Here is a 288,358-nt window from a genome sequence, read left to right on the forward strand (position 1 = left end):
AATAAAGTGAAAAATCCTAGAGGGAATAGTTGTGAATGTTTTATAAAGTATCTTCCTTGCTTGGCATAACCCTAAAGTACAATGAGTACCCAGTTGACAATAGTCTTGATGTCTTTGTTGCTTTTGATGATGATGATATGATGATAATGATGGAGCTGACTATTTGTTTGATAAACAACAAGTACACAAAAAGACCAAAGACATGTGTCAAACAGTGTCTTTGGTCTTTTTATGCTTAAGTTCATCTAGTGTTCACAGCAACCCTAAAAAGTAGGTATTATCATTATCCCCATTTTAAAATGAGGATCTTGATGTTCAAGACAGGTCACTAACTTGTCCAGCATCACATAACTAGTATGAGGCACTGAGACAGGCCAGGATGGTGGTAGGTGTTGGTTAGAGAGTTAGGGAGAATTTTTTACTCTAACACATGAATGAGAGCATATTATTGCCAAAAGGTTGGAGGAGGGGGTAAAATCCAAGAAGTGTGCTCTGGCTCACTCTAATATTTAGGTATGAAATCCAACTTTAAGAGGATGACTGAAATTCTTGACTCATTCAGAGCCATGAGATGGGTCATGGATATTGCATGTAGAAATCATTTCAGGCCTCTCAGACCCAGCGGCTAAGACATGAGCAAGACTATAAGAAAGAACTGAAGATCCTGTGTGAAGGGTCCCAGCAATGGCTTGTGTAGACTTCATGGTTCCTTCAGCGCTTAATCATGGACAGAACTCTCTTGCTCATCCTTCAGGAACAGCTTAAAAGTCACTTCCTCAATGAAGCCTTCCTGCTCAGAAATCAAGTATTTGCAGGTCTAATGGTTCAATGCAGTCATATGTTGACTTGTGTGTCTTTTCTCCTTGACTCTCCTGCTGAACTGATGGGGACTCTTGCAGCACTCAGGGCTTGGTCTGACACAACATTGTTCAGTGAATGTTTGTGGACAGGACCGTGGGAAAGAAAACTATAAATTCTAAATATATTGAATATACATTTTTAAAGCTGCAGTGAGAAAAGTGTGATAATAACAGAGAGCAGAAATTTAATTTAGAGAAGTAGATTTTGAAAATAATAACAATAATATTAGGTTTATATTTCATTTAATTCAATTCATATATAACCCATGTCAGGTACCAGAGTGGTTTGGGGTAAAGGGACATGGGGAGCATGAGGTTGGCCCTGAGGCAAAGCAGCCACCCAGAGTTACTTTGTTATCTCTGAGCAACTCAGGGGTGAGGGTGAAGCTTTGAAACAGAAGGTTGGGCAGTTCAGGAATGAGCCTTTGGGAGGTTTTAGGAATGAATGGGGTCAATCTAGTTCATCAAAGGGTAAGAGCCTTCCAGAAAAAAAGAATGGGAGGCACTATAGGGGTGCCAGAATAAGCACTGGGCTTGCTTTTGAAAGAGAGATGTTCTAATCATGGCTTTACCCCTGGCTCAGTGCTCCATTGACCGAGCTGGGTTCAGATTCCTTATCTCTAAGATGAGGTGGCCGAGTAGAGAGTGAAGGCATTCTTTCTAGCCAAGTGAGTCATGTGATCTGTGGGTTTCTCTTCCTTTCTCTGGCTTCACCATCTACCAGTGTCTTCTGTCATCTGCTTCCAGCTTCCAGAAGGGAAATGGTAATCTGAGGTAGACCCTGCTTCTTTTTAAAAAAAATATATTTTATTGATTTTTTACAGAGAGGAAGAGAGAGAAATAGGAGTTAGAAACATCAATGAGAGAGAATCATCGACCAGCCACCTCCTGCACACCTCCTACTGGGGACATGCCCGCAACCAAGGTACATGCCCTTGACCGGAATCGAACTCGGGACCCTTGAGTCTGCAGGCCGACACTCTATCCACTGAGCCAAACCGGTTTCAGCGACCCTGCTTCTTATTCTATTGGCAAGAATTAGCTTCCTGGTTACATTTCATTGCAGGCAGAATTGGAAATGTGGAAGAATGTGCAAAGAAAGAAAAGGGAGCTGATTTCTGGTGACCAGCTGTCTTTCTCTGCTTTACAGTGTGTGTGTGTGCGTGTGTGTGTGTGTGTGTGTGTGTGTGTGTGTGTGTGTGTGTGTTGTTTTAAAATTGCAGACATGACAAACACAAACAGGTGAAATAATAAAAATTATTTCATTTGCTGGATTTTCACAAGATCCTTTGTTGTTGTTTTAGGCATTCTTTATATTTATTTTTATTCTTGGTAGGAGAAGGAAAATAATACCTTTAAGGATTGATTATAACTGTAAACTGTGCCTGGTAATTCATGAACATCCATTCCATGGCTCCTCCCACTAATTCTAGGAGCTGGTTCTATCATTTGTCCTTTGCAGATAAGAGTATTGAGGCTTAGAGAGTCCTTTAACTGTTCCAAGTTCTCAGCTGTGCAATTGCAAAGAGAACAGAACATTTGAAACCAAGTTCAACTGATGCCCAAGTCTGTACCTTGTTCACTCCACCACCTGCCTCTTGATGGGGGGTGCCTTAACCACTGAGAGGCCATGGAATGCTGGAGGAACAAGGAGACATCTCTACATGAGGCTCACATTGAGACCATCTCTACATGTGGCTCACACTGAGGACATCTCTACATGAGGCTCACACCAAGGACATCTCTACATGTGACTCACACTGAGGGCATCTCTACATGAGGCCCACACTGAGGGCATCTCTACATGTGACTCACACTGAAGGCATCTCTACATGTGACTCACACCGAGGACATCTCTACACATGGCCCACACCAAGGACATATCTACACGTGGCTCACAGTGAGGCCATCTCTACATGTGACTCACACTGAGGGCATCTCTACATGTGACTCACACCGAGGACATCTCTACATGTGACTCACACTGAGGGCATCTCTACATGTGACTCACACCGAGGACATCTCTACACGTGGCCCACACTGAGGACATATCTACACGTGGCTCACAGTGAGGCCATCTCTACATGTGACTCACACTGAGGGCATCTCTACATGTGACTCACACTGAGGACATCTCTACATAAGGCTCACACAAAGGACATCTCTACATGTGGCTCACACAGAAGATTCCCATAGCACAGGTTCTTCCTTTCAACAAAGAAATGTGCTCATTTCTAGTTTTCTCAATATATGCAGCTTTGCTAGCGTATCTTTTTAAAACACTTTTGAAAGTATTTCTTCTTTATAACTCTAGGCAAAGTCATACACAGAGCCCTGCAATGATAGCCAGAGGCTCACTGGAGCCACACTGGCTAGAGACTGCAGGGGGGAAGGGGTGTCAAGGTGTGCTGAGTGTGGGCTGAGTGTCCCTGGAAGGCCCCAGCCCACCATATCTCCAGCTACTGTGGCCAAGAGCTAAAAGAGGCTCATTGTTGCCACATCCAGGTGTGTCTGCAAATCTAGATGAAAAATTCCAACTTTAAATATTGGATCAGATGGAAACGAAAAATAAGACTAAACACATCACAACCACGGGCTGAATTCAGCACCTGGGACAGCGGGATTGTGACCTCTGCCTTCTGGACAATTTCGTCCCTATTGCATGGTTCCCCTCTCCAGCACAGCCTCTGCACTTTGTGCCACAGACAAAGCTGCAGCCATGCCCACAGTGTGCATTTCTCAGGCATCTGATTGGCACATGGCAGGCAAATAAGGGGCATGGCTAACTGCTCACAGTCAGCCAAAACAAAAACAAAGGCAGCTAGACTCTCTCTGGACCTTGGGGGAAACACAGCTCTCCCAGGCAGAAGACGCAAACGTTCCTGTCTCAGTGTAGTTAGGAGAAGCAAAGACAGGCAGACATGTGCCCCTTCTGTGTTGGCGACTGATGTGTCATAACCGCACAAGGCGCCAAAGGCAGGCTGTGTGTGCATCTGTGTGTGTGCGTGTGTGTGCATGTGTGTGTGCTTGTGTGCCCAAGTTTCAGAGTGATTTCTAACTTGAAGTTGATAAGATGGGATATTATGTCTTTTTAAAAAATGCAACTAACAACAAACTTTGCTTGGTGTAATTTTAGCTCGGGTGGGAGTGTGCCAAGGTGCAGTACGTTATTGTGGAGCTACTGTTTTGACAAAATAGTCTGTATGTGTGGTTGCATCTGTGAGTATGAACAAGGCAAGCAAAAAAAAATGGTGGCATACATATATATATATATATATATATATATATATATTTATTGCATTCACTTCCATATATATATATATATATATATATATATATATATATATATATATGGAAGTGAATGCAATAAACAAGAAACAATAAATTTAGATTAGAGAGAAACTATTGAGGCTCATTGTCATCAAGTTCACCATGGAAACTTTTTGTTTGTAAAGAGACAAGCACATTTCCAGTTAATTCTTAAAACATTCTTCCCTCAAATGGGTCTGGAGTCTGCTCTGTGCTGGGCACTGTGATGGCTCTGACTGTGCCAAGATGTACAGGACATGTCCTTGTGCTCTAGGACCCCACAGTCCACTGGGGACAGCCACGCAGTTCTACTGGGAAGGGCCATTCAATTTTGTGAGTAACCAGAGTGGCCGATATTGTTATTATGCTAATTCATGCAAAGCTCTTTGCACAGGGCCTGGCATGTAGCAGCATGCTCAATAAATTAATAGGCACCGGGCAAGGTGTTTTGCACCGGCATTTCTCATTCTCATAACAACCTCAGATTAAATCATATTATACAGGAGGCAAGGCTTGGTGAGAGGCTATATTGCAGAGCGATTAAAAGATCAAAGCTCGACTCAGCCACTTCCTTCCTTGGTCATTTTCTTTAATCATATTGTTCTCCAGTGTGCTTGTCTATGATTTAGAGATTATAATAATGTTATTATATTCGTTGGTTTTGGTGCATCACCAACCATCCCACAATTCAGTAGTTACACCGCAACCACTGATGGTTGCTTATGCCCCTACGGTTAGGCTGGGGTATGGCTGATCCAGGCTGGGCTCACTGAATGGTTCTGATTTCAGCTGTGGCATCTCTGTCTCATTCTCACTGCAGGTCTTGGTTGGGCTTTGTGGCTCTACTCCGTGTGCCTCTCACCTTCCTTGGGCAAGTGGTCTAGTTAAGGTATGTTCTTCTCTCGGCCATAACAGAGATTCTAGAGAGCAGGCTTCACCCTGCAAGTGCTGTTGAAGCTTTGGCCACATCACAATAGTTGGGCTCATTGATCAAATCCAGTCACATGACCAAGCAGAATTGTTCAGTGGGGAAGGAGACTCTGCCCTTAGACATGGAGTAGTGGGCATGATACACATGTCTGAGCAAAAATCTAACCTACCAGGCTACTTACCTCAGAGAGTTGTTTGGAGAATTATAAGTACAAAGCTATTTTACATGCTTAATAAAAAGTTGAATGCACAGTGAAGGATCAATAAAGCTAAGTAATTTATTATTATTATTAATAGTTTTTTTTGTTTTTAAAAAAAATATATTTTATTGATTTTCAACAGAGGAAGGGAGAGAGATAGAGAGCTAGAAATGTCAATGAGAGAGAAACATTGGCCAGCTGCCTCTTGCACACCCCCTACCGGGGATGTGCCTGCAACCAATGTACATGCCCTTGACCGGAATCAAACCTGGGACCTTTCAGTCCGCAGACTGACGCTCTACCACTGAGCCAAACCGGCTTCGTCTAATAATAGTTTTTATTTGATGGATGATCCAGGCCGTGGTATTTTGTGGAAGAACCAAATTCAGGGGCCAAAGAGCCACATGTGGCTCGTGAGTCGTGGTTTGCTGACCACTGGTCTAGGTGCAGGAGGGCTTCTCTTCTTTTGGAATGAAAGACTAGCTAACTGTGTATCTGGGGCTTTCAAATTATCCACTGGTGTAATTTACATTTTTCATGTCTTTGACTGCCATGATAGGGACTAGCCATGAGAAATTCTGAGGACAAACTGGCATCTGCATAAAGTTTGTCTAACAAGCAGAGGTTAAAGACACACCCTCCAGGCCCCAAGCCCCCTATGTGTACATTGAGTGTTGACATAGAAAAGCCATAGGAAATGTGACTAGAAAGGTAAGTCAGAGATAGATTGCTGATGACTGAATCATAAGTATGGCTAAGATCTGGACCTGGTAAATTGTACATAAAGTTGGAATAATGGAACTTTTTAAAAAATGATAAAGTCTAAGTATAGGGTGTCCCAAAAATGTATACATAGTTTGAATGATTATAAAGTCAGTTCATTTTCAAAATGTAAAGGAATCTATAGAAATGAATAGATTGTTTTGGTCAGCGCCTGTTTTCAAACTAATGACCGTTCTGGTTCGGGCACTGCTGATAACGCGAAGCAGTGGAATTGCAAGCATCAATAATAATTTCGTTCTCTATTTGTGCGCCCTCAATGTGTCAACTGTTGCGGGTTTTGTACCATCAACTTTATCTTTTATGTACCCTCCTAAAAAGGCCTAGTGGATAAATTTTCTCTGTTCAAAGTTTAGTCTGACTTCACTCATTATTTCAAATCAGTTAAACCTAAAAAAAGAATTAAAATTAAGTGACTTACAGCTGTTACAGTGTGCATACATTGCACACACTTTGAATAATTATAAAGGCAGTGTTTTTACTTCAACTGGGTCTTCAAACTTCCAGGAGCATTTTAGGATGAACTTCCTTTGTTTAAAGCTTAGACTGGGTGAAAAGACAGAAACATCAATTGAGTTATCAACTGTTAAAGTGTGTATCCATCTTCTTGAGATGCCCTGTATTTTTACCTGGCTTCATGGGAACATTGGACCCAGTTCTGATTTTGAATTTTATCTCTCATCTGTCTTATATTATGTTATTATTCTCACTTGAGCTACATGAAGATATCTGTCATTCCTTGATTGTGCTGAGAATGTCCGTGACTCTGAGCCTTTGTGACATTCTTCCTGCTGCCTAGCTGATCCTCTTCTCCACCATTTCCATCTGGAAAATCCATAGACTAAACTTCAAACAACCATCTTGATAAAATATTGCCCACCATTAATAAACTCACTCTCTTCTTTACATTTCTTCATACATTGTTCACAGCAATGCTCCCGGAGTACTTTATTTTGTGTGGCACATCTCTGCCTTATCCACCAGTTCGTGAACAACTAGAGGGCCAGAACCCACTGCTATGTTTGCCATGTTTCCAGTCCTCAGTGAATGTTCAAAGGTGAAATGGATGGAGGAGTTAATGCATCAATGAGCACATAGGTGAAGCGGTCACACAATGAATGCAGTTAATGTAAATATTGTACATAGTGAACAAATGGGCTAGGGAGCTGGTATTTTGTTCTGTCTTATTTTTTTCTTTTTCTTTTGGCTGATGGAGAGGAGGAACTGCTGAAGATGTTTCCACGCTTAATAAATGCATCAGGCATATCAAGAAAGATTATGAATTGCTTCGTATTTGGGATTTTCCAGATAGTCACTCTTAAGCTCACCTATCCACACACTCCATTTAGGATGACCCTCATAACAGGATGGGAGGCAGAGCAATAGGTCAAGGAGAGGTCAGACTGAGGGATGTGGTAGTGATCACAGCTGGCAATGATGAGGTTCAAGGTGAAAGTCGTTGCAGGAATGCACTGGCACACACTGAGGGTGGGCTGGGGTGATTTGACAGAATTTACTGACTAATTGGGTGTGGGAAGCCTGGGAAGAGGGGAGGAAGAGCCTAACAGACGATGTTATTGCCACCTACCAATCCAGCTCTCCAGGTTTGTGTAGGAGAGAGAATAACATCGACATGGACATGAAATGTGAGCTCTCCTCCCAAGTTCACGAACTAATCTCCTGAGTGTCTCGTTAATACTTTCCAGGGCTCCAAGTCAGGCTGTGCTTTTGCCAAGCTCCTCATGGAAGAGTATTTCCTAACCTGGACACCCCTGGTTCCCCATATTCACTTAGAACCTCTTGATGTCCTGAAATGGACTATGAAATAAAAATACACAAAATTATGGCTAAAATTGCAGAACACTAAGAGTAGTTATTTGTTAAGAACACACACTATCACCCTAACCAGTTTGGCTCAGTGGATAGAGTATTGGCCTGTGAACTGAAGAGTCCCAGGTTTGATTTCAGTCAAGGGCATGTACCTTGGTTGCAGGCACTTCCCCAGTAGGGTGTGTGCAAGAGGCAGTTGATCAATGTTTTTCTCTCACGGATGCTTCTAACTCTATTTCTCTCCCTTCCTCTCTGCAAAAGGACCACCAACTATATTTCCAACCTTGGGGTACATAATCAGTGGAGACATGCCCACAAGTAATGTCTTCCACTTGCTTTGGTGTTAATGTAAACAAGTTTTGTGGATTCCCATATAATAGTAGTTATACCATTAACTGCTCAATAATGTAATTACATTAGTGTGAATTTACTGGAAATCATAAGTGTTTGGGGATCTGAGAGAGTTGGCTTTTGGCTTTCTCTTGCCTTTTTGTAAGAGGATGATGATAAGCCAACTACTGACACTTTCAGAGCTTTACTTTCCTCATCTGTGAAATGGGATCATGAGAGCAGCTGACTTCTGGGATGCTGTGCACACTAAATAAGGGAAAAGGTATAAACTCTTAGTCCAGAGCATGAGACATAGGAGTAGCAGAACCAATGCTCTGCTGTCCAAGTGATCAAAAAGTATTTTCTATGCACAATATTATTGAAACCAAATAAACACTGAAACAACAATAATTTTTGTGCATATGGATTTGAGTTTCTTCCTTGTTCAACCAGCCAACGGTTGTGAACCATGGCCTTAATATATCTTGCAAACATTAATTATAGGCTATCAATTAAAAACCATCAGGACAGTTCTACTGACACTGTGGCAATTATGTGTGTGTGCAGACCAGATTGCTGAACCATCGCTAAGTCAACCTTGCCTCTAATGTGAAACTCAATTTTTATTTGGATTTTAAAATGTCTCTAATTATCCAGCCAATATTACATGCACATTCAAAGACTGGATTTCATCTCACTGGAGGTACACTCTCCAGTCCCACTCTTTATTTATGTATTTGATGAATACAAATGAAATTGGCTCCATAAGTTCCAGGTAGCAGAATGAAATCATACTTCTGTGTGTTTCTGTCATCCACACAGCTTGTTTGGACTTCTGAGATAGACAGCCCAAGATTCCCATTCTTCAGCATTTCCACCTGGAACTTATCATAAGAACAGAGGCTTAATATAGAAATAGTTAAAACTTCCTACTCCTAAGTCAGCCTGGAGAAACTCAACTTAAAACGAGTATTTAATAACTCTTTTCGTTGGGGAAAATCCACCTGAAGGACTTGATGCTTAAGCCTGCAGTATTGTTTAACATTTACATTCTTAGATTGTGTTGTACTTTTCTTGCCTAAGTCATGTGACTGTGAGTGATCACCCTTAATCTTCCATGCTCATAGCTTTTCTCCTTCTCTGAAATAGCACTTCACAGGGATAAATGTGGCACCGATTTGCCTCCCATTTGTTTTTAATTCTTTATTAGCAGCAAAAGGAAATGGCCACCATGGAGCAAGTCTATGGCTAGGTGCTGTGCTAAGCGATTTGTACAAATCATGGTGATTAATTCTGTAATCTGACAACCTCTGTGGGATATACAGACTATTACTCCCTATTTGGGAGGAGGAAAGGAAATCCAGAAAAATTGAAGAAATGTATACAGAGACACCCAGTGTAGGAGCAGAACTATGTATATCCGTGACCATATGGGGATAAATGGAGCCATTTACAATACAGATAGAAACTGAGTTTTTGCATAGAGACAAGGTCGGCCAGTGATCTAATTGCTATGAGTACAAACAAACTAATAATGACAGCACCTGGGCTTGGAAGGCCAACAGTTTCATCTATATCATCCTGTATGAAGTTATCCTATATAAAAAAGAGGTAATATTCAAATTAACCCTCATGCCCTCACAAGGTCACTGCCTATGACCAGGCCAACAGGGGGGTTAGTGAGAGATGACCAAGCGACTAAACAAGCAGGCTGTGTGGGGTGACCAGGCTAGCAGGGGGTTTAGAGAGGGACAAACAACTGAACAAGCAGGCTGCGGGGATCCCATGAGGAGCTACCAGGCCAGCATGGGGGGGGGGCAGTTGGGGATGACCAAGCCAGCAAGGGAGGCAATTGGGGGCAACCAGGCTGGTGGGCGGGGGACTTTGGGGGTGACCAGGCTGGCAGAGGAGGCAGTAAGAGGTAACCAGGTCAGTGGCGGGGGGGGGGGGGGTACTTGGGGGCAACCAGGCTGGCAGATGGAGGTAGTTGGGGGTGACCAGGCAGGCAGGCAGGTGAGCAATTAGGAGCCAGCAGTCCAGGATTGTGAGTGGGATGTCTGACTGCCAGTTTAAGCTCAGGGACTGGGCCTAAACCGGCAGTCAGACATTCCCCCAAGTGGCTCTAGATTGGAGAGTGTGCAGGCTGGGCTGAGGGGACTCCCCCTGTACATGAATTTCATGCACCAGGCCTCTAACAACAACAACAACAACAACAACAACAACAACAATAATATATATATATATATATATATATATATATATATATATATATATATATGAAGGTATGAAAATAGAGGCATTATTAGAAGAGGATCTGAGAGATTCCCCTCCCCACCCCCGCTCCCTGAGTATGGGCAGGATCTATGACAACTAAAACAACCAAGGCAATGGGGACACAACTCTGTAATTATACATAAGAGGAGAATATCTGTCTTGCTGAGAAACATTCCACCCTTGCTGACTGTGAAGAAGCAAGCTGCCATGCTGTGAGCTGCCTTCCAGTGGGGGCTCTGTAGACAAGGTAGAGAGGGCAGTCTCCAGCAGCACTCAGCAGGAAACTGAGGCCCCCAGGTCAACAATCTGCAAGGGACTGAGTGCTACCAACAACCACATGAACTTGGAGGTAGATGCTTCTCCAGTCAAGCCACCATAAGCCCATGGCCCTGAGTGACCCTTTGACTGCAACTTTGTGAGACCCTGAACAGCAGACCAATTAAGTCATGCCCAGATACTGACCCACAGAAACTGTGAGATAATAAATGCGGTGTTCAGGCAACTGCATTTGGGGGTAATTCGTTACACAGCAATGTCACTAATATGAGATCTTTCAAAACCACATCATTGAAAGTATAACTGTTGGGAATCATTACTGTCTTATAGGAAAAGCGGTAGATTTGCAGGGAAAGTGCTCTCATTGAAGTCACGGAAGCCCAGTGACATATTTCAGTGTCCAATTTAGAAGGCCTGGAGTGAGGGATATGAAATACTGTTGACCACCCTCACTACCCTCTCCCTTTGCCTCTGTGATAGTCCTCATAGGGTTACAATCTATGTCTCTGCCTATTCCTCACCAGCTGTGTTTGTCACTTCCTCCCTCTCCCAACCTCTCACATGTGGAGCGCCCGACGACACACTGACAGGGCTGTTTCTCTTCTCACATCATATGCTCATGGCAGTCAATGCCATGTGCATGTTAATCAGCCCCAGAACCACACCTCCTGTCCTGAGCTCTTTCCTGAGCTCCTGGCTCAGGGACCTGCTGGGTTTCTCATTTTGTTTATTGTGTGGACACCTCAAACCCAACTGTATTCCTCATTCCTTATCTCAGAGGGTGAGGCCACCGCTCACTACCCATCCCACCAGCACCCTAAGCCAGAAGATGGTGGCTGCCATCAACTTTTCTGCTACTTAAAACAGCCACTCACTGGATCCTATTAACTTTATCTCTGAAATAAATCTCAACCCACACTCCTCTCCCATTCTAGCTCATGACAACTACCTCTTTCTTGCTTCAGGTTTATATCAATTCAGAGCGACTACTGAGATATTTTTCTAGACAATCTCTCCATCTTGTTCTCCTCAAGCCACTCATACCCTGCTACCAATAATATGACAGAATAACAGAAGAATAGAGGAGAAATTCAGCAGGAAACACCCTAAGACGCTACCTTTTCCCTATTTCTGTCACAAAAAGAACATGGACCATGAAGCTGATGATGTGGAAGTTCACAGCCACTTACTTGCAGGGCTCCTTCCAACATCCCTCCTTTCTCATTTCAAATAAATGTTTATTTTCCCATTTAACTGTATATCTGTAATTATGCGTCCTTAAAAAAACAACAACACCCCAGGAAATACTGCTTATGCCCTTCCTTTGGTTCTGGATCAACTCTGAGATAAAGGTCTCACTCCTTCATGTGACCTCCGTGATGTGGTCTAGTTCATCAGTGTCATCCAACATGCCTGTTCTATGTTTTATCTTCAACAAACAGGACAGATCTCACTTCTTATTGTGTCAGGCCACTTTATGCCTCTGTACCTTTGCTTATGATGTTCCTTTAGTCTGAAACATTTTCCCGCCCCTCATTGGCTTCTGCCAACGTATACCCAACCACAACTTCCATTGAAAAATGCCTCCTCAATCTACAAAGCTCAGCTCATTGCAAGCTGCCCAAGGAGCCTTTCTGGGCCCCCTATCCAACCCCAGGTGACCACTGAGCTTCTACAATGCCCAGTTTTTCCTTTGTTACCATATTGACTATCTTTCCTTTATCACCTTGGTGCCTGGCAGAGAGGTGCAGCAGAAGGCTGTTGAGTTGTCACTCTATTACCTTCTGTCACTTAGGCAAGTGACTTGACCTTCTCACTCTCAGTTTCTGTTCTTATACAAGGGTTGTGCAACTACCTCATAGAGTGTGGCAAGATTTCAATTAGATTATGTAAAGTAACACTACTGGGTAAACGTCAAGTGTCATAGTTGACACAAATAGAGCTGCCCAGTATTAAACTATCTTTAGAATTACAGAAGCGACTGACTTAAAGGAGGTTGTACATTTAAATAAAAATCAGAGTCTAGGTGTCAGATCAGGGAATAAAGTGCAGATTCCAGAGTGGTTAAAAGCATGGGCCTTGGGACTAAGCCCAGCCTGGGCATGGATCCTGGATCTGCCAGCTCCTAGATTTTATGACTTTGCTTAGATAACTATCCTCTCTGTGCCTCAGTTTCTTCACTTGAAAATGGAGGTAATGATAGGGTGGTCATAGTGATTAAATGTGTTAGTGCATTTTTTAAAAAAATCTATTTTTATTGATTTCAGAGAGGAAGGAAGAGGGAGAAATTGAAACATCAAGGATGAGAGAGAATCGTTGAATGGCTGCCTCCTGTACACCCCCTAAGGGGACTGAGTCCACAATGGGGCATGTGCCCTGACCAAACTGTGACCTCCTGGTTTATAGGTCAGTGCTCAACCACTGAACCACACCAGCCCAGTATGTTAGCACATTTTTAACTCCGCATATTTCCTGGCACTTGGGGAATCCTCAATAAATATGAACTATCCATGTTGATTATGGTTATTAGGCTTGGAAAATGACCTTTTTGGAGGTCTAAGTGAAAGAAAGCCTGCCAAAAGGCTACATCAGCAGAGATATCCAAAGCCGCACCAACTCACTGCTGAGGGAGACGGCGGCCATGTTTGTGCTGTTGGGGATTAATGATAGCAAATAGGCTCTGTGGCTTCCCTTGGGGATGGAGCCCAAGGAAGAGAGGGGTACTGCTCAGAAAACACACAGATGTCCTTCTCTTCAAATGCTTGACACTTTATAAATCTGGAAGCAAGGTTACATAAAGGCTGGATGGAATTCTAGCTCATGGGTTAGGAAACAGGAAGTAAAGAAGAGAGGTGTGGAAGCACCGGCTTTTTAAACATCCGTGGAGTCAGTCTCTCCCCAAGTAAAGCTCTTCTGGATGGCACGGTTTCAGAAAAGTTCCGCTGAGAGCTCAGGGAAGGAGTCGCCTGCAGTCTGCTGTGGGGTTGAGGCAGGCAGATGAGAAATAAGCACAGAGACGGAAAGGCCCACTGAGCTGCTGTCCTAGCTGTTTGGGAACCGGATGGCGGATGAAAACCAGAGTTGCCGGAATGTCACCCAGCAAGCTGGAGAATGTGGTTTGCTGTGTCTCCATGTATATACCTGCAATGTGTACAGTTTATTGTATATCATTGGTAGCTCCCTAAATCTGTTAAAACAAGTATTTTAATGTGTTGCAAAGTAAAAGAAGACATTGAAAAATGTAAGATAAGCTCAGTAATTGGTAAAATTAAAAAAAAACAACTATGGAAAATCATGAATCAAGTACTAGAGTAAAAAATCTCAATAGCTGTGTTTAATAGCAGATTAGACACAAACAATTAAAATGTTAATGACCTGATAAATAGATCTGAAGAAGCAGTCCAAAATGCACCTTAGAACAAATAGGATGAAAGAGTATTAGAGAAATACAGAGGACAGAGTAAGACGGTCTATGATATACTGTGTTCCCCAAAATGTACACACACATTAGTAGCTGAAAAGCCCAATTTTGAAAATGAAATTTAGTTTAATAAGCACTGCCTTTATAATTATTCAAATTGGGACACTGTATGTAAACAGAATCCCAAAGAGAGAGTGTGAGAGTGGCAGAGGTGATAGTTAAGAAATAATAGCTGAAAATTATTCATAACTGACAAAGTAGACCTATATGCAAATTCAGCAAACCAAATAAATCCCAAACAGTTTCAATAAAATAAATCCATAGATAGTTAAACACGTTATAGTCAGAGGCAGGAAACACCAAAGACAAAGAGAAAATCTTAAAAACAACTAGAGAAAAAAAATTTTGCTTTAAAATTTGAAATTGTCTTATTGAAAGCAATAGTGGAAGACAGAATATAGTAAATAAAACTGAAATAGAAAGAAAAGAGGGTAAGCACAAATAAAAATAAAAGAGAAAAGGGATATTCTTACTAAGCTGAAGACATCTAAATGATAATAACAGGTTATCATAAACACATTTACATGATAAATTTAAAATTTTATGTACAATGAAAACTTTTTCAGGAAAAAAATTGACTCAACAAAATTTAAACAAAACATGAATAGTAAGGCTATTCGGTCAAACTTCCTAATTTACACAACTTATTACAAATTACAGAATAGAAGGAAAACACATCAACAACTTTGGGGCCAGGTTAACCTCAATACCAGTAATTCCACACGGCTTCGTAAGAATCGAAGTGATAGTCCCATCTCCCTGTGAATATGCTAGCATGGAAAAACTCTGAAAGAACTATGAGCAACCCGAATACAGCCCTGCACAACAGGGCTCCTGCGTCATGCCCAAGGGGTGGGGGGGCATTCTCAAATGTGAAAGTAGTAGGAGAGCTGAATAAACATTCTGGACTCAAATTCAACCTACAAAACGCAATCACATTTTTATGTACAGACAACAGACAATAGAATTTAATAAATATATTAGTAGCTTTGTGTACGAATCCATGCACCAGTAGCTTGCCAGTAGCTCGCTGCTGCCCTCCAGTAGCTCTGCCAGCTGTCCTGCTTTCCTGTAGCTCTTTCTGCCCTCTGCCCTCCCTCTCATAGCTTGCTGCCCTGTCCACTCCTGTAGCTCTCTGCCCCACCCTCCTGCTGATCCAGTCATTACCCTTCATGGCATAACAACTATTTGCATATTACATCTTTATTATATAGGGTTATTACATGTAACATAAAAAAAAATATAAGGAGGTTAGGGAGCTTTAGGAAAAAGGTGACCAGGTTTTTATGAAGAAAATGGGCCTTGACCAATGTGGCTTAATTGGTTGGAGTGACATCCCACACACCTGACTCCTGGCCAGGGCACACGCCTCGCTGCAGGTTTGACCCCTGGGACACGAGCCACCAGGCATACGTGGTCTGGAAGATTCAGTGTCACACACGGGACGATTCTTTCCAAACTGAACAGAGTCACAGACACTTTTCCAATAGATTTTGTGGGCATGTGGACAATGTGTGAAAATTGACAGGCTGATTCTAAAGTCTGTATGGAACTGCAGATGGCAGGAAAAGGGAGATTTTTCTGAATGAGAAGAACATGTTTGCATTGGCTGGCCTTTGCAGGTACCAATAATTACTTGAATAATAGTAGCGAAGGCAGTGTGATATTATTTCCGGGCCAGACAAGTCCACCAATGAAACAGACTGAGTCAGAAATGAAGTGTGTGTGTGTGTGTGTGTGTGTGTGTGTGTGTGTGTTGAGTGTGTGTTTATTTTATGAGCAGACATGGCATTATAGATCAGAGGCAAGAGCACGGGGTTTTAAATATATAGTTCAGGGCAACTTATGCATTTGAAAAATAAATAAATGATGGCTCTATATCCCAGTGTACACAAAAGTGAGTTTCAGGTTTAAAAATACACGCTAAAGGTAAAATGGTAAAAGTAATAAAAGAAAACATATGAAAATATATTAATACATTTGTGCGAAGAGAGATATCTTTAATAAGGCCCATAAAGTAACATCCGAAAAGGAAAAGATTAATAAATTCAGAAGACAGCAACATAAAGAACACACCATCTTTAAACATGGGAGACATATTTACAATGTATATAATTGAAAAATGATTAGTATACAGAATAAACAAAGAATGCCTACAGATCAGTTTGAAAAATGCCAGCAACCTGACAGAAAAGCCATCACCAGTCGTGGACAGGCTCTCACCAGACAGAACCTCGAGGGCCGAAGACAGAGGCGGAGATGGTGGGTCTTGCCAACTTTGAATGGACAGGAGAACCACAAGGATGCTCTCTCATCCCCAGCAGGACAGGGACCATCTTTTTGTTGTTGTTTTGTTTTAATAGATATTTTGTTTATTTTTTACAGAGAGGAAGGAAGAGGGATAGAGAGTTAGAAACATCGATGGGAGAGAATCATCGATCAGCTCCGCCCCCTGGGGATGTGCCCGCAACCAAGGTACATGCCCTTGACTGGAATCAAACCTGGGACCCTTCAGTCTCCAGGCCGATGCTCTAGCCCACATGTGTCAAACACAAGGCCCGTGGGCCAAATCTGTCCCGCCAAGCCTTGCAATGTGGCCCGCACTGCGCTGTCATCACTGCACTCCGCTGCGTTTCCATCACAATGACAGTTTATGACTGTTCAGTAAACCATTCGGCCCGCGATTTAGGCTGGATTTTAGATTTTGGCCCCTTCTCTGATTGAGTTCGACACCCCTACTCTAGCCACTGAGCCAAACCAGTTTTGGCAGAAAGTGACAGTCTTGGCAATGATAGGGAGCAAGGGACACTTGGTCCATTTCTCAGGAGGGTGCGACTTGGTAAGATGGCTGCGGAGAAGAAGTTGCCACGATCCAGTGATACCGAAAAGGCACACAGCTTGGTCCTGCGCTTCCTCCCGGTGGGGGTGCGCCCTGGGGAAGCTCCTGCGCATGCGTGTCTGTGCACTCAGGAGCGAGGAGCCACAGAAGCAGGTCTCACAACGCCCATTCCGTGGCTCCAGCACACCGCAGTGGGCTGGCAGTCACACGGGAGCAACCGTAACCGTGACCGTTCAGCTGTGAAAACATGAAGCACAGGCCAGAGCATGGGTGGGCCTCAGAAACAACACTGAGTCAAAAATTAAAAAAATTTAAAAAAGCCTTAGTCTGTTTGGCTCATGGGATAGAGTGCTGGCCTGTGGACTGAAGGATCCTGGGTTCGATCCTTCAGTCAAGGGCACGTGCCTGGTTGTGGGCTCAGTCCCCAGTGTGGGGTGTGTGGGAGGCAGCCGATCAATGATTCTCTCTCATCCTTGATGTTTCTATCTCTCTCTCCCTCTCTCTTCCTCTCTGAAATAAATTAAAAAATTAAAAAAATGGAAAAATAAAAACTCACTCCCCCCCAAAACAAAAACAAAAACAAAACAAAACAAAACAAACAAACAAACAAACAAACAAAAAAGTAAGAACTTCAAAATAGCACATTCTAAAGAGAAACCATTTGTTATGATTCCAGGTGCATACATTTCTGAATCATGCAACACGGAGCAATAATTCTAGGTGCACCAACAAGTACAACAATCAGACAAAGGAGAGAATGTCTGATAGAAAGACAAGAGTGATCCTGCTGGTGAGGGCAAGGTGCCAGGATGGGGTCTGACCTGGGTCGGACACAGGTGTTGTGCTGCATTTTAATTTTTGTACCTTATAGATTTGGGAGAAACATCTATTTACTCAATAATTTCTAAAATTATTTTTTAGGCCTTTATAATGGAGAGCAAAGCAGACGTATGCACAGCTGATATCGGGAATGACTCTAGGGTTGATGCATATGCTCAGACATGCGAGGTGGAACCATGGGACCTGGGAATCCTGGAAGGCTTGCTGGGGGAAGGGGTTTGGTGGCCGGCAAAGCTTCGCTGTGTCCATGGTGCAGAAGCGCTCCCCAATCTGTCAAAATGGGGGAGAGAGCGTATTTTACACGGGAACAGATTTATGTGTGCTTTGCAGGAGGCGTGTCAGCATGGGGGAAACTGGGGTGACCTTGAGAACAGCTAAGCGCTAGAGGGGTCACGTACCTGGTCGTGAGATGCGGTGGTTGATAATGGCCTTGGGTCTGCTTCTTGCATCTGCCAGCTTCCTAGCCGTGTGATCGGAGGAGAGCGTTTACCACCCTGAGGCTCAGGCGGCTTCCCCAGGCGGGTTAAGAGGGGCAGCCCTCACAGTGGGCTTGGCTTCGAGAGTTAAATCCAGGAATGCATAGGGCGTGCCTGGAATGTTCTAGTCTACAGTGAGCGTGGGCCGCTCTTTTATGGTTGTGGTTGTGGTTGTGGCATGGATGGACATAAAGGACAACAAACGCAGGTATCGGGATGGGAGGGTGCAGGTGGGGCGGAGGGAGCTCAGAGCCTGGGGCCTGGAGCCCAGCGGCTGTGGGTGACCAGGGGCTGTAGGGCTGCAGCAGCCAATCCCCCACATCCTCAGAGACTATGTCCGCAGCTGAGAAGTTCAATGACAAGGAGCCCAGAGGAGGGTTAAGCAGGACGGGAGCGCACCTGCGGGGGAGGAGTGGTGGGGAGGGTCCAGCGGCCTTTTCATTGTTAGCAAGGTCCCATGAGCTACCCGTTGAGCAGGGCGGCCAGGCAGGGCAAGAGAGGGGACCCGTGGCACGGACATCTGTGAGGCTGCCTTGGGCCTACATCCAGGCGGGGTGACACAGGAGGGGCCTGAGAGGAGCCACACGAAAAAGTGTGTCTTCGACAGGACCTCTGGGTGGCTGGTGGCTCGGTCTCAGAGCTCATTCTAAATGCAAAACAGGGAAATGGGGTGCATGGGAGGAGGCAGGGCTCAAATCTTATCTGGACTCCGGGCTGTCATCCTGGGGGTCAGAGCAGGAGCGGCAGAGCCGGGCATTCTCTGTGCCTACTCTGCCGGGCACACACTGGGTAGGCGCGCGTTCCTCAGGGGCCGCACTGCCCTGTGAGCTCCAGAGTGCGTTTGCAATGCGGGTCACTGCTCTCCTCTCAGCCCCTCATTAGGATGACACACAAACAGGATGGAAGCCTTCGCAGCAGCCTCACTGCTGCGGGACCCGCAGTCATAACAGGAAACGGTGCACTAGCTGCGGGAAGGTTCTGAGACAGTGAGTGAGTGCGGCTGACCTAGATTCGGGCTCGGCCCAGACCTGCACCACTTCCAGCCAAGAAGTGCTGACGCGGGGCGGGCGAGGAGCGTCTGCAACGGTGTCTCTGTTCCACGAGCGATCACTCACTGACACGAATATCTGGTGACCCTGAAACCTATTTCTCACTCTGCAATCAGCTTCCCCAAGGAGGCGCAACAGGAAAGGATCCTGCAGGGGGTTTGGAGAGAGTGGGAGGGGCTGGCAGCTGTCATGGCACCGTGACCCAGCAAGGGGAGGGTAGCCCAGCTCTGCCCTCTGGGACCCTGCCTCTCTGCAGCACCCAAGGGGCAGTACAGGCAGTGGGCACCCTTCCGATTGGGCCTCACACCTGCGTTGCTGGCTGTCGGGGCCTTGCTTGTGCTGGCTGACTCCATGACGGGCACATCTGTCCCTGTGAGCTTCTGGTTTTTATTTTTAGGCAGTTCCACCGTCTTTTCAGCTTTCTTAGCCCTTGGTGGTGATCGTGGCTCTAAAGGGCCTTGGCGACGCACCCTGGGTCCGTGTCATGTTCACGGATGAGCTCCGCTGGACACAGTGGCCGAAGGGCTTGCCCAGGATCCTGGAGCCTGTCTGACAGGCACAGTGTTTGCTCAGCTGGCCTCATCGTTCCCACGCCAACAGTGCGCCCCTCAGGCCTTTTCAATCATACGTTCATGCCGTCAGCAGTCACTGCGGGAGAGTTCTGGCCTGGCTACATCTACACAGTTTTTGATTTATTTTTTTCGCAAGTAGAATTCAAGTATGCATTTTGTCCCACCGCTGGGTTTCACCAATGGAATCTGGAGAACTTCCCACGTCGCATGTATCCTCTTGTAAAGTGGTCTGGCATTCCGCATCATGTGTACACGGCCACTAATTTCATCAAGTCCATCTAGCTTGTTGGCGGTTTTTAACTATCATCCTTTCACATACAGAGTTGCAGCAAGCAGCCCTGTGTATGCAGTATGTAATACACAGGATAGGTTCTTAAAGGTGAAGTTCTCAGGTACTTGCTCCGCTTGTGAAATTCTCACATTTATTTACTTTGCTACGCAAACATAGGGGCAGTTTGGTGGCATTGTTCTGTTTACCTGTCACTGGAGCCTTGGCCTGTAGTTCCTAAGCATTCCGCAGCCGTGTTGTGCGGAGCCCTCGTGTGAGCCCTCCGGGTGTGTGTGTGTGTGCAGGATTGATCTGCAAAGTTTCCACCCGCACACCTAAGCAAGGCACAGACCTTGCAGCACTCAGGCTACCCGTGCTGGCTGTGTGCATCCTCCCCCTAGAGCCGGCAGAATCACTAATTACCATTTCACTGTGTTTTGTGTTAAATGGTAGAGATAGTGATTTTAGTTCATTCAGGGGCACTTCCTTCTTATGAAAGCACTAGAGGCCCAGTGCACGAATTCAGGCACCAGTCAGGAGGGATTATGGAGGGCAAAGGGTATGTCCAGTCCATCATGCTCAGTCCCTATCAGTTGGACCCCAGCAGCAAGCTATCCTACCAGTCAGAATGTCTTCCCCCTGGTGGTCAGTGCATGTCATAGAGAGCAATTGAGCAGCCTTAGCATATTAGCATCTTATGCTTGGATTGATTGACCGGACAACCAGCCAACCAGACACTTAGCATATTAGGTTTTTATTATATAAGTTTGTAAAGGTGGAGAGCCATCAATGTTTTTGCTGCTTCTCCATATGGATAAATGACATCTCTACTATGTTGAGTCTCCCAATCCATAAACATGGTATGTCTCTTCATTTATTTTTCATATAGTATGATTTTTAGCATACACATCCTATATAAGTTTTATTCCTAAATATGTTTTTTTGTTTTCTGAGAGATTATAAATGTTATTATTGCTTCCCCACAGCAGTTCTAGAGCAACTGGGCATCCAAAGGCAACAAACAAGCAAAGACAAGCAAACACTGAGCTAAGTTTTATATTATACTCACAAAATAAATAAAAACAGATGGGAGAGACTTCCATGTAAAACTACAAAAGTTTAAGCAAAAAATACCTGCGGGATCTAGGGCCAGGCAAAGCATTCTTAGACTGAATGTCACAAACATAATCTTTAAAAGGAAAATTGATGCTTTGAACTTTAACAAAATTCATATACATATATATTTTGCTTTGAAAAATACATTGGGGATGAAACACTAGTTACAGTGTGGGAGAAAATATTTGCAAACCACATATCAATAGAGGGTTATTATCTGGAATATGTAAGGGACTTTCACAACTCACCAATAAAAATAGTCCAACTAGGAAATTGTCAAAGACAGGAAGAGACACTTCCCTAAAGAGCATCAGTACAGGGTGGGGCAGAAGCAGGCTCTCAGTGCTTGTGTGGAAAATCCTACAATAATTAATAAACAGTAACAATAATTAATAAACAGTAACACTGGGCTTATCATACAACTGTAAACCTACTTTTGCCCCACAATGTATATGCAGTAAATAAGCACATGGAGAAATGAAAACCGCAGTGATATTCATCACCTATCCTATGTGGGGTATAAACCTGAGACTTAGAACACAAACAGCAGAGTGGTTGCCAGAGGGAAGGGGTGGGGGAAGAAGGGAACCCTAGCAGGAGGTAACAGGAGAAGACGTGACTTTGGGTGGTGGGCACACGGGGTGGCATACAGATCCTGTAATGTGGAAACTCACACCTGAAACCTATATATTCATATTGACCAATGCCACCCCATCAATCCTATATAATAAAAGCCTAACATGCAAATTGATCGAATGGCAGAATGACCAGTTGCTATGATGCACACTGACCACCAGGAGGAAGAAGCTCAATGTAGGAACTGCTCCCCTCACCGCCCCCCAGCACAGCAGTGGTGGCAGGAGCCTCTCCTGCCTCCATGGCAGTTGGTCATCCCCCGAGGGCTCCCAGACTATAAGAGGGCACTGACTGGGCTAAGGGACCACCCATCCTGAGTGCACGATTTTTGTGCACCAGGCCTCTAGTTTAATAAATAAAATAAAATAAAAAATAAAAAACTCAACAGAATGGCCTCTCTGGGAAATAGGTTCTCACTTACATGCAGCTATCCTCGGACCCAGCCTCAACCACGGCACTCCTGGGCAATTTATTCCAGAGAAAGGAAGGCTTACGCTCACGCAGTAACCTACACACACATGTCTATAGCTGTTTTATTCAGAACAGCCCCAAACTGGGAAACTACCCAGCTGTCCTACAAATCGTGAATGGCTACAATGTGGAACATACATACTGTGTGATACACTCAGTGACGGAAATGAACTATCTACTAAAACATGCAGTCACCTCCATGGATCTCCATAGGATTAGGCTGGATGAAGAGCAAGTGAGTTTCCAGGGGTTATAGCACTGTGAAATGTGTTATACAGACTGTCGTGGGATGAGAAATCTATGGGAGGGAGATCAGGCTTGGGGCCGTGAGGGGCTGAGGGGTAGGAGGAGTAGGAGGGGCATGAGTGTGGCTGTGGACTTTCACCTGGGGCAGCTCTGTGATGGTGGGAACTTTCTGTACCTTGATGTACCAATGTCAACATCCTGGTTGTGATACGGTTAACAGTTTTGCCAGATGTTAACACTGAGTAAAACTAGGTAAGGTGTATATTTCCATTTTTGTCCTGTCTCCTTTATGATTTCTTTAAAATTGCATGCAAGCCCACAATTATCTTAAAGCAAGGAGTTAAATAAGCAAATAATTTTCATCTATATTCTATTCACAAGGGGCACACATACAAATAATGACATGGAAATGTTGGAAGTAAGATGATTTTTAAAAGACTGAAAATACAATGCAAAAGAAAGCAGAAATAGTAAAGCATTAATGTCAGAAAAGCAGGGACTTTGGGCCAAAATGCATTAGGGACACATAATTTCATTAGATGATGATTAATCAACAATTCTCTAGGAAGTCATAATGATCCTGAATCTGTATGTACCTAACAATACACTCTCAAAATATACAAAGGGGAAACAGGCAGAACTGTAATAATAGCAAGTTTCAGTTATTACAGGAGATTTCTCACGCCTCTCAGAAACTGCTAACTTGGGCAGATAAGAAGTTACTAAGGAAACTTCAAGCTGTAAAAATAAGCTTGACCCAATGACATGTATGAAAGAAAGAGGTTGAAACACACACACACACACACACACACACACACACACACACACACATATATATATATATATATATATATATATATATATATATATATATCATAACATTTTGGAAGTTATCTAGAATCTGATTTTTTCCCCTCGAATTATGCAATGAGTTTTTCCCAGTTTTGTTGAGATACTAGAGGCCCTATGCATGAAAATATATACACTGGAGGGGGGGGGTGTCCCTCAGCCTGGCCTGCCCCTCTCACAGTCCAGGATCTCTCAGGGGTGGGAAGGCAATACCCCCATCACATTCCTGCCACTGCCACTGCTGGCAGCACAAGCCTCTGCCGGCCCTGGTTACCTGAGCCTCTGGTGGCCCTAGGTGGCTGGAAAGCCAACATCTTCCTACTTGGCCTATTGCCGCCTGGGTCCCCTGCCACCCACCCCCGGCTCCTGGTTCACCATCAGGTGATAGGAGCCTGCTGTGTGGGGAAAAGTACCAAGAGGTGGTCAGTGCACCTCATAGTGACTGGTTGAGCAGTAATTCTGGTCATTCTGTTGTTAGGGTCAATTCGCATATTACCTTTTTATTACATAGGACTAGGGGCCCAGTGCATGAATTCATGCACCTTGAAAGGAACTGTGGGCTGCAAGGCTGCAGTTGGCACAGGGGCATGTCTCAGCCCATCTTCCATGCCCCTGCAATGCCCTACCTGCCGTGGCCACCAGTTCCCTGTCTCCAGCAGTCCCGCTCCCACCATCACCATGTCTATGTGCTGATGGCACCACCCCAGTTGCACCCATTGATGGTGCAGAACAATTGAGGCCAGTGCCAGCAGCAGGTATGAGTGGCGGCTAATGCCCTGATTGCCCCTCAGAAGCAGAGGGAGATGGAGAAGCCCTAAGGAGTGATTGGGGCCAGCTCCAGACACTGGCAGTGGATGTGAAAGTCAGCTCTGGTGCCAGCAGTAGGTGAAAGCAGAGCCAGTGTTGGCAGCAGGTGCAAGTGTGGGGCGGGACCATAGCACACAAGAGCAAAGAATTTTCAGTAACCACCAGAGCTCGCCCTGATGACAGTGACCAGTGCCCTGCCTTGGTCTGGCGCCCTCGCCCACTTGCTCCACCATCCCACTGTGGCCAATGCCCACCACGTTCCATGCTCTGCTGCCTGCTGCTGACAATACCTGCCATGTATCACGTGCACCCCCTGGTGGTCAGAGCATGTCATAGCGACCAGTTGTTTGGTTGTTCAGTTGTTCCGCAGTTTGGTCTATTTGCATATTAGCCTTTTATTATATAGGTTATATATATATAGTCATATTTCCTTTTTTACCCAGCCATCAGAGAACATTTTAAGGTGCTTCCATCTCTTGGCTATTGTAAATGCTGCTGCTGTGAACACAGGGGTAGTAATCTGATTTACTTTGGAAGTATCTGTAGAGTGGAAATGCTGGATCACTTGGTAGTTCTACTTTTAATTTTTGGATGAACACCTGCTCTTTTCCATTGTGGCTTCACCGGTACCCTCCAACAGTGCCAAGGGCCCCCTTTCCTGCTTCCTCCTGACACACACTACCTCTTGTCTTCTTGATGCAGCCATCCTGAGGCAATGTCTCGTGTGGCTTGGCCTTGCATTTCCATGATTTGTTAGCTGAGCACCCTTTCGTGTTGGCCATTAGTATGTTTTCTCTGAAGAAATGTCTATTCCATCCTCCCTCCATTTTTAAATTGGGCTATTTGTGTGGTTTTTTTTTTTTTTTGCTATTGAGTTGTATGATTTCCTTATGTGTGTTGAATGTTAAATCCTTATCAGATAGGTGGTTTGCAGACATTTCTTTCCCTCCATAGGTCAGAGCACAGCGTTTTGATCTACAGATGAGAAAGTAGTAAAGGTCAACCGCACCTGCTCCTGGCTCCATCCTCACCTGCTTCCTGCTTCATCATCACTCCCCTCAGGTACTGCGCATGGTCACTGCGCTCAGCTGCCCTGGTGGCCTGCTCCTGAGACTCCCAGATGCTCACCTGAGGATTGGAAGTGGCTGGAGAGATTGTTTTCACCAATCTGCAGCAAAATTAAAAACGTGAGAGAGGCTGCATACGTTTCATATGTGTCACTCTGCCTTTCAGGTGTTGTGTGTCCAACAAAATGCTGAGGCTGCCGTCATTCTGTTTATTGCTGTTGTTCTTCTAATTGCTCTAATGGGTAAAATAAAAAATACACAATACCTCAAAAAATTGCAGATGCATTCTGACTCTTTTATCCCCCTGGTCCCCCCAGTGCTCAGATAGGAGTCTGTGATGCTCATGGTTGCTATGGCATCTCATTCCAGGTGCGTTTAGAAATGTGGTCTTCTTTCAAATGACCTTGAGGCAGGGGATCTTATTTCCATTTAATGGAAGAGCCGACCGATCCATAAAGATTTGGGGGAAGTATTGCGGCCTTGGGTTTTTCACTCTTTATTATTCAACTCCAAGTTCAGTCACTTTTTTCAATGCCCTTACCTTCTCCCTCTCCATTCCCCAAGTCAGGTTTGAGCTTGGTTTCTCTATGAATTGATGCTCTCCAAATCTTTGGGTCGGAGGCCCCAGGAAAGAACATCCGGTTCAGAAACAGTAACGCTGTGCATTTCAGAAGGGGAAAGTTTGGCGCTCTCTGCATTCAGACCCTGTCAATACGCCCTCTCAAATTATACGCTTCTTCCGAGGTCTCTGTAATAAAAGCCGATCTTACGTGACATGTTATTCATTATAATTGGACCAAAGATCACAAAGAGCATTCACTTACAAGATAATCTGAAAATGAACGAACAAAAGAGGTGGTAATCACTGAACCCTTATTACTCGAAGGCTCTCCGCGCCAGGAGGCCCGCTCTCCCGCGATGACCACGCCTGACCCCTATTAATTTTAATAGGAGTTAAGTAGTCACATCAAGGGAGGTATCAGTGAGTGCTCACAGCAAACCCAGCCGGAGATTAAGACCTCCCCTTCTGGCTTTCTGCTGAAAATGTGACACCTCGCCTGATGCTTATCTGCTCTTAATTGTGTGTTCTGTGTATGTGTGTGTGTGTGTGTGTGTGTGTGTGTGTGTGTGTTTCTGCATCTTTTTGCAGAGGAGGCAATTTGCAAATTGTTGCGATCTGCCTCCCGACAAGGAAGCGATAAATTAAATGCGGGGCGGTGGCGTTGGACCCCTTGGATATCCTTTGCTGATAAATGGACGTGCACCTTCATAATTGATACCCGATCTTTTCTGATCAACTCCATCGCACCGACGCTGGAGGATGTCTGACTGTCATGAAAAATGATTGTTTGATGCACCCTGCCTGCCCCTGCCCCCTTACATTGCTGTCGTCAGAAATACACACAGAACACACCTACGTGCCGTTCTGCTGGGCAGCGTCAGGAGGACTCTCGGGCCTTGGGATGGGTAAGTGGGGCCGCCTTAGTGCAAGACTTGGTGACTTAAGAAGAAGTATTTAGCTGAAACCCGTTTGGTTCAGTGGATAGAGCATCAGCTTGCAGACTGAAGGGTCGCACAGGGTTCGATTTCGGTCAAGGACATGTACCTTGGTTGCGGGCACATCCCCAGAAGAGGGTGTGCAGGAAGCAGCTGGTCAATGTTTCTCTCTCATCCATGTTTCTAGCTCTCTATTCCTCTCCCTTCTTCTCTGTAAAAAAATAAATAAAATATATTTTTAAAAAAGAAGAAGTGTTTAGTAACCTGGTTCCACACCTGGCCCACTTCAGGGGGAGAGAGGGGTGCTGGAATTTATGTAGGCCATTTTGCAGATAAGGATATCGGTTCAGAGACTGGCCATGGCATCTCAAGATAGGTTTCGGGTCAAAAGAAAGAACTTCTGACACCTGTTATGATTTAGTGCAGACCCCCCCAACATTTTGTGATGATTTATAAGGTGATCAGTACATCTGGGAGTACAAATGAAACAAAAGAGATGAAGCCCATGTCACTCCATTGGCGAGTCATTCCCAGTGTCCTCCCATCTCCCCTGTCCCCAAATCCAGCCAGATTCCTGGATCTGGGAAGGCCACACTCCCACTCCGTGCTCACCATTCCTGCCCCAGTGACTGCACTCCACAGGCCTCACTATCACCTGCAGAGCAGAGTGGCGGTTCTTTGCCCATTGGAGGAACCAGAGTGAATCCCCAGGCCCGGGGGAGACACAGTTTGGAGTGTCCTTGGCATCTGGGCAGCCACTGCTGCAGGTGCTAAGATGTGTTGGCTTTTGCAAGGCCTCTGAGCTTCTGGGGGAGCCATAGAGAGAGACTCATCAAGACAAGGGGCTGGAAACCCCAAGCTGCTCTTCCTAGACATCAGTCATTAGTTTGAAGCATTTGCTTTGCTGACATTTTATGGGGAAACCAAAGTCCAGCAAACTGAGGCTCCATGTTGCTAAGTACTTTTCCTGAGTTGAATAAGCTCACATGTTTCCTGCAATTTCACACCATGAAACTATCCAACCACCCAACCGTGCAGCCCTCATGGGTCCAATGCCCATCGCATGCCTATTTCATGTGACAGCCCGGCCTGCTGTGAGGCTTGCTAGTGGATGGAGGTGAGCAGTAAGTGACTTCCATAAAGTGCACTTCCGGGTGTTGAGCATCTCTGTGGGGACAGGCCCAGCCAATCAAGGGGGGGACACCTGAGGAGAGGAGCAACTTCGGGAAAGAGGACCAGTGAATTGTCCCTGAGGAGGGGACCATGGAAGAGTGACTGCACCAAAGGGGTTGACCATGGAAAGGAGCAGGGAGAGGACACTGTAGGAGGAGGATGACTATAAGAGCAGTTAGGGGCACACACACGGCCCATTGCAAGTAGAGCAAACAAGGGGAGCACCTTCTGGGACCCTGAGCCTGAGGAGGTGCAGCCATGGCTGTCCATCCCCAACTGCCACTGGCAGCCTCATGATTCAGGGAAAATTAGACCTCTCCCAAGAGTTAGGGTGGGAAGGTGGGTGCCCAGAGGCTGTTCGCATGCTTATCAGGAGCGAGACCTTTGTGATTAGCTGACAGGTGAGCAGCCTGCGGCACAGAATGAGGAAGTCCAGCCAACTAGGCCTGGCAGTGCCCACAAGAACTGTCCCAGCAAAAGCAGTCCATGGCCCGGAGTTCTTCCTGGTGGTGGTGCAGGTGTGAGGTCACCCTAGCCTCACCTGACGACCATCCACTCACTGTTGGGGCCCCGATGGCCAGACTCACTAAGCAACCTTTGCTAGATTATTGATATACCTGTCTATGGAGAGTGAATATTTTGGGCAACATCACCAGAAGGTCCATCTCTCACTGAAACTAAGTCAATGGACATCTTGGTAGCTATACATCTGGTTCTCTGAGCTTGGTCATAGGAGTCCAGACTTGAGGGATGGCTCACGAATGGGCGGGCCAAGGTGAACTGCAGTTGCGGGCCTTGGACCATGCTGGATTCAGGGATAGCTACTTCCAGAAACCTTCCTCTGCCGCCTCATGCTTCTCCCTCAGATAATAATACTCCACCATCTCTTGCCTGCCAGGCCTGGTTCCCCTCCGTGTCAGTTCCTTATGAAGGTCATGCATGTTTTTTTTTAAATATATATATTTCATTGATTTTTTTGCAGAGAATAAAGGAGAGGGGTAGAGTTAGAAATATCAATGAGAGAGGAAAAAATTGATCAGCTGCCTCCTGCACACCTCCTACTGGAGGTACATGCCCTTGACTGGAATCTAACATGGGACCCTTCAGTCCGCAGGCTGACACTCTATCCACTGAGCCACACCAGTTAGGGCGTAGATTGTGCATGTTGAAGCTATGCCTTTCACAGGGAAGCAGTCAGCAAAATAAGAATGAATGAATGAGTAAATGGATGAATAAACGTTTGCTTACTTCAGTCTACCAAGACCCTAATTCTCATGTCCTATTTTTGGGGGCCTATTTTTTTGGGGGAGGGGAGGGAGGTGAGAAGGTGCAGAATATTTTTTTACAGCTCCCCTCCCACCAGAGTAAGCTGGTACCAGCAAGCGCTGTTAAAAACATTCTGCTGTGCTGGAGCCACACGGCCCTCTATGTACGGCGCTTTCCAGCTCTGTCATTGTGCTCAAATTAGCAAGTGTGTGTGTGTGTGTGTGGGGGGGGGACTGTGCTTGCAGAATGTAATTCAAGAACTCATAAAAGTTGATTGCATGCATCTGAAAGGTATGGACAGGGAGGGGGGGTAGGAGCCCTGGACGGATTACAAAGCGGTGTCACGTTTCATCTGCGTGGGGTTTATGGGAGGCCGGCACGAAGCCACGGGCACCCACGTCGCCCCTTTCCCTGAGCATTGTGTAAACAGAACCATGTTCTCCCGCACAACTCCATCTGCCCGCGCACAGTTCAGAGGGAGGTCTCGGTTTTATGTCGGCTTGACTCGAGCTGGAGACGGTTCTGGGAGACTCAGTAATTAATTAGGAGGTACAACAGGTGATCTTTAACTACGAAGAACTAAGCTGAAATGCACTGTGAGTTCCCCGACGGGGGAGGAGGCAGCGGGAGAGGCGCGATCTTCTGTGACGATGAGCTCTTGGTGCTTTAAAACACATGCGAAAACAAAGCCACACTACCCCCCGCCCTCCATCTCTCCTCCAAAGTAAGGCATGTACTCAAACATGATGGAGAAGGCTTTTTTCAAAATGGCAAAACGATATGCCTGGAGAGTCCATTCATTTTCTCCGGAGCCTGGGCCCCAGAATAGCCAGGCCTCCCGACCGGCATTGAGACACGACCACCTCTGGGCAGCGCCACGGCAGCTGGTAGCAGGCCCCAGCGGCACAGCTGGTTGCCAGCGGGAAAAGAGGGAGCCCTTCTCCAGGGAGAGCTCCGGGGAGGTTTTGGTGAGCAGAATGCAATTACCCCGGCTGGAAACGTGCCAGGGTAGGATGGCACACGCCTGGCTGCTGCAACGGCATCATGGGGCTCTCTCCCTCAAACACCGTGTTTTCAACAGAAGACAGGATGAGAATCTAATTATGATCCTCTTAATCACTGTCTGGTAATTATGACTATGTTAATAACTATGATATTTCCCAATAAGGATTCTTTAACTTTCCGAGGTGCAGCATGAGCACCGGTGGACCAGCACAGGCGGTCTCCGTGGCGTGGCAGCAGCTGAGGCCGCCTCGGTGCCTCTGTGCATGCTAGTGGCTACCCTCCAGGGCAGGACGCGGCCTGCCTCTCCTGCAGACAAAGCCCATCGGAGCCCTAGCAGTCTGAGTTCTCTCTGGAGCCTACATTTACTTCTTAGAGTTTTCCAGGTCCTTCCTACAGCCGTTTATCCCGTGGCCGCAGCTCTGTCTGAAGATAGGAATGTTGTTGTGATTTCTGCATTACAGATGAGGAAACCGAGGGTTAAAAAGCCGCCTTGTTGACAGTCACCCATGGTAGGTGTCAGAGCAATTACCCCACATTAGTCCCCGCACTTCAGCACTCTTCCAGCGAAACCTTGAATAATACATCATCCTCCCCCTCTAAAAATGCTAATTTATGGGTCTCCACATATTTTTAGTGCCAGATTTAGAATTATGTAAGATTTTAGTTTTGAAGTTGGAGCCATCAAAAAGTTCAATCATGACTAGTTGACTAGAAAATATACTTGATGATAAAAATTCAGTTTAAAAAATGGATTACATAATCCCTTTCTGCTAAACATAGCCGGCGAGCGTCTAATGAGAGTCAACGCTGAGATCAATCACTCAAGACGCTAAATTGCTCGAGTTCTGGAGCAGAAGTTTCTCGATAAAGGACATCCTTGGATGGGGCGTGGGCCTAAATGCAGTGCGCTCCTGACAGAGCCTCTGGAACGTTCTTTTAAAAAGAGCATTTCATTTTCATATTGATATGCAGTCGCCAAGGAGGACACGCACAGACTCGCTTCCCAGCTCTGCTGCTAAGTGGGTGACCTTGGATATGGGCCCTCCTGTGGGAGTGGGCTGGGCGGGACGGGGCTGACGGCAGGATGTACACGGCAGTGTGCAGGGTGACACGGCCACGGTGTGCGCTCCGGAGCCTAAATAATTCTTTCCCATGGCTGTTCATGGTTACCCGCTTTTAATCAAAAGAAAATACCCAAAGAATTCACAAAACGCACTTTTCAATAAATGTATTCATTTTCAATAAATATATTAATTCTCAATGGTCCCTTGAAATTTAATTTGGAGTTTTAAATGTAAAGGCTACGTAAACTAAGCCGTACTTGGGATTTGAAGATTAAAAAAAAAAAAATCAGAAGCAGGAATCCAGCAGAGAGTGGTTTCTAATGATCAGAGGCCCAAAGCACTTGACTTTTATTAAAAAAAAAAAAAAAAAAAAAAAAAAAAGAGTTTCCTTCTGTTTGATTTGTTAAATGCCCACTCAATGACAGGCAATGTGCTAGGTGATGAGAATGTAAAAGTTTAAAGAGAAATTAAGTGTGTACTCTCTGATCTCACAAGACTTGTAGAACAATGGCTAACTAGATGTGGAGACAAAGTATTTTTTTTATAATAACTATATTTGTTATAAGTGATGGTAGGCTAAGATCAAAACCTCTCGGAGACCCTGTTAAGGTTTCTAGATAATTTCCATGGCCTTGAAGCATGCTGGCTTCTCACACATCACTGGCTAAGAGAGGCCAGGCTCGTGCCGGAGGGTGGACATGGTTTATTGAAGGGCTGTAAGTCTTTCTTGGTAGCTTGCTCAGCTGGCAGGATTCATGCACAAACCTGGGAATCCTGTGTATAAGACAGGTAGCACTGCTCTCTGAGGTAGACTCTGGGATGCTAGGGCTTGCTGATTCTAGTCTCCAACACCACGTGGAGCCCAAAGGAAATGGGTGCTAAGCTGCATGGCCTTCTTCTTCCTAGGGGCCTACGATTTGATGATTTTTTACCAGGAGTAGGAGCTAACTCCAGGACTCCACTACTGCACTCTGTAAGCAGACAGTGCTCTGTGCTCAGACGAGAGGGGAGAGAGGTCATGAGGGCTTTGCCAGCTCAGAGTTGGCACCTCCAGCATCTCATCTCTTTCTCATCCTGATAGATGATGGGAAAGAGGAGCCATGGCAAAGGAAGGGAGGGAGAATAGCAGAATGAAATCCCCAGTCTGGGAGGTTCCCTACCACCAGCTGGGAGCCTTGTCCATGATGAGGCAGCTCCATTTCTCGGTTCCTATCCCAGGTCTCCTTCCCAATTAAATGGACGGTGTGTGTCCGTTTCTATAGAAACATGTTCCCACCTCTCCCTGTAACTACAGAGTCTAAATTTCTGTCTTTTCATTGTGCCACGTGTGACCTTTTAGAAAACTTGCAATATTGGCTATCCACTTCATTTACAACTGGAGTCCCTGCTGATCCTTGAAATGTATTTGGAAGCTGAAGAAATATGGTCGGGCTCAATTTGCAAAGTGATTTTTGTCAGATCTCCAAACAATCACCTGTAGGGAGAAAAACAGGGGGCAGGCGGTTCTCTGGGGGTGTAGAGTGTGTTCTAGCAGAGTTGTCATGTGATCTTGGGAAGTCCTGGGGTGTTTCATTTTCCAGTGAAAAGCCCTGACTTCTTAGAGCTTATAGAAATATGACTCATGAGTCATTGGCAAGGTGTTCAGCCTGTATGACTCACTAAGTCATTACTGCCCCAATACAAGCTTCAGCTCATTCCTGCGTTTCAGGGGAGAGTCTTCGGCTCCAGAGATGGTTGGCACTGGCTCTTTTGCTCAACCTGTGGAATATGGGAGGATCTAAGTGTTTCCTTTCATTCCATGACTTCCTGTCACTTTAGTATCTTTATCAAATGAGCACACACGCACACACACACACACACACACACACACACACTGGAATGAATGACGTGATGGGGGCATTCCCACACCTTTCTAATTCTTTTTTTCAAAATTTCTTTATTGATTAAGGTATCACATATTTGTCCTCGTCCCCCCATTCTCATCCCAAACCCCTCCCCACGCATGCTCCCACCCCTCCTGTTATCCTTGACCACTGGTTAGGCTCATATGGATGCACACAAATCCTTTGGTTGATCTCTCCTCTTTATCTCCACCGTCCCCTACACTTCCCCTGTGGTCCAACAGTCTGACCCATGGCTCCTTGTCTCTGGGTCTGTTCTTGTTCACCCGTCTATGTACACCTTTCTATTCTTGAGCATCTAAGGGGCCAGGATTTGGCACGTGGCTGTGGCATCTCTGTGAGGGTCTGGGCAAGGGGGGACATGAAGTATGTCTTGGAAACAGGACTTACAGAACCCGCCCGATGGACATTGCCTCCTCTGTGGCAATAAAAGAGGTGGTACTCAGACACAGTGGGCCCTCGAAGTGCTCTTCGTGTGGCGATTCCTCTCTGACCCCCCCTTTCCAGGGTCCCTCAGTGAGGAGAGCTGGGATGCTGCCTTCCACATCAGGCAGCGAGCCACACCCATGCGCCCTTAGCAGGCCCGTGCGCCATATTTTTCATTTCTTCGACTCACGCCGGCAATCTGTTTGAGCATAATTTACCCACTGACACATTTGAGAGAGCAAGGCTCCGTCATGCAACTTAATTCCAAAAAACATAAGCAGGGAAGGCTGCCTCTGCACATTAGCTTTGCAGAGCAGACGCGCGCCTTGCCGAGGCCCCTCCAAGGCACACGCTTGTTTGGAATCAGCGTCAAGAGGTACCTGCTGTTTGTCATTTTCCAACAGGACTGCTCTGGAGTGGGCATCAGGGGCCCTCTCTGGTTACCTTTCACTGTGGGTTTGGGGTGAGCAGGCCTTGGTCCTGGGGTTGGCCTACCTCCCAGGCCTCCAGGCTCATTGGCATCCTGCAGACACCGGGATCCGCCCAGACCTCACTCTGTTGGGAAAGCAGGCTGTGCCCCCTCTTCTATGAACTGCGATTTGACTGATGCATCCTCCCACGTGGACTATGTCTTTTAAACGGGCTTCTACAGCGCAGGGCGGAGCAGAGCTGGTGCCTCTTAACCAGAACAAAACCTTTGAGATTGGATAGAATTGGGGGGGCAAGTCTCACCTGTCCCGCTTCTGGCCTGGTGACCTTGGAGGTGGACTGTCCCCTCCTGAGACCCTATTTCCGTTTCTACAAAGAGAAGAAGAAAGAGTTCCCCATAACATGTGGTAAGGCATCAGGAGCACAATGTACAGAAAAGCAAGTTGGCATCACTTTCTTCCCTCGCCAGCGGGAGGGGAGGGAAAGGGAAGGACAAGAACAAGTCATCTGGGGGACAGAGTGTGCTTTGTACCCTAGGGGAAGGCGCCTCTGAAAGACACTGTGTGTGGCCCCCTCTGACAGTTGTCATGCTGTGTAGAGAGAAACTGAGTTTCCGTCCCAGTCAATGGTTAGCTTTCCGGAAGGTAGTGATTAAGGCAGATTTACTGGAGGGCGGGATGACATTTATATGGACTGAAGGCATTTTCCTGCTCATTTTGTTTGGGGAGTAACCTTTCAGAAAGGGTAGATTTAATTTAGGGAGCACTTCATTAAGCGGGGAAGTCATCACTAGGAGGAATATTCTCACCATGAAAAATGCCATCCTCTCTGAAGGGTGTGCTCAGGTTTCAGAGACATGACAGTTCAGGGAATTGGGGATTTGGGGAAGGGGAGGATGCATCTTTGGGTTGGTTGTTCTTGGGTTTCTTTTATTTCTTCCACCTGTGGCCCTTTGCAGGAAAATTCTGGCAATAGGGCTTCCTGCTGTGGTCGCTGCCCTGCCTGCTTTTCTCCTTTCTCCGTGGCCCCGCTTGCTTCTCCACAGCTTCACTCCCTTCTGCAGGCTTGGCTTCTTTCAACACTGTCTTGATATACAAATTAACCACTATCGTGGTTGGGTTAATTTGCATACTCACCCTGATTGGCTGGTGGGTGTGATTTTATGTAGTGGAGTGATGGTTAATTTGCATATCACTCTATCATTAGGTTAGATTCTTTTTCTTTTCTTTTGTTTTGTTTATTAACTGTGGTGTAAGAGTGCCTGCTCACTCCCGCTGGCCATTTCTGATGAAGAGTACATGATTTGGGTCATATAAATGGAGATGTTCTGGGTGCTCATGTATGTAGAATTTGTTCCAAAAGTGATTGATCTTTCCCTTACTACAAAATTCGCCTTCAGTTATGGGAGCTCTTTGGAGATCTTTTAGATTGGCTGTGCGCTGACTCTTAGAGGGAAACTTGAATGTCCAGCAGAAAACTTCTAGGAATAGGACCGCCCTCAGGAGCCTGGGAGCCTGCTGCCTGGGGGGATGCCACATGCTTCACCCAAAGCAGCGCCTCTGTCCCTTGGGAGCAGCATGCAGGTGCTGGTCCATGCTCCCTGAGGGTCCTGGGCAGGCCCTCAGGTCTGAAGAGTCAGTTCCCTGGGTTTTATTCCTCATGGTTGGCTCTCCTTTGGCCTTTAAAGGTGGCCTGGCTGCCTCTCTTGGTCGCTTAGTTACCCGTCCTCTTACGGATCTATCTCAACATGACTGTTCAAAACCAAGCTCTCAAACATCTCTGCAGTACTCCATCTTGATTTCAGGGCATTGATCCAAATACCACGGGCACCGCCCTCCTGCCCCCTTCCGCGAAGCACCAAGCCCTGTAAGAGGAGGCCATCGAGACCCCTTCTGAGGATGGGCCACTTCAACTGCATTTAGAATCTAATGTGAGCCGCCTTCAATTGTGTGCCCAAAATTATGCACCCCATTTCCCAGAAGTAGGCCCTGGACGAAGAAGACTTCTTAGGAAGCCGGCGGGAGGCACAAGGTTTTGGAGCAACACCATCTACTGTGATTGTGGAAGCCCTGGGACTTCAGAGCATCGCTGGTCAGAAAACATCCTGCAGGTGTGCTTCTAAATTTCATGAAAAATTAAAGTATTTATTTTTTTAAAATCTATTCTATTGATTGTTTACAGAGAGGAAGGGAGAGAGATAGAGAGTTAGAAACATCTATGGGAGAGAAACATCAATCAGTGGCCTCTTGCACATGCCCCACTGGGGATGTGCCCGCAATCAAGGTACATGTCCTTGACTGTGATCGAACCTGAGACCCTTCAGTCCGCAGGCCGATGCTCTATCCACCGAGCCAAACTAGTTAGGGCAGATTAAAGTATTTATAAAATAACTCCACATCTCAGTGTACATTCTAAAAATCATTCCATGCAAAAGTTACAATGTTCCCCTTTCTCATATTAGTCACTCTGAGAGGGAAAAAACCCTTAAACAAATCTTGAACCTGAGGAGGTGCTAGGCAGCTGGCACTCATGTCAGCTCGTTGCGGGAGGGTGAGCTGGTAGAATTTTCATGAAGCGCAAGCTGCCAAGATGCGTCAGGAACATTCACTACAGTGGTGCCCTTTGGCCGAGTAATTCTATTTCCAGGAATCCACTCTCAGAAAGCAATTCAACACAGATAGCTCTTTTCCATGAATCGGTTTATTTAACATTACTTTAATCATGACAAAAAGGAGAAGAAAAAAAAAAGGAACTACAAAATGCCCCCAAACAGGTGAATGACTAGGTAAAGTATTGCATATACATATTAAGTTATGTAAATAAATAAAAGCTAATGATTGAAGAAAATGTGTATCGCTGAGGGGAAGGGTCACAGGCAGTGAATCCAGCTCTATAAAATGTGTGTGAATAGAAGATGATGAAAAGAAACCAAGCCAGAATGTTTATTATTATTGGTTATCATCTTGTCCTGAGTTTACCAGATCTTGTTTCTTTTCTTCTCCTTTATGCTTTCTTGTATTGTAAGCATGTAAAAGAATTCAAAACATTCTAAGCAGCAACCATAATTTGGCTGAAATTGTCTGTGTGTGTGCGCATATGTGTATAGATGGAGAAATGGGGTCTTTTTTTATTAAATAAAATATGTCTAGCAAGAAAGAAGAAACAAAGAAATACTTGGGCGAAGTTCACATTTTTTCAAACCAACTTGTGCTTCTAAAATAAAATGCTGCCTCTCCACACACTGGGTTCCTGGACGCTGACCAAAATCTGCTCGGTAATATTAACTCCACTTCAAAAAAGGGAAGGGAACATATTGAACTGCACTCGCTGATGGTCTGGGCGCTTGGAAGAAATCAGTTGGTGAGGCCCAACGTGATGACATGCATGTTGCTATTTGCATTTTGAAAATTGACAGATAATTGAAAAGAATCAGCATGTGAAATAGCTCAGAGGAAGCAGGCTGGAAAGCCAGAGGAAACCTCGCCTGTGGAGGCGTCCTGGTGCCCCAAGTCTGGTGACAGAATGTTCTAGAACTGTCATTAAACGGGTCCTTTGTGTGCTTCCCGGCTGGTGCCATAGCAGCACCCAATATTCGGGACCTCCTGCCCATCCCTTTCCGCAATGAGGGTGGCTATGCAATTGCAAAAATCATTAGAAGCTGATCTGTCCCGGTGCCTTCTGAGGTCTCGGGGAACAGACTTAGCATTAATGCTGCGTTTAATTTTGACTAGACGTGGTAAGACTGGCTTTACATTAAGCAAGTATTTAATATGCATATTTCACAATGAGAGGAGCAATCTGACAGTATTTTCAAGGTTGGAGACATACACGCCGATAGATTTAAAACATCGGAGCCACACGGAAATGCAAAATATTGAATTTATCTCCCATTAAAAAAAAATAACAACTACTGAATAAAGATGAAGTGTAGAGGGAAGAAGGGGGCAGAGGGAGGGAGGGAGGGAGATGGGGAGGACGCAGAGAGAGAGCCTTCAGAGAAACTTTTAGACATGAAACGCCCACGTGAAAACATAAATCTGAGGGCGCCCCCTCCCTGTCCCCCCAGGGCAGGGACTGGGGTGCGGAGAAGCAGAAAGCATTGACGCCAGAACAGTGCCTGCGTCTCTTTGCTTTGGTGTCCCCATCTCCCACAAAATGTATTTGTTTAACAAATGTCACCCCAAACAGCTTGGCAGCAGATGAGGTTTATTTAATGGCAGTAAAACAGGTGAAACGTTCCTGCATTTTTGTCTCTGTTTATGTTTCCATCAAAAAAAGAAAAACACAAAAAAAGCCACACACACACACACACACACACACACACACACACACTCAGACACACAAAACGGAGCTGCTTACAGCTCTTTACACAACCAACAGAACCATGGCATATACTTGGGAAGGAATGCGGGTTTCACTCAGGAACTGGCTTGGAAAGGACAAATCTCTCTGTTTTCTCAAAGCAATGGGTGATTTTTTTCTACCCAGAGGATAGGAGCATGCAATCCAGATTCCACGTTGTCGCTCCAGATGCGAGGGGTCCTTCACAAAGCTGTTTTACTTCTCCTGTTTTACTTTTTTTTTGACCGAGTTCCCCTCCAAGACGAGCCCTGGCCACTTGGCACACGGGGGCGGGGGGGTTCCTTTACCCCCTGTTCTCTCATGGGTTCGGCTTTCCTCTGCTCGGGAGTGGCCCTGGCAGCGAGGAGAAAGCCCACCCCTCGCCTCCCCGGCCCTTTCATCTGTAACCTTTCCACAAGTGAATGCTAATTGAAAAAGAAAGAACACCACTAATCTTGGAATTTAAATGCATTTAACAAAAGCAATCTCCCTCTAAATTGTCGTTTCGCCATTCGCTTTCCCCTAACAGATGTCGAGAAACTGCAATTCCTATTAAGAACACTTGACTGTTTGCTCAGCACGGAACTCCAGCCCCGTCTGCATCCATCTAAGTGCCTTCTGAGGCGTCAGGCCCCGGAACGTGCAGACGGTTAGTTGGTTATTTTTAAATGGAATCTTCCCATAAAAAGGGTGGCGGCGCTTTCCCTGTCCCTCTGTCATCCCTTCTCTTTGTTAGCGGTGGCACCGCGCGCAGGCACCCGAGGGGGTTTTTATGACCTGTTCCCTCTCCGTGGCTTCTGGCCTGAGCTGGTAGACTTGTCAGGCAGTGAATGGAACTATTAATGGAGTGTATGGAGTTGACTGGGAAGCAGTGTGCTGTCTGGGCTTCTGCTGCTCCAGTGTTGGACTTCTGACGGCATGCACACGTGTGTGTGTGTGTGCGTGTGTGTGTGTATGTGTGCATGCTACAGGACACGAGCCTGCAAAAGGCCAGGGATGTGTGTGTGGGTGGGGAGGGATGGGGGTTCCCTGGCTTGGTCCTGGCTGGTAGGCAGGGACAGATGAGCACGTGGCTGCGGGTGAGTCTAGAAGGACCTCAGGTGTACTTGTTCTTATTTGTAGAGGGCCAAATGGAAAATACCTGGACATTCTTTAGATTAGGGGTGTCGAACTCAATCAGAGAAGGGGCCAAAATCTAAAATCCAGCCCGTGGGCCTTGTGTTTGACACATGTGCTTTAGATTGTTGCTGACTGAGCCTGGGATATTGGCAGAAACATGTCAGTTGCACTCTCGTTCTGGGGGTGTGGAGATGTTCTTAGTTCTTGGCTTGTGTTTGTCCGGGAGGAAGGAGTGGGTGGAACCTGGGCTCTCCCAGGCTCCTTGTTTTCCTGTGAAACTCCTTGTTGGATCGGAGTATAAATAGGTGTGCTGCGTGGCTTAGGAGGTCGTCAGTCTGTCTCTCCAGCAGCGGAGGTCGGTGGCCCTCCCAGCTCCCAGCTCCCAGCTCAAAATCTATCTTGTGTCTTCTCTCTTTATTTCTAATATTTCTCAATCCCTGGCCACCTCCACTTAGAACCGGTTCGTTCATCTGTCTTTCTGTGTGGGACGCGGAAAAGGGAGATCCTGCCATCAGGCCCCCGCACTTATCTGTTGAGAAGCTTCTTATCTGTGTGGCTGGTTAGAGTCCCTCTTTGGCACTTGATGTGACCTACCTGTCCCCCTCGAGTGCTGTGTGGGTTCTCAGGGTTTCAGGGGCCCTTGCCATCTTGCCAGCACCGAGCTGCACGGTGTGGAACCATAGATTGTTCAGAACCCTCAGTGTTTTGACACGTTTTCCCTTCCCAGTCTGCTGTCCCTTTTATTAGACTTAGTAAGAGCCAAAGCGGGAGACACCCTGCACAGCTGGTATGAGAGAGCTTCCGGATGTAGGTGACAGCAAGAGGGGGTGAAGCCAGGGTGAGGGAGACGTGAAGATTTAAAAACCTTAAAACAATGTACTCCCATTCCCCCCCCCCCCCCTTATTTTATTTTTTTTATGGAGGAAGAAACCAAATCTCATAGTTCAAGAGACTTCCAGACTCAGAAGCAAAGACGGAAAATGCAAACCCAGCTCTCCTAATTCTCAGTTTCCTCTCCTTTCTGCCCAGGAAGTGGACAAGGGCAAGGCGGGTTTCGAAGATGAGAAGGAAGGAAAGCCAGCCGAGGGTCTCCTGGCGACTGGCCTTGCCCAGCAGGACCTAGGCTGAACCACACGATGGATATGAAATCAAAAGGCGGTGAATGAGCCACATGACCTTGAACAAGACATTTGACTTCCCCAGCTTCTCTCACCTGCCCAGCAGCAGCAGAGGACCCAGGTTTACACTCAGCTAGCATTTGCGGGCTCCTGCTCACCCCGGGCAGGTTTTAAGTCCTGGATCATTCAGTTCTCCCAACCTGCTTCCGAGTCACCTTTCCCTCTCCACTTTTTGGATGATGAAGCTGCAGCGGGAGCTGCCTGCTGTGTACTTTCATTCTAGTCATTGGGGAGAAGCAGGCTGAGTGTGAGGGCCAGAAAGGAAACGTGGGGATGTGATGCCCTTGGGTCTTAACCTTTTCTTTTTTCTTTCTACTTTCTTTGCACTATGTAATGACTCTGAACTTGAACTTTCTCACCTGCCAATGGAGACGAGGAGGCTGACCCTGCAGGAACCACGGGGCCAAGTCAGAGCTTGTACAGAAAGGTGTCCAGCCTAGGCTCTCCATTCCAATAATCACAGGCTGCTGTTGCTCCTTGTGACCAAGCCCCTATCCCAATGGTCGGCAAACTCATTAGTCAACAGAACGGCAAACCGCGGTTCCAAAGTGCAACTCTCCGTTCTGCACTTTGGAACCAGGTGCCGCAGGTGGACATTGTGGTTGCGCCACTTCCTGGATGTGACTTTGGATCCATTAGGTAAATTCCCATGCCTCAGTTTCCCCACCATCAAACGGAGAGAGCCAGAGTGCCTGTCTCCCAGGGCGTTGTGAAAATTAAATAAGTTGACACATGTCAGGCACTGAATCAGGGCTGCCCGTTGGTAGTGCTCAATAGGTCAGCTCTTAAATACACAGGATAGGATCCCGGAGACTCAGAAAGAGCCCTCTGTCCAATCTCTGCTGGTGCAGATTGAAAAACACATGTTCAGGGAGGCTGAGAGCCCAGGCCAAGGTCACGTCCATGAGGCCAGTTTGTGACAGGGGCCCAGCCAAGACCTCAGACTCTTTGTGACATAAAACTTCATTGTGTGTGTGCGTGTGTGTGTGTGTGTGTGTGTGTGTGTGTGAGAGAGAGAGAGAGAGAGAGAGAGAGAGAGAGAGAGAGAGAGAGAGAGAGCTGTGAGGCTAGTGGGATGGGGAGAGAAGGCAAACCAGCCTGTTTCCAAATCTGAGCAGATTTCTAATTAGGATAACATTCAGCTGTTCTCTGGAGGAAAGCTAAGAAAGGAGGCAGCCATCTCGGGCTGCTCAGAGGCACCGGCGGCAGAAGGTAATCAGGCTCCCTTGAACCCGCCCGCCGCCCGCCTCAGGATCAGGCGTGCTATCTTTGTTTCCCCGGCGCTTCCCCGAGCCTTTAGCAATCGCTAACAATCCTATTTACTCTGTGTACCAAACACAGCTCCCGTCGCCATCGCACTATTTTTATCTAATATTGAAATTTCTCTCCCTGAGACGAGCCGGAATATATTAGGATATCTGCGGAATGAGCCGTGTGCGGAATCCGCAGCGAAGACCCCGTGTTTTTGGAGCCGGGCTCCAGCTCAAATGGAGGCATCATTCCGTTTTCCTTTGAAAGGAAATTCAATTGGATACATTGTCAGAAAAGCAAAATCATGTTTATTTAAAAACATATTCTTGCAAACTTTGGGCTTCAAAACCAATTTTTTTGTATCTCTCCATGGGACACACCATCCTATCGTGTGGAGCACAGTTTCCTGCAGAAAGTGAGGCTGTCTTCCTGTTCCTGCGCCGGGCAGGGCCTGCCGGCAGCATGGTCACCATTGTTTCCATATATAACATGTCAAAAACACCTGGTAATGTTTGAGGCGCTGCCAAGAATTCTTTCAACATGTCTTAGAGCACATGTGTCAAACACAAGGCCCGCGGGCCAAATCCGTCCCGCCTGGCCTCGCAATGTGGCCCGCACCGTGCTGTCATCACTGCACTCCGCTGCGTTTCTATCACAATGACAGTTTATGACTGTTCAGTAAACCATTCGGCCCGCGATTTAGGCTGGATTGTAGATTTTGGCCCCTTCTCTGATTGAGTTCGACACCCCTATCTTAGAGTGACGGGGGCCTTAAAGGTCCCCATTTTGCAGAGGAAGAGGCTAGTCTACAACACTGGCGATATTGTTGAGTGGTTGCTGGGCCCCCAAAGGCTCGGCTGGTGGTATTGAGTGTTTAACACGGGCAACAGAATTTCATTGTTCCTTTTACACTTTGTGTGGAGCAGCCACACTGGCGGTAGTAGTGATGGCATTGATAACACCCTCTGCTTATTTCAGCAGCTTAGAGAGCACGATTTGATCGTCACCGTCTCCAATGACACACTGGGAAACTGAGGCTGGAGAAGAGTGGGTCATTCGTGCAGGGCCTCATGGGTAATCAGTGCAGGCCTTGGGTTTAGAGGAGAACCTCTGCCTCTTGATGCAAATTCACTCTCGGGTCCCCATGGGTGAGGGGCTGCTGCCTTGGCCTTCCCCCTGGGCCCGCACCGCGTGGTCCCGAGACCTGAGACAAAATCTGGCCAACTTTGTTTGAACAGAATTGAAAGTGAAGAGGTCAAGTCCACAGTGAAGGAAGTGCTGGTCCTCGTTTCTGTCTCCTCATCTCTTGAGTCTGTCTCCACATTCTATCTCCCCTTAAAGATTACAAAAAGAGGAAAAAAAGAATTCCTATAGTTCAAACCATCACAACAAAGAAGTAAGCCCTCTGGGCTCTTTAGGCGGATCTCTGCCGTTTTCAGCGAGGCAAGCAATTTGCAGATGAAGCTCAGAAAGGTGAGCATCTTCCCAGAACCACAGCCAATGAATGGCCAGCTGAGGACCAAGACATGGGCCTCTTACAAGGTTCCTTCCATTAGGTCATGAGGCTGCTTCTTGGCTAGTCTTCAGCCCATTAGGACAAAGTAGCCCAAACCATTAATCATGGGCCTTCCCACTGGATCTCTGAGCCTCCCCAGATCCCAGGCCCCAGGAGGTGGCTAACAGAGGGTTAGGAAAGTCAAGTAAAAAGTCTTTCTTTTCAGTATCCAGGAGCCTGATGGGGTAGCATCTCCCAAAGCAAGAGCCCCTTGTGCAGGCATGGGGGTGGGTATGGAACAAGGTCAAGTGAGTTTGGGAGAATTCTGGTTTAAAGTTTCTTTACAGCTGGATTTCTAGTTCCAGGTCCATTAAAAGGACTGATGTTCATCATGAATGTCCAAGAAAGACCATTGTGAAGTGTTTGTTTTTAAAAATATATATTTTATTGTTTTTTTACAGAGAGGAAGAAAGAGATAGTTAGAAACATCGATGAGAGAGAAACATTGATCAGCTGCCTCCTGCACATCCCCTACCGGGGATGTGCCCGCAACCAAGGTACATGCCCTTGACCGGAATCGAACCTGGGACCTTTCAGTCCATATGCTGATGCTCTATCCACTGAGCCAAACAGGTTTCAGCTGTGAAGTGTTTTTAAAAATATTTGTCTGGAGAATCTCCTCCTCCTCCTCCTCCTTCTTCTTGTTTTTTTTTTTTTTGTTTTTTTTTTTTTTTGAATAATTTCTACTCAGGGTTCATGGTCAGCAGCGAACTATGGTCCTCAGACCTATCAGGCTAGCCACCTATTTTGTAAATAAAGTTTTATTGCAACATAGAACTGATTGCTTGTTGACATATTCTCTACAGCTACTTTTGCTCAGCAAGAGCAGACTTGTAATGGAGACAGTATCTGGTCCTTTGCAGAATAAGAGTATAACCCTGTAGAGAAGACTAAAATGGGCTCCCTTTTCTTTTTATTACAAACTTACAGTCTCAATATTGATCCTCATAAGTCTTATAGCCAGCACAGGTTTTCCCTACTTTTTAAAGAATATGTTTTTATTGATTTCAGAGAGGAAGGGAGAGGGAGAGAGAATTAAACATCAATGATGAGAGAGAATCATTGATCAGCTGCCTCCTGCAGGCCCCACTGTGGGATTGAGCCCACAACCTGTGCATGTGCCCCAACCAGGAATTAAACTGTGACCTCCTGGTTCATAGGTCGACACTCAACCACTGAGTCATGCCGGCTGGGCTAGTTTTTCTCTTCTTAACGGTAGGATGGGACTTATCCCTGGAGATGATCATTACGGGCCACATTTAATTATAGAACTAGAGCCCTTTCAGTTTCCCATTCACAGATAAGTTATGCAAGACCCAGCCTGTGAGTATGACTTCCCTGAAATCACAAAGATGGCTGGTTACTGAATGCTGAAAGGCAGTCCCTTCTACGTGGAGCAGAGGGGGAAAATGGAGCAAGAGGCCTGTCTCTATTGCATTGTGCATCCAGACTAGGGGTCCATTCAAAGTCCCCCAGTGGGCTGAAGCACTGAGCTCCCACCAGGTGTGTGCCAATAGGTACAGGGCTTGGTAGGCAACTTGCTTTCGATGGAGGTTTACATTTAGCTTTGTGTTCTTTAATTTTTTTCTTTGCTGCAGATTGGCTTCCAGTGAACTGAATATTAAAAAGATATTACAGGGAGAAACAACCGGCCCGGCTGATTGTTTTCTCCCAAAATGGAAGCGATGATGAGCCAATGCTTTCATTTACATAAACAATCAGTTAAAGGGGCCTCACCGATTGTGAGCATTTATATTTGATGACATCCTCATTGTAGCCATAAATAATAATATTTTTACTGTTGGGTGATAAACTTCATTACTCAGCATGTTTTAGGTGAGTGTGCACTTATGGGGGTGATAGGGAGATGATGGAAGGTGATGATGGGAGGTGAAGGTGAATGCTGGGCAGAGTGGGGGAGACCACCTTCCAATGAAGGTGGGTAATGAATGACATCATCAGGGCCCTCTATGGTGAGGCCATTGCCTCATCCCAGACTGACACGGACAAATGGAATGTATTGAAGCAGAAAAGAGATGTCACTCACCCCACAAGCCTGTGTCCAGAGACGAAATGTGCCATGCTCTGTCCTTGATGCGCTGGTGGTTGGGAAGGATGACTGGAGCTCCCACAGCTAAGTGGTGGCAGGGCCATGGGATGAATGAATTTGGAGCAAAGAAAACAAGTTCCCCAGAGTAGTTTTAGTTGTGCCTGTGGTTCTGATTTTATTGCTCCTTTCTTTTGCTTTGTTTTGCCTTTAGACTGTTTATTAATTTTAAAATTTTCATTTCAGATTTGTGTACTATGGTCTCACATATTTCCATAAAGCCCACTCACCTTTGGTGCATGGACTGATGATTTTGTATATATGTTCCCACTTATCTGACTGCCATCTTGATCAAGACACAGAACATTCCAGCAGCACAGAGGTCAAGTCTTTCTTTTTAAATAGGAATTCTTGAATTAATCAAATGTTTTAAACCCAAGGGCAGCCTTCTTTATAAATCCGGATAAAAAGATCATGGAGAATAATATAAAAATACATTAAGAAAAGATGTGAAAGAGGCAGGTATTTGGTTAAACCAAATACTCTCATCTGATGTTTCTGTAAAAGCATTTTGCAAATACAATTAACGTTTAAATCAGCAGACTTTTGGGTGAATCAGATTGTCATGCATAATGTGGTGGGCAGGTCTTAACTATTAAGACCTGCAGTCAATTAAAGGTTTTAATAGAAGAATGACCTTCACTGAAAAAAAAGGAATTATGCCAGCAGTTGGCCTTTGGACTTGAACTGTAACTCTTTCTTGGGTCTCCAGACTGCTCCCTTAAGCAGATTTTAGACTTAAAAAGCTCCACAATCACATATGCCAACTTCTTAAAATCTCTCTCTCTTTCCTGCTCTCTCCAAATATCCACATCTTGTTGGTTCCATTCCTCCAGTTAACACAGGCTAACATACCCTACAAGACCATCCTATTCTGGTGTTTTTCATGATGCTAAATAGCAATCTCTTAAAAAGAAGAAAGAAAGAAAGAAAGAAAGAAAGAAAGAAAGAAAGAAAGAAAGAAAGAAAGAAAGAAAGAAAGGAAGGAAGGAAGAAAGAGAGAGAGAGAGAATGGTCTTTGAAGTTCTGAAGGCCTGTGCTGGAATTCTGGCTTGGGCACTGACTAATGCTTTTACAGCCACAGGTATATTAGCCTTGCTTTCCCATGGTTATAGAGAGGTAATTAAATCTGTACTCTAGCCTACTTGAGAGAATTAAATATACATATTTTTTCTTTTTATTGATTTCAGAGAGAGGAAGGGAAAAGGACAGAGATAGAAACATCAGTGATGAGAGATAAGCATCTATGGGCTGCCTCCTGCACGCCCCCTATTGGTGGTGAAGCCACAGCAACCTGGGCATATGCTATGACTGGGAACCAAGCTGTGACCTCTTGGTTCATAGATGGATACTCAATCACTGAGACACATTGGCCCGGATACTTGCGAGAATTAAGTGATGAGTTACATTTCACCTGGACTATGATGAGCACTGGCCACATGTGGGCTCCTCCTCTTCCTTCTGAAGGCAGACCACGTTCTCCCAAAGAAAGTCAACAAAGAGAGAATTGGAGAAAAGGGTGAATGAAGTGCCAATTTATCCCTGTGGCTTAGCATAATCAGAAACTGGTCAACCATTGGATGGCTTGGGAAGGGACTATAACTTTGAGCAAGACAATGAAATAAAAGAAGACAGATGGTTACAAAATAAGATCTCTGGTCCTAAATATTTCTGTTTATTTCCCTCACAAATGCCCTGACATGTTAACTAGCGTTTGGCTATTTCACAGTTGCTACAATTATTTTGCCAAAGGTTGTGGGGTTCTCTTTATCTTTGAAGAAAAAGTTAGTTTACAGTTTATTAACTTAGAGTACTGGAAATTCCTCCCAGGGGCTTTCTGGCTGCAATAAGACCTCAGAAAAGTGAGTCCTTAGCACCAATCTGGAAGACTTAAAAGCACGAGTAGCTATCATTGAAACAGCAGGGGGAAAATAGATTCTCCTTTTTACTCTCTCTGCACTCAGAATCAAGTTTTATTATTTTCCTCATAAACACCTTGAGTCTGACTTTTTCAGTTTTTCCCCCTACAAAACAAATAGCTACTTTCTATAATGATGATAATTATATAGCGCCTAAGGGTTTAAAACACATCCACTTGCATGCTTTCTATTAACATACAATGAGCTTACCCCAGAAAAGGAAGATTTTTTTTGTAGATTATCTCTTTTTTAGTAGAAGGAACTGAAACTCGGGGAGGCTGACTGGCTTAACAAAAGTCAGGTAGCCACAGGTGGCTGAGAAGGTTCTAGAAACTGGCCCTCTGGATATTAAGCCTGTGCACATTTTTGTGTGATAATGAGCTGTGTGTCTACATCATATATATTGAACAACCAAGCTGAGGACTAGCTTCCTCCCAAGACCCAGGTCCCACCCCTCACCTTGCTTATTATTTTCCCTTCCCATCTTTCGAGACACATCAGTTATGTTTAGATCTTGATAACTCAAGACTCATTCCCACTCTGAGCCCAACATTATCAGTTGAGTCCCTCCAAAGGGCCACAGTGTAAGCAGATAGAATGAGATCTCCTGTTTGGAGATCCAGTCCTCTTTCTGACATGTAAAAAGTCCATTTTTCTTCTCTTTGACCTCAGTTTTCCCACTTGAAAATGGGAAGAACAAATGCAACTGGCAGCATGCTTATTGCTTATTACTTATCATTATTGAATAAACAATATGCTTCCCCATGTGCAAGGGTTAGAGTCAAACATACAATTGGTGTTTAATAAACTAGCAAACAAAGATGCTTAAGAAATGGTGTGATTTCTGGATTACCTTATGCAGCCACTAAAAACATAAAAGAGGAGTAAATTCATGTGCAGTGTGTCTCCTGTACCAGCGATGTGGACTTCATCTGACCAGCGAGGACACAAGGAAAACACAGGTACACAGATTCTTTGCAAATATTTCTTGCTTTGGAACCTAATTTATTTATTTATTTATTTATTTATTTATTTATTTATTTATTTATTTATTTAAAATAAATTTTTATTGTTCATATTATTACAAATGTTCCTACCCCCCCTTCCCACCCCACCCTCTGCCCTTTCCCCACCCCCCATTGTCCTCATCCATAGGTGCACAGTTTATGTTCAGTCTCCTCCCACATCCCCCTCTCCCCTTTTCCCCAAGAATCATCAGTTCACTCCCCTTCCATACCTCTGATTCTATTATATTCAACAGTTACTATTGTTCATCAGATTTTTTTTTAATTTCCTTGGTTTTTAGATTCACTTGTTGATAGTTACATATTTGTTGTTCATAATTTTTATCTTTATTTACTTTCTCTTCTGAAAGAACCCCCTTCAGCAATTCATATAATTCTGGTTTGGTGGTGATGAACTCCTTTAGCTTTTTTTTATTAGTGAAGGTCTTTATCTGGCCTTCGATTCTGAGTGATAGCTTTGCTGGGTAGATTATTTTTGGCTGTAGATTCTTGCTATTCATCACCTTGAATATTTCTTGCCATTCCCGTCTGGCCTGCATGGTTTCCGCTGAGAAATCAGTTGACAATCGTATAGGTGCTCCTTTATAGGTAACTACCTGCTTAGCTCTTGCTGCTTTTAATATCCTCTCTTTGTCTTTTGCTCTTGGAATTTTAATTATGATTTGTCTTGGTGTGGTCCTCTTTGGATTCCTTTTATTTGGAGTTCTGTGCGCTTCCTGGACTTATAAGTCCATTTCTTTCACCAGGTGGGGGACGTTTTCTGTCACTATTTCTTTCAGTATGTTTTCGATATCTTGCTCTTTCTCATCTTCTGGGACCCCCATAATTCTGATGTTGGATCGTTTGAAGTTGTCCCAGAGGTTTCTTACATCATCTTCAATTTTCTGGATTCTCTTGCCTTCTAGCTTCTGCAGAGGAGTGTCTTCTGGTTCTTTATGTTCCAAATCTTTGACTTGATTCTTGTGATCTTCTATTCTGTTTTTAGGACTCTGTATAATATTTTTTATTTCAGACAATGTATTCTTTATTTCTTGTTGATCCCTTTTCATATCCTCATAGGTCTCATTTATTTTATCGGCCTTTTCTAGGAAACTCTTGAAAAACCTTATAAGTGTGGTTTTGAACTCTATATCCAGTCGCTTTTTGTCCTCCATTTCTTTCGTTTGTGATCCATTTGGTTTAGGCATTTTCGCAGGCAGCTTTCCTGATGGGGCGGGGTTTCAGGGTGAAGCCTACAGCCTTGGCTTCCGTCCGCCCTGCCCTATGCAGGTCCTTCAGTACTCGTTGCAAGCGCCTCTGAGAGAAAGGTGCCTGCTATCGCCTGCTACCAAACAGTCTAGTCTCTCCCCCAATGGGCCCGAAACTGGGGTTCAGTTCAGTTGGAAGTGGAGTTGGAGGTGGCATTCAGAGCAGTCTGGAGCCCATGTCTCCTTCCCACCAGGGCAATCCCGCAGCACAGCCAGCTGTCCCTTCTCTTCGCGCAATGTGCGTGCCTCTGGGACCACCTTTCGCCGCTCCCCCGGGTTCCACCTTACAACCCAGCTCCCCCTGTGTGAGCCTGGGTCCCCGGGGTCTGGCCTAGGACTGGGGTTCAGAGCGGTTGGAGCTGGGCCCAGCACAGTCGGAGTTTTATCTCCTTCCCAGAGGGAACACCAGCCAGGCACTCAGCCGCCCTCCTCTCTGGCTCCGACCTCTCCGCGCACCGCGTGTCTTGGTACCTTAGGCTTTTCCAGCTCCTCCGCTCTTCCTTCTGGTTATCTCCTTGCTTCTTGTTGTAGAATTTCCAGTCAGTCGACTTTCCTGTAGTTCTGGGTAATGTCCATTTTATATTTTAGTTGTATTTTATTGAAATTGTTGCCTGCGGCTGCGGCTAGGTGCCTACCCGAGCAGCCATCTTGGATTCTCCTTCTGGAACCTAATTTAAAACGAACTAAGTTGTGTAGTTCATGCAATTATAAAATGGAGAATTTTGTAGGGCTGTGTCATTATGGGAGGGAGGAAGAGTCATCCAGTAGCTATGGAACACCAACGTGATTTTAAAGCTGCATTTCAAGGGCCAGAGGCTCAGAAGAAGGACCTGTGTCGTTCACTCTGCCAGTGACGGAGATTCTCTCATGGTCCCCAGTGAGTCATCCCTTGGGGCCCCAGCAAGAATAACACGATTCGCTTTTATAGCAACACATGTTCTACACCGTCTTCGGATGGAGGAGGAAATGCTCTCACCAGGAATGCTTGCGGGGGAACTCTCTGTGCCCTTGCCTCTCTCTTGGCCCTCATGTTCTCAAGGGCACAGAAGATGCCCGGGATGGTAATGAGGGGGCCGCTTTTCCCAGCATCAGAATTTCAATGAGGACCCAACGTGCCTCCGTCCTTTGTCCTGAGGTACCGCAATCCCCAAACCCCTGGAACATTTCATCTGAAGATAAGATACTGTGGCTCCGGCCTGGGTGGAAAAAGGAAGAGGGGGGACAGCCATCTATCAGATGCAGCCCGGAAAGTCTTGTCTCTTAGGGAGAAGGTAAATTAAAGGCTTCTATCTTATCTGTATTTCAATTAAAATCTTATTTTTGGTCCCCAGCAATGCAGCCCACTGAACTCTTTCCACAGGGGGAAAAATGCTGTTTTCATAGGTGGACGTTGGAGAAATCTTCCATGGCCATGTCTGTGCATGATAGGGGCTATTTTTCATGACTGGGAGAAAGGACACCGTTAATGTTTTGAAAGAGACGGGACACTACAAAGGTGGAAAGGGCAGTGGACGGGTTACCCTGGTGATTCTCTCTTGCAGGGTCTCCCTGTCCCCGCACTGAGCCCTCATTGGAATATTTGCAAACCCACCCCATGTACTTAAGAAGTCACAGCAAAGAGGGCGGAGGGGACACACCAGGGAAAGGAGTTAGAGCAGAATATCCGAATATCTTGTCAGAATCCTTTCCGGGGAGCTCAGTTCAGGGTCAGCAAAGATGATAGAAAGAGAAGCCAGTTGAGATTTAGAGGATGTCACTCAGGAAAGGAACTTTCCCTGAACAGCCTGGTAGGACTCAGTGACTGGGACCTAAGCACCCATCCCATGAACAGCCATAGACTAAATCAGGCATCAAGCCATAGATGCATCCGTCAACCGATCCATCCATAAAGCTATATTCAAGGAGATACAAAGCTATACTCCAAAGTAAACATGAGGCAGGTGTAAAATGTGTTTCCAAGCTGCAGGAAGGGAGCCTGAATGAGGGGTTTCTGTGTGCATGGCTGTGCTGTGTAACCATGAGGGGGCGTGGGGGGGCAGAGAGGAGGGGACAAGGAAGCTGGTCCTGGGCTGGAGGGAGGAGGGAGGAAAAAGAAGGGAGGGGGGAGGGGGTGTGGACTCAATGGCTGGCTTCGTTGCAGGTAACCAAGATAAGCCTGAGCAAACCCTCTCTGCACAGGGCTGGATCCTGAACATTTCAGGATTGGCAAACCACGAGGCTGGGTCACGGCCACCCAGCTCTGTGTGTTCCGAGCAGAAGCAGCTCTCGGCAACATGTCAGCAAGTGGGCCCAGCTGCGCGGAGATAGGACTTCACTCCTGGACCCTGAGGTTGGAAGTTCATATCATTTCCACCTCCTTGAGCGTTCTTCTTCCTTTGGCTTGAATTTAATTCCGTAAGAACCAGCCTCCACTCACAGACCATGCAAAGCTGATGGTGGCCAGGTGGCCCTGCAGGGGTAGATTGCCTCTTACCTTCTCACCACCATGACGTCAACAGGAGAGTTGTGCACTGATCGCAGCTTTCCTCATCCACTTTATGTTAGTGAAATGAAAGTTCTAAGAACCAGAGAGCCTTGTGCCACCGTTTTATTGTCAGTGTTCTCTCTTAGTTTTTCTTCCCTTTTCCTTAGCGGCCTGAAGGTATGGCTTCATCTCACACCTGCTGGCATCTTAGAGCCAGCACCTGGTGTGCCGTCACCATGGCCACCATGGGAGCAGGGGCCCGAGAGAAGAGAATAGCCTTTGCCCTGAGGACTCACAGTCCAGTGTGAGAGTTCCTCTGGGGGTCATAGCCCTGAAGTACCCCTTAGTCTTCGGGTTCACCCACTTACCCTCCGCTGAGCTATCCCCTAGAGATCGCCTCATCTCTCACTGCCTGCGGAGTTCACGGTTTCCTCTCTGCATGTTTCCTCTATAATGTTTCCTTGGGGTTGTGAGTCCCCAGAGCCGCCAAGCACTTTGCTTTCAACCCTGGCATCTCTGCTTGAACAGGACGCTTGGACAGGTGCCTTCGTCTGGGTGGTGCGGTGTACCTCCGCTCAGCTAGCGTGGCTGACTTGGGGATTTGATACATTGCCACCCCGGGGGCACTGAGAAGGCACCTGGCAGAGGGGAGGTGGAGCTGACGGTTAGCCTGCGCCATGTTCACACGGAGCCGCTGCGATGGGGTTCCTGGTGATGCGGGCCTACGTGCAGCGCCCGGGAGCTGGAGTGATGTCCAGTGGGCCTCCTTTCTCTCCCTACACGTGGGCAGCATTTGGCTCGGGAGAGGGAGCTGATCATTAAGCCTTTCAATAAACACTTATTAAACCAAATACCCAGTAAGCATTGGCCAGCATTCTACGCTCTGGTCACAGAAAGCTTGAACAATATTTGTTGAGTGAATTAAGGAATGATTATTCGGTTTGCAAAGAGTGGCCTGGCAAGGGCAGGACTCCAGAGGTCATCATGAACTCCAGATGAGCCCTTTACGTCATGTTTTCCTGTGTTTGTTTGAACTAACGAATGCTCTCTTCACATTGCAGCCAGTGCACCTGCTAGCAAGGTGTTCAAGGGCACTCAGGATCAACCTAACTCTCTTTTATTCTTCTTCTTCTTTTTTAATTACATTTATTGCGGTGACATTGGGTCATAAAATTATATAGGTTTCAGGTTTACCATTCTATAGTCCATCATCTGCCTATTGTATTGTGTGTTCACCACCTCAAGTCTAGTCTCCTTCCAGCACCATTTATCCCCAATCCACCTTCTTCTACCCTCCCACCATTTCCCTCAGGACATCAGCATAATGTTGTCTGTGTCCATGTGTCTTCCTATTTTTTTCTTTACTAAATTCACTCACCACCTCACCTAGCACCAGTCCCTCCTCTGAAAGATTCCCTGTATCTGTGAGTCTGTATCCATATTGTTTATTAGCTTATTTTGTTTGGTAGATTCCACGTATAAGTAACCACATAGTACTTGGGTTTTCTCTGTGTTGCAAAGAGTAAACTTTCCTTCTCTTTTATGGCTGAGTAGTTTTCCATTGTGTGAACTAGGTCTTTTAAGGAGCTCTCTCCGACTCAGCAAGGACCATGGAACTCTTTGTCCTATTAAAGCTCTCCCCCTGGAGGAGTCTGGAAGACTTAGATACCAATCATTCCAACTTCAGTTGCTCCCGGACCCTCCCTCTGGTTTCCCCATCGTCTCAGCCAAGGAACTCACTTCTGGCCAGTAACTTTCCCTTTGCTCGGCACTTCCAAGTTGACTTGTTCTCCATGCATCTTCCGGGTCTCTGTTGGTTCTGTTTTGGTTTCTCTGTGTTCTCCTCCCCAAGGGTGACACTCCAGATAGCATTTGTGTTCACTGCCATCCAGCCTGGGGATCCGGCTTCCCTTTGACACCCTCATAGGCAACTTCCCTGCTTTCTCCTCACCCCATAGCATTGATAAGAAGGGGGTACACACAGCCAAGAGCTCTGCTCTCTGAATATTTCTGAGTTGCTGCCTCTGGCACTGGGTCCGTCTGTTTCTGGAACCATGTTAGTTTTGGCTGATGAGTTGTGAGCTGAAGAAACATAGGTTACATCTAGCTACATTACTTATTTATACATAAATCCCTCCAGGTCCCTCTGTCCCTTTGCTTATGTGACCAGAAGCATCGAGATGGCAGCTGACCCATCAACATCACTCTTGGAACGAGGAGGTAAGAGGCAGACCTATGACAGACCTGGAGCGTGAGAAAGGAATTTAGGGTAAATTATAGGCATCTGAGGGTTTCCTGCTACCACTTCCTACAACCTTAACCTGAACTTCCTTCCTGGTTATAATGACCCAGTTATCGTCTGTGTAATGTGGATGAAGGCCACATAACTTTTTTCACAAGGCGTCAGCTAAACATTTCAAGATCTGTAAATGTGCACCCGTGTGCCTCTTATGCCAAATGCCCTATGTTGCCAAGTCCTGTGCTGACGACCCAATCCTGGCACTTCTCGCAGTTGAAAAGTAGCCTCAAGCTGCCTAACAGAAATGTTACTCTTTGGTGAGAGGGGCTGGGTTAGATGATGGTGGCGGGCAGTCTTACCAGCCATTGTGTCTGATGCAGGGTTCGCTGAGGCTCCTTCATTGTGTGGAGTCATTTCCAAATGCCGGTCGCCCCTCCACGGGGCAGTGGCATCTAATATTTCTAAACATATTTCACTCAGTGACACCTTAATGGCACACAATAACACTGGGCCTCCCTCTCAGAAAAATGGATACTCTCATTTCTCTAAACGTTGGGCCTTTAGCTTCAACCATTTCCATTTAAATGCAAATTTCAATCATGCTGCCTTCTGGGTGCCAGTGTGGGAGTGTGCAGAACTGGTAGCAGCTGGAATCCGAATTTCAGGGGCTGGGAGCTGCTCCCCGCGGTGTCCTAGACCGATTCAAGTGGTTCCTTTTCTTCTTGTCCGCTTGTTGCTGGGGTCGTCTCAGAGGAACTGCTTTGCTTCCATTGGCAGGAGTGGCCAAGTGAGAAGCAAGGATGGCAACCAGCACAGGCGACTCAGAGACTAGGGTACCACATGGAGGCCCTTGAAGTGACCTAGGCTTATTCCTTTAGTACTGGATGCTCACACACAGAACCTGGGGCCCAGGGACCCCTCAGAGCGCTCTGATGGACAATGGCTGCACATTTCCAAGCCCAGGCCTCTGTCACCCTCAAGGTTTGAGTCGAGTCTCTGTCTTCCTGGCCTGACTAACCCCTCCTGGTATATGGACAGATTTCTGGGGCCCAGGCCCGGAGGGCAAGCCTTATCTTCCACTAGGGAAGAAAGGTTGGCATAACCTTTAGAGGGGTTTGCTGAGCTAAGTTTTTAGGGAGTAAAGAGGAGGTGTAGATGGCCCTCAAAGAGCAACTAGTTCAGTGGTCGGCAAACTGCAGCTCTAGAGCTACATGCAGCTCAGGAGTCGTGGTTTGCTGCTCTATTGACTGAGTTTGCCGACCACTGAACTAGTCCAAAAACCTGGACCTACGTAGAAAGACTGCTGGGACTTCAGACAGTTCGGGAAGCTGATCTCTAGAGGAAAATGTAGGTTCTGGAACCATTCAGCCTTGGTTCAAATTAAACAATGTTATTCCAATCAAACTCGATGGGATGGTATTCAAGTGCATGGACCCGGACTGCAGTTTTTACAAACATAAATAGAGCCAGGGTGGCAACTGCACCTCACGAGGCCGTCGTCAGGACATGCATTCCAATCATTCATGGAAGAGGCTTAGGGCAGCGCCTGAGCCCTGTGCGCGCCTTGGAGGGTTCTGAGGGGACAGCTCGGGGACGAGGGGATGGATGCAACACTGTGTGTGTCTCTCTCCTTTGACACATGGCCGCTCCCTCTGCTTCCAGCAGATTAATCCTTCCAGGCAAAAAAACCTTTTCTTGGAAAGGAAGGGATGCAGGATGCGCGGGGAGGCCAGTACGATGGCCAGCCTTGTCTTGAGACCAGAGGCAGCCTCTGGGGAAGCAGCATGAGAAAAGAGAAGGGAGCAAGCGTGCTGTGGAAGGGAGGGAGGGAGGGAGGAAGAAGGAAGAGAAAGAGAGAGAGAGGGAAGGAGGAGGGAGGGAAGGAGGGAAAAAGGAAGGGAGGAAGAATGCCTTTGTAGCCAGCGAGCCCATGTGTGAGGCTCAGACACTGGGCTTGCTGGGCAGAAACCACATGTCACCATCACTGGGAGCTGGTAGAATTCATTTTCTGTTCTGTCCCCTAGTGGGTAGTGGATGTGTCTCAGTGAAGACGCAGGCGGCTCTAGGCTGCATTCTTGGGAGAGTGTCAGGGCCATGGGAAGGCCTGCGCTGTGAGGCGCAGTGGAGCAGCTCTGAGGAGGGTCTTGGCACCGCCTACATGCTTCTGAGAACAGAACTCACCAAAACCTGATCTCTGGTCAAGCCAAGCGCTGGCTGCTGGGTGGAGAAGCAGAGAAATCCGAGCTCTATGCGGCAGGTAACATAGGGAGCTAAACAGGTGTGATTGGGACTGCTCATGACCTGGAAAGCAAGCGAAGGTGGGTGGCGTTCACCCCAGGCTGGTGCGTGTAAGTGTCTTGGTCAGAGGACCCAGAGTGAGGCTGGCGTCCAGCTGGGAGGGTTTTCAGTTTGCCTTGTAGAGCGTTGTGAAGAGACAGGGTGCAGACATGAAAGACAGCAGCCAGGGAGGGCAAGGGCTGGTGATGCCACTGAACAAGAGCCGATGGCCACAGAAGAGCCAATCAGAGCAAATTAGGGAACTCATGCCTGGATGGGGTTCTTATGAGATCAGGAATTTCTGAAGAGCAAGGAGGTCTCACTGAGAGGAGAGCTTGCTTGCTCTGTGCTTGTTCATTGAATGGATGGATAAAGGTGTGGGTGCCTGAGTGACTCTGTGGACCGGTTCACAAAGTGCTTCTCCTTCCTCCCACTTACATCTCCACCAGCAGGGCTCACCTGCTCTTCCCTCTTCCACCTGACGGCCCCATCTTGTCATTTGGCTTCTGCTCAGATAGCCATCAGCTGACCTCAAGGGGCCAGCTCCTCTGCCTGTGACCCCATCGCTTGTCACTCCCCATCACACAGCCCAGACCCCTGTGTTCCAGCCACTCACCCAGCGTAGGAACCCGCTGAAGCTGTGTTTGTTGGATATCGTGTGCTCCCCAGCCTGCCCTGATTGCCAGCTGCCCCAGAGCTCAGGGTGCGGGGATCTGCTCACCTCTATTTTCCCAGAAACAGCGGCTGACCCACGCCTGATGTTCAATGACTTTCGGTAGAATTTATCAATGACTCTGTACCCACCTTCCTGTAGCTACTGTTTGTAGAGCACAGAGGTCATCCTAGGCCCTGTTCTTCACAGTCATGACTGCAGATCTTCACGCTTCTGTGGAAATAGATTCTGTCAACCGCACTTTATAGATTGGCAGCCTCAGACTGCACATGCACTCACACAGTGGTTCTTTTAGGATGAAGCCCCTGCAGATCTCAGAAAGTAATGGGAAAGGTCCGAACTTTGTGGGCTGGGACCAGCTGGCCAAGAACCGAAGGCACAGGGGGCAAGCAGGGCGAGCATTTAAGAACACCCCCTTCCCGGGCCAGCCGGGGTTTCCCAGGGCCAGGAATGCGCTCGGTATGGCGGGCTGGCTCCCAGCAGATGGGACGCCCTCCCTGCAGGGCAAGGCCGGGCTAACTGGAGGCAGATGTTGCAGCTTCAGTAGTCAGGCTGGTCCCTGTATGTTTGGGAGAACTTGAAAGAATTCTGGAAGAGCCATCAATCTTGGCCTGGAGCCTTTTATCAACCTCTAATTTATCACGGTCTCTTAATTACTTTGACTGGAGAAGTCGTAATCCATATGTATTGGAAATTTGGTCGGCACTGGCCTGCTTCTCATGACAAGGGCAGTTCTTGATACAGGCGCTTTAACTTAGGGCGATTCCGCTCGGCTGCCACTTGCTTCTCGGTCCCTTTGCTGGCAGGGCTCAGTCACCCCGCTGACATTCTCTGTCCATCCCCGTGGCGCCCAGACCCGCATTTGCCAGCAAGAGACAAGGAAGAGGAAGAGAGAATCACTTTCAAGAAACCTGATCTCGACTGGAGGAAACAGACAACGAGACACTTCTCCTCGACAGTGATAAATGACACGAGGGCACAGGGGCTGCTGCGAAGCAGCCAAGGAAAGGCACATGGCTAAGCCAGGGGTATCAGGGGCGGTTGCGTGCAGGAGGCAACACCCTATCTGAGCCGTGAAGGCCTTTGCAAACAAGGACCGTGCAAAGGCCTGGAAGAAGCAGGTAACATGGAATGCTGGAGAATTACAATTCGCCAACTGTGGCTGAAACAGCAGGTGACTGTAGGCATGTTGATGGGGCCTGGCACATGGTAGCGCCTCCTCTCTGAGCTCCAGACAACCCAGCGTGTCTACTCGGCATCTCTGTTTGGTTGGCTGATGGGCCAATTTATTGGTCAGCAAACTCATTAGTCAACAGAGCCAAATATAATATCAACAGTATAACAATTGAAATTACTTTTGAGAGCCAAATTTTTTAAACTTTAACTTCTTCTAATGCCACTTCTTTAAAATAGACTCACCCAGGCCGTGGTATTTTGTGGAAGAGCCACACTCAAGGGGCCAAAGAGCCTCATGTGGCTCTCAAGTTTGCTGATCATGGGGCCATCTCACACGTAATTTGGCAAAAATGTGGCCCTAACTCTTGCCGCCCTCCCCTCCCCTGCTCTCTGCCCCATCTCCATGCTTCCCCGTCTCAGTATATGGTGCCACCATGTAGCCATTTGGTCAGCCCTGACCTGGAAGCCAGACTTGCTTCTTTTTTTTCCTAAACTCCCTCATCCAGTCCATCCAAGAGTTCTGCTGGCTTATCTTCAAAAGGGATCCGAGGCTGTTTCTCTGTCTGCCCTTGCTGTCTTTACCCCCCTCGCCCTCCCGCCCCCCTCCCCCACTGCCCCCTGCTCCAATTTCAGCCAAATTGAGGAAGTGAGCTCCTTCTCTACCCTCCCTCTGCCTCCCTGGTCATGCCTTTTAAATCTTAGACCAATTGCTGGGTCTTAGCAGTCCCAGATGACCACCTCCTGGCTGTGTGACTGTGGACACGGTGCTTAAGCTCTCTGCCTCCGTGTGTAACTGTCAGAGGTGTGAATAAGTGCCCACTGGGAAAGTCTGTAAGATATTGCAGAATTCTGTGCGTAAATGCTCAAGCCAGTTCATGTCCCACTGCTCCGGCACAGTGATGAGGAGCTAGAGTGGAGCACAGCAGGGCAGATCCACCAGTGACTCCAGAATCCACTCTGAATGTCCCTGCGAAAGACACTGCAGGCCCGGGGCTGGCCTGGTCGCAGGACAAGGAAAGTTTCCCTGTGAGAAGAGTCAGGCCTCAGAGGGGTGATGATCCAGCAATCCGACTTCTTTGGGTTAAGGTTTTCTCATCTAAAGAAGTGGGAATTGCGATATTCTCCTCTTGTTGAGGTATTCTGTGAGAACTTGGTCACTCACTGTGACGAATTGTCCACTTTACACCTTTACACACAGGGGAACTGAGGCAGGGTGTCCCAATGAGTAGACTAGGTCACATAGTGGCTACACATCAGACTAACCATGCCATTCTCCAGACCCTGTGCCCTGGACCACAGGAGGGATGGGGGTGGGGTGGCCTGCAGATCCCTACAAGGCAGCAGGAAGGAACTCTGCACAGGGCACATGGTAGCCATCAGAGAACAGCTGAAGGTGCACTGTGCAATCTGAGGACTGTCCTCTTGATCCCCAGGGAACATGCGCTGAGAACCCAGTGCACACACTCTCAGTCTTCCCATGTCTGGGACACACAGTCCAACTGCCATGTATCCAGGGGTAGGATCTGTTGAAGGGCCTAAGGGACATTTATTCCTGTGCCTCCTGGAAATAACAGCGAGAAGGCTCAAAAGATCCATCAACAGAGCCAGAAAAGCCTGGGACAGTGCTGGCCATGCTGGGTTTGCCTGTCCCAGAATAGTGCCTGGGGCAGCTTATACTCATTTCCGGTCACAGTCTCTTTTTAAAAAATATATATTTTATTTTATTTATTTATTTATTTATTTATTTATTTATTTATTTATTTATTATTTATTTATTTTTACAGAGAAGGAAGGGAGAGGGATAGAGAGTTAGAAACATCGATCAGCTGCCTCCTGCACACCCACTACTGGGGATGTGCTTGAAACCAAGGTACATGCCCTTGACTGGTATCAAACCTGAGACCTTTGAGTCTGCAAGCCAACACTCTATCCACTGAGCCAAACCAGTTAGGGCTAGCAGTTTCTTTTTTGCACACTGGCCAAAAAGTAATGGGACCTGCCCCCATGCCCTGGGAGGGGCTGTGGCGTGGACATGGACCCCTTGGGGGAGCACCCTTTAGGGTCCCACCTTCCCCCTTCCCCTCCCCCCCCCCCCCCCGCCTTAATCCAGTTTTCCTTGTGAGCTTGTTTGTCTTTGGTGAAGGAGCAAGAGCACTGGGACAGTGCTGGGCAGATAGTTTTAGATTCTCATTAAAGTTGCCCCTGACTCCACACTCATTAGAGTCATCCTGCTGGCAAAGATTCGATCAGACTCTAACACATGGATTCGGATTCTGTTGCCTACGGAGAGGAGTCAGTGTGAGCTCTATAACTTCCCAGGGCAAGGGGAATTTTGGATCCAAACGGGTCCCATCTGTCTGGCCTGGCCTGTGCTTCTGCCCCCTGCCTGAGGCGACCCTCTCTCCTCTGTCTATCTGCTATGGGACTCCATGCTCCGGCCTGGCATCAGCGTTTCTTTAGAAACCAAAGATTTCCTTCGGGTTTGGCTCAGACGTGGCCTTCCCCGTCTGTTCTGGTTTGAATAGTGTCCCCCGCATACTCGTACCAACTGGAAGCTCAGAATGCAGCCTTGTTTGGGAAGGGGGTCTTTGAGGTATGATTGAGTTACAGTAAGATCCTGCTGGTTTAAAGAGTGAGTAGGTGAAGAAAGAACTCAAGGAAAACTGTTGTGGTTTCAGTTGCATCCCCCCAGAAGATCTGTTGAAGTCCCAACCCCTGACACCTGAAAATGTGACCTTATTTAGAAATAACTGAGATGACATCACATTCAATTATTGGGTCATAATCCAATGCGTCTGGTGTCCTTTTAAGAAGAGAAAACAGAGTCAAGGGGAAAAGAATGTCATGGGAGGACGAGGACACCCAGACACAGAAGGAAGACGCTCTGTAAAGAGAGGGACAGAGACCACAGTAATGCCGCCACAAGCCACCAAGGCCTGGGGCCACCAGAAACTGGAGGAGGCAAGGAAGGACCTTCCTCTAGAGAAGTGGTTCTCAACCTTTCTAATGCCGTGACCCTCTAATACAGTCCCTTATGTTGTGGTGACCCCCAACCATAACATTATTTTCGTTGCTACTTCATAACTGTAATTTTGCTACTGTCATGAATCGTGATGTAAATATTTGTGTTTTCCAATGGTCTTAGGCTCTACAGTAGAGGTTCTCAACCTGTGGGCCACAACTATAGAGCTTAAGACTATCGGAAAACACAGATATTTACATCACGATTCATTAACAGAAACAAAATTACAGTTATGAAGTAGCAACAAAAATAATTGTATGGTTGGGGGGTCACCACAACATGAGGAACTGTATTAAAGGGTCTCGACATCAGAAAGGTTGAGAGGTACTGCTCTAGAAGCTTTGGAGGGAGCACCACCCTGCCACCAGTCTGATTTGGACTTCTGGCCTCTGGAACTGTGAGGGAATAAATGTCTATGTTTAAACAAACAAAAAAACAAACAAACAAACAAACAAACAAACAAAAAAAGTTCCTACTGGCTTAGGATGGGCCCTGATCCACTGCCTGATGTCCTTATCAAAGACTAAGGGCCTCTGGACACAGAGCCAAGCACTGGGGGAAGCTGATGTAGAGACACACGGAGAAGCCCGCGAGGAGACAGAGGCAGACTTTGCAGTGATACGACTCCGAGGCAAGGACGCCCAGTGCTGGTTGAAGGTGTGGGTCATATTCTTGCTCACAGCCAGAAAGAGCCAATCCTGCCAACGTCTGGATTTCAGGCTTCCAGCCTTCGGGACTGTGAGGAAATCAGTTCTTATTATCTAAAGCCACCCAGTTCATGGTTATTTGTTCTGGCCACCCGCCCAAGGAAAGGAACACTCCATCTCATTAACTGATAGGGGCGCCCTTGTGTCGCTGTTGATCTCCCTGCTGTCCAAGGTTTTCCAGGCCTGGGACACTTCCACTGCCATGTCCAACCCTGCCCAGGAGGCCCGCACTGCACGAGGACCTGTCTCTAGCCCCCTAGATAAACTGAGGCAGGTCAGGTTCAGTCTTGATAACTTGTGTCTCTCTTCCTCTCCCATGTGTCTCCTCTGCATCTGTGTCCTTCCTTTTGACTTCTGAACGTGTGATCCAGCTTTCTGTCACTTGCAACTAGAGTCTAGGGTATGCTGAGAGCCCCCAGGACACGTCAAGCTCAGGACAAGACCTGGAGAAGGTAACTGGCCTCTCAGGTTGGGCGGCACATCCTGGTTTCCTGTCTGATGGTGTCTCTCCTGAGTCAGACTCCCCCTGACTGAGAACTCCACCTGCTTTGGCCCCAGTGTCCCTTACTCCTCAGGGCTTTTGGAGGGGGTACGTTAATGGGGTAATGTACCTCCACTCCCAATCCATCTGGATGGTGGCTCTTTTCCTCAGAAGAGAGACCATAGCAAGAGAACCCTTGAGTGGCTCAGGTAACCTAATCAGGTGCCTGTCAGAGGAGAAGCGGGGAGGCGGGCACAGAGGCCAGATGCAGAGGGTAGATGCAACCACAGCCCAGCCGGGATGGTGCTCAGAGGCAGAGCCAGCTGGAGATGAGGAAGGGCTTCTGCCTTGTGGGCAGTGGTGTGTCTGTAAGAAGTGGTGACAGGTGGCACAGACCAGTGATGGGGGATTGCCATGGCGGGAAGATACTATTGAATAGGACTTGGTTGGTAGAGAGATCTTGGTGAGGGGAGGCCTGTGAGGGGTCATGGATGGAGATCTGGGCGAGCATGGGGTGGGGTTGAGGTGAGGGTCTCCAGGCACATGATAGGAGGTAGAGCAGAAAATAATACAGGCAGGAGAGAGGACCCTCAGATGGGAGGATTCTGCTCCTGGAAGCACAAGGCCCTATCTAAAGGCCAAAGAACCAGCCTCCCTCATGACTGTAATCATTAGCATGGGGGAGCTCCCGGTCCAGCACCCAGTGCCAGAGGGACTGGAGATGGTGACACTCTGGGAAAATGCCCAATGGAGCCTCCAAAAGAGCCACAAGAGCCAGCATCCAGGTTGGCGTGGGCGTGGTCTCTGGAGACTCTACCCCGGATGCTTAGGTCATTCCAGATCAGCACCAGGGATCGCCAAGGGAGGTGACAGGGAAAAGAACAGCTTTTGGAGCGAGCAGGTGTGGATGTTCATCCAGGTAGGCCTCCAGCTTCCAGACCCCTTCCTGGGCACCCATCCCTGGGAATACTCTCCTGTCCACAAGGCTGCCCCCCATGGTCTCAGTGACTTGTGAATGGGACATTGTGAGGAATCAAAATGGCCCAATTTTAGAAGGTGACCATGCAGTGTCCTAAACCATATGGTGTAATGAGAGGGCTGCATCAAAAATAAACAACAAGAAGTGATGGAGGAAGTAAGTCACAATAACTTGGTCATTTCCAGGATTATAAGATTACACACACACACACACACACACACACACACACATACAGGGAGGGGGAAATGTAAGATTATAGTTATGAATATGTGAAACAGAATTTATTCTTATGTTATTATGAATGAATTATTGTATTATTTTCCATACGGGCAACAGTAAACCTACTTTTGTCCATCCCTGTATATTTCTACATGCCTCGCAGAATTTAAGATCAGCTGCAAAGGGGAAGCCATGCAGGATATTAAAAGTTTAACGAGGTGCAATTTCAGAGGTGTTAACATTTGACAACCAGAAACAGCAGTAGCTAAAAACTTATAATCTGAAACAGACGATGAATGATGGGCTTGCTGGTTGCTTGCTCGGAGCACCGTTCTAGCCTACAAGGGTGTCTGAGGAGGAAAGAAACCAACCTGAATTCTAGGTTGGCATGTGAGCCAGTGGAACACTTAACCTGGGTACCTCAACCCTAAAACAAGATGGCCTTGTGGTTTGTTGGTCAGATGGAGGTAATGAATGGGAGCTTCCGGCAGAGCCCCGGGACCATGGTGGGTGCCCATGGCAATGCTGATAGTGGGCCTTGGGGCAGGTGTTGCCAGGGTTTACCAGTGTTAAGGAATTTCCTACCTTGAGAAGGTACAGAGGGGCTGTCTTCCGCATTGTGCCAATAGTCCTTTGCTATCACCCAGAAAACTTTCCATAATAACTTAATTTTGCCAAATGTTCACATCTGTTCAAACAGCTCATAGGGAAGTGAACCTGACTCAGCCAGTCCTAACGAAATAATCCATTTATTAAGAGGGTTTCGGCGGCATTACTGGAATGTGTCCAGGTGGCTGATTTCTACAGGAGAACGAAGGAAGAAAGTGGGCTCCGATGTGTCAGAAATTTAAATGAGGCCCTAAGAGAACTGTGGGAGGGGCCCAAGGAGCTCACCTTCCCAGCCAGCTTTCTGGATTCTTCTGTGACACCTTACCTGCCTGGCCTGTGTGGGCGTCACCCCTGGTAGCTCTTGTTTTTTATTTTTTTTATTTTTAATGTGCACATTGGTGCCCCAAAGATTTCAAGGTCCTAGAAGGCAGGCTGTAGCTTTAGGATAATGCAGGATTTTCATGCATTCATTCATTCATTCACTCTTTTATTCATGCCTTTGTTTATTTTTAGTTGTGAGAAGCACACACTGTAGTCTTGTTCAAAGGCTGGTCTAAGCTTGAAGTCCATCCGATCTCTCACTGCATATCTTAGTATTTTTTTGTTGAAAGAGAAGACATAGATTAAAGTGGCTGCATCTCTCAAGGAGCACAAGCACCAGTGAGAGGAACTGGTTTGGAAAGAACTAGGGATTGAGTATGGATTATGGGTTATTACAGCATGGTGCTAAAACTCACAAGTATATATTGGACATTTTTTCCATTGCCAGATACTTTCCTATATGCCTCATGTGTATTCAGTCATTCATTCCTCACGAAGCCCCAAGAGATCAATCTTCTTTGAAAAATCTCTAGTTGATACTTAAGTCAATGCATTCATAGAACTTTCTTATCGGTGTGTTTTGTCTGAACCCATAATAATGCCTGATGTCTGCAAAGCTCTTTACAGTTGTTGAATTCTCCCCATTCTTATCCATCGAACTCTCACAAGAACCCTGCACCGAGGGGCTGGTTATTTTTCAATACACTTTGCAGATGAACCATTGAGCCATGAGGAGCCTAGGAAACGTGTCCAAGGTCACTGGGGCTGGAGAAGATTTCCTTCTAAGTTTGGGAGTTTTCTTACCTCCACAGATGTCACAAGTGCACACATTGCTGGGATCTCTGTTAGCACAGGCAGCCCATTCTTCTCTTCCTAGGTGCAATGAGCTACACTCTTTCCATCTCCATCGGGGCCCCTGCATTTCTTTCTGGAAACTTCCCACTGCATTGTCTGGTTGTTCCTGACTGTTTCTGTCCAGCTAGGTTTGCTTACATGTTTTTCAAGCTGCATCTCATTTCTCACTCCTCATGCCAGCTCTGATAGGTTCCTTGCATGAGGTCTCTGCCTTTGATCCTGCTCCTGGGCTGCCGTTAGGATGCAGGATGTCTTCCGTAAACTTCCTTAGCCTGCCCTCCATTCATGAAGGACCCTGCAAAGTCAGACCAGACCCTTCCCACCTTGTACTCCACGGACTAAACCCCTGGCCCACTCGGCATCATCACTTTTATGACCTTTAATCTGTTTCTGAACCCTAATGGTTCTCTTTGCTCATCTGCATGACTTTGGGGAATGCCAATTTCCAGAGATGAAAGTTCACGCGTTTTTTTCTGGCGCCAAACACAGATACTTAGCCCGCTTCCTTCATCTGGTTTTACAAACCTATCAAAAAGAAAAGATTTCTCCTTCACAGCACATGTTATTATTTATAGGTACAGACACACTATTATTTTATATTATGATTCTGAATCTTTCAAATGTTTCCTGTAGCCTTTGTTCTGTTGTTTCTCTTATTAGAAGCTGTCCTTTGATTTACTGCCTGGGATTGTTCTTTCTTTTCTTGAACATTTACTAGCTGTCAGGCATCTGGTGCAAAGCCCTGAGCCTGTAAGGACACAGACAAGGGCAAGACCCGCGAGAAAGCAATTCCACCCAAAAAGAAGGGGGCCGAGCAGCCTTGCCTGGTCTGACCGTGTTAGCTGGCAGAGCAGTGACCAACACTGCACTGAGGTTGAGTTTCTGTGTAAAGGATCACACTTTGTCTGAGTCACAGCCCAGCAGGCAACATCTAACAGTCCTCCTCTTGAAGGGAACTGTGAAATCAACTACTGGGACCTCATCAGACAGAAAGACTTTAGCATGGAGAAAGCAACAGTCAGCAAAATGAAACCACAGCCGGCAGAATGGGGGGAGATATTTGTAAATCATAGACCGGTTCTTTATAATATATAAAGAATACGTGCAGCTCAATAGCAAAAATGGTGCTATGAAAAAGATGGGCAGAGGATCTGAATAGATATTTTTCCAAAGAGGATGTACAAATGGCCAGGAGGTCCATGGGAAGATGCTCACCATCACTAGTCATCGGGGAAATGAAAACCAAAACCAAGGGACACATCGCCTCATACCCGTTAGGGTGGCCGCCATGGGAAAGTCAAGAAACAGCAAGTGCTGGTGAGAATGTGTAGAGAAAGGGACCCTTGTGCACTTCTGGTGGGAATGCAAATTGGTGCAACCACTAGGAAAAACAGTGTGGAGATTCCTAAAACATTAAAAATAGGACTGCCTTATGATCCAGCAGTCCCAATTCTGGATTAATGGCTGAAAGACATAAAATCACTATCTTAAAGAGATACCTGAACTTCTATAGTCCTTGCAGAATTATTACCATATCCAAGGCATTTTAATAATTAAAGTGTCCATCAATGAATGAATGGATAAAGAAGTAGCTATATAGGATGAAATATCATTCATCCACAAGAAAGAAGGAATTCCTGCCTTTTGTGACAACATGGATGAATCCTGAAGGCACTTTGCTCAGGGAAAAAAGTCAAACAGAGAAAGAGAAAGACTGCATGATCTCACTTACACGTGGAATCTAAGAAAAACTCATAGAAACAGAGAATAGAATGGTGGTTACCTGGGACTGGGGAGAAGTTGGTCACAAATTTCCACTTATAAGACAATGGAGTTCAAGGGACTAATGTACAGCATGGTGATCGGAGTTAATAAATGCTTGAAAGTTGCTCATAGACTTGATCTTAAATGTTCTCACTTCACACCATAGCTTTTTGAAAATGCTTTTCAAGAATAATGTCTCCTTCCAAGTAAAAATACTTTTCTTCCCTCTCACTTAGGGCTAGTTTAAAAAATATTATATTTATTTTAACTCTGACGGCTTGGCTCAGGGGTTGAGCTTTGACCTATGAAAGAGGAGATCACGGTTCCATTCCCAGCCAGGGCACATGCCCACATTTTGAGCTTGTAGGGGATGTGCAGGAGACAGCTAATCACTGATTATCTCTTATCATTGATGTTTCCATCTCTTCCTCCCTCTCCCTTCATCTCTGAAATCAATAAAAATATAAAATACTAGGGACCAAGAAGTGGTCAGTGCGCTTCATAGTGACTGGTCCAGTGATTATTCTGGTCATCTTGCCGTTAGGGTCAATTTGCATATTACCCTTTTATTATATAGGACGTTATTATCTGTTTTATCCTATTTTCCATCACAGAGCAGCCGGATTCTCAGCTGTGAGCCCAGTAGGTGGTTACCTCCTGTTCTGATCCTTTGTCTACCCCATGGGCTGCCTTCTTGTATTCAGAGAGGGAGGTAACGTTGTCATTAGTTGCTGCAACAAACTCCTGGAAAACAAGAACTGTGTCCCTTTCTCCCAAGATGTATCCCCAGTGCCAAGGAGGCGGCTGGCGCCCAATAAAAACCCTGTAAATATTTGATGAGCGAGAGGGTGAGTTACTGACTCTCTAATGAAGTTCCCGGCCATTTCAATCGGCGCTGTATATTAAGCATTTACCTCTTTTAAACATTGTTCCCATTTATTCAATACAGGGCTGTTTACCTCCCCGCATGCTCTGTGCTAAGCACTTAACAGATAAGCATGCATTTATTCTCCTGGACCGCAAATCTGTGTGTTTTTATGAGCTCCACGATAGAGCCGAGAACACTGAGACTTAGGAAAGTTAATAGTTTATCTCAAGACCTTACAAGAGAGATCTAGGCCTCAGCTACTTCCTCCTCCAATGTTCACTCTTTGTGACTTGTGATTTGGGCTCTGTCCACATGGCTCTTAAGAACATGTCTCCTGGGAGGGTTCCCAGTGGCTGTTTGTATTAATGAGGAGTCGGTTCGCTTGCTGGTTGCGGGCTGCACTGTGCGGTCTGCATGAGTTTGCTCCAGCTGCTATAACAAGTGCTGGAAACATCATGGCTTATAACAGGAGACATGGTTCTCTCACGTTGTCATTTGTCGCTGAGCTAATGATTCCACCCGGTAGTGCACCTCTAGCAAATAAGACCTAGGTCCCTTTCTTCTGAGATACAGTTCAGCGGCCACATCATCTGTCGCTGGGCTTGTGAATCTTCATCACCCTGAACAAGGGGAGCGTGACAATCGGCCCAAATTCATCAGCTGGCTCTGATCTCATGGCTTCTTATTTTCCCAGGCCCTGACCTTCCGCAGTACAAGGCCTATTAGCCGCCACCCCTCACAACACCTGCTGTGACTGTCCCCTCTGAGCCCACCAGGGTCGGTCAGCTCAGCGGTCCTGTCCAAAGAGGCCCTGGACCCTGGCCTCCCTCCACTTTCCTGGGGGATCAGAGGGCTCCCTGCAGAGTGAGTAGGCAGAGCAATCCTCTCCTTAGTGATAACTCACACCAGAACTGAGCAGGCCTGATGCTGGGGGGCACCTTGGGGCACCAGTCCCCCAGTCTACACCACTTCCTGGGGCGATCAGCATGCCTGACCTGTGTCATGGCCCTGGGACACCCTCACTAGAGCGCCTGGTGGGCAAGGACTCTAGTGACCCAACAGCCCAGGGACAGCAACCTGACGCCAGACATCGGTGACACACAAACCCTTCCTACACCAGCACGCACATCATCTCAGCTTCTGTCCCCTGGGACAGGTGGTCACGGAAATCCTTAGGGTGAGAAGGCCTTAGGGCTTCTCCCTTGGGCAGGGGGGGCAGCAGATGTGTGAGAAAGGAACGCTAAGTTTATTTTTTAGATACCACTGCAGGTAAGGAAACCCAACAGACATCAAATAGCTTGGGGAGGAGCGGGGGAGGAGAAACAAGGAGGCTGGGCCATCAGGCTGGTGGGGACAGAGGAAAAGCCAGATGGGCAAGGGACCCTGGGGACCAAGCAAGAGAGACAATAAGGATAACAATAACAACTGCTATACCCTCAAGGAGCACATGCCTGTCCCGGGGCTTGCCCAGTGTTGGTTTCTAGCAGATCTCCTCGATGGGCAGAAAGCTAATAAGAAAGCAGGGCTCTGAATTGGTGAGCGACATGCAGGTCGCCCAGTCAATGCTGTCAGTGGTTCTCAGACCTGGAGCTCTGACCGGGAATAGCTCACGTCACTGTGCGTGTTCGGCAAGGAGCCAGCGCCTGGCATTCACGTCCTCGGGAAACACTTGCTCTGCTTTGCCCGAGGAAGAGAAGAACCTACTATGAGGCAACATCTCGAGTTCCCCAGGCCCTGGAGAATATTTGTGTGGATCTTGGGCCCTTGGCTGCTTAGGACTCAAACCTACTTTGCTGCTTCCGTGTCGAATTGATTGTGCGCCTGGCTGAAGGGACAGGGCGGGCTCCCAGGTCAGGCACACCTGGTGGGAATTCCCACTGCAGGGGAGGCGGGCAAAGCCCCCTGACCCTGGCCCCCTCATCTGTAACACAAAGCCTGCGCCGTCTCCCTGGGGGTCGCCCTGCTGACTGCCAACGCAATGCCTGGGAAAGGCCTGGCGGCCAGTGGGCCTTCGGGGACAGATGGCAGCTCCTCCTAGGAGTGCTGTGGCCTCCTGGCTGGCTGCTGTCACTTCTCGGTGCCTGGGAGCCGGCGGGAGGGCACGCATTCCCACGTGGATCAAATGACCACTTTGGTTGATTACAGGGTTGGCTGTGTGTGTTTCAAACAGCCTCTCAACACTTGCCCTCTTGGCTGTAACCGAAGTGAGTCAGAGGGGAAGGCGGAGAGGGAGCAGGGAGGCCAGACACCCCGGGGGACAGGGCAGCGCCTGGGCCTGTCTCCCCACGCAGGTTCCCAGGTACAGGTGACAGCCCGGCATCTGGCGGCCAGCTGGCAGCCTGTCCTCTGGGTCCTGAGCCTAATGAGGGAGCGGGGAGCTGGCACGGAGCCTTCGCTAGCGGAGGGTTCCTGGAACCGGAGGAGATGCACTCTGGAACGCTTTGTCAACACCTCTCATTCTGGGCCCTGATGCTCACTAAGGCAAACAAGAAAGCCCAAGTGACAGCCAAGGTCAACAGTGAGTCATTGTGGATGCTGCCTGCTGGCTCCCAACGCCCTCTGCTCGCTCACAGGCCACCTTCCCATGGCACCCATGTGGAGCACTCACATGGAGCACCCATGTGCCACAAGGAACTGGGCCACGAATTCCCACTATAGCAGGATTGCCTCGGCATGTGCCCCTGACTGGAATTGAACTTGGAACCCTTCAGTTCGCAGGTTGATGCTCTATCCACTGAGCCAAACTGCCTAGGACCTCCAACATCAATTTAAAGAGTGGGAAACTGAGCCCCACATAGGAACCTGCCTGGGGATCCAGGGAGCAACAGAAGGAGGAGGTCATGATGTACCTCGGCTCTCGGTTGCTGTGTGATGCCTCTGCGTGCTTTTGGGTGAGGGTCCAAGGCCTGGCACCACAGGAGTGGCTGTCACTGCTGCCTGTTACTGGGCCCCGGGTCCCCAGGCATCAGAGCCAGAGCCTGCAGACTGCCCCACTGATAGCTAAGCTGGGCTTTACCCAGGTCACCCTGCATCTGGAACATGGGATGAAGGCCACTTTACTCGACATTTCTCCTGAGACTCTGTGAGAAGCACACGCAAAGGCTCCTGGCCCAGCACAACCCCGGGGGCTACACTCCATGTCCAGAGCGCTAGGTCCAGCCCTGTGAGCGGATGATGCCGTCGGAAAAAGCTTATGACTGAGTGAGACCTTGGGACACAAGCTACTGAGTTCCAGGAGCCCAGAGTGTCTTTATGGCCAGGGCTGGGGTTCACCTGCTTGGTGAAGGGCCCCAGGGATGTGATGAATGAAGAATGAGTGAGTGAATGAATGAATGAATGAAACACTGTATTACATGCTTAAGTCATTGAGCAAATGAGTGGCAGACCTGGGAGTCAGATGCTGTGTCTTGTAGACTGCAGAGTGCAAAGTCTTTCCAGAGTCCCCCAGCTTCCCCTGCACAGACCAGAGGACCATGGGGTCTAGGAGACACCCTGAGGCTGGGCGTGGGGCAGGACAGGCTGGGCGGGCCAGGCAAGGTGCGTGTTGGGTGTTCAGTGGATCTTCAGTTTCCATGTCCTGGTCCACTTCTCCAGATCTGGGAGGACACTCACCAAGACTCCCTCGTCCTCACAGCACTGAGCACCTAGCTTCCCACCCCCTCCCGGGATTACTCAGCGATGGCATTGGACTAGCTTAAGCTCCATCTTTGGAGCAAGGTGAACAGAGGACTATTGCATCATCACCTTCCCTGTAGTGTTTCCCAGAATCACAGACAGTCTTGGAGCTCCGAGCCCCACCCAGGAAGACCACCCAACCCGCTTTCCAGAAAGCGAACCCAGCTTTCTTCTTGGGCCCAAACGCCTGTCTCTTTGCTGCCACCTCTCGCATTTCCTGGGAGCTCGTGACTTCCAAAGCGGGGCGAGCCACGTGGCCCTCGCCTCTCGGCTTCCACCTCGGTCGCTCAGCATCGTTTCTTGGAAAGGTGATTAGCGCAGAGATGCTATGAAAAGTGGCATCCAAGGAGGGCGGCTCATTATGCGAAGTGCCCATAGATTCAGTTCCAAGCACCTCGTGCTGCCACCGGTGCCATTATCTCCCCGCATCTCTTCGGCGGAGCTTATTACTTAAATAAAAAATGTTAATTGTTTCTGAGAAGTGTGCCGTGAGGAATGGGGCTGCCAGTGCCAGGAGCCAGGGCTGAGTCCCCAGGCTGCGGCTCCCTTCCTTGCCTAATGCCGGGAGTGCTCGGTCGGCCAAGAATCCATTTGCACGGTCTAAGTCACAAGTGACGTCCCACGCCGTGTTCACGCGGGGTGTTATTTATGGAGCCCATACCCCCGTGAGGAGGGTGCAGCTCTGGAGTCATTAGAATCCTGTCCTCACTGGGGAGCAACCGTGCCTCCTGCTCTCCCAGCCTTCTAATGCGTTTGCCATGGCACTCTCTCTGCCTCCATAAATAACGCGCTCCATGTAAATAAGGAATCATTAAAAATGGGGCCGCACCAGCATATCACTACATAAACGTGAGGGAGGCACCGAGGAAGAGGCTCATCAATAAACAGGCCTTTTGTAACTTAATTCATCTCATTAATACCCACTCGGTGCCCAAGGGTGTGGGGATAGGCAGGGTGGTCTGAGCCTGGCTTCAGGGGACAGGTGACCTGGGTGCAGAGATCCCCAGTGATCTGAAAGATTCGTGAAATCTTGGACAATTTCACGAGTCCTGGTCTTCTCCTTTGGACTGTGGAGACAGCAAAGGCTACCCGATTAGTACACCACCATGCCTGAATGAGCTGGCTTAGGTTGGGTATGTGCGGAAAGAAACTGTATTCTCTCACCTCATTCCCTTGCCTTTGTGTTCCATTCCTGCCTTTGCATTGCCAAATGGCTAGTCCAGGCTACTGACATTTCTTGCCTCACTTAACGCTTTGTCCCATCCCTAGCCTGGGCCAGATGGGCTTATGGCCGGCAGTGGAGAAGAATGATTTTTTTTTCTTTAAAACCTTCCTCTCCTCCCCGTCCTCCCTCTCCCTGGGATGCTGGACTCTTCCAGGGGTGGGCCATGTTAGCAGGTAGGTCCAGGGTGGATGGTGGTGCCTTTTGGGCTTAATTCAGTTGCAGGCATTTGGATCCAAAAGTGATTCCTCCTTCCCAGATGTTTTTGTGGGTCCCTCAAAGGTACCCTCACTGGGGAATCCCTTGGAAGTTCCCTGGTGAGGGTGATGCTCCTTCTAATGGTCATTTATGAGTCCTCTTGAGGCTGAGATCCTCCTACCTTTAAAGACATTCTTTGGGGCAGAATCTTTCTATCAGCTCACCTGGTTGATACCAAGAACTGCTGGAAGCAAAGCTCACCCTGAGGGGTACTCCCTGGCTTTGTTTTGTCACCCCAAGCTGATACAGGCTTCCATTGTAGACTCTTCTAGGTGAGACATAATGCTAGCTATGGCCCCAATCCAGGGACTGCATGTCAAATTCCCCTACTGACTCTCTTGATGATGCTTTCCTCAATTGCCAAAGGGGATGGAAAAGCCAGCGTGCCAGCCCCTTGAATCTTCAGAGACTTTCCCTCTCTCATCTCCTTCCCAATGACTTCTCAGCCCGTGGAATAAGCTGATGGGCTGCTAGAGGCAGAACCAGGCTTCAGACACTTAAGAATGTGAAGACATGTGCCATTGTGTTTCTTGGCTTTTGAGCTCAACTCAAAAACAGACAACAGGAAATGTCCCATATTCCATGGGCTGGGATGAGGATCGAATGTGAATAGGTTTTAACTGTTTGGCAATGAATGACCCATACTAAGATGTCAGCAAGGTTTCACTCACAGTGTTGGACATAGTTGCGTACCAGATGAAAAACACAAACACATCACACATGTTGTGGGTAGGTGTGATTCTCAATGCAGGGAGGCATGTTCTACAGCCTACAGGAAAGGTCCTAGCAGTATCCCCTGGACACAGATGAGGATCTAAGGTGTGGAGGGCCTCACAGCCAGTAAGTGGACCTGAGAATGCAACTCCAGAACACAGGCTCTTCTGCACCTTCCTATAGGCCCCAAGAGACAAGTGGGAAAAAATCTTTCATCTCCCAAAAAGGTGGTTTTCCAGACAAAATTCATTCCTAGGAATTCGTCAGGACTCCATCTAAATCCAAACCCTTTCCTCTGCCCACTTTCTATTGGCAGTAGGCTTCTGCTACAGAGTTTTACCTACTGTTCTGCTGTGGTCAGACCCACATTCATGTAACAGCATCTGAGTTCCCCAGATCAATGTCAAACGGCTCCTTTTCTTGAACTCACATTGTCCTGGCACTGATGCTCAGCTGATGTTCGTACATTTTCAGTTGAGTTGTCTGGTCCATCTGGTCTACCGGCTCATCACACCTCTGAGTTGCCATCTCCTCCTGGTTTCCCTCCTTGTGTTGGTTCTAAACACCCCTACTCACAGCGTGGCATTGGCACCTCTGACATAGCATCGGGGTCATCTCTTGTCCTGGTGAATAGGCCTAAAAATTCTCTGGGCCTTTCTTGACTGGCCTCAGCTTTGGCCTACACTTCCCTCCCCTTTCCACACAGCAGGTTTGCTCACCACATTGCACTCTCTCATTTGATTTATAACTGCTGCCTCTCAGTGAGATCATCTTGTCATTTATCTCCTTTATTGCTTTTCCCCTTCTAGAATGCGACGTATGTGGTAAGGTGACCGGAAGCTAGTCCAAAACCACAGGTCCCTGCCCTCAGTTATCTTACAGTCTAAGAAAAGAGCACAAAGGTCGAGGGCGGCACCTTTGCATCTGGCTGATACCAAGTTTGCATCTGCTCGCTGTGTAAGCTGCTCGGGGCATGGCTCCTTGTTGAGCCTCATGGTTTCCCCCTCTCCCAGGAGAGGCCAGACCAGATGATTAAAGGGGCCATTCCCACTTTAAAGAACTCTGACTCTGGAACTGTGGCTTCCCTTCATTTTCCTGGAAGAGGAGACAAGTCCAATTGGAAATACTTGAGTCTGATTAATGCGGGAACGGTTAGCATTGGGATGAAGGCATTGCCCATCCCCTTCTTCCCTTTCGTCTCCAGGCAGCTTTTATGTTTTTGGGCTTTGATCCCATGATCCCAGCCTGACTTTATTAGTACCACCTGGAGAGAAGCCCGCTCCCCACCAGACACTGGAGGAAATGCGAGAGGCAGCTCCCACTTTCTGTTTGCCTCAGCTCTGCTCACACTCGGTCTGGACCATGCTCCGCCCTCCCCCGTTTGTTTGGGGAAGACGTGTTTGCCACCAGCCTGGGTCTGAGGGAACAGAATGCTTGAGTGCTTGCTAACACCACATGAAAACAGAACCCAGCTTCTGGGATTGTCCTCGCCCAGTTAGAACCAGGTTAGAGTTTTCATAATGACTGTAGTTTATCCAAGGAACATACACACACACAAAATCAATCGAACAAACAAACAAACAAACAAACAAGTCACATGGAAAGGCTGGGGTGGTCTGCTAGTCCTGGTGACTGATCACAGCTTGTTGATGCCTGCTGAGGCCTCCCCCATGCCAGGCCACCCCTCTTCTCTCCTCCATTGGACAGGAACCTGGATGCCTTCCTGTCCCTATCTTCACATATGGTGTTCCTCTTTCTCTCCAGGGTCTTCATACACATCCTCTTTACCTGGAATACCCTTGGTCAACCATTCCGGTACCAAGTGCAATTCATCCTCAGAAGTCCCATTCTCCAGGCCATTGCTCCTGACCTCTCAAGCTTTGCTGAGGGGTCCAGCTCTGCATTCCTACCTCATTCCATAGTCAAGCTGGATGCTCGGCCCACAGCCATGAAAATCAGCTCTGCATCCCTTACCTTCATGGCCAGTCCTACTCTCTGTGTACAGGGGAAGACATGACAAGGAAGCCGGCAGGTAAAATACAGCGATGACAAGTGCTATTCTAGATGACACCCAGGGACAGGCAAGGGGAAAGGCTTCCCAGAGAAAAGCTCTGCAAGCTGGGGAGAGAGGAACTGGAGGGAATATTCTAAGAAAAGTGAGGAGCATGTGCAAAGGTGCTGCGGTGAGAAATGGCCTAAAGTAAGACTGAGAGGAGAGAGACCCTGTCAGTTAGCTTTTGCTAAGTAACAAACCACCCCAACACTTAACAGCTAAGCAAAAACAAACAAACAAAAACAAAACAAACAAACAAAAAACTATAACAACAAAACACAACAACAATAAAAAACTCAAATGAACAAACAAGCCAAAATTCTTTGGCTCACAATATTGGAAGGGATCCATTGGGATAGACTCAGATGGCCAGTTCTGTGGATTTGAGTGGGGTTCACCTAATCTTGGGGGATCCTCACTCCTAAGTGAAGGCCTCGGTGGGCCATTTGGAGGCTAGCTGCCATCAGCTGGGTGTCTTTTATCTTTTCAGATTATGCCAGAATTGTTTTCCTAGTTTTCCAGAATTTCAAAAGAGAGATCAGAAGCCCAAAGACTTTCACAGGCCTGGCCTCCGAACCTGCTCAGCAATAAGGAAAGCCAAATAGCCCAGACTTCAGTGGGGCATAGACACAGCATCCTGAGGGGAGGGGACTCAGAGAATTGTGACCTTTTTTGCCAACTTTGTTTGCATGTAAGCCTGAAGGGATCCAGGGTCACATTATAAAAGGACATTGAAGTTTAGGTTTTTAAGAAGGGGAAGGAGAAAGATACTAACAATTTCTAAGGATAAGGAAGAGACATTGGTATGGGCTCAGTTGAGAGGGTGTCCCCTGGGGACCCTCATAGGTGTGGAAGAGACTGCTACTTGGCGAACTGGACTCTGTAGGTACATATGCCTCCAGACTGCCAGGGCCGCAGCTTGCTTTGTTCTAAAACAGTGACTAAGTGCAGAGGTTCATGGAATAAAATGTGAGCCCAGAAAGAAACCCTTACATTTACGGTCCCTTGATTTTTGACAAGGGCCCCAAGACCCCCCAGGGGGAACAACTGTTTTTTTTGCCCAATGGTGTCAGGCATATCCAGCCACTGGATCTCCACATGCAGAGAATGAAGTTGACACCTTCCTTATGCCCTGCACAATATTAATCCAACATGAAGAATAACTGTAAATCTGAGAAGATAAAGGCAGCAAGGAACCCGCCAGATTAGCCAGGGAACTTGTCATCATGACTGCATTTCCACGGGGCGTGTGCTCTGCCCTGGTTCTGTCCCCAGCCCAGCTCCAGGGGCGGATCACACACCACAATGGCTGTTAGACACACTCACTCCCTTTAAAATGAGCCGCTTCCTCTGCTCTTGATAGAAGTGCACTCACTGCAGGACCAAGACCCGAGCGCGGTTAACACTGGCACCAGGCCCAACTGTTAATGGGAGGCCAGCTTTCATCCTTCCTCCTCCTGTCTGATCCCACCACCATGAGACTGACCCGAAACCAAGGGCAGGAGCCTGCTGTGTGACCTCCCACACCCCAACCGCAAGATCAAGTGCTGTGGAGAGAGCGGTAAGCCGTGACTCTTCAGCACAGCAAATGCCGCCAGCTCAAGTAAAGCATAAGTATTTTTGTCTTAATAAATATATATGCATATATACAATCACTAACTCACATTTTTTGTCACACCTACTATATTTTGGGCTACGCGTGTGTATGTGTTCACATGTGTGTGCACAGGACCTCTCTGGGACTCATTCCTCACCACCCCTTTAGTACCTGCTCACCTTGGCTCCCCAAACTTTTATGGTGCTACTGGGCCCACTGCCCCATTAAACCAATAAACATACAAACTATCATAGTCCTAGTGTTCACACATGAAAACTTGTCTTGCCCATTCAGCATGGCTTAGTGGTTGAGCATCGACCTATGAACTGGGAGGTCATGGTTTGATTCCCAGCCAGGGTATACGCCCAGGTTGCAGGCTCAATCCCCAGGGTGGGGTGTGCAGGAGGCAGCCCATCAATGATTCTCTCTCATCATTGATGTTCCTAGCTCTCATTCCCTCTCTCTTCCTCTCTGAAATCAATAAACATGTATTTAAAAAAAGAAAACTTGTCTTCTGCGATGACAGCTTAGAGACTAGGACAAACTCCACAGCTACTCTGACGGAGAGAACCGGGCTCCGCAGCATGACAGACAGATGTTCAGAATCCACCACTTTCTAGCTGGCGGCCTCGGGTGGCCGCTTGGCCTCTCTGGGCATCGATATTCTTGTCTATAAAATGTGGGGAAGGTGGCACACTGGCCAGGGGATTGCAAACATTACATGTTTTTCTGTTGCCCGTGTGTCCCCAAACCCAAATCCATGTGATGCTCATACCACATATGTGATATTTGCAGGTTCAAATCCTATCTCTCCTGTAGATTGAAATCCCCATGAGGGCCATACGATGTCCTTATGTCATTATGCCGTTAGGGTTTAGACGATGGCTGTCTGTGGCCTTACAGACCCCCAGCAAACACTCATTGAACAAATGAATGAGTGCCCTTCAACACGAAACCATGGGAAATGTGGCAGCCAGTTAGCCTTCTCAGGAAACCATGTGATCTCCATTTTGTATGCCCAACAATCCACTTCTCCACGTGACAGAATGAATGTGACTGTGGCATATTTTCCAACGACATGTAATTGTATTTATGCAAATTGCAATGTATCTTCAGCAAAGCAAACTTGACTGAATTGTCCACAACTCTAGAGAACAACAGATTTTCTCAGTGGCACCCCACCCCCAGTACTTTGCTACCAAATCACAAAATGGGGAAAAGAGAAAGTAAGGTTTTCAACAAAGCATGTGGGTGATCAAAGGTATTTACCTACTGTGGATTTGTGGCTGAAAAAGAGTCCTATTCCCCAACGGTGCACACTGATGCTGATCACAGACATGGGGTGTCCTGCTTGATGTAAGAAAAGAAGGGACTTTCCTAATGTTCCTGCACCTACAGTGGGGGCAGGGGAGACTGTGTCCCCCTGAGCACATTCTGCGGGAGCAGGAGGCGGGTCAGTGTTGAAGTTGCAGATGCTGGACATTGGTTTGCTTCCTGCCAAGGAAAGCAGGGCTGCTCGCTTTTCTTTTCTCTAAGTGGACTCCCAGTGTAGACAGGGCCCTGAAATGTGGCTCTTTGGGGACCCCAAGGCCCACGGCCTCTCCTCCCCTCCCCCTGCTTGAGGAGAAGGCTGCCCAGTGATGGTCAGAGCCTTCTTCTTCATCGTTTGTGCCACAAAGTTTGAGTTTTGAGGCAAAACCAACATAATCACAGTCCCCTCCTGGGAAATGATTAGATTCCAAATGCTGCCTTCAATCAGAAACCCATTACATAAGGAGCAGGGTCATCAGTCTGTTCATCGCATCCCATCAGAAGCTGTGACACATGCTGGGAACACAGGTGTCCCCAACCTGGGCATCCACAAGGGGTGTTGCTGGGATTCCAGGAATGGACTCTAAGGACAGGCAGGGCAGAGTCCGGCAGAGTGCTGGGAGGAGGGCTGGGTGTGTCCCCTCCTGGCCAGCTTGTCCTGCATCTTCCTCGCCAGGAACCTCTGTATGCCTGTTGGAAGCGTCAAGCATGTCCATTGAGAGGACTCAGTGTGATTGCACTGGACTGAGAGGGCACTTTTTCAACTGCAAAACTCCAGCCCAAGGAATCCGCAGGGATTGTGGGTAAACGATGATACCACCGAGCTGTGGACCAAGGGGACAGCTGTTTGACAACCGCCAATCAAGGGCTGGCCTGTTTGTAAACTTGGCTTTACTAGTCCGAGGGCCTTGAGGCACATCGGAGAACCTTTCCGATTTAAACTTCTTCATGTCTCAGTCCTTCATTTCCTCATCTCTCGACCATGCTACTTCAAAGGACGTATGTGAGCTCTCCAAGCTCAGTGCTTGGGGCACAGCAAGTGCTGGCAAAACAGCCAGGGGACCTCAGTCTGAATGTTGGCTCATCTGACAGCTCCTTTCCTGGTGTAAGGTGCCGAGGGTAGACGCAGGCCCGGGCAGGACAGGAGGGTGACCGAGGTCTCTCCCGATGACTGCCTTTTAATGAGGCCTTGACTTTCCACACATTCGCTTAATGAGTCCTCTTCAGTGCCCAGCAAGGGAGGTTGTACAGCTCCACTAATGAGGACACAAAAGAAGAGAAGTTAGAAACCTGACCAAGGCCACCGGCAGGGTGCAGCTGGGCTCAGAGCTCACGCTGCTCTCGCTGCAAAGCCTGCCCTGGCTACCCAGAGAGCGAATAAGGCAAGCCTGGGTGACATCTTTACCTCTCCTGCCACCCTGGGACCCAGCGCGCAGAGAGTGAGAGTGAGTCAGCCTCCAGGCTGCAGTCTTAGCGTCTGCGTTGACTCCCAGTGACTCAGTTCTTATTTCTAGAGTGGGGATAATAGCACCGTTACGTTTCCTGCCTCTTCTGCGGTAGATGCTGCTCTAAGTCAAGTATTGACTCTTTGAATTAGCACAGAGCTCTGGGACGGAAGGACTGTTAGTATTCCCAGTGCTTGGACAAGGACGCTGAGTCACAGAAGGCTGGCAAGACAGTTGTCTTGGGATCCAATTGTCAGTAGCAGGACTTGATAAATATCCAGGCTCTGACTCCATGTCCAACCTCAACCCCAGGCCAGCTGCCCCCGGAGACTGTCATCACTGTGGCCAGGCTAAAATGGTATGATATTTGACATTCCATAGAGCAAATGCCTGGCCCTAGAGTCCTTCAATAAACATGAGCAACTACTTATAGTTTTAAATATGTTTTTATTGATTTCATAGAGGAAGGGAGAGAGAGAGAGAGAGAGAGAGAGAGAGAGAGAGAGAGAGAGAGAGAGAGAGAGAGAGGTCAACGATGAGGGAGAATCATTGATCAGCTGTCTCTTGCATGCTCCACACTGGAGATGGAGCCCATAGTCCAGGCCTATGCCCTGACTGGGAATCAAACTGTGGCCTCCTGATTCACAGGTCAATGCTCAACCACTGAGCAACACTGGCTGGGCATATAGCAATTATTTAATACTAGAGGCCCAGTGAACGAAATGCATGCATGGGTGGTGTGTGTGCCCCTCAGCTCAGATTACACCCTTTCCAATCTGGGATCCCTCGAGGGATATCTGACTGCCCATTTAGGCCTGATCCCACTAGGACTTCTGGCTCCCAACTGCTTGCCTGCCTGCCTGCCTGATTGCCCCTAACTGCTTTGCCTGCCAGCCTGATCACACCCTAACCACTCCCCTGCCAGCTTGATAGACACTTAACTGCTCCCCTGTTGGCCCAATTGCCCCTAACTGCCCTCCCCTGTCTGCTTGGTCACCCCTAATTACCCTCCCCTGATGATCTGGTTACCCCAACTGCCCTCCTTTGCAGGCCTGGTTCCCCCTAATGGTCCTCCTCTGCTGACCCACTCACCCCTAACTCTTCTCCCTTGCAGGTTTTTTCCCTCCCAACTGCCCTCCCCTGCTGGCCATTTTGTGGCAGCCATCTTGTGTCCACATGGGGGCGGCCAACTTTGACCACATGGGGGCAGCTATCTTGTGTGTTGGAGTGAAGGTCAATTTGAATATTACCCCTTTATTATATAGGATTGTTCTTACTATTGTGGTTGTTAGGTATGCAATGGCTAACTCTCATGAAGCTCAGAATGACTAAGAAAAAAGGAGTTCAAGAAAGCTGGCCCCTGGGATGCTGACTTTCAGCAAAAGAAGGGAGTGTGGGGACCATGGCAACAATAGGGATACATCCAGGGGTGAGGGGAAGATTCTTTTCTGAATCTTTAATAGAAGCATTTCAAACATTTCTGGAAAAGGATGTTCATAATTTCACTCAGCCCTTAAGCAGAAGGGAGTGAGGAAAGCAGCTGTGGTTCTAAAAAAAAAGAAAAGAAATCTGACTACATAATCCCAGATAATCCCAACAAAAATAAAATGGATCAGTATTTAAGGAAACAAAGGAGCTGCCAAGGCCTCTCTCTTGGAAACTCAGCTATTTATAATAAAATCAAATTAGTCTTTACATCTGCTTATAAAGGCAAAGAATACACAAATTTATGATGAAAAGCGAGAGTCTCCCTGAGCCCTATCCACACGGTCAGCCTAATCACCCAAGGACATAATTTTTACTTTTTTATTATTAAATCTTGGAAACCATATAGTTGTATACTCTTTCTTCTCATTTTTCCTAAGCTCAGATTTCACTTACTGATTCCCTACTCTGATCAAACACAGTTTCATTCACCTGGATTCATTGATATCACTCTACACTAAATTTTTCCTTAATCCAGTTTACTTCATTATTAATTTTAGCTTTCTATTTTTGGCTCATCTAGTGGTTAGCTGTGGGTTTTCAATGATATACTATTCCCCTATTCCTTTCTCCATACATTTGGAGATATGTGAGAGTGTGTCTTCCCCTGCCAGCCCCCCCCCCCCTTTCCATTATGTGCACACCCCACCTTGACCAGGTGGGACTCCTGGCCTCTGCTCTGCCCCTTCACTTACCTCCTCCACATTTTCTCTTTGGTTGAACTTATAAGTGAAAAAACCAATAAATCACTCTTCCAGTGTCATAAAGCATCTTCAGTATGGCATTATGGAGGCCCTCCGAACCCTCTGGAATTTATCCAGGAGGGCTGCAGTAAGCCTCATCCTAGCTTTCCTTTTCCTTCCACAAACCCTTGGGGTGTATCCCTTACTCTCCCCACATCATCTTCTTTGTTTATGGCCCACTTATTTACCTGGAGTCATTGTCCAGAAATTTCTTAGATGTGTGGATTTGGAAGGTGAAAATTTGAGTCTTTGAAAGGAAACTCATCATCAATAACAAAAAAATAAAATAAAAAAGACATAGAAGCATGGAACAGACTGCCAAACTTCAAAAGTAAGGCAGAGGAGGGGAGGTGGGAAGAGATCAACCAATGAACTTGATGCATATATGCATAACCCATGGACACAGACAATTGGGTGGTGAAGGCCTGGGGCTGGGGCAGGCTGGAAGAGGTCAATGAGGAGGAAAGGAGACATAGGTAATACTTTAAACAATAAAGATTAAAAAATAAAATAAAATAAAACTTTTATTTTATCTTCTCATTTGATTTTTAATTTGGTTAAATATAATATTCTGATTATAAAATTCATTTCCCCCCAATCTTTGTAAGATCTTGTTTCACTGTCTCCTAGAGTCTATTTGTGATCATCAAAGACTGAAGATATTCAAATCTTAGTTTTGGCAAATTTCCCCCCTTTGTTATATTATAGGATCTTTTCTTTGTCATAGGAGTTGTGAAATTTACGAATTCAGAGAGGTGGACTTGGGGCAGATTGCATTTACACACCCAAGGAATAAGGATTCAAAGAAATATCAACTGAGGCAGACTGCCCTCTTTCATTTTACACCTCCACTTAAATTGGGAGATCTGAGTAAAGACATAAAACTATGAAGACCAAATTTCAGATGCCTAAAGAAAGCATCTGAATGATCACATTGCAGTTCAAAGTATCATTGACTTATCACCAACTAGGGCCGGTGTGAGAAGAAACAGAAATTTGCAAAGCAATTACATCTATGATTTTTTTTTTTTTAATAGCCTACCCACACCCATCTCTAAATTTATAACTTCTCATTCTAATGCCTATGAAAATATTCAAACATGGGCAGGGAGTGTCCTCCATTCCTTTGTTTCATGGCATTTTCTCTTTGATATTTTTTCTCTCCTTCATTGTTAGCAGATTTTGAGCCCCAGTTTCTCCTCTGGTCCTTCCTTCCACCCAGGCACTTCTTGTGGATGAAGAGTGAGCACAACTCATGCCTTCCCCAAGCTCAGAGTTTAACAGGGGATGTAAGCAGGAGAGCCACAGTGGGATTGGGAAGTCTAGGGTACTGGGAGGACATATGCCAGGGCCACCTTCTTTGTGCGTGGTGGAATGTGGGCTAGTCTGCCGCTTTGAGCCTGTGAGTTTGAATGGAGACAGGACCGGCAAGTTGGATTCACTTATCTTCTCAGACGTTTCCCTGCAGCACTTCCTTCTGTTTAATTTGGAGGGCATCAAAGTTAACATTTCACTACGAAAAATCCCAATTCTCAGAAAAGGCTATCTTAGTGTCAAAAATCCCAGGAACTAGCTTCAGGGCTAGCTCAGGAAATTGTGGTGAATTCTTACATAAAGGTAGCACAAGGTGAAGAACATTTATCCCCTATCTAATCCTAAATCCACCTCTCAGAATCCTAGTCTACTGGAGAGATAACTGAGGCTTAAAATAATCAAATAGGTCAGGTCACAGCGTGCTTGTCAGTTCCTTTTTCACCACTGTTCCTTCATCTAAGTCCTGAGAGTTATTTTACGTGTCTCACCGCATGCTTGTTTCCATTCCAGGGGTTACTGGACTAACTGAGTTAAGTATTAGTACAGATAGATTCAGTACCTGCCATCCTCAAGCTTATAGGCAAGTGTATAGATAAAACAGAGCTGGAGTAGCTCAGTGGTTGAGTGTCAACCTTTGAACCAGTAGGTCAAGACTCCATTCCTAGTAAAGGCACATACCTGGGTTGTGGGCTCAATCCTTAGTGTGGAGTGTGCAGGTGGCAGCCTATGATTCTCTCTCATCATTTTTGTTTCTAATAACATAAATGATGAGAGAGAATCGTATCTTTCCCTCTCTCCCTCTCCCTTCCTCTTTGGATCAATAAAAATACATTTACTGACCCCCCTCCCCCCAAAAAGAAAAACAAACAAACAAACAAACAAAAAACCAAAAAACCTACCCGGTTACTGTGAATGCCAATTTGAAGAGTACCTCCTTTTTAGGAGTTTCTGATAATTACATGAGATTACCCATGGCACATGATAAGCATTGCAATAATGATGGCTGGTATTTATTATTATTATTAGTGATAGCAATTTTGGTATTTGTTGCATATAAGAGATGTTCTAACTCAATGGTCTGCAAACTCATTAGTCAACAGAGCCTAATATCAATAGTACAAAGATTGAAATTTCTTTTGAGAGCCGAAAACCAACTTTTGCGTATGGGCCACAAAGTTTCAATCGCACTTACGTGCGTGCCTGCAAGTGGTATTTTGTGGAAGAGCCACACTCAAGGGGCCAAAGAGCCGCATGTGGTTAGTGAGCTGGGGTTTGCTGACCACTGTTCTAACTGATGTGGAGAAAGAAGGAAGAAGTTGCGTTGAGCTAAAAGGATCAGCTAGGTTGTGAATGAAATAGATGTACAAGGCCTCTCCCTGCAAGACAAAGGCTGATGCTTTAACGAAATACCCTGCTCAGAAGAACAGGGAGCTAGGATCTTTGAAAAAAGCAAACACAGCACCTGACATTTAAAAAACTCCATGACTTGGAAATTTACAACCTCCATGGTGTAATAAGAAAGTGGTTAAGTCAATGATGACACAGCTCTCCAGTGGAATATTATGCAGTCTCTGAAGACTATATTAATTTTAAAAAAGGTAATAAGAGCAGATGAATAAAAACATGAAAATTGTGTATGAAAAAAGACTGTAACAATGAACAAAAATAACTAAAGACAAAACACTTGGAAATAGCTATATTAAAACATGGTCTCCTTTAAAATATGACAATAGAAGACATTGTTTTATTTCATTCTTTCTATTTTGCATGTATTTTCTAATTTTACTTAATGAACACATATTGCTTTATAATGGGAAAAATAAGAATATAATTTCAAATATTATTAACAGTGTGGTGCCTGATTAAACTAAACATATCATTGCACAGTGGACTCCCTTACCAGATGAGGTGTTACCTTAAATTTATTTAGGGTGTCCCTTACAATTCAACTGACATCCTCCTGAACCCTCACCAAGCTATGTCTCCCATGGAGGCACCTGCAAAACACCTGTTGAGTGAAGCCTGTGAGGGAATGACTGATGGGGTAAAGAAGGAACAAGCATTGTACAACCTGTTGAAGGCATGCCTCCACCTCTGGGTGGCAGAGTGTCTGGTAGAATAATCACTGGAGGCTACAAAGAGATGCTGTTTACATCGTTTTGCTTAAAAATTCTGGAATGACAGCCTCTGGAAATTCCCTATCCCTCCACCATGCATGAGACTAGATCATACTGAAATATATATATATATATATATATATATATATATATATATATATATATATGGCACCAACTATGAACGAGACCCTGTGCAGGATGCTGCAGGAATTTAACAACATGGAACGGCCACTTTCTTGGGGAAGACGTCTCTCATTATTGTTGTTGCTGTTATTTTCCAGTCTCATTGCATCTCATTCTCTGACTTAAAGCTACGTCAAGTTCTCCTTGGAAGCAGATTGGGAAGAAAACCTCATTAGTGAATAAAGGGCCTTGGTAAGAAATAGCGAGGTCGTAACTATGATAGTTAGATAGAGGGAGATAGTGGCGGTGTGAGGAGGAGACAGGGGGACTGGAGTTGAGGAACCACCACAATGTGTAGTGAGTTCCTCTTGAAATGAGTGAAGACTGGAGGAAGTCGCTGGTTCCCTGTCTGGGTGTAACCCTAGTGATTTACATAGAAGCAATTCTTTTATTATTATTTTTCAATTGATTTCAGAGAGGAAGAGAGAGGGAGAGAGAGATAAAAACATCAATGCTGAGAGAGAATCATTGACCGGCTGCCTCCTGCATGCCTCTAACTGGAAATCAAGCCCACAAACTGGGCATATGTCATGGACTGGAATCAAACCTGGGACCCTTCAGTCCACAGGCCCACGATCTCTCTATCCACTGACCCAAACCAGCTAGGGCCTAAAAGCTTTTCTTGACTGTGCAAGGAGGAGTTGAAGTTTAGAGGTTTAGAATTCATTGGGTTACACATGATTCTTGTGCGAAGCCAGGAGAATAGGCTGGAGGAGAGGAACCCTGAGTGCAGAATGTGGGGGTAGGTGGGGTGGGGTGAAGGGTGATCCTGGCCAAAGAGCAGACCCCACATGCCCTGCTCTCACGTGGGAGCTGATGCTCTTGTCTTAGAAGTCACCCAGAGTGAGATGTTCCGGACTTGAAGGTCTTTCTGTTTTGTTTTCTCTCACAAAGCAATGGAAGTTCCCGGAGTTGCATGCTATCCAGCTAGCAAGGGGGTTCTGAAGCAGGAAAGGCTGGCCAAAGCTGGACACAGAGCTGAGGGTCTCGTCAGTCTGCAGAGTGAATGAAGCCTAGGGCTGGGATGAGATGGTCCAGAAGCTGTAGGAGAGTGAGATGCATGCTCTGTGGCTGGGACTGAGGCTCTTGGGCCCAAGGCTGGAGCTGAGTTCAGGGGATCCAGCTACACCTGCGTGGCTCCATGTTAATTAGGTCAGAGGGGGGTGGGGCACCTCGGGGCCACACCACAGACAGGGTTAAAAGCGAGTGTGTTCCAGATGTCAACAGTCTGTTGTAGGCAATTAGGAGGTAACCGTTTTTCTCTCTCCCAGGACCCCTCACACAAACTGTCTGAACCACAACAGTGGAGGCTGAGCGTATCAAGTAAGGAACGCAAAGAGGGACCCCACAGAATAACTGTGGTTGGTGGCTTGTGGGGCTGCGGATGGTGTGTGTGTGTGTGTGTGTGTGGTGGGGGGAGGGAGGGGTTGCCCAAGAGAGAGAAATTTGCTTCTAATCAATGAGCTAATCTAGGACAGAAGGTCTCCTTTCTCTCTCACCCTCATTTAATTTCCCGGGGTTCAGTCCTCGCCTCTCTCACCCTGCCCCCTCCCCATACCAGCTGAATGAAAAGTTGGTCCAGTTTTTTTTTTTTTTTTTTAATATAGTTACATTAAAAAACAGACACTGATCTTCAAAGAAGCCTGCAATTTCGCTGGCGACGGGATGTTTATAGCCACGATTTGTTTGGTTCTGATAAAAGGCACATGCCCTCTGATTCCATTTGATTTTGTTTCCCAGGCCAGGCTTTCTTCACACACGGGCCTGCAGTCTTTTGGGGCAACAAGGAAGAAAGGAGAGAGAGAGAGAGAGAGAGAGAGAGAGAGAGAGAGAGAGAGAGAGAGAGAGAGAGAGAGAGAGAGAGAGAGAGAGATCCCGAGAGCTGGAGCTGTAGGTACGTGTGTGTGTGTGTGTGTGTGTGTGTGTGTGTGTTCTGGCCACAAAGCCACGCTGCTCAGGGGCCAGGATGACTGGTGAGGGAGACATTCCAGGTGCTCCCTTATGTCCTATCAAGACAAGCACCACTCTTTGCAGGTCCAGGGAAAGCTGGGATGTACCCGCCCCAATTCTTCTTAGGAGCTTGTGTGAGGGAGGTAGGCGAGCCTCAGAGGCAGAAAGACGTGGGTTTAAATGTCAGCTTAGTCACTCTCCTGCTGTACGGCCTGGAACAGAGCTCTCTCTGAATCGGTTTCCCCTCTAGCACCGGAACCTCTCCCCTGCAGGACTGCTAGGAGGATGGGGGATTGTAGCCAGGCCAAGGAGGCAGAGGGGCAGGGAAGGCCCCGAAAGTGGGGGTTTGTGGGAGGGGGCAAGGAGGAGGGCAGCAGCACCCACACAGCATGAGCCAGCAGCATTGCCTGCAGGAAAAGCGAAGTTTGGGGTGACTGGGTGTGCAGAACAAGGATAGAGCAATAGGCAAGGAGGCGGGCAGATCCAGAGGTCTGGTTGCAAGCCGCGTGGAGGAGGAACCTGAGCTTTTCTCTGCAGGCCGGGGGAAGGCCTCGGGGAGTCTAAGCAGAGGAACGTGTGGGATTAGAGTGTGTTCTAGAAAACTGACCATTTGCAGCATGGTGGGGTGAGAGCAAGGAGGGAAGGACTCAGGGGAGTTAAGGCAGTGATGTTCCTTACTGCTCCCCAAGTGTTCATGCTGCTTGAGCTCCAGCAAGGGTCCGCCTCCAGCTGACTAAGTGACAGCTCTGCCTTCCAGTGATTTCATGGCAGCTCCGCCTTCCAGGGGTTGAGTGACAGCTCTGCTGCGCTGGGCTGTGAAACCAGGCCAGAGCCTCAGTGGTCCTGTCTGTGAGATGGGGATGGTAATGCACATCCCTCTCACGGCTATCCTGAGGCCTAAATTAATTTTGAATGCACAGAACATCGAGGAAGCACTTCAAAGAGTGAACATGACATGCCTTTGCTAAATATTGCGACTAGAGAAAATTTCCAATTGGCGCTCCAACTCAGCACTGTGTCTGTCTCATACCACTTCAACTTTACGTTTACCCTGCAAGGCAGTTACTGTTTTTCTTCATTTCCTTTTTCTTTAGGAAAATGAAAGCTCTGAGAAGTGGAGTGATTAGCTGCTCCATGGAAGAGCTGGAGAATAACCCAAGATCTGCTTCCACAACCAGCCCTACGCCTTCCCTCCTGAACAAGAGGCCAGGGCTGACACGCTGGGAGGAGAGAAAGAGTCCATGGGGGTACCACTTATAAAAACCTGGCTTTGGGACTTTTTATTTATTTTATTTAAAAAAATATATATTTTATTGATTTTTTACAGAGAGAAAAGGAGAGAGATAGAGAGCTAGAAACGTCAATGAGAGAGAAACATTGACCAGCTGCCTCCTGCACACTTCCCACCGGGGATGTGCCTGCAACCAACGTACATGCCCTTGACCGGACCTTGAATCGTACCTGGGACCCTTCAGTCCGTAGACTGAGCCAAACCAGTTTCAGCGGGACTTTTTAAAGACCTCCCTCTTCTCCACCCCATCCGTGGTGTGTGTGTGTGTGTGTGTGTGTGTGTGTGTGAGGGGGTGGTGGTGGGGAGTGGGGATGATTGACCAGGGGGCTCTGGCCAGAACTAAGCCCTCCTGGCCCAGGTAAACTGTAAAGGAAGCTTTGCTTTTGGACCATCCATCCACCAAAGAGCAGATTTCTACACGTTTGCTCTTGGCAAAGGTCTCCGTCTTCTCTTCCTCCCTCCTCTCGGCTATATTTGGTGAGAGTTTAAATCAGATAAAGAGGAGCTCTATTTAAAACCAGTCAGGCTCTATTTCAAAAGATCTGTGCGATTTCATCTGAAAAGTCAATTTGTAATTATAATGTCAAGTTCCTCTGCAAGTGAGGCCCTGGCACCAAGTCCCTGTGCCCAGGGAAGAGGCTTCAGGCTGATGGAACCCTGGGACTGGAAGAGGCTGGGAGACCCAGCACCCGCAGGCCTGAGGGCCCGGCCCATCCCCCATCCACCGCTGACCATTCCAACACCTAGAGCTCTCTGCTCTCCTGACACTTTCCTCTCCCCCTCCCCCGCCCCCAACGTCCCAGCTGTAGGAAGGTTGTTGATAAATGTCATTCTCAGTGCCCCACTGACCCTCATTGGTCCCCAGAGTATTGCTCTGTCCCTCGTCCCAGGCACTCCTCTGGAACTGTATACATCGCCTGGTGCTCTGAGTCTCTTCTTCCTCCGGTTGACATTCTGGGCTCTTTGAGTCATTTCCTAAAAGGGCACCATTTCCATATCCCATTGGGTGAAGCTGTGCTCCACAGCCAAGCCAGGTCCCCGCAGATGGCACTTCTGCAATGCAATCGTGAACCGGATCTTGTTCTCGGATGGTTTCCACTATCCTCAGTGTTCTCCGTGGACTTGTGGGGAGGATGCTGGGAGAGCCGATGCATTTCTGACCTCAGTGACCCTCTAACAGGAAGCCATTCATTCAAACTCTTTCTCTTCCCACAGAGCTAGATGGTCAGAGCCCCCGCCCTGGCTCCCAGCTCACCTTGCAGGACTGTCCCCTTCCCTGTCTCCCAGCCACACTGGCCTTTGCTTTGCTCCTTGAGGATGACAAGCTTACCCCTTAGGGTCAGGTACTGTTCCCTTCACTAGAAACTCTTACCCCGTACCTGTGCAGGGCGGGCTCCTACTGGTCTTCAGGGATCAGCTCTTTTCTTGACCTTTCTCTCTCCTGTGCTGTGCTCCCTCCTGCCAGCCTCCCCTCGCCCCACTGTCCAGCCCATCATCTCATCTCATTTCTGCTTTTCTGTAAGCCCTTACCAAGATGAAAGCCTCCTTATTTAGTCACTTGTTTTCTCATTGAGTCCACTTTCCCTGAAGATCCTACAGGACCCAGGAGTGGGGGTACAGGCTTGTCTTGTTGGCATTTGGGCCCTGTTGACTAGAATCGTGTCTGGCATGTGTTGTCATCCAAGGGGACATTGGCTGAATGAATGCTCCTGTGAGTGAATGAACGGGCTGAGTGTGAGGAGGACGCAGAGTAAATATGTGGAGTGGTAGCATCATATACATTGTAAAATATTTCAGAGACTGGTTCTAATCCTCAATGCTTACCCTACAGATAATGGGTTTTTGACCTGGGAGGGCAGCTGACATCCCCATAATTACACTGCAAGTTCTGCAGAAACTGGAACAAGGATTTAGCAACCTAATAGGAATAGCACTTTTTTTTTTTTTTTTAATGTAAAGCAAGATGCACCAGCACTCATTAAACATTAAAAGTTTGAAGTTATAGGGCACCTACTGTAGAAGAGAAGACAAGCTCCTCAGAGCAGCTTTCCAAGGGTCCTTGGCCGCAGGGAAGAGCTGCACAGACAGCAAAGAGGCGGAGCACCTGCAGAGACCTGCCTGAGCAGGAGCCCAGGCAGCTGAGCAGATGAGGTGCAGGGAGAAGTGGAGAACTGGACCAGACTGGCAGGGAAGCACGGGGCCTTCAGGGAGAGGAGGGCAGGGGAGCTAAGTGGGGGGCTGGCCTTAACTTCAGCTCCTGCATGTGGGTGCTCCTTGAACGGTGAGTGGGATGGAGGGAATTCACATGGCAGGGGTAGACCACACCAAGGGGACAAGGAACGGAGCCAATGGGCGGAGCCTGACCGGAGGCCTGGCCGTGGTTGCTGTCATTCTATGACAGGAGGTAGAGGAGAGAGGTGAGGCGGTGGGTACATTGATGGGACTGCTCCCCAGCTTCCTCCAGGGTTTGAGGCATCCCTACTGCTCACCAGCTCTATCCTCAATAATGCTCCCAATGAACTGAGGAGCCCTGGCCTCCTTAGTGGCTACACTCCCCAACAGCACCCTCTACCCCTTGGGGGGCCCAGGTTTCCTACCTGGGCTGGTGACCTCCAGTCCATGAGCCGGTTTTCCAGGCTGCAGCTTTGGGATAGTGGATGTTTTTGTACTCTTCAGCATCTCAGTTTCTCATCTGTAGGAAGGAACCAAAGACGCCTGCAGCGTAGAACCGCTGTAAAGATGAATGGGGGTTGTGTTCACCCATCCCCTGGTCAGGACGGGTTCAGCCTTGTTGCTCCCCGGTGTTCTGCCTGTGCAGGGACCCAGCCTTTCTCTGGACTCCCACTTTTGCATTTATTTAATTGATTAATTTGAGAAGAAATTGATTAATTTTCCCAGCAAAGAGGTTTGAAAGTCTTAGCTTCATAGAATGTGATCACTGGACAGGAATGTAAGTTCATTTAATCTAAAACTTAAAAATGTGTGGCTTATAGATACTTTTATTTTGGGGGGAAGGAGTCAGATTGTAATATGGCTTAAATGTTTGAATCGCTTGCCATTTAAAACTTGAAGATGTCGCCGAAACCGATTTGGCTCAATGGATAGAGCGTCTGCTTGGGGATTGAAAGGTCCCAGGTTCGATTCCGGTCAAGGGCATGTACCTTGGTTGCGGGCATATCCCCAGTAGGGGGTGTGCAAGAGGCAGCTGATTGAAGACTCTCTCTCATCGATGTTTCTAACTCTCTCTCTCTCCCTTCCTCTCTGTACAAAATCAATAAAATATATTAAAAATAAATAAAACTTGAAGATGTCACACGTTGGGAGATTCCACACTTGGGGAGATGTCACATGTCAGAGCTCGGGCCTCTCTTGACAAGTGCAGAGGCCCAGGGCCAGGGCTGCCCAGGTTGGCCAGAGCCTGAGCCTACCCGGTCCAGCAGTGGCAGTTTCCCAGGGCAGCTGCAACACAGTGCAGCCTGGGTGGGGAGAGATCTGCTGTCTTCCTGCTTCTGGAGGCTGGGCGTCTGAGGTCCAGTGCGGGCAGGGGGGGTTCCCCCTGAGGCTGAGGGAGCCTGTCCCAAGCCCCGCCCCGAGCTGCTGGGAAGTGTGGGCAGCTTCCCTGTTCCAGGTGTTCCAGAGCGTGTAGGCCAGCACTCTGACCTCTGCCTTTGTCTACACATAGTTCTTGAGTGTTTGTTTCCAGGTCACATCCCCCTGTTTGCTAGGACACCATTCTTGTTGGATTAGGGACAGCTCTGTGGACCTTATCTTGTCAAATGATATGGGCAATGACTCTTTCTCAATAAAGTCACATTCTGAGGTCCTGGGGGCTAGGATTTCAACAGAGAAATTTTTAAAAGCTATATTTTTATGGATTTCAGAGGGGAAGGGAAAAGGAGAGAGAGATTAGACACATCAATGATAAGAGAGAATCATAGATCGGCTGCCTCTTGCACGCCCCACCCTGGGGATCAGACCTGCAATCCAGGCATGTGTCCTGACCTGGAATCAAACTGTGACCTCCTGGTTCATAGGTCAGTGCTCAGCCATGTGGGCTGGATAGGAATTTTTAGAGGTGCAACCTAACCCATGACACCAGCTTACATCACCTCTACCAGCAGGGTCGCTGTACCCATTAGTAAAGTCCGCCTGTGTCATTTCAGTGGGCAGTCATAGACTCATGGCTAAATGTCCTCTCTCTCTCTCTCCATGAGGACCTGCGGCCAGGCTGTAGGGTGTGAAGGAGTGGTGGGTGGAAATTCACGTGATGTGGCTCTCCCGAGGTGACAGGGTGGTGACAGGTAGAGAGAGGATGTGGCCTTTCTTTTAGTCATTCATCCCAGCGTCTCCCCCTCACAGAGCCGTAGGAAATTCTGTTTCAAGCTCAGTGCCTTGCAGATGGGGAGGAGTCAAGAAGTCCAGAGGAGGCATTGGTTAGGTGAGGGGCAGGTGACAAGTAGGGGCTGTGACTGGTGAAGCCCATGTGACATCCTAAGAGAAATACCCAGGAGGCAGTGGGACACGCGGGCTTGAGGTGATGGGGTCTGCCCTCTGAACCAGTGCAGGCAGAACCTCTCCCCCTTGGCGAGGCTCTTGTCTGCACAGGCATTGGTTAGAGACCCAGGTGTACAATATTTGTAACTGTCCCCCTAGTGTAGGCTGACAATTAGGACCCATGCCACATAGTCACAGAATAAAGATTTTGAGCTCAAACTCGGTTTCTTTGCGTTTTCTTGTAGATGAAAAATGTTGCTTGTGTGTTACTTTTATGAGCGGCAAGTCTGTGTTTTTTTTTAACCTACCACATTGCCAGATAGATTATATTTTGATAATTCTCTCAATGTGTCAGCTGCCAACAGCACTTTCAATAATAAGAATCCTATCCCTCCTAAATAAGGCCATGATTCCATTAAGAAGAGCTGCCGGCCCCAGGCTCAGGGGCTAAAGAATTGAAGCACAGGCTTGCTGTGAGGTTTACACAGCCCTGCAAACCTGAGCACAGACTTCCTCTGCTTCACTGGGGACCTGCTACTTCTCACCATTCCTCTCACCTCACCCTCCCCCCCCCCCCCCCCCCCCCCATCCCAGTGAGGGAGGGACAAAGGCTCTTAGGAGATTGTGAGGAACCGTACATGACTCCTCCTGTTTGGGAATCTCCAGACTCCTGTGACCAGGTGGGAATGACTGTCTTCACTTATAGAAGCAGAAATGGAGGCTCAGAGGAGAGATTTCACCTATCACTGCTGCCGCCGCTGCCGCCACTCTGTAGACTTGCTGCTGCTCCACTGAGATCTCCAGCTGCAAAGGCCAACCATGAACCCTGCATCTGGCACCTGTGGGTCAGCTGAGAAGCATTGCCACTGTGGGAGCACATAGACCATCACGGGGCAGCTCCTGCATTGAGCGTCTGCCTTGTGATAGCCAGTGTACATTATAGCAATCGATTGACTGGTTGTTTGGTCCGTCGATCTGTCACTTAGGCTTTTATATATATATAGATTCCCCATGTCTTTGTCTATAACAATTTGTACAATTGCAATTATAGTATACACACACACACACACACACACACACACACACACGTGTGTGTGTGTGTGTGTGTGTGTGTGTGTGTGATTTCAGAGAGGAAGAAAGAGGGAGAGAGGGATAGAAATATTAATGATGAGAGATTTGACCTGCTGCCTCCTACATGTCCCCAACTGGGGATCAAGTACAAAACCCAGGCATGTGCCCTGGACCGAAATCAAACCTGGGACTTTTCAGGCTGCAGGCCAAAGCTCTGTCCATATATATATATATGCATTAGAGGCCCAATGTACAAAATTCATGCAATGCAATGCAAGAATAGGCCCTGGCAGCCCTGACTTGGTCTGGAAGGTCATCTGGAAGTAATATGCAAATGGGCTGAAGGTTTGACCATTCAATCAATTTGCATATTATGCTTTTATTATTATAGATGATTTCATTTTTTTTTTATCTCTGCTTTAAACTCTAAGTGAATTCTCTAATTTCAACCAAACACATTGCAGTACAGGTTAGACTCTAGTTTCCTCCTTTCCACATTTGTTACTCATAACAGTGAGAAATCTGCATCCCATTATCCTTAATAAATTTACTCATCTGGCCTTATCTAGAATACACAGAAAGTAATTTTGGAATTGCTAAACCATCCACTGTGAAAAGCAGACCTAACTAAAGTTCGAAATTTATTTACAACTTTTTACATCCAACTGACATACTTTGAAACAGACAAGTCTTAAGCGCAGTTGGAAGCATTTTGACAAATGAATGCCTCTCTGTAAACCATACCGCTACCACGACACAGAAAATTTCCATTTTCCCAGAAAGATTCTGTGTTTCTTCCTTATCAGTTTCCCCTCAGAGGTCACTCATTCTGACTTTTCACCGTGAGTTTGTGTCAGAGCAGCACAGAGCACAGCTGCTCTGAGTTCGGATATTCTTCTGAATTCTGCTAGACTATACCAAGTGTCAGGGCAGGCTGCTGCTTCTTCTTCTTCTTCTTCTTCTTCTTCTTCTTCTTCTTCTTTTTAAATAATTATTACCATTTATAAGTTATGTAACCTTTTTTAAAATACATATTTTATTGATTTTTACAGAGAGGAAGAGAGAGGGATAGAGAGTTAGAAACATTGACGAGAGAGAAACATCAATCAGCTGCCTCCTGCACACCCCCTACCAGGGATATGCCCCCAACCAAAGTGCATGCCCTTGACTGGAATCGAACCTGGGACTCTTGAGTCCTCAGGCCAATGCTCTATCCACTGAGCCAAACCAGTTATGGCTGGGGAAAGTTCCTTCTTGAACTCTGCTCGCTACACTGACTGTTGGGTCTGAGCCCCTTTGCCAGGGGCTGGACCATCTTGGAGGCTGGGTCCTATAGACGTTGTGGGTATATAAGAATGAGTCTATTGTAGAAGCCAGTGGCTATATAGCCATCAGTTCTATACAGAGGCCAAATAGACAACACAGTGCTTCACAGCAAAGTTCTCTACAGGCAGCCACACACTGGCTGGTGAACAGGCTTATCTCTCCCACAAAAGCAGCATTAGCCTCTGTACCCACAGGCAGTTTCTGAGCAGCTGCAAGCTGCCCTGGGCTCACTGCCTCACACAGTAATGGCACCTGGGTGCTCTGTCCTAGTAGCTTCTCCACCCTCTCTAGCTTTCCCGCACACGCGGTAGCTACACCCTCTGCGCTTCCCTTTTCTCCCCAGCACACCGGCTGGCGAACATGTGTTATGCTCTTAGGTAAAAGAGGCTTCTTTGCAAGCAGGGACTTGTGCACCTGCACTTGGTCCTTGGGCATTCTGATTAAGATCCCCATGTTCAGCCTGGCCTTGGCCACCTGGCATCCTATCAACAAGTCCTTCACACTCGGAGTTGCCTTGACTATCCAGCAGCTCTGGCATGGTTCCCACAGTTCGTTTTGCCTGTCCTGGAATTTTATATGAATTAAATACTGGTTTATGATTTGCTTGTAACGTTGTTGTCAAGTTTAGGGTTTTGATGACTCATAATACAATTTGAAAACTATTCATATTCATATTTTTAATTGTGTCTTATGTCAATTTTGGTGAAGACACCGCCCATTTAATCTAAATTGATCATAGTATTTTCTTAATATTATTTTAAAGGCTGTAGAATCACTCATAATATCCCCCTGACTCATTTTTTTTTTTAATATTGATATTTTGTTTTTTTCTTCCTTTTATTTTTTGGATAGTTTTGTTATGAGTATTGATTACATTAAGTAATTTTGACAAAACAGCTTTGTCTTTTTATATTAATTTTTTAATTAATTAATTAATTAATTCCCGTTTTTATCTATTTTATTTCTTATTTATTTTAAGAAATAAGTTTAATTTGTTCTATTTAAAAAATATTTTATTGATATTTTTTACAGAGAGGAGGAGAGAGGGATAGAGAGCTAGAAACATCAATGAGAGAGAAACATTGACCAGCTGCCTCTTGCACACCCCTTACTGGGGATGTGCCCTCAACCAAAGTACATGCCCTTGACCGGAATCGAACCTGGGACCTTTCAGTCTACAGACCGACGTTCTACCACTGAGCCAAACCAGCTTTGGCTAATTTGTTCTTTTTTAACCCTTCTGATGGAGACCTTTGTCATAAATTTAAGACCTTACTTATATAATATAATATAGTATATATCCTACACTGTATAGGGAGGTGACCGGCAGTGGCTGCCAGGGGGCAGGACTGGCTGGTGAGCAGGTGGCACCAGACCAGCCAAGGTGGGTGCCAGCGGGAGGCCCCTGACTGCCAGTCAGGCCTAGGGATCCTACCCGTGATGAATTTTGTGCACCGGGCCTCTAGTTTAGAATATAAATTCAAATCTAGAATGTGCACTGTAGGACCCTGGTTGAGCACCGATGTTTAAAGCACTTGCTAGTTAATTCATGTCAGAGATGGTTTATACCAGTGGTCGGCAAACTGCAGCTCGCAAGCTGTGGCTTGCCGCTCTGTTGACTAATGAGTTTGCTGAACAGTGGTTTATACTAACTTCCCTTTATTGACTAGGGTTCCATTCTCCTGTTGCCCATCTAGTGATCTTTCACTGCGCCTCAGATACTGTAAGTGATACATTGTCGAGACACTGGATTTAGTGATGTTTCTCTGAGGACCGTTACTTCCTTTTCCGGCAGGCTGTTTACTTGGCTGGAATAGAAGTCCCTGTTCTGTCTCCCTTGTGGTGGGCAGCATCTCAGATGCCCCTTCAGTTCTCCTTGGCTTTTAGCTACAGTTTGACCCAGACCCCATGGTATATCCCAATCGTGCACAGCTCAGCAGGCAGTTAAGGATTTAGTCAGGTGCACTGATGATGCATAGCTCCCACCTCCTGCTTTTCAGTATCTTTCCCTGATGATCAGCCATGCTGACAGTCCCAAAGTCTTCCCTCTTCAGGGTGAAGCCAGGAGGACAAGGGCTTTGACCTGGCCATGCTGCCTGGGCTGCAGAGTGCTCTCAGGAAAAAAAGTCACAAGCTCAGAAATCTCACCCAGTCTCCTTTGTGTCCTTAAACAGTGGACTTTCTTTCAATTTTTGCTGCTTTTATTTGCTCTCCAGTAGCTACAGGTGGTTGATTTTAAAACATTTTATTTTCATTTTTCAGGTCTGATAATTGTTACTGTGAGACAGTTAGTTTAATCAAACTATTCTACTGTTAATAAAAGCCAAAATGCAACATTCAGGTTTTCCTTTCCACAACTAGAATTTTTACTTATACAAGTCCTATAGGGTAACTTTCCTAATCTTACCATTCTTTAATCACACATCTTATTTCTTGTTACAGTTTTATTCTCATGATTGTGCCTTTAATTCTTTTAAATAAACATATCATAAAGGATTGTTTTTGGGGGAATTTTCCTCTAAGGCTTATCATCTGATCCCTTGCCCCAATAAGGGCATTACGTTTTTAGCCATTAAAACCTACATGCACATCCCACCCCTGTAGACCACCAAAATGTTCTCTTTTTTATTTTTAAATTCTTGGAAGTTCTCTTTTCTAGAATTCATATGTGCATATTTATCTTTTATTTGTTACTAGAGGCCCAGTGCACAAAATTCATGCACATGTAGGGTCACCAGGCCTGGCTGGTGATCAGGGCCAATCTGTGGGGCAACCAGTGAGGTGATCAGGGGCCCCCACTGGCACCCATCTTGGCCAGCCTGCTGCTGCTGACCCCACCCCCCTATCACTGCCAGTGGTCACCTCCCTCTGTGGAGCGACCGGCAGGGCAATCCCCACTGGCACCCACCTGTGCTGGCCTGGGCCCTGCGGGCTGGGGGCAGCTCCTGCATTGAGCATCTGCCCCCTGATGGTCAGTGCGCATCATAGCAACCGGTTGTTCTGCTTGTCATTCTGTGGGTCAGTCAATTTGCATACTAAGCTTTTCTTATATAGGATAGGTGGTCTTATGTTTTTGTTTTCTTGTTAGTAGGATAATGATGGCTCCTCCCACCTTGGAGATAAGTTTTTCCATGTGTGTACTGCTGAGCACAAAACAGAAACTAAATATAATGATCAACTACCATATACTCACACCATCAAATTTCAGGGAATTTGTAACATCGTAAGTTACAAAGGCCGACTCTTAAAAGGCAAACAGTGTCCGCTTTGTTCATCCCACAAAACTCTCCATCTGCAGTATTATAGCCATGCATGGGTTTCCCTAGCTGTGGGTGTGTCTGCAGCGGAAACCCAGTGCGTGTCATCGTCTCCGCTGCCTGGGACTCCCGCGGCCCAGGGTGACAAAGCGTCTGCGGTCCGTTCTGTAAGTGACTTCCCTGATGTCCTGTGACAGCCACCGTGGGAATGACGGTAACGCCAGGGCCATTCCCCCCGCTTCGGGGAATCCTCACCAGCGCCCTCCCGACATTCCAGTCCCCTGCGATTCCATGTTTTCAATTTCTCTGATTTCCTTGGACGACTGGGCTAGCGGAATGTTGAAGTTTCCAGTAACCCAAAACCTCCACAGCCTGTCGCACTTCAAACCTCGAGCTGTGCATCCAACCGAGAATCCAAAACGCTCTTTTCACACTTCACTTCTGACCAAAGGAAATGTGGTATGCTGGCTTCAGCTTTGAATTTCAATCGATATAATTCAAAATATATGAAATCAAAGCTTGTTTCCAGACCCTCTGACAGAGTCACCGAGGGCCCGGCTTCTGCTCCCCTGGGCTGGCCAAGCTGGTTCTTATTTCGCGTGTTTTAAGTCCCCGTTTGAAGTGCATCCATCCATGGGGCTCGTGTTGTGGCTCGACTTTCATGCCATGCCACGTTTTTACACTCGCTTTTCATTTCACATGAAAACCAGGGCCAGGAGGGGAGATGGGGACTGTGGTGAAATCAAAGGCGGAGTGTTCGCTTCATGCCTCCACCCGCGCCCCCCCTTCCCCAAAAAAGAAAAAGATATTGATTGGCAGAAACATCATTAATTGAGCATCTACTGTGTGATCCCTCTGAGGGCCTCCCGTCAGAGGAAAAATAAATTGCAGGTTCTGTGTCTGAGCAAGAGCCAGCCAAGTAACCAGTCGTTGGGATAAAATGTGCTGAATCAGGAATTTTGGGAGGATAGCCACGCAGAGGGCCAGGGAGGAGGATGGGAGGAAAGGCCAGGCACTTCAGTTGGATTCTGGATCGTGAGCGAGATGCTTCCTGGTGAGGTAGACAGCGAGGCCAAAGGTCTCAGGGTGATGACGTGGACTGGGCCCCCCAGTCTGACCACAGCTGGCCTCCATTTCCCTCTTCTCTTCTATTTGTCTCCAGCGGCAGCAAACCCTACCGGGGCTGGTCTGTTCCCCTGAGGGTCGGTTCTCAGATTGTGTCCTTTCTGATCCTGAGAACCAAGTGCCATGACCCGTGAGGGTTCGAGGGGCGGAGCTCAGCGGCACAGAGGGCTGTGGCTAAGCACCTACTGTGTGACGGGCTCCTAGAGACACCTGCTCCCAGTCACCAGCGGAGTGACCTCTGACCCGGTAGTATCAGCCTAGTCTTCCGGGAGAGGAAACAGAGAGCAAACATAATCAATAAGCCCAGCGTCAAAGTGCTGTGGCGCCCCTGCCCCCTCTTCCTAGAATCCAGTCTTACTCAGAAATGGACCTTCCTCCGTGTGCTTCCGATGGGTCTTCCTTCACCCCTCGCTGCAGCAGCCACCACTGCCACCTTCATCTCCTCCGTCACCACCATGCACTGGCTGCTCGGCCAAGCTTTCCACACGCAGGTCTCCTTGCTCCTCACCCCTGACTCCCTAGTATGCCCATTTTACAGAGCAGCAAACGGAGGTGAGGAGAGGGGACTGGAAAAGCCGGTCATGTGTCAGCCATGCGAAGCTCAGCGGTCCAGTCTAGTGGCCGGCCCAAGCCATTCTGTGTGGGTCTGTGTGACATCCTTTCTTCAAAAGTTTTGGGTCATGCTGTTTGAAAACAGCAATGCCTCACACTATAAAGTTTCCATTAAAAATGTGCCCAGTGAGAATGATGCTTCTCTTACCACTGACACCAGTTCCTCAGCATCCCTGCCCTGGGAAGCAGGAGAACCAGTTTCTTTATAACCTTCAGGAGGTGTCTAATGACAAGGCAGCTGGGAAATGTAGTCCTCTCGTTTGCCCAGGGGAGGAAGCTAAGGCATAGCTTTAGCTCTATCACATTCCCCACCGCGGAGGGGCTAATGGAGGATTTTTAGGGGAAGACCTTTGTGCCCATGCCTTCCCAGGCTCCTGGGAGCCTCCAAAGGTGCCTTCTCAGCAGACGGTGTTCTTGGGCAATGCCACCTTTCCCGTGAGCTCGCCTTCTGAACCCGCTGATGGTTATGGATGAGGGAGATTGCCCAGGGAGCCGAGGCAGCTCTTTTGATGAATGTGGCCAGTTAGGCTGAACAAAGGGACGGGCCACTCCGGGGTAAAATCAGTCACTCCAGAAGCCCCAGAGAGACCAGTTCCTGGGCGCATGGCAAATTCTGTCCAAATCACTTCCTGTGGTTGGAGGGGCTGGACAGAGAAACATGTGACCTGCCCTCTGCTGTGGGAGTACGTGTATGGATCTCATCTTGGGAAGGAAAATCGGCAAGGTTTACCACGAACGCTAATCACGTCTCCCTACCGTCTGCATCAAGACCCCGCCTCTCTTCTGTGAGCCCTTCCCTAGACTTCCTGCCAACATGGGAGGAGAACGGGGATGCGTGGACAGAGCCCTCACACCTGCACGGGAGGTAGGGAGAGGGAGAGGTGAGGACCCCAGAGCTGCGCCCAGGAGCCGCTGAGTTGAATACACTGCAGGTCAGGCAAGTCATGGCAGACTATTCGGAAACATTTTTACAAAGACCTTGTATTACCAAGACGTTCCAGTGATAATGAGAAATGCTCTTGATATAATAATGAGTGAAAAACTGTACTTACAATGTATTTACAGAGTATGGTGGCAGTGGAGCCGTATGTAACACTGTAGAAATGAGAATAATCACAATAGTGGTAACACTCCCTGAACGTATGTCTTCCAGGACTTCATCTCACCCAGACCTAGGAAGTAGGTGGCAATACCTCTCCTTTGATGGCCAAGAGAATGGAGGCTCAGACAGGGATGGCCATTGCTCTGGTCCCCCCCACTGTTGAACTGAGATTGACATTTAGGTCTGCCCCAAAACCCACCTCCAAGGGAACCGGTTCATCTATGCAAATGCATTAATATTAAACAATACAAAGGGCAAGGATGCATATCAGAACATTAACATAATTAACATCGGTGGTTAACTGGATGATAGAAATGGCAACAGTTTGGGAGTTTTCTTCATTATACTCTTCTTTATTTTCTCCAATTTCCTCATCAGTCAATATATGTATTGATTTTACAATGGCACCTTACCGTTTACACAAATGAGCTCATTCACCATCGTAAACCGGTGACCCCAGGCAGGAGGGAAAGGCTGGGCCAGGGCATTCATGGAGGGAAAGTGTGACTGGATCATGAGGTCTGTTTGTTTTTCCCTCTGCTTATTCATGTTCCGTATTTCCTTGCATGCAACTTATAAAATAGGAACAAAAAGGCAGAGTAGAGCAGGTATGTTGGCAGGCCTGATTTAGTTGATTTATTTTTTAAATAGATTTTTATTGATTTCAGAGCGAGAAAGGGAGAGGGAGAGGGAGATAGAAACATCATTGATAAGAGAGAATCATTGATCAGCTGCCTACTGCACGCCCCCTATTGGGGATGGAGCCCACAACCTGGGCATGTGCCCCGACCAGGAAAAGAACCATAACCTCCTGGTTCATAGGTCTCCACTCAACTACTCATAGCCCGGCCATTTTATTTTTAGTTCTCCTGATGACAAACACTTCTCTCTCCATGGGACAGGCAAACGCCGAGCCGGGCCATGCCACTAAACAAAAGAACTTCTTGACTCACTGGGAAGGTGCCATCCACTGTGACATTGATCGCTTGAGTCCTGGGTCTACGGTGAGGTTTGTGTGTCCAGACAGTAGCCAGTAACACACCGTGTCCTGCTGCTGTGAGGGCAATGTCAGAGCTAGTGTCAGGCCACGGCGGATATAGACGGGGACTGATGGGTCGAGGGAATGGGACTCCTGGAAATGGTGCCCTGCAGTGTCTTGTACCACCATAATCAGGTCTCCGCTTGCTAGGGAGTTTTAGGAAACAGAGAGAACGGCAAAGAGGCTGAGGGATATGACAAGATTATAATGAATGTGCCGGGTTGAGCCTGCTGCCTCGTCTCCTCTTCAGGAGAATGTCTACTTGGGCTCATTAGGATGAAAGGTCAGGACACATGGGCTGAGCAGACAATGTTGTCAGCACTGGGGCTCCTGGGCTGCTGGAGTGGGGCTATGGGGACACTGGTCTCTGCCCAGGTTCCTGTTGTGTCCTATTACCACTGGGGGATGGGACCTGGTTCGTCTTTCTTTACTTGTTATTTATGTTTTATTTTTTGAACGCGACTTTTAGAGGATAAATAGCCACTCTCACTGGCCTCCCTCTTTTAGTTTATAAATCAAACACCTCAGGGTGAGGCTGGTTTTGCCAGTTATCTCCGCTCAGCACGCCCAGAAGTTTCTCCTTGTCTTACGCCCCTCCCTGTTTCAGACTGAGCCAAGCATCCGGGGAAGCTGGAACCCTTTAGGGGGTGCCCTCAGGGAACCCGCGGCCTAGATCTAGGGAGACACTGCAAGGGGCACAGGTGGCAGCCAGTTCTTCCTTGGGGGGCCCCCTGGAGAGCAGGGGCTCAAGGTTCAGATACTTCATTGTTCTATCCCCTGACACTCAGCTCGCCCCGTGGCCAGATGCCACCAGTGTGGCAGGAGGTGGCCTCTTCCTAACATCCTGTGCCGAGTTGCTTCCACTCAGAGGCGAGGCCCGGCCCCTCTCGGCCGATGACTTTGGGTCAGTCACGCAGCCGACTCACTGATGAAGCGGAGGCTGAGTGGCAGGACATTTTTGAGGGGTCCTAAAGCAGAGAAGGTTAGCGCCCCTCCTTCCCTGCCTCCGGCTTAGAGTTCTCAGAGCCTGGAATCCGGTGAAGTTCCTCTGGAGAGAATCCTTGTGGTCTCCCTCTTAACTTAGGTGGCACTAAAGTGAGTCTAGCTGGACCAATTTCCTGCATCCTTCCCCTCATCTCTGTCCAGCAAAGCTGATTTGGTGATTACCGAGGCTGTGGTGAAATGCTTTTATGCCCGAGAGTGAGAGTGTGGTGGAGAGAGAAGACCCCTGGCCTGAGGGAGAGCCTTGGTTTCCTGGATAAATCCGTGCCCCCAGATAAATCCGTGCCCCCAGATAAATCCGTGCCCCCAGATAAATCCATGCCCCCAGTTAAATCCGAGCCCCCAGATAAATCCTTGCCCCCTCTGGGTCTCAGTGTCTGTGTCTATAAAGTGGGGGGAGGGTGTCTCGAATGATAAAACAAAGTCCTGTGTGTGAGTGCACTTGGCAATCTGTAGAATGTTCTAATCTGTATGTTTGGGAGTCTTTTAGGATAATGACTGCTATGTCTTAGCAATTTTTAAAGGAAAAAGCATTGACTGTTTTCCTTCACTCCATTTTCTGGATATTGTCTCAAATAACTGAAGTGCTTTGCTGGAGCTTCTGGGCCACTTCTCTTTAGAACGGCTGCTGCTTCCTCCACGGCCCCCTCTCTCCATTCATAGCACTGGGACCAAATCCTGACCAGGTCACAGAAGTTTCTAGGGTGTCCCTGGAGGACTGACGTAGGACGTCTGATGAACCCCGAAGCTCGCAGCAATGAGAAGGCAATGAGTGTGGAATGCTGTGCTTGGGAGGACACGGGTTTGACGCAGGGAATTCCCATGAGCATCTACGGGGTTTCTGCCTGGAACTCAGGGGCTCTGTGAACAGGTGGGGGCAGGGAAGAGCTCTCCTAGTGCCAGCACGTGGCAGGCTTTCAAGCAGTCGGCATTTGGAAAATGTTGTACGCTTGGAATGGGACTTACCTGGCAGCCTGATGTGCTAGTCCTTCTAACTGGTCATGTTTGATGTCAGCTTTCACAGTGGGCCTTGCTCTCACGCGAACATAACAAGTCAGCCCCAGTCTTTTATGTACCTCCAGGCAGCTTGGCCACCACCCGCTGAGGTTTTCATCTCTCTTGAAGCTATTTCTGAGTGTGTGTGAAGAATAGAGATGTGACTCCTGACCCGCTAAGCAACGGGGTTCCTTCCCCCTGGGCCAGTGCCAGGCACTGTCAACTCCAGATGCTGAGAAGTGTGGGCTCAGTCTAGAGCTGAAGAGTTACCTGTACAGGTGCCGCCTCCACCACCACTTCCCTTGCTTTATCTCTAGCTTTTAGTCCCAAGATCATTCCCAGAGTTTGTCTTGGTAAAAAACATGTACATAATAAACACACTAGTTCCCGTTTCATGACTATTTGAGAAAAAATCCCCAAGTGTACAGTGACATAAACCAGATGTGGTGTGTGTGTGTGTGTGTGTGTGTGTGTGTGTGTGTGTATGTGTATGTGTGCATACACACATATGTGTACAAAGGACATCATTTGCCAGTAGGCCTCACAGCAGGAACCAGCTCCTGGTGGTTTTTAATCTCCCTGTGCCCATGCCCTGGTCCTACTAGTGACTGGCTGCATGATTTTAGACCTTTTACCATAGTTTATCTATTCTAAGGCAATATTTTAAGAAATATTTTAACCCTTGATATGGAGCATACCTTACAACTGATGGCATCGACAATTAAAATTGTCAGCACAGTTCTCGCTTACCTCACTCCTGAAGTGATGATGTGTTCTACAATGGAGCGGCCCTGAAATTCAGCGACACCCAGGCCTTCCCTTCCCAAGGTTTGATTCCAGCCTCAGCCACATTACTGGTGTGGCGGCGTCTGAAACCCTCAGTGGACTCGGTCCACTTCCCAGCCTGGGCACTCAGGAGAAGACACTGTCATCACTGCCACACTAACTCACTACAAACGGCTTCCCAGCCAGCTGGCCATGCCAGCGCCCAGTGCACAGACGAGAAAACCGAGGCTCCGAAGAGCCGGGTTACTTACCTGGGGCCCGGGCTCCGTGCCAGCAGAGCGTCTGTCTGCCTCCTGCGTTTGTGCCCACCTCCACTCAGGTGCCTCCTTGGCTATAAACACCCTTTCCTGTCCTAGCTTCTCCACCCACAAAGTGGAACCCATTGTCCGCAAAGCACAGATCTGTCTGCTTCTGGGCACGAGAGGGAGGAGGCAGAGCCCCCGATACTCCAAGGATGCCACCTGCCTGCCTTCCCAGCGACTTGGCACCGTCCAAAGTGTGGCTGTGTATTTCCAGGTGCCTCCAATGCCGTGATGATTTAATCACCTCTGATTCCTCTGTAATCACTCCAGGTTGCTCTGTGCAAGTCAGCAAATTCCGTTCCTTTAATATACATGAGGAAGAGGGAGGGATATTTCTCACTGAAGGTTTTATGGAAAAGTCTGCATTTATTGATTTTCTTCCTTAAATCTTATTCTTGAAATCCTCCCTCTGCCCTTACACACACACACACACACACACACATACGCACACACACGTGATAAAAATGATAGCCGTGGCCATGTTTGCTCAGACGCACAAACCTACCGTACATGCCAACATTATCTGTCATGCCCACATTGCACCTGGAGAAGGAAACGGTTTGATCTCCAAAGGCTGTGGACGATGATGATGATGTCTGTTCACAAGAATGTATGTCATCCACCTTGCAGAGGGCTGTAAGGGTTCCTGCAACTTGGAAAGCAAGAGGTGAAACTCACCCTGACGTTGGCTTACACAGGCATCAGCTCTCTTGCATGTCCTTGATCCCTTACATGTTCCGTGGTCAGCACACATCCACGGGCCCGCTGCTTTGGCAATGCCTTAGGAGGTCGGCACGTTCCCAGGGAGAAAGCCAAAGGTCCGGTCATGCGGGGCTGCTTGTGGGGTCATGGTTGCCTTCCCTACAAGACAAGACTAGAGCACACTGCATCCGCTTTGTGGTTCTCAGCCTAAATTCAGGTCCCCTGAGGGCTGGGGCAACCCTGGGGGAAACACTTGGTCTCTAGGCGTCTGCTTCCTCTCCTAGACAATGGGGACGGCAGCACTTGCCACACCCGGTCACGGCAAGGACTCCAGGAGCTAACCCACCTGAGCACGCGGTCACAGAGCTGGGCATGGTCCAGCCACCTGTCTGCTCCGTGTCAACATCTTCGTTTCCTGAGTCCCCAGCTGCAGGAATGGTAGCAAAGGTGAGGTGCTGTTAGGTGTCAAGTCGCTGCATGAACCATGAAATCTCGGGCTGCCTTTCCCGGCTCTTTTCCATTCCACAGGAATCCCAGGTGGCCATCCAGGGACATCTCATCTTCAGCAAGCTTGGAAGCCAAAGGCTGCACCTGCTCAGCCCATCGGGATGGGGCGGACTATGGTATATCCCTGAGAAGGTGGCCCCATCCTCATCCCCAGGCCCCGAGGCTGCCCCCTGACATGGAAAGGGGACTGTGCAGATGTGACCAGTGAAGGGGCTCCTGGTGGTCCTGGTGAGGACTGGCTGTAATCATGCCCTTGTGAGGAGGAGGCAGGGAGTCAGAGACAGCAGAGATGGGAGGACAAAGCAGAGGGTGAAATGCCTCTGTTGTCTGAAGGCACTAAGACTGTGGTCATTTGCTACAGTAGCCACAGGACGTCTAGAGGAAGGACAGCGTCCAGCAAAGTCCTGTCCCCTCTGGCCGTGCTGCTCCTGGGACATGCCATCTGCTCGGGGCCAGGCAGGTCCTGAACCTGGGCTCAGAGCAGTAGGGGCGCCCTCAGAGCCCAGCCAGCCTTGGGCGGTGGGGAGGGAGGCACAGCTGTGGGTGTCTGTGCCAGAGCTGTGTCCATCCACTGTGGACAGACAGCCCACCCATACAGCATGACCTTCTTGTCTATGAGGCTCAGAGAGGTGAAGCAAGAAGCCCAGAGACACACAGCAAGCCAGGAGTCTGGGGAGGGGGGGGTCTAGGTCCAGACCCTGAGCCCTTGTCCCAGCAGCACCCTAGTAAGACACCCCTTCTCCCAAGCCCGTTTTAGCTGCCAACTCCCCACCGAGTGTGTCTGATTCCTCTGGGCCTGCAGCGTCCACAGCCCTTGTATACGGATGGCCGCCACGGGAACAGAATGAGCCCCCGACCTGGCTCCGGGAGCAGCGCCCCCATGCGTTTCCACGCCTCGAGAACCTCACGCAGGACGGAGCTTGGGGCCTTGGCCTTCAGGGAGAATGCTTTTTGATGTAGCCTTGACCCCGTGCCCAGGAGCCAGGCAGCTGGTCCAGCTGCCAGACTCGGCTTTTCCTCCCTGAATAAAGGGGTCATTGTTCCCCGGCCGCCAACCAGAAAGGCCGCCCTGGACGTGAGCTGAGCCTCAGCTACTAATCAGAACCAGCCTGGCCAGGCAGGAGGGGGTGACACGGCTGCTCTGACTTAGAGAAGCATTTTAACTGCACATTTGCAAAGTTAGAGAGAAGGGCTCAGGCGCTGGTCCCCAACACCCTCCTGCCAAGCCCGCCTGCCCGTCACTGTCTTCAATCCAGTTTTTATTAGGAATGTCCAGGGAACCCGACCCGGGCCGCCTGCTGAGTGCCATTAGCTTCAGGCTCAACCCACAGAGCACTTGGCTGCTCGGGAGAAATGCTGGCTTCAGAGGCGGGTGGCTGAGGTTGTCTGCATCCCCACGGGCTGGCCACGGGCAGCTCAGCCCCTGCTGGGCCCAGTCCCGCTGACTCACCTCCTTCCCGTGGGGAGACCAGTGCTTCCATGTGGGTCTGGAGAGAAGACGGGAGAGAGCGGGAATATGGCAAAGCTGACGGACCTGTCATCGCCTCCCGCCTCCCGCCTCCCGCCTCCCCAGCTTTCACGGTGCTCTGAGCTTTCTTTCCTCTCTGCCCGGTAGCTCTCCTGAGTCCTCCTGGTTCAGCATAGATATCACTGCTGATGCTTGGAGTTGTGGACCCACTGTGTGAAAGCTGCTCCGGGTCCAGGTTCTTGGAGCCCTTCCCACTGACACCGGGACGGGCCATGTGTCTGGCTTTGGTGGATGGAATGATCCTATGTATGATGCAAACGGAGACCCGATTATAAGACCAGAGTGCTTGGCATTCAGGCTTCGCCCTTGGAAACTGACCTGCATGCAGACAGGCATGGACTGACCTGCTGGAGGAGAAGAGATGATACAACAAGGAGAAAGGCTCCTGCCACCCAAACAAGGTCATCATAAGCCAACCATGGCCCCAAACCCATGAGTAGGCAAGCCGGCCCAGGCTGGCAGAAGTGCCAGTTATGCCAGCCCAAACTGCCAGCCTCAAGTCCTGTGGGCCAGGTGGCTATCATTTCAGGTCCAGCATTCAGGGTTGGATTGTTACACAGCAAGTCTAACCGATACACTTAGTCTAGGGAGCGTACAAGGACTTGGCAGGACTTTCATGCTCCCTATCTCTGTACACAGGTGTGTGTGTGTGTGTACACTTCTTCACACTCCTATTTGCCTCTCCAACTGAACTGCAAGATCCACCAAAACAGGCATCATGCATGCTCTGGTGACAGCTGAAGCTCCGTGGTCTCCCATAGGGCATGGTGCTCAGTAGACGTTCGGTAAACAGTAATAAAGTCAATCAATGAAGAAATAAGGGAATCAGACACATCTGCTTCTGAGGTTTGACTCCTGCAGTGTTACTTTCTAACCTTGATTCCTGCTACTTCATTGTTCTGAGCCTCGATTTACCCATCTATGAAACAGAACTGAAAACAGCTGTGTTGTTATTGGGAGGACTAACTGAGTGGATGTGTGTGTAGCTGACCTAGGACCCCCAAGGTCAATACTCAACAATGGCATTGAACTTGTCTATCCAATGACAAGCCTGCTGATGTGATACAATTGTCACCTCAGCAGGCTGCGGCCACACTCCTTCCCAGCGATGGTGTGTTCCATGTGGGAAGTTTGACACAGAGATGGACCCTGTGTGTGAGGTTCCTTTTGCTCTTCTTTGGCCTTAAACCTCAGAAGCCCACAGGCAAACACATAGTCTATGCTGCTTTTTGATATTCCCTTCACAGAGAAAAGCGTCAAATTGGTAAGAGAAAAGAATGAGAAGGAAATAATCTTCAAGCACATGTTTGCTGCTTCTTTTTTCCAGAAAGAGGTCCTAGGTGCACAAAGACCACAAAGCGGGAGGAGCCCACCTTAGAAAGAGGCAGAAATAAACCTGAAATGGATCTTCAACACCCTTCTGGGATCTGAAGTGAGAGGTCCCGGCAGGGACAGACCTCTCAGGCTTGTTAGGTCATTTTAAATGCTTCTCCTTTCCCCATAGAGCAGTGGAAAAGATACTAACAGGTGGTAGAAAGATCTGTTTTAGTCCATGGTTACGTATTGGCTGGTCACAGAGCCGGTGGCCAGGACTGCTAAGAAAGCTGCCATGAAGTCTCCGGTGACTGAGGTGTCCCCAGTTGCTGGAGGCTGCTGGCCACTTGTACCATCTTGTGTTGTTTGCAGACTACATGCTCCTGAGTGACTCATTGGAGTCTCAACTAGTGTCTGTCGTGTAGGGATGTGAATGATAGAGTCAGCTCTACAGCCAGGACCCGCCCTGTGAGTGTGAGATCACTCCTTTAAGGGTTTGTCAGTATCACCCCTGAATCCATCTGGCAGACCCTCAGAGCGTCTGCACGTGTGCTGAGCTCTGTTCCCACAGAGGCAGGCCTAAGAACTCCTTTACTTTCAATGCAACCCAGGGAGTTATTCACGTTGAACATCCTCATTCCATGGATTTAGGGTCGCACATTGTAATGCTGAGGTCTGGCTCTGAGTGCTGTGCCTCAGGAGGCTGTGTCAGGGTTCCCAGGAGCAGCTGAGTAGGAGGTAACGCGTCCACTCCCAGGTGCATAGACGGTCACGTGAGGTGCATACACAGGCCCCACAGTGGTGCCTGCTGGTGCTAAAGTTAGAGCCCAGGGAAGTTGAAGCTTTTGGTCACCCCTGCACACACCACGTTCCTCATCAGCATTCACACAGACATACAGAGGGAGGAAGTGTCCAAGAAGTCTGAGTACGCAGTGGGTGTTAGATGATGTCCCCCTTGGGCCTTCCTGGGGACTCAATAGTGGGAACCTCATCACTAGTTGGCTGCAATGAGCCGCCACTGATGCTGGGGCCTGAGCAGAAGGTGCCACTGTTTGGTATTCCTTCCAAATCCCAGCCTGAGAGGATCCAGAGTGGGCACACAGCTCCATTCCAAGGGCCCACCCCTCAGTTTCTCGTGGAGTGAGGCAAAGAGAAACGGTGCTTTGCAGGTTGGAGTTTTCATAGCTGGAGTAAACACTCTGGAATGATCTACAGATCAGGGCAGCAGGAAGACGAGACGAGATGGTTAGGCCATGGGGGGTGGGTGTGTTCAGGTGCAGCTCCCTGGCTTTCTCAGGAGACCCCCAGCTGACCTTGGGGGTGCTGGGGTTCTATAGGATTTCGCAGGTTAACCCTGGATCGTTGAGGGGGTCTTCACTGGACTCCAAACCAGGCAGGACCCAGGAATGGAAGCACAGAATGAACCAAGCGTGGCTCCTGTCTCTAGCAATGTAGGCAGAACCCGGGAGACTGGCATGGAGGGAGGAGAGGGCCACACCCCCACCTGCCCCAGCACCTGGGGGCAACCTGGAGCCAGGGGTGCGCGTTTGAGGATCAAGCACCCAGAGCCACACACGTACCCTGGGGGGTCATGGGAAGGCCTTGCTGGTCTCCGTCCCACAGAGGGCAGCAGGGATTGGCCTCGGGATCCAGAGAGGCCTCACAGGCTATCATCTTGGGGGTTGGGGGTGGGGGACTACAAAGCTGCCATTTGGGAACTGGCTTCTCGCTCTGCAGGGGCCCTGGCTGTGGGACGGATCGGCCTTGCACTGCAGACAGAGCCACCAGGTGGAAGGAGCAGAGGAGGAATCCTCCTGGAAACCCGGAGAGAGGACAGTGTGATCTCCATCCCATCCTGTCGGTCCCCGTGAGAGGCCTCCACATAGAAGTGGGGTGTCACCGGCTTGAGTGGTACAGAACCTCTCCCCATCCCCCTCCCCCAGGAAAGGGCTCAGCAGGCTCCAGGAGCACCGCCTCCCCAACCCCGCCCCGGAGTGTGGTCCTTCGTGTGTGCAGCCCCTTCTCTCCGCCATGCTCTGCACCCGGTCCCCACCAGGGCACAGGTGCCAGCAGCCGGGGCTTCCTGCGTGGGCCTGGGCTGCCTGGCTCAGCAGAACCGCCCCTTCCTGCCCCGCTGGTTTCTGGGTCTCTCCCCAGCACGGCCAGCGCAGTCTGGCCTACTTTGGAGGTGAGCAGCCCCACAGCCCCGAGATGGGAGGAAGTGATAACCAGCTGCGTCCCCAGCCCCTGGCTCCCTCCTCTGCAGACACACAGTTCTCACGGTGCCTGCAAGGCCAGCAGCCCGCTGGAGCCCTGCCCTGACAGTTAGTCACCAACGGGTGGGGTCCCTCTCCCTGGGAGCTCTAGAGGAGGCGCAGATACAATGGAAGGCAGTGGAGGACCCAGGATGGGCTGCTGGGCTGGCTTCCGACAGGGCCCGGTGTGGCCAGGATGCAGGGATGGGCTGGAACCGGCCACATCCACAGAAATTGTCCTTCCAGATTCTAACAACTATGGCTGCTCTCCATCCAGTCTGCCTGCTTTCCACCCTGGGTGGGCAGAGTCTGCCCATCAGACTCCCCCTTGGTGGCATGTGGACAGAGATAATGTCACCCAGGGGAATACAGGCCCAGATTGTTCTAGTGCTTTCTCCAGAATTTTCAAGTATGAATCCAAAATATGTTCCCCACCATACATACCAGACTCAGCTACTACTTAGAAATGAACTATGAGCCTTAGGGCAGGTACCATATGTCATTAAATGCTTCATGTATGTTCTTAAAATGAGGGCATGAAGGATTTTCTTAATGAGGGCTAGGCAGACAGGGCGCTTCTTTATCCCTTCTTCTTTTCCTTCCTCCTCCTCCTCCTCCTCCTCCCCCTCCTCTTCCTTCTTCTTCTTTCTTCTTTCTTTTTTCTTCTTCTTCTTCCTCTTCTCCTCCACCTACCCTCTCATCCCTCCCTCCACCTGCTTTTCCTTCACTCCTCCTCCTCCTCTTTTTTCCTATTTCTTTAATATTCATTTACTTCTTTTGTGTCATCCAATCAGAAACACAAGAATAAAAGCTGCTGTTTATATCAGCAACCAGTCCTGCCCGCTGCCCTTGAATGCCTGAGCACTGACAGGTCACTAGCATAGAATGCATTTGAGTCATTCAGTATTATGCCTCTCCTACCTGGTAATAAAAGTGTGTTTCTATATCTTTAAATACTTCTTGAAGGCATAATTTTGATATCTGTATATCAGTTATTCTACGTCTGTTTCTCTATCACAATGCATTTCCTCAAATTTCCTTTTGTTGATCATCTACAATACATTATTCTCATTTTTAAATTTGTATTTATTGACTAGAGGCCAGGCACACGAAATTCATGCACTGGGGATGGGGAGGTTTCTCAGCCCTCTTACAGTCCTCCTGCTGGCAGTGTGGACATCCTTCTCACAGTCCAAGACCCCTCACTCCTTACTGTCTGCCTGCTTGCTGCTCCCTACCACTCGGCTCCTTGCTCCTTAATGCTGCCACAGATGCTCCTGCCACCACCGCTGCACTCACCAGCCATGAGCCAGCTTCTGGCTGAGTGGTGCTCCCCTTGTGGGAGCACACTGACCACTGAGGGAAGCTCCTGCATTGAGTGTCTGCCCCCTGGTGGTCAGTTCATAGGGACCAGTCATTCCATCATTTGTTTGATTTGCATATTAAGGTTTTATTGTATAGGAATGATTTAAGAGAGAGAAGAAGGAAGAGAGAGGGAGGGTGAGATAGACAGAGAGAAACTTTGACTTGTTGTTCCACTCATTCATTGCTTGACTTGTATGTGCCATGAATGGTTATGGAACTTGCAACCTTGAGGACAATACTCTTGCCAACTTATTGGCATGACAATACACCCAGCGGGGCTATTGCTCCCATATTAGGAAGGAGATGTGGAGGATGAAGCAGAAGGAAGCATCCTTGAAACATATCTAACTACTCTTTCCTCAGGAAGCATTTCTAGAGGTGAAATTATCAGGAGAACATCCGGCCTTGGTGGCGTCAAGTGTCATGGTGATTACAAATTGCTTCCTATAAAAAGAACGCACACATTTAGATGCTCTCCCCTCAGTGTGAGGGTCTGAGTCACCATCCTCAGCCACCCTGATTAATATAATTCAAAACTGACTATTTCATCACTAAAAATAGAACTTTGATTTTGTTCAATCCTCCTCAGTTGGATTATCAGAGGAGATAAATATTCTCACGTGTGTATTAGTTACTGTTCGCACACCTTGATGCTTGTGCAGGTTTGTGTGAGTGGAGCGTGCGAGACCTCTTTATAGATCGCAGATATTATTATCTTGACTTTACGGGACATGCATGACTTCCCAGTTTGTTTATACCTTTTCATGTTTGTGTGCTTTAGACAATGTTTACTGTTTCTTTTCTCTCTGACATTTAAGAGAAAAATATACTACTGGGGAGACTTTATAAAAACCAAGATTGAAATGTAATCTGTAAAACAGAACGCGTTATGAGTTCTACCAGAAACAATCACCATTACACATTTGGTGCTGCTCCAGCTACTGACCAGGTACAACTTCTTAAAAATCTTTACTGCAAAACTGGATTGAAATAGACTACATCCTACCATAATCTGCTTTCCTGGGCATGTTCTTTGTTTGCTCAATAGTCCTATAAGGTGTAATACTTAACACCTACAAACTCTTGCAGCATAGGATGAAATATATAATTTTAAACAGTTACCAATTGTTGAGCATTCTAAAACATGTTTTTCCCCCATTGATCTCAGAAAGGAAGAGGGAGAGATAAAAACTCTCATGATGAGAGAGAATTATTGATCGCCTGCCTCCTGCATACCCGCTACTGGGGGTGGAGCCTATAACCCAGGCATGTGCACTGACTGGGAACTGAACCATGACCTCCTGGTTCATAGGTAGATATTCAACCACTGAGCCATGCTGGCCAGGCAGAGCTTTCTAGATACTTCCAAATGTTACCCAGAACGAACACTTGCCCTGACCAGAGATAAGTTTCTTTATTCTTTCAGCAAATATTTATGGAGCACGTGATGTAGCTGTGATACAAGCCATCATTTCTTGAGCATCTACTTTGTTCCAAGCACCCTGGGCAACAACCACGAGGTATGTGCTTCTTTTTTTTTTCTTTTACATTTTTTATTAAATTATTATCTGTGTACATATTTTAACATTGCCTCCCCCCCATACATACCCTCCCTCCCCAGTTTTGTGTCCATTGGTTGTACTTATATGCATGTATACAAGTCCTTCTGTTGGAGGTGTGTGCTTCTTACCTCTGTTCTCTGGCTGAAGAAATTAAAACACAAAGCAGCTGTAACAGGTTTGGCTCAGTGGATAGAGCATAGGCCTGCACTATGAAAGGTCCCAGGTTCGATTCTGGTCAAGGGCATGTACCTTGGTTGCAGGCCCATCCCCAGTAGGAGGTGTGCAGGAGGTAGCTGATCAATGTTTCTCTCTCATTGATGTTTCTAACTCTCTATCCCTCTCCCTTCCTCCCTGGAAAAAATAAATAAAATATATTTTTAAAAAATAAAATAAAATAAAATAAAACACCAAGCAGTTAAGCGGCTGGTCCAAGTCACGTGGTCCTGGCTGTTTGGTGTGATGGGCGTTTGGGGTTGGATTTGAATCCAGGTGGTCTAGCTGCCGGGTGGAGGTCCCCTGGACACAACTTTCACTGCTGGTCCTGTGACAGGCTGGGATCCAGGGCCCACAAACAGGCAGAGCTGTAGCCACAGCCAGGACTGCTCTAGGGGGAGAGACACATGGGAAACACCAACACAGGATAAGAACAGCGGCGTATAGATTGCAAGCGGACGAGATATGCACCTCACTTTCCTCATCTGGAAAGGGGATGAGAAGAGCTCATGCGGAGCCTGGTGTGGCCTAGAAGGACAATCTGGGAGATGCATGTGAAGTGGGACCAGCGACTGGTGAGCCCTCAACCCATATCTCCTCCGCTCAGGCCCGGAAGTGTTTGCCTGGATGGATCTGAAGCTAGAAGAATACAGAGCATTCATCGCAAGTGACCTTGGCATGTCCCATTTAAGAATGGGGTTAGCCTGGTTGGTGTGGCTCAGTGGTCGAGTATCCACCTATGAACCAGGAGGTCAGGGCTCCATTCCTGGTCAGGGGGTCAGGGCATGTGCCTGGGTTGCAGGCTCGATTCCCAGTAGGAGCTGTGCAGGAGGCTGCTGATCAATGCTTCTCTCCCATCATTGATGTTTCTCTTTCTCTCTCCTCTCTGAAATCAATAAAAATGTATATTAACAAAACCAATGGGTTTTAACATTCCTACCCTTGTGAAGCCTCCAGAAGATGCCATGTTTTCTGGAGAGCAAGGGCACAGGTCCCCAAGCCTTCTGGCTCTCTCTCAGCCTCGGGGACAGTTCCCCGGCCCATCCCGGTTCCACAAGCATGTGCCACACAGTCACTTGTGGCTGGAAAGGTGCTGATCCCATCATGTGTGTGATCCAGTCAAGGGGCGGGATCCTCCATCAGAGGCGGCCGTTTGTGTACCAGCTGCTCCATAGCAAATATATCTCTAATGCAATCAAAGTCGTGGGATTCATTGATGGAGAACAATTGCCTTTAAATACAGTCTAGTAGCTGGGGCCATTAACATTCTTTCTTGTTCAATGAGTTAAGTTGGTTTGAATTAGAGACACCTGGCTATTAGCTAGAAAAACAAATGCTGTTGTCATTCAGCATCAAAAGCCCCACCTCCTTCCCCAGAGATAATGCTGGGCAGAGCCCCCAACAGGGGTTCTGGGGACCCCTAAGGTCTGCGGGGAAGGGAGTCCTGCAGGAAAGCAAAGTCCAGCAGCTCCACCTTGGAAGCCCAGCTCAACCACAGCCTTGAGCAAGGGGCAGGGGAGGGAGACTCATCGGATTTTCTCTCTAAGAGTCCTGGCGCCCCAGGCTGGATGGCGCTTCCAAACCCAGAGTTCACTGCCAGGTCGCAGGCCTTGGGCAAAAGGGGGCAGCAGAGCTGCCCAGAGAGGGAGGGAGAGAGAGAGAGAGAGAGAGAGAGAGAGAGAGAGAGAGAGAGAGAGAGAGAGAATTTTGTTTTTCTCCTCATTTATGCATTCATTGGTTAACTTCTATGTGCTCTGAATGGTTATGGAGCCCACAACCTTGGTGATCTATCACACAGGGTCTCAGTTACACAGGGTCTCAGTCACACAAGCACCACCCAGGCTGGAGCCCAAACCTGTGGCTCTCCTGGGAGACAGAAACACACACGGGGAACCCCTTCTCTTCAATTCCTGCTCCGACGTTCTTCAAAGCTTGTCACAGACGCACCCCCATGAATTGGGATTGGGTGAGGAAGCTCTCCCTTCGAATTTAAAGGGAGGTCTAGGCACAAGAGGCCTCCCAGTTGGCGCAGTGCATTCAGCTGTCAACACCCAGACCAACTGCTCAGCCCCACCCCACCAAGGAGAGCTCCGCCCTCCGCCACCTCTCCCACTGTTGCATCTGAGCCACACGCTCCCCCTCTCCCTCCCCTCCCCTAGTGCCACCTGCTGACCCACTGCCAGGCCAGGAGGGGCCCCCAGCTCTGAGCTGTGTCTTCCATGGGCTGTTTTCTCTTTGTTTGGTTGCAAACCCACTTTGTCCTGTCTTCCTGGGCCTCTCTCCACCCTTTCTCACAGCTGGGCCCCTGCAGCATTTTCTCTGGGGGCTCAAGCTGATCCTTTGAGGCCAGCCCTGCTCAGCCTCATCACCCCCACATCTCCCAAATCATCTAAGCTGCTCAAGGAGCAGGCCCCAGCCTTGCCCTGTCCGCCAGCCCCAGCCCTGCTCTGCCCCTTAGGCCCCAGTTCTATTCCTATTCCCCCCAACCCCCTCCTTATGCCCCAGCCCTGCCCTGCCTCCCAGCCAATGTCCAGGCTGCTGCTGCCTGCCCCTGGAATCCATTTCCCCTCAGCCTGCCCACCTGCTTCAAAAACCCACACCCCTCCAAACCTTAGAGACCCCCCAATACTGATCCTTCTTTAAGAGCCTCCAGGGCTCCCGGGCAGAAGGAACATTTGCCCTCTGTGCACACAGGGCATTTGACCCCTGATTCCACAGACCACACCCCTCTCATCCTGCCTCTTCTTTTCTGGGTGTGAAACCCCATCTCCCAGCAGAATAGGAATTCCCCAAACACAGGGACCCTTTTTAAAAATATTTTATTGATTTCAGAGAGGAAGGCTGGGAGAAAGAGATAGAAACATCAGTCACGAGAGAGAATCATGGATCAGCTGCCTCCTGCACGCCCCACACTTGGCATTGAGCCTGCAACCAGGGCATGTGCCCGGACCAGGAATTGAACCTAACCGTGACCTCCTGGCTCCTAGATCCATGCTCAGCCACTGAGCCAGGCCAGCCAGGCGCTTAGGGACCCCTTTTTATTGTCACGTATCCTCCCAGCCCTTCTCCCCACGTGGGTCCTGGCATTCCTTTCCCAGGCCACCCCAGGTCCAGAGGAGAGCCACCTGGTGGCCCTGTGGGTCCTGCCACTCAGTCTTGGGTGACCTCAGCAGATCATGTATTTACTTACGCTCTCGAAAGCGCCCTCTGTATCTATGAAGCCTAACCATGCACATTCCATGTGTTTTTGTGTGAATCTGTGATGCCACGTTACAAACATCACATACATGAGCAAGTGACCAGCCTGGAGGGGCTTTCAGAGGGGTGGTCCCTCTCCCAAGGCCACACCCACCCTAGTGACCTGTCCCTGGGGCTTCTCTGGACTCTCACCCAAGCCATTGTCTAATCATTTTAGCCAGTGAGCTTTTCATAACAATTTTAGGGGCCTCTTTTTGTTTGCCTTTCCTGTTCTATGTCACCTGGACTTGAACATTTTCTTTGGGAGAATATATTAGGAGAAAACAACAACAACAACAATGGTTAATGGTCTGAGATGCCTTTTAAATTATTTATAATTGTGGTAAAATACACATCACTTAAAACTTAGCGTCCTAACCGTGGTAAGCGGCATAGAGCACATTCACTCACACGATTGCCGTCTTCCCCGCCACTGGTCTCCCGCCCTCTTAGCATCTTGCAGAACATTCAGCTGCATTGAACGCTATCTGCCCCCACCCCTGTCCTCCTGCCCCCAGACCGTGGCAACCCCCATTCTACTTCCTGTCTCTAGAAACTCGTCTGTTCCATGTTCCTGTCTAAGTAGATTCATACAATACTTGTCCTTTGGTCACTGGCTTATTTCACTCAGCATCTCATCCTCAAGGCTCACTCGTGTTGGCACATGTGTGAGGGTTTTAGTTGCTTTTAAGGGGAATGGTGTTCCCTGATAATGTGTGTGCACTGCATGGTGTTCTCCCTCATCTGTCCACAGGCACGGGCTCACTCCCCCGGGAAATGACTGCTCTCGGTGGACAAAGATTCCTGGAAGTCAGTTTCAGGACTCCCCTCCCTCCTCCTTGTTAAGAAAGCCATCAGATTGACCTTGGCTTGACCTTCATACCCGGTCTTTGTGAGAACGGTGGCTGGCTTTGGGCAACAGGGTCTCACCACTCTGAATCTCAGCCCTGTCCTTTCTGTCTGGGGTGATAACACCTGACCACGTGGCCGCTGGAGATGGGAAGTTGCCCCGTGGCTGTGGCCCCAGCACCCTTGGTAGGAGGTGTCTGCTGACCTCAGCTTATGGTGACCGTGGCTTCACTAGATGCCCAGTGCTCCCCTGACTCTCCAGAGCAGTCATCTATCCTCCGTCTTCCCTGAGGTCTGCAGGCCCTTTGGACCACGTGCTCTGGGAGGCATGTGAGCTAGGGACTTCCTTCTGTGGCTCCACACTGTTTTCTGCGCTTCAAAATGGAAACTGAAAGCGTTTTGAGACATGCGTGATGAGACTGTCTTCTCCCCTATTTTCACTCTGAGATGTCTCCTCACCCCGTAGTGTCTCTGAGCCAGTCTCTGAACCAGTCCTCCCTGAGCCTGTGCTCTGTTAGATGGGGCGCTCCTGGGGGCAGGGACTTGGCCCATCCATCACCCATCATCATCCACATTCAGTATTGCCTGTTGGATTTTCTAAACATTGACAACTGACACCCTTGATGCAAGACACCATTTCTGTGAGTGCATGTGTTACGAGTCCCACCAGAAGAGTGAGCCTTTGTGCCTTTTCCGGTGGAGCCATTTCCAGATGGTGGGCCGGGCTCTCAGGGGTGCCGGGTGCCATATGGAGGCAGCTCTGACTGGGTCCCAGGCCTCCTGACTTCAGCTCTGGGACTGGCCTGCTGGGCATGGGGGTGTGGAGAGACCTGCCTTCCTGGTCTGCACTGCAGCTAGGAAGAGCTCCCAGGCAAAGGCTCCTGAGGGAGAACCTGGATTCGTGCTCAGACACTGTGGCATAGTTCAGCATTGATAGGTTTTCCCCAGTGAGTGACCACCTAGTGGTCTATGTCTAAGGTCTCATAAACGCCCTGTCTGGGCAGCTCAGTCAGTTAGAACATCATTCCAATACACCAAGGTTGCAGGTTCGCTCCCCAGTCAGGGCACATATGAGAATCTTCCTCTCCCTTCCTCTCTCTCTAAAATCACTTAAAAAAAATCAAATTCTTATAAATGAATTTTCCTTTTGACTTAGAAATTTTAATTATGAATGTTTCTTAAAAATTAATCATACATAGGCAAAGATCTATATACAAGCCACTCCCTTATCTGATTTCTGCTGCTAGGATTCTGGAAACATTAACTACCCACCAGTAACGAAGTAGTTAACCAGTCTATGAAGCAGCCAGCAAACAGCATGCTAAGCAGCAATTAACAATCATGTTTTAGAAGGCTACTTAATGACACTTAACATGTTCATAGCACTTCCAAAGAGGAAAAGCAGAATTAAAGTAAAATTACACAAATGTGCTTATTGAAAAAATAAGACCCGAATCAAATACACGAATAAAATAAAATACATGAGAAAGTTTATATCTCTACAAGGTAAAAGGACTGTGGCCAATTTTATTTTATTTCTGGCTTGTTGCTTTTCTAGTTATTACATATATAAGTGTATGTGTGTGTGTGTGTATTTACATATATATCTATATATACACATATAAACACACACAAAAACACACATAAAAACAAACACATGCACACACACATATATGATGGTTTTTCTATATCAGATCTACTCACATAATGACTTTGTTTCCCCACACACAGTGGACCCCACGGCTATTTGCCTTTTCCCATGTAACCTCTACGCAAAAACATCGGGTGGAGCCAGTGGCGGGTGGGAGCTCTGGACATCAGATGTATACCAGAGTTACCACCATGCCTGGCTCAGTTTAGGCACTTGATAAATAATGTGCTGCATGATCTTATGGATGAATGGATGCCCATCCCTGTGCTCAGTGCTAGGTATGCAGTTCCTGCCCTTGGCACCAGTGCAGGAACTTCCAAGCCTGTGGCCCTGACAAGAGGCCACCTGATCTTCTCTCAAGCACTCCTAAGCCAGGGGATTCCATCAGCAGGTGGGGACTCTCACTTCTGCACCACTCAGGTTGCCTGGAGCATCCACTGAGCCAAACTCTGGTTTCTGCTTCTTGGGGCCACAGCATTAGGCTCCTGTATAAATGACAGTCTTTCCAATGTGGGAAGACAGACCACATGTCTCCTGAGCCATCCCTTCCCCAGACAGCTGTGAAAAAAAGAGTGTATGTGTGTCGGAGGGAGAAGAGGGGCTTTAGTCACTATCAGCCAGCAGCAAGGGCCTCTGGCACAACTCCCCTGTGAGGGAGTTTCCTCCTGGGGAGCCCCACCACCACCAGTGCACATTGTACACTGTGCCTCTAGTATTAATATTGTCCGTCGCTATGAAAATGCAAATCAAAACCACAGTGAGTAGCACTTCACACCCAGTAGGATGGAGAATAGCAAGGGCTGGGGATGATGTGGAATAACTGGGGCCCTCCGGCACTGCTGGTGGGAATGTAAAATGGCACAGGTACTTGGAAAAACAGTGAGGCAGTCCCTTAAACACGTAAGCATAGGCTTACCGTGTGATCCAGAGATTTCACTCTGAGCTATATACTCAAGGAGAATAGAAACATATCCACATAAAAATATTGCGCCTGAATGTTCACAGCGGAATTATTTGTAATAGCCCAAAAGTGGAAGCAACTCAATATCTATCAACAGATGAATGGGCAAATACATTGTATGGTCTACGCATACAATGAAATGTTATTCAACCATAAAAATAAATACTATGTGTGGTACAATGCAGTTGAACCCTTGATTATATTAATGCTGCATGAAAGAAGCTAGCCACAAAGGCAACAGATTTTAAGGATCTGTTTATATAAGATGCCCAGAATTGGCAAACCCATAGAGACAAAAAGCAGATTACTTGTTGCCAGGGACACACAGGGTGGGAAATGGGGAGTGATTACTAATTAGTACAGAGCTCCTTTTTGGAGTGATGAGAATAATCTGGAATTAGATATCGGTGATGGTTGCACAACCTTATGAATATACTAAAAACCAGTGAATGGCATACTTCAAAAGGGTGGGTTTTATGGTGTGTGAATCATATGTCAATAAGCTTTTATTAAATGAAGAATACAAAGACATGTGAAAAGAGTAGTTACTACTTAGGAAAGAGAGCCAAAAGCTCTTTCTAAACCTGTTGGCCAAAGCAGTGGTCGGCAAACTCATTAGTCAACAGAGCCAAATATCAACAGTATAATGACTGAAATTTCTTTTGAGAGCCAATTTTTTTTAAACTTAAACCTCTTCTAATGCCACTTCTTCAAAACTGACTCGCCCAGGCCATGGTATCTTGTGGAAGAGCCACACTCAAGGGGCCAAAGAGCTGCATGTGGCTGGAGAGCCACAGTTTGTCAACCACGGCTCTAAACTATGGGGTTATTTGTAATAATCATCCTAAATTAAAAGTTCTTAAATAAGAGGCTATATTCTCTATATTATTCATAATAGCAGGATCAATCTACATAATAATCTGTTGTTACTCAATTTGTAAGGTTATTGTGGATATTCTTTTCTATGGCATAAAATAGCAGTCCACTGTGTAATATCATCTAGCAGGTAGTATTCCATAGGAACACGCTGAGCCTTTTATCTAGCGATGGCTACGTAGATGGCCTGCAGGCTTACATTTTATGTATAATGTTATGTAATCGTCCTAACAATTTTCTCAGCTTCCATCCAAATGGACTTCTTCAGAGGAAGGCTCCATATAGGTTTTTAGGTAATGTATTGGCGGGTCCTTCTTCTCCCAGGCCACGCCAGTTTTTCATGTCCCACAAGCAGAGCATGGAACTGACTCCCATGCCGGTTTGCGTACCTTGGTATGTGATTTGCTGGGTTGAACAGGCCCTTGTATAGCTCGGGGACAGGGACAATTAGAACAAAGAAGTCTTGGTTCTCACTTCTTGCTGGACCAGTCCCTGCCTGTACTATGACCATAGAGGTCTCAGCTGAAGAACGAGAAAGGAAAAGGTCACCGATGCTGACACGTTAGGCACTCGGAGGTGCTAAGGATGCCAGCCCTGAGTCCTCCTGGGCTCCCAGGTGGGCACATGACATGGTCAAAATGACACTCAATCTCTCCTTCACTAATTGAGGATCCATAAAAACATCATATTTGGCAAGATTTTCTGCAGTTAGCATATTAACACGGGGACCCTTGCAGGTGAGCTGCTGGATTTATGTGTGGGGTGTGTGTGTGTGTGTGTGTGTGTGTGTGTGTGTGTGCATGGACCCAGAGCTGGGAGGGAGGCAGATCCAGTGCAGGGAGGCCTCTGAGCGCCATTATCCCATGGACAGGCTACTTTGCTCTAAGACAAGGATTAGTGCTAATCATTTCTCCCCAGGGAAGCACTGTCTGAATCCGGGTTTTCTGCAGGGGCTGTGCGTGCGGCCAGTGTCCTGTGGGGAGCAGAGAGGAAAGACACAAGTAAGGTCACTCCCAGGGCTTTTGTTCACCAACAATACCAGGGAACATCAAAGCTCTGTGTCACTTAGGTGACTGTGCTGTCTGTATTGGCCAGGTAAGCAAGACGCCCCGGAGGGAGGTGGTTGCCAGCACTGGAAACCCTTTTGTTGTCATGTGAGGTACCACATTCGCCTGTTCCAGGGACTAGGATGTGGACATATCTGCAGGGCCATTGCTCAGTCCCCCTTTCCCCCCCGCCTCCCACCATAGCTCCTAGCTGTACTGGACTATACCTCAGGGGCATTTACTTATCATTTATGAAATGCCCACAGCACCTGAGAGACACCACCCGCAGAAGGCTACAGGTTGGGAGATGAAAGAGAGAGCTTTTATAACCCCCCTTCTTAGACTCTGGCCCCAAACTATTCTACTGCTTTCAATTATTAAAAGATGATTTTTTTTTTCTGAACCTAAGTCTCAGCCCACTTTATGAAATAGAAACCTTCCCTCTGGCAATGTGTTCCTGGGGTGGAAAGCAGCATTTTCCATTTTGCCCAAGTTTGGATTGTCTAATAGCCAACTGCCTTCTTTGTGTCAAATTATCCTGCAGACAGCATGGGGACGCTCTGATTCCGGGAAAATTAAAGGATCCCAGCCCCAGGGAAGCCATCTCACGGCCACTTCCCCAGGTGCAATAGGTCTTTTTCATTAGCCTGACCACATGCTGGCAAACAAGGGGTCCTCCTTGGGCCCACTCCCCTGGAAGGTTCTGATTCCTGGAGCCTATGTGTGCCTAGTCCTCAGTCAACTAACTCAGGGGTCCACTGCAGGGGTTCCAGGGACCCAGTCTCCAGGTCCAGGGGTGACTCCAACCTGCCTTGAGCTGATTTCCAGGCAATCCTCATGCCAAGCTATATATATATAAGCCTAAGTGACTGAATGACCCAATGACCAAATGACCAGTACTCATAGTCACAATGACATGCACTGACCACCAGGAGGCATACGCTCAATGCAGGAGCTGCCCCCTGATGGTCAGTGTTCTCCCACAGTGGGAGCACTGCTCACCTGACCCTTGGGCACCAGCCGCAGGGCTCATGGCAGCGGAGTGGCAGCGAGCCTACCGCCTGACAGGCAGGTGCAGTGGGGCCAGGATGAGCAAGAGCAGCAGGCAGGAGCAGCAGGTGAAGTTGGATTACCAGTTTTGGCCCAGTCCCCACAGGCCATGCTGAGGGACCCCAAGGATTCATGCACCTAGCCTCTAGTCAATATATGTTTTTCAAAAGTAAGGGCAGAGGCAGGGTGTCCTGTTCTGTGAAGGAGGAATACTAAAGAATATTAAAAGTTAAAAGATGCTCATGGTTCCTCCGTGTCAGGTCCCTGTCTCTTTTCCTGATTGCTGTCATTTCTCTTTACTGATAGTGGGCAAGAGCCGCACTGTCCCCTCCCCAGCTCCCACTTAGCGCCGGCAGCGCGCTCTGTATCTGTATGCCCGCTCCCTGGAGACATCTGAGAGTGGTTTCAGAGGCTGAGCACTCACATTAGACACAAAAAGCCACGGAGATAAAACCGAAGATGGATTTATCCTGTCGAAACTCAGAGGACAACTGATGAGACATTTTTTTCCCTCTTATCCTTAGCCCGCAGAGGGGGTCCTCACCCGGATTGTCATTTGTCTGGAACCTTGGTATGCAAGTCAAGAAATGGTATGTTGGAGCACCCATCGGTAAGTGTTGGTGTTGCCAAGTATCTGTTTTGGTTCGCCTTCTGAACCCAACATATGAATTTGGCAAGTTCACCTTGGAACAGTGAGGCTGGGTGGGTCACATGGCTTCTAGAACCTCAGCTTTGCACAACTCAGACTCAGTTTCATATCAAGCCAGCCATTCTATTTCCCTTGCATAGGCTGGTCATGAACAGTTGATTGTGTGCAAGTTTGGGAATCTTATTGGGTGTAATTCAGCGAGATGCCTCCTTTCAAACTAAATATTTTATTTAAAAATATATTTATAGACTTGTACATTAGAAACCAAAAAAATTCTAGTAAAATGTGTGCAGGAAAACATTCCATCCTGGTGACAAGGCCTGGATCTGAAATACAATGAAGCCAATGAGAATTAAAGGTGGAGTCTCTTCAGATAGCCCCATCCTTTCCCGTGACTTTATTTCCTTCTGTTCTAGTCTATGGATCAGACACATGCAGGACACAGCTCCTCTCTGGAGCACTCCACTGTCCTAGATATTTCACTCTTGGATCTGAAAATAATTGTAAATTGCAGTATTGGTCTGAGAGGGTGGAGCCTTCCTGCAGGACGTGGCAGACCTCACAGACATGGCCTGGGCTTTCTGATGTGAGTAAAACCTTCACGTTCTGAGGCAGAGGCACGCGCAATGGGGAGGCGGAGGGGGTTCACGTTCTGCCTCAGTCTTTGGACTCCCAAAGGAGACTTTAGTGGAATTAGTTGGACCTTCTGAGTTGGAATTTCTGGGTCCTATGGTGACCTTATTTATTTATTTACTTATTTTTATTTTTTAATCCTTGCCTGAGGGTATTTGTCCACTGATTTTTTTTTTTTAAGAGAGATTAGAAGAAAGAGGGAATGACAGAGAGACATATCGATGTGAGAAACACATCGACTGGTTGCCTACTGTAGGATCCCTGACCAAAGCCCAGGCCCAGGAGAAGCCTGCAACTGAGGTACATGCCCTTGACCAGAATCAACCCCAGGATTCTTCAGTTCTCAGGCTGATGCTCTATCCACTGAGCCAACTGGCTAGGGCTATGGTAACCCTATTTAAACCTTCCTAAGAAAGTATCACTTTTTTTTTTTTAACCTGGTTTCCCAAAAGTAGTTGTACTAGTTTATTTTTGCACCAGAGACATAGACAGAATTCAACATCTCCACGTCCTCGCCAACACTTGCTGTTTCCTGTTTCAGGGTGTAGCAGCCATTACAGTGTGAAGCTGCCCTGTGGCTTTGGCTCCCATTTCCCCGTGGCTGACGGTGCTGAGCATTTTCCAGATGCTTTCCTGGCTCTCCTAATATGGCTATGTGGGTATCGCCTTCTTTCTCCCCTTCTTGGGCTGACCCTCATTCCTGAATCTTCATTCCCATTGTGATGTCTGATCCCCGAGAACAGTGATCGGCACCCAGTAGGTCCTGATAACTTTTAATAAATTTGATAAAATGGGAGAATTCTTCATCATCTAATGTTTCTAAAAGACACCCCAACTTACTGATACATTTCTACAAGTTGAACTGCATTGGGATGAACTTATTGGTGCCATGATAATGCTTGAACTTCACTCAGCAACTAGTAAATACCTTCACATTAGTCTCACTAATCTTCAGAGTGGCCTTTGGTAGTAGATATTGTCATCCTCACTTTACAGAATTGGGGAAGTGGGGCATGGAGACAATGGCACGCACCATGTATAGTTCCTCTGTTTTACCATATTTCTGAGCCCCTTTGTAGCTAGGGCTGATGGAGTGTGAGCAGGAGGACCTGTGTCATCCAGGCTTAAGCAGCAAGGAAATGGCACATGATTCTTCAGCTATTTCCTCTTTTGTGGCAGCAACCAGGAAAGCTGTGCCTTCTGAATATGCTACTCTGAGATGGGGATACCCCAATGGGCCTGCTTCCAAACTGAAAGGATGGTGCATATTCCCAATAGGAATGCTGCATGATGTGAAATAAGCCCATTTTGTATTAGGACATTGAGATCTGGGGCCTATTTGTCACTGCAGCATAGCTTAGCCTAGAACGTAGACATTAACTGGTTCTCCTAAGGCCACCAAATGAGGATGTGAAAGAACCTACGTTCAAACCATGGACTGTTTGTCTCCAAAATCCTCCCTAATTTCACTCTAAAAGTTGCAAGACTTACTTATCTGCAGCACAATTTATAATACACTCGCATGTCTGTTTCCTTTAGTAGGCATTCATTGCTGAGTTGATTTAAATCTTATGGGGGGAGGACTCCTCCCCTCTCACCTGCCTAAACTATTAATCTTTCCATAAATAACTGGAGGGTTTAGCTTTCTGGTAGATGTTAAGAAGTGGTGAGCAAATCTGACATCTCAGGATGTGCCCTCTCCGATCAATCCTCATGCTGTGCTTGGGCAGGTATAAGCTTGCTTCTGTCACTTCTGATCAGAAAAAACACAACAGTGTGCTCAGCAAACAGCAAGGAACCAGTCTGACCACAGCCTACAGGGGGAGTGGATGTGGAAACATCTGCTGGGGTCTTTTTTATAAAAGCACCAAGCTGAAGAGCATACATTTAACCAGGAGCCCCTGAAGGCTTTGTGACAATGAGATGTCTTAAGCCACCATTTCAGGAGACTGATCTGGCAGGAATGACTTTGACGATATGGATTATTGTCAGTATTGACCTCCTCTTCAATAGCAATATATAGACAGAGGCAGCTCTGTGATACTTGTGGAGTTATAAGTAAAAAAAACCAAAAACCAGCTATTAGTTTATGCATGACAACATTTCTGATTAAATTCATCATGAAAATTAAAAGTCCAACCTCATCAGTATACATTGTTTTCTTATGCTGGAAGCACAGTGCTAAACACAATGATTGTGACTGGGTTATGTTTCTTGGGGGCTTCCAGAGGAGAGTTTGCAAACATCTTAGACTAATATTTTGGGATGGTGATTAGAGGAATGTCCCCGTGGTAGAAAACGGGGAACTGGACAGTGTCCAGTAAGTGGGCCTGTGATCTGAATTCATGGCATTCTCATCCCTAAGCAGGATTTCTGGCTTAGGAAAGGGAAGGGGGTCCCATCCTTGCAGCACCCACAATTCCTGCAGAAGGCATAAAAATCAGAAAAGGCATAAAGAAGGCATAATGGCTTGATATTCTTTTTAAAAAAATATATTTTATTGATTTTATACAGAGAGGAAGGGAGAGAGATAGAGAGCTAGAAACATGGATGAGAGAGAGTCATCGATCAGCTGCCTCCTGCACACCCCCTACTGGGGATATGCTCACAACCAAGGTACATGCCCTTGACCGGAATCGAACCTGGGACCCGTCAGTCCCCAAGCCAACGCTCTATGCATTGAGCCAAACCGGTCCCAGCCAATGGCTTGATATTCTTATGGAACTTCAGACAGGAACTAAATTTGTTAAATAGCTTAGTTATAAAAGGGAACTTAGCATTTAGTCTAATTATTCACTTTAAATAAATATATGTAGACTCCATGATTTAAATTCAATCTTTTTTTTTTTTTATTCCCTTCCTTCTTCCCTAGTTTTCTTCTTTCCTTCTAAATATAGTGAATACAAGTTACTTTTGCTTTTATGGGTGTGAATAAAATTGAGATACTCTTGGCCTTTAAGTCATTGCAGACACTTTTAATCAGAAATATCTGTGTCTTACTTGGTATGGATAAAATTCGAAAGAAAATGCCGTGTTAACGCCATGAATTCTTCCTCTGGGTTTTGGAAAATGCAGAGTGGTGTAGTTAAATGTACCTTTTATCCCCTGAAGTAAAATAAATGGCATGTAGAACTCCACCCCGGAGCTCTCCACATTTGCTCATAGCAGTTTTCCAGGTAAACTCTCAAAATGTGCTCCCAGGTAGTGGCTTAGAATCTACACAAAGCAGAGAGAGAGCCCAGTGATGTGCTTCTGTGGCAGTCACCAAAGACCCTCCCTCACCTGGAGTCTGTGCCAGGTAGTACCCTGAGCTGGAGTGGGTGAGCCACCAGAATTTGGTTCCTATCAAAGCAGTCTCTGGACTGAGTACAAGTATCAATTGGGAAGTAACCCAGGAAGCACTGTGTGGGTGTGAGGACTTGAGGCAAGAACGGGAAGGACTCCAATGAAGAGTATGTTAATGAGTAGCTTATCACTGTGGGCAACCGGGACTCACACCTCTGAGAAGTGAGTGTCTGAGAGGCACATTGTAGGTACTAAAATTTTTTTCCTGGATATTACCTAGAATTTTATCAGCAGATCGGATAGTTATGGAAAGTAATAGAACGAGCAAAAAATCAAATATCTCTGTAGTGTCACCGGAAACAATACCATGTGTTTTCTAGATTGGGTCAATGGCTTCCACCTCTTGAGTAATTCTCTCCCCATTTATTTATCCCTGGCGACCACGTTCCTCAATAGTAAAAACTAACTTTTTAAATATTACACAAAAGGAGAACTTATGTCCAAATAGATGCATTCAAGATATTGGGGATGAACTATTAGAATGCTCAAAGTTCAGGGGGGAAAAAAACATGTAACAGAAAAACATTTCACAACAAGAGAATGGAGCAGCTCACGTGAGTGAGTAACTGTTTGTTGTTTCTGTTTCCCATCACCAGGTTGCAGAAAGATCTTCCCCACGGTGTGTCTGAACTTGCCATTTCTCACTTTAACCCTTTTCAACTGCACATCAGTCATGAGAAGGAACTCCAACGCCTTGTCAGGCCACCGGGCACAAGCTCCAGCTCATGTTTCTAGTTTTACCTCTACTCTTCCCTGCACAAGCACCCCTCCACCCCTCTACCCACAGGTCCAAGCATCTTAGCCTAGATCCACACTTGCTATTTCCTGTTCTAGGAATGGCTCTTCACTGACCAGCAGAATTTGTCACTCCCTTGTGTTTATTCTCACAATATGCATTGTTTATGCTTCTGTGATATTGTTACCTCAAGTTGCAAGAAGTTGTTTATGTGGATAGCTACATTTACTGGATTGCAGAGACTATATCTTATTCATCTTCGTGCCTGGAACCTAGCACTGTGGCTAGTATATGATAGGAAGAAAAAAAATAGATGGATGGATAGATGAATGAATGGATGGATGAGTAATGGATAGGTAGAAGGATAGATGAATAGATGGATGGGTGAATGTTTGGATGGATGTATGAACAGATAAATGGGTGAAAAAATAGATGGATGGATGGATGGATAAGTGGATGGATGAACAGATAGATGGGTGGAGGGAAGGATGGATGGATGAATGGATGAATAAGTAATGTATGGATGAGTAATGTATGGATGAATAATGTATGGATGGAAGGATGAATGGATGGATGGAGGGTTGAATGAGTGGCTATAGGGATAGATATATGGATGGATGAAAGAAAAATTGTTTGATAATGTTTCCCTCAAATATTTAATTATAGATTGAAAGAATAAGAAGAAATTTAAATATTTTAAGAATGTTTTTGTGATTTTTCATTCATTATGTTTATTTAAATTTCTTAAGTCCAAGAGAAAGATATCTTGCCTTTTTACTTGCCCAACTGAAGAGTCTTTGAAATGTGTATCTCAGCCAGTCTCTAACTAATATATTCTAGACCTGTGCTCACTGATATGTCAGCTACTATCCACATGTGGCTATCAAGGATTTGAAATGTAGCTATTAGTTTGAGGACATAAACTTTTAATTTCTTTTGACCTGTAACTAATTTTGATTAAAAAATTCATAATTGATTTAGTTAATGAAAAATTTTAAGAATGTTTGAAACAACTCCTATCTGTGAACTAACTTTTTCGACTATCTAATGGAAATTTTGTATTTGAATTGCAACTACTTAAATCCCATTTTAAAATTCATACAGTGGTTCTATTTTCCTGATGAGAATAGGAATGGTGCATATACATTTGTAAATGTAAGACACACTTGAAAATATCTTAAACAAAATAGATAAATTGTAGTAAAAAATCAAAAGTAACTAGGAAAAAACCATAATGAATATACTGTAATAAAAAGTTGTGTGATGCAGCTAAAGAAAGACTTAAAAGGAAATGAATAGCCTTAATTGTCTTCATTAGGAAACAACACCTCCACAAAATTAGTGATGTAAATTTACAAATATTTTTAAAAAGCCAAACTTACAAAAAAAACAAAAAACAAAAAAACAGATACCAACAAACAAAAAATAGGGGCAAAAGTAAAGTAATGTTTTGGTTTTTTTTAAAAAGCAAAACATGAACAAAATAATAATCTGACTTTATAAATAATAAAAAGTTATATCTGATGACATATATCAAGTTGAGAGAGAAAACTATGAACAGCTTAATGCAATAAATTTTTTAAAACATGTAAATGGGGAAATTTCTATAAATATCAAATTTACAATTCATGCATCATGATATTTTATAAATTTAATATTTAGAAATATCAAAATTAGGAAACCCTAATAGATTTAAGACATTTAATTACTAGTTAATCTTTATTGCTTTTAAAAAAAAAAACAACTAATGTGTTTTGCATGAAAATTCAATAAAGAAAGCATTTTCCAAAGTCATCACACACCAACCATTCAAACTGGCATAGAGAATAATCTTTTAATTATTTCAGAAGTCTTTTTTTTCTCCCAATTTTTCTGAGGTTTTTTTTTTTTTTTTTTTTTTTTTACCATTCTAGCAAAGATTTACTATTTGCTTTCTCCTACCTGATTAACATAAGAGAAAAAGTAAGAGAACATTTCACACTTTATTTTATGAATCTGGGATAACCTTGACACCAAAACTAGAGAAAAACATTATGAGAAAAAAAAATTACAGGCAATTTCATTTATGAATACATTTATATTATGAAGATAAGTGAAATAATCTGAAATAAAATGTTACAGAATGAATTAAGCAATATGTAAAACAACTAATTTGAGTTCAACCCAGAAACATGAGTATTTTAAATTAAAAGAGAAATTAATATGTGTTATATTAACAGAATAAAGAAGTAAAACTATATAAAAATAGACTCCAGCCTATTGATAAAATTTAAACCACATTTATAATTAAAAAAAATCTCTTATCAAAATAGATGTAGTCATTAACTTTGTTAACTTTCAAGAAACCAAAATAGGACATACACTAATAAAACATTTGTATTCTATTAGTAATGAAATAAAAGACAAGTAGCTGTCCTGTAGATGCTTGTCTAAAAAGTGCCAAACTAGCTAGAACAGGAAAGGAAACAAATCAAATCAGTAAAATCATAAGAATTATAAGGAAAGAAACCAAACTGTTATTACTTACAAAATAATAAGAGGATTTCAGCAAGTTGGCTGTAGATGTCCATTTTATTCAATCATATTTCTATAAAGATCCATGATAAGAAAATTTTGCTTAGAAAATTTACAAAAGCAACAAAAAATACAAAGCAACATGTAATAATAGTAACTAAAATTTTGCAATACTCTTGACACTATTACTTTTACTAACTTTAACTGTGGCTATGTGTGTGTGTGTGCGTGCAATTATATGTATACAAAAATAGGAATATACATATATTTATCTACTTATCTATATAATGTCCATGTTGGAATAATGCAATGCTACTGAGATCTCATTCACACCTAATTCAATATATAAATTCAATGCTACTCCAATACAAATCTCAATGGGGACTTCATGGAGCTTGAGAATTCAAACTAAAAAGTGGATGATAGAGCAAGGGGCCAAGACAAACCAAGATGCTTTTAAAGATCAGTGGGGCAGAATTTAACCTTTCAGATGCCATGGTTATTGCAGTTATACTAACACTGAGAAAGTATTATTGGGTATAGGAAGCAAATAAAACTCACTGGGAGACAACAAAATCCAGGAGCTGACCATGCACATATGGCCACTTGATATACGTTGGGGGTGACAATGCAGTGGACCAAGTCTATTGCTGCACCGAAGATAAAGACACGGTGTTTGTACACAATAGAAATTTGGTTCTATTTCAGGAGAAGATGTGATTGGCAGGTGCCTTTCCTAACCTGTGTCAGTCAAGGACCTAGCTTTGAATCTTGTGTTCTAGCACCTTCCACAGGTGGTGCACACAACTACCTCAATCGCCTAACTCTAGCTGTGGGGAGAAATGCGGGAAGTACCACTTGGATCAGTTTTCTCATGGGTCAGCCTTGGAAGTGTGAGCATCTTGGCCACGCATATTCTATTGCCTGAAGCTCAGTCCTATTAAACCCCCAAAGGGATTTGGGTAAGGGGCCCAGGACTAATTTATTGGTTCCTGACACAATTTGGGAATGATGGACTATTGGGTGAAGAGTGTGAGATAAGTGGGTTTGTTTGGAGAATGAGAGCACTGGCGTTCTCTATCACACCACTCACAAAGGTGCACCCTCAGCAGGCTAAAGAGCTCCGTGCACATGCAAAGCCTGAGAAGAAAATGAAAGGCAACATCTTTCTGGTCTTCAGTTGGGCAAGGATTATGCTTCTAACACAGGATACACAAATCTTGAAGAAAAATGGAAAGGCAAGTACATTTTACCATGATTTACTAATGACACCATGAAATTAGAAAACTTAAAACAGTGACTGGAACCAAGATGGTGTCAGTACTCAGGATATCCAAAGAAAACCTATCAAACAATAAAAGATATAAATAGCCTTGGAGGCAGCATTGGAAAAGGATGTCAAGAAGTAACTCAGCAAAGACATTAGGAATATTTGCAACATCACCTAAATCAGTGGTTGGCAAACTGTGGCTCGTAAACTCTGTTGACTAATGAGTTTGCTGACCACTGTGTAAGGCATAACCCTTACACAGAAATTTTGACTTCAGGTTAAAGACATTCGTACATTATTAATTTTTTAAGTGTTTTTTTCTAAGGCAGTGGTCTGCGAATTCATTAGTCAATAGAGCCGCAGTTTGTTGACCACTGAACTAAATCAAGGGGGGGAATACTATAGGAGTGACAAGTTTTTAAAAGACAAATTCATAATGCTGAGAATTAAAAGGATATGTCTAAGTGGGACCTTACAGACACACTGGGGGTGTATAAATTGGTATTAGCATTTTGGAAAATAAATGACTATGTCTAGTTAGATTGAAGGCATTCATTCACGTTCTGCGACCCAGTGATTCCATTTCTAGTTATGCACCCTATAAGTGCTCTGCATACAGGGCTGTGCACAATGGCTGGCATTGTGGCATTGTGTGTAACAACAGCTTAAATATCTATCCACAGGATACTGTACTAATATAATTGTGTTGTCGTCATGGTCTCCAATGCCATGCACCACTTACAATGGATGAATTAGTAACACATATAACAACATGACACAAATCTCAAATTGCTGTGTTTAAGAAAAGTAGGAGGAGGTAGGCTATTTGCTGGATGATATAAATCGTATGGTACAACCAATACAAAGTTCAATATTAAGCAAAATAGTATCGATATATGTTATAATTATGCATAAGAGAACATGTAAAACAGTCACAATGGGAAAGATATGTTCTAAATGAGATACGGTAATCTGTTGACTTTAAGGAGAGAAGAGAAATGTATGTTTGGGGAAAGGGTGAACAAGAGGTCTTAACTTTATTTGTAATGACAAATTTATTGACAAAGGGAGAGAGAGGGGAGAGAGGAAGAGCAAGAGGAGGGCTATAATTCAACAGACCAATGTATGGATAGTTAGGGGCAGTGTTGTTCATCATATCATTTGCTATCTTTAGCTGTAAGCTTAGTATAATCATATCATTTAAAAAGATTTAAACCTTTGACCCAGAGGCGTGTGTTCAGTGGGGACCCTAAGTGTCACAGTTGAGTGGGGCAGTGCAAGTACTACAGGTTTCACCGTGCTGTGTGTGCTGGGGGAGCTCTGAGTTGTCACGTGGTGTGTGATGGTGGGAATACTGATCTCACACCCTTGATCTCACCTCTCTCCAGGCACCTCCCCTTCCCCATAAAAAGCCTATGAAAAACTCTTCACGTGATTCTCATTTCTGTGTCATCTGCCTCCAGTGATGACCCAAGCTCTCCTATTGGACATCCCATAGCTGAGAGTTGCTGTGACCCCACCTGGGAGAGGTAGAACCAGTGTTGGAGAACAAGTTCTTCGATGGATAAAACTTGATCATTTTTCTGTTATCAAGTCTGGTCAAATAGAACAGCCTTCCAAATTTATGTGCAATGTAGGGGGATCTGAAAACAATTACACAAATATGTGCATGTTTAACCTGTTGACATGCTTAACATGTTGGGTGATGGACAGAGTCTCCTCAAAACCAAGCCTGTCTATGGCTGGTGGCTACTGACTGCTGAAGAGAACAGATGTGACTGAGGAGTTATCATTGATGTAATTGTAAGGACCCCAGGCAGGTGTCCTGGGCCAGTAGCTTACAGAGAGGAAAAGAAAAAGGATTATCATGCCTAGGACATTGTCCTTGCCTCCTGTGCCTGAGAGCTGCTTTCAGAAATCATTGCTTTGATGGATCAGGGGAGATAAAAATAAATAAAACTGTCAAGTCATGATAAGCAAACAATATGAAGTTAGAAAATTATTAGTCATAAAATTATGATGTTGATTATCATTACAACTGCACTCTCATTGCTATAGCCATAATCATGCACATGTGTATAATCTTTCATGGTGTTCAGTAGAGTGTCCATACCCTCTGATGTGCCAGGGCAGTCCTGGTTTATACATTCTCCATTAATTTGGCCCTATTTTCACTGTCAAGTCACCCTCTTTGGGATTCCCCATTTTAAGGCACATTTACCAAATAAAATAAAATAAAATAAAAATCTGAATCTGATCTTTGACACTGACTGAAAGTCCTGGGGTTTACTTTGTCTTTCTGAATGGGTTTACGTGCTGGCGACATGAACGTAATAGTGTACTTTTCTTTCCCTCAACTCCAAGTCCATCTCCCACCAAGTTATATCGATCCTGAGCCCCTGGTCAAAGTGGCCATTGTTTCTTATCAGGGAAGACTGCATAGCTTTCTTGGGCCAACCAGCATGGCCATGCAGAATGCTCCCCATATTCAGAGCTGGTCCCCTGTTGGTTGAAGATGGTCCTTGCAGCCCACCTGGGAGTCCTCTTGGCCACTCTCTCTTCTCCTGGCACTTCTGTCTGTGGCTTTGGCAGAGTGACCAAATTCTGGGTCACTTTGTGTCAAGCTTCAGGAAACTGAACAGAAAAAGATCCCCCAGAGCAAACTCAGTTCAGCCACTGTGTGTCTAGGCAGGAGGTCTAGGACATGTCAGGATCATGGGGCCAAGAGGGAGAACGGAGGAAAGTCATGGCTTCCTGCCCCCAGGCCACGCTGCCATGAATACTAAGGGTTCTCAGGGGGCCAGAACACAATGGAGGAGCCCAACCCTCCATCCCACCCGCTTGCTGGTCTCAAATCCACCAGCACAGCAGGAGGGAAAGGGCTGACCTCGGAGAGAGCTTCTCCAATGAAGGGGCGTCTAACCCTGTTTGTTCTTGATCTCCGGTGGGAAGGACAAGCAGAACACACAAAGGACATCTCAGCAGCACAGGTCCTGGAGGCCTCTCTCCCTGCTCAGAGTCCGCAGGATGGCAAGCCTTCGTGGAGGCCATCTTACTCATTCACCTGAAATGCGAACCTCCCTCTGTCCCCACCAATAATAGTGTAGGGACAATCTCGGAGCATGGGCCAGGTACAGGAGGCTGATCATGTAGAAAGGGTCGTGGGGGGACCAAGCTTGTCCTGACTTTGTCCCCTACCCCAGTAGCTGGGACAAGGAACATCAGCAAAACTCGAAGATGTCAGTGAGGCAGCCTGTAACCTTTTGTCTCCTGGGGAGATGAGGGGACATGGGCCAGCCTTCGTCATCATGGCCCCAAGTAAGAAAACTGTTTGTGGCCTCAGGTCAGGGAATGAGGGCCTGAGTCCTGACTTCGCTTTCTCATTTTTATGGGAGATTGGGCTCTGGTGAATGATCTCTGGACCAAGGGTCTCAGGGTCAAGTACAGGATGAAGCCCTCCCTCCTGCTCTGTGCGCCCTTGTGTGTTTCCCTTCTGTTCCCTCATGAGGACTTGCCATTGGATTGGGGTTCACCCCAACCCCAAGTGAGCTCATCTAGAGACCTTTACTTTCACTGCACAGGCCAAGACCTTCCGGGCAAGGTCCCAGGTGGCGCTGGATGGCATATGTTTTGGAGGTCACAGTTCAGTCCACAGTGGGGAGACCAACACAACCCCTGCTTGTGGGCCCCCATGGTGTAGAGAGGGGCCCTCACACGAACAGACAACTGCTGACTCACTCCCCCTCTCTGAGCCTCGGGCTCCTCACTGACCCAATGGGAACCGCCAGTGAGTAAAGGGTGGGCATGAGGCAGGCCATTCATAGGTCTCAACTGCAGCCCGGACTGCCATGACCGCTCATGCTTTTCTTGGCGCTGACAGGCTCTGCTGGAGGCCCTCAGGGAGACTTGGTCTGCCCTTGTGGCCAAGGAAGCCCCTTGCTCAGGGTCTCCGTCCAAAGCCCCTGAGAAGCATGAGCAAAGCTGATGCCCAGACCCCACCCTGGACTGAGCTGAAACCATCCTGGGTGGATCCTGTGCTCTGAGATTTTTAAATGCCTTCCCGTGAGCCTGGTGCACAGGGAGACTGAGCACACAGGCTGATGTGAGTCAGGAGTGAGAGCTGAGCCTGCCCAGAGGAGGGACATGCCAGGCAGAGGTCTTGCTTGAGCGAAGACCTGGCAGTGAGAACCACCTGCTCTTGGGTGCCAGGAGCTGCCTCATGCAGCTAGTGCCCAGTGGGAGGGGACGGCTATCCTGGCAGCTGGAGTCCAGGGGCTCTGAGTGCTGGGGAGGGGTGAGGACAGGGCGTCCTGATGATTCCAGGCCAGTAGGGGCCTGGTGGACAGTTAGTGTCTAAGTGATAGTGACTCTGACCCAGCTAAGCAGCAGATGGGTCAAAGACGGAGACCTAAGTGGTCTTCAATGGCGAGGGCAGGCAGGCTCCGGCAGCTCACTCTGTCTGCCTTTGATCTTTAAGCCCAGCCTCAGGTGCCCCCTGGGCCAGACAGCTATAACCAGGCCACAGAAATGACACATGAATACAAGGAGAGCAGGGCCGGGAGACAGAGAGAGCAAGAGAGACGGGGGAAAAGCATCTTTGTGGGATAAGATTACCAGCCAAGACAGCAAAAACAGAAGGCTCAGAGGAGGTGTGCTGGTCAGGCCTAGGAGTCTTCCCTGAACCCCCCATCAACCCCACCCCCACTCCTGCCTGGGCTGGGCAGCAGGTGCTCCAATGTGTGATGGGAGCCTGAGGAGGGAGGATGGGGTCCCAGGCCGGGACAGGGGCCTCAGAATGTTAAGGAAGAATCAGAATGCCCAGGATAAGGAGGCCACGCTTCACCTTTGGCCCCCCAAAACCCCATCCTTCTGCCCTGCGTTGTGCCAAACCGAAGCCCAAACTTAACCAAACAAAGGAAGGCCCAGCCAAGGTTGGCGTTTACGTTTACAATTTAGTGAGTGCTTTTAAAAAAAAGTATAAAATGAAAAGATGATGGCTCTGAGATTTATGCTGCCACTCATGCCTGGATACCGATCAGTTATCTGGGTAATTAAGCAATATCAGCAAGCAACCAGATCGCCGAAACTTGATATTAATCCGTCCCGCTTAATAGCAACATGGAGCCGCCACGCAGAACTCAGCCGAGACCTCCTAATCCCCCTCTGCCGAGTTCCGCCATCGCTCACAGCACTGCTGTCCCGGCGAGGGCGCGCTGAGGTGTGCGTCAGCAGCTGAAACCCACCTCGGCTTCAAATCAAAGTGTTGGGAAAGCCGGATAGAGTCCTGATGCGGGCAGGTTGTATAGGGAGGGAAATACAACTGCTCTGCCGAAGGGCAAGCGGTGAGGCACCTGAGGTTTGTGTCCATCCCAAAGACAACCAACAGGGGGCTCTCTCCCCATTCAGGGTGCTGGCACTTAGCGGGGATGCCCTGCTCATGCCCGCTGGTGGCCAGGTCCAATCTTGGGGTCTGCTTCTGTCACCCTGCCGCCTCCTTCAGCTCCCCCAGCCCGCCTGGCATTGCATCTTCCTATTTGGGTCTGGTCTTCACTCCAGGTCCCTACCCTCCGCCAGGGCGATGCCTGCTTGGTTCTTTGGGTTTCAAAAAACACAGACGCACTCAGGTTGATGGAGCCACTAATGGCCTCTTCCAGCAGCACATGGGTTTCCAGGAACAGAGAAGGCAGACGGGACCCACGCCGGTCAGACGTGGCAGGCTTTGGTGCATTCTGGCCCCGCTGTCTGCTCCAGTCGCCTGCTGTCTGGGTGGCTAGACATTCAAGGGGTTACTGCTCCCTCCACTGGAGGCTCTACCAGCCTGTGGCTGGTCACCCGCTGTCACTGGCTCGGCTGGCCTGCCTCCACCACTGCTTTTCGGTGGGCGCACAGGTCCACTTCTCCCCACGGGGAAGGTGACAGTCTCGATTTTCAACAATTTTCCCTGTGTCCCGAGGCATTTTTAAAAAGTCCCAATTTTTGGAAAGATTGGAAAGATTTCCAAAAGTCGGGACTTTTTAAAAACACCACGGGATTTGGGAAAAATTGTTAAAAATCATCACTGTCCCGCCAAAAGCGGGACGATCTGGTCACCTTACCCAAGGGGGCTTGGTTGGCTCCCTCAGACGCTCCCAGAGGTGGGGACACTCAGTCTGCAGTGCCCTCCTGGGGTGAGCTCACCTGGTCACGTGGGAGGTCCCAGAGGCCGGGCGGCCTCGGGCTGGGGGAGTCCCAGGAGAGGCTGGAGGGGGGTCAGTGTCCGTCCCAGGCCCGAGCCCTGCAGCCTGGGAGCAGGCAGGGCACTGCCCTTGGCTGATGAGATAACGCTGGGCCTGCTCTCCGATGCCCAGGTGGAGGGCGGCAGGAGGAGAAACGCCCATCCACTGTGAGGGCGCTACCTTTACCTTTCCGTGTTTCTTTTGTACAAAAATGGCAAAATGTTTTTACAGGCAACGCCAACTGTGGGACGGAACGGAATTAGAGCGTCCTTAATTAATATGTCAGAATCGGAGAAATGAGGAAAATATGTGTAATTAAATTCCTGCACTAAAACAGGATTTGAAAATGAGACAAAAATAGCAGCACGAGCATGCCTCCCCCCCTGCTTTCCTCTCGACCTCCTCCCTCTCCCCTTCTCCCAGAAAAATAACAATAATAAAAATAATAATAATAATAATAATAAAAGAAGTGTTGGCGGAGGCAGCTGCCACCTGCGCTGACCTCCGAGAAAGAGTGGGGCGCTGGTGCTGACAGCCTGGTCACCCCCAAAATTAGACATAGATTATCCAGATTAAAAGTTCTCCCTCATCAGGTGCCTGCGGTCCTGTCCTCCTGCTCAGACGCCGGGTGATATGCCAGCGAGAGGGACACGCTGGTTCCCTCCCGGACAGTGACAAGGCTGTGGAGGCAGGTGCTCCGGAGAGCACGTGGGGTTAATACACCACTACATTACAACAGCGGAGGGGACTTTCTTTCCTCTTTCTTTCTTTCTTTCTTTCTTTCTTTCTTTCTTTCTTTCTTTCTTTCTTTCTTTCTTTCTTTCTTTCTTTCTTTCTTTCTTTCCTTCCTTCCTTCCTTCCTTCCTTCCTTCCTTCCTTCCTTCCTTCCTTCCTCCCTCCCTCTCTCATTCCCTCATTCCTCCTCTCTCTCTCTCTCTCTCTCTCTCTCTCTCTCTCTCTCTCTCTCTCTCTCTCTCTCTCTCAGCAGAACCTGCAGGTGATGAGGCCACGCACCTGGATATCACAGAAACACATTGGGACTAACACCCCCACCCAATGGGTGACTGGGTCCCTCCGGGCCCCGGGCCCCTGTGTCCACCAAGTCCTGGGGACAGAGTTGCCTGTTCGTCCTCAAGAAGGAGACCCTCAGGGCTTCCCCAGACCCGGGTGCCACAGCGCCTCCTGTGGGAGAGAGAGGAAGAACTCCTTTTCTGCTCCTGGGGGTCCAGGGTAAGGAGGGAGGCGTTGGGGTCCATGTGGGGATGGCGCCGGTGGTCACGGGGAGATTTCTTCCTGGGCCACTCCCAGGTCCCCGTTAGCGGCGACTTTCCCACAGCACCCCTCCCGCCCAGAGCACCAAAGGGGCTCCTTTTGCAGAAGGCGCCGCTCTTCCTGGGAAGGAGGTGCCCCTTTGAGAGGAAGGAGGCTGGTGATCCTTAAGCTCGTGCCCCTGCGACCAGCGCCTTTGTGCCCGGGACCCACTGAGTCCAGGCAGAACTGAGACGTCTGGGGCCCAGTGCAGGCGCGGGAGGCGGGCCTAGAGCCAAACCCCGCATTGCCAGCCACCGTCGGTGCACCCACAGGCCATGGCTGACTCCGTGTTCTCCTCTACAGAATGGGGGCGATGTTGCCTGTCTCCCAGGGCCGAGGTGGACATTAAATCAAAGAGCATGTGTAAAGACCTGTGCGGGTGTGCAGGGGCCAGGAGGGGCAGCAGGCAGCTCTTAGCTCTCAGCCCCACATGCACACCTTCCCAGCCCACAGCTAGTGCCTGGGCCGGTGGCAGTACCTAACCCCACCATCTGCCAGACGGGGCGCAGGTCCCTGAGGCTGTGTCTTTGCGGAGCTGGCTGGGCCCCCTCACAGGGCACCTCATCTGTCTGCCCTGCCTGCTTCCCCTGCCTTTCCCACTATGGACCCTCCCTGAGCACCTCGTTCCCAAACTCCTCTCAGCCTCTGCTTCCCAGAAGCTCCACCTGCTCCAGGCTCCCTGCAGCCCCAGCTCCCAGCTTGCATGCCCAGTTAGGGCTGAGGACTGTCCCTACGGCTCTGCAGGAGGGAGGCAAACCTGAGAACACTGACACCCCATCTGCTCTCCTGCACGGTCCCCTCTCTGGGGGAGCACCAGGGCCCCAGGAAGGGCCGGACTACGGGGCCTTGGAGAAGACAGAAAGACAGTGGGAGATAACGTGCCCCCTTGGCCCACTCGTAGGCTCCGGACATTTGAGAATCCTGGCCCCTGGACAGTTGTGGGAGGGGAGGCTCCCTCTCCTAGCCCAGCCCGTGAGTGACCCCAACTCACTGAGTGACAGTCTGACCATCAGTCTGGATCCTGAGTCCTGTGAGCGGAGGAGGGAAGGGCCTGCAGGAAGCCGCTGTGGGTGCTGGAGGGAGCGTTCCCAATTTTGACTTTATCCATGGGCTGGCTCCGTCCAAGCCCAGCTCTGCCACTGGTGGGAACAGCTACGTGCCCATGGACCTGTGCTGGCGCCTTCTGCTGGAGTGCAGGTGGGTCTGAGGACAGATGCGTGGAGATCCGAAAATGCCCAGCACTGCCCCGGGCACCGAGCGGAGGGATGAGACAGGGTTATTCGCCTTCCTCCAGCCAAGAGCCTGGCCTCGGGGACCGGAGTCAGCTGCGGAGCTGCCAGGGTTTGTTTTCTGCCTGCTGTGCCACTTGGGGCTTCCGGTCAGCCTCTCTGGATTGGACAGGTCATCCGAAAATTTATGTCCGATCGTCTATGAGCCCAAGTCACTTCTCCCATCGATGACCTCCTACTGGGCCCTTGGTACTGTTGGGCCCCTGCATGTCTCGTGACTCCGGCGCACAGTAGGCATTCAGAGCTGGTTGTGGGCACTCCCAGTGCATGGGATACACCTTCCCAGCACAAGAACTCTGCTTCCTCTGCACCTGGGAGCATGTTTGAGTGGGAAGTGAGTGGGTGTGCTGGTTTGAAGATGAGATGGTGAGCCCCATTTCCTCCAGTTCCATGCAAACCAGCTCAGCCAGCACAGGGGCGTGCATCCCATGCTCTGTCCCAGGAACGGTCTCCCTCTCCCCTCCTTAGGGTGCCCTGGAGTCCCGCTCAGCTCCTCCGAGCTGTGTCTGCACAGAGATGCTGGGTCCTCACAGCATGGACTTCAGTCACTGCTCTGACGGGCCCTGCCGGCAGCTCGGGCTCTGGGTGGGGGGCAGGGGATGTCAGGGCCATTGCTCTCCTTGGAGAACCTCAGAAGCATCTCTTATGTTCCTCTTTCAGAAAGAACAGGACTTCTCATAGGAACGTTGGTTTTATGGGCGCTGAGACTCATTTCACCAACCCCGAGTCCACCCTGGGAAACCCGGGTCACGTGTGATGCTGGGAAGGCCCCAGGGCCTCTCTCTGGGCACTGATTTCATTTCCCCCAGGGCAATGTTCCCTCTGCAATGCTTTCCCATTTTCCTACTTTCTTTGCTTATTTCTGTTTTGTGGATGGAGTGAGTGTTTGCAAGCTTTCTCAAATCCTTCCTGGGAGAGGTGAAATGCTTTAAACCATTAAAATAACATCACCATCGTGAGGAGCGGCTGACGGCCTGTGAGCTTGTGAAGGTGAGGTTGACTGTTTCCACTGCCCGAGCTGGTCTGCTCTCTTCCTGCTGTTTGTCCAAGGCCGGGAAGCAAGTGGCAGGAGGAGAAGGTGCCTTTGCAATGGGGGAAGGGCCCATCCTATCAGGCTCCCTGCCCTGTGGCTGGAGAAGGCCCCTGTCCTGACGTGGCCACAGGGCCGCCCCCAGGGCCGCCTGATCAAACCTTGGTAATAGGCTGGGAAGCACAGCCCCGGGCTGGCCTCGGGCTGGGAAGTGGCCTGTCTGGGCTCCGAGGTGGGGATCCTGCCCAGCTGCTGGTTAACAGGTGTTCATGTGTCAGCCCTGCACCCTGCCCCAGGGAGCTCCGAGGGAAAGGGGATCAGGTGTGCTCATGGGTGCCCCCTGGACCCGTGAAACCCAAGCTCTGTGGCTGGGGAGCAGGCTCAGGCCTCGTCAGGAGCTAGCCTTCCAGCTGGGACCTTGTCATGACCATGGGGGGCGGGGCGGGGGGAGGGGAAGTGGTTCCCAGGAAGAGCATACTGCTCAGCAAGGGTGACATTCTAGTATATTGTATGTGTCTAATGTGCGTCTCCCCTGCCAGATGTGTCACACAGATTCTATATGTGCTAGGGCAGTGGTCGGCAAACTGCGGCTCGAGAGCCACATGTGGCTCTTTGGCCCCTTGAGTTTTTAGCAAAGGGCAGCTTAGGAGTACTTTAATTAAGTTAATAACAATGTACCTACCTATATAGTTTGTTTAAAAAATTTGGCTTTCAAAAGAAATTTCAATCATTGTCCTGTTGATATTTGGCTCTGTTGACTGATGCATTTGCTGACCACTGATCTAGGGGGACAGCACTTGCCTGTCTGGCTCACCAGACAACCTCCAGTGTCTAGAACAGCACTTGGCTAATAATAGATGGTTAATAAATATTGGTAAAAGGAAGGAAGAAGGGACGGAGGGAGGAGGAAGGAAAGGAAGGAGGGTATTTTGAAGTTCCTAGCATGCAGCTGGTCGGAATTCACCTGAGTGGATGTTGGAAAGTATATAAACACCGAAAGCTGGGTTTGAGGAGAAAATGTTTGGTAGAGGCGCACAAGATGTTCCAGGGCAGGGAGAGGAGGCCGGGTGGGACACTTGCAAACAGAGCCAGAGAAGGCATTCCAGATGAGGTGACCTCTTTTTATTAATTTCTCTTTCAAAGGGGGAGATGTTTAGTGATCCACCTCAAATTACTCTCTGTTATTCCAAGCAGATACTTTTTTTTTTAATATATTTTATTGATTTTACACAGAGAGGAATTGAGAGGGACAGAGAGTTAGAAACGTCGATGAGAGAGAAACATCGATCAGCTGCCTCTTGCACATCCCGCAACCAAGGTACATGCCCTTGACCGGAATCGAACCCGGGATCTTTCAGTCCGCAGGCCCACACTCTATCCACTGAGCCAACCCGGTCCCGGCTCCAAGCAGATACTTTCTTATCAGATAAAAGTTGGAAAATGTGGACAAGTATAAACACAAAAATTAAAATATCATACATGCATCACCCAGTCAGAATCTCTCTTGGCTTTAGGTGTGCATTTTATTCCAGTCTTTTTAAAAATATATATTTTATTGATTTTGTACAGAGAGGAAGGGAGAGAGATAGAGAGTTAGAAACATCGATAAGAGATAGACATTGATCAGGTACTTCTTGCACACCCCCTACTGGGGATATGCCCGCAACCAAGGTACATGCCCTTGACCGGAATCCAACCCGGGACCTTTCAGTCCCCAAGCCGATGCTCTAACCATTGAGCCAAACTGGTCTTGGCTTATTCCATTCCAGTCTTATTCTCTCTCTCTCTCTGCCTCTCTCATTTTTTTTTAAATAAGTGGAGCTATCATCTATGTATTGTCTATACTTTAATTACTACTATATTTTAAATATGTCTATCTATTGGAAAACATTTTTAATATCTGCATCTAGTTAATCACATGGATACTCTATAATTTATTTGACCATTGTAAAATTATTTACTGTGTATATTAGCAATCATTATGAATAATGATTTGGGAGTATCTCTTTATAGAATGATTTGCATTTTGATTACTTCCATAGATGACAAATAAAAATAGAATTACTCAGTCAATTGAATGTACTTCTCAGTGTGGAGCGACATGAGGAAGAGAAAAAGCAGGAGGACTCTCACAGACCTGGGGAAGAACTACAGTCACATTTCTCACTACATCTTGAGAGAATGCATGAGCTGTAGTGCTGGTCCCAGTGGTGGTCATGGAAAAGATGATGATGGTTTAGAGGTGATAATAGTGGTTGTCATGATGACGCTGAGGATGGTGAAGTTGGTGGTGATGGTGTTAAGTGTGGTGTCTTGGATATGGTAACCTGGTGGTGGTGGTGACCTAGTAGTGCTACGTGGTGATGCCCATCTTCTCATTGACGATGGGGTAGTAGATATGACACCACATTTCAGTTTAGTTAAGGATATTATGTCCATAACAGTCTATTGTTGGAATAGAAAGAGTCCTTTATTTGGATGGATCACAATAATAATTTGGAAAAACAAGGTTTCTGGACAACATTCCAAAGATGGTCTGTGTGACACCCATGCTCCACCTTCATATGTGGCTCGTGGGCTGTCTCAGTCCTTCTTGTGAGTGTGTACTTGCAAAAATCATGTGTTCAAAGGCCATATTTAAAAAGCTGACCTCAATTCTGGGATTGAGCAAAAACAGTAGGGACCCAGTACCTACCAACTGCTCCTAATTCCATTTGATGGGGAGATAAATGCAAAAAGATAGCTGGTCCCCAAGTTTTTGCCTTCATAAGTAGCCTTTATATATATATATATATATATATATATATATATATATATATATATATATATTAAGTTGTTCTCTTTCTCTCTTTATAGCATCAGGCCTAGGATGCCTGAGGGAAGAACTCTGGGACTGAGGGAGGGCTGGGCACAGAGGGAGAAGCCCACCATCCCCATCACTGAGCATTTAACCCAGCACACAGGCTGGGCCTCACTAGCCCAAATAAATCATAATGTATTTTCAATTAGTTTGCGCTCTTCCGAGCTGCTGTCCTGAATAATTAGAAAAACAATTCACATTCTGCCAGGAGCCCACGTGAAGTGTTATCTCTGGGATAATTATCCGTCTCCAGTTCAGCTCCTGCCCCTCTCAGGTCAGCTTGGCTACAGAAGGACACCCAGGGAGCATTAATGAGCTCTCATTGAAGATGTTAAAAAGCTTGTATTGATCTGTTTGTCCAAGAAGGAGGTATTTAAGCCTCTCTGCTGAGGGCAGGAGAGACAGGAACCCTTCACAGAGCCTTTTAGCTGGCCGGCGGGGCTGCTCCCGCCTTCCCCTTCCTCCTCTCAGCGAGTCTCAAACCAAAGGGCAACCTTTCAAACTCAACCAAAGGCTTTGTTCTCTGCCCCACTTGCCACTCTCCAGCACATGTGTGTGTGTGTGTGTGTGTGTGAGTGAGAGAGAGAGAGAGAGAGAGAGAGAGAGAGAGAGAGAGACAGAGACAGAGACACAGAGAGAGACAAACAGACAGAGAGAGACAGAGAGAAAGAGAAAGAATGAAGACACAGGAAAGGTAGCCCAGTGAGTGAGTTTGAATCTGTAAACTTATCCCAATATAAGAGAATGAACAAATGAATGGGTAAGTTAAGAAGAGAGGAGAGTTCTTTTGTATCAGGGAGTGGCCACTAATAAATGCAGGAGAGAAGGAGGAACTAGACAATTATCAACTCTCATAGTAAGAGCTGATCCAGGGAAGACATGCCAAACACTAAAGGATGATGAGAAACCGGATATTGGCAGAGCCTCAGCATATCTTACAAGATGCTTCCTAATTTAAAAGGGGAAAAGGAAGAACTTTCCATTAGAGGAACCTGGTAAATACCATCTTAACCAAGTGATCAGAGGTGGCATCAACAATAATGGGGTGTCTTGCCCTTATGTGCCTCCTGGTATAGAGGGCATAGCACTGCTTCTGCGGCATCCCTGCCTCTATCACCAGGCATCAGCAGACTAATGCAAATATGAGGACATTCTGCGCAATAAGTGGCCTGAGTGCCTCTAAATGTCAAGCTCATGAAAATGGAGCTAAACTGTGGTTGGAGTGGTTCCAGGTAAGAGAGACCAAAGAGAGGGCTGCTAAGTGGAATGTGGAGTCCTCCACTTGATCCTGGGCCAGGAAAGTAAATGTATTTTGCTTTTAGGAACAGTTCGGGAGAGTTGGTGAAATCTGAATCAGATCTGTGGATTAGATCACAGTGTATATTAGTGTTCGCTTCCTGATTTCCCCATTGTACTCTGGTGATTTCAGAAACACATTGAGATCCTTATGGGTAAAGGAGCTCCCATCTGCAATCTACTCTCAAGTGACTCAATAAACACAAGTAATAATGTCTATATGTGTATCTATAAATATCTATGTCATCTATGTCTATGTCTATGTTTATGTCTATGATATCTATGACTACCTCTATCTATATCTGTATTGTATCTGTACCTGTACCTGTACCTGTACCTGTATCTGAGTCTGTATCTGTATCTGTGTCTGAGTCTGTATCTGTATCTGTATCTGTATCTGTATCTGTATCTGTATCCATATCTCTACCTACCTAGCCAACTAGCCATTAACCCATAGAGATTGTGGCGAATGTTAATTAGGGACTCTGGGTAAAGGGCATACATGAATTCTTTGAATTATTCTTGCACCTTTTCTATAAATCTACATATTTTTAAAATATTACAAAAATGAAGAAAAGAAGGAACACAGGAAGGAAGGATAGAAGGAAGAAAGGAAGGGAGGAACAACCTGATGCCCTTTCCAGCAATTTCCCATCAAGGGCCCTGGTTCTGTGAGAGGGACGTCAGCAGGAATCAGCCCCATGGGAGCCTGTGGCCTCAGTCCTCACTCATTGGGTGCCTGCTCATCAGCTTGTTCACGGGAATCGCCTTAAGCTGGGAGTTAAGAGATTAGAAACCTGGACCCAACCCTGTTATCAAGAAGCTGGGATGCCCAGAGTAGCCCCCACCATCCCAGGGTTTGGGGGTTGCCTACCTGCGGTTAGGGTGGGGCTTGAGCATTGAAATCTGTGTGGAGACACAGGCTTCCCTTTGAGTCAAAATAACTGAAGGGACAGCCACATGTGTAATGGGCCAGGTTACCAGGTGAGCACAATAAACAGGAAACAGCATGGGAGGAAGGCGGGCATCAGACTCGAAGCCATAGTACCAGGCTTTGCATCCTGGCCTTAGTGTCTGCATCCCTGAAACATTACTGGCTCTGGCCATGCCCGGCTCCCCGCAGTCACCCCTGGAGGGCACCTGGATGGCAGGACCCCGTGCCCACAGGTGGGCGGGGGCTCTAGGGAGATGAGGCAAAGGAAAACAGGTCACTGTGGAGCAGGCTCAGGCGCCAGACAGACGTGGGTTTGGTCCCTGAATCTGCTATTGTGGCATCTCTTGCCGCTTGCCACCGCGCCTTCATTTCCATGTCTGGAAAACAGGAACAGCGCGGCCTGTCTATTTGGGAGGTGGAGGTTTCCAGAAAGACAAGCACTTGGGCAAGGCTGGCCCCCTGCCTCCCACCCCACTCTGCTCTCCTCCCACCCCCTGAACAAGAAGCCATCATTACTGTATCGATGCTGGAACAATGCCATCTTTGTCCCCCAGCCTAACCTAAGCATCGGATCAGACTCTATGGACCTGACAGCCCGCCCCCTCCCATCTGCCAGCTGAGAATATTTCATGCAAAACTGCTGCTTCTTCTCTCAGAATAACACCCCCCACCCCCCCCACCCCCGAACTTGGTGTGCTCGGGGCCGGCTCTGAAAGGCTCCCCGCTAATAAGGAGCTGGAACAGGTGAGCCCTGGGCTCCGGGAACACACCTTTTGTCTCCTGAGAGGTCAGCCAGCCGTGCGGCCCTAATTAAGAGCTTACATCAGAGACCCATCTGCCAAGTTCACCGCGGCTCTTCCCCCGAATGTGTATTCCTTTGTCTGTCCCCGCTGGCTGCTCAGCCCTGTCAAAAGGTCAGGGTTCAGGAGCGTGGGATCGCGAGGGTGGGGCCCCCTCCGGAGGCCCGGGAGGGCTGTGCCCGCCAGGCAGGGATGCCCAGACTCACCAGGAGGGGCAGGGGCCAGCAAAGCAACCGCCAGCACCAGAGTCAATAGTAAAAGCCTCCACCAGGAGCTGTGGTGTGGACCACGCCGTGGCCTGTGGCCTTCGGAGAGGGTCAGTGTCAGTTCAGTGAGGACGCTTGGCGGATATGCTAATTTCTTACATTAACAAATGTGCTGGGAAGGCTGCGGCTGATTTCTTTCTTGGAGGGAGTCAGTGCAGCTTGCATGTGGCATCAATAATGATATGCTAATGACCTGCTTCCAAATTTAGATTACAAACATTTAATTGGCAAATCGCAGATAGAGCCGAGAAGACGGCTTTCTTGGTTGGGACCCAGCTTTAAGGTCCAAATGCAGGGTTTGGTGCATTCAGTTCCAGGCCGGTATATATAGGCTCTCTCCGGAGACAGGGACACGCTCAGCGGGCTGAGACTAGTTATGCTGTTGGATGTGGGTCTGGCTCCGATTTAGAGCCTCCTGGCTTCGCAGGGAACATCCAGAGAATGCCAGCCAGGACCTACATGTCCCCGATTCATCTCAGGCACATATGCACATGGAGTATACATGTGCACACACACATACCCATACACACGTATGTACGCACATGCACAGTAAGTGTAAGCCAGCTAAGTAAGCTGTCGAAAATAGCTTTAAAGTGAGGGGTTGGAAACAAAGGTGAACTGGTTTGTAATAACTTCTAAAAAAGCCCACTTCCATTTTTTCCTGTAACCTGGAATAAAGTATATTTTCTCATATGAGAGAGCGAATGTGATTGGTCCATTACATTCCCAGCAAGGAAGACATTTCACAAAATGACGAAATTTGGATCAAACTACTAAAATGGGAACTAGTTTATAAAATAATGAGTCCACAGTCTCCCTCAGACGTATTCTTGTTGCTTCTTCAGACTCGCTCATCCCCTCTCTAGTTCATTCTCCTTTCTTTGCGTCTCTTTCTTTTTGTTATACTCATTCTCTCCAGTCAGACTCCCCCCTCTCTCCCTCCCGCCCTCTCCCTTCATTTCTCTGGTCTCCGCACCAAAGCCTCAGGAAAGCAATGTCCTGAGTGAGCCGGATGGCGGGGCCAGGCCGGCTGGGTGTGGACACTTCTGACTAATCCACACAAACCCCTGGACAAAGAGAAGCCCTTGTTTGGCTCTGGCCAGGGTCAGAGGTTACTGATGAGGCAACTCAGGGCAGGGCAGGGCAGGGCAGGGCAGGGCAGGGGGAGTTTGTCCAGGGAAGGGCAGGTGGAGGAGCCGGAACAGGAAGCTGAGCCTCTGCCTCTTTCCTCCCTTCACCTCTCTCCCACTTGGCACCCAGAGCTCTGTACTGACTGAGGGTTTTTGTCATTCACACCACCAGCTCCCATCCTTGCAGAGCACTTCCCTACTGGAGGGCTGAACAAACGAACAAGGACAAGGACTGGCTGCTTGTTTCCTTCATTTATTTTAATTTCCGGCCTTCCTTTTCTGCTGGAAGCTCCAGGATCCTCTTGTCTGTGCTGTTCCTTGAAGGCACCGGAAAGGGTGTGCCTCTATCCAGAGTGCTGAGGGTATAGAGGCGTGCGGGCACTGAATGTGAGGATTCTCTGCTCTCAAAAGCTGGGGAACCAGGGAAAGCAAAAAAGGAGGGGAGGTGGCAGCAGATGACTATGTGGCTCTGCCCCGTGCAAGACAGGAAGTCATTGCGGGAGAGGAAGAACACCAGACCAGGAGCCATGTAGGGCGCCAGCTTCCCGCTTACAGCTACACGCCAGGGCGGCAGCAGATGCGTGCTCAATGCATGGGCACAGCATCCCAGGCGCTCGTTTCCAGGTGACTGCTTTCTGCCTGTGGGACTGTGGGCAAGTCCTGAATCCGTCTACACCTGGCATTCCTCACACCGACAAACGGGATCGAAAACACCTAACTTCCCAGCTGGTGTGGCTCAGTGGTTGAGCGTCGGCCTATGAACCAGGAGGTCAGGTTCTATTCTTGGTCAGGTCAAGGCCTGGGTTGCGAATTTGATCCCCAGGGTGGGACATGCAGGAGGCAGCCAATCAATGATTCTCTCTCATCATTGATGTTCCTATCTCTCTCTCCCCTCTGCCTTCCTCTCTGAAATCAATGAAAGTATTTAAAAAAAAACACACCTACCACAATGGGTCGCTGTGAGAGTACTTAAGTGATTACCCCTGTCTGAAGTCAGTGCCCAGCGGTCTTCCTAACAGATGAAAACATGAGGCCCTCATCTCCAACTCCCTCCCTTCACTCCCGCTGGCCCTGCTATCGCCACCACCCTGGAGACCTGTGGTGTCCAATTAACAGCCACTGGCCACACGCAGCTACTGAGCCCTGGAACGGGGTGAGTCTGAATCGAGACGTGCTGTACGTGTAACGTATACGCCTGCATTTGAAGAAACGAGTATGAAATATCTCATCAATAATTGCTTGTATATATCAATATATCATGTTGAAGGCACACTCCTGGAAATATGTCAAGTTGAAGAGTAGACACTATCCTTTAGGGCAGGGGTGGGGAACATGTGGCCCGTGGGCCATAGAAGGCCCATGAGTTCATTCAGTCTGGTCCTGCCAGGTCATTAGAGGTGAGCTAACTCAATGTCTGACCATATAGCGGCTCATTTCTAAGCTGATAATTGTGCATGACCCACAAATGATGTTGTAAATATCCAAATGGCCCTTGGCAGAAAAAGGTTCCCCACCCATGGGTTAGGGCCGGCAGCCCTAGATGCTGCTGCTGGCTTCCAGAGTGAACCCTGGCCCCCATGGCTGAGGCGGCACTTAGGGACTGGGTGCCCGCTCCATGAGGATGTCCACGCTGTTTTCAATGACTACCATGCCTTCTTGCCTCTTCACTTTTCATCCTGTGGTGGCTTTGAGGCAGATGGGCACACTCACCTTCCACATGTGAAGTCACCTTCCCACCGTGCCCGGAAGCAGCCATGCCCTTCCCAGGGCTGCATCTGAGCTCTGGGACCTGGGAGGAAGCGGCGCCTTTTGGTGAATGATTTATGGAGACAGCCCGGAGGAGGAGGAACTATGAAAGGCGTGCATTATTTATTTCCGGTCCAAGGTGACAGGGTGCAGCCTGATAGCAGCCTTTTAGTGTATGAGGCTGTGATAAGGCCCCTGACACGGCCGCCCTGCTATCTGATGTCCCCGGAGCTCAACGCAAGCCCCCAAGGTCCAGGCGGAGGCTCCTGCAGGGACAGAAGTAATTGAACAAATGTAGGGGGAAATTCACGATCAGGGACAGCCTGGGGCATGGCCCCTCTGCCTGCCTTGCTCACCCCCTGCTGCTCATGGTGCTGGAGGACAAGCAAGGTGTTTCCTGAACACCTGTCATGTGAATAAATATTTGAACAGACACAGGAGGAAATAAAGAGTGGATGGATGAAGCTATAAATTAATGAATAAGTGAGGGAGTGAATAAATGAACCAACTAACTTCCGGAAAGTGGATGGGTGGATGGCTATTTCAGCGGATAGGAGAATAAAATGTCGTATGCCTATATTTCTATTAGTCAGATGGGGAAATAGAAGAATGGCTGGTTGGTTAGCAGAACGAAAGAATGAAGGATGAAAGAATGTATGCATGAGTAGGTGAGTGGATGGATGGACAGATGGATGGACGAATGGACGGATAGTTGGATGAGTTCAGAATGGTGTTTTGTGTGAGGCTTTTCCTGGTATTTTTACTGAATGTATGTGTCTACCTTCTCCCACTCTTGAGGAGGTTCCTTTCCCTCACTCGGCTTTATTTTTACTCTCTTAGTACTTGCTGCTATCAAGTATGTGGTATAATTTATAAATAGGCGATAAAGTTTTATTTATTCATTTGTTTCTTTTTCATTAGAAGATAAACTTCACAGTGACGTAAGTGTAATTGTCTAGTTTACATAGGACTGCACCCCGAGAGCCCTCAACAGTGACACTGCCCAGGCTCTGGGGGACACAGGAGACAGTCTGCTGGTGAGACTGATCAGAAAGCCCTGCCTCAGAGCGATGTGTGTCAGGAGAGTGTGGCAGGGCTGCTGGCACCTGTCCCCATCCATCTGGAGCACCAGGAGGCTTCTGCAGGGAGGAGCATTGGAGCCAGCCTTCCCAGGACTGGCTGAGAAGGAGTGAGGACCAGTATTGCAGGCAGAGTCCAGGGACTGAAGTGGGTGCCATGTGCCAAGAGAGTAGTCCAAGAGGATGGCAGGACCCATGCCAGAGTCCCATAAATGGACTGGATTCAACCAAAAAATCCTACAGTCATGCTAAAGGGTCTGGGCCTATCCTATGAGCAAGGCGATGACAGTCCAGTGGGGGCCCCAGGTGGCATGGATCTAGGCCTGCAGAGGGCCTGGTCGGTGGCCTTTGCAGTCTCAACTCTAAGGTCTGCCACCGAGGCCCTACCACAGGGACTGAGGCCACCACAGTCCACATGCAGAGTGGGCCTTGGTGTCTGTTCTCTGTATATCTATAACTACCTGCCTGCCGCTCAACTCCCTGATAACATGCTCATGCATATATTAAAAACAAACAAACAAACAAATAGTATCTGTGTTTGGTCTCCATCCTCAGTTCCTCGCCCAGAGTTGCTAAACCCTTGGAGTGTCCTGAGAGATAGGCATGTTTTTGGTTATTGGTAAGGAGGCCCCTGAGATCAGACCTGAGTTTACTCTCATGAGGGACTTAGAGTGGGGCCCTGGCCAGCTTCAGGTGAGGACTGGTCACCAGAAAAAGCAAGTGATTAGAGGAGTGTAGCTTTCAACCCCACTGACCTCTGACCTCTGGGAATGGAGGGCAGAGAGCTGGAGATGGAGCTCTATGAACCTGGAGCAGGGAAGTGAGGAGAGCTCCCTCGTTAGCTCAGACATGGTAGTGCAGGGAGGTGCAGCACGTGGACAAGGAGTGGATTTCTGATGCCCCCATCTGACCTCCGTCCTTCGCTCAATGCATCGCTTCTGTCTGGCTGTTCCTGATTATTAGTCTTCATAATAAACCAGTAAGTGTAAGTCAAGCGACTCCCAGAGTTCTGTGCATTCCAGCCAATTTTCCAACCTGAGGAGGGGGGTGTGGGAACCTCATTCAGGGCCAGTCATTCAGAAGTCGGGTACCCTGGGCATGTGGTTGGTGTCCGAAGTGTGGGTAGTCTGGAGTCCTTAAGCCTGTGGGGAAGATGCTGGTAGTTGGTGTCAGAGCCGAGTGAATAGTGGGACATCAGTTGGCATCTAGAGAATTGGAAAATGGTCACCAAACTCTGTAGACATGCGTGCATATCTCTTCCCTACCCAGTCTCTAGAGTCATGCTATGACAGGCAAGTCCAGGTGCCTTTGAGACCTCACTTTATACACTTGGGCATTTCTTACCCAACCAGAGAGGTCCATCTGGGCCTGTGTGGCTGATGGTAATTTAATTGAAGTGATACAGGGGTGTGTAAAGTAGGTTTTAAATAAGACAATGATTAATACATTATAATGCAAGAATAAACCTGTGTTATGCACCACTGTAAGCCTACTCCTGTGCACCTCTGCTTTTACAAGCCTGGCTTTGTGGTTTTTAAAAGAAAATCTATTTATCTCTGTGAGCATTATCTGAGCGGCTTCCTAAAGAAGTTTTACAATTAGTTTTAATTCACTGTCAGTGTAAGAGATGACCTAGCTGGCCAGCTGGATAAGGACGAGGAAGTAGCTGAGAACAAACACTCTCCCTGAGGAATACATTTCTTTCCTCTGTGATATTGTCTCTATCAGTCCCCTGAACTGGACTCGTTTTCTCATGGATACAACTTAGTAACTGGTTTTTCATCCAAGTCACTGTTCTCTTGCTGTGCATGAGGAACTTCCCAAGATGGCGGGAGTGAAAGCAATGGTCTGACTCAGTCACCTCTTTTGGAGCCCAAGCCCAGACACCAGGGGACAGGGCAGAGCCTGTTGCTGTGGGTGGGAGCCCTTGATACTGGGTTTGGTCACGTGGTTTTATTTTGTCCAGAGGGATGCTAGCAGCTTTGTGATGGAAGCAGAGGAGGAGTCCGGGCGTTCTGACATGTCTGCCACCTGCCACCATTTGGGGATGACGTGGCTGTGCTTGTCTTCAGGTTCCAGGAGGACAAGATTCCCTCCGGAGCCAAATCACCACAGGCTGAGCTTAGTCCAGAGCAGGTGACCCTCCCCCAGACCCCACCCCCGAGCACAGACCCATGACCATGCCCTGTCCAAACAGCCAAGGCCAGGCGAGGTCACCCCACCCTCAGCTGGTGGACAGGCTCATGAGTTAAGTAAATGCCTGTAGTTGTTCACTGCACGCTATTTTTGTGGCATTAACTCGCTGATACAAAGATAAATCAGGACAGTTTATAAGTGATAAAATGTATTCCTGATCATTTAATGTGAGCAACCTTCTGAGACTATTTTCATTTTAAAAGACTCTGCTTGCTGGTTTCCAGAAGTAGACTGTTCATGATAAATGTTCTAGAGGAGAAATTCAGTGGAGTCATTGTTGGGGTGGGTGGTTAAAATCCCCAATATCTCAGGTTGCTCTCAAGATTGAACGTCCATTTCAACGAATTCACTCACTCTGTCCCCTTGGTGTTTCTGTGCCAATGACTGTGTCACCCCCAGCACACACATGCACTTTGAATTGACCCTGTATTTTTCAGATGTCACTTTTTGTTTTACTTTTTCCTTCCAAGAGGGAAAGCCCTTTCCAGGGAGGGACAGAGAGGCTGGATATTCAGGATCCTGACCCGTTGCTCAGAGTAGATGGCAGTCCCATGGTCTAAAGAGATGCCAGAGGTGGCAGGGGTAATCTACGCCACAATAGTTGCAGGATGGACACTGAAAACGAACGTTTGCTTTGAGCTCATGGAATGTCATCTCTCGCCCCTTCATTGCCACACTGACTCCATGGACCAGGGCCAGGAGGACGGACACTGCTCATGGGCTGCCCCCAAATCATCCCCAGAGACTTCAGCCTCTTGCAGGAACCTGAATATCTATCTATGTGACGCTCTGCACCCCTTTTCACTGTAACCAAGTACCACAAACCGGGTGGCTTAAATCAGCAGACATGCATTGTCTTTGAGTTCTGGAGGCCAGAGGTCCATGACCAAAGCATGAGCAGGGCTGCACCCCCTCCAGGCCTCTGGGGAGGACACTTTCTGGCCTCTTTCAGCCTGTGGCAGCCCTACCGACCCTTGACATGTGACAGCATCACTCCAACCTTGCTCTCATCTTCATATGTCCGTCTTGCCTCTGTGTCCACTGTCCTGCTGCCTATCCGTGTGCCCACACTTTCCTCTTCTGATAGGAACATGGGTCCCAGTGGATTAGGGAGCTACCTAGTCCATAGAACCTCATCATAACCTAACTAATTACACTTTTAACCATCCTATTTCTAAGCAAGGTCATATCCCTAAATGGGGGGGGGGGGGGAGACAAAGGGGGAGAGAGGGAGGGACATCAACATTTCTTGTCGTGAGGGAGGGGGAGGGGGGACATACAATTCAATTCATAGCCACATCCTTATCTTCAAGGGGAACTGAAACCATGCCTTTGTAAACCGTTATAGTGAATATCTAAGCACTCCATCACTTTCCTCCAACAGAGCCAGGCCAGGGAGCACCTCCCCATCTCAGTGTCAGTCAATTAAAACTCACACAAGGAATAAAAAGCACAGGGCTCTGCCTTTCCAACCACTGAGAGGCCATCGTGGCATCAGCCTGGACACAGAAGAATGGGGATCACTGGACCAGGGCCTCCTTCTCCATTCCCTCCTGCTTCCGGGCCAAGCAAGACTGAGCGCTGTTACTGTGGAGAGAAGCTTAGAGAGCAGGAGGCCCATCTCCATGGTTTTAACATTCCCACAGACTCTTTTGGTCTTTAGAGAAGGCTCCAGGAGCCCCGCTGGTGTGGCTCAGTGACTGAGTGTCTATCTGTGAACCAGGAGGTCACGGTTCGATTCCCGGTCAGGGCACATGCCTGGATTGGGGGCTCGATCCTCAGTGTGGGGTGTGCAGGAGGCAGATGATCAAGGATTCTCTCTCCTCATTGATGTTTCTATTTCTCTACCCCATCCCTTCTTCTCTAAAAAATAATTTGGGAATTTTTCTACTCCTTGCCTTCCCTGCCTTTATGAGTGACAGTGTCTCCACATTGAACTGTATCTTTTTTTTTTTCTCTCTCCTTTTTTCCCCCACAGCCTGCTGTGGATCTTCTAACATTTTAAGGATCACTGGGAGGTGTTCAAAGTTTGGATGTATGTTAAGAAGATAGACGTCTTTACTGGTGCCTATTCTATATTAAAAAAACAACAACAACAACCTACATCTAAATTTAGTAAGGATAATATATTATAAGTTGGGCTCTTTCTGGAGAGAGGAAAAATAATCTAGTCTTTTAATATAATTCCAAATATGTCTTCTTAATTGAAAATCGTTAGACTCATTTAAAAGAAGTAAGATTCAAGTTGCAGTAAAAAAAAAAAAAAAAAAAAAACAAAAAAAAAAAAAAAAACTTTCGACATGGAAGGAAAGGGGACTCTATAAATGGTCCCATTCAAAGGGCCGTGTTCAAGGCTGCCTGGTGACAGATTAAGAAGGGGAAACTTGAACCAGACTTCTGACCTGTCCTGGGGTCAGGGGTCGCCTCCGTCTGTGTTGGGGCTCCTTTGACGACTTCCTGTATAATTTGACTATTATTTGCGTGTCTGGGTGCTGTCTGACCTCTGAGTCTGGAAAAGTGAGACAGGCAGCCCGCATGTCGTGGCCATATGGGCCGCCGCGAGGGCGGGCACGTTTCATCAGTGGGGGGGAAGGGGGGAAGGGAGGGAAGGGGGGTGTGCGGGGGAGGGGGTGTTTGATCCCAGGTTAGAGGAAGAAGCAGGCCTGGGATCTCCCAGGGACAGGAGGAGGAGGCATCGGATGACAGGCATGGCCGTGATTTAGGGTCCTGGCCCCTGCCAGACACTGCTGAGGCTGCCACTAAGTTTGGAACTTGGAGGCAGATCGTTTACAAAAGAAAACGAGATGCTGAAGGCATGTCAGGGGGCAAGCAGGCTCTGTTTCGAAAGTCTTGAGAGCCTGGATTTTCCACATTCAAATAAATGCATTTCCAACACAGACTCAGGAGGTAAGTCAATGGGCCTTGGGAGCAGAGACGGGGATTTTTTTCAAACTGCATGTCTTAATAGAAGACTGTGTTTATAAAAAGTAAAATTAATACCCCGGTTCCATTACTTTCCATGGTGGGTGTCATTTTTTATTAAATATATTTTTATTGATTTGAGAGGGAAGAGAGAAGGAGAGAGAGATAGACACACCAAGGATGAGAGAGAATCATCCATCAGCTGCCTCCTACATGCCCCACATTGGTGTTGGAGCCTGCAACCCTGGCCTGTGCCCTGACCGGGAATCAAACCATGAACTCCTGGTTCACAGTGATGATCAACCACTGAGCCATGCCAGCTGGGCACTGCAGGTTTTCAATGCATAGATAGAAGCTTTGTTTACTAACATGAATGAACATATCTCCCAATTTGGGGGGAGTTAATAAAAAAACATACATGACAATGAACTGAGCTTCTAAGCAGCAGGACATAGTTTTCATCACTCGCCAGCACCAGCAAAGCAAAGCCTGGATGATCTGGCCTGTGGGTCTGGCCTATGGGTCTGGCCTGTCGGGCTTTCCACGTGCATGGATACACTCACAGGTCTGAGGGGCCACAGGCTTTTGTTAGCCAAGTCTGAGACCAAGGGCAACTTGTTCCAGTGTGTCAGGTGCCTCCCTCTCCTTTGACCCCTGCCACAGCCTCCTGAGATGGATGGGGGCGTCAGGAGACCCTCCTTCCTCAGCAGGGAGGAGTTGAGCAGCTGGCAGTGGCAACAGCATTTGGGGGCAGGCAGGAGTCCAGCACCTGGGCATCAGGTCAGGCACCGAGTGCCAGGCAGGGTGGACAGTATGCAGCCTGCCCAGGACACGGGGAGAGAATGAAGAGGAACATGGGATGGATGAGCTGAGGTGTGGCCTAGAGGCTGGGCTTCTGGCAGAGAAGCTGTGAAGGCCTGGGCTGGGCCGGGAGGGATGGGGAGACTCGGGGAAGAGAGACACAGGGAAGGTGAGGGTCAGAAGGAATACGGAGCTCAGTGCTGGGTCAGACTTTTCAAATATCATTGCACACAATTCTGTTTTATGGACATGAGAGAACCAAGTGCAGACAGTGTGGCCTACGTTGCCTCATGAGTAGTCCTGGATTCGATCCAAAATGAAGAGTCATCCCAGGGACCGGACCTCAAGGTCACCCCAAGAGCAAGGACCCCCAAGTCATGTGCTTTTTCTGTTTCAACAGATACTTCCTGGTTCCAGTTCCGTAAAGTAAGTGATCTAATTTCTGAAATCCTTCAAGCTGCTCTGTTTTAGAGCGTGGGTTTCGGGACTAGTGAGTGCAGGGAAGAGGAGACGCCCTAAGCATGGGCGCTTTGGCCGTGAGCTCTCTTAGAGGAAAATTCGGATCTTAACAAAAATATCACTTTTCTCCTCCTGGGAACCAGCATTGCGAGTCATGCTCATCCATACCTAGGGGACGATGTTGTGTGAAAAGCAGCATCTGGCTGCTGAGGGTTTCCTGGGTGGGGGCAGGTGTGACGAGACCAGTCCTCACACACGTGGGCGCCCATGCTGAGTTCCACTCTGAATTAGACCCTGACAGACCTGCGTGGATCTCATTCTAAAGCTGGAGATGCAGGTGAGGACTCGGGCTTGGACGGGAAGGAAGTGCTGCTGGGAGGATGCTGAGCCCGGGGCTTCCCATGCCGCCCCCTGCGGGTCCCCCTGCAGCCTCCCACCTGTGTGGCCCACTGAGCATCCATGGGAGAGGCGGTCCTATTTCCTACTGAGGGCCGCCTGCGCTTTGCATTTCTTATTTTTGCTGCCTTTTTGGAGGGTTAACATTTTGTCATCCTGAAAGAGGGTTAAAGAGACATAGCCTACAAAGAGAGAACTGCTCATAAGATCCGGGTTAAAGCTGTGGCATGACCCTCCCTGCCCTGAACCACATGGGGTCACTTCCTCTTCTGGGCCTCAGCCACTTCACCCAAGAGCGATGCAAAGGCATGGGGACCAGGTCTTCTTTGGGGACAGGGATTCCAAGCTCTGGATTGTCTTGTCTTCAGTGCTGGAACCAGCTGGGGCTTGGTGTTAAGAATCCCCCGCCCCGGGGGGCCCTCGTCCCATTTTTAGGCCTGCCGCGGGGAGTGTCCGGGCCTCATTAAGGACCAGGAGGCTCCATCTGCCTCTGTCTTTCCTCTGAGATGACTGCCAGACAGCCGAGGTCAAGGCCACATGTGCCCTGCGATCCCTGAGTGGGAGGAGGGAGGGCAGGTGGCTCGGGGCGGCCTGTGTGCAGGGAGCCAGACACAAAGGGCTTGCTATTCGGGCTCTCTGTGGCCTGCAGGACGCAGCTCTGGCACCCAGCACAGCACGCGCCCCACGCCAAGTAGCCTCTGTTAGTTTTTCCGTGCACTTGGCCCTGCGGTCACGGCCGAAGTGCAATCTCCGGAGTGAGAAAGTGCAGACAACTGGACAGCGTCCCCTTCTCGCTGATGTCTGTAGGGGATGGAGACCAGGGCGGCCCCTCAGCTCCCAGCCCTGCCCTGCCCTGTGCCAAGGATCTCAGCCAAAGGCCGACTAATCCAAACTTGGAGCATGTGTCTGCCTCCAGAGGAGATGCTTTCTCGCCAGGAGATGGCTGTGGAGTGTGTGTGTGGGGGGGGCAGGGAAGGGGGGGCAAGGAAGTCCCCCAGTCCCCTGTGTCTCCATCTCTGAGCTGGGGCTCCGGGACCAGTCGCCCCTCTCTGCCTCCACAGGGAATAAGAAAATCTACTCCATTGGTCTTGGTGAGAAATGAACAAAGTATTACAGGAGAACAGGGCCTGGCCCTGGGCCAGAGCACACACACACTGACCCACATGCATCCTCTTGTCAGCACTGTCACTGGGTCACTGCTTCATTGTCTGGGGCTGGAACCGGGGAGGGACAAAGTTCCTCTCTGTCTCACAGCTCAGGGCCAAGGTCAAAGGGACAGAAGCAGCTCCTGGCGCTCTGTCCTGAGGTTCTGCGCCCACACGGGGCTTCCTGGGGAAGGACCCGGGGCACCCATCGCCCTGATCCTCGATCTGGCTCATTTCCGAGGTGCCATCTCATAACCAGAAAAATAAAAAAAGAGCAATGCGCTTTTTGTCACTTGAAAGTCCTCATTACAAGACTGTTCCCTTGGCTCCTGGAGTCCTTGTGTCATTATCTTCTGTTGAAAGAATTCAAATGACATTATTTGCATGGAAACGTGCATGCCGAAGATGCCATCTAGGCCACAGACTTGCATTACAATGAAGGCGTGTGACTGTCACTGGGACGTGACATTCTTTATGCTGTTAAATTGAAAGTCAGCCCTGGCAGCTCTAACCTCTCAGCTCCCCTGCACATACATGGCTTAGGATACAGAGTGACTAGTTTAGGATGGCCACTGCAGGCACGCCCAAAGGGGCTCACCTGTGGTGTCACCCAAGATCGGGCACAGATGTCCACCCTGCGGGGAACTTCGGGAGCTTGCTCTGAGCCCACACAGCACGATCGCTGAACCACTACGACCTGTCCCCACAAATGCCACCAGGACGCCCCTGTCCCTTCAATGGCTTTTCAAGGCAGCGTCACTTGGGCGTGTCTGCAGGAAACGTAGGGATGACTGTTCACTCCAAAACGGAGGTCCATTGTGGAGATGGCCGAGGACCCAGCTGTCCTCCCCCCATGGAACCAGGTCCTCGGAGGCTGGTCCCGCAGAGGCAGCTTCCTGCCTGGGCAGAGCAGAGGCCAGGTGGTCCAGGGCAGGGACAGTGCGGGCATCAGATGGGGCAGAGGAGGGACAGGGAGGCGGAAGTGCATGGCCCAGGCAGAGGGTGAGGGAGCACACGTGCCCGTCTGAAGAACCAGACCCTCATTCTGATGCACAGGAACGGACCAGACGTGTCTCACTGACGGGGGACAGACCGGAGAGCCGGGGCCTGGTTTGTCAGATCGCCAATGGGGCAAAGCCTGGGGTGCATCACCCTAAGTTCTTTGTCTGCCAGGCTGGCTCAACACACGCGGGATGGGACACGAACAAGAGAGAAGGAAAGGAGCGAGTCCATGTTGACAAACGTAGGCAGCATTTTAGAGCCGGAAAATTAAGACAGAACTGGCAGCAATAAACAAAGTCACACCTGCAGGGGCGGCAGCAGGCACGGGAGCCGGAGTAACGCAATTTAGAACCAGAACCAGTTTGGCTCAGTGGATAGAGAGCGTCAGCCTGAGGACTGAGGGGGTCCCAGGTTCCATTCCGGTCAAGAGCATGTACCTTGGTTGGGGTGTGCAGAAGGTTGCTGATAAATGTTTCTCTCTCATCAATGTTTATAACTCTCTATCCCTCTCTCTTCCTCTCAGTAAAAAATCAATAAAATATATTAAAAAAAAAAAAGCAATCGGCAGGTGATGCTCAGATAACAGGCAGCTCAGCCGCTCCTGACACCTGCTTTCCTGCCTTTCCTTTTCTGCCTGGCGCTGCCCTCAGCCTCCCTCTGGGCCTCACCTGCGCCTCCTGGACCCCTGAGCTGAACCTGCTGCACCCGGAGCAGCACTCACCTCCTCGCCTCGCCCCCAAGACCATCACCACATGGTTGGTAACCGAGTTCGACTGCCTGTTTAGGCATGATCCCGGGAGAATCGGGCCTAAACAAGCAGTCAGACATCCCTCCAGGGGTCCCAGGTTGGAGAGGGTGCAGGTTGGCTGTAGGACTCTAGTATATATACAATAAAACAAAACAAACAAAAATGCTACTTGGTCCCATTTGGAAGATGTCCCAAGCGTCTCCCTCTTGGACACTCCCAATGCACACGGGGATCAAAGGCTCCAGAGAGTCACTCAGAAAACAAATCTCTAAAAGGTTCTGAAATCTTCACAAACATCTTCTGTGGGGCCTTTGCAGTCCACAGGGGGGCATCATTCAGAGGAGCTTCCCAGCTTATCATGGGCAAGATCAGAGAGGTCAGTGAGGTCAGAGTGACACACCTGGTTAGCCCTGGAACCTGTCCTCCCCTGAGGGGTGCTCTGTCCAGATCCCATTTCCTCCCGGCTCGCTCCAAATTTCATATAGAATTAGCTGAGATTGTGTTTTTACTAACAAGACTTGGATGATCTGATCTTATTGACATGGAGTTTGGAGAGTTTCAGACACAGAAATAAATGCGTATAAAACGAAGGAGAATGGAATCACTCTGTAGGAGTTAGAGATCCTGTTTATTTTTTTATTTTTTTTATAATATATTTTATTGATTTTACACAGAGAGGAAGGGAGAGGGATAGAGAGTTAGAAACGCCAATGAGAGAGAAACATTGACCTGCTGCCTCTTGCACACCCCCCACTGGGGATGTTCCGGCAACCAAGGTATGTGCCCTTAACTGGAATCGAACACGGGACCTTTCAGTCTGCAGTCCGATGCTCTATCCACTGAGCCAAACTGGTTTCGGCGAGATCCTGCCTTTTTCTATGCACATGTGGGAGAAAGGCCCCAGGTTGAGGGACTGGAAGGGAGAGGGGTAGGAAAAAACCCATGGGAAGGTTTTTTTTTTTTTTTTTTAGGGGAGGAGGGGTGGGGTGTAAACTACTTGACTTGCAGATAGAGTTTTTGTAAGCTTCTTATTAATAAAACTATAATACTCTTCTCCAATTAAAGACAACAAAACACTTCAGTGTTGCATTGTAGGAAGGATCAGAGACCGAGAGAAAAAGGAGAAAGTATGGCCCTTCACTCGATTGCTGAAAGATCATCCTAAAACAGGTCCTTTCTATTGTAGTTCTCCCCGCTCTTCCCAGCACGGTTGTTTGTGTAACACGGTCTGCATGTTGTGTCCCTGACTTTGTAACCTGCTTTCCTCTTCTTTACTCTCCCCCCCCCCCCCCCATTTTGGCCTAAGAGAGCCAAAATAAACATCTATTTTTTCCAGTCATTGTCTAACTTGTTTTTTCAAGTTGATGGATTATGGTTTAACTTATTAAATCATTATTTTTTTCCTAATTGTATATTTGCTATGATGCATGCATCTGCTAAAGCATCTTTGTAAACAGAGGTTTTGTGGTTTTGTGTAACTCAGGTAAATGGAGAGCCATTGTCCAGGGCCATGTCTGGGCTGCCCAGAGGGCCTGATCTGGGAACATGAAGGTGACACACACAGTGGGGACAGGACACAGCAAGAAGGGAGGTCTCCAGATCCCTCACCCATTTATTCCCAGCCAGCTCCACCCGGGGCCCTTTTGTGGACTGACTCATAGCTAACAGCTGCCCTCCTTGGTTTTAGCTATTATCTCTATCACCTAGAACCATGAGAATCCAGGTGAGCATCGGATCGGACACAGGTCCATCTAAATCCAAAGCGTGTTCATCTTCTTTCCGTTCCAGGAAGAGGAAGAACGGAGGGAAGCCAACTGGGAAGAAATGATTCCCCCTTGCTGTATCAATCACCCAATCAGAGTGTCCTGGGGTCTCCAGAGAGGCAGCCAGGTAAGCCTGAGACACATGCATCTTTTCTAAAGAGCGCCCTTTCCAAATCACCTTATTTTGATGGAACTGCAAAAGGCAGTACTATTTTGGGTTCTAGCTATGATAAAGCTGAAGCTGTTAGCTAGGGACTTTCATGAGAGATTGCACCGAAATGTCAACAGATGGCTTGCTAATCATGTTAAAAACTACTCATTTCTTTTTTCAAAAATGGCATTTCCCCCCAGTAAGTAGATCAGAAAGCAATGTTTATGATATAAAACATATTAGTCACTATGCCGTTTAATTATCCTACTTAATCATCAAGGTCATAATGATAATTGTTTCTAAAGATTCACACCTCTCTCCTCAGCAAGGAAGCTTACTCAGGGTGCATGGTCAGAAGTATAATCGATGTGCTTAAAAGGACATGCGCATTGAAGGAAGAGTAGTGGCCATAGAGGTGGCGTGTAAGGATTCACCAAGTACTTGGCTCTCACTGTCTGTGGAATGCCCAGCTTTGTGGGGTCTATTTGTGCCCAAATCAGGGGCCCATTTTCCTCCCTCAGAGAGGAGAAACTGGAGTCAGAATAGTGTTCAACCATGATTCACCATCGGGTCTACCATGTTTTCTTATAAAGACAGGTGGTGGTCCCTGTGAGCCTGCTGGGCTCAGTCAGACCCTGAGCACCACACCCTCCAGAAACAGGCTCTGTGCTCTAGTTCCTCGGTCAGGCTTTCTGTGTACACTCCGGAGATATTTTGCAGAAATTAAATATAGGGCACAGTCCAGGTTTCAGCTCCATCCCCAGTAAGGGGCATGCAGGAGGCAGCCAATCTATGTTCCACTCTCACATCAATGTTTCTCTCTCCCTCTCCCTTTCTCTCTATCTAAAAATCAATTAAAACATTTAATTAAAAAATCCACAGAAAGGCTGCAATGAATCATTCTGGGGCCACCCATCTCCTATGCCTCTCACCCCAGTCCCGGTGGCCTTCTTGGGCAGGATGCCTATGTTCTTCTCATTCCCCTCTTCTTCTCCATCAGCTCCTTTTTCTATTTTACCTCAAACACATTCCCAGAGCTTGCTCCCGTCAGTGGGTATCCATGACTTTCAGCTCAGATCCCTGCAGCTTTTGGCAACAGGCTCAGAATTCCTCTCCCATCGCCCTTGGCAAGAGAGCTGCTTGACTCAGCTCATCTTCTCAGCCAATCCACATGGAGCTGAGGTCCGTGGCAAAGTCTTATTTAGCCTGAAGCTAATGAAACTCAAGATTTATCTCTTCCCTTGCAGGGGCCCCTCTCAGGGCCTGGGAGGAACCCTAGGAATGTGTGCATGTGGTCGTGTGTCTTTGGAACATCTGCCCTCATAAGATATTTCATTCGTGTTGGTTAAGACAGCGGGCTCTGTCCGCCCTGACTTCTCCCCTTCACACTGGCCCAGTCCCATGATCATGGTGTAACCAGGGTGTTTGAGGGACCCAGAGAAGGGGAGGCTGAGTTGGGGATATACTCAGTTTGGGTCTGTGTGTTCATAATCACTTCCAAAATCAGCAAAATTCTACTGCCTTTCCTGATGTGGGGGGTGGTCCTGCTCTGGAAACATGCCTGCTGTCTGTGGTGCTGACTCACTTGCATGGAGACAGGAAGGTGTGCTGCTGGGGTCATGTCAGGGACGGATGTGGTCTCCGTGCCCAGGTCTCACGGTACATGAATAGAGGAGAAATAGGCTTACACATGTGCAGAGACAGAAGCTATAGTGTCCGAGAGCACTGGGTTCTCAGTAATGCCTGGTGGAACAGAGGTCCTATCGCATCAGGAATGTACAGGATCACACGACACCGTCAGTTATACACAGAATACTCTTTACATCTAAACTGGTTTGTAGGGCCAAAGCCCATAGTAGGACTGCAGATGGAAAACATATCTTTACATGAACTTTGACAGTGGTGTTCATGTGTGGCCACACCTTAAAAATCCACATGTTGTTCCCAACAATAAGTTGAAAGAAACTCTTTCAAACTACAATTAGTTTTAAAAATGAAGTGTCTTTCTGGTCTCTCTAGAGACCAGAAAATGACCTTCCAGGAAGGTGAGACTTAGGGAAGTTCCAGAACCTGCTATCCAGAACTGAGGACTCACTAATGGGAGATGTCCCTGCCCTAGCTTTCCCCTCTTTCCTCCAGAGGATGCGGGTTCTCAGGAACTCACTTCCCTGTAGCTGATGGCCAACAGGACATAGCCACAGAGGCAGGAGATTGCATGTGAAACTGAAAGAAAAATACAGAAACGCAGTGAGAGGAATGAAGTGTTGGCTATTTCGGGCCAGCCCTCTGCACCAGACCCTTGCAGATATCAACAAGTTCACAGGAGAGTGTGTGTGCTTCTCCCACTTCTATCACTTTGTTAGATGTGTCCACAAAGATCGAGTGGTTCAATTCCAAATGCCTGGAGAGAAGCAGACAAACACCCATGAATTCTGCAAATGCAGAGTCCACCCATCATCGACATCCAATCCCAGTCTTATATTAATTCATCAGGGTGCTAATTTGGGGCGACTTGATAGAGCAACTTCTTGTTGAAAATTTACCTGGTGCTCCTCACCCCCTCCCGGGAAAAGCCTGCAATCCTGTCAGGGGGACTCAAGCCCCAACAACTCAGTGCTGCCATCTTGCCTGGCATCTTCTATGCCTCCTGACTACACAGGGTGTCCTACTTGAATGACAGGAGCCCAGGGTCAAGGCCGGTCTGGCCCTGATGGGATGGTCCTGAGACTGAGGGTGTGGGGCTTTGGAAGACCACACTTTGCATCAGTACCCAGCAGAGTTGAGATCCCCTCACCTGACTCCCAGCTGAGCCCCCTTTCTCTCATGGTGACACTGAGGGCAACACTGTGTGTGATGGGAGGTGGGGTGGTATCTGATGCTGAAGGCTTGGGGCTCATTTGGGAAATGAATGAGCAGTGGCCTTCCAGCACTAAACTGCTAGCTTTTTCCAAGAAGCCTAACAGGGCCCTGGGGGAGGGAGGGCCTTCTCCTGGGGTCCCTCTCCAGGCTGCCATCCCACTGGGCTCCTCTGTGTCAGCCAGACCCCTGTGAAGCTGACAATGGGCACAGCGTGCCGAGAAGGCAGAGGCTTTTGTCCTCTGGCTCTACAGATGGAGACCACAGGTTAAATTGCCACCACGGTTGGCTTCTTATGTTAGTGTTCTGGTAGCAAGCAGCTACATCCACTAGACCTTCTGTCTCCTATTGTTCTGTTTTCTGGAATGTTCTGAGAACTGCAAAAATCACCAAGCCTATCAGGGGCCCCTAAGCTGCCCAAACATTCTGTTGTCCATGTGTGGCCATGCCATTGCCAAACTAACGTGGGCCTGGTAGGCTGTCCGTGGGCTGTAGCTCTTCCCTGGTGCCTTGGGAATGGAGACACTGCCCAGCCGGCATGGCTCAGTGGTTGAGTGTCAAGCTATGAACCAAGAGGTCATGGTTCAATTCCCAGTTAGGACACTTGCCCGGATTGCTGGCTCAGTCCCCATGCAAGAGGCAGCTGATCAATGATTCTCTCATCAGTAATGTTTCTTTCCTTCTCTCCCTCTCCCTTCCTTTCAGAAATCAGTAAAAGTGTTGTTGTTGTTGTTGTTTTTTTAAAAGGGATGTCTCTGCCCTAGTCTCTTCTATGCGGCACCAGTTTTCTTGGATAAGGGCCCATACCTGTTCAAGTAACAAGAAAGACAATAAATTCATGACTTCATTTTCTGATATTGCTTTGAGTTTAAATTAATAAAATAAATGCACTTATAAACACAAACCAAATGAAGCATTGCTTGGGAGAGCCTCGGAGACCGTCAGCTTAAAGCAATCTGAAAACTATGCCTTTCACACAGGCGTTGGCCATGAAAAAGACCTCGTGGGTCATTAAAGCTCACCCCCTGCCAGTATCAGAGGGGCACTGGGCTCGTTTGGGGGTATAATTGTCTCAAATTCCCTTCCATCTGAATCAAGAAAGGATCGGCCGAGTCCTGCCTCTGGTTAGTCACGCTCTGTGGGGTGAGACTCAGCCACCGCTGGCGCTGGCAGCTGCCCTCCCAACACAGGCTCGTTTTACAGCCGGCTCCGATCACAGGACCCGAGGCCATTACCCCCATCACTGCCTGACCCTAGATGTGGCTAAGACCTCAGGGCAGGCTTTGATGGGCCCTAGGAGATTCTAAGCCAGGCACCCTTAGCTGTGTTTTGGGCACGATCCCCGCACCTCTGTGGTTAATCACATCCGTCCCCGTGTCTGGCTGGTACCTGTTTACCTGGGCTCCGGCACTGGACTCCTGTCTGGCCACCTCTGCATGTCCCGTTGTGAGAGGAACCCGCTGAGACAATGTGCTTGCAGGCTGGCTGCGTTTCGTTCTTGCTGTGTTTAGATATGTTAGAGAGAAAAGTCTGGGGAATTTCATTCTGACTGTCAGGCAGCCGCCGCTCCCAGAAGACACAGCTTGGTGTCCCTGTCCAGCGTGTGACGGGAGTTTGACACTCTTGCAGGAATAGTTTTGTCACAACCCATCGCTTGCCGCACTGTCGATCCAATTATTAGGAACAAGCAATCTGTCGTCCTATTGTTTCCTTCCAATAGTCCCAGAAGTGGCAGTTGTAGAAAAGATAGCACTTTCAATTAGAAAAAGAGGTGAGGGGAGCACCCCCAAATAGCATCCCAAATATTTCTGAGGTTCCTGGAGCCCAGGGGTTGGGGGACCTCATAAAAAAAATGTCCTGGAGTAAGTCAACTCTGTCAAGGTGTTTTTGCCACTTTAGAAAGAACACTTTTCCTCCCAAACTCGGTGCCAATGCACCCATCCCCTTGCTACCAAAAGCTCCAGCCTCCTGGGACTGTTGACATGGGTTGACCTGGTTCGTTCTACCAATTGACGGGTTCTTGCTGTCTCCGGCCTTGCTTGAATTCCATGTCTCCAGATTGCTAACACCATCCGTCATGAGGCTGATGATGGATTAACACACACATTTTTTAGAACCCCAAAAGGGAATTCCTGATCCAGGAGGAGATCTGTTCTTTCTCATTTGTGAATTTATTGATTTTAAAATGTATAAAAGGATAAGGACTAAGGACAATATAATCTAATGACAACACCATCTATAATATATCGGAGTGAAGGAGAACCAGCATTCAGAACAAAGCAGGTATGTGACAAGCAGGTATTTAAACGTAGGATTCATCTATAGAACTCCCTATATCAACTGGTCGGAAATTGAAGTTTACTGCAAAGATGAATGTAGGAAGCACTTTCTGACATGGGCGCTGGATAGAGCTATTGTAACTAAGAACCATGGATACCACCCAGCGAGAGGCTGACTCTGAGAGAAATGTGTGTTTCGCAGTTCTGGAGGCTGAACGTTCAAGATCAAGGGGTCAGCAGGGTTGGTTTCCTTTGAGGCCTCTCTCCTTGGCTTGTGGACAGCAGCCTTCTCCCAGCCTTCACATCACCTCCCCTCTGTGTGTGTCTCTGCCCTAGTCTCTTCTATGTGGGTACCAGTCCTCTTGGATAAGGGCCCATACTGGTGCCCTTATTTCAGCTCATCTTTTGAATGATCCTATCTCCAAGTACAGACACGCTCTAAGGTCAGGGCTTCAACAGATGAATTTGCGGCACGAGACACTACAGCCCATAATAGGCCCTTTATGTTATCATACCACCTCTACATTCTTTTTTTTAATTAAAATATGTGTGTGTGTGTGTGTGTGTGTGTGTGTGTGTGTGTGTGTTTAATTGATTTCAGAGAGAGAAAAAGGGAGAGCGAGAGAGAGACACACGTTGATTGGCTGCCTCCTACATGCCACCTACTTCAACCTGAGCATCAGGGCATATTTCTAGAGCAGGAATTGAACCTGCAACCTTTCGGTGCACAGGAGGAGGCTCAACCAACTGAGCCACACCGGCCAGAGCACCTCTGCATTCTTAAGCATTGACTCCCGTTAACATTGTTCTGTGGAAGATTCCACAGCTTCATCCTGGAACCATGTCTTCTCTAATCCACAAATCACTTCCAGACCTGCTCACAAGGGCCACTCAATTCTCCCTGTCTTTGCATTCTTACATGTGGCCTCTCCTGGTCCTAGAGACTGGACAAGCATTTGCCCTCAGCTCTTTAGTCCTTGGTCACCCCGAGGAAGCCTCCACCCCTTCCCATTCCACTGGCCAGGCCTTGGCTCGGGGCTGTGGCGTCGTAGAGACCAGGAGGCCGGCTCTCATGTTCTGCAGAACAGTGTGTGCTGAATGTAATGCAATTAGATTATTCTGCAAAAGACTCCAGTTTGCAGGTTTATTTTCATTCGGAAAGCCTAAATTGAATTCCAAGTGCTAACATTTACACTGGCCTAGTGGAGTTTGCATTTCCCAAGAGGATACAAACTTTTAACACACGTTTTGGAAGCTCTAAGCAGCACAGCAATTACTCCAACGTAAACCTAAATAACCAACACATTTTCAAACTTCAGAGAGAGGTCTCATCAGGATTTTTATTCCGAGGCAAAGGAGGCCTCCAAACCACACAGATAAATCATGAAACATCTGAAAACAGGCCTCATGTTCTCTGGCTCTAACACCTTCCAAAACTGTGTGCTTTGGACACACATCCTTAGACATGTGTGCTCCGGGTTTACATTATTTGGAGTAAAGCAAGAAGTCCAACAGCCACAGCCTCCTTAGAAGACTTGGAGCAGAAGGAGCAGGTCAGGCAGATGCACCATCACTCAGATGCCCTTCGGGGCAGCATCTTGGTGAAGAGTGTTAGCACTGTAGTAGGCTACAGTGATTACAAAAGCTTCAGACCCCAGCTGGTGTGGCTCAGTGGTTGAGCATGGACCTATGAATCGGGAGGTCACAATTTGGTTCCAGGTCAGGGCACATGCCTGTGTTGTGGGCTCAATTGCTACTGTGGGGTATGCAGGAGTCAGCCAATCCATGATTTTCTCTCATCATTGATATTTCTACTTATCTCTCCCTCTTCCTTCCTCTCTGAAATCAATAAAAAAATATATATTTTAAAAATAAAAAAGAGAAAGCTTCAGGGAAAAAGAGGAACATCCCCACTAGGGAGACCCAAATGCACAACTCTTGAAGCAAGACATGCCTGAATGCCCGGATATTTTTTGAGTCCCAGGGAAAGACAGAAGTCAGACACACTTGGGTTTAAATTTCAGTTCTCAACCTCCTTTGGAAAGATCATTAACTCTCTTGTAACTCCATCATCTTATTTGTAGAGGCAGAAACACAAGTGGAAAAGATATCCTGCTAACTGACAATTATCTAGAACTTGGGACATAAATCACTGCACCGATAACTTATAGATGGTGAGCAGAAAACTGCTCAGAGCAAAGCAGACAAACTTCAGGATTTTGCCACCACGGTGACACAGGGACATGCTGTCTAGGACAGAGTAGTGGTTTTTTTTTGCAGGAGAGGACGCTTTCTTGATGCACTTCATCTGAGTCTGTTACTTTTTATCCTTAAGACTAGAGGCCCAGTTCATGAGATTTGTACATTGGCGGGGGTGCAGGTGGGGGGAGGGTCCCCAGTCCAGGACCCCTCAGGGGATCAGGCCTAAGCCAGGAGTCAGACATCCCTCTTGCAGTCTGGGGCTCTCACAGTCCGGGACCCCTCACTTCTTACCACCCACCTGCAGCAGAGGCAGAAGAAGCTCCCAAACACAACCACTGAGCTAGCCAGCTGTCCAGCTGTGAGACTGGTTTCTGGCTGAGTGGCACTCCCCCTGTGGGAGCTCAGTGACCACTAGGGGGCAGCTCCTGCATTGAGCATCTTCCCTCTGGTGGTCAGTGCACATCTTAGCAACTGGTCCTCTGCCGTTTGGTCAATTTGCATATTATGCTTTTATTATATAGGATTATAAAATTGTATATCAGGCCTCATCTCCCTGATACACCCCTACATGGGGAAAGCTGGGACTTTTGAAGAAATCTCTCCAGAAAAGTGAAGTTCCTAAGTCCAGCATTAGGCAAAGACTTTAGCATTAGAAGGATCAGAAGAAAGAATCCAGATTGTGGTGCCTGCAGTCTGTTTATAGTGTTAGCTATGAGGGCTAGTCACCCCGAGGAGCCCTATTGGAAAGGGGCAACAGTCCTGGGCCAGGGTGGGATGTGGAGGAAGAGGAAAGATGACTAAGAGTCAGACCAATGAGAGAAACCTGTGCCCAGGACCCAGTGGAGAGATTTCTCCAGCCTGAGAGAAGATTTGGGTCGGCACTGGGCTGTTGCTTCCTGCCACTTGCTGTAGAACCTGCCCACATTAACCCTTTGCATATTAACCTGGTTTTTTCTATTGCATGGATTTAGCTTTTTTTTTTTTTTTTTTTTTTTTTTTTTTTTTATCAAAACCTTTCTCTTGCCAAGACTGGTTTGGCTCAATGGGTAGAGCGTCGGCTTGGGGACTGAAAGGTCCCAGGTTGGATTCCAGTCAAGGGCATGTACCTTGGTTGCGGGCATATCCCCAGTAGGGGGTGTGCAAGAGGCAGCTGATTGATGACTCTCTCTCATCGATGTTTCTAACTCTCTATCTCTCTCCCTTCCCCTCTGTACAAAATCAATAAAAAAAAAAAGGAAAACTAAACTAAACTAAACTAAAATAAAATAACCTTTCTCTTTTCATGGTAAATCCCCAATTCAAGACCCCCTAATAAAGTTTCATTAAGGAGACAAAATCAGGTGTCAGGGAAGAGTCCTTAATTATGCTTCAATCATGATTTCTTACATTTTCATAATAATCCTGGGGAATGATACTACTACTACGCCCCACTTTATGGGAACCACAAGGTAGAGACAAGAATAGGGAAAGTGAAGATCCTCCATGTAAAATTTAAGGTGGCCTTCACTGTCAGGTGTTTACCTAGCATGTGCATGATCCCAAGAATAAGTGCCTCTTTAAATGTGGTTCCTTAGGTGCCTCACTGGCCTCCTTGCTTCAGTTCTGGATTTGGGGAACAGGTTCTTGGAGATGGAGATCCAGCTACCCTTTCTAAGTTGGATCCAGTTGGGCCTTGAATTTCTCCCAGGTGAAGCCAGCTGATATCTGTTGGCACCTCTGGTGGCCCATGCTACACTCTCCTAGAGACATGTCCCCACAAGAAGTGGGCCCTAGACAATCCCAATGAACTCTGCATCTGGTCAGACGATCACATGTTACATACAAAGACAAGCAGCCTCAGGACTCTCCAGAAGCTCACACACCATCCAGGGAACAGGGTCTGCTACCCAGGGCCACCAGGAATCGGAGCCAACCAGAGGAGCGTGACTTGTTGCCATGCCCTTGACTTGACCCAAGCAGGGAGGCAGAGGGAAGACAGGAAGACAGGATTCCACTGACTTTCGTAGTGGAATCAGGCGAGGTCAGGTGGGAAGATGAGCCAAGCAGGCCTCCTGGGTGATGGAGATGGTGGAGGGTGTAGCCATTCTCCCAACAACCCTCCTTGGAGCATAACTGTGTTTGCACCCTTCGGAGCATGGTGTGCAGGTCCGGTCACTTCCCAATCACTTCCTCCCCAGGAAAGGCATGTGCTGTGACTATTGTCTGGGAGGGACATCTGTGTTCCCTGCTCCAGGCACAGGCTCTGGCAGGGCAGGGGAGTCACCCAGACATTCGGCGGGTCCTTCCATCTGTTTGGGGAATCTTGCAGCCCCCAGGCCTGGCCAGGGCCACCTGTGAGACTGCATGTTGGGGTGCAGGCGAGCATTTGTAGAATGAGACATCATTTGTCTGGTTAGGTCTTAGCCAGATGATAGGAGGTGGAAATACAGAAGTCTGGGAGTTTGCAAAGGGGGTCTCCTCAGGGGACATGCAGCCTGGGGCTGCCTCTCCTCTTTACACAAAATTCTGAAGCCCTGCTAAACCAAGTAACTTACACAGGTTCTACCACAAGAGCTGAGAGCACCCTGCTTATGAGATGCATCCAGTTCATTTCAGTGAGTGTGTGCTTTGTGTGAAGACTGGCAGGGAGCTCAGAGGCCAACAGGACCACAGTACATGGGCATAGAACGCCAAGGTCCATGTCTTTTAAACTGCGAGTTGCATTTCAAGCTTTTTCATTCATTTAGCAACTCTAGATCAAGGGCAACAAGCCTGTAGGAGTCCCTCCCCCCAAAAAAATAAAGTATGCTGCAGCACACATTTGTTTTGTTTTTAAATATATTTTTATTGATTTAAGAGAGGAAGGGAGAGGGAAAGAGATAGAGAAACATCAATGAGAGAGAACCATTGATCAGCTGTCTCCTGCACGCCCCCTACTGAGGACAGGGCCTGCAACCTGGGTATGTGTCCTTGATCAGAATCAAACTCTGGACCTTTCAGTCTGCAGGCCCATGCTCTGTCCACTGAGCCAAACTGGTTAGGGCCACACATTTGTTTTGTTTGTTTCACTGGTTGGATGGGTTGCATAACCCCCTCACTTAGGTCTCTAGAACTCTAATCCCAACACCATGGAGAGGTGAATCCACCTCTTCCAGGTATGCATGTATATGATAGCTAAGCCATTCCTTCATAAAATGATCTATTCCGAATGACTGGACACACTCTCCATCATAAAAACAATGTCCTTTTTGCTATATACTTAATGTAAACAGATATAAATAACAAAAAATCAAGGCACTCCTTAAAAAGCCCTGTACCCCATACAAAATGTCATCAAAAGAAGTCTGTATCTTGGGCAAATTCGGGCCCTGTCTTACTGCAATTCATTCATTCATTCATTCATTTTTTCTCCTTCATTTAATCATCAAACATTTAGTGGGTCCCTCTTATGTTCTGGATATATTCTGATTTCCTGTGCAGTAGCAGAACTGTTTCTATGAACTGTGATTTTTAGGGTGTGTTGGTGAAGGATTTTTTTATTGAGCTTCTTTAGAGACAAGTGAAGCTGTGCCATGTAGTATAACAGCTGAGACTGCTTACCTTTCAAAGCATTCTGTGAGCAGCTCATTGCAGCCATCCCTGTTCTCTGCCAGCTCTGATATAACCCAAGTTCAACGTGGCAATGGAAGCCATTTTACATTCCACTTGAAGTTTAGCAGAAAGTGGACAGTTTCCATATGAAGTTCAACTCGAAAATAGGATTCCCACTACACAACAGTGGCCTATGGATTATGTGATTCTTGTTGGGGCATAGCATAAAATATCCCTCCCCTTTCAATAAAATCATGTCTTATAGCTTGTGCAGCCTCTACAACCATTCGTAGTGAGATTAGGAGTCTGCTTCTGAACATCACTGTAAAAGATCCACTAGGGCACCACATATCCATGCCCCCTTCCAAAGAGTTTCTTAAAAAGAAAATTACACATATGTACTAGAGGGCAATGCAAGGGAAAGTGTTGCTATTTTCTTGTTTTTGTTGATAAAGAAACTGAGTCCCTTCGAATGAATTTATTGCTCCACCATTATATTTAAAACACCTTTAAGTAATTTAATACTCTAAGTATCTGATGGATCTTGGTTCCCTTGTGTACACAATGATTTAAATTTTAGTTTTTCAGTATGCAGGATTAAAATGCAATGTCAAAGGGTTTCTGGTTTTATAGTACATTAAAAACAATATATCCTCTATTTTAACAAATATTTATGGATTGGGTTTTGTGTGATGGCCATTCTTCTAAAACTGTAAGGATAAAGTGGGGAGCAGAAGAGAAAACATGCCTGAGCTCAAAATGTAATGAGAGAAACCTAAACATTAAAGTATAACAAATTTGTGACCGTCATTAGCCAAATAATGATAATAGGGGATGTGACATGGAGTGAGGACTTTAGGGTTATCTGTTTATGAAAAAGCCCACTGAGGAAGAGACATTTGAGCTAACTCATTGTGACAAAAGGTTGACTATATATATAAAAATTGTTGGGAAAACATTCCAGGCTGAGAAAACAGCTAGTCCAGGAATTAGAAAGAATATTTACTGAAAAATAAAAGAGACAAAATGTTTGCAGAACAATTGTCAAGAGGACAGAAGAGGGAACATCAGGGCTGATGTGGGTGGGAGCCAGAGCCTCCGGGTTTTATTATAGGTGTGGTGGAAATTCCCTGGAGTGTTCTGGGTAAGACATCGATGCTGTATTATTTGCATTTCAGCAGCATCACTGTGGCTGCTGTGTGTGGAATAAAGGAGCTGAAGAGAGGTCTGAGCACGTAGAGCAGGTGGGAAGCGGTCTGAGTTGCAGGGTGGCAGTAGGAAAGATGGATCAGATGAGGTGACTCAGGAAATATTTAGGAGATCGCATTTATAGCCCTTGTCGACTGACTGGTGGGATGTTTGAAAACGCTGGTCAAGTTTTCAAATTGGGAGGTTTTCCAAAAATATACCCATCAAGCAGAAGTAAGCTAACAAATTTACTTCTTGGTCCATCCAAGCTGCCCACCTTCACTCACTGGTTTTCAAGGCACTTACTGATTTCCAGGTAGCCCTGGAGGGAAATAGCTTCAGCTAATGTGCTAATGGTGCCATCTTTTATTCTGTTTTAGAAGATGTAACTGTTTTCTAGCTTGGATGCCACTCTTAACAAATCCATATACAGCAATGCTGTCCCAGAGAAATACAATGCAGCCCACATGCTTTAAGTGTTCCAGTAGCCATAATGAAAAGAGTAAAAATACAACACAGAGGAATCAATTGGAATAATACATATTTTTAACTCAATACAGTCAAAATTTTCACACATACATCAGCATAAAGTATCAATGGAATATTCCACATTCTTTTTGTTTCCATGTACATATTAGAAACCTAGAATCTTACACCTCAGTTTGAGCACCTGCATTCCAAGTGTTCAATAGTGATTTATACAGATGGCTACAGAATAGATAGCTTCGACCTAGAATGTTCTAGAACTCCTGCAGGAAACCTATGCCAATGACCTCCTGTGGAAATTCATCACTCGTGTCCCATCACAGAGGCTGAACCTGGAGCAGGAGGCCCCAGGTCCAGCGACTGAGCTTGCATAAAGTTGCCCGGTGACCTAAAGGAAAAATAATGAGCAGTCTGACCTCCAGCCATCCCTTCTCTGCCTGACAGGGCTGGAGGCAAGGGCTGCTGTCAGCCCTAAGGCCCAGTGGGTGCGTCGTTCTTGGCCGAGGTGGGGAATTTCAGAAGCATTCCTTTGAAGGACTGCAGCAGCCTGTTGGTTTTCGTGTGTGGGTATTTCCCTCCAAGGAGCAGTTTCGCCCCGAGCCCTTCTCAGATCTGATAGGGGAGGATGGGTCGGCTTACTCAGGACTTGGCCAGAAAGTGTCTCCAGGTCCGTGGGAAGTGGGCAGGGCGGGTCAGCCCCCGGGCTTGTCCCATGAGTCAGGACGGAGCTGAGCGATGCCAGGCGGCGCTCTCAGAGATAAGAGGTGGCGAGGACCCAACCTCCGGACTCAGCACGCAGTGGCCCAAGTCACTTCTTGCAAAAGATGAGGTGTTGCCCTGCCTGGCCTGGCTGCATGTCAGTGAGAGGAATCCGTCTCCTCACCTGAATTCCCCTCTCAGCGGCAGTGGCCAGAACCGTCTTCAGGCAACTAACTCCTGCTGCAATGGAGACCACGAGTGACATGCCAGGTTTCAGGAGAAGGGAGGGAGAGCTTGGGACGAAGCAACCTTTCACGTTGACCTGATTGTGAGCTTTAGGTAGCACCCATTCATTCCAAGTTAAGAAGAGAAGGGAAACATATATAAACAGCTTGACATGGATAAATGACTAAGAGAGGAGTTAAATAGATTACCAAGTTCCTGTAATTCTGTAGGTATTTAGAGAAAGTGCTGGAAGGAGTTTTCCACCCAAGTCTCTTCTCCCTTAGGACATCCACTCTTAATACCCTATCATTGCCCAGACGTCTGAATTATTCACCTTTCCACTAAACATATTATATAGAGCTGGCCGGTGTGGCTCAGAGGTTGAGCATTAATCCATGAACCAAGAAGTCATGTTTCAATTCCTGGTCAGGGCACATGCCCAGCTGCGGCTCGATCCCCAATAGGGAGCATGCAGAAGGCAGCCGATCAATGATTCTCTCATCACTGTTTCTATGTCTCTCTCCATTCCCTTCCTCTATGAAATCAACAATAAAATATATTAAATAAAAAAGAAAATGACACACAGAAATATTTCTCAAAGTGGGGTCAGGCCCACCTTCATCACACCTGTTCAGGTGCCAGGGGGAGGGAATATTTCCGGCTCCTCCCCCAGGACTTCAGAGCTACAAATGGCCTTTGTACCCAGCACCAAGGTGACGCTCCTGCTTCTTTACAGCTGGGAATGTTCTAGAAGGCTGTGGACTTCTCATCTTATGTTGCACCTTCGAATCACCTGGGGATTTTTAAAAATACTTCCTGGGTTCACATTCAGATATTCTGATGTGATTAGGTACGTGGCCTGGGCTGCAAGGTTTTGAAGAATTCCTTAGAGATCAGATGTCTTGCCACGGTGGGGAACCACTGTTTGAGTTTAGGCTATATCTTCTGTGCCATCCCAGCAATCCTTTAAAAGGTACTTAAGCAGAAACTGGTTTGGCTCAGTGGATAGAGCATCAACCTGTGGACTGAAAGGTCCCAGGTTCCATTTCAGTCAAGGGCATGTACCTTGGTTGTGGGCACATCCCCACTAGGGGATGTGCAGGAAGCAGCTGACCAATGTTTCTCTCTCATCAATGTTTCTAACTTTCTATCCCTCTCCCTTCCTCTCTGTAAAAAAATAAATAAAATATATTTATAAAAAAATAGATTAAAAAATAAAAGTGATATACTAAGAACCAGATGACCTGCATTAAAAAAAAAGTACTTACGTGCCTCCAAACACTCTCTCTCTCTCTCTCTCTCACACACACACACACACACACACACACACACACACGCACGCGCGCGCGCACATGCACATGCACACGCACCTGCGCGCTCTTCACTGGGGTAGCTGTCCCAGCCTCCCCAGGGTTTCACCTGTCCCACTGGCCCCAGGCATGATTGTGAAAGTCGGTCACACCCCAACTCAAACACTTTGAAGTTGAGCCTTGATATAACAAACTAGGCAGGGAAATAGTTTCTGCCTTCTTTGCTGTAACCTTCACTTCTTAGTGAAGATTCTGCTACTCAATTCTCAGTGCGAAGAGTAATCATCCAAACAGATCCCCAGTCTCCCTGCCAAGCGCCCCCCAACTTCCAGGCCCTGGTAAATGACGCCCCCCTAGTCCCTGACCTATATCCCAACAGTTATTTATATGATTATCATTTTGAACGTCTTATTTCAGTTCATGGTTCCACAGGAACACACGGGGCTGGCGCCCGGGGTGGAGGCGATCTGAATCCTGCCACAGTCACTTACTGTTTATACTTGAGAAAGGAGATGCATTTTTTTTTCCTTCCGAGTAAATATCTTCTCTGTAGTCTAATTTATTTTCAGCCTGAAAGCCTGAGGCTGTAATTTCCTCAGGGGCTGCAGAATGAGTTTATGGATGACCAAGGCCAAGGGGAGGAGGGGGTACGCCTTCAAAAGGGTGCCTGCGGACACCCAGACCTGCGTCCCTCGGACTCCAGGCTCCTGTCTCTGGAGTGGGCTCTGGAATCAAGACACAACACAGGCCCTGGCAGGTTTGGCTCGGTGAATAGAGCGTTGGCCCATGGACTGGAGGCTTCTGGGTTTGATTCTGGTCAAGGGCATGTACCTTGGTTGCGGGCACATCCCCAATGGGGAGTGTGCAGGAGGCAACTGATCAATATTTCTCTCTCATGGATGTTTCTAGTTCTCTGCCCCACTCCCTTCCTCTCTCTAAAAAATCAATAAAATATATTAAAAATAAAAAAGACACAACACAGAGGCTCTTTTCTCCTGCAATTCCTGCTGGACACTCCTGTTTGCACACATGAACATGGCAGTGTACATTTTATAGGCCATTTTGCCAACACCTACATTTACTAGTAGTTGGAATATTCTATAAAATTGACCATTTCTAGGCATATTTTATTTTCCTTTTTGTTTGTAGTATCTTTTATAAGAAAGATTACTGCACAAATTAGAGCTTATCATAAATATTGAAAATTTTATTAATCTCACAGTCCGCAAACACAAGCAACAAGCTGACTGTGCTCCCAGGACCTACTAGGTAAATAAACAGCAAACCCTCAGCTATACCTTTTTCCCCTCTTAATTTAAAGCAGATAACCTCATTTTTCTTCTGTAGAAAAGTAGAACTGATGAGTTAAAAATTTTTACCTTCTTTCTTTTTTTAAGCTCTTTTCTTTTTCTTCTGTGACTGAGTGTTATTATCCTTTTCTTCATTATAAACTACCTTTTCTAATTTATATATATATGAAGTTCAAGTACAATGGAATTGTGACTCAAGACTTAATGAAATCATGAATTTTTAAGATTTAAATATAATTTTAGAATCGATCTTTTTCTCCTCTCACTCAATATTTTAATTTCTTTTAGGTTAATAAAAACATTCAAATAACAATGTGTCCCATCATACTCCCAAAGCTCCTGCTGCGATGTGAAGACTCACAGATGCCCCTCAGGTGGCGGTGGAGGTAGGCAGCCTTCGGCGCGCTTCCCAGTGAATCCCTCTCTGGGCTTGCAAGTCTTTTGCTTTAAATGTTTTAATAGATTTTTTTTTTTAGAGAGAAAGGAAGGGAGAAGGGGGTTGCTGCTGGCTTGTTTTTACTGGTACTTTTGTAACAACGAACACATGCTGCTAATATCCAGCAAGGGGCGTTTTCAGACCCTCCCATCTTCCCCTGCTCCTGGCAACAGGAGCAGTGAGTTGTATGTTTTGATAAAGACAACTTCAAGGACAATGCTCCAGAGGTTCAGCAGACAAAGAGGCTCGCATTGGAACGGCCTTCGAAGGCCAGAAGGATGAAACGTGCTCCATTTTCTCTCAAGAGTTGAATTGGGGGAAGTGAGAGCAGCTTACAAACCTGGAAGGTAGCAGCTATCCTGAACGCAAGAGGCTGCCTTCAGAGGAGGAGCTGGGAGGAAGGTGAGCAGGATCAGTGCCAGGAGGACAGAGGGGTGAGGGGTTCGTAGCCAAGGTCCTAGGAGCCACCAGGAGCGTCTGGGCTGGCCATCCTTGCCTTAGTTTTGCCACCTACTTAATACTCTTCATTACACAGCAATGGCACCGGAGCCTTCTGCATCAGGGCTTCAAAGTGTCCTGTAATTATATAAATATAAATAACAAAAGATATTTACTTTTGGTGTAGGTGGAGCTGAGGTCAGTCACCAAATCCTCACCCTGTTGTAGATTCCACAGCACTGTGACCTGCGTGGTGGGTTGGGTGGTCCTGTCTAAAGTCAGCCATTAGAAAAGGATGCAAAATGGAAACTCATTCTTTGGGAAGCTGGGCAAGGACTTGGTCTTAGCACCAGGGTCCTTGGCTTCTGGGAAGAGCTGGATACTGGAGTGCTCATCCGAGCCCAGATGCCTCTCCAGACCAGCCTCCCCTCCCACCCCCGAGCCTTACAGCCATCATGTGGCTGCAGTGGTTGCTTCTCAACTGTAATTCTGGCCTAAAAAGTCTGGACCAGTGAGTGAATTACTATAGAAGAGGATGAGCATACTGAACTGTGGTGGACCATGCTTAGTGGTGATTCCCTGAGTCATTGCTGATGATGCCAGCATCCCTCTTTTTTTTTTTTTTTAAATATTTTATTGATTTTTCACAGGGAGGAAGAGAGAGGGAAAGAGAGTTGGAAACATTGATGAGAGAGAAACATTGATCAGCTGCCTCCTGCACACCCCCACTGGGGATGTGCCCACAACCAAGGTACATGTCCTTGACCTGAATCGAACCTGGGACCTTTCAATCCGCAGGCCAACACTCTATCCACTGAGCCAAATAGGTTCCGACACCAGTGTCCCTCTTGATGAGTAGTAAGTATGGGAGCTAACCACTTTGGATGATTTTTGGGGAAGTATCCTTAAGGGAGGAATATTGGCAAGCATGATAGGTTGGGCAGGGGGAAGATTCAGTGACTAATTAGGGAAATCTTATATAATAAAAGGGTAATATGCAAATTGACCCTAACAGTGGAATGACAGGTCACTATGACATGCACTGACCACCAGGGGTCAGATGGTCAATGCAGGAGCTGCCCCCTGGTGGTCAGTGTGCTCCCATAGGGGGAGCTCTGCTCAGTCATAAGCTGGGCTGAAGGCTGGCAAGAGCCTTTCCTGCCCCCTCAGCAGCCCTAAAAATGTCCTACTGCTGGCTTGAAGGGAGCAGGCCTAAGCCAGCAGGTGGACAGAGGGATGTCTGACTGCCAGCTTAGGCCTGATCCCCTGGGGAGCTGGCCTACCCTGGCAGGTGTGCATCTCCCAAGCATTTCAGACTGTGAGAGGGCACAGGCTGGGCTGAGGGACCCCCTGAGTGCATGACTTTTCACACACCAGGCCTCTAGTATGTATATATGTACAGGACCACATTTGTATCTCCAGTGAGGTCATTCCTGTTAGTTCCATGTTCCCTATGGTTAGCCTGGAAGGTGCTGTGGGCCTGGATTCTCAGTTTCAAGGTTCAGATTGAGAGGTTTGAGCTTAGTGCATAGCCAGTGACGCTCAAACGCTAATGACCCTCAGAGTGACCTTTAGAGCTTGTGCAAACACACTGGGCCGCATGCCCCAGGGCTCTGGTTCAGAGGTCTGCAGTGGGACCCAAGAGTTTGCGTGACTAACATGCCTCCACGTGACACTCACATTGCTGGTCCCGGGCCCACATCTCCGGAAACACTGCTGTGTGCATCAAGGCGCCAGGAAAGCTTTTGAGCAGAGACATCACACAGACTGGCAGAGGCTGTCTTGTCCAGGTGAGGAAATCCTACAGGACAACGCATGCCTCCCACGATCCCTAGAACTTGTTATCTGTGATGCATGTCTGCCTTTTAACTGGTCCCGTAGTTGAAGGACCGGACTAGGAAGATACCCCAGATGGTGGTAAGGCTCTAGCTGTTCAGTGCAAATGTGCCCGATGCCCGCTGTGTTAGGAGGGGTGATGGTTTGCTTTTGGTGTAGGTGGAGCTGAGGTCAGAAGCACAGGAGGTCGGATGCTCTCCCTCCAGAAAATTCCCCCCAGATCGCTGCCAAACAGACCTCTAAAGTTCTCCTCAGCTCTGACGAGAGAAAGTCCTGCTAAGGCAAGAAGACTGTATTTGTGTGTGTGGCCGAGTGTGGTTGGCAGGACAGAAGCTGCGATTTTCTACCTCCGCAGCCAGACTTCCACTCTGAGCTTGCCAGGCTCCGTCAGCAGCTGGCAGCCGAGCCAGCAGTAATGCGGACTGGCTTTCTTCCCCCCTTGGCTTTCTCAGAAGACGCAGACAGATGAAATAATACTCCGCTGCCCCTTGCCCCTACCGTAATGCAGTCCATTTGTCTAAATTACAGACTTCAGCAATTATTGGCCTGTCTTTTTTGCAGATGGAAGGCAGGTTAGCCGTGCTGCGAGGGAATGTGGCAGGAGCAACAGTAGCATCATACCCCATGCTCTTCTGCAGAGGGAGGAGAGGTCGTTTGAGTAGGTGCTGTGGGCTGTGCATTGTGTACGTCACTTCCTTGGTCTTCCCTTTAACCCTATGAGCTGTATATTGTCATCTGTCCCATTACTCTGATCTTAAAATCTTATTTTTGAAAACATTTGGATTTGTAGAAGCATTGTAAAAATAGTACTAGAGTTTCCATATACTCTTTACCCAGCTTCTCCTAATGGTTCTATCTCACATAACCAAGGCATATATTTTTTAATACTTAATACATTAACATTGGTACAACACCATTAGTAAAGTTACAAACTGTATCTGCATTTGACCCGTGTTTCCACAAATACCCTTCGCCTGTTCCCAGAATTCCATCCAAAACACTACATTATATTTAATAGTCATATCTCCTTAATTCCCCCCCCACACACACACACCCAAAATCTGGTAGTTTCTCAAAGTGTCCTTATTTTTCATGATTCAGACACTTTTGAAGAGTATTTGGTAACAAGTCTCTCAATTTGGGAAAAGAAAGCTATAGACATAAACATAAAGTGTTTGACTCCTATCTGAAGATGAGAAAACCAAAGTCAAGGTCATTTACTGACCTGGTCAAGGTTGTTTATCTATGAATTGTTATCTCAAATTCTTGAAACAATGGTCTACCAACACCTCACAACTCTTTCAGAGGGTTCTTAAAATAAAAGGTTAATCATGGAGAACAATGGGAAGAGATTGACTTTAAAGGGAAAGGTCACTTGAGGAGGGAAGACACACTTAGAATTATCTTTTTGGTGTCCTGGCTCCAATGGAGGAGATGACATCCAGATGCCTTAAATCTTATCATAAAGTTTAAAACAATATCTGGTTGACAAAAGTTCAGCCATGTCTAAATTTTAGTCTGGGCCCCTGTTTTTCAAGTCAAACAACACTCATTGAAGCTGTCAATCATCTACTCACTGATTAATGTCTCTTTTCCATTCATCACTAACTGTAGAGGAAACAACACTAATTCTGAAATTGTTTGTGTGTGTTTACAATATTTTTATGACGTGACTTTCATTCAGACCTAAAACAAGTTATTAAAATTTTGAATTAGTCCTATTTCCTCACATGAAAACTGGGGAAACTGAGTCTCGTGATGGAGCAGAGGAGTCCGTCAGCATCTCTCAAGGTCATCTAACAGTGACCTTGAGCTTAAGAGATATCCTGACATAGGCATTAGCATCTCCATTGTAAATGGGAGGCTGTGATGAGAACCATGGCCCAAGTTCCTGGGTTAAAAGGTGGAGGCGATGCTTCAGTGTCACCCGAGCTCCTAAGCTCTAGCCCAGAGCTTGCTCACTTCCACCATTCTGTCAGGTCAGGTGACCCAGGATTTGCCAAAACATGTGATGACCTCACAGACTGAGATCAGCAATGCATCAACATCTCATGTATCGCCTAGGAACCACCTAAGTGCCACCAAGACTTGAGCACATTTTCTAGCTCTACTCTGTATTCTAAAAACAGCATGGGTGCCCTAACAGGTTTGCCTCAGTGGATAGAGCATCTCCTCAGAACTGAAGGGTCCCAGGTTCAATTCTGGTCAAGGGCATGTACCTTGGTTGTGGGCACATCCTCAGTAGGGGATGTGCAGAAGGCAGCTGATCAATGTTTCTCTCTCATCGATGTTTCTAACTCTCTATCCCTCTCTCTTCCTCTCTGTAAAAAAAATTAATAAAATATATTTTAAAATAAATACATAAAATAAATAAATCAATAAATAAATAGATAGCATGGATGGGCAAAAGAGATTAAACCAGGTACTGAAGTGGCTGCTTTTATTTCTTCCTCCCCTTCCCCCTGCAGCTAGGTACACAGATACTCTAAAAATAAGTTATTTCCCCCTTATTAAGTGATGCTTTTATTCAGTCAGCAAACATTAAGGAATATCTGTGCACAATACACTGTCTTCGATGCTTCTAGAAAAACAAATTGGTGAATTGGGTGAGTCTAATCCTTAAGGAACTCAATCTTTGCACTGGGCAGTGCATGAGTGGTGAGTGTGAGTGTGTGTGTGTGTGTGTGTGTGTGTGTGTGTATATGTGTGTAGTGTCTGGGTAAAGTCATATAATTTCTAATGCATAATAATTCTCACACTATCATTCAGTGGTCCATATTACCATGCCTATTTTACAAGTTAAAATGTGTGCCTCTCAAGAAGTTTGTTTCTGTGCTTGGGGCCCTGAGGAAGGAAAATGAAGAATTCACACCATCACCTGTGTGACTTGGTGCCCAGTGCGCCTGTGCCAAGTTGCTCTGGTGAGGAAGAGGAGAGGGGCACTGAGGATGGGATGCACACTTTATAACTTGGCCACCAAAAGTCAAAATGTGCCCAATCACAACCATAAACTACTGGGAGGTTGGGCCGATTGTCTTTTTACCAAGGCAAGGCATCTGAGATCTCACAGAGGAGGCAACAGTAGACAGGGCTGCTGTCTTGAACATCTCGGTTTGGTTTTGTTAGTATCAGACCAACATCCCATCCACATTCCCTCCTGATGCTCCAGCCTTGAACTTCTCAATGGACCGCCCCCCCCCCCAGCTCCGGGGAGGAGACCATGACACAAGCCAGGCATTCAGCTTTCAGGATGATCATGGGACCTAAACCACAGGCATGAGAACTGGCCCTAGGGTTTGGCTGGAAAGAGGTTCTCTTTCTCTGATGCCATCTTTGCCACGATTGATGTAAAGTGGACTAAGGTAGAAAGCAGCACAGAACCTGGAGCCACGGTGTGACTAGATCCAGCTATGCTTGAAGCCAGCCCCTTGCTTAGGTGGTTACCTGAGGTCATACTCAAACCTCTGTCACTTGCAACGGAAAGATTCCAGGTGAATATATCCTATCCACGGGCATGGGCATTGGCAGCTAGCAGTGCAGTCAGGGAGAGAGGAGGAAGGAGAGCTGAGAAAGATGGCACACAGCTCCTGTTGGCTGAGAGGTTTGGCCTTTGAACAGTTTTGGGGGAAGTCGCTCTGAGTGGAAAGGAAGACAGAGGCAGCATGTTCCTGAGCCACGCAGAGATCAGCATCCGAGTACTACTCAAACCTCAGCGTTTTGACTGGGTTTCCAGTTTAGCAGAATCAATTTGGTTCTTCCTGATTCACTTTAAGGCGATGGTTTGAACTCAGAGGAAAAATTAATAGTCGCTCCCACCCTGTGAAAGCTGCCCTCTTGCCTTCTCCTAGCATCGACTCGGTGCCCAGCTTCCCCGAAGGGCGAAGAGATGGGGAGAGAAATAAATACTGAGTGCTTGGCTGCTGGGTAGCCAAGTGTGTGGTTTTATAAAAGGCAGGGTGTGGTGGTGCAATCCCACACCTCGGGCAGGGCAGGCGATTTTTGAACCTGAAGTTGCACTTTGAGGTGAGCCCTTAAACCTTTCCCAGGGATGGCCAAGTTAAAGCGTGCCATTGAACAAACCTGTTTCATGTCTGACCACAGTAATGCTAGCTTCTCTCTCTGGGCACCTTCTCAGGGCCAGGTCCCCTCCCACTTCCATTTCCTGACTATTTCTTAAAAACAGCTCCCCTTCTGATCCTTATTGCAAAGGGGGTGGTTGTGAGGATCAATTAGGGGCGAGTAGCACACCTGGAAAGGGATGGGACCAAAACATGCCAGAGGGAAGGAACAGAGAGGAAGGCCAGAGCGACCACCTGCCCCCTAGAGATGCAGAGCCCCCTGGGAAGCTTCCTTGGGGATTCCGTGTGCAACACTGAGGAACTGTCCCTGTCCCATGAGCACATACATGAGCTTTTCTCTCTCTTTGCACCTGATGTGGCTGCTTGGGGAGCCCAGTCCTCTCCAATGAAAGACTCTGGTTAATAACTCGCCATAAAAGATGTGGCTCACCCTAAAGTCATTCCCACCACAGAGTGGCTGTGAACTTGGATGTGGATTGAAATAGGCTGATGTCTAAGGAGACAGCATCCATGTCACCTGCATCGCGTCCTGGCATCTGACGCAGCCCAGGAAACGGGCAGAGACACCGGCTTCTCTTCGGTCCTCTCTTCCCATCCTTTCAGTGTCCCTCCTCCTTGCTCGGTGAAGTCTCCCATAGCACTGAAAACTTCCTTTCTTAGGGCTGTGAGTTTTTGAAATGACCTCCTTGTTTTTTCCTTTTAAAAATTAATTGGAGATGAAACCTTCTGCTCTATCAGAGACTATGGTACTATTTGTGCCAAGGCTGTCCATACATACCCGTGTGCCCTAACTCCAGAAAGCTTCACCAGGCTAGGACTCGGGCTTCGTGTGATTTCTATACAAAGCAGATTTCGGATGGCAACTCATCGGAAGTCCACACCATGTGTTTTATCTTTGTTTTTGTTGTTGTGAGTTGTTTGTTTTATCCCTCTTCTCTGGATAGATTATGTCAGAGAGAAACACATGTCTGGGAGAGGGTTTAGGCTTAGGTCTGTCAACCCTAAAAACTTCTAATCCCCCCCAACGTAATGAGTTTGAGACGCTGATGATTTGGTTTTCCCTAAGCTTTTCTGGGTGCCATCCAATCAATGTTTAATTTCCCAAACTGCCTCTTGGAGAAGATTTAGTTCCTTCTGTGTGTATCACAGTCAATATTTGCTCTAAACTTTGCACAAAATACAGGGGGGGCAGAAATGCTGATTTTTTTCCCCTATTTATATTTTTAGGAAAGAGGTGTTGAAAGTGAGGAAAAGACCTGTCCGAGAGAGAGTTTGTGGGGGGAGTGACGGTGGGCTGGCTGGGCTTCAGTGCGCCAAGCTTTTAGATGGGAATCAGCCCTTCCAGCCCTCTTCTCCAAGTTTGCCTCTCTCTACCCATCCCTCTAATAACCACCGAGCATGGCTTTAGGCTCCTCTTGTGAAGTCCTGGGCTTTAGCCTGTCCCCTCCAAGGACATGTCACCTACTAACCAAACTCAAGGCCACCACTTCCTTTATCTTCTGCTGCATCACTAGTCTTCATCATATTTGTGCTTTCTTTCTCATCCGTTACCTGAACAGATGGGACTTCTTCTTAGAAACAACCGGAGTGTCTGATATGACACACACACTTAGTACCAAATAACCAATGATTCAGTTGGTAAAAATGGCCCATTCTTGAATTTTAAAAATAATTTTATTGGTTTGTAAAATACATGCATTCAAATATAAAGAAAATGTGCATGATACAAAAACTGTAAGGACAAACAAATACGTTTCTAAAATGCTTTCATCTAAAAAACTACTTTTCACAGTTGGTTGATATCAATGCAAACACCTTGACAAAAGGCTAGATGACTACACCCAGATGCACAGGTGGGAATCTAGGTGAAAATGTTTTCCAAAATAGGTTTCACTTATCATACAGACTACTTTTTAGGATTTAAAAAATAATTTTATCTTTATCTATATCTATAACTATATCTATATCTATATCTATATCTATATCTATATCTATATCTATATCTATCTATCTATCTAAAGCTAATATGCAAAGTGTCCCCTCTGGAGTTTGGGAGACCAGGAATTATGACATACAATAACCACCAGGGGGCAGTGTTGAAGGAAGGAAGGCCCAGCTGGCAGCTAGAAGGCCCCAATCAGTCCTGATCACTGGCTAGGCCTAGGGAACCTACCCATGCATGCATTTCGTGCACCAGGTCTCTAGTTTGTATATAAAAGTAGAAAAAGTTTATGTGAAATTGTAGAAATTGCTGAACTACAAGTTAAATGTCTCTTCACAAATCTGGTTTGCCCTTAATACCCAGATTTAGTTACAAAAAATAAAAAATAAAGTAAAATCAATTGGAATTTGGAAATTATTGAAATTTTATTGTCTTTAAAAATCACCATAAGTAAAAATTAATAATATATATTGACTCTTTGCCATAAAAGGTGGAGGCATTTGCACAAATGTGTTTCTCTCACTTTCCATCCCACCTCCTGGGATTTTTTTAAGTTGTATTGTTGTTTCTGTATTTCCAAAGTTTATATCATATATGTTTGATTCTGTGACCATAAATCCCGCAGTTGCTTATTCTGAGCTCAATATTCTAGCAGATTTAATTCCCAGTACCAGCCCTTCTAATTTGTTTTCTCTATTTCGAAATTCTTTGTTTTAATCTCTCACTTTCCCCCCAAGAGCTTATTTCTAAAGTTTTTGAGTTTTTGAGACTTTTAGTGCATAAATCCTATACATGAAGGATGTTGGAGTATTTTGCTAAGAAGAGAATTATAGTTTGTTGAAGGAAGAAACAGATTTAGAAATAGAATGTGTTGAGCCAATAGATTCAGGGAGGAACATTGAGGGAAGCAGAGAAGATGGGTGGAAATGCCCCCACATCTTTATAACCTAAGGATCCCATCCACGGGTGATCCCAAGCATGGTTGGCATGCAGGTGAGTAGAGAAGGAGACCTACCTGGTTAAGGCTATGTTTTGCAGACATTTTTTTGTTTCCTGGTTGTGTGTCCTTCCCTCATTTAAATTTCTTCACAAAGAAATACACTACACAAGAAAATGGAATAAACTGTATTATGGGCTGGTAACAGCATCCCTCAGTTTACCTGGTGAGTATGCAAAGAATGAAGACAATTTGATATAATATGCGATTTGATCAGTAGACCTAGCACCCTCTTGGAGGACAGCATGGGGACAGTTTGAAAGGGACAAAGGTTGGGATACCAAAGGGATGAAATTGACCATGTCAATCTGTGAATTAGGAACTACCAATGTGCTAACAGGACCATGGCTAAAACAAAAGGAATCCAGGTTGAGAGATGTCAGGACCCTCATAAATGAGTTTGGCACACCAGTGGTTGTGATAGTTCCCTGACTTGACATAATTCTGTTGCCAAGAGCAGACTCTACACCCATGAGCATTAGGTGAGCATTGAATATGGAGATGTACATGGCTTCCTAAGACCCTGGGATGCACTGCTTTCCAGTCTCATGACACTGGCTTTTGCTGTGAAGACACCTGGGGTGATGCCATGACTCAAAGGGCGTCTGCAGAGTGAGTGGGGTCCTTTTGGCAGGTGGGATCCCTCAGCCTGGCCTGTGGGGAAGGGGCCAAAACTGAGGGGTCCCAGAGTGCGAGAGGGCACTCTGCAAAGTTACTGTCCTACAGGGTGTGGATTGCAAATGCAACTGAGCAGTAAACCAGATTCTGGGCTGACAGTGCCCCAGCAGCAACATAACCCATGGCCAAAAGTGGAATTGGGCAGCCCTGTGAAGAATCTGGCTCCCTCTTCTCTGATTTCGGGATGTGTCACCTAAGAACCACCACTGCCAAGTCACTACAGCTTGGCAGCTCCTGCATTGAGTGTCTGCCCCCTGGTGGTCAGTGTGTGTCATAGCTACTGGCTGGATGGACACCTAGCATATTAGCCTTTTATTAGAGGCCCAGTACACAAAATCTGTGCATGGGTAGGGTTCCTAGGCCTGTGCACCGGGCCTCTAGTAAATAGATATAATATGTACATTATATCTATATATGTTTTTAACCTGATTTGTCCTCATTTCTGTCCCTCTTGTCTTTTCTTTCATCACAAGTTTTTAAAGCCCTGCTATTTGCTTCCTGGTATTTTCTCATCTTTGGATAGAAGCAGCACTACGTTCTGGGCTAGTATTTTGTTGAAAGCATCAGTTTCTGGCATTCAGATGCCCCCCAAGCATCCCACGAAGAAGCCCTGGATCACAGCTGCTTGCACTATGATATGTTGACTGTGGCTTCATCTCCCTTCAGCACTTTACCTGATTGTTGCCCCTGTTCCTCAGCCAGGAGACAGAACCACATAAAATAGAGAAAACACACCAGTACTTCTCTTTCAGCTCCACCTACCTCGTCATTTCAAGGCACAAGACTCAGTGCAGAGAAGCATCCCTGTCCTGTGTTGTTTCTCTCCTCTCTGTGTCAATCCTCAGCTCTAACTGCAGGCATCCTTGGCGGGCAGGCTCAGGACTGTGAGAGCAACTGCTCCAGGGCCTTTGGAGCCCACTGCCTGCTGCCCAAGGTCTGAGGAGGTCTGTCCTTCCACACCAGGTTCAAGTTTCATGGTATTTGGCACAAAGTCTTCAGAGTTTGTGGTTTGGGGTTGTGGCCATTTCCTTGTTGCTTTGAAAATGCTGTTCTCCTTTTCACTCTAATTCATGTGTGTGTGTGTGTGTGTGTGTGTGTGTGTGTGAGTGAGAAGAAAGGCATTTTAGCTGGAATTAGATCCTCTGATCACGTTTACTTAACGGTTACAGAATGTATACATGATTTTTTTATTTTTTGGAGATGCAAGAGAGAAAATAAACATTATGATAGTGATGTTGAGTTACGTGATACCCACTCTGTGTTCTGTAGAGACGAGCAAGCAGAGAAACTTCGAAGGGGGCAGAGATGCTATAGTGATAGCTCTGTGCCCAGTATTTAATGCATTGCCGATTCGTCAAGGTCATCTTGAGAGGTGTTTTTATTATATCTATTTTAATTTTTTATTGTTTCTTGTTTGTTTGTTTTTTTTAACTTTCTTGGGCTGTTGGATTCCCAGGTTGCTCGGCCAGCACAGTCTGCTTCTTGTCCCTGACCCTGACAGCTCTCAGGACTCGGGCTTGGAGCAGAAGGAAGGCACCGGCTTCCTAAACCTGGCAATGATTTTAGCTCTAGGGCTTGCGGGTCATCCTGCAATGTTTTTCAGGCTCCATTGGCGTGAAATGGGGGTTTATGTCCATTGAATGCTACTGTACATGAGAAAGAGGTTTTGAACTGCAAGGTCAGTTGCCAGGGGAAGTGGCCAGAGATCAGGTGGGAGTCTGGGAGACATGACCTCCACTAAGACTGTCTCTCCTGAGCTGTGAGCTGCTGTCCTCGCTGAGCCTGTGTCCCAGCACTCACTCCCTGCCCTCACTCCAAGCTTGAAGGAGATGATCACACAAGCGGAGTGCCTGGAGGCAGTGATGGGAAAATTACTGAATCTCGGTTAACCACTGTCTCTTTCTACTTCCCTGCTTCTGTCTTTCCTCATGAAGGAATTGAGAGACCTCTGGTGTCCTCATTCAGAGGGACCCTGTTGTGCCCTCTCCCCTGCCTCTGCCAATCAGGGGCAATCACCTTCTTGTCTGCTAAGTGCTTTCTATTTAACACCTGCCCGTGGAGCCACCAGCAGTAAGAAACTACACAGGAAGGTGGGCGCGAGGAGCTTCTGCCTGGACTTCTGCCCTCGGGGGTCCCGCTCTCCTCTCATTTGGGTGGTCTCGTCTCATCTCTGCACTGAAGGGTTCCCCTCGACTGCCCTACCCCTGGGCTGCTCTGGCCCCAGAACCTAGCCCCGATCTTGCCCCGGCTGCCCTCGCCATCACCGTCCCCATGCACCACTCCGTGGACTTCCACAGAACATGGCCTAAGCTAACCTCTGCAGCTCTGTTTCCATCCCTGAGACATGCGAGGACTGGCTAGATCATCTAGGACAGTAGTCGGCAAACCACGGCTAGTGAGACACATGGGCCCTTTGGCCCCTTGAGTGTCCTAATGCCACTTCTTCAAAATAGACTGACCCAGGCCGATAACCGAATTCTGCACATGGGTCACGGAGTTTCAGTCACACTGTTCATGCATGCCTGCACGTGGTATTTTGCGGAAGAGCCATACTCAAGGGGCCAAAGAGCCACATGTGGCTCACAAGCTGTGGTTTGATGACCACTGGTCTAGGATGATCCTAGGACCTGAGAGGACAAATGCATGAGAAAGATTTTCCATTGTTTCCCAGGCCAATGAGGAACAACCCTAATGGGAGCAGCAAGATCTCTCATGCGGCCTGGGAGGGTCCAGCCTGCCAGAGGGACTGCAGGTCCCTTCGTCCCTGCATGTCGCTTCACATCCCTTTGCTGTCAATCAATGACACTGGTCAGAAGAGGTGTCTTCTTGCTTTTTGGAAAACTCGGTGCCAAATGCTATTCCTCTGTGCACAGGTGGGGGTGGGATGGGTGCAGACCAGAGGGGTCAGAGGCCTGGCCCCTGCGTGTGAGACGTGAGTGGGGAAATGGCGCATCTGTGCGGGTGTGGGAAGGGGTGGGGGCATCCCTGGACTTCTCCCAGAGAGCTTCTGGGGATGATGTGAGTGAAGCGGAGGACAGGCCATTCTCCGAGGGAGGGAGAGGCAGTGTTAAGAGCAGTGAGAGCTCCTGCCCAGCTGGCTCCCGCTCAGCGCAAAGAGCAGTTCCTGTAAGGAAGCGCTGTCTGGGCCAGCGGCGTTATCAGCGAATAATTTCCTGAAAGGAAGCGGGTCTTTGGAGACCGTCCACTGTATTTGATCTCCGCGCCTGCACAGGGCGCGCGGGACCGTCTTTGATTCAAAGGAAGGCAGATAATTGTTTCCCAAACAGACCCTCGCTGGAGAGCGGCTCCTTCCCTCGGCGGCGACTCGTGCTGGCAGCCGGGGGTCGGCCCCAGACAATTTTCTTGTTTTGCTAGGGAACAAATTGCTCTTTTGGGTAATTCCGAGCAAGTTTGCCAAGTTCACAGCCATCCCGGGGGAGTCATGGGGGGAAATGCTCTCTCCAAACCTCCTCTCCAGCCCTTTGAAAAGGAAAGCAAGCGGGTCATTTTTTTTTTTTTTTTTTTTTTTAAGAATTAAAAAAAAGAAAAAGCAGCTAATCCAGTCCACCCTGGGTCCCGGGGCTGGTTAGATGCTGGGGAACCACGGTCCCAGGCAAGTTGGCAGGCGTGCGATTAAGTCATCGAAGATGGGAAGCCAAGGAGGACAAGGCCACAGAGAGTGGCCAGCCTTTCACTTTCAAAAGCTAGCCCAGCAGGCGTGGGGGGTGCACCCCGCTGGCATTTGCTCTCAGGAATGATTGGGTGAAATCGGGAGCTAGGGAAGAGTAGACGTCCATCCGTGTCATGTGACAGCTGGGGACGTGGCCCCTGAGCCACACTGCCCATGCACAGTCCGGTCTGCCCCCTCAGCTGTGTGACTTCTAGAAAGTGCCCGTCCCTGTGAAACCAGACTCATAGTAATGCCTACATTATGTTGTTGTCCAATTGTAGATAAATGTTTAAATAAAAGTGTATAAATAGATACATAGATACGAAAATACATGCGTTACACAGGTAGGTGCACGTGTTCCAGAGAATCTACCTGCACGGCCTTGAAAGCACCAGGTTCATTATAACTGGACTATGAGCTGATGATGCTGGGAGGAAGTTCATGAGCGATCATTTCACAGGGAAGCCAAGGTACTTAGCGGTGTGTAGTGGTTCTTTCCTTCTGACCTTCCCCCGGAGGATGTTTTAGAGAAACCCAGCCTCACAGAACAGGCGGAGAGAGAAGAGGTGCTAAGTTTAGAAGCTGGTGAAAAAGCGATTCCCACAGCGAAGGGGTGGGAGCCATGGCCAGGGCTCCCCGGAGGAGCGGTTGTTTACGGCATGTGTTTAAAATAATATTCCTGCTCGGCGGCCGCCCCTGGGGACCAGGCAATTTCTACAGTAACAGAGGATTCATTAGCGCCGGTCCTCTGGTGGGGCTGTCATTCCCGGGGGAGCAGGGCCCCCCCTCCACACCACACCGGGAAGGGGACAGCCTGCTGGGAGGGCAGGCGGACCCTGCAGCCCCTTCTGTGTGATCTGATCACTGTCTTCATTCCCTCTGTGGCAGCCAAGAGAGGGGATGATTGAATGCGGAGGGTGGAGTCTCCCAAAGCCGGAGCCAGGAAGGCTGGCCGCTGGGGCCTCCTTGGGTAAGGTGACCAGACGTCTCACTTTTGGCAGGACAGTCCCGATTTTTAACAATTTGTCCCTCCTGTCGTCGGGACTTTTTAAAAATGCCTCGGGACACGAGACAAATTGTTAAAAATTGGGACTGTCCCGCCAAAAGTGGGACATCTGGTCACCTTATCCTTGGGCTGAGGGGCCGAGGGGCCGAGGGGCTTCATCTCAGTGCCAGCCGCCACCCACTTGGGGGCCCTCGGCATGTGGCCGCCCTCTCTCTGGGCCAGCACTCATTGCAGGTATAGACAAGACCCCCAGGAGCTGGGTCCTGAGGAGGCGCCCAAGCCTGGCCCTCTGGAAGCTCTGAGGATGCGCAGCTGGGAAATCCACCCAAGGCCCGTCGTTTAGGGGTGCGGTGCGCTCACCTGAGGGCTCATTCTGGAGCCCGGCTGACATCAGCCACAGCCAACGCCAGCCCCTCTAGTGACACACAGGGAGTGCGGGTCCCTCGGCCTAAGAAAGGAGTCACCAGGGAGTCTGGTGTGATCTTAACCTCATGCTGATGTTTACTCACATTTTCCCACACGGCCACAGAGTGGGTGACGGAGGGCCAGCAAGTTAGAAATGGAATAATTGCCCATGGTATCGGGGCTTGCCCGGGCCTCCAGCAGACATGTGCCTTCGCAGACATTCCCTGCTCTGACGCTCTCACTCCCGGGTGAGGGGGCGGTGTGGTGGGGGGGAGCGCCAGGTTGGGACTGTTGGTGTGAATAGTGCAGGTGCAGAGGTGAGGCCCGCTCGGTCCTCAGCGCACGTGGCTGGGTTGGGTCTCAGCACAGGCTCTGGGGTGGGCATGCGGCCTCGCTGGCCAGCTCTGTCCTGCTCTGGGAGGCCAGGGTGGGGGCAGGAGAGCAGGTGCAGACAGGACTCTCTGGAAGCTGCCTGGCATCCCCGCGGCAGGCTGGGTTGGCAGGTCGTCTGCCACTGTGAACATCCGCTCTTGGACCACGCGGAGGTGTTGAGAGCACAGGAGACCAACCTGTGTCTGTCTTTTCCAGGTGAGAACTCGCTTCACCTCCTCAGCAAAGCCCGCTCCTCTGCCCCAGGAGACCCAGGCTCCGCCCACAGGCTTGTTCTAGAACGCAGGCCGCGCACACAGTGGGTGCTCTGACTCTGCCACCTTCCTCCTCTGCACTTTCCCCTTTGCTCCGCAGGCTGCAGGGGTGGCTAGAAAGAGGCAGAGGTGGACAAGCTGCTTGTTCCTGGCCCTGCAGGGAGGGTCCAGGCTGGTACTGGGTGCTCCCCAGAAGTGTGACAGCTTTTTTGTCTGGTGAAGGTGCCCGAGTGGAGGATGGAGGATGGAGGATGGAGGATGGGGCAGGCTGGCTGGTGCTGTGACCAGCTGCTCCGAGGCCCCAGGGCCTGAGCCCTGAGCTTTCTCACTTGTCCCATTTCTGTTTCAGGAAAACCACCCCATCCACCTTCCTTCCTGCTTGCCCCTTGGCGGGTGAGGCAGGGGGGCACTCCTGGTCGCTGAGGACAGCGTGGGAGGACTCACCTGCAGTTGGAGAGGGTGACTCAGGCCTTTTGCATAATTTAGCAAGAAGGACTTGAACTCATTGTTCCGCAGCTGGCGTCCTGCTCTCCACTCTGCATGGGTTCCCAAGGGGCAGGGAACAAAGTCACCCAGTGCCCTGGGACAGGGCAAGGCCCACAATGAGCTGGGCCTGGCCATGGCTGCCTGGTGAGGGGGTGGGGGGCAGGAGGACAAGAGCAGCTGCCTGGGGCTGTGCCCTCTGTGGGTGACTGATCTGTCACCCGGCTCCTGTTTCATGGGGACCCGGGAGCCGTGGGTGCTGTGACCTGAGATTGGGGAGCACACCTGGAAATTAGGGGTGTGATCTATTTCTTAACCTTTCATACGGCTTTGTGTAAAGCATTGGCGACCCATCCAATTGAAAGCTACCTTGGCACCTGCAGTGTTAAAGAAATCAGCCAAGTTCTCACTTCTGGGGGAGCAAAGGACATGGGCATGAAGTCCGGGTGAAATGTCTTCCTTAGGCTGTGTGTATCTCTTATCTCCTTGTTCAGTCACATGACTCTCCTGCCCATAGTAACAATCATAGTGATTGCTTTTACTGGGGGGAAGGTGAGTCAGGCACTCACCTGTCCAAGCGCCTTCCTGCTCTCACACTTAACCCTCAGCGGGAACAAGAGGCCACTGTGATGCTTGTGACCACCTACAAGGAGGCGACCCATGATTCAGAGGAGGAGTCACCTGCCCAGGCCGACCCTCCCAGAGAAGGCAGAGCCCAGTTCTGGGGGAGCTGGAAGCCATGGGCAGCTGCTGTGTCCTTCAGCCACTCTTCCCCTGAAGTATCCAAGTTCAGGGCCAGGCTGAGATGCACCCTTCCGATGGCCAGCTGGGCCTGCAATGCAGACCCTTCCAATGTCATGGGCATGCCATGCCAGGCCTCCTCTGTGCTGCCCGTACATCCTGCTGCATTCAGATTCCCGCACAGTGGGCACCAGGGCCAACCCTCCTGACTCTGAGGCTTTGGGCATGCCCAGCCAGGCTGCTCCCAGGAGCTGCTTCCTGTGGGGCCCTGGGCATCTCCTCCAGGGTTGGCACTGAGGAAGTGGGTGGGAGGAGGGGTGGGAAGGGAGGAAGGCAAGGTATGGTACAGGGTCTCCAGGTGCAGCCACAAGCACCTGCATTTTAGGTGAGATGAAAGCATTAGGGGTTGAGAAATGCAGTCATCAGGGAAACAAAAATGAGAGTAGATGCTGTTTTGCATGTTCACTTGGTCAGCATGTTCATTGGGAAAAAGCACACCTTGGTACCTGAGTTTATTGCTGAACAGATAAGCTCCATCATCACCAGTGAGATTGGCCTCGCACACACACCCTTCTTCCTCCCCTTGTTTCTTCGGTGGAGGCTGATTTCTCAGCCACATGGTCAGGTGTGCACATGGGGGGAGGGATGCTGTGCGGAACCAGATGTCTCCGTAATGAAATGTGTATAAGGCCATAGCTCCATGTGCACAGGGTCCGCCCCCTCCCATTTGTATACGTGGTGATACAAGCTACTGCCCTCTCCCCCAATGGTCTTATGGGCCTCACCTTCCCCCAAGCCTCACCGACTTCCCTCACAGTGGTGTTTCCCCATAGCGCCCTACCCCAGGCATGCTGCTTTCAGGCTTCTGTGCCATTACTCATTTGTTTGTTCCCTGGGCAACTCATGTTGAAGACAAGGACCGCCCCCCCCCCCTCAAAGAATACCACCTACTCCCCCCTCTACAAAGCCCACCCTTTCCCTAAAAGAGCTCCCTGGTTCCCCTCTCCACCATTGTGCCTGAACTTCCATCTGCACTGTCTCTACCTCTATTACAATGGTATCCTGGGATCTCCATCTTCTCCACATGCTCACAAATGCCTGGCGGCTATGGATGTTGCCAGAGTCATCCTTGCAGCCCTGACACAGAGCATGGAACCTGGCATGGAGAGGCTTCCACAGAGCGTGATTGATTGAGTGGATGGATAAATGGATGGATGGATGGATGGATGGATGGATGGATGGAATGGATGGATGGATGGATGGATGGATGGATAGATGGGTAGATGGATTGATAGATTAATGGATGGATAGATGCAGGGATGTATGCATGTATGGTTGGATGCAGGGATGGATGGATGAATGCAGGGATGAATCAGTGAGAAGGTCAAAGAATAACAACCAGCTAGATGCCTTGAGACCTGCCCCTTCAAACCATGGCTGAGAAGCTTTGAGGAGGGCTCCAGTGAGAGGGATGGGCAGATCTTCTTCCCTGGATCCCAAGCTCTGGCCCTCAGGTGCTTGTACCTGACACACAGAGACTGCCCACCAGGGTGGTGCACACACATGGTATTTACATTTTCTTTTTTATGTGATAACTGTTGCTCTCTCACTGAAACAAAATTTGAACTGTCTGCCAGCGTTATATCTCCTCATCCAATGAGCCTTTTCCCTCACAGCGTGGTATCCCTTCATTCTATAATTCTTTAACCATATCTTTATTGATGTCAGAGAGAAAGGGAGAGGGAGAGAGAGATAGAAACATCAATGATGACAGAGAATCATTGATCGGTTGCCTCCTGCACCCCCCACTCTGGGGATTAAACCAGCAACGTGGGCATGTGCCCTGACCTGAGCCATGGCCTCCTGGTTCATAGGTCGATGCTCAGCCGCAGAGCCACGCCTTCCAGGCATCTTCTTTGTCCTTTAATGCAGGCTGAGAGGAGTAGGATGGTTCATTTCATTAGCAATCATGACAGGTGCCCCCTGCACAGCTGTCAGGGCTTGTCAGCACTTCCAGAGGCCCTTGCCCCATCACAGGAGTTGAGGGTCCATGGCCCTCCTTTGTTGATGGAATTGTGGCTCAGAGTGGCTGTGTGATTTGCTCAAAATCACAGAGCTGGAGAGGGATTGAATGATTCCTGTGCCCTCATTGTCTCAGTCACAGACAAAGCTCTCTCAGACACTTCGAGATGCCTCTGGTAGTTTTGAATTAGATGTGAAAAAAAAAATCCCATCCGTGTTCCATGTGATTGATGAGAACCGTGGTGTGGCTGTGGGGGCTGTGTGTTGGTGGGGATCTGAGGGTGAGGCCAGGGTTCGCCATTCCTGGTATGAGCCTCGGCTGCAGCTCAGACACTGGAAAGTTCTCTACAGGAAAGAGAAGGGGATGCCAGGAGCTCAGCAGATGGGCTGCTCGCCTGCCCCGGAAAAGCACAGCGTTGTACGTGAGTCCGCTGGGGTTTTCCCTGAGTAGCTGCACAGCCCATAGGAGGAAATTAAGGAGCTAAAACCTTTCCAAGAGTCTGCTCCCGTGCAAAGATTGCCACTTGGTTGTTTGTTGGCACCTCTCCTCTTGTCCCGGAAGCCACCTGAGCCTGCCCCGCTCCTGATCCCCGCCTGGCCCTGGTCAGGTCTCCGGACACCCCGCAGGCATCACTGCGGACGCTGGCCCTGAGCATCTCTGCCTGCTCTGTGTCCTGCTTTTCAGGAGGCGCTTAGGTGCTGTTGTCTGTGATTGTGCTGTTGCTGTGCATTTCTCACTGAAGAGAGAAAATTAACATTTGTTCCTCCAAACTATCTCTTCTCCATCTGGAATCAATGGGGGGCCCTCAGCGGATCCCCCCCTGAGGACGGCTGATGTTTATAAGATCTTAGTCCTGGGGGGACAGGCTGGCTGCGAAGGCTGGTAATGGGAGAAGAAGCCTCTGCTCTCCAGGGCACCCGCTGGAGCCCAGCCCGGCCCCTAATGACGGGAAGTTTCCAGCAGCAGGAGGCTCTCTCTGAGGAATGAGTGAGGGCTGAGTCCACGGTAGACTCCTACACCACCTTCCAAGAGTCGGCTGTTTCAGGTTCAATGTCAGAATTTCCATGTCAATGTCAGGTGGCACTGGGCCTCCAGGAGATGCTGGCCCTTGTGAGCATGGCATGGATGAGATTCAGGAGAAATGGGAACATGTTTCCTCCCTGGTAGAAAAGACCTACTATGTGTCATGCACTGTGCTAGGACAGAGAACACGTTGCTCATTTGGACCCTCAGAAAGGTTCACTGAAGCAGGTGGTGGTACCTATGTTGCTATAGATGAAGAAACTAAACATCAGAGAGGTTGAGCAGTTTGCCCAAGGTTGCTCAGGGAACACCCCTTTCTGATGACAGAAGCTGTCGTCTTTTCAGTGCTTCCCAGCAAGACAAAGTCTCCTGTGCTAAATGGAATTATCTTGCCGATGGTGGGATAGTATACACACCAACACATACACCAACACACATGAAACGGGTCAGTAGCTTTTGCTCTGCTGGCCACACAGTCTTGGTCCCAGTATCTTAACTTGGCTGTCATCGCATGAGAGCAGCTGCAGATGACAGAAAAGAATGGCTTTCCTGGGCTCCAATACCTTCCAGTTCCCGAAACAGGTGACGGGTGGGTTTGGTCGATGAGCCATAGTTTATCCATGCCTGACTTATAAAAATCCTTCTCCCATAGGATAACCCCTGAAAGGCTCCCTAGTGGAAATGCCATTTACGGTAAGCCTCAAGGACCATGTGGGGGCAGCGACGGGAGTGGAGGGATGACCCGAGGAAAACAGAGCTGCTTCTGAGTCATCATAAAGTGGCTCTGTAGGAGGGACAAGGGTGCACTCCATTCATGGGTGCCATTCGCTAAGCAAGGAGGAGCAGGCAGGAAGGTGCTGCTGCAGGGAGCTGTGTGAAGACAGCCACAGAGTCTGTGTGATGACCTGATGGGAAGAGTCGTGGGTCCCTAACAATGCCCCCATCCTAGTGGGACTGGTGACAAGGTCCCTTTTGGTGGAAAGGAGGACTTGGCAGGTGTAAAGTTGAAGACCTTGAGATGGGAAGATTATCTTGGATTATCTGGTTGGTGCTAAGTGTGCCAGGAGAGTCCTTAAACTCAGGTTACCTTGCCCAGTGGAGTGTGGGCAGAGGGAGGGAAGCCAGGGCAGTGAGATGTCATGGTTCTGGACTTGAAGGAGAGGGAGGCACCTCTGGCCAGGATGGCGGGAGCCTTCAGAAATGGGAAGGGCCAGGAGGCATCCTTTCCCCTGGAGCCTCCAGAAAGGAACACAGTCCCACCAGCACCTGGATCTAGTTCAGTGAGACCCACGTTGGTCGCACTTGTCCCGCAGGGCTGTGGAAACATACCTTGTGCTGCTTCCAGCCACCTAGTTGATGGTAATTGGTTACAATAATGACAGATGACAAATACAAATAAGTAGCCACTCTTTTTTTTTTTTTTTTTTTTAAGCCAACATTTTTTATTGATTTCAGAGAGGCAGGGAGAAGGAGAGAGAGAGAAATGTCAATGATGAGAGAGAATCATTAATTGGCTGTCCCCTGCATGCCCCACACTGTGGGCCAAGCCTACCACCTAGGTATGTGTCCTGACCAGGAATTGAACTATGACCTCCTGGCTCATAGATTAATGCTCAACCACTGAGCCACAGCAGCCAAATGCCCACTCCTTCCCAACCCCCTGCATAAACCGACAACCCTATGAAAGAGCAGAAAGCTCCCCAGCCATGGCCTTGAGGAGTCATACTGCATACAGCCTCATCACCTACGACATGGATTAAATTTCCAGAAGGAAGCAACAAAGAAGACCTTCAGGGGATGGAGATATGAGCTTACCCACCTCACCTGGTTTAGTGCAAGGAATATTGACTTTCTTTAGGACACGCTGTTCACATGAACTGCCCAGGACCCTGAAAGGCAGCATAGGACAAGAGCAGATGCGTGGGACCTCCAGTCTCACATACCTCAGTTCAGAGCCCACATTACCCATCCATGACTTGTATATCCTGACCTCTTTTCTCTGCATTGCAAACCTATTAAATTCCTTGCAGATCCAGGAACCCAGCCTACTGTTACTTTTTAAAGATTTTTCTTAGGTTGGAGTGCTTAGAGCACCCCCCTCATCTACACCTCTGGAGTACCTGGGTACCATCGACTGATCTTTCCAGACTTAGTAAGAAGCTCAGCTCTGCCTGGAAGCCCTCAGTGGTCCTTCCTTGCTCCCATGAGGGAACTAAGATGAACTGGAGGACCTCATTGGGCCCCTGAGAGACCCAGTGTGGTCTTCTTCCCACTTTCCTGGGTCCTTTCTTAATTCGTATATCCTACTAGAGGCCCAGTGCATGAAATTTGTGCACTGAGGTGGGAGTCCCTGAGCCCAGCCTGCAGCAATGCAAGCATTCTGCGCTGGCCTGGCCAGAGGCCCTTTGCAGCCAGGCATGGAATGCTAGCCTCATCATCAGGGCGACAATGCAAGTGTCCCTTCCCCACCCAGCTGCTCCATGCCCACTGCCCAGAGGCCCTCCAGGGGCCAGGATGGAAAGCTTGCCTCATTGCCCCAGGAATGAAGCAAGCATTCTGTCAGGCCACTCACACTGCCTGCTCTCAGTGGTTGCCCCTGCCCCTCCAGGACTGGGGGACTCTGGCAGGGCTGAGAGGACTGGGTGCTGCTATCTTTGTGATGGAGTGATGGTAAATTTGCATATTCTCTTTTTATTAGATAGGATGACTATCTATCACCCCATGTTATAAGGTCAAGAACTGCCTGGTCACCCTCTTCCTTCACTACTTCAAATACAGATTTTGATACTTAGAAAGTGCTTTGAGATATTTGGAAAAGAGAGAGAGATGGAGGGGAGGGAAGGTGGGATAGAGGGAGAAAAAGAAGGCAAGAAGATAAAAAGAAAACAGAAATCAGAGCTATAGTTGCCTAGCTAATCCACATCGTTTTGATACTCATGTTAACACGCATATAAATGCTGGGGATTCCCATTGCTAAATTCAAGTTTGCAAAGCTCTGGTCTTTCCTACGATGACGTCATTTAAGAGGAAATCTCTACATTTTTTAAAGAGGAGCCAGACCAAATACTGAGAAGTGTATAATGGGAGAGAGAATAATAAAACCCAGAAAGCAATTGCCACAAGTGTAATGTTCACCTCCCCCGGCACACACACATCAAAAGGGCTCTGCTTTTGCTGAATCTGCAGTAGCTGAAGTCATTAATTGAAACCATTTCCAAATCCACTTTCGCCAGAATATTTAACCATGCTAATTGGTCTACTATAAGAACTCCATAATAATAATAATAATAATAATAATAATAATAATAATAATAAATCAAGTGGAAAAAGAATACATAGGTGGACCTATCCTTCTAACCACTAAGAAAATTTTAGACTGATGAACAAAAAAAGAAAGGCAGGAAACTTCCAAAGTCATCGAACCAGTTGGTTGTGGTCTGTCAGGGAAAACACTTCTCTTTTGTGCGAGTGGAAAGGCCTCTCCTGGTGTGGTCCAGCATGCGCTCCAGCGTGTGCCACGGCAGCATTTTCAGGCTTCATGTCCCCTGTCTTCCTTCCCGAGTCCACTGTTGGCTGCAGGAATGAAGCCATCTGTTCTGAGATAGGTCCTCCCATGAAAGCCAGGATGGAAGAGTCAAGTTGACAACAGTCCAAGACACAGTGGGATGAGCAGGGAAATGAGCCACGGATGACAACTCCACTCCCACTGTCACTCTTGCCCGAGGTCCAGCGAGGTCCATGACATGTCTATGACTATCCCTACATGCTTGAAATCTTCACCTGTGGGCACCGCCTGTGTCTGACTGGCTCACACACCAGGTTGGCCTGTGAGGCTTCTCCTGGTCTCTTTGCCAGTCTGTCCTGGAGGGGCAAAAGGAGACCCAGGCGTGGCTTCAGGGCTGCAGGGAGTCCCGCTGAGAAACCCTTACACGCCACCCTCCCAGTCCCAGGACAGCGTGCTTGAAATAGAACAAAATAGAAAAAGCCTGAAACTCTTTGTGTAAAGGGAGGGGGACAGAGTCAAAGGAGACATCCTTGTGTTCGCAGGTCCAATAGTATGAGAAACTAAAGTTTTGATAGACTTCATTCCTACCGCAGGAGCATATAAAACAGCAGAGCTGAACTGCCAACAAAAACCAGGACCACACCAAGGATGCTGCTGGCTCTCCAGTGGCGACTGGCCAGGTCCTAGAGGATAATGAAAGCTTGGTATCCAAATTACTACAGTGGGACGAGGCATGGCCCTGGTCTGGGCAAGGTCTGAGGTCTCCACGGCTGACCAGCACACTGCCCTCCGTGGCCACAGCCATCTGTGTCCCTCAGAGGTGTGCATCTGGAGAGGAGCTTTGGCAGAAACCCATGTGCGCCTCTGCAAACACCCTTGCACACTCCATGGGCTCTCTGTGCATGTGTGCGTGAGTATGGTATGGGTGTCTGTCTGTATTTCCCCCCCACCAGCATTTCTTTACCAATTACAACAACTCACAGATCTTTCTTTGTCTTTTGCCTAGTTGCTGCCGTTCAGACCAATTTTCATCTTGCATATGATTTTAATACAAGTGCTTGAATTATGATTAGAGTAACTGGGGAGCCATTCCACCCCGGCCGAACCCAACCACAGAGTTCTTTTTTTAACTGCGCGGGGAACGCCTGGGCTCAGCCTACAGAGTTAATTCCCTATTACAGGGCACTGGGCAGAGAGGCCGGTGTGAGCTGTGTGTCACATATGCAATTGCATGACTGGGTGCGATGGGGCAGGAGAAGGGCGTGGTAGGGACGTGAGCAGTGCACATGCTTCTTGGAGTCAGAGGAAGTTCTCCTTTCTTGATTCAAAGCCTCTAGTGACTTCCTGGAAAGCAGCCCGCTTTTAAGTTTGGACTTTGGTAAGCTGAGCAAAAGTGTCTTCTCTCTTTTTACTCATTCTCCAGAGGAAAGTTCCAAGACATCTGTGAGTAGTGGCTGATGAACAAAGGGGAGAAGGGTCTTCTGTGGTTTATACAGAAAAACTCAACAAGATTCTGAAGGTACAACTACTATGAGGAGGATGATGATGATGATGATGATGATGGAGGAGGAGGAAAGGAAGATGATTGGACTCGGTTCCTTTCTATTTATAAATGTAAGTGTGAGAAATGAATGCAGTCAGTATAGGAACCATATGTCCCAATTGTTTTGTTTGAATATTTGTTTCCAGAAGATGTCAAGATTTCCATCCCATTGTCTTAATAAAACAAAAAAAGGAGTCTGTAAGTCCACTAATTATAGGATAAAAACAGTGTCCTCTATATGGCCTCTATTTTTTTAAATATATTTTTTATTGATTTGAGAGAGAGAGAGAGCACACGATATCAATGTGAGAATGAAACATTGATCAGCTCTCTCCTGCACACACCCTATTGGGGAATGAGCCTGGAATCCCGCCATATGTCCTTGAGCAGGAATCAAACCTGCAGCCTCTTGCTGCATGGATTAATGGTCAACCAACTGAGCCACTCTGGTCCAGGGCAACCTTGGCTCTTGACATGGGAATATTCTAAGAATTGTTTTTGTCAGAAGATGCACCTAGAATTTTTGTTTTGATTCGGGTAATGTAGTGATCCTGTCATTTAGAGAAATGTGCATGTGTGTGTAGAGGGGGTTCTGCAGTGGAGGAGTCAGACAAAACCTCATTTACTTTCTCAAACCTGCTTGTGATTCTTGTTAGAAGAATGACACAGCCTCCCAAAGTTTCTGGTCCACTCCCTATCCCACGAATCCGAATGGCTGGGGCTTTCTGGTGTGTATTGTTTGTTTGTTTCTTAACATAGAATGTGTATACAGTGTAGGAACACAATGTTTGTGTGGGTTAGGTTCCCGTTTGATGCTCTTTGCTTTGCTTAGGGATCACAGATCTGGTAATGGTGACAAAAGGTGACCCCATTCCTGAAACCTCCGAGCAGCTGCAAATGATTTTGATGATTAAAAAAAAATGTAGTTCATGGAACTGCCATTAGCAGTGGTTTCATTCTGTCCCATCCCCCACCATGGAGTCCTTTGATATCAGGGCAGAGGGCTCTTCGGCTCTGAACTGATGTGTCTGCAAAAATGTCATCTGGAAATAGTCGCTTTCCCTCCCTGCCCTGGAGGAGGTGGCCTGATTCCAGCAAGGAGCTCACTTCTGCGCATTCTCACTGAGAACTGCTCTTGGCAGGGACCCTGGTCAGCCAGTCACAGGGGTTTCTGCTTCTGAAGTTTTAAAGAAAAACCTGTGTTGATGACAGACCAGGTGACACTGTTCAGGGGCCCCCAATCAGAACTGGCTGAAGAGGCCCCAGGCTCCGAAGTGTCCTTGGGAGGTGATGCATCTTCAAATCTACTTGAACCTACCTACTGGCTAACACCTGCGCAGACTTCTCCGGAATGGTTGAGAGTGCCTCCTTTTAAAGAGCCAAACTATAACAAGGACACTAGACCATTATTATTTGATAACACATGAAGCCTAGGCACAGGGAGCCATTGGGGGAAGAAGCTAGAGTTTGGCAACCCCAGTGGAACCTTTACCCATTGCTTCTCTAAAGAGTGGAATGTAAGTAGATCAATAGTATTATGGCTCCTAAGCTCCCTGAGGTCAATGAGCCCCATTCGCCAATGGCTGTCTCAGGAGAAATAGCCTTGCACTGAGGAGTTGCCTCTTCCCTTGGTGTAAATACTCCTGCCATGGCCAATGTCAAGCTGCCAGCATAAGCGCACTGGACGTGGACTTGGGGAGAGGTGTAATTGGCTCTCACAAGGCAGACCAAAGATTGGCTCGTATTCCTATATGCTCTTTCCTGGTTTAGAAAAGTTACTGTGGGATCCTGGTAGTACCTCCAAAAAACAAGAGAATTGGAGCCTTTCTAGGTAGATATGATGCCAGCAAGAAACCACAGGGGATGTTTCCTCTGTCATGGACAACATGTCACCTGATGGGTGCACAGCCTACACGGAGGGCCCCCAGCATTGTCTCCTTTCACCCTTCTGCGCCTTCTAATGTGGGCAGTGCTATTACTTTACAGCACAAAGCCTAGGCCTTGGAGAGGTGAGAAGCTCCCTCCTGAAGGGTACGAGCCCATTCCAGCAATATCCACACAGCCCATTTATTTCACTGACCATAAGAGGCATCATCGTTTCAGTTTTTAAGTTAGAAAAATATTTGTCATAGATAGAGGGATATCCCATGGGATCCTGAAGTTAGAACAGATCTCCTCAAGAGAGGGAGGTGACTGTGACCCCTCCCCATGTGACACCAACTCAAATGCCCTCTTTTTATTGCCTCCTGTTGGTTAAAGAGTGTCAGGAGCATGCAAAAGTCATGACTTGCATTCTTTAAACATGGGGCTGGTTGACCTCAGGAGCTATGGAGGCAGCTCATTAATCTATGTACCTTCCACTCTTCAGGGAAGCCATGGGGAAAGGTCCCATATTGGGGTTACCAAACGCTAACTTCTTCCCCGATCTGTTCCTTCACCAGTTGAGTGACCTTAGTTGAGTCATTTCCTTTCCTCAAGGTTTCAGAAACCCTCATCTACAAACCAAGGATATTTATCAATTTGTCATTCTCCCTCTCTCACTCTCTGTCTCTCTCCTTCTGTGTGTATGTTTGTGAGTGTGTGAAAGAGAGAGACATAAGCAGACAGACAAAGAGAGAGAGAAAGAAGGTCCATATAACCACAGTAAAATAGCTATTCACAGCAATTCTGTCCGTCGAATGAGCCAATAGACCTGGAACACACATCAGCACCTGGAAGACATGTGACAGATGTCGTGATGTGTACTCCAGTCCCAGAGACCTAGTAAAATCCTGACTTTGGGAAAATGGCAGCTCTGTGGTTTTACAATTTCCAAACCAAGACACGACACCTGTTTCTTTAATGCGAGCTTACCTTCCTCTCCAACGCCACCCCAATAAACAGCTAATAAATGGGGAATAAATAATGTACGACACTGTAAACTGCACTCCCAATAATCTATCATACACACATCTGCTATGGATAATGCCAGATAACAATAGCACTTTGGTTTAATTGGGCTCCGGAGCGGTAGCATATGCATTATAATGGCCCCATTGACATTGCTTTGCACCCGAGGAATCAAATTAATGCCAACTTGCATATTAAGCGCTATGTGGTCCTCCGTCCCCTGGAATGCACATGTGTTGCTATTAGCACCCGCAGGAGTCAGGTCTGGGCGTGGGGTGTGGAAGGAGACCTCGGGGTGCAGGGGCGGTCTAGGCATTGACTTCATGAAGAGCCCACAACCCTGCCAGAAGATGTCTTCCCAGGAATGACAACAATGTTGGGAGAAGTGTCTGGTAATAGCACTTTCTCATTGTACTTGTGAGCGTTCAAAAAGGACACACACGGTCTATCTCCGGCATCTTCGCTCTGCAGCACAGCTACGCAGATTAGTATTGCCTCCCAGCGACAATCCCTGTGGCCGAGCAGATGACCAGGGGCCACACCTCAGCCGCGCTCCTCAATACTCATCTGGCACATTTCATCGCCTTTGGCACCAAGAAAGGGCAGTTTAATGCTAGCTGCTTCCGTCCTGGTTCTCCAGGTGCCGAGCTATGAAAGTAGTGCTGGTCCCGCTATCAGCTCTCTTGGATTTTGTGCCAGGCATCCTTCCCTGGGAGAAGTGAGAGCGCGGGTCTCCCCTGACAGAGCGTGGGGCCCATCCCGGGACATGGGGTCCCAGGAAGAGGAGGGCAGAGAGATGCTTCCCTCCTCCTCCTCCGGAGGGCAGTCTTCTGTGTCCATGAGCCCAGCTCCCCAGAGCCCCAGGGTCCCGCCTCCTCCCCACCTCCATCGTGCGAGCCCCCATTGCCAACACGCTTTTATTCATTGTCAGGCTGCAAACCCACCCTTCCCAGCCCCGGAGCCTGGAAAGGGAGCAGCACGAGGCAATTATCTGTTTTGAAGGAACACACTGATTTGACATTCTTAAGAAGTCACAGACGTCTGATTTCATAATATAATTTGTAGAAGTAAAAAAAGGCAAGTTAAACATTTGCTTACACATATCATGTTTACATGTGTTCAAAGAACTTTCCAAAACTTTGCAGGCTCGTCCAACTGCATCTTTTTTAAGCTCGCTGCGCGCTCGTAGGTTTGCAAACAAATTCCACAGCACAGTCAACCGCAAATTGATTTACTTTTGGGGGAACTCCTTGAGTTTCACGACTTTCTTCTTGCTGTTTAACGTACACACAGATGCAAAACAGAAAAAAACAATCTCCGCGCACAGGAACACAAATCTGGCACCCGAAGGAGCCGTGTTTTCTCATTTATTCTCCCAGGGAAGGGAAGCCATCCAGATCACCGAGGAGTGTGCAAATGACTTCCGGGGCCTGCTAGTGGTGTGACTGACAGCCGCTGCTCCAGGCAGCGTGGGGGAGGGAGGGAGAGGCCTTCCCGAGTGAGGGAAGACCAGTGACTGTAATCATTGGGCACATGACCCGGGCATCTGGCCCCCATCACTCAGAGAAGGGCACCTCCCCTGAGAACTGGGACATCTACTACCCACGTGCTTTCCCCCATCTCCCATCGGCTGCCACTCTGCCATGTCTCTTGCAGTGACCTCCTCCTGCTCATCCGCACCAATAAGGCCCTATCTCTTAGTCCTGGGGCCTGGGACCTAGCTTCCAGCCTTCCTCTGCCCACCCAGGCGCCCCTGGCTTGCGGAGAGAGAGGGATAAATACAGTGGATCTCCAGTGCATCCATGTTAGACTTACGAGGATTCTCCTACCTTCGGGAAGAAGGGCCACCTCCTTAGCACGATGGCGCAGGTCTCTCTGGACCCATGAGCCCCTGCCTCCCTATCAGCCGCATCTTCGTGCACACGCTCCAGGCTGAGAAGTCCTGCCTCTGAGCCGTTCACTGGCCCTGCAGGGCTTTGCACACGCTTCTCCTTTCACCAGGAACACCCTCTTGTCCTTTTTCACCTGGAAAACGCCTCCTCATCCTGCGAAATCAGTGCAGACACACTGCGGGAAGCATCCCTGACTCCAAGCCAGGTGGGGCCTGCCTTCCCTGGGTCCCTAGCACCCTGCCCATCCCGACCCCAGGGCGTGCCATGCTGTGTGAGCACTGACTCTTTCCTGGTGTTTGCCTTGCTGACATGTAAGTTTCATGAGAGCCGGGCCATTTCAATCATGGGTTGGCAAAGTTGTGTCTTGTTTAGGACCAGTTGTTGGTCACCTCTGTACATATAATACTCATACCCCATTTCCCGCATGAAGTCGACATTGCAAAAAGATGGCTTTAAGTTTGTGTCACTTTGTGTAAATTTGTGTCAGTAATTGAATGGATAAATGAGTGAATGGATCAGGTGATGAAAATAACTCAAAAGGTTGTGGCTCAGTCCCTCCTCCCTGCCAAAGGCCACTCACAAGAACAGTCAGACCACTGAATGCTGTGGACTCCATGGCTGGTGGGTGGGGGTTCCGTTAACTCAAGGGCCTGGACCAACCATCTTCCAACTTCCCCCTTCTTCCCCCTGGCTTCTGTGCCCATGGCCTGACCCCCTGCAGGTGCTGGAGAGAGCCTTGGGGAGACCCTAGAGAGGGATGGCAGGACCCCTCTTCTACTTGAGCTGGCCCAGGGCTTACCTGGCCAAGCACCTCAAGTGCACCCAGCAAACTCCCCTTGGCTGGGATTTCAGAACTGACCCTGACCTACATCTGCTCCTGAGAGGACCCGACGACCTCTCTGGCCCACCCCTCTGCATGTCCGGGGCTTGGCGATGATGCCAAAGGCTGGGCCATCCACCCCAGGCCTCCACTGAAGGCAGCGCCAGTGGCACACAGTGAAGGAAGTCCGTGTTTACCAACAGATCCGACTTCCAATCTGCCCCGCGTCTGTCCCTGGATGACGGAGCAGATGTCCAGCCTCCTGCCTTCCAAGGTTTTCGGTTTTGCTTCGGTTTGCTTGCTTTGGAGAAGTCGGTGAACAACCAGGTTCAGGCCGTAAAGGGTGACTCCGGAAGTTCTCGTCCATTTGCAACCTGGTGGGCAGCTGGCTGCCCCGGGCGGCCCTCCCTGCAGCCGGAGCTCCACAATTAAGGCTTGGAAACCCGCAGCGCTAATCAGAACCAGGCAGGGAAAGTGAACTGGAAACCAGGAATGTGTCGTGGAGGCTTCCAGCTCCACTCAGCTGTGTGAGGCCTGGCGCAGTCACGCATGGCCGCAGCTCGGCCTGCAGCGCTCCCGCGGGAAGGCGCTGGCCACGAGGGCATGGGTCCAGGAGCCCGAGCTTTCTGGGTCCAAGCTGAAGACTGCCAGGGAGCCCCCCTCCCCCAGGTTCTGGGAGCTGACCTGGCCTCAAGACCCTGGCCTTCTATGTGACTCAGCCAGAACGTGAGCAATGGGTGGAAGGGTCCCAGTCTCCCAGCGATTGGAGAGCTGGCGAAGGGAGAACCCTGGATGAGGGACAGTGGCAATTTGGCAAAGGACTTCCTCCTTCAGGCCTGCAGACCAGGATGCGTGACTCATGGGCCGGAAGGAGGCAGGAGTGGACCTTGACTTCCCGGGTGACAGAAAATTCACTGGATGCTATTGATCTGCTGTGTTAACCTTGAAACCTGACCACACAACTACACGTGGGTGCGAAACGGGACAGAGAGGAAGGCTGTCAGCAAGGCTGGGGGCTGGTGCCCCTCATCTGCTCCAACATGGACAGGGAGGCACAGACACCCTCCTGCCTGCACTGTGCCACCCGCGTGCACACCGCCTTGAACTTGCATGTCCCCAAGGAGATTGCAAACATAACCTGCAGCTCTCAGCAGACAAGGCAGCCTCACTGAAGGTGGGAGGGGGAGTGTCCCCGAAGCTCTCACCTCCAAGGCCAACGTAGCTGTTGTGGTCACGGAGTGTCAAGGGGGTGGGGTGGGATGTTGGGGCTGGAGGAAACCCCGCTACTCTCCCAGGCCTGGCTAGCCCTGGGGACATGAGGGGGTGGAGGGTCCCCTGAGGTTGGACAGTACTTCAGGGCCTGGTAACATGGCCGATCTTCAGTACATGTTAAGTGAATGTGTCACCACCAGCTCCATTTTCCACTTTCTCCTTGTGTCTTTGACTTGAGGTTTGCTTTTCCATGGAAAACTCAGACCCGTTCAGAAAGCAGAGTTGTCATGTGATCTTATTTAAACCGGTCCGGAAGTGCCAATCATCCCATTACGTGTGTAAAAAATATGCACATATGTGTATCTGTATCTCTCTCTATCTCTATCTATACCATCTATATCAAATATCTATCTATATGTACATACATCTATCTATATATACATATATATTTCCCTTATAATCATAAAGAATAACTCATTTTTATTGTAGAAAATTGGAAAGACACGGAATAGAAAAGAAGATGCAAATCACTCATGATTGCATCACCAAGAGTCTGAAATCTATTCACATCTTGCTGCACTTTATTCTTCCAGCAAGCGTTATTTTACATATTTGAGATCACACTGAATAAACAGTTTTATATCTGGCTTTTTCCCCCTGTTCATGTTATATTGTAGTTAGGTTTATTTTATTTCTTCCTAAGTGAAATGCATCTGTCTTAGGTTAGTTTTAATTTTGCTTAATAAAGATATTCTTATATAATTTGAGAGCAAGGAAGACAGAATTCTGAAGTCCTGTTTAGACACCTGAATGGTCGCCCCTTCTCTGGATTTCTACATCCTTTTGGTTGTTTGAACCAAATAATAAAATTACCTGCTCTCAATGCCCAAAATATAGGTCTCTTCTTTAAAAGGAAATTAGCCACCACGAACTAAAAGATAGCCTGATCCCCCTTACAGAAGAGCTAGGTGAGGCCTAGAGGGGCAGAAGGACAGGTCTGATGCCTCAAAGCCACCAGGAGACTGAATAAGTGGTCACCTGCTCTGTGCAAAGCCCTGCTCCTGACGGATCAGGTGGGCGGGGGCTGGCTGTCTAACTTCCCAGGAGCTATTTTGTTGTCCTGTTTACTCATTGAATGCAGCAGTGTGAAGTCCACAGGTGAAGCCAGTCTTGCCTTCCACTCTAAGTAATCCCCGTATTTCTTAACCAAACAGAAAGCTTTCAGACCAGCCTGGATAGAAGTTTGGTGAGATATTTTCCATTGCTTTTGCCATAATGAGATAGACGGTTTTTGTGTTTTTGTTTTTTTCTTCTAGTTGCATCTATGTGAATTCTGGGAGAAGGTCATCTAGGGGTTGGATTAGTGATGCAAGAGAAAAACAATTCTATTATGACATCAGAACTTATTTCATTTTTGTCAGAATAACTTAAATGACAAGAACCCTCTTCTTGGTTGAGTATCCAATTTACCAGTTGGTAGATCTGTTCTTCAGTGTTCAGATATATAATGGTTCATTTTATCCAGGAACCCTTGGGTACATTTAAAAGAACCATTACTCATGCCAAACACTGTGAGAAATAGGCAGATTCAGAGACAAGCTATGTCCCCAACCAGCACCCAAGAACTCATCATCATGTGAGTGAAAGGATGGATCAAGAGGCATAATATTAATCCATATGGGAATCTGAAAATACCTTAAATTATAAGCAGCTAAGCCCTGTTCTCTCAATGCCCCTTTTTCATTATCTCTAAAATGAGACCAGTGGGAGGTCACTGTGCCATGGGCATCCTACCTGCACTCATCAGGCACTGAGTAAAGAGCAAACATGGAGAAAGCTGGTGCATCATCATAATCCATGAAGGATTCCATGTGACAATGGCACATCCTATTCTCACTCACAAGTGTACTGGTGGCTTTCCCCACAGGTGGCTGCCCCAGCCCAGGCAGCACTCTGGAAAATGGGAAAGTTAGTTTAGCACCTGCTTATTGAATATCTACTACATCACTGTAAATATAATTTTTTTTTTCTAAGCAAACAATCCATTGTCCTCTTCAACAAACATGGTGTCTGAGATTAGAGAGAAGGACATGCCCATACACACTCATAGTGGGAAGTGAGTCAGAATGAAAGCCAAGGCCAGCTGCCATCTAGCCTCCATGCTCTAGGCACCACGCCATACTGACCCTCATCCTGTGTCTGCTCATCCTGATGAGAAGATTCAGTGAGATAATGCACATGAGGTGCCAGCAGAGGCCCAGCTGCTGCTCATAGTAATGTGGTCATTCTTCCACTCATGCTTCCTGGGCACCTGCCGTGGGCCAGGACCAGTAGTGGGTCCTGGAGATGACAATGACCCAAATTCCCATAATATCTATAGGATTCTGGAATCCAGTGGAACCAAGGGTGTATCAATAGAAAAGGAAGCACAGCTTTATTACCACATGGGGAGGTTGCAAACACACCCAACCCCTGCTTTCTTCTGCTTTAATTTTTATTTTCAATTTTTAAATATATTTTACTGATTTTTACAGAGAGGGATAGAGAGTTAGAAACATCAATGAGAGAGAATCATCCATAGACTGCCTTTTGCACACCCCCCATTGGGGACATGCTCACAACCAAGGTACATGCCCTTGTCCGGAATCAAACCTGGGACTTTCAGTTCACAGGCCAGAGCTCTATTCACTGAGCCAAACCGGTTTTGGCTTCTTCTGCTTTAGATTGTGGTCCATCTCTCACATCTGCTGTGAGATCTGGGTTTGGACAAAACCTTGAACTTTCATGTCCCATGTGACCTCTTTCCTGCCGAATCCTCTGCTTACGCTCAGCCACAGGCCTTGCTTCAGTCCTTCTGCCAGAGTCTTTCTTCCTTAAATGAGGAGCTACTGATGCACTCAATACACACAGGCCACTGTGACCACACAGCTCTTAGTTTTGGCTTGTATTTTTGGCTTTATGTGGAATTTAAGATTCTAAAACTCCGGATAGTTTTCATGTCTCCTAGTATAATCACTAGTGCACTACAGGCGGTCAGCAGGTGTGTTTGATTTGTAGACTTTGAAACCTTTTCCAAGGGGCTCAGGTAGGTACAAACAACTCCTGAGAGCCCATAGCTGCCATCACAGAGCCCAGCCCAGCAGAATGCATGGATCTCCATGAGATTGTGTGCCTAAAGGGGCTACTGAGATGGGACTGATCAATGAGTCAGAGCTGAGAGAACCTTCAGGACTACCAACGGTCTTTGTCCTGGAATAAGATGAGGGAGGCCAGGGGGCAAACATGAGTGTTAGAGACAGAACGTGTTTATAAACTCAATCTACCAGATGAGCTCACTAGCCCCACTGTTTGAATGGAGCACTGCCCAGAGAAAACCAGGCAGAGTTGTCAATCGCCTCTGTCCAGGTAGCCAAATGCTGAGGTGGTACTGGCTGATGTGGATCAGATTGGAAGCAGACCTAATGTTGTCCTTCATTGATAGATGTGCATGTTTTGCTAATTCATTCACTACAGGAGGCTCCTCAGGCCATCAGGTTACTTCTTTGGTGAAAATTTAAGAGCCCATCTCAAGCAAGAGAGAAAACAGCCCCTCAGCCAATAGGGAAGCAGTTGCTTCCATCAGCCCAGAACTCTGTGTGTTCTCTTTAAATCCCCTCGGTGTTTGCACTCTCTGGGCACTGACTTATCTGGAAGGAGGAGGTTTGCAAACTTCTCCAGCAGCACAGAGGCTGGAGTGTTACCATTTAGTTCCAGACAAGGGAAGGCCTGGTTTCATGCTGGTGCCCAGAGACCACAGTGGCCCCTTTGGAGTGAGAGTCTTGGATATATACACAGATCTGGCTGGATGGTGGTTATTTCCCATTGAGAGGTTCCTCTGGGCAGAAATAAATCCAGAGGAAGGAGTGACTATGGGCCCATTCACTTAGCACTTCTGCTTCATGTCTACCACATGTCAGGAGCCACATGAAGGGCTAACGAGGGGGACGTCTACAGGACAAAGCCACAGTCCTCAAGATACTCAGGGCTGTGCACTAAGCTTGAGATGGCACATGCAGTAAAGGTCGTGTTCCTTGGGGCTCTGTGAGGTATGGAGTGGTCTGGGCTTTGAGGTCAGACAGAGACTAGATCCTAAGCTCCATGCTGCCCTATTTTAGGTATTTCTCCTTGGGCTTGGTGTTGCTCTCCAAGTCATTCTGTGGTTGACCTTTTGATTTTTCTTCTGCTATAAACATTAGATAAAGTGGACGGACCACTTAGCACCCAACCCTGCACTTAGTATCTGCTGAACACATGTGAGCTTTATCATCATTATGACTGTTGTCATCATTATCATCATCTTCTATCCTCATGGGTGAGAGAAAACTTCATAATCAAAGAGATGATCAAACATGGTTTTAAAAAGCATACAAGGATGGCCGCAGTGTTTGAACGTAGAACACATCCTAAGAGATGCAAGTTTGTGCAAAGACTTGGAGGTATGATGGGTGTTTTTCAGAGATCAGCAACAGTGGAAAAGATGGACTTCTGGATGAACTGAGGTAAGATGTGTTGGTAAATGGTCTTTGAAGAGCTGGAGTGCAACCTGAGAGATGGTGAGCAAACCATGAGAGGTCTGGAGTGGTAAAGAGCCCCAGTTGTGCCCTGGACATGAGGAAAGGCACTGACAGCATTGGGTGAGGGCTTAATTGGCAGACGGAGTGGAATCTGAGTTGGAGGGACTTGGAGATATGCAAACCCAAAGAAACCAGGGAGAAGAAGGTACCAGAAGAATGGAATTGGTACTAAAAGTAGCCAGTCCAAACAAATCCAAGACAGGGGGCTGAGGCTAGCCTCAGGACCAAGATGGATTCCTTCCACCTTGTATCTCTCCAAAGGCTGTTCATTAGTTCAACAAAACACTTGAGATGCTGCAATTTAGAAATATATGTACAAAGGGTTCTGTGGCTACATAACTAGCTGGCAGCATACCTGGCAGATTTGAAATATGGATTGTCTCTCTGTGTGTATCAGGTCCACTACCATGGGTAGACGGAGTTCCTTGTAGCTCAGAAAATCTGCTTCCAGGGTCCGCTCCCTTCCAGCAAATGACATCTGCAGGTCCAGATCTTTCAGAAGATCTGAGAGAACTGGGGGGAGGGGGGAGGAACAGAAAAGAAGGAAAAAAAAAAAGAGAAAAAGTATGTGATTTCTTCTTTGTGTATCAAGTTCTCTGGTTCTATTTAAAAGATTCTAATTTAAAAAACAATATGCCCCCAACTTTTCAGGAAGATTTTTATTGTGCAATGTAACAGGCCCTTGAGAAATGTCCTTTCATATGTGCAGAAGTTGTGCTGGGAGTATAGAGATGAAACAAATGTTGCCCCTGGCAGGGCGCAGGCATGGGAAGGCTAGGAGGGAGGCCCCGCAGCGACCGGAGGGGAGCCCAGAGGAAAGCAGGGCTTTTGTGGGAGGGTGAAGATAAGCCATCTGTACCAGAGGGTGAAGATGCATTTGCCATGTGGTGACCATCTTTTTTGAATCAAAAATCGGGATAGATGATTTGACACCAGGCCTGTCGATGGGACCGAATATTTAAAATCAAGGCTGTCCGGGGAAACCCAGGACATATGGTCACCATAACCGATCATTATCATGCATAGATCAGGCCTGGTTTGATCCACAGAAAAACCAAATCCAGGATCTGGGCAGATAATTTACATAAATGCTTAGCTACAGCTGTGTAAGACCTGCACTTCCTGACCTTATCCATCAGACGAGGCAAAGGCTAGGGTTCTAAGTAGCTCATAGTAATCCTGTCCAAAGCCAAGCATGCCAGGATGATAGAATGATTGTGCTGAAAGAAGCTTAGTGTAGTGACCACATGGCCTAAACTTCTCCTTGCCACTCTGAGTAGAGAAACTGAGGCTCAGTCCTCCAAAGCATGTGTCTGTGATGGGATGGAATTGGAGCTGGGTGTTGCCAGAAGCTGAACTGGTGTTTCTCCTCTGTTTGCATTTGGAGATATGCCAGAAAAGCCATGAATTATGAGAAACCAGAATACACTGGTCTTAGCTCCATGAAGGTAACATTCAGTAGACCCTTCCTTACCTAACAACTAGGGCGCCATACTTGATGGCCTTGAGTTGAGACATTGCCAGGCTATTGAAGAGGCTCCCAAGATGAAAATGAGAGTGCCAGGCCATTTAAGATGCAGATGAGGAGGTGATGACAACATTGGCAAAGCCAAAGTGTGCCAAGGAACCTAGTCATCTTATATTCTGCTGGCAATTCTCCACTAGTGGTAAGACTGTGCCCAAAAGGGAAAGACCATAGCAAAGAAGCAGGGGATTTACACGAGCATTCAGGAGTCAGAATTCGGTCACAGTGGGACAAGCAGAAAATCAAAGGTCCACGTGTTGTGACTTTCTCCAAGTTGGCACCAAGCACAGATAGGAACACATCTGATGACTAAGTCCATGGATCTCTAATCCCCATGAGCTGAAGGGAAGAATGGATAAATGCCTAGCTAGGTGGATGGTAAGAGAGATGGATGGGTAAATGGGTGGATGGGGGGACATATCAGTGTATGTGGCAAGTCACACCGAGTGCCTTCTCAGCCCCCCAAAAGTGCAAGACACCTGTTCAGCCATGAGGAAGGTACACCAAAGGTGGCTTTCCCTCTGGGTGGCCATGTATAAGCCCAGAGCTCTGAGATTATAATAGGGATGACAGTCTCCTCTTGGGGTGTGTCTGGGCTTGGTCTGCATGCCCCTCTGGAATCCCACAGCAAGCCCACCATGAGGATCAGAGCTGTTTGTGCGCTTGCGGTCCAGACTGGAGACCACCGATGCATTTTCTCTTCCAGTCTCTGCTTCCCTTCAGTTCACTTCTCTCTTCACTTCCCCTCTCTGGGCTGACATAAATAGTCCCTTGAATTAAATATAAATTGTTCTTTGTCTAGATGCTGTTGGGATCTGAGACACTCTCTAGATATATTGATCATTCATAGGCATCCATCCACATGTCCACCCATCCACCCATTTACCCATCCATCTCTCTTACCATCCACCTAACTAGGCATTTATCCATTCTTCCCTTCAGCTCATATCAGCAGGCATTTCCCGAATCACATATAAGTGCCGAGGACCTATGCAATAGACTCTGGCAATGAAGACAAATGTGACCTAGACCTTGAATTAGAGGTATCACTCATCATCTAGAAGGCAGACTTGTAGTTATGTCTTGATAAGTGCCGTGGGGTTTGCTAAGTGTGTGAGAAGGGCAGGGCCCAAGGTGCCTACTGTGCAGTCTTTCCATGAGCAGACAGAAGCTGGCCGTTTGCAGGGGGCAGGTAGGCAGGAAACATGAAGATGGGAGCTGGTAAGGCGAAAAGCATAGAGACAGGAAGACCTGCCAATGGCCGGAGTTTCTAGGAGTAGGAGGGAAAGTGTGAAGTGGTCAGGGGCAGAACCAAGCCTGGGGATCTCAGGAGGGTCCATGTCAGAGAGGAAAGAGAAGCTACCAGCAAGAGTGTTTTTTTGTTGTTGTTGTTAATATATTTTATTGATTTTCTTACAGAGAGAAAGGGGGAGAGCTAGAGAGCTAGAAACATCGATGAGAGAGAAACATCGACCAGCTGCCTCTTGCACACCTCCTACTGGGGATGTGCCCACAACCAATGTACATGCCCTTGACCGGAATTAAACCTGGGACCTTTCAGTCTGCAGGCCGACGCTCTATCGCTGAGCCAAACCGATTTCGGCAGCAAGTATGTTTTTAACCCCATCCTCTCACATGCCTGGGGTCACCAGCTTTCTTGCTCTGCCTGGGACCAAAGGGGTGCTCAGGATGTGGAACTTACTCTCAGGAAAACCAGGATGGACCAGTCACACTATACGTGTGCCAACCTGTGTGGTCAGAACAAGGATGCCCAAAGATGTCCGCATCCCAACCCCCTGAACCTGGTCATCTGTGACCTTCTGTGGAAAGGGGACTTTGCAGATGGGTGGATGGTGGACTTGGCCCTGGACTTCCCAGGGGGTTCTCTGTAATCACTAGGGAAAAGAAGGAGGGTCAGAATTGGAGCAGACATCCTGACGGAAGTACATATGAAGGTGATGTGGTTTCTGGAAGGGATCACAGGCCAAGGGGGCCACGTGATCCTGTAAGTGCTGTGCAGGCCAAGCGGGGAGCTCTGGGAGCACTGAGCACGGTCAGGTCCTCAGCCTGAGAGGATAAGGAGATGTTTTCCGCAGCTTCCCTTTAGGCATGTGAACTGGAGTTTAAAAGACAGGAGGTTGAAAAGTTATGTCCACATAAAAACCTGCACACCAATGTTTATAGCAGCTTTATTGACACCTACTCTTTGAGAAGCAACCGATGCCCTTTAATAGGCAAAGGAATAAACTGCGGTGCATCCATACAAAGGAGTATTATTCAGCAATAAAAAGAAATGAGCTGTCAGGCGAGGAAAAGATGTGGAGGAACCTTAAACACATATTACTACGTGGAAGTAGCCAAGCCAAAAAGGTGAATCCAACTGCATGACACTTTAGAAACGGCAAAACTGTGGAGCCATTCGGGAGATCAGTGGTTGCCAAGGTTTGATGGCAGAAAGCGAAGAATGACAAATGAACAAACAAATTATCCCGACATCCAATGCTCTTTTTGCATCGATTTGAACTTGTTCCAAACTTGGTGTTTCACCTCTCCCCACCAGATCCGAACTCTGCCAGCCTCTGCCAATGGGGTCACGTCTTGGCACACCCGGTATCCTTAGAGAGAGAAACAATTAGCAGCCAATACACTGAGCATGAGGTCACCACACTTTTATAGACTTCTGCCTCTGTATTTTCACGACAGTGCAGATCATTGTTAACCATGTGTGTTCATTTCCTAGGGCTGCCTTAGAAAAATGCCACCGACTGGGGAACTTAAAGCAAGAGAAACTGATTCTCTCTCAGTCTAGGAGGCCAGCGGTCTGAACAGTATGATGCCGGCCCCCCTGTGTTCATCTCAGCATTATTCACAGTGACTGAGATGGGACATAATTGCAGAATCCTCCTACAGATGACTGGATCAAGAAGGCTTGGTACATATATACCATGCAATATTTCTCAGCCACAAGAGATGAAATACTGCCATTTATGATAACGCGGATGGATCTGGAGAATATCATGCGAAGTGAAATGTCAGCCAGAAAAAAGCAAGCAAAGAACCATAGCATGTGGGCAAAGAACTCAGATGTGGGCTATAGAACCGAACATCATGGACGCAGGCATCTGCGTGGTGGCTGCAGAGGGAAGGACGGGCTGGAGGAGGCCTGCTATAGGGTGATGGAAGACAGTTTGGCTTTGGGTGGCGGGCACACGGTGCAATCAATATACAGATCTTGTATCTGAAATCAAGCAGTTCATTAGGTTACGGACTGTGTACACCTGAGCACAGAGACAAACCCCCCCAGATCTCAGGGACTATTTCTTGTGCTGTGTTCACAGGTGGGGTTTTAACGAGATGCGTAATGAGATCTTGCCTCCAAATCCCTATTCCCCGGTGAATCCACAGGATGGGGTGGGGGTGGGGGTGGGAGTGCTGGTTTGAGGAGAGCTCCTGTGGCCTGTGTTTGTCTCCTGATGCTGAAACCATGCTGTCTTCCTGCTCTACCCTGCTCCCTGCATCCCACCTCCCACAGCCCCCTACATGGAGAGAGCCACCAGGAACCTGCCTTTTCCTGTCTCACTAAAGACCTTGTGACTAATGGCTAGGCTCCCATCCTCCCTGGTCCTCGGACATCCTGAGCCCACACAGCCATGTGGCCAGGCCTCTGTGCTTTAGTCTCCTCCACATCCAGAGAACTATAGCTGCTCTTTAACGTCCATTACATTCCTGCTTCTTTCCTCTCACCCAGTCAACAGTGCTTGGTCTCCAGGACTCAGTTTTCTGATGAAAATTACAAGTGAGGGAACCATACCTTCTGCTTCAGGGACACGATCTTCTCCCGGGTGGACACCTGGCTCCCCCACACCTGCTCCGCTGGCTCCTCCGGGAGGAAACGGCGAGTCCCCAGACCTGGAGCGTCTGGCTCCCGAGAAGCAAACCCTGAGGGTGGGCATGAGAGGAAAGGTGTGGATTTCTCTTTCTTTAATTTTATTTGTCGGATTTTAATGACTGGACAGCAGGGTTCCCTTCTATTTATCTGCTTTTATCCTCTTCTCTGAGGGTGCACATGGGTCCTGAGCTGGATCATTCCTCCTATTGTTTCTTTATCATCTAGGGACATGGCGCCCCACCCTTAGACTGGCCTTGTAAGCGAGCTCCCTCATCATTTTGCAGTGGGTTCCCCTTCTCTGCACAAAGTATGTTAATATAAAAAACATACTTTGAACCTGCTCTAACCTTTAAAGTCTGGTTAAAATATAAATTTTAAAGTTTTCAAAATATAAATATGGGGGCATACCACTGAACAATTGTGAAAAATAGGATGCTCCCCCCCACGATGTGGGTTCCTAATGCAATTGGGCATCAGGACTTACAAAGTGGCTTGCACTAGCTGGCTGGCATGGCTCAGTGGTTGAGAGTCGACATATGGACCAGGAGGTCATGGTTCAATTCCCAGTCAGACCATGTGCCTGGGTTGCAGGCTTCATCCCCAATCGTGGGGTGTGCAGGAGGCAGCAGATCAATTGATATTTCTATCTCTCTCTTCCTCCCCTTTTCTCTCTGAAATTAATAAAACTATATAAAGTGGCTTGTACTATTGAGCATCATGCTGACCACTGTTACTTTAGGCACCATTCTTAGGTGTTTTTTGTGGGGCTTCACTCTCTCCCTTGTGAGAAAACGCCAGGGCTGACAGATCCTATCCCGTCTTCAGTCACATGGTCTATACGCTTTCTTACTCTTTCTTTCCCACCCCCGTCTGCTACACAGCTTCACGGTTTATTCCTTTCTCTGCTGGAGTCCTCATACCAAACCTTCCTTGTGTTCTGTGTGAGGCGAGCTCTGTGGATCAGGCAGGCAATGGCTTGAACTCCCCACCTTCTGCTGGAGCTGAGAGAGGCAGGCATGGGCCTCTGGAGACCAGGTGGCCCAGGCCCAGGTGATCATGGTCCAGGTGAGACCAGAAAGGGCAGGAAGTGAGGGGCTAATGGGCTCCCACCATCCGCCCACGGAGAGCCCAGGGGGCTGGAGGCTCAGCATTGTGAGCCAGGCTAAAAGAGCATTTCCGCTCTCCCAGGGGGACGATGGTTAGCCTGGACAATTAGGCCACTTACACTGACCATATTTTGTGTTAGAAACAAGGGAATTCCTGGCTCAGCCAACCTCAGCTTTCTTAAGTTCGCTGGGTGAAGAGGCTGATGAGAGCACAGCAGGCTGCACTTGGCCTTGGTGAGCAGAAGGGGTGTCTGCGAGGAGCTCCCTCAGTGTCCTGTGTAAGCCTTCCATTCACCAGAGAGGCGGTGTGTGTGTGGAGGGGTGCATGGGACAGGTGATGGCCATTGGTTCCAAATGATGAGGTTATAATAAAGCTCAAGAAGGAAATAAACAGGTGGGGGTGTGTGTGTGTGAGACTGTCAACCCCAGGACAGGGCAAAGTTGAGGCCACTGTGGGGAACCCACCTTGGCTGGGGAGGAGAAGAGTTGGGGTGAGGGTGGTGGAAAGATGACCCTTTACTGAGGCTGGAGGGTGCCAAGGAGCAGAGCTAGGCAGAGTTTTTAGGAAGAGGGACCATAAGGCTTGGTGCAGTGATCTCTTAAATCATAATTTGCATGCAATTTACAATTAAAGTTACATTTAAATGTAAGAAAGAATGCCTTTGTGCATTTTTCAGGTACATTTTTTAGACCCTTCATGACCCAGGTTGGAATCACACTTCCTCCAAGAAGTCTTCTGTTATGTTCCCACACCCATCTGTCTTCTCCACCTCTTAGCATTCTCCGGATCCTGACAAAGCTGCATGCTCATGTCTATCTGGGCACTCTCTGATGTGGGGATTCACTGTGAGCTCTGGGGGACAGTGTTCTTGCTGTGGAATTCCTCTGAATATCCACCAGTCCCTGCTCCTAACACTCCCAGCCAAATGTAGAGTCCCCTTTAAGAGTAGGTTTCTTAAGAAAATGAAAACCACACAAATCAAACTTTGCCATGTTATATCTGAAATCTCATTTTCTCTTGACACGATGTTCTCTCCATTTCAGTTTACCAATTGCAGGTTTTTAGAAGCTGCCTCCATATTAATGTGTAACAGCCCTAAACTCAGGTACAAAGCCTTCTTTCTTGGATTTATGATTTATTTACACAGCACTTTAAAGTATACAGAAAACTTTTGGGGACGTTTTCACCTTTTTTAAAAAAACATATTTTATTGATTTTTCACAGAGATGAAGAGAGAGGAATAGAGAGCTAGAAACATCGATGAGAGAGAATCATCGATCAGCTGCCTCCTGCACCCCCCCCCCACTAGGGATGTGTCCACAACCAAGGTACATGCCCTTGCCTGGAATCGAACCTGGGACCCTTCAGTCCGCAGGTCGATGCTCTGTCCACTGAGCCAAACCGGTTACGGCGTTTTCACCTTCTTATTCACAAAAAATGGGTGTATTTTCTACCCATTCAACAGATGAAGAAGCTGAGGCATAAGAGAAAAGCCAAGGGTAATCCCAATAAACCACAGGAGAGGAGGAACCTGAGCTATCAACCATCACATTTTATGCTCATTTTTCTATAATACACCAGCTTTTCTCTGGCCAGTTTTACTTTAAAACCACATTCAGATGCATTTGCCTAAAAACACTAACTGAGAACCCAGTGAGGTGGGGAAGGACAAACACATGCTGGGGCTGAGTGACAGATGGCGAAGATATGTTGTCTCTGTGAAATAAGGTGTAGATGCATTCTCACCCTTTCTCCTCGTTTAAGAAATACAACTGGGTAGCAGGGTGTTGTGCTTCTTTCAAAGCCAGTTCAGTCTGTTGCAAAGAGCTCTTCAGGAAGGAGCAGGGATGGCGGTGCCCCTGTCATTTTAAATCAAAAGGTGTTCACTCTTGCCCTACGTGATTTGGCTCAGTGGATAGAGCATTGGCCTGTGCACTGAAGGGCCCTGGGTTCAATTACAGGCACATGCCTGGGTTTCAGGCTCTATCCCCAGCAGGGGGCATGCAGGAGGCAGCCAATCAATGATTCTCTCTCATCATGATGTATCTAATGTTTCTATCTCTCTCTCTCCCTCTCCCTTCCTCTCTAAAATAAATTATATATATATATATATATATATATATTTATAATATATATATATATTATAAAAGAGGTGTTCACTATCAAATGTTCCAATGGGAAACCAAAATAACTGTTGAGAGCATAATGCTTTCAAGCAAAGCAAGAAGATGGGAAGAAAACTCAAGAGACACGTCATCAATAGTTGGTGCTTACGTTTCAGTGCCATTGACCAGCTCAAAAGGACAATGGGATTTGAGGCAAATGAATGCAGAGCTAGAGGTGAAGGCCCTGCCCAGGGACGGAGTGACTTCCGGGGAAGGAAGGAGAGCTGGGAACTCCTGAACTGGAAGGGCATCCCCTCTGGCTGTACAGTTTCCTGGGGACTGCACCTGGACTGTGATGTGCAGATCTGGGCTGCGTGGCAGGAGAAGGATGCATGCAGACTCGAAGGCATTCAGCCAAGGAATCCAAAAATAATCACAAGGAGAGTGAGATCACCTTTCATGGGCACATACAAAGACCAACTGTATGTACTTACCCTAAATGACAACAGAAGGAGACCAGAAAGGTAATTGAAGGGTTGTGACGATCAAAGGGCTGGGGGATTTGCTCTCTCTGGCACAAGGGTCTAAAATTGCAAAAGACGGAACAAATGTAGGATGCTCAAACGCATGTTCCTTGACAAAACACCATTTTTTTCAAAACAGAAAATTACTTTCCCTAGAAAGACCTCAGTGTGGGGACTCTTCAAAATCTACTCTTAGGAACTATTTTAAAAAATGCATTTGGAAGGGAGGAACCATGTGTGCTCAGTAAAAGAATAGCTTGGAAGACCTGCCAAGACAGTTCATCTTAGCTCATGTGGCTACTTGACCTAAAATCATCAGCTCTGTGTGTGTTGATCGATCTTTCATGCATCTCCAAGCAGAGCTTTGGGAATAAACACTGACCTCTTATATCTAGGAGAGAACAGAGAAGTTCTGGCATAAACCTCAATGAGAACATGGAAACATTTCTGAAAGTGTGAACTCAGGGGCATCCAGAGAGTGAAAACAAGGAGTCAGATCAGAGAGGTCAAGTCCTGACAAGTTACTTCTGGAGTTGACCTCAAGAAAAAGGGAGACCATTCAGAATTGGTTCAAAGATACATATTTCCATTATTTTAAGCGTTCATTCATGGCACTTGCGATTTAGCAGTAGGCAAGATAGGAGAAATTCTTGAAGAAGTAAACTGCTTGGTGATGTGCGAAAGTTGAGGAGGTATTGAATAAGGTTGGGAAGAGCAGCGCATGAGAAGGCTGAGACCAGAGGGAACAGAGCCCAGTGCAGAATCAAGGGGGGTGCACAGGGGCTGCAACACCCAGGGTTGCAAGACAAGCAAACTCAGACTTATTTCAAATTCAGGCCGAGATCTGTGTGAACAGTCAGAGGCTCTGGGCATTGTCCTCAAACCAATGAGGGGCCCATTGAAAAATCTCCAATGCAACAATGGCAGGAAAAAGCATGTATTTGAGAGCAATCATTCTGGCTATTGAGTGGAGAATAGAAGTCAGGGCACATCTCAGAAGAGTCACTTACACGTGTGCTTCTCCATGATACCATGAGCAGCTGACAGGAGGAAGCTAAGTCTTCTACCTCTGGATCCTGACTGTGGGAGTGGCTCACAGTCATGCACGTGGACATTTTATTGGACCCTGGGCCTCCAGGAGTGATGGGAATCACTTCTGTATATTCTCCCTGATGTTGTGTTGCACCTGTTTGATTGTCATCACCTTTTCCTGGCACAGAGGGCAGCATCCCTGTTTCTGTGAATGTAGAGACAAGGCATCTAAGACCTGCCTCGGTTCACAGGGCTTGCTAAGTGGTAGAGGGGGAATTGAACCCACAACATCTCACCCTTCATCCTAAGCGATATACACACATATCAAGAGGAATAGAGTTCTCATTCATGCCCTTGGGAAAGTGCTGGTCTCAGAGAGGTGGCCTCCGAAAATAAACAGGTATGTGCCCCCTTTCTGTCTTGCTTGGGGTATATCTGTGAGTTCCAGTCAAGAAGCCCCACTTTAAAAAAAGTATATATATATATATAATTGATTTATTACAGAAAGGGAGAGGGATAGAGAGTTAGAAACATCAATGTGAGAGAAACATCAATCAGCTGCCTCCTGCACACCCCCTACTGGGGATGTGCCCGCAAGCAAGTTACATGCCCTTCACTGGAATTGAACCTGGGACCCTTGAGTCCGCAGGCCAATGCTCTATCCATTGAGCCAAACCAGTTAGGGCAAGGAGCCCCACTTTTGAAAGGACATAGCTACCTGGTCAGGAAGGAAAAGCAAATAAGCCCAAGAAGCTGTAAAGTCATCAAGCAGGTGACTACTTCTTTGATTGTCAATGGTTTCCAGAGTGTTTACTTGTCTTTCACCACAGCCAGGAAGACAGAGGCTCTCCTCCCAGTAGGGGTGGTCTGGGAGATCCCTGTGCCCCGTGTGATGTCCTGGCTACCAGGCTGTGAGGGAGTGGGTAAGGATGAAGCGGTGAAAACTGCCGGTATGGATCATCACCATAACTGCTTTACGGAAAACAACACATTTGATTCCCAGGAAAATGTCCTTAGAATTTGCCAGAACCTCTGATGGGAAAAATAAAATGCCCTTCCTAGAAATTCCTGGTGCTCTGTGGTTTCTAGGCAATTCCGAAGACTCGGCAGAGAAACCTAACTTGGTGAAACAATTTTGGAATCTATGTTAAATTCCCTGCTTTGTCAAATTCCTGTGAACTCATCTAAGACAGACAGTAAAATGCAAAGCCTGCACTGATTTCTGAAAATCCTATATAATGAAATGCTGATGTGCAAATTGTCCCCTTGACCAGGAATTCCACCAGGGAGCAGCGCAGCTGGCCAACCTCCTAATCCCCCTCCCCCTGGTGAGCCCAACTGGATTGGCCCTGATCGAGGCAGGCCAGCTAGACCCCACCCATGAACGAATTCCTGCACTGGGCCTCTAGTATTTTTATTAAAACAATGGCTCTATAGTCACTTGGTCTTACCATTTATTTAAGGTAAAAAAGCCCAGATTTTGTTGTATCTAAAATAGGCCTAACCTTACCACATCCTCCTAAGTTTGTTAGCTGCTTTATATGTGAGCCCAAATTTGCCACTTGGCCTTGAGTTTGGCACCATGCTTGTCAGTAATGATCCTGATTATAGCAAGTGTGTCAATTCTCAGTAAAGTGTGTTACCACTGAGCTGTTTATGTAGGTGTCTCTCCTCTCTCTACGCTGGTGCTTCCTTCCTGAGTTGATTGACTTGCTGTGCACTCAAGAGAATTTCCTCCAAAGGCTGTTTTGTGCCCACAGAGCCCAACCATGCCTCAGGGGTCACCTCCAGTGCCAGGGAAATGGCCAAGGCCATGGAATTTTTGGAAGAATCCTGGCAAGCTGAACTGTTGGGTGTTGGCATGAATAGAAAGATGGTAAGACAACTCAACTCCTATCTTTTTTAAAAATATATATATATTATTGATTTTTTACAGGTAGGGAGGGAGAAGGATAGAGAGTTAGAAACATCGATGAGAGAGAAACATCAATCAGCTGCCTCCAGCACACATCTTACTGGGTATATACCTGCAACCAAGTACATGCCCTTGACCCAAATAAAACCGGGACCCTTGAGTTCGCAGGCTGAAGCTCTATCCACTGAGCCAAACCAGTTAGGGCTCAACTTATTTCTTGTGATAATTGAAATCATTGCAATCCATTGCCTTCGTGTTTTCAATAGTGAGCAAATCTTGAGGAAACCCATTGATCTGAGCAGTAGTATAATGCGTGAAGTTAATGGACAAAAATGATATTCACCTTTCTTCCCTTTATAATAGCGTTTTCTCTGTGGCACCTAAACTTTGGGGTGCTGGGGACGCTATTGTGGCGACAACTGGACCACTGGCAGACCTGTGACCTTGGTTGTATTTAACAACCATTGGATCTGTGGTGAAATAAAATAAAAACCAACTCAGGTTTTGACACTAGGATAATAAATTATAAATTATGAAGTCTCCGCCACCAAGGAGCTTGTAAACAACAGGCTGGTCTCTTAGCAACAGAGCAAGGAGAGCAGGTTGTGGGGAGGAACGGGGGCAACCAGGGTGTTCTGCAGAGACTGCCAGGGAGGACCTGGAACAGAGTGGAGCCCCTGCCGAGGCCCCTTCTCCGCCCATCCCTCATTTCCCCAGGGGCCAGCCTGGGCCCTGGGCCAAAAGGTGGCCTAGGATTCAAGAGCCTCTTCGCTACCCACCCAGGAGCCCACGCCAAAGAGAGATAAAAGGAGATACAGACATGAGAGTCAGGGGTGGGGAGGGAGGGCCCCCTACCTGCACGTGAGAGAGTGAGAATCTGAATAGATGCGCTGTGACTTGACATTGTCTGAAACTGAAACTCCCCATGGGGCTCTCTTCCTCCCTGCCCCCAACTCCTTGGCTTTCGCAATCTCTCTTAGGCTGGTTGTCATGAAGGCATTTGCACAAGACTTTGACAATGTGCCAACAGGGTTTATTTTTAAATGTTGTTCCCCAAAGCACCAGAATATTAAGTTGGAGCAAATGTTGCTTGGATGCGGAGAGGGGTTGTGGTCACACAGACATCGAAGGAAGGGTGGTGAGGTCCAAGATTGGTAGACTATATTTTGAAGTATGTTTTTTATTGATTTCCTAGAGAGAGACAGAGAGAGAGATGGAAGCATTAGTGATGAGAGACAATCATTGATCAGTTAAAAAAAATAATCGAGTCGAAATCGGTTTGGCTCAGTGGATAGAGCATCAGCCTGCAAACTGAAAGGTCCCAGATTCTATTCAGGTCAAAGGCATGTACCCTGGTTGCAGGCACAACCCAGTGGGAGGTATGCAAGAGGCAGCTGGTAGATGTTTCTCTTTCATTGATGTTTCTAACTCTTTATCCCTTTCTCTTTCTCTCTGTAAAAAAATAAAATAAAATATATTTTTTAAAAATAATTGAGAGGCTGCCTCCTCCACGCCCCACACTGGGGATCAAGCCCCAAACCCAGGCATGTGCCCTGACCAGGAGTCAAACAGAGACCTCCTTGTACATGGGTGGACACTCAACCAATGAGCCACACCTGCCAGGCTAAGGTTGGTAGATTTTAATTAACCAAGGCAGTTTGGCTAGAGGGCACAGAGACTTGGAAGCATAGGTGTGTATGTGTGTGTGTGTGTATGCGTGTGTATCTGTGTGTGAGTCTCTGTGTGTGTCTGTCTGTGTGTGTATCTGTGTGTGTGTGCCTGTGTGTCTGTCTGTGTGCGTGTATGTGTGTGTGTGCCTGTGTGTATCTATGTGTGTGTGCCTGTCTGTGTGTGTATGTGTGTGTGTCTGTGTGTGAGTCTATGAATGTGTGTCTGTGTGTGATCTATCAGTGTGTGTGTGTGTGAATGGAGGCATTTTCAGGCTTTGGAAGCAGAAAGAGGTTTTCCTTATTCAATTGGATATTTACCTCAAGCATCTTCTCGCTGCGGTTTAGATAATAACCTGTCCACATGTCAGGAATGAGAGGCAATAATGTCTCTTAGAGGAGAATTTTCCTTAAAAAGTAACAAACACACATAACGCCCTGGCCCCTCAGCAGCAAAAGGCCTCTGTTTCTGAAGAGAACCAGCCAGCCCTGCGTTGTCCACACCACAAGGCGAGCGCGAGCCGGGCCCACTGCGAAGGTTCAGAGAAGACCAGCCCGGCTGTCGGGGTCACAGCCCGCGTCTCGCTCCACACCCCGGCGCCACATGCTTTATTGTTGGAGTAAAGGCAGCTGGCTGGAGTGTGAGGACTCTGGACTCATTTGGTGTCATCTTAAACTTCCGTGTATAGACTGACCATTCACAAAGGAAGCGGGGTTCCCTGCTCTCTCAGGGCCTCGTCTCCCTGCGGGCGCCTCTGATGCCATGCAAGGTAACTCCGTGACTTCCTGCCGGCCAGAGGTTTTGGGGATACATGCGCACTTAGAAGCCACCTGCAGGGATGGAATTCTATCTGGGGTAGGGCCCTGGCCCCAGTGGGGAGGGCCCCCTGGGCAGGAGCCCCCCACATGGGCATGTCTAGTGCCCAGAGCATCTCCTGCAGTGAAGAGTCTGGGCCCACTCTGTAGGGGGTGCAGAAGATGCCACTAACACCAGCTAAGGTTCCCAGCTCAGAGTCCAGTGCCCTGAGCCCATGAGAGACGTCCAGGTCCCTGCTGTCTGCATTGCAGTGGTCCGTCTGGGGGACAGGTCATAGGTCATTGTCAGGTTCCCTTTACCCTGCTAGCTTGCTTTTTCTTACTTATTTGTTAATTGTTTATCTTTAAGTATGTTTTTTATTGATTTCAGAGAAGAAAGGAGAATGGGAGAGAGAGAGAGAAACCTCAAGGATGAAAGAGAGAGAGAGAGAGAGAGAGAGAGAGAGAGAGAGAGAGAGAGAGAGAGAGACATTGATCGGCTGTCTCTTGCATGCCCCACACTGGGAATGGAGTCTACAACCCATGCATGTGCCCTGACTGTGAATCAAACTGTGACCTCCTGGTTCATGGATTGAGGTCCAACCCCTGAGAAATATGTCATCCTATAACATCATGAAAAGTCAACCATACAGAATATCTAAAATCGTAAGGAAAATCTCTCCTCATCACCTCTGCTAATCCTAAAGACACTGCTCCTCCTTCCAAAATATCAGAGCAGGTCATGTTAGAGCTGACTTCCCACCTCTGCTGGCGAGTGTTTCTGTAGAGGAAGAGCAAGCTCGCTCTTCCCCTCTAATTCGCTTCTAGCGGGCGCATTCGGAGACATAAAAAGTTGCCCCTGCTTTTGAGTGTTTCCCAGGACTCGCAACACTGAGCCCTCTGAACTGCGCCCCCATGCTCTCTGTCTGACCCTGAGTCCTCCAGGTGCACCTGTCCAGCGCTCCTGACCTTGAACCCCTGGACCCTAGGGTCCAAATTCATAACTGAGTGTCTAGAAGTTCTAGTGAGTCTGGTCTCGGCCAGACTTCCCCTTTCCCCAAGGGAGCGGGGTCGGCATGTTCACTCCCTTCCCAAGGGGTGTGTGTGCACCCCAGGGTGTGAGACATGCAGCTTGGGACTCCTTCTGCAGAGAGAGGAGCCATGGACAGGCATGGTGAGCAGCTCCCACAGCTGAGACTCCTGGAACGTTCTAGAAGGCAGCCTTGGCGGCTGTCAGCATGGCCCCAGTAGCAGAAGGAGAGTTGAGAATTCCGAAGAGGCCCAATTTCCACTAAATTCCAGCAAAAGCTGTTGATACAGCTTCCCATATGGAGCCCCCACGCACCTCCAACGTGGCCTGATGGGTGGGCCTTGCCTCAGGTGAGGGGGGAGAGCCGGCTGGGCCCAGGCCAGGGCAAGACGGAGCTGGATCCCTGGTTTCCTCGGGGTGCGGGCTCCAGTCCTGCTCCCAGCTTGGCCCGCACGAGCACCTTTGCAGGCAGCACCTCCGGGTGCCCGGCCCCACAATGCTGCGCTCTGCTGGCAGGGGTTCAGCTGCACACTAAACGCTTGGCTCCGTTTCAACGCGGCTGCCAGGACTTGGCAACCAGAGAGTTGCAGGCAAGCAGCAGGCTGCTAAGCTCTTTCCCATTTTTAATTAGATCCACACACCCATGTCTTTGAGCTATCATAAATACACAGATGACAGGGAGCGCCGGATCCGGGGCTCGGCAAACACCGGAGCCCACCCTCCGCCGTGGTAGCTGCCTCGCTGGAACCGGGTACCTGGCGTGCGTGTGGGGCCGGGAGGACTGGGGAGGGCCGGCCATCGGCTAAGGGAAACCAGCGTCTGCAGATGGCTCTGCCGGGTTCTGGGAACAGGCAGGTCTCGGGCACCTAGCTCTGCTGCGGGGCTGAGAGCATGGCCAGGAGAGGGCATTCTTGGCAGTGGTTGGGCTCCTGCAGCTGGGTCCTCGCAGGGTGTGTCTGAGGAGTTGTTCCTATGCCACCTCTCTGAGGTGGGCACTCTGCTCTGTCCTGCAAGCAGCTGCTGCTTCGGCCCAAGTTGCTTTGAACCGTCTGTCTCTTTCCTAGTAGCTCTCTCTGCCTTGTCTTAGGGTGTCCTTCCTGCAACATAAATGACTGCTGCCTCTTATTTCTTCTAAACATCTTTCCACAGCCAGCTCTCCGCTTCTCCCTCTCAGACCCAGTACCTCCCCCTGTCCCACACTGTCCCCTGTCCTGCTCCTCAGCTCCTGAGTGGCTCTGAGGGAGCAGGGGCGGAAATTCAAGCCTGTCCCTTGGGTTTCCACATCGGGGAGGTCTGGAGATAGTTGCGACCTCACAGATTGGCTCTGAGGATTACATGACGTCATAGATGCCAGACTCCACCCAGCCAGCCCCCTACACCCAGGGCTTCCTGTTACTGGGAGATGCAGAGGCCCAGCTGACAGACAGCAGCAGCCATGCCTGCTTCTAGGAATGCTGTCCCTGCCCTGTCCCTACTCGCTTTTGCCACGGAGATGCCAGTGCCTCTCAGCCAGAGGCTACTGCATGGAGCTGAGCCTCAAGGGCCCAGGCCCCTGTGCTGTTGTGCACCCCTCCATCTGAGAGGTCTGATAGGAAGGAAATGAAACACTTGAAATGCCAGGAAAGAAGACTCTCTGCTCGTCCCATCTGAGAACACTGTGTTTATAAATAGAAGCATCGCCAGCACCAAAGGCTGCACACAGCCCTCAAATGCACAGGCGTGGCTGCATGGCCTGTTTGTGACAAACCCCTGCACCCCGCTTCAACGCCCCCTCCCAGGGAAACCACAGGCCCGGGGGGATTCTCAGCATCAGGCCTCTCCCTGCGCTTCTCTGATTCAGTCTTTCCCAGATGTCTTGAGGAAAGACCACATTTTACCGTGACAACATGTCCTTTACATTTTACCTGCAAGCAGGACAGCGGGCTGAACTGGGAGGCCTGGGCCCAGTTCCAAGGGCAGAGATCATTCTAAGCTACGTCAGGAGGGGCTGGCAACCCAGGCATTTTTAGCATCCCCTGAAGTCCCTTCTGCTCCCAACTCCTCACCCTCTTGTCCCCCCACACCTCCAGCAAGGGGGAATTCTCTTTAGTTAGGAGGAGAGCAAGGGCGCAAGCCACACACACACACACACACACACACGCACACACATGCACACACATGCACGCACACGCACACCTGGAAAGAAGAGGACCATGGTGATCACGTGGCCTGGAAGCCAGGCTGAGCCCCAGGTACCTCCGAGGTCCTAGCCAGGCTCCTATGGGGAGAATCCGGCTCCTGGTTCCTGGGTATTTATACTAGAAGCGGCAGCTCACTACCATGAGAGTGAAACAGTGTAGAATTCGGATGAGGGCCTTCCTGGGGCAGAAGGCAACAGGCTGAGGACTTCCTGCTTTCTGAGATGTCACTGGCTGCCACCTGCATGCCCACCCTCTACCCCCTCCCTCCTCCAAAGCACTGAGGGCCTACAACCCTGGCCCTCCTTGTGCCTTGGTGAGGCAGGGCCTGGGGTGCGGGAGGGAATGCTTGCATTTCGGGTACCAAGGGTCGTCTTGTCTGCTCGGCTGCTGCAGCAAAGTACCTGGGACTGTACTTAAACACAGACATTTCCTTCCTAACAATTCTGGAGGCCAAGGGCAAGGTCTGGCTTCTGTGGCTTCTGTTGCACAGTCTCTTCCTGGTTTGTAGAGAACCACTATCTCCCTGTCTACTTACAAGGCCTTTTCTCGGGTGCATGTATGAGTGAGGTGAGGCAGTGGGAGCGAGACATTGGGATTGAGATAGAAAGAGAGAGGGTCTCAGGGAGAGAGAGAGAGAAAGAGAGGGAGAGAGAGAGAGAGAGAGAGAGAGAGAGAGAGAGAGAAAAGAAAAAACAGAGAGAGAGAGAGAGAGAGAGAGAAAGAGAGAGAGAGAGCGAGCACGCTCTGGAGTTTCATCTTAAAAGGACACGAAGGCCCAGCTCAAGGCCGGATTAGGAGCCTGTCTCCTCGCTGGGCTGGGCCAGGTTCATGCGGGTTCTGGGACCTGGGCTCCAGCCACCCAACCACGCCTCATGCTGAGAGCTGCTGGGCATGCTTAGGGGCTGCAGATCGGCCTCCTGGCCCCACACTGCCTGTGTGTTCTGGATCCTGGGCTGAAGTGGGCTGGCCACCTGAGGCCCAGGAGGACAGGCATCCAGAGCACAGAAAGTGCGCCTCATCGTGTCCTGTCCCAGGCATGGCAGTGGCTCAGCCAAATCAAGGCCACGCTGGGGACTGAGGAAGCAGTGAGCACCGCAGGGGAGAGAGTGAGGTTCAGCTGAACCATGAGCAAACTATCAGGAAGTCCTGCAAACAAGGACGGTTGGAAAACCAGAAGAGCAGCAAGCACTCAAAGCAGGTCTTTCTAGTGGTTTCTAGCCACCATCCCTTCTGATTGGTCCATCCCAGTTCTGATTGACAGACTCTCACCCTGTGATCAGTGACCAAAAGGACCAAAAAGCACTGGCTCCCTAGGCCTGCGCTGCCAGCACCCATGAGCCTCCACCCAGACCCTCACCATCTAAAGGCTGAGCCCGGCCCCGCGTCAGCTGTGGCATGGATGGGGTTTCTGAGTCAGGAACCCTGGCATGAGGATCACAGCTCTGAGCCTTCCTGAATGTGTGACCTTGAGCAAGTGACGTGACCTCTCTGAATCTCAGGTCTTCAGGGGGATGGCTCCTGGGCTGTTTGGAAGTGCTCGCTATAGGATGAGTTCAAATCAGCCAAGCCATTACAGTCTCATTACAGTCAGTTCTCACTGACTCATGGCTCTCAGCCTCTTGAGTTACTATCAGAACGAACTTCTCATCTGTCAACACAGGCTAGGCTCCTGGGAATACTGCAGACCTTACTGAGACTAGATTGCAACAGGCAACACAGAGGCCATGCCCTGGGCCGGAGCACGGGGGCGGAGGGGAGATCAGCCACCTAGGTGACCCATCAGGACACCCAACACCCTCCTGGTTTTGCTCGAGGCCAATCCTGGGGTTACGATGAGAGGAGGGAATACTAGACGAATGAGGAACAGAATTCCCGCTGTCTAGACCTTCCCAGGGCAGACTTTAAAACCAAACCAGAGGGGTTTTCCAGAAAGCTCCCCACATTCCTGGAGCAAGCAGTCTCCATTTCCCACACTGGAACTATGGCAGCCAGAAAGTCGGCTGTCATCCGCCCCCGGGCATCACACTCATGAGATGTGAGCATGGGCCGTGTCTGGGGAGATTCGGGGAGAAAGTCAGAGAGACAGTGATGACTGTTATTGTATAGAGAAGTGAATGTGTGTTACCTCTTTTCTTAAAAGAAAGAAACGTCCCAAACAAGCATCAGGGTCAAAAATAGAGTCCCTCCAACCAAACGTACGGACACAGGGTCAGCATGATCTCCTCCCTCAGACAGAACGAAGCATCTGACAAACATTTCCCGAGCACCTAGTCTGCACCAGGCAATCAATCAGACACAAGGGCCAACCAGGTGACACAGGCCAGGTCTCCATCTCCCAAGAGCCTCCTTCACTGTCCGCACCTGAGCGGAGAACAAGGCAAGAGTGATTCCATCCATCACCCTAACTGGCCCCGGGGATCCTGTCTTTATTTTACAAATGCTGTGTTGTTCATCATGGATTTCCCTCCACCCCCAATAATTTTGAGTCCCGAAAGTATTGAGTTGTTCAGAAAACATTGTACAGCATTTATAGCTGCCAGAGGGAACTTGGACAGTCTCCCATCTTTTAAGAGGACCCAGAGTCCACTCGTTTGACACAACACTGTAGGATCCAGTTGTGGTCCATGAGCGCTGGCATCTGCTTTGCTGTCATTCCATTAGAGATGCTCAGCATCGTGTAGGGAAAAGGCACTACCGGTGTCTAAGTTAACACTAGGTTAGTTATTTCTGTCAATTTTATGGTGTTTGATGGCTAATATTTCTTTCATGAAAAGTTGTCACTTATACCTGTCTACTGCCTGGAAATAACATCCTGAGGCAAAGCCGCTCCTGTACTGTCATGAGTACAGACCCGGTCACAGCTCCAACGCCATGTCTGTTGGGAGGCTGAGCACTCGAAACACCAACTGAGGCTAGAGTGCAGGAGACAATGTATTTCATGCCAACAATGCTTCTGACCCATTCAGAAAATACAGAGCTTTTCAAAGTATCACCACCCTAGTTTTTTTCCTTAGAATCTGCAAATATACACTCAAAAACGACACTGATCCTTTCTGCACTTGCTGCCAATAGAAAGCTCATTTACTTATCAGTGTCCCACACAAGTGGCTGGAAATTGAGAATTTCCTAAAGAATCTTAATTCTGATCTTACTTCAGAAGAGTCTTCTGTTATGAACCCTTGAGGCTACATACATCCTCGTCCCCCTTCTGTGTCTCCTCCTTCGTTTGCCATTGGCCAAATACCCTATCATTACTGACCCCCTAACCCGAACCCAAAAAGGCATTTGAAATACCAGCCAGTCCTCCTCCCAGATTAATTGTTGACAGCCACAAACCGTCCTTTGATGTTTCTAGAAGAAGAAGATGGAAGAAGGCATAATGAGTTGGTATTTTAATGTGTGTGGTATTTCCCACTTTCTCTAATTCTTTTTGAGCTAAGGTTTGAATTGTCGAGTCAAAGAAGCCTTTGGCAGGAGGAGTGATTATATGTTTCAGAGGTCAGAAGCGTGACCTTGTGCTGTGAAAGTGCCTGAAGGTGAAATTGAGCCAAGTTCAAAGGGAAGTCTAATAGACTGCTCTTGATCTAACTTCCTTGAGAATTAGTGCCCTTGGACTCTCAAGCTGCTGCCTTGGGGTGTCCAGAATGGCCCTCAAGAGATGGTCTTTATGTTATTTTTTTAAAAATAAATTTATTGGGGTGACATTGGTTAATAGGTTCACATAGGTTTCAAGTGACAAAATGGCACTGTTCTTCTTGGGCAAGATGGCTTCCGCCCTGAATCCAGCTCAGTTATTTATTCAACAACATATGTTTATTGGGTACCTACTCACTGTGTGCTAAGCAGCATTCTTCCATGGGAGTTGTGTTTAGATTGTTTAGTCCTGGGACTAATGCTGCCTAACATTAGAAGCTGTTTATTCTTTCCACTGTGTTAATGCCAATCAAAGAACATGTCTTTGCAAAAACAATGCCAGATCATTTATGTAAACCATTCTTAGGGCCCCACAAAAACCAGGATCTTGCTTTATTTTACTCCCATTGAGTAAATACCCTTACCCCTAATGATGCTAAAATTTCCCTCTGTCCCTTTCTACTCACCACTTGTGTATGTTTCTGTGTTGAACATTCTGTCCTGTTTGCCCTATTTTGAGGGCCCAGGAGAGGGTATTGAACATCCATTGCTTCTTCCCTTGGAAAATTCCCCAAAGTGGACACAAGAAAGCCATTGTGTGCTAAGACCCATGTTTCTCACTTCAATTTCAACATCCCCCCCCACACCCATTATATAGATGATCGGAAATATGAACAAAACAAATTTGATTAGGTTTTGCCTACTTGACTAATAAAGATAGGGGTTATCATGACGGAAAGACAAAAAGACCCTCGTGAATCCATAGGATGCCACCTCTGTCTCAGGTAGACCTCCATGCAAACTTTCTTAATAGGAAGGAGGTGGCTAGTGACTCAGGTTGTCAGTATGGCCATTCATACAAACAACTAATAAATTAATCCCTTGGGATATCAACACACATCTCACTCCCACTTTCATTTCATTGGCCAAAACTGGTCTTGTGGGAATAGGGCCCATATGTTCTCATGAGATAAGGGACTAAACAATCTACAGTGACAGGCAGGGATAGGGAAGGACAGCAAGTATTTGAGCGCATCATTACAGTTTAGCACATTGGCATATCACAGGTGCTCAAGAAACATTATTTCACTGGACAAAACTTATATCTGAAACCCATAATCAAATATAGGGGATGGTATTACTAAAGACATTGCTCCCTTAATTTCAAACTGTACCTTTAATGAAGAACTGCTAATGTGAGTTTTCTTAGCTCTAAGTACCCTACCCCTTATTTCATTGGCTACTAGGAAGCTCAGGCCTAAAAGAAGACTCCCCTTGGACAATCACTCAGAAATGTATGGAAACCTTTCCCGGCATTGACCTCATGTGTGGCATCATCATATTTTACTCCCATTCTTATTTGCTCAGCTGTACTTTTAGTGTGCTGTCTTTTCCAAAAACGACTTTAAAAAAATGTGGATTATAAACAAATGAGCTTATCTGCCATACACCCTTTGAGGCTGTTTGAAGCTCGTCTGCCCACTGGACTTCCCTGTGCTCGTGTGCAATGTTTTAGCTGTGCCTTTAAGAAGTAAACGAAAACACATGTGCAAGACAAATCACTCCTTGTCCTCCCAAATGCACCATGAACTGCCTGATCAAAGGGAAATGAGAGAAGCCACTTTTCAAACAGGGCCCCAGGGTCCCTGAGCCAAACCAGTCTCTCTGGGGCCATGGAGGACAGATCTCCCAGGTCTGCTCTGGCTTGCCAAGGCGCCTGCCGGACCCATACCCTTTGCCCTTGTCATCAAGGGGAGGAACCTAGATACAGTCCTTTCTGCCCCTGGCACCGTGGGAAATAATGTCACAGACAAGCCCCGCACCCCCAGGAGGCACCTCCTCAGACAGCAGGGAAACAGATAAATTGCTGGTACCCAGGGGGCATGTCTCTAACACAGCCTGTCTGATTTTGTGGATACAGGGCCTATCTGCTCTCTAAACATAATTTTAGAGCAATTTCATCCTCATGTGTGGGTCCCAAAGAGTTCAGTCCAGAAGGCCAGGGTGTGACCATTTCACGCACCTTTTTGAGTTCTATGAGTGTCGCTTTCCTGTGCCTCGGATAGAGGCAGAATCACTGACCTTGCTTTAGGTGTTTCCGTACACTGGCTCAGGCCTGCTCCTCATTCTCCAGGTCTTGCTCTTCCCTCCTCCTGCCCATTGCCAACCAACATCACCAATGTGTTTTTTGCTCCTTAAACTCCGCATGCTATTGTGGAAGCCCATGCCTTTTCAGTGGCTATTTCCTTGGCCAAGGATGCCTTTTAAATTGATGATGATAGTGATGAGAGTGATGGTGGGTGGTGATGGTGATGGTGATGGTGATGATGGATATCATAAGCTCTAGCTAAGTCCTATTTATTCTCTCTACCCAACACATCACCTGGAGTCTTTTCTGTTTATCCCTGGGGATGGACTGAGGGCTCCTCGGTGTGAACTCAACTGATGCCTCCATCTGTTATATAACGTTGTGCTTATGAGTCTGGTTACTCAACTAGTTCACAGCTCCCCAAGCCTAACTTTCATATCGAGCTCATGTTCCTCCCTTGGCCACTAGCTGAATAGCTGGTATGCATGAGGTGCAGAATAAGTGCTTGCCAACTGAATAAGCAGGTAAGTTAATCAGCCCTCAGACAGTTAAAATGGCTCAGAGAGTCACAAACAACAAACCAGCATGGAGACGGCCACAGGGAACAGAACAGGAAGAGGAAACCGCTGTGTGAACTGACAGTGTTTACACCAACTCCGGCCCAGGTGAGGGATACATATTTTACTTTGAAAACTGTCCTCCAGTTCAGCCATGGTCTTGCAAATGGTAGAATTTCCTCCTTTTTTGTGGCTGCATAGGATTCTGTTGTACAGATAGACCACGTTTTCTCATGCATTCATCTGTCTGTGGACATTCAGCTGCTTCTGTGTCTTGGCTATTGTAAATAAGGCTGCAGTGAATACAGGGGAGCGGGATCTCCTTGGGATCTTGATTTCAACCCCTTTGGATACAAACCCAGATGTGGGATTGTTGGATCATATGGAAGCTCTATTTATAATTTTTTTTGACAGACCCTCCATACTGCGTTCCATAAGGATAGCTACTATGTGTTATTAATTATATACAAAACCTAAAATAGTCAAACTCCATACAAGCAGAGAGTGAAATGATGGTTGCTAGGCACTCTGGAAGAGGGAGAAAAAGGAAGGTATTAGTCAAAAGGGTACAAAGATTTAGTCAGTTATACATGATGAGTCATCCCTAGAGACCTACTGGACTGCACAGCATGCCCTAGAATTACCCATACTGTGTTGCATGACTGAGATGTTTCTAAGGGTGTATCTTATGTTAAGTGTACTCATCACAAATAGTAGTAATTATAATGACTAAACAAATCCTATATAATAAAAGCTAGGATGGCACAATGCCCTCATGCAACATCATCACAAGATGGCCACCACAAGATGGCCAGCAAGGGAGGGCAGTTGGGTGCAGTCAGGCTGGCAGGAAAGGGCAGTTGAGAGGGACCAGGTCTGTAGGGGAGGGAGATAGGGGTGACCATACTGGCAGGAGAGGGCAGTTGGGGTCAATCAGGCTGGCAAAGGAGCAGTTAGGGTATGATCAGGCTGGCAAGCAGAAGTCTTAGAAGCAATCAGTAGGCAGGCAGACAAGTGAGCAATTAGGAGCCAGCAGTTCTGGATTGTAAGAGAGATGTCTGACTGCAGGTTTAAGCCTGATCCCTGTAGGAATGGGCCTAAACAGGCAGTTGGACATCTCCTAAGGCAGTGGTCAGCAAACTGTGGCTCGAAAGCCACATGCAACTTGTGAGCCAAGGTTTGCTGCTCTGTTGACTAATGAGTTTACCAACCACTGACCTAGACTCTCAATTCCAATAATTACAGGCTGTTGTTGTTCCTTGTGATTAAGCCCTTATCCCAGTGGTCGGCAAACTCATTAATCAACAGAGTGGCAAACCTAGGCTCGAGAGCTGTAGTTTGCTGACCACTGTCCTAAGGGGTCCCATATTGGAGATGGTGCAGGCCAGGCTGAGAGACATCTCCCCCCATGCATGAATTTTGTGCACCAGGCCTCTAGGAAAGAAATAAGCAGGCAGAAGGAATGTATGGAGGTAATAAATAAGTTTATAGATTGGAATTATGGTTTCATGGGTGTACACTTATATCTAAACTCATCAACTTAATTATGTACAGATTTTTGTATGTAAAAAAAAAAAAAAGTCAAGTAGAGAGGCAGGCACTCCCTTCTTCACAGAGTTGGAGGGGAAAAAAAACAATGAAGCTGGCTCCAGAATGAGACCTTTAAGCTCATGACTTCAGAGTGTGACCTTTAAGCCCACGACTTCTGAGTTTAGTCCACGACCTTTGGCCTTGGGATGCTTCAGGAGAATCTCCCAACTGGCCCCCAATTGGGCAGGGTGAGGATACACCTGAGATGACAAGGGCGGCTATGTAGGAGCAGCATCCTGCATGGGCATGCTTTATTAGGGAGAGAACCAATCAGAATGCAGTTTTCCCAACAGCCTTAACCACTAAGCAGACTCTTAATACCGTGGGTGCGAAAGTGTGTGTGTGGGGAGTGGACCTGAGACAGTGCAGCCAGCTGCCCAGGAAAAAAAAAAGCAGACTGGACTCAGTTTCCTCATCATGGAACAAAGAGAGAAGAAGAGGTGCTGTCCGCTATAAATATCATGAAATAGGCAGTAAACTTTTCTATTTACCACATTTTAAAAGAACAAAATATAACATGTGACATTGTCTAACATTGTATTTTATTTAACCCAATTTCTCCAAAATATCTTTTCAAACAGTGAAACATCTAACATTATCAATGAGACATCTTCTTTTCTGGTCTGCGTGCTGTGCTCCGACTCCAGAGTGCATTTCACATTCCCACACACACCTCCCTGCAGACCAGCCTTATTTCAAATGACCCACAGTCCCATGGGCTCATGGCCACAGTGAGTGCAGTCCTGGGGAGTGCTGGGTTCAGCAGTGTGGTTTTGTGTTGGGCCATGTCTGTGTGTAACTGACTTGGAAGAAATGGGAAGTTCGCTTTATGGCAAGAAAGAAACCTCAAGGAGAACCAGAGGTTAGAGGGGTGAGACTTCTGTTCTGGGGGCTCAAGGGATATAATGAGGGTGCCACAGAATCTCAGGAGAGTCCCACCCCTCAGAATGTGTGGTCTGACCAAGTGCACAGTGTGAACCAGGTCCTGATGGTCTCTTCTTGAAGATACCTCCATGTGTCTCTTATAACCCTCATAACCATTGGGAAGTTGGATGAATGGATATCCTGAGGCTTAGGTGTAGGACAAGGTATCAAGGACCATGTTCCAGCAGGCCCCGGAATACAGGAGTTAGGCCCCATCTTTGTCTACCCCCGGCTTGTGAGCCATGCTAAAAGGCCATCCTTTGCTCGTTACTCAATGAAAAGATGCTGGAGCTTTGAAGTGTGTCTACATAACAGATCTTATTGGCAGAACCGCTGCAAGTGGCCACCTTGCCAGCTAGATGCCTCTGTCCCGCGCCACTTCCCGCCTTCTCAATTAACAACTGCGCGGGCGCCTTTCATCCTATTTAGGGCAGAATAGAAGCACACTTCAAACAGGCTTCTTCCCGCTGCCTCTCTCTGCGCAGGCTGATGTGGGCTCTCGGGCATTCACAGAGAAGCTCCTTGTCATTTTCTAAGAAGAGGAAAAGGGGAAAAATATCAAAACACCAGGCAGGTTGTTATTGCAGCCTCAGAAATAGCAACAGGAGCTGACTTAAATCGCTGGCTCCCCAGAAGCGGGAGTACACCTCTAACGCATTCTGAAGCTGCTCGGCTCCCTGCAGGTCCCTCTCCAATCTGCTCCACCCTGCCGGTCCCCAATCACTTCCCCTGCTGTCCTCAGACTACTGAGGTGGAGAAGGCCCATGCACAAGGGCCCTGGTCCCAGGTGGGACCTAGGGGAACTCTTTAAAGTATGGATATTGTTCTCACAGGCACCTTGGTTCAAATCCAGGTTCCCTACGCAGCATGGGACTTTGACATTGTCTTTATTATGTCTTTGCCTCAGTTTTCTCCCCCTAAGTGGTATATTAATAATCATACTTCTCCCCAGGGATGTTGTGAGTATTAAATAAACTGTGCAAGGAGTCCACCTAGTTGAACCTGATGCAAGAGGCGTGCTCACTGAAGTCCAGTTATCCTGGCCATTGTGATGGGAAAAATACAGATGTAGGAGGTGTCCCATGTGACTCCTTAAAGCCGTGTGAAAATGCTTGTCACATCTCCCTCAAAAGGGCCAACTTACCACAGATTAAAAAGAAATGGTAAGCCTTGCTGGTGTGGCTCAGTGGTTGAGCGTCAATCTATGAACCAGGAGGTAATGGTTAGATTCCTGGCCGGGGCATATGCCAGGATTGTGAGCCTAATCCCCAGTAGGGGGTGTGCAGGAAGCAACTGATCAATGATTCTCTTTCATCATTGATGTTTCTCTCTCCCACCACAAAGCCCTCCTTTGAACCTTCTATTTTCCAGAGATTTCCTCACCTCCTGTCCACTTGTCTTTGCCATCCTCTCCTTTTCTATGGTCTCCGAGATCTCTACTCTGCCCTGGCTCTCAGCTCAGTCCCATTTGGATTATCAGCATGCCAGCTGGTATCTCTCAACCATAGAGAGCTTCTGGGCACCAAACAGGACCCACTGACCTGCTCATCATGATTATGGATACATGGTTCCTGACCGCAAGGAACTGGAAATCTAGAAGGGAAGACGGACATGCAAAGATATGAGTGACTAGGAACAAGGATAGAGCTTTGCTAAGCAAAGCATACAGCCACCGTCCAAATAAGGCATGGCTTTTGTAGCCTGAAGATGTCAAACTGAGCGTGATAGAAAATGGACATCTGAGCCATCAGATGATGTATGTGAAGGAATGTCTCCAACTGAAAAAGGAGGCATTCTACACAAACCAGGATATTCCAGGGCATAGACTTGTGGAAGGGGGAGGGATGTTCTCAAAATTCAAATTGTTCAGGACTGTTTTTTGAGCACCTGGTCTTTCCTGGGAGGAGAGGATGAGAGATGGTGGGAGTGGGAGATGAAACTTAAGGGAAGGCTTGATTGAGCATGTTCATGAATTTGAACTTGATCTTGAAGGTAATGAGAGGCAACTGAGGGATTTCAGACCAAGAGATGGCATCTCGATTTCTATTTTTAAAAAAAGGATAAATCTGGCTGCTGTGTTTGGTGAAGAAATGGTGAGATTATGGGAAGAGACAAGAGTTTGTAAGCAATTTGGGGGATACAGGTGAGAGAAGGATGGAATGCCATCCGTCTCAGAAACCCAGCAAGTGAGATAAGAGAGCTGGAGCAACCAGAAGGTAACCCTAGTACACGCACTGTGGGCAACATGTGGCTTACCAAATGCTATGACAAGATGTTGCCCCACAGACACAGGCTTCTGTGATGGCTTGGATGTGGACCTTCCACATAGGCTTCCTGGGGGTACGACCAAGTGCTACCGGGGTCCTGTTAGACACCAAAGTAATTGTTCTCTCCAGGGTAACCTTAACTCCCAGTGAGAGCTCATCATTCTCAACGGAGCCCAGTGATGTGACCAGCCATCTTTCCTCTGGGTTTTTCACTTCCTTTTCTTCTGATCTTTCTCATCTGCCTACTAAAGAATCAAGGTAGGTAGGTGGGGGAGGGGATGCTGAACTTGACTTCTTCTGTGATTAGCAGCACCAGGTTCAAATTTATGAGTCCCAGGAGCAGAAGGTTAATGAGTTAAATGCCCTGATTTAATTAGGCCACCTAATGGTTTCGGCTTACATAAATTCTCACCTGATCAGTCCAGCATCTCTTAAATACATTATCACTGGCTACTGTGCAGGAAGACAGCGCCTTAGACCCCAAAACTCAAAGCAGATCCTGGTATTTGAGCACTCAGCTGAGAGCTAGAGAAGAGAACAAATCCAACCAGTCTCAATACCTGAATCTTCCATGGTCTCCATGTGACAGCCTGCCAAAGACAATCAATGTCTCCAGGGCCTGGCCACCTTCTGGGGGTGGGAGACTCAGACTCTGTGATCCATTACTCTGCTCTCTACAAACCCACTTTTTACCCAAAGAAGTCAAGTGCAGTGATTTGATTCATGGTTCATTTGTCAGAAACATGGGATTGAGTTGCTTAATATTTATGCCAACTCAGGAAGTCACTTTACCTCCTGGCTTCCTGTGTTTTTAATAACAAAATATGCCCTACAGTACCAGCATCACCACCGTACCAGTATCACCACATGGCTGTGAGGGTTAAAGAAGGTAATAGGCATGAAATGAGTGTCTTCATCACGCATGCTCAGTATTGTAATTCTCTAAGGTACAGGAAGCAGAAGATGCACCTGAACTCTTAAGATGGTTGTTGCAATATATTCAGAGGAGAAAAGATCCTGTGTAATTTGACAGTGGAGGCATGCTGGCAGATTGTAAATCAATCCAACTAATCTCTCCAGCAATGATGCTAAAAGTGCATTTGGTGACCAGAGGGTTGAAATTATTTGCCCAGCCTTGTAACTGGGCAAATAGGTCTCCATTTAAGAATTCCAACTTTGGACTCTACACATAACTCTTCTCTTCTCTTCTTTTTCTTCCACTCCCAAGTCCAGGGAAATTAAAAATAAAAACAAATTTTAAGAAGTATTCCACATAGGCAAGTAGGCGGGATCCTGGGGGTCATAAGGTGAGGTCAGGAAGTGGAGAAAGCAGAAAATTATGCAAAGCAGATTTGAAAAGCCTACAGTGTGGAGCCATTTAGTGAAGAGGACAAACTGAGCTCCTCACTACATTCTTTTTTGTGAGAGAGGGTCTTGTGCCCCTAAGGGTTTCCCTGAATCAGGCTCCATTGGGATCGTGTACAGGAGCCTTACTTCCAAAGGATGAAATAGAGAATGGCTATAGTCCATTCAAGAAAGTTGCTGTTGTTAACTTCATCAAAATGATGGCATGACATATTTGGAGCTTCCAGGGACAGATCTCTGTGGCACTGTGTTGGTTGCATTGATGAAGACTGCATGACACAACGAGCAATGTCAGAGCTCCAGCCCAGAATTCCAGAAAAAAGGGTCAGGGTGACTGGATACTGGAGGCCATTGGCCACTGCCATGTGGGTCTCCTTACCCTTGTTCTGAGATCAGCACACTGGAATTTTGAAGGCACAGGTCCGGGAGCATGCTCACTATGCATGATGGGGCAGGAGAGGGAGCATTCTCTGATTCTGCTGAGGAGGGAGTCTCTCATTCTTTGAATCCCTAAGAAAATGTTCTGGCGATGACACTGTGTTTGAAAACATTTGAAATACCTTCCAGAGGTCCCTCTAGGAAGACACCATGATATGTCAGTAAGGAATGAAGACCCTCAGACAAGGCTTGAACTCTTGGCAGATCAAATGTCAGTTAAAGGGGTCTTTCTGTAAGTCTCTGAATGGGAATCAAAGGCAGGTTCTGTTCGAGTGGCATTCAGCAAGCATACCTTAAGCACACAGCATGTGCTTGGCACAGCACCTGTGTCCCCAGGGGAAACCTGAGGCAGAACATGGAAGGCAAGATGCCCTGAGAGCTGTGGGGAGCATGGCAAGTGAGCTGGTGATGGACCGAGTGCCTCTACGTGGCAGCACAACTCTTTGTCAGTTCCATTCTCACAGTGCCACAGTAAGTGGAGGTTAGCATCCCAGTTTTACAGAGAAGGAAACTGAGGCTGCGAGAGGTTACACAATTTGCTTTTGTGTGACTGACAATAGCATAATCTCTATAATAAAGAGCCAGGGTGCAACTACTGACCATGCCCAAAGGCTGACCAATCAGAAGTCAGCACTGGGCTGCCATGGTGACCCAGGGCTGACTACTGAAGCTGCAGACCCAGTGACCCAGCAGTGACTGCTGAGGCAACTTTGAATCAGGCCTGGAAAGAGACCTGAAGAGAGAAGCAGGGGCTGATCTCTAGAATCTGAGTCAGCTTTTGACCAGCACTTGCCTCTCTCTTTCCCTACAAGCCTAGGAAGCATCCTTGCCTCCATTTCTCTTCTAGCCTCCACCAGCCCTGCCTTTCTAATCAGGCCCTGTTGATAGGCCCAGAGACTCTGACTGGCATAGAAACTGGCCAGTCAGAACCAAACCTGGGTCAACTGTGAAGAGCCAATAGCTTCCTAGGAAGTGGAGCTTTTGACACTGACTGGCATAGCAACCTACTGATTAGAACCAAATTGGCCAGCAGGGAAGGGCAGTTTGGGTAACCAGGCAGACAGAGGCAGTTAGGGGTGATCAGGCAGGCAGGCAAGTGAGTGGTTAGGAGCCAGCAGTCCCAGATTTTGAGAGGGTTGTCCTATTGGAGAGGGTGCAGGCTGGGCTCAGGGAACCGTTCCCTCTGTGCACGAATTTCATGCACTGGGCCACTACTAAAATAATAGTCGTGGAAAGCATCATACATGCCACTTTATTGCTCATTTCCCTGAAATGCCAAGAGTTATGAGTATTTATATTTAGTTAGGACATTCTTGTCTGTGATGCTGAGTACTGTACTATACCCTCATTCTGAAAACATGATTGTTTTATCCAAACAACTGGCCAGTAACAGGAGATACAGAAAAATAGATAGATAGATATACAGACAGACAGACATATGCTTGTCATATCAAACTTGAGCCCATTCCCCAAGCCAGACCATGTTGAAAGGCTGAGAAACCACCTCCCCATCCCATGAGGTCAGGATATGTTCTCCTGTCCAGGTTTCTATACCCCTACAGGCAAACTCCCTATCAAACCCTGACACTTAAAGTCTGGATGGATTTTGCACCCTCCAATACCATCTGTTCATTAGAGTCATCATTACTTCTCCTTGTTTCAAGGGCCCCAGGCAATCCTCAAATTGTCCTGAATGAGAGAAAAAAGCTGCCATAAGTTGAAAGACCAAAGAGTGTTCATCTTCTAGAAAGGGAGGGAAGAGGGAGGAGAAAGGGAAGGAAGAAATTAGAGGAGGAAGGAAAAAGGGGTGAGGAGGGGAGGGGAGGGGAGGGAGGAAACAGGAAGGAAAAGGGAAAAGAGAATAGCCAAAGCAGGAGTTCTCTATCTTCACATGGACTGTGGATTTCAATTCAGGACTGATTTTGCAGAATCTCTATCCTGGGCTTGCTGTATTGTGCATAGGAAGGTCTTCATCATGGAGCTGCTGTGATGCTGTCTAGAATGAGTCTTTTCTTTTATCTGCCTTTCTATCTTTGTGTGTGTGTGTGTGTGTGTGTGTGTGTGTGTGTGTACATTCAGAAACAGAGACTGCCACCTTTTAGCATCCTGCCATGTATTTTTTAGAGTAGCTTTATTTAACTGGAAAAGTGAGCGATGCATTTTTATCCATTGCAGAGGAAATCTAGGCTTAGGCAATCACTGGCAAACGCGTGTATTTAGTTACTGCTGAAATCTGTGGGACTCACGAGGCTTCTCCCCTCCCTCCCTCTCCACAGTGAAATATACACATTGCTCCCCTCCTACCTGCCTGCAGCAGGAAGCATAGCTGGTCCTCATTCATCCAGGGACCCAGTCCTCCCAGGGACACTGACACACCTAAGAGCCATGCTTGGGGAGCAAAGCTGTATGAAGACAGGAAAGACGAGTACCCTTGGGGTAGGAGCCATTGTGAAGTCAACTTGTCACCTAAGTGTCTTGGTGTTATGTTCATCCTGTGCTTTCCTGGAATGAGGTGAGCACACCCCTTAAATAGCAAACTCAGAAAACAGCAAAAGTAGACTTTTTAAAAATTCCGGGTGACATTTCAATGGCAGAATGTATGACACTCAGGATATTAAGGTCTTTTCCCCCCAGGAAAATCAGAACAATAAAGCTGAGGAGCTGATAGAGATGGCTTTTCTATCTATCTATCTATCTATCTATCTATCTATCTATCTATCTTCTATCATTTATATATTTATCATCTATCCATCATCTATCTGTCTATCTATGTATGATGAACTTATCTATCCATGTATTATTTATTTATGTTTGTATTTATTTTTCCATCCATGCATCCATTCATCCATCCATCCATCCATGCATGCATGCATCCATTATCCATCAATTTATCTGACATCTATCTATGTATGCATCATCTATGTATCATCCAGCTATGTATCTATTTGTGTACTATCTATCTATGTACTAGTATGTATCTCTCTATCTATTCATCTATCTATCTGTCTATCTATCTGGACTGGAGCATATAAACAGTTTGAGGAGAGATACCTGGAACCCTCTGTGATGGGGATAGCAATCCAATGGCCTGCAGACAGGCAGGTAACACAGTGGAAGCCTTGGGTCCAGTGAGACCTGGGAAGGCAATGAATGCATTCCAGGTTAAGAGGGACAACCACTGCGCACACAGCCCTGTCAAAGCTGACATTAAGAATCCATGGGATTCTCGGCTGCATTGCTCCTCTAATTTTTAAAGAAAAATTTATGTAGGTTCATATCAAAACTAACAGCAGCATTTTGAAGTTCACCCAAAATTTTGCCTGGGACCAGCCATGTTCATGGCCAACCATTGGGGCCCTCTGATCAGATAATAATAATAATAATAATAATAATAATAACAACAACCATTATCATCAATGATTATGTAGAGTCATCATGGGAGAAAGTGTTGAGTGGCACACGAAAGTTCAGACTGGCAGACGCTGTGTGAATTATGGCCTTTATAGCTCACCTGCCATTTTCATCTGTTCTCTCTGTGTCTCTACACTGAGCAAAAACACCCCCGGACTTCTCAGGTTGTGCTAGGGACTGCAAGTGATTACCCAGAAAGTTCTGATTACATAAAGTTCTGGATGCCAGCTGTTAGTGTCAGTATGGTGGTGGCCAGTTCCATGAGTAGATCACCCATTGGGCCTTCCAGGAGACTGAAATCCATAAGCCCCTGAGGCTTATCCAGTAATGGGAGCCAATGAGATGGTCTAGCCCTCTGTGCATCAGGATTGCTCAGCAAGTGAACTGGTAGGCACGTGCACATGTGCACACACACACCAGCACTGTCACACTTTTTGTAAATTGGTTCTTATTAATTCCAAAGTCTATAAAGTGTGTTTTTATCACCACATTATTATTTCTCCTATTAAATAATTAGTTTAAATGAACCAAGATCAAAATATTTTGGAGATAAGACCCCTCCCATAGACAGCATCCTTTCATGAAGCACTTGCTACTAAGGGGCCACAGATTTCAGCCTTTTCAATTTTTTAAAAATATATTTATTGATTTTTCACAGAGGGAAAGAGAGAGGGATAGTTAGAAACATCAATGAGAGAGAAACATCCATCAGCTGTCTCCTGCACACCACCTACTGGGGATGTGCCCGTAACCAAGGTACATGCGCTTGACCGGAATCGAACCTGGGACCTTTCAGTTTGCAGACCAATGCTCTATCCACTGATTCAAACCAGAGATTTCAGCATTTTCTAAATAGAATAATTCTATATATTGCTTTATCCAATCTCCTCTTCTTACAAATTGGGAAACTGAAATCATTTGTCTCTGCTTTACAGAAACAAAACATTCCTGAAGCTGCCCTAGCAGCTTTGGCTCAGCGGATAGAGCATTGGCCTGCAGACTGAAGGGTCACAGGTTCAATTCCACTCAAGGGCATATGCTTGGGTTGCAGGAGATAGCCAATCGATGATTCTCTCTCATCATTGATGCTTCTATCTCTCTCCCACTCCCTTCCTCTCTGAAATCAATAAAAATATATTTTAAAAATTCCTGAAGCAAATAGTCAAAACAAATTTACTGCAATATAAATGGATTTATGCTGATTTTTTATATTCCTAATAGTTATCTGATGACATTCTCATCATCTATAAAGAAATTATTGAGATTGTTAGCTTCTCATCACAACAGCCTAGAGGACTTGCTGTGTGACCATCAGGAAATCCGTTAATCTCTCAGTATCTCATCCAAAAATTAAAGTTTGATGTCCTGGCTGGGTATGGCTAGAGCATCATCCCAATATGCCAAGGTTGTGGGTCAGGACACATACAAGAAGCAACTAATGAATGCATAAATAATGGAACAAAAAAATGGATGCTATCTCTCTCTCTTTCTCTTCCTCTCTCTCTCTCTCTCTCTCTCTCTCTCTCTCTCTCTCTCTCTCTCTCTCTCTCTCTCTCTCCTTTCATCTCCCTTCCTATCTTTCTAAAAATTAAACTAAAAACAATTAAGGTTTGTGATCAAATCGCCCCCCCCCCCACTTCAGCTATAAAACACCTTGAGTTTCACCGCCACCATCTGTACTTCTGTAGTAACCTGGAGTCCAGCACTTTGACCATGGGAGCCACGTGACCTCCAGAGTGGACTGCCAATCAAACCCCTGCCAGGGTCACTGCCTAGATGTGCAGCACAGAAATATGTTCATCTTATAAAACCTGTTTTCTTATTGTGGCTATTTTTCCTCAATTATTTCCTGTCGCTCTGAGAAGCTGAAGGGCATCGAGTGTCAGGAAAAGCTCCAGGAAGATGCTGTGTAGGTGAGAAAAGGCTTCCTCGCCACCAATGACATTCTCTTTCGGAGTCCCATGTTGGTTGGTTTACATTTGGTAATGAAAGACTCGGATCTACATTTACACAAATAGCACACTCTTGCATTGCACAATCATACATCCACCCTGTTGCCGTGTTCAAGGCCTGACACCAATGCCACCCCCATGCTGCCTTCCCTGGGGTCTGTCTGGAAGCATTTCTGCTCCCCTGCCTGGGCCCCTCAAACTCCCCGGAGCTCTACCTTGGTCTTTCCCATTGATCGATGTCTAACTCCATATGGAGTTAAAAAGTAGTGTGGTGTACTTCAAAGGCTGCGGACATTGATCACTCTGACTTGGTTTCAATCATGGTTTGTCACGGAATATGGCATCAGGTACTTACTGAAGGTAAGTAAATGGGGTTCTCGTCAGGATAATGTGCGTCATGGCATCTGTCTTTAACCCACCAGAGCCTTAAGAAATATCTATATCTATCTATCTATCTATCTATCTATCTATCTATCTATCTATCTATCTAAATGACTGGCATTGCTCAGTGGTTAGTAGCATCCTATGAACCAGGAGCTCATGTTTCAATTCCCATTCAGGGCACATGCCCTGGTTGAGGGCTTGATCTCTGGAGTGGGGCATGCAGGAGGCAACCAATCGATGATTCTTTTTCATCACTGATGCTTCTATCTCTCCCTCCCTCTCTGAAAACAATAAAAATATATTTAAATATATATGCATATCCCCCATCATCTTTACCTAGTGCAGGCTTCTTGGTGGTGAAGTCGATCTCACACTCATGTCTAATCCCCACAGCACTATGTTGTAGAGAAAAGAAGAAATACTCCATAAATGTTTGTTGAATGAATGTGTAACTCTATTCATATTCATTTCTAATTTCATGTTCACTAACTTTTGAATCAAATTGAGTTTTCAAGGTTCTACCCACCACTATCTGTGATGTGGGCAGTAAAATAAATTGAATGTAACAATATGGGGAAATTAGTCAGAAGGCCTTATGTTACTGGAGAATGAAATGAATCAGATCAAATTTTCAAGACTCTACCCATGAACTATCTGTGATGTGGGTAGTAAAATAAATTGAATGTTAAATTATGGGGGGATTAGGAAAAATACCTGAAATGGCTTCGTAATGAAAATGGAGCCTTTGTACATGAGCGTATAAACGATGGCTAGACCTGAAGGCCGGGTGGCTGTTTGCTTTCTCAGTTGTGTTATTCTCAACCTTTCTCCCAACGTCTTATTGGATTCTTGAAAGTCATTCTTTGTGCGCTTACACAATTTCAAAACATCTGCTGCCTTGGGGTTCAAGCTGTGCATTCGGGCTGTGAGGATGTGCAGAGAGATTTCTGAGCAGGTCTCCCATTCTGAAATACGTGGTAGGAAAAGCAGCAGAAGCCTGATCTTTTATGAGAATGCCACAGCTGTCCTGAAGGGTTGGCAACCCAATTCCTTTACAATTGCCTTGTTGCACTGTTTCCTACCAAACTGTCCTTCTGTGATGTACATCTCCTTAAGGGACACTATGGTCCATCTGAGCCAAGGGATCCAAAATAGACACTTCCGGCCTTTAGTGTTCAGTGGAGATGCTTTCTTTCCGGCTGGGGACTATGCACTGCAGTGGCTGAAATTGTCCTGTAGTCTGGGCAGCCCCCATGTCTATCATGAGTCCTATCCCATCACACTCATAGCTCAAGGCTCAGGCTCAAAGCCCTTGCCCAGTTCAATCCACACATCGTCTCAGTGACTCATGTCCACTTGGCTTTGGACTCCTACCCTCCTGATTACAATGCCCCGATGCCCCTCCTCTCTTCCATGAAATCCGCTATCAATTTACAGCCACCTCCGTGTTACCTGGAAAATCTCATTCTTGGCTCCCCCGGGCAGACTTCCAACTTCCCCGGAGCCTCTTGACCTTGTCCTCCCAGTTCCTCCGGAGTCCTGACAGCCTGAACCAGAGAGAAATTAAGAGCTTCCTTTAAATACTATCACTAACGGTGGATATAAATAACATGGCTTGAATTAAAATGAATCTTAGGGTGGAACTGGAATATTTTATGTGACATTAACAAGTGCTAAAATTTTGGGGAACTTCCTGCCTTCCTTGTAGCAGTCATAAGACTTACTCAAACCTAGCGGTGCAATGGGGAACAGAAGCAAACAGAGAAATACCGCAGGCCAGATGAGGGGCGTGGCCTTAACTCTAACCTCAGCCTTTCCCTCCCTAGCAGTTCCACTTTGGGCAATACATGATGTTGGAGAGTTCTTGTCCACAGTTTATGGTGAAGGCATTCTAGTCTTTCTTCTGAACTAAACCCTCAGTGTGATCCTTCTTAGTAATAGTTTCCTATTGCCTGGCCGACATGGCTCAGCAGTTGAGAGCTGGCCTATGAACCACGTGGTCATGGTTTGATTCCCAGACAGGGCACAGTTTGATTCCCAGGCTGGGTTACAGGCTCAATCCTCAGTGTGGAGTATGCAAGAGGCAGCCAATTAATGATTCTCTCATCACTGATGTTTCTATTCCTCTCTCCCTTCCTCTCTGAAATCAATAAAAATATGTTTAAAAACAATAATAGCGGAAACCAAACCGGTTTGGGTCAGTGGTAGTGTCCATCTGCGGACTGAAAGGTCCCAGGTTCAATTCTGGTCAGGGGCATGTACATTGGTTGCGAGCACATCCCCGGTGGGGGATGTGCAGGAGGCAGCTGGTCGATGTTTCTCTCTCATCAACATTTCTAGCTGTCTATCTCTATCCCTTCCTCTCTGTAAAAAATCAATAAAATATATTAAAAAAAAACACAAAAAAAACCCCTAATAATAATATTTACCTGTCAAAGAAGAAAGATGGAAAGCCAGGGAATCTCAGAGACAAAAATAATCACCTTGATGGTGGAAGCAGCCCCCACCACCATGGATCTCTTGGGAGGCTCTTGGGAGAAGGGAATTAAGCCTAAGATGAGTTGCAGTGGGTGCCTGGGATCAGGCTTGTCGCTACTTCAGGAGTGTAAAGGTCCCCTCTGTCTTTCACTTTGGAATCCAGCTCATTGTTTGAAACAATGGGAGTTGTTTGGTAAAGTTAGGAAATCATTATTCATCACAACCACGTCATATTCTCTGCATGTCTGCATAAATTCAGCCACATGTAGAATGGGCGAAGGATGAAAGGGACACAGAGGGTGTCCAGGTATCTGACCAGAGTCAACCTTTGCCCCTGGGACTAGAGTGTTAGCATACATCACACAAGACCATCAGCCCCAAAGTGTTCCACGTTCTTTTCTAGCCAAAATGACTTGGTCCACTATCTTGATGCCATGTGGAATGGAATCCCCAGAATAAACGAGACCTACAGCTTGCCTTAGAATGCTATGCAAGTGCAACAAAGGTGGAAGAAAAATTTGTGTCCGGAAAGCAAACCTTTGAAAGTCTTCTTCTGCCCCACCTCCGGCAGGTCTGCCTGTCCCACCACCTTCCTCCCAGCCCAGAGGGTAGTCTCTCGCTGACATGCTGTAAACTGAGTGAAAAGACCGCACCCACTCTGGGTCTACATGTAATTTACGCATAAAATAAAACTGCACGTGGCCTTGTCTCATAGCATATTAATTAGCCACCTTTGAAAATGCTTTTTTCTTCAATTAATTTCCAATATTTAAAAGAAGAATAACGGTGTCAGTTTATCTGCACAGGTGATCATTATATAATGAGAGGAGTAATGACATCACCTGATAGTGGAAATTTGTCCGCCTCCCATAACTAACATCTAGCAGGCGTTGTCCTCACTTCCTCCTCCTCTAGGTGGGTCTCCCTTCCTTCCTAAGGGAAGGGGATTGGGTTGAGGGGACGTTCAATGTCACTGTCTCCTCTGCACATCAATGGGCCTAGTTTACCCTAGAAAGCCTTCCAGGTGGGGCTGCCTGAGAAACTGGATTTCCGATTTCTGCTTAAATTCACATTTGTTTCCAAACTCAGAGTAGTTGGCTTATGTAAGAAACAAGGGAATCACCCAAGGATCCCAATGAATTTTTATGCTTTTATTTTAAAGCTGTTTGCTGGCTCTGGGTGGGCCACTCCCCCAAGAGTCACAATGGCTTAAGAACAACAACAAGAACAACAAACACAAGCTGAGTGGCCACTTTGTGGAGGGCCCAGCAGTGGCCTCTCAGGGGCTTTGTGGTTCCTTTGAGATGTCAAAGTCGGGCTCACCTGGGCTCTCAGGCTGAAGTCTTCCACCTCCCCTCCGTGCCTCTCACCTGTGACCTGGGTGTAGGTGGAAGTTTCTGCCCGGGGCCTAGGCAGGGAGGAACAAAGCTTTTTGAATAAATAATATTCCGAAAAGAAGGTTTAAAAGGACAAGGAAAGAAGAGAAGCATTTGCAAAGTGCACGTCCCATGTTTTAGGCTTGGGGATTTTTAAAACTTGAACACGGTGTGCACGCACTCTGATAGTCTTTCATTGGACATGCCTGGACATCCATGAGCTAAATCTGCAAGGTCATCAGTCATTATTTAAAGACATGTTTTTATTGATTTCAGAGATAGGAAGGGAGAAGGAGAGAGAAAAACATCCACCATGAGAGAGAGAGTCATCCATCTGCTGCCTCCTGTATGCCCCTTACCAAGGATTGAGCCCAAACCCTGCCTTGTGCCCTGACTGGGGATCAAACCAAGGCCACCTGGTATACTGGCTGTCACTTACTCCTGAGGCACACCTGCCAGAGCAGTTAGGCTAATTTTAAATATGACCAAACTAGGTCTTCTTTTCTTCTCTTTTTCAAAGATGGCAATTGCAAGGCTCAGAGAGGACCACACCACCACCCCACGTTTCTATTGCTTCACACTCTCTCTGTACAAGTGTCTCCAGGTGTGAGTCCTGAAGTACCCATTTCACCTTTGGGGTCCATAAAATCAGGGTGGGTGTGTGAGACAACCAAGAGTGTACTGGAACATCAGCTGGGTCAGTTCTCTGGGGAGTGGGAGACATACGGAAGCTCTTTTCAAGTGACAAAGGCCAAACCAACAGCGCCCACCTTTGGAGTTGCCCCAGACCAACTCTGCCAGACAAGGCCATGGCCACGACGCTGTTTCCCTGGCTGTTACCACAGGTTTCTGTCCACCACCAGCAGCAGCCTGTGCTTCCCTGGGGGATTCTGCAGTCTGGGGTGCCAGGGTGTGCTGTCCTGTTCATACTGTGGCTTAGCTCCATGGGTGACTGGGCCCTGGAGACCCGCCTCAGTGGCAGGAGGAGAAGAGGGATCCAGGAGAAATGAGTGCAAAGCTGGAGAGCATCCAAGCTAAAAGATGATACATCCAGGAATGATTTTTCTCTTGTAACAAGAATTGTCTTACCTACAGAGAATTCTGGAAGTAGGCTGGTGCGGGGCTGATTCAGAGGTTCATCAAGGCCCTCCAGGACCCTGGTGTCCCCACCTTCCTGCTCCACCACACGGAGCATTACTGGTAGACAGATGCTCTCTCCTGTTACCCAGGTGGCTGCAGCGGCTCCGAATATCACATCCTCTTGCAGCAAGGTGCAAAAGCAGAAAGAGACAGTCTCTCTCTCGTTCTTTCTCTTTCTTTTCAAATATGTGACAGGTATTCATTTAAGGGCATTACTTATTACATTTTATTTCATCAATTCTCCTGAAAACCTGCCTTTTTCCCCTAAAGACAAGATGAATGAATCCATCCATTTTACCATTCATCCCTCTATCCATCCATCTATCGATATCTATCCGTCCACTCAAACAACCATTATCTCAATAACACATTTCTACTACATTTTGGGTTAGACCTTATATCTTTTTTAAAATATATTTTTATTGATTTCAGAGAAGAAGGGAGGAGAGAGAGAGAGAGAGAGAGAGAGAGAGAGAGAGAGAGAGAGAGAGAAATATAAATGATCACAGAGATCCATTGATTGGATGCCTCCTGCTTGCCTCCTGCTGAGGACTGAGCCCACAACCTGGGAGGTACCCTGACCAGGAATAGAACCGCGACATTCTGGTACATGTGTCAGATGCTCAGCCACTGAGCCATTCCAGCTGGGAGACCTTAGGGATCTTGAGATGACATAGGTAGGCTTTCTCTTGCTCTTCTGGACCTCACGCTCCTGGGGGAGATGCACATGGAAATATCACCTAATTCGACATTGTATGTGCTGTCATATGTATATGTCCACTAAATAGCCAGAAGCTAGAGGGACAGGGCTGGGTCTCTGAGCTCCAAGAACAAGATAGTGACTCTATCTTAGAGCAGGTGGTTTACTGTTTCAGAATTACACAGTAAGACCCTTTCTTTGAGTCCAATATTAAAGAAGCATGGCGCAGAGCAAGCTTGAAATTCCCTTACAGGTGTCTAAAGCTAGCATTCAAATAATTTCCCCAAGCTCTCATTCTAAACTAAAGATAGGAGCTTGCCACTGTCAACCCACCTAATTTCAGAGATACGCAATTTCTCTCGGAGTTACATGCTTTCTCTGCAATGGCCTACTTTAAAGGTCAAGGTGATGCTCTGGATATGAGGGATTGTGTTTTCTTCTTACCTTTGGGGAGAAGAGGGCAGAGAACACCCAGTAACACCCCGTGGATAGGGCTTATCTAGAAACAAAGAGGAGCACCTGGGACTCCCTGTCTGGAGGTGGATAAGACTCCGTGTGGGGGAGAAACATTTAGAGAAAGTCTGCAGGGAAACCAGATTCATGGCTGTTTCATTGTGTGACTAATAGGATTTGCAGATTTCACTCTTCAATGTGTGACTACCTCCACTCCACTGCTTCCCACAAATTAAAATTAAAGAGTAAACGCCCTAAATGCCTACTTCCAGTTGATTGGTTCTTAGCAACATATCAGTGAAAATTGTATTTTAATTTTGACTTTTCTTAAGAATAAATAGGCCAACTGCTTTATCTCTTCAGCTCCTCCATTAAAAGTCCATCTAAATGCAATCAGCTTTATTAGCTAGCACAAATATTAAATTTCTTCCAAAGGTGAGTTATCATAGTGTAATTCCATGGCCTAGCACTTGCTGTAGATTCAAAATGCCTCATAAGTTCAGCTTAGCAATACATTCTTAACAGTTTGAAGGCCAGCTCTGAGCTCTAGTCTTTTTTTTTTTTAGACAAGCATCTTCTAGCATGTTACTGTATTCATTCTTATGTCAGTTCCTTAATTTATTTGTTCCAATTATTTATTCTGTAGGCATTTACTTAATATGTATCTTAAAGCCACCCCCTCCCCTACACACACACACACACACACACACACACACACACACACAGGCAGATGTTTGAATGAAACAGTGTGCACAAAGCTGAACCAGCCTGGTTTGATTTAGCTCATCCCTCCTCAAAAAAACTAAACAAACAAAAAACCAGGACATGAAAACCATGTAGCACCAGCATCCAGGATAGATCACCCAGATCTGCCTTTACCCAGAAGGCCTCGCTCTACCAAGAGTTGTAAATTTATAGACACATGGGCAGCCTTGGCCCTTGGCCACATTTCCTGATGCTCAGTGTCCTGGAAACCCTGTGCTCCCTCTTGGAGAGAAGCATGTCTCCTTTGGATGTCCCCACCACTCCTCAAGTCCAGGAGGAGACCTGGAGCCGACTGTGAGCTGTGATCTCATTTTCAATTGCAGGATTGCTGTCTAGGGCTCAACATGAGGGCATTTCTCCAAAGTCTTACTTACTTACAAGTCTTTCTTCCCCTCTTAATCTGCCTGGAGCCAGGCTTTCATCTCGCGTTTTAGCCAAGAGGCACCTGCTGAAATATTCATCGGCAGAAATTGTGCCATGGGTGCTTTCTCCCATTTGTCCACTTGTACATCATTAGACCGAGGGTGAGGTGAGTGGAAATGGAGTTTGACAACAGACAGTGGAATCCACTCAACTCCAGGTAAGAGGCAATTAACCCTTTTAAACAAAGGAAGTATCAAGAACAGACCTTTGCAGACATTATCTACTCAACCCAGGCATCAGTTATTCCTGGAAATTGTTCATTCTTTCAATATACTTTATTGAATGCCTACTGGGCGTGAATCCCAATGCTGGACACTCGGCAAATCCAGATGAATCAGATTTAGTTCCTGCTCATCAATCTCACAGCCTAAAACAACAGCAAAATAGGGCAAGTGGTTATGAAGTTGGGTGCAAAGGCGCATAGAGCATGACTCCCATTTAAGAACGGGCAAGGGCAATGGATGCAACCTTCTGGAATCAGAGAGCTGACTCTGGAAGGCTAATGCATGGTTTTCATTTGAAGGGGAAATGGGTGGCAGGGTTGAGGTTTGGTAAATGTTTAGAGGAAGGGACAGATTCTTCCACAGCAGAAGCAAAGACAGAGATGCCAGAAGAGCCGTCTCTATTGGTGTGACTATGAGCAGCCTGGGTTGATGAAGGACAAGGTATCATTAGGCGATGAGAGACCTCCCAGGAGCAGCAGCTGGGTTCAGGTCATGGCCTGGCCTGCACATCAAGGAGCTTGAGCTCTGTCCTTTATTTCTTGAGTGGAAGAGAGCAGAATTGATGTGCTATAAGCAGAGGGAGATGGTGGTTATATTCTGCTTTGGAAATACTATTTACTTTTCACTGGAGCTGATGTTGGCAACAGAAGATGAATCAGGAGGCTGTTAAAAGAGTCAAGGAGATGAAACCGGTTTGGCTCAGTGGATAGAGCATCGGCCTACGGACTGAAGGGTCCCAGGTTCGATTCCGGTCAAGGGCATGTACTGTGATTGTGGGCACATCCCTGGTGAGGGGTGTTCAGGAGGCAGCTGATCAACATTTCACTCTCATCGATGTTTCTAACTCTCTATTCCTCTCTGTAAAAAATCAATTACATTTTTTTTTTTAAAAAAGAGTCAAGAAATAACATGGTTATGAATGATGGTAGAGATAGTGTGGATGAACTGAAGGACAGAAGTTCAATCACACTTAGAACTTCTTAAATTCATTGCAACAGCCTGACACTGAGCCCCTGATCCTACTCTAGGTAAGAGGAGGGGATGGTCTGTTAGGGACAGAGTCTATTTTCTTTCGCACAATTTAACTTCCTAAGTGGATTCAGTGATCCTGCCTAGCTTTTCAGAAGAATCAGATGGTGATCGTTGGGTTCAGAAGAAAAAGAGATGAAAAAACAATGTTGCTCATTCGCCAAAGGCAAGAGGGTTGAAAAGCAGAGAACGGATCCTTTAAAGTTTCATGAATGTGGGCTCCATGAATGTGGATACAGTTTCCACACAGCCCTAATATGGCATTTCTGGTTTGTCCTGCGCTGGTAAGAATCACGTGAGTTTTTAAAATCTCTTCGGATGAAGGCATGAATGAATCAACTCAGACCACAGCAGCAGCCCGGAGGGTTGATGCCCATGGCCCCATCGAAGAAGGCCAGCTCACATGCCAGGTGGCTTTTTATTTATTTATTTATTTATATATTTCTTAATATATTTTATTGATTTTTTACAGAGAGGAAGGGAGACAGATAGAGAGCTAGAAACGTCGATGAGAGAGAAACATTGACCAGCTGCCTCTTGCACACCCCCTTCTGGGGATGTTCCCGCAACTCAGGTACATGCCCTTGACTGGAATCGAACCTGGGACCTTTTAGTCTGCAGACTGACGCTCTACCATTGAGCCAAACCGATTTAGGCCCAGGTGGCTTTTTAACAAAGCAAATCTCTGATTTCCAGTGGCTCCACAAGGCTGGCATTTATGCAAGAGGGAGGATTTATTTTTCACATTTTCTCTGGAATGTGGATGATATAGGCCCGGTTGCCGGTGAGCCCCATAGGCAGCCTCCATTTCTGTGCTCGTGCCCACATAGATATATCATAAAAGCACATCTGAATTTTGCTTGGAGTTAAATCACTGTGAATGCTCCTGGCTGGATGCGGTTGGATGGGAATCTGGTACCAGGGAAAGCTGGCATGGTAAACAAGAGTTTGGAAGTGACTTCTGCAAAATTAAATCACGTGAATATGTATGTGCATGCTGTATGTATGTATATACATGATCCCTACACACAAAGGGATACCTGAGGTGGAAAGGGAAGTCGCTGTCACTTTGAGGTTGTTGGTACAAGTTCACAGGAGCCACGTATTTCTGACCCAGTGTCCTCATCTGTAGAACAAGGGTGATTATGTTTATGAATAAAACACTAGGAGTTCTTGGCATGAGAGGAATACATGGTTGGGAGGGAGCAATTTCATGATGAGCCACAGACAATGTGCAATCCTTGGCCACCCAGGCAGTGCTCCTGGAGCCTGACTATTTCACTGGGAGCTGATAGATGGAAAATGCCGATGCTCACTCTAAACTATAGAAACGCACATTGAAGCTGCTGTTTGTGTAAAGGATGGAACGGAAGATCCGTAGACATGGCCGGCTGCCTGTGGGATTCTCAGCAGCCCAAATGCAATCAGAAATCCCAGGCTACAGCATGGTTGGTTGAAAAGGTGTTTCTTCGCTATGCCACTTGTGCAAAGCCCTACATCTTCTGACTGGGCATGATGAATCTGACTAGACTGGAGTCCTACCTACTGCTCCCCCACCCAAGATGGAGGCTACAGATCTATACTAATAAAAGGGCAATATGCTAATTAGGTGGGGAGACCTTCCAGGAGACCTTTTGGACAAAGCCTTGGTGGTTAGGGGCCATCAGGCTGGCAGGGGAGGGCAGTTGGGGCAAGCAAGCCAGCAGGGGGAGGCAGTTGGAGTTGAACAGGCTTGCTAGGGGGGCAGTTGGCCATGAGCAGGCCAGCAGAGGGCACAGTTGGAGGCGAGCCAACCAGTGGGGGGCAGTTAGGGGTAATCAGGCTGGCAGAGGGGTGGTTGGGGTGAGCAGGCTGGTAGAGAGGCATTTAGGGGTGACTAGGAAGGCAGATTTGCGGTTAGGAGCCAGCAGTCCTGGATTGTGAGCGCGATGTCCAACTGCCAGTTTAGGCCTGATCCCATGGCAGTAGAACATGCCTCATGGGGTTCCAGATTGGATATGGTGCAGGCCAGGCATATCCAATCCACCCCATCCACCCCACCAACCCTGTGCATGAATTTTGTGCACTGGGCCGTTAGTTTTTCTATAAGAAGCTTTTATGAGTAGGGACCCAGGAATCTCCATAATCTCTCTTGGTATCGTCAGTTCCTATATCCTTTGTTTCATTAATGGTCTATTGGTTCATCTCAAAGCATCGAATCTTGTGGCTGAAATCAACACAGCTGTGCTGTCTCACAGTTCCTGTGGATGAAGAATCTGGAACCGCTGCTCATACTCAGCAGGTGGGAGCCAAGATGATAACCAGCTGTTTTACATTAGGTAACCCAATCAAGGGAGTGACTGTCCCATCAGCTTCTCCAGCCAAGCCCACACTGAAACCAAAGGGATTATAGGATGTGTCATCTGGGGGTGGGCATCTAGGGGGGATGCCTTATTGGAATTCTTCCCAGCACCTGTGCGATTCCTGGTGCCTCCTAGGTGCACATCAAGGGAAAGTAGTTCTCACCTGCCCAGTCAGGGTGTAAACACATTTTAGAATGGAGGTGATTTTAACCTGGGTTTAGAAGGATGAATAGGAGTTAGAGTTGAAAAGAAAAAGAGAACCATCCTGGGCCCAGTGAGTGATGGGGTCTAATCTAGGTGTAATACGCGTACCTCCTGCTTTTCTGTCCTGCGTCTCTTTCTTCTGCCAAGGATCCAAAGTTTGTCCCGAGAGCCTCCACTTTTCATGTGTTATGCCTAAATCTTACAGTGTAGACAGGAAGATATAATTGAAGAAAAGATATACAATCACCTTCCTCCACTACTCCGACACAATAAGAATAAACACATATTTAGAGGTGCATTTCCTATGTGTTAATACTTATGCAAATTACCCAATATTTTTGAAAAACAAAAAGTGGGTTCTTGAGTCTGTCTCCAGAAATACTGATTCAGCAGAGCAGGTGTGACAGCCATGGGTCTGAATTTTGACAAGCCCTGGGATGTTTCCAAGGCACATGGTCTAGGGCACTGCTTGGACAAACAGTGTAGCATTTTACCAGGACCTTTCACAGACACAGTCACTTTCTCCATGGGTACAACATGCTGCCCATTTCACAGATGAGGCTTAGAAGTCTTATAACCGATATATGGTAAGAGCTGGGGACAAATGCAGATGTTCTCTGACGACCTCAAGCTCTGTTTCTCATCGTCTCCTCAGATACCATTTATAGACGTGGGTGTTGATCTGATCTACTGCCAACTGGTGTCTGGGCTTTTCCGTTGGTTGTTGTCGAGACTCCATTTCCTTAATACTTATTTGCACTAGACTCAAAGGGCTGCCTTGGCCTCGATTCCTCTAAAAAGCCTTTGAGGAACTCACATTAGCACTTCCATAAAGTCGTAAAAGCTGGGCACACCACTCCGAGTTTAAATATGGAAGCCGAAACCCTAATCACAGTTTAATAAAACTAAATATGTACATACTTTATGGTCAATCATGCAGACCATTTACAGGGTCCCTTGGCTTTGAAATGACTAAGTCTCAGACGGGGGCGTAGATGAGCCGGGCTTGACATGACATATATTGAAATAGACTGCGGAGCGATCACTTAGGGATGAAAACCGTGCTTCAGCCCCAGTGAACCAAGGCTAAGAGGCAAATTATTCAATTACAGTAAATTTACAGTAGCTTAATATTTGATAAAAGTGGTTCTTCCATCATCAGAGTATCTTATTGAAAACCCTTGAGCAGCGAACTAGCTCCGGAAACTCTTAAGATGTTTTAACCACTTATTAAGAAAATTCATCTAGCTTGATCTTTTATGAGCAGTCTGCTTTGAATATATATGTGCATTTTTTGTAATTGGCAGGTACTTTGTGCAGGTACTGGTGGCCTCAAATTAACCTGCTAATTAAACTGCTAAAGTAACCTACAAGCGGGGGTGGGGTGGATGGGGCGCTTGGGGCATCCACTGGGGGGAAGGCTGCCTGGGGCCGAGAGCCTGGCATTGCAGAGGGGCACCGTGTCTGCCCTTGGACTTGGAGGTGAGGATGAGCTTCCTAGGACTGGCCCATGAGATGTGAGGTGTGCTTAGCCAGGGGGCAGACTGAGCTCTGAGAAGGGCAGTTGCACATCACATGACAAGTTCAAGGCAAGGCTGTTGTCTGTCCAAGGAAGCTCTAAAGCGGGCCTTCTTAAATTTTAATGCAGAGGAATCCCCGAAGGATTTGGTGGAAATGCAGCTTCTCATTGAGCCCACCATTCTGCATTTCTAACCAGCTCCTGGTGAGGATCGATGGAAGCCCCGCCCCTCCCCTGCCTGAGGACCCAGTGTGAGTCACAGAGATGCAGTGGGTGCTCCTGGTGCCGCCACCTGGATGACCTGCATGTAGACCCGCCGTGGTTCCCAGCTGAGACCTGCATCACAGGGTGACAGATCATAGTGGACACGCCACTGGTGGAGCTTGAACCTGGGCTCAATCAGTGTATGGGCCTGTGGTTTGGGATGTGCTGTGGAACCCGTGGGAGAGAATACCAGGCCATTGGACCTGCAGTGGGACACAGGGCTGGTCTGTTCGCTTGGCTCCTCCACTGGATGTATTTAAATACAAATGCCTTCACTGCAGCCTGGAGTCCCCACCACGGAACTGAACATTCCCTCTGCCCCAGCTCCTCCTTGCCAAGCCCTCCCCACTCACCTTCCACCCCCCACTGGTAATGTTGATGCCTCTAACTTCCAGAACCAGAGCTCTGCTTCTTAATCGGGGTTTAGTTAAACTTCTCCTCCTGCTCAGGCACTGTCGTCAAATATAAAAGAGGCAAGAGAAGGGGTGGAAATGCTAATTAGGCCCTGTCACCATTCCAGGGACTGTACAGAGAAGTCCCAGCATGCAAATCAGGTTAAAGATGCCCTGAGCTGCTCAGGGGGGCAAGGGTGGGGGCGAGGGGGGCACTGGACTGACAATCACAGGTGAAGAGGCAAGAACTGGTGCTCAGCCTCCTCCCTGGCCTCTCCCTGCATCTGTTCATCCATTCTGCAGTGGCCATGAGGCATCTGAGCGGCAGGACACCAAGGAGGCAAAGCAGAATTCCAGGAGGTGAGTGTGTGTGCCAAGTGTGTGTGTGTGTTTAAATAAAACACTTTCTGCCCCCCAAGGTTGCAGCTGCATTCAGAGTAAAAGTGAGCTAAATGGCTTTACACACACACACACACACACACACACACACACACACACACAGCCACCATTCAGCTCAGTATAAATGTCACAGCGTCAAATACCAAATACAGAGAATTATTAACGTAAGTGGCCTCCTATAATAAAGCTCATTATTAATAGGCCTATTAGCTCGGCATTCATTTCAACTGACAGCAACGGTCTCTCTGAGGCAGCTGTTGGCTCCCTTTTTACATCCCAGACCCCTCCTGACATCGCCATGCAGATTAAGAGGCAGAGGCAGGGGTGGGGGAGGTGGGAAGCAGGGATGGGAGTCATGTGGATTATTTTAAAAGGGGAAGGGAGGCTAGAGTTACTATTTATCAAGCACACAGTAGAAAATAATGGTGAACATCCTTATGCATGTGTCATGCGAGTTACATGTGTTATTCTATCTGACTCATGGAAAAGGCAAGACACCAGGTGCATTTGAATTTCAGAAAAACAACACGTTTTTAGTGCATGTCCTGAGTATTGCCTGGGGCATACTTAGAATAAATATCAGGTGTGGTTTATCTAACATTAAAAATGAACTTGGAGTCCTGTGTCTTTATTGAGTAATTAGAGAGCAAGTTCTGTTGTGATCCACATTTTACAAGTAGAGGTACTGAAGTTTAAAGGGGTGAAGTCCAAGTTCAGACCCCAAGTTGGGTTAGACTCCCTGACTTTGAGCCTGATTCATTTCCAAGCTCATTCTCTGGCCACTGTTCTCCTGAGGCTGTCTACCCACCTGCCAATCATGACACATAGCTTATACATTCATCTTCCCATTCATCCTCCCTGAGAAGCCCATAACTGTCTTTATTGTACCCATTCTGCAGACAAAATTGAAGTTCTGAGCAGTTGGCTAACAACAGAGTCATTTCAGTTATCTGTGGAGTATTCATTGAGTGTCTCCCAAGCCTGATTCTCTGCTGGACCCTGGATACAATAAAACTCAGACACAGGCTCCGTCTTCAAACCCTGTGAATAGAGTAAATGGAACAAGTGAAATGGACATGGGGCGCGTGGTCTCTACTCCCCAAAATACTGAAATCAGCATTTCAGTTTCTCTTTTGGAAAAAGTCTCACCTGGTATAGACCGTCTCGGGCAGATGTCATTGCTGATCCTTATGTCCAATCTTAAAGGAAATCCGGGATTGCCATATGAGAAAACAATGTCACAGTTTCAGCTTAACCATATTGTAAAAGTCCCAGAGGAATGAAAAGTAAGTGAAAAATATGAGAAATTTAATAAATGGGAATTTGCAGAGACCAGTTTAATATCACACAGAAAATGACATGGAAAGATGGCCGTCCCATCATTCCTCAACCTGAGCTCAGGATCGAATGATAGAGATCAGATTAGTTGACATCTGCTTACTCAATAGTTATTAGATATTAGTAGACAGCAAGCACTGTGCATGGAAAGCATGCATTGCTGTCAGGGCGCTCTCAGCAGTCACATACCCTCTCTGAGTCTCACGTTTCTCTCCTGTAAAACAGGTAGTACACAGTAGATATCAGGGCAATGGGAATGCCTCGATCAGAGTTGACTTGGAAAAAATGATCCTAGTGGAAATGACAACAATAATTTGGAAAGAGAGAGACACACACAGAAGGAATGGAGATGCATTTTCAAGGTAAGTCTTCTCTGTGCAGCTTTGAAGGCCAGTGTTTTGCTAAACACCTAAATTTTGTCCAAGAATATCTGTGGACTTATGGTTCTGAGGGACTCAGATTCCACAACAATTTCTCTAACTTCTAAGAGTTCTCTAAACCCTCTCTTTTTATTTCATTGCTGAGGTTGTCTACTTTCTATGATTACATTAAATATGTAATAGCTTGTTTTCTTTTTCACCAAATACATCATCTATGAAAATGAAGAGTCCAGGAGAAATAAGTTGAAAATCCTAGGCTCATTAAGTCGTTAATCATTTATTTTATTTTTAATCCATTATACCTGAATCCCATCCACTGATCTTTCCATCTTTCTGCCTGCCCAATCCTTCACTTTTCTATCTATGTATGTTCCCATATACTCACTACTCACTCTTCCCTCCATCCATTTCACTATATCTCCCTCCTCATCCATCCACACATTCACTCAACCACACACTCATTCATCCATATATCCATTCAGCAATTCATCTATCTATCTATCTATCTATCTATCTATCTATCTATCATCTATTCATTCAATCATCCATTTTATTTCATTTACTAAATGCTTACTGAGCATCAGTTATATGCAATCACAATATTAGTATTGACTAAGCCCAGTCCATTCCCTCTAGGGATCTCACAGCTCACTCAAAGAAATGAGCCTTTAGCAGCCAAGTTACGGTAGTATCTTAAGAAAATTCAGTCTCTTCTTTTGGATATTTTCAAAGTCCAAAGACCTAACGAGACAAGGATTATACAACTCTTGGCTACAAAGAAGGTCTTAGCCTTCCTGAGGAAGTAACTCAGCTGCCCAACCAGTTTTTGAACTACATCAGCAAATGAAAAATGGCAAAGAGTACGTTGGCTTCACTTGGGATCCATTCCAATATCCCAAATCCCAGGTGTTTTCAGAGGGTGAGTGAGTGCCTTTGCTGCCCCAAAATGCTACAACTGAGCATAGTGAGTGTGACACCAGATATAACAGTCCAATAATTTCCTATTTGGAGTCCAGTTTTTTTTTTTTCCCTTGTCTCTTCATATTTCAACTAAGTCCAAAGATATTCATCCTGGTGTTAGGTTATTAATCCCTGCCTCTGCATAACAGAGTGGGAAGAGCTGTGCTGCTCAAGGACCTAAGCCACTACTTAACCTTGAGTCTCCTTGGCTCTGATTTAAAGCCTTTCAAGCCCTTTTTAAGAGAGAAAGACATTTCTCATTCTAAGATTAATATCCACACTCTCCGTTCCCACCTGGAGGAAGTGATATGAGGCTTAGAGCATATGTCTGGGTCAGAATCCCCAAGAGAGAACTGAGCTTTTGTCGTCCATTCATCCATCCACGGATCATGCATTCATTAAGCATGTACCATGTGCTGGACACTGTGATGCCAATGATGACTCTCTTTTCCACGAGAATCGTGCAGCCAATTAAGCACCGTGTCAAACGCACACCTATAGCTCACGCTGACTGAGAGTGACGGGCTGCCCAGAAGAGTACAGCTATGAGACATAAGAGCAAGGAAAGATACCAGCTCATCAGCACACACATGGGTATGAATCCAAGAGGTGTTTACTGATTCATTCATTCCTCTAAAACAATCTTGGTCATCTACCATGTGCTCATTCTAGGGATAGAATGGGTGGAGAACAAGCAGCCAGTCTCTGCTCTCTGTGGTGTCTGTAGTTTAGTGCAATGTTGAAATGGATTAGATAGTTGAGGTCCAGAAAGAGGAGTGTTTTGCAGGCAGAGGGAACAATGTGCACACCCGTCGCTACATGGGTATGGGCAGCAAGGTGAGAAGAAAACAGTGCGCTCAGTAAGACCATGAACAGTAGCAGCCAGATCAGGTCTTCCATCAGACCTTGAAGGAACATGACTGCATCCCCCAAGTGATAGACTCATAGGAGCCTCTGAAGTTGTTTCAGGAAACTGCACCAGATTGCAGGGCTGACCCTGCAGGGAAAGGAGAAATGCAGAGGAGGCAGTCCCAACCACAGGAGCAAAGGACAGGGAGCCTGACCTTGGGCAGGAATGCACGGTGAATGCCAAGGGGAAAATGTGAGAGGAAGGACAGAGAGATGCAGGGCAGCCACGGCTGCCTACATAGAGCTGCTGAAGTCAAGAGGGACAGGAGGGACAGGAACCTGGGTGCTCACAGATGCGGCTCATGAGTCCTGGTGCAAAGATTGGCACTGGCTTCTTCCTTCCTAAGGGGTCCATGTGGCCATATGCCTGAGGCCGGGCCATAGACTGTGATTGGGAGTCTTGTATGTCACTTCCACCCATAACAAGCAGAGACTGGCTGCTTGTTCTCCACCCATTCTATCCCTAGAATGAGCACATGGTAGATGACCAAGATTGTTTTAGAGGAATGAATGAATCAGTAAACACCTCTTGGATTCATACCCATGTGTGTGCTGATGAGCTGGTATCTTTCCTTGTTCTTATGTCTCATAGCTGTACTCTTCTGGGCAGCCCTGCACTCATAACCATTGGGAGTCTTGTATGTCACTTCCACCCAAGAGTGTCTTTCTTGCTGGCACCTTCTCTTACAGAGACCGCCCCTCCTGCCTGAGTGACAAGGAGTTTCAAGTCACCCATAAACTGTGCTCTCACCACCTACAGGGAGCAGCGGGGCCAGAAGACAGAAGAAGGGGTTCACTGAGGGGTACCTAGCGGGGCTCAGCAGGTATGTCCACCCCAGGCCAATGAATGGCAGTGGCTCTGTCCCAATAAAACTACATATGAAAACAGGTGAGAGGCTGGCAGGAGCACCTGGATTGTCATTTGCCAGCCCCTGGCCCAGAGCAAAACACCCCCATCCAGTGACCTCATTGGACAATGATAACAAGAGACAAGAAGCAAACTTTTATTTGCTAAACTTCTGAGACCTGGGAGTTGCTTGTTATCCTAGTTGGCCTAGGCCTATGGAAGAGGAGTGGGGAAAGGCTATGCAAATGCCCCATATTCCTTGGAAAAAGAGAGAACTTATGAGGTATATGGTGTGAAATACCACCCCAGGTTTTAAACCATCCTTTCAGATTGAGTGACTGGGAATTTGTAGGAAAAAAGACCCCACATACCTAGTAAATTCTGGGGAGATGCAGTCTATGAATCGTCCAAGGATTCGGTATTTCATTATAGAGACCTGGCATGAATGGCAGCTGAGGGCCCCTTATTGTGACGCGGCCTGGAAATTGGGGTTTAGACACATTTGTTCACGGATGGAAAGGTCTGCGGCTGCATCCAGGACTCACAGGAAGACAGGAAAGGAGCTGTCTCTGCGCCAGAGGTGCGCTGACACAGTCTGTGGGAAGCCCTCTGATACCTACATCATAATTTAAACTTTGTCCAACAATGGGGGTCACTAATTATAGAGCTCCCCTTCTGCCTGCTTCCACTTCTCCTAGTGAATTTCACTAAGCGAAAATGTGGAGGGTGTGTGTGTGTATGAGATATGGGGGCTCATGTATGAGTATGTGTGTGTGCGTGCATGCCTATGTGTGTGCCTGTGCCAGTGTGTGGTGGGCTTGTGTGTGAGTGTGTGTGTGCATGCCTGTGTGTGCATGCCTGTGTGTACATGCCTATGTATCTGTGCATGCCTGTGCATCCATGCCTGTGTGTGTGAATGTCTGTGTGCATGTCTGTGTGTGCATCTGTGTGCATGCCTGTGTAGGTGTGCATGCCTATATGTGTGCATGCATATGTGTGCCTGTATGTGTATGCTTGTGTATGCATGCCTGTGTTTGCATGCCTATATGTGTGTGCAGGCCTGTGTGCTCTCTCACTCAGAGTCAGTAGAGTTGGAGCAGGTGATCTTGTGTCCATAGCCTGGATAATTGGATTGGTTTCCTCGTGCCCCACCGCACAGGGGCCACACATTTACCTCTGCAGCCACTTACAGACTCCTCAGGAGCTAGCCTCTTAGTGAGACCAGCTGAGAGCGCTCCCAATCCATTTTTGGTGGCATCCTTCAGGCCAGATTGGAAGGTCTTTTTGATTGACTTGGAATTGAAAAGCAAGAAGACAAGAGTCTTTCTTGCTGGTACCCACTGCCTTCTCTTACAGAGACCGCCCCTCCTGCCTGAGTGACAAGGAGTTTCAAGTCTCCCTAAAAGCCCAGGAACCAACACTCCAGCGCGAGGTCACCTTGAGACAGCAAGTTCCCTCTCCCAGCCTCTCAGCTTCTCTTCAAGGCACAGGAAGGTCTGTGGCTCACGCACTGAGCTGTTTATGCTGTGTATCCACAGTGATTTCAGATGGATCCCAGAGAGGTGAAGGCAAGGGGACAATTTTCAGGCTACTTGGGCCAAATCCAGATTTACAGCAGATCCGCTGTTATGGCTGACATGTTACACCCTTCTCTAGGCTGTGGCTGCCTCCTGCAATGTACAAATTTAGAGTTGCATCAGACCTCTGTTTTCCAAAATGTATTCTAAAGGATGTTAGTAATTAAATGGACAAGGGTTCTGATGATTAATTTCATCAGGGATTGCATTTCAATCCTAATAAATGAGGTCAGAAATAACAGCAGCTTAAACAGAATGAAAATGCACTTTTCTTTCAAGTGAAAGAAAGTCCAGAGGTAGGCAGTTTTGGGATGGTTTGGTTCCTCAACGTTTCTTCTCTGCCATCCTTAACCATGGCTACTAACTTCAGAGTAGTGCTGTAGCTCAAAATGGTTGCCAAAGCTGTAGCCATCACGTCTCCATCCCATGGACCAGAATGAGGAAGTATGAAGCCTGGTGGACAGAATGATGCTTCCCCTAGATCTCTCACTACCCTCTCAATGGCCTTTCCTGAAGTCCCTTATGACACTTTCATTTTTAGCTCATGGGCCAGAATGTAGTCACATGACCACATTTCGCTGCAAGAGGTGATGGGAAATGCAGCACTTTAGTCCGGAGTATTGCCCATGTGAATGAGCTTGGAGTTCTGTGACCAAGGGAGCTGGAGAGAAAGTGTGTTCAATGACAACTAACCATCCAGGAGGCGTGCTGTACACTGGATTGTTGCAGAGTAGAATTTTTTTCTCTGTGCTTTTCAGAGATTTTTATGCCTACGGACACTTTCAGATTTCCTGTGTGAGACATGTCCCATAATTATTTGATTATAGACTTCTTTCATTGAAGAACTTCACATGCAGTGGAGTCTAAGACAACTGAGTAAAACTCTATGCAATGATCTTAAATGCCCTTGGTTAATGACCAGGTGCTGGATGGTCTAGAGGAGGGGTCCCCATCTCTAACCGGATGCTTTGAGGGCAACCACAATTCCCATTCATCCTTTCCTCATGCCGATCTCCTGGGAGAACTAGAGAGACCTCTGTGGGCATTGGCCTCTGCAGTTAGGGGGACTCTTGAGGATCCCTTCTTCCTTGTCACATTTACGCACGTGTTGGTGGGTTTTTATTGAGATGAGATCATGGGGTGTTAGGCAGCAAAATCTTGATTTGATTCACATCAAGTGAGGATGTAATTGGAAGCAATCAGACTGAAGTGTCCCATTTTAGGAAAAGCCCTTGATGCAGCGAAACTTAGTGACAGTGCAGTCATGATTTAAAGGGCCAGTTAATTAGAAAAGAAGAGAGAGACTAAGAAAATGATTTTGCCATGTGTCCCCTTCATACCAGGCTCTGTATTTGTTCCATTCACAAGGTGACAATCCAGGATGATGTCCACATACAATCCTAAGTTTCCAACTTTCCAGGGGCATCACTGCTCCATTTGTACATGTGTGTGAGCCCCGGCTATCTCAGAAGCCCTTCGTCTTTGTCCTTCAGAAGCTCACAGTCAAGCAGAAGAGAAGAATAGAAACAAAAGTCAGAAAACAGTTCCCAGGTCCTTGTAGAGGAGCAGATGGCGGGTAGAGAGGAGCCAGGTGGTGAAGGGGTGAACGCTGGAGGAAGACGTGCCTTGGCCACTGTGCTTTAGACTTTCTGGAAATTATTTGACTTATTTGTGCCGTGGTTTCTAATAAATAAAATTGAATAGAGAAGAATTCCGCGTCCAGCCAGTGTGGCTCAGTGGTTGAGAGTTAACTATGAACCAGAAAATCATGGTTCAATTCCCAGTCAGGACACATTCCCAGGTTGTAGGCTCGATCCCAAGTGGGAGGCATGCAGGAGGCAGATGATCAATGGTTCTTTCTCATCATTGATGTTTCTGACAATCTCTTTCTCTCTCCCTCCCCCTTGTTTTCTGAGATCAATAAAAATATGTTATTACCCCCCCCCCCCAGCTGGTTTGGCGTAATGGATAAAGCATCAGCCTGTGGACTAAAGGGACCCAGGTTCCATTCCTATCAAGGGCACACTCTGGGGTTGCTGACTTGATTCTCAGTAGAGGGTGTGTAGGAGTCAGTCAATTAATCAATAATTCTCTCTCATCATTGATGTTTCTATCTCTCTCTCCCCTCTCCATTACTCTCTGAAATATATCTTATATAATAAAGAGGTAATATGCAAATTGACCATCATACCGTCACAAGATGGCTGCATGTGACCAGGCCAGTAGGGGGGGTTAGTGAGGGACAACCAAACAACTGAACAGCAGGCTGCATGGGGCAACCAGGCTGGCAGGGGAGGGGGGCGGTGAGGGGCAACCAGGCCAGCAGGTAAAGCAGTTGGGGGTGACCAGGCCAGCAGGGGTCAGTTAAGGGTGATCAGGCCGGGAGAGGGGAATAACAAGAGGCAACCAGGTCAGTGGCAGTGGGGAGGGGGGGATTAGGGATGACCAGGACAGCAGGGGGAGCAATAAAGGGTGCCAGGCCAGCGGGGGCTGGAAGGGTGGGCAGTTAGAGGCAATCAGGCTGGCACGAGAGGCAGTTGGGGACAACCAGGCCAGCAGGAGGGGCAGTGAGAGGTGATCAGGCTGGCTGGGGGGAGGGGCAGTAATCAGGGATGATGAGGCAGGCAGGTGAGCAATTAGGAGCCAGTGTTCCAGGATTGTGAGAGGGATGTCCGACTGCCAATTTAGGCCCAATCTCTTGGTTCAGGCCTAAACCGGCAATTAGACATCCTCTGAGGGGTCCTGGATTGGAGAGGGTGCAGGTTGGACTGAGGGGACCCTCCTTCATACATGAATTTCATGCACTGGGCCTCTAGTGTGTGTGTATATATATATATATATATATATATATATATATATATATATATATATATATATATATATATATACATACATACACACACACAAACACACACACATGTATGAATTTATGAATATATATATATATGTGTGTGTGTATGTGTGTGTGTGTGTGTGTGTGTGTTTGTGTGTGTGTGTGTGTATATGAATGTGTATGTATATATATGTATGAATTTCCCTCTGACAGGATAGTTTTCACTATAAATCACTCACTTAGCCTTGGACCTGGCATGGGAGCACTCAGTGGAGGCTTTACTGTTGTAGCTGCTCTGTTGTTCTTAATGTTATCTACTCTTATTATTGTCATGGAGCCACACAAAGGGGAAGAGGACAGTTGGGGAGAGGGGCTGCGTGAAGAATAGCTTCATACCATGGCACCATTGGACTGAACTGCAGTAGAAAAAATGCCCCAGGAGATGAACATATCTCAATAGTCATCTGGACCAGCCTGCCCAACATTTCAGACCACATCTGTGGCCATTGGCTATGCTCTTACTGGCTTCCAGTGGCCAGTTCCAGCGAATTTCGACCAGCACACATCTTTCTTTAGCGGGCTCTGTCTACATATTTAAATTGGAATGATTCTCTCCCATTTTATGACTGTCATCCCCAGTTCCTATAGAAGTTTTATCTGATATCTTTCTGACCATCTTCTAAGTAAAGATATAGGCAAAGAGAAGAGAGAGAGAGAGAGAGAGAGAGAGAGAGAGAGAGAGAGAGAGAGAGAGAGAGAGAGAGAGAGAGAGAGAGAGAGACCCAGCCGTTTGGAAGGAGTGAGGCCTGAATCAAAAGCTCACAGTGAGGCAGAAGGCAGAAGGTAGAGAAGGGGCTGGACCGCTGGCCAGGTGAGGGAACCTGGACAGAGTGTACCGAGTGAGGGTGTTCCACCTCCATGGACCCATTCACAGCTGGTCACAACTCTTCCTAACCATGAAAGGACGTTGGGCAAAGGACCCCCACCTCCTGCAGCCTCCAAGGTCTTCTTTTCAAAAGGAAGGTGTGGGTTAATGGTATCAAGAGGATCTGACTTCTATTACCCGGTTCTCCAGAGGCATCCTAGGAAGGCTTTGTCGGGAGGAAAAGCATCTCCATCTATAGATCCACATATGTTACCCAGAAGCTTCTGGGACTTGGAATTTCTTGAATGAAGTCCTGCTATTCAGAGGATAATCCCCAGCATGGCAGTTTCTTTTGATAAGCAGTTACGTCACCTTTTTAGATGCTACCACCCGCAGCCTCAGCACACAAGGGTTGTTTGTGAAAATGCAGGCTCTCAGGGTCACCCCAAGAAATATGGTCTATTCAGACAGAGGCCCCATCTCTCTGCCCCCTCTCTCTGACTCAGATCCGAGCAGTAAGGTTAGTTGGAATTTCAGTTTGGTTCTCATGTTTTAATTTTATTTATTTTTCAATTGACATACCATATTTCATATATATATATAAGGTTCTAGTGAACAGCATGGTGATAAGGCATTTATATAACTTATGATCAATAGATTACATGCCCATCTGACATTACCCATAGTTATTATGATATTCTTGTCTCTATTCCCTATGCTGCAGTATTTTTAGTATATCCATGTGACTGTTTTTATAACTGGCAATTTGTACTTCTTCATCCCTTTCACTTTTTTCATCCAGCCCTCCCATCATCCCCTTCCCTCTTGCAACCATCAATTTTGTTTTGTGTATATACTAGTATGAATGTGTTTCTATGTTGTTTGTTCATTTATTTTGTTATTTTTATATTCCACATATCAGTGAAATCTTTCGGTGTTTGCCTTTCTCTGTCTGACTTATTTCACTTAACACAATATCCTTTATGTCAATTTATGTTGCTGCAAATGGCAAGATTTTATTCTTTATATGGCTAATATTTCATTGTGTATATGTATCACACCTGTCAGAATAGCTACCATCAATAAATCAACAAACAACAAGGGCTGGTGAAGATGTGAAGGAAAGGAAATCCTCATGCACATTTAGTGGGATTATAAATTGCTGAAAGATGGTATGTAGATTCATCAAAAATTAAAAATAGAACTATCATAGGACCCAATAAATAAATAAAAGCATTACTTCAAAGATGTATATACACCCCTACGTTCCTTGCAGCATTATTTACAATAATACAATCATAGCCAATATATGGAAGAAGCTCGTGTCCATCGATAGACAAATGGATAAAGAAACTGCTTTCAACATTTAAAAGAAATAGCTCCTCAGTCCTCAGCTTCCCTCCTATACTCACTGAAGTGCTTAATTATGTTTCATGACACTCCTATTCACAAATGTATGAAATAAAAAATGAAAGCAGAGCTTTTGTGATGAAAGTTAAATGATTTTTTTTCCACTTTAAGGCTTCTTGAGGACATTAAACTAGTTTGACTACATCCTGTGCCTTGTTTTTTTTTGTTTGTTTGTTTTTGTTTTCATTATACATTGGGACTATTAATAGGGAATATTTCTCATAAAGCCAGGGGAGCGACCATCAAAAAAAAAAAAAAAAAAAAAAAAAAGGCAACCAGAATGGGCACAGGGATCACATCCCCACTCAACAGAGGCACAGAAGATGGAAAGTTGAACACTGAAAAGAGTTCTTTTCACCTGTTCATCTTGGATAAGTAGTTGAGCATTGACCTATGACCCAGGAAGTCTCGGTTTGATTCCTGGTCAGGGTACATGCCTGGGTTGTGGGCTCAATCCCCAATGTGGGGCATGCAGCAGGCAGTCAATCAATGATTCTCTCTCCTCATTGATGTTTCTATCTCTCTCCCTCTCCTTTCCTCTCTGAAATCAATAAAAGCATACTTAAAAATAAAAGAGCCCTAGCTAGTTTTTTCTCAGTGGATATAGTGTTGGCCTGTGACTGAAGTGTTCCTGGTTTGATTCTGATCAAGGGCACATGCCCAGGATTGTAGGCGTGGTCCCTGGTGGGAGGTATGCAGGAGGCAGCCAATCAATGATTCTCTCTTATCGCTGATGTTTCTCTCTCTCTTCCCCCTTCTCCCTTCCTCTCTGAAATCAATAAGGCAATATATATTAAAAAATAAAAGAGTTCTTCTCAGGGTAGCCAGTGCATCAGTCTTAAAGGCAGATGCCATCTGTGTGTGTCTTCATGGCTGAGAGCTGCCACGGTGGCCAGGATGGATTTCCCAGTGTGAGCTAGACTCCCAGCACCACACTCAGTAGCCATGCAACATAGCCAGTCTGAATTGAAGTCTACATATGTAATAATCATATATATTTTATGGAATGCCTGTGTGTATTAAATTAAATAGCAATTGTCTGTCATATAGCAAGGTCCAAACAGTGTTGACGACTTTCTTGTTTTTCTCCTATTCTAGGCATGGTTTCATTCATTCAAGTCTTTTTCCAAAATGTAGTTAGCTTATGTTCTTGGGGCCCGGAAAACCTAGTACCAGCATATGAACTACATTTTTTAATTAACAAATCTATAGTGAACATCTTTTCAGCTTATAAACTGTGCTATGTACCATGGGAAATGCAGAGTTGGCCCTTTATTCTAAAGAAGGGTAATTGGAATGGCAAAGTAGAAACACATGCATAATTGAATGATTGTAAAAGTCTACAATGGAATGATAAGAAGGGTGCCCTATGGCCATTTGGGACTCTTGGATCAATAGTAGAATGATTAGCATGTGTCTGAGCTCTTCAAGGCAATCAGCTACACTTCTTCATCTCTGCATGCCCCAAGAGCATAGTCAATGACACAAAGTAGAGTATCAGTGAATGTGTCTTAGGTGAATGGATGAGTGGATGGATGAATTAATGAATGAACCGTGTTCTATTTTTTATTTCTATGGCTGGCATTAGGCTCACAGACTCTGTGGTTGGCCATATAAAGAAGGCAAAGTGGAGGTACATTTCTCTGTTCCCAGGTATCTGGAGCCTCAGCTAAAATACTTGAGTGAGAAAGGGCTCAATGGCTGGCACCATCTGAAGGCTCATTCATTCCCATGCATGGTGCTCAATATTAACTGCAGGCTGTTACTGATGGGGACACCTGCATGTGGCCTCCTTGTGTGGCCTGGGCTTCCTCACAATGTGTAGGTTCTATGAGTGACATATCTCAAGACAGAGAAACAGACAAAGACTATATTTTCTTTATATTCCTAGTGTCAGAGGTCACGCAGTATCCCTTCTGATCTCTTAACAGTTAAGTCCACAGTCACAAATGGTTCCCAGTTACAGGGAAGGGGACAAAGACTTCTTCTCTTGCTGGGAAATGCTAAGGTTTTGGAAGAACATATAGATCCAGAAATAATGTGGCCGTTTTTGGAAAATCCTCCATTAATGTGACACATCTGAGTGGATAAATGAATGAATGAATTCTTCTGATTTCAGACACACCCAAGTTTGAGCTGAGGTGGGTTGGAACAGAATTTTCAGCAGCGTTGGGACAAGGAGGCCTGGGGAGTAGAATTTGACAGAATGTTGAAGACTTAGTAGAATTTTGAAAGTCAGGGGTGAACGACCTCTTGTAGACTTAGTATATAAAGGAATGATTCCAGGGAACACAAAGCAAACCAATTGAATAGGAGACCCAAAAATCTAAGGGGGGTGTGAAGGAAGACAGGACTGGAGGAATCTTCAGAGCTGAGGACCGTGGCCACAGAATGAATTACCATGCAAAGCTCATCTTGCCATTTCCCATATACTTGCTTGGAGACAGTGCAGGAACCATGGGCCGTGTTTCAGGTCAACGTGTAGTGAATCAGCAAAACCCACTTGAGAGAGGATGGGAGAGAAGTACAGGCATAGAAGGTTGATCCTTGTGACCCTGGAGACGAGGAACACTGAACAAAAAAGACAATTACTCAACTGCTTTTATTTAAAATGACATCTAAATCTTTTCTTTCCTGAAGAAATAGACAAGGAAAAGAATGAACATATCCATTTTCTTTATCACTGGAGGCCAACAGAGGTGGAAAATGCTCTCCAAGGAAAGAGAAGTAAGGTCACTGCATTTACCCAGCTCCATCCCCTGAGCTTGACATGCAGGCTGGCCTGTGAGGAACTTTCATTTCTCCCTCTGATGCTAATTGAATGTGCAGATAGAGGTACCAAAGTGACTACCACATTAAAATGAAATATGTCCCCCGAGTCCTTGTTCCATCCATTTGCTCGCCCACTGTCCTGTACCCTGGCAGAATAACTTTTTCTGGCCAACAAAGACCATATTCAGTTATTATTTCTCTTTGTCTCTTTTCATATTTTCTAATGGAAGCATTCCAGTATCTGCTGGCGAGAAAATTAGCCATCTGAACTCTGCTTCTTCCTCCCTCTCATTTTCTTTCTTTCCATGTCTCTCTCTTCTAATCAGATTAGTGAGAAAATTCAGCATTGAATCTCTTGCAAGCTCTTGGCTCTGCACAGCCTGGGTAACACATGGAAGGGGCTAAGATTAAACCTTAATTTAACTCTGTCTCTCACCCACACGTCACCAGACTCCTGGCCCCGTCTGACTCTTGATAATTTTCTAAGAAGCCTGCAATGCCCGCTCCTCCAATGTGACCTTCTTTGCCTGGTGGTAAAATCAAAGATGGAATTAGGAAGGAGAGGAGAGTGTGAAGAAATGAATATGTATTGAGTTCTTGGCATATGCCAGGTACTTTAAATGCATTATCTTTTTTTGATAGAACAGCCCTTAGAATAAGTATATGATTTTCTTGCACTGATTGCCAAACTGATTTACATTGAGGCTGGATTAGTCCTGAGTGTGCCCACTCAGCAGCACAATCCAAGTGACCCGGAGTTCCAACAATGGCTCTCCAAGTTGCCATTCCCTCTTTTCAGACAGGATACTCATGCTCAAAGAGATTTAAATAACTTCATCATCCTTCACACATTCAGTGGTGAATAAGTTGAGGCTGGAACTTAGCTCTCCTGTAGTTCAAAACTCATGCCTGTTCAAGCAGCAGTCATGGTTTTGAGTATCTGCACATAAACCCAAATCCTATTCTATCCACTTCACTTGAGGCCCTTGGAATATCTGATATTTTCCACTCAAAATCCATATTAAAACAAAAGGAGGGCCAACATGTCTTCAAATAGCATCCTTGTAGAATGGAAAGAGTCAGTTATGGGCTTATTTGTTTGTTTCTTCCTTTGTTTTTGTTGTTGTTGTTTGTTTTATTTTTAATATGTTTTATTGATTTTTACAGAGAAGAAAGGAGAGGGATAAAGAGTTAGAAACATTGATGAGAGAAACATCGATCAGCTGCCTCTTGCACACCTCCTACTCTGGATGTGTCCACTACCTGGGTACATGCCCTTGACTGGAATCAAACCTGGGGCCTTTCAGTCTGCAGGCAGACACTCTATCCACTGAGCCAAACCAGTTAGGTCTGTTTCTGTTTTTGGAAATTTGAGAATATCCACTCTACTAGGACCTGGTGATTAAAAATGGGCCAGGAGCCCTGACCAGACCTGTCTCTGGGATAAGAGATCTAGTCCTTAGGAAGAGGAACATGGTACCCAAATTGGAGCATAATCAGGTAACAGGCCAGCAAGAATCTGCCATACAGCACTGATGACTCTCGAAAAGTTAGAGAGATAAAATCTAGGGATGGAGTATATGACATTGAAAACCCAGGGATGATACAAGAATTCTACATTAGACAAGACCATCAGCAAGCCCAGGTGCATGCATGAAAATTCGTTCACCCTAGTGTTCTTCATTACATTAGCCAAACATATGTAAATACCTATATAAACATGTATATGTATATGCATCCTATATAATAAAAGGGTAGTATGCAAATTGACTGAATAGCAGAACAACCAGTCACTGTGATGTGCACTGACCAACAGGGGGTAGACACTCGATGCAGGAGCTGCCACCAGCCCGCAGGCTCCAATAGCAATGGCCAAAGGTGAATGGGAACCCAGGGATGGGTGGTGGTGGGGACGGCAGGGCTGCTGGCAGCTAAGGAAGATGCCCCTGATCACAGGCCAGGCCTACGGACCGTACCCATGCACAAATATCTTGCGCTGGGCCTCTAGTAATATATAAATGAAGAATCTTCTGTATAATAATTATCAAATAGATATGTACCGTATACAACTCACACTGTCTTCCTTGTGTACACAGGATCCAGACCAGCCTTTCTCAACATTCTTGCCCAACAATGTCCTGCATCAAAAGCTGCCTCTGTGGTCCATGCAGCCACCCCACACCCTTTTCTCAGCGCCTCCTTGTAATTGCTTGTTCCAAGTTCACCTCCCCTTGGGATTCTGGCCATCTTGGAGGGATGATGTTCATCTTTTCCTCCCAGTAATTCCTGTGCCTCAGTCAATGCCTGAGACCTCCTGGAGGCATAGACATGCTTATGGGAGAAATGAACCAATGCCACCTGAGGTCTTAAGAGCTATTCTCTTCAAATGTTGAAGTGTCTCTTAAAAGAGGCCCTCCTTCACCTAAAAAGATCTTTCCACCGAAGGATGATTAATTTGGAAATGAAAGTACATGTAGGAAGCAGTGCACGAAAAGAAGGAAGGCTACAGATACTCAAACTGTCACCACACTTAGGCTCCAAAGGACCATTTCATCATTTAAGAGGAAGGCAAAACCACTGTGCATATAATTGAATTTAAATGGTGAAAATCATATTCCTTCTCACTGTGCATTAGAGATACTATTTTAAAAATATTTCTAATATAAACACATTCTCTCCAGCCCTCATTTTTCCCCTTTTGCTCCTGCTCTCAGGCACAAATTACTGTTAAGTTGGGCTGAATAATGAATGAAAACAGTCAGTGTCACTAATGACAAAGTGTAATATTGAGCTGATGAGACCTCTTGTTTGCAAAGCTGTTTTTTTTTTTCAAACATTCTTCCACCAGGATCACTGGGAAAATGATTTATATTCAACTGAGTATCTAATTGAAAGCTTATGAACCCGTGGAAATGTAGACTAGCAGGTCTGATATCCTGAGCAAAAAAATGGAGGAATAAAATGCCCTTCTCCTCGGATGATCACACTTACTGGTGTATGGCAGTCTCTCATTCGGAAGAAGAGCTTCCACTTTACAGCTAATGCAAGTCGCACACAGATAAGCTCTTGGCTTATTAGTGTCCATCATGGCATCCGGAAAGGGTTTACTTGAGTAGAAGTTCATTTTGCCCTGTTACGGTTGCTGAAGTGTGGCAAGCCCTGACATCAACTTCCTGGCAGACACATGTTCGTTGGAATGTGAGGGCCATACAGATGAGCATCATCTTGGAGAGGTTACATCCAGTTCCCCAGGTCCAGATGACCTTGAGACGGTAAGCAGGGTGGGGTGGGTCCAGGGTCTGAAGGGTAGGGTCTAATGGAGGGCTGGGAAGCTCCAGGAGCCCTTGCTTTGATTTCCAACTCTAGTGCTTTCTAGCTTTATTTTACTTTTTAGCTAAGGAGGTGTCACTACTTGCCCCAGTCTGTGAATTTTAGAGATAAAAACGTTAAGGCTCTGCCGAAACATGTTTGGCTCAGTGGATAGAGTGTTGGCCTGCGTACTGAAAGGTCCCGGGTTCGATTCTGGTCAAGGGCACGTACCTTGGTTGCGGACACATCCCCAGCGGGGGTGTGCAGGAGGCAGCTGGTAGATGTATCTCTCTCGTCGACGTTTCTAACTTTCTATCCCTCTCAATTCCTCTCTGTGTAAAATCAATAAAATACATTTTTTAAAAAAATGTTAAGGCTCTAATGTAGTTCCTAGAACTGTCTACACAGGAGATATGTGGAAGAGAAATGAATTCTAGAGGTAGGAAAGCCATAGGTTTGTAAGACCAAAGGCCACCGGAGCTTAGAAGCATCTGCCATAACAATGATAATCAAAACTGTAGTTAACTAGGTGATAGATATTAAACTGTACTAATACGTTCAGGTGCACCAGCTCCGTTAAAAACATCACACCTCCTAAATAAAGAAGATTCTATGCATCTTCCCAAAGCTTGGATGGCAAAAAAGAGGCTTATAGATATTAGTATCTCATCCCAGTCCAGGTGATGCTAGAAACTGGGAGACCTGGGATTTGCACTCAGGCCAGTGTGACTAGTGCCCATTATCTTGGACCACACCCATCATCTGTCACTATTATAGGCCACAACACAATCAAATATTTTCAAGAAACAAGTCTCTGACCTAATAAATGTGTATTTTCTACTATTGGTGGTGGTTGTTGGAATAATAAATACATGCATCTCAAAAACTTGCTCTTTTTGCCTTTGCTGCTTCAAAGCTCTGGACTAAATTCATTGGTCAATCACAATAATTTTATTGTACCTCAAATTAAATGTGTTCACCTATCCTTCTATAGGGATTTTAAATTTCCGGTTTCATTTTCACTGTCTTAAAGGATATTTTATTATAAGCATTTCTTCTGGATCATTTTTGAGGAGATTTGTATAATTAAGAACTTTTACATTAATCAACCTTATCTTGTCGGGTAAGGTCCCTTT

Source organism: Pipistrellus kuhlii, unplaced genomic scaffold (assembly GCF_014108245.1).
Source record: "Pipistrellus kuhlii isolate mPipKuh1 unplaced genomic scaffold, mPipKuh1.p scaffold_m20_p_65, whole genome shotgun sequence".
NCBI lineage: Eukaryota > Metazoa > Chordata > Mammalia > Chiroptera > Vespertilionidae > Pipistrellus > Pipistrellus kuhlii.